Source organism: Balaenoptera ricei, chromosome 12, assembly GCF_028023285.1.
Source record: "Balaenoptera ricei isolate mBalRic1 chromosome 12, mBalRic1.hap2, whole genome shotgun sequence".
Taxonomy (NCBI): Eukaryota; Metazoa; Chordata; class Mammalia; order Artiodactyla; family Balaenopteridae; genus Balaenoptera; species Balaenoptera ricei.
In genome coordinates this window covers 44751210-44962467 of record NC_082650.1, presented here as the reverse complement: position 1 = coordinate 44962467, position 211258 = coordinate 44751210, and the positions used below count along the sequence as shown (strand labels likewise).

Here is a 211258-nt window from a genome sequence, read left to right as displayed (position 1 = left end):
ACATATGCAAATCAATCAATGTGATACACCACATCAACAAAAGAAAAGACAAAAACTACATGATCATCTCAATAGATGCAGAAAAAGCTTTTGATAAAATTCAACATCCACTCATGATAAAAACTCTTACCAAAGTGGGTATAGAGGGAAAATATCTCAACATAATAAAAGCTATTTATGACAAACCCACAGCCAATGTAATACTCAATGGTGAAAAGCTGAAAGCCTTCCCGCTAAAATCTGGAACAAGACAAGGATGCCCACTCTCACCACTTCTATTCAACATAGTATTGCAAGTCCTAGCAATAGCAGTCAGAGAAGAAAAATAAAAGGTATTCACATTGGTAGGGAAAAGGTAAAATTGTCATTACATGCAGATGATATAGTACTATATATAGGAAACCCTAAAGACTCCACACAAAAACTACAGGAGCTGATAAACTAATTCAGTAAGGTAGCAGGATACAAGATTAACATACAGAAATTGGTTGCATTTCTTTACACTAAGAATGAAATATCAGAAAGGGATTGTAAACAAACAGTCCCCTTTAAAATCGCATCAAAAAAAAAAAATACCTAGGAATAAACCTGACCAAGGGAGTGAAAGACTTATATGCTGAGAACTATAAAACATTCATAAAGGAAATTGAAAATGATTCAAAATGGAAAGATATCCCATGATCTTGGATTAGAAGAATTAATATTGTTAAAAGGGTCACACTACCCAAAGCAATCTACAGATTTAATGTGATTCCTATCAAGTTACCCATGGCACTTTTCCCAGAACTAGAATAATCCTAAAATTTTTATGGAACCATAAAAGACCCAGAGTTGCCAAAACAAGGAAAAAGAACACAGCAGGAGGCATAACCCTCCCAGACTTCAGACAGTACTACAAAGCTACAGTAATCAAAACAGCGTGGTATTGGCACATAAACAGACATACGGATCAATGGAACAGAATAGAGAGCCCAGAAATAAACCCACACACCTAAGGTCCATTAATCTTCGATAAAGGAGGTGAGAATATACAATGGGAAAAAGACAGTCTCTTCAGCAAGGGGTGTTAGGAAAGTTGGACAGCTACATGTAAATCAATGAAGTTAGAACACACCCTCACACCATACACAAAAATTAACTCAAAATAACTTAAATACTTAAACATAAGACATGACACCACAAAACTCCTAAAACAGAACATAGGCAAAACATTCTCTGACGTAAATCATACCAATGTTTCTTGGTCATTCTCCCAAGGCAATGGAAATAAAGGCAAAAATAAAGGGACAGAATCAAACTTACAAGCTTTTGCACAGCAAAGGAAACTACAATCAAAACAAAACACAACCTACGAAATGGGAGAAAATATGTGCAAATGGTGAGGCTGACAAGGACTTAATTTCCAAAATATATTGGGTTGGCCAAAAAGTTCGTAACATCTTACAGAAAAACCCAAGCAAACTTTTTGGCCAACCCAATACAAACAGCTCACACAACTCAACAACGAAAAGCCCAATCAAAAAATGGGCAGCAGAACTAAATAGACATTTCTCCAAAGAAGACATGCAGATGGCCAACAGGCACGTGAAAAACCTCTCAATGGCAGTAATTACTAGAGAAATGCAAAGCAAAACTACAATGAGGTATCATCTCACACGGGTCAGAATGGCCATCATTAAAAAGTTTACACATAACAAACGCTGGAGAGTGTGGAGAAAAGGGAACCTTCCTACACTGTTGGTGGGCATGTAAGTTGGTGCAGCCACTGTGGAAAACAGTACGGAGGTTCCTCAAAAAAACTAAAAATAGAATTACCATACGATTCAGCAATCCCACTCCTGGACACATATCTGGACAAAACTATAATTCAAAAACATACATACACCCCTATGTTCACAGCAACACTATTTACAATAGCCAAGACATGGAAATAACCTAAATGTCCATTGACAGATGAATGGATAAAGGAGATTGGGTGTATACATATACAATGGAATACTACTCAGCCATAAGAAACAATGAAATAATGCCATTTGCGGCAACATGGATGCAACTAGAGATTATCATACTAAGTGAAGTAAATCAGAAAGAGAAAGACAACTACCATATGATATCACTTATATGTGGAATCTAAAATATGACACAAATGAACTTATCTACAAAACAGAAAAGACTCACAGACATAGAGAACAGACCTGCAGTTGGCAAGGGGTGGAGGTGTGTTGGAGGGATAGAGTGGGAGTTGGGGTTAGCAGATGTAAACTATTATATATAGCATGGATTAACAATAAGGTCCTACTGTATAGCACAGGGAACTATATTCAATATCCTGTGATAAACTATAATGGAAAAGAATTTTTAAAAAGAATGTACATGCATAACTGAATCACTGCTGTACAGCAGAAATTAAGTACAATAAAATACACAATTTTTAAAAATTTTTTTTAAAAATAAAAGTCCTTTTGGTACATTTACTCCTTTCAATGAAGGGAGCAAACTGCTAATTTCATTCATTTATGCAGCAGACATCATGATTACATATGTAAGTTCAGGAGTATTTTAATCTTTAACTACAGAATTCTGTATTAATTAAAATAAGTGATTAAAAAAAAACCCTTCAAAGACCATCATGAATGGGTTAAGAATAACCTTCAATTGAATACTCATATAAATAGGGTTTTTGTTTTGTTTTATGCCAAATTTAGTACAGACGGCTGTTATACAGTGGAAGGTACCCTAGCTTGAAAGCACAACAATTTGTGATTTACATCTTAGGCAATTTAGTTCAACTTTCTGAGCCTGTTTTCTCAACTGTTTAAAAGGGGACAGTAAAACTGTCAGGATTATGAAGGTAACATAAGAACAAACATGGAAGTACCTACTGTCACCTCAGATCTCTTCAGACTGTCAAGCCAGGGAATGCGTATCTGACGCAAAACTGGGTATTGAAGGCTTAAATTCTGACTCTATGAGTCTGGGAAGTCAATGATTAGGAATATTGGTCATTATTGGGGGGTTTGTTTTTAATGATGAAAACTGATTTAAGGAAACTTGAGTCAACTGGAGGTAAAGCAGAAGCAAAAGCAGCAGGAGGAGTGATGTGGAGGAGTAGGGGGCCTGGTAAGGAAGGTCAGAGAAGACTTTGTGGGTGTCTGGCCTGAGCTGAATACCCAGAAAAATAGAAGAGGATGCCCAAGGGTCTTCTGTTAATACAGGGAAATTATGAAGTATGTCACTATTACTCATAGGGCAATAATGGCCCAAGCAGACCAAAATGGTAATACTTCTTTGGTGAAAAGGATGAGAGAAACTCTTTAACTGGTTTGGAGGTCTGATTTAAGAATAATTTGGGTGCAGAATTTAGGAAGAAAAACAAAAAGGCAATGCAAAGAAATGGAGCAGGGCTATCCGAGGTAACCGATCGGGTGGTAAGTGAATCCTAGAGAATGCTGACTGAGTCTAATTTTATTAGACTAAACAGAACAGAAACCATGTTAATCTGTAACAAACGAGTAGCACCAGCCTGCTAGAAAAATGGGTACTACTGGTTAGACTAAAGCTGATAATAAACCAACAAAAATGATTTTCTGATTATATCCAGAACAGGATAAAGAGATATGCTTGAAACAGATGGTCGACAAGGCAGAAATTAATCACTGAATTGAAAAGGTAAAATGAACATTGTATAGGGAATTTAGGACTAAGATGGGTATAAAACATGCAAAAGAAATCTTAGAGAGCTAATACTTAAAGTTCTCCAGGCCTAGAAAAATTATACTTCAGCAAATAGAGCTTGCAAATAAATACTGCACCAAGAGTCAGCATGTCTGTTTTAACTGTATGTTTAATTAACAATCTCTAACTCAAATCAGTAATTTGGGGCCATTTATGTCAAATCTTTGTTTAGATGGCTAAAAATATTCAGTGATTCATTTATGGAGACCTTGCAGCATTCATTGTTCTCTCTGCTACAGAGAATGCAGAAGTATGTATCTCCCAAACCTTCATGTAATAGCTGCTGAAAAGCAAAACATTACTGGTAATTGACATTGTGATGTCTGATATCATCTGTTTCTAGACTTTATATTTGTCATAACTTTTTTGTTTTTCTTTTTAGAGCACCACACTGCTGTAGGAAAAGAATTTAAGTAGTACTTAAAGAATATCCAATGATTCATTCTTCCAAAAGTCTGTCTTAAGCTCATTAAAAAAGAATGAGCCCAAGGTGGGACACAGTTAACATAAATATATAAGTAAACTATTATGGGGCAAAGAGAACAGTTTTCCACTGAAAACAGTATTTTAAGTGAGTGACAAAAATCAATATATGGTGTTTCAATTACCAAAACCTACACTGACTGTATAGGAAATATGTTTATGAGTATGCATTTGGGCTTCTTATTTACCATTTTTCACGCAAAAAATCTTGGAAGGTGCACTATTGCCTTTTTTTTTTTAAGGTTCAGGATGATACTTACTGTGACGACTTGATAACTTTAATGATTTTCCAACCACTTATTAGCCTAGACAAAACAGACAAGCCTTATTTATTTTTATTTTTTGGTGAAAACAAGAAATACAGCAGAGTAACAGATTTATTTTTCCTTCGAGCACATAGGAGAAGACTAAAGTACTATCTTTGTTTAGTATGACAGAGCAATTCTACAAGTACTTACACTGGTTAGGAACATAGGATGTCAAGTACAATATTTACTGCTAGGCCAAGAAATATCAAGACGACAGTTATGTTTTTCTGTTTGAGAATACTCCCACAAGACAGCACAGTTTCAAAGATCACATTCAAATTATATTTCTAAGAATAGAGCTGTAGAAGAAGAGAGAACAGAACAAGCTGATATATTAGTGGATATTCACAGAAGTCTTCATACTGCACAGGAAACAAGCCTGATATTTTTGCACACATTCTCAATTACAAGCAAAAAGCATGCCTGTAAACGTCATTTTGCCAGAAAGCATAAATGGAGAAAGGAATTAACAGGACTTTACTCAAAACAGTGAAATACGGAGCATACACCATTAATCGTTCACATATTCTAAAATAATACAAAACATTTAGACTTGCATTTGTGTGTACAAAAAACTACTAGTGAATTCGAGGAGTTAGGAAAAACTGAAGTAAAACGTAACTCCTCCCACCATCCTCTTTAAACATCAACCACTTTCATTCTCCCACCTCTCCTGGGGAAAACCTCAGGCGCCTCCCCTCCTACCCCTGACCCTACAGGGTTCCAGTCTTTTCTGTTTACCTTCTCAAGCCCAATCCACAGTAAGCTCATTTGTTTTCTGGGCTTTCAGTTTCTACAGCCTAGGACACCTTTCCCACTGCTCTGTGTCCAGACATCCCAAGCCCCGTGGAGCAGACTTTCACACACCCCCTCACCCCCTAGGAGGGAGGCTTGGCAGCTCCCACAATGCAGACTGCAGCCCACTCCCTCATTTGTTAGGTCAGAAGCAGGGAAGGAAATGCAGAAGCTGAGGACTGAGAGCCAAGAAGGCCAGGCGGTAGGATGGAGGCTGTGGGACATCAGGGCAGTCAAAGAACAGTACAGAGGACACGAGTGACCCTCAAAATGCTGCCTTGGGGTTATTTCTAAGTGGTCCAAGGCCCAAAAAAGAATTTCCATGCTTAGAAAAGTGGAGTGAAACTAAGTTTTGATTGCCTCGGATCACAGCCTGCTCTGGGTCTGTCTTGAAGCCGTTACTGTGAGGCCCTTCTGTCTCTCCTCTCAGCTTCTCACACTAAAGCTCAAGAAAACACACAGAAGGTTTTGGTAAATGGATAAGGAAGAGGATGGGGTTGTCAAAGTTGGCCCAAAAAAACAATGCCCGTTAAGAAGGCAATTAACCTACAGGTTTTCCTTTGAAATGTTTAGACTTTGCTAAAGGAAGTGAGGTGGAGACATGAGGGCAGAAGACAGCAATAAGAGACCTGGAGTCTGATACACAGTACCTTTCTCCTTCTGGACACAATCAAAGGGAGAGCAAATTAAACAAAAAGCCTGCTTTGCCAGTTTTGTTTTCCGCTTCTGAGCTGTAACTGCTTCTGAGAAAGAAGCCGGGGGCGGGGAGGGAGATGGAGACAGAGACAGATGCATAACAGGTGCCACAGACCAGAAAGACCTCTTCATCGGTGCCCCCGCCCTGGCAACTTTGTCATGTTCAGAATGGGTGCGGGAGGGGTTGAGAAGGGGATGCCTAATAAAGTTGCCTAGATTAAGGGTGGTTTGTCAGCTAGGGCTCAAAAAGGCTAACTGCTGGAAAGGACCCCCCCACCAGCTTTGCTTTGGACGCTGTGATATTATGACTGCCCAACCTGCCTGACAGCCATTTGGGTTCATGGGTAGCTATTTGGGGGGCAGGGAAGGGGATAGTTCCTGTGTGCTACCCAGGAGCTTAAGTCTACAGATAGTTCCTGAAGAGGAAGGCAATGGTGCCTGTGCAAAGCTCATCCAGAAGGCTGAGTGCAGGTTCGGGTGGGCCATAATCACAGGCCTTCATACTCACCAGTATGTGATCACAATGCAGGGTGCCCAAAGGCATAAGAAGACCAACATGGTAACATAGAACACCTGTCATCTGTTACCTCATTCATGCCTGGTAGCCACCCACCAGCCAGCTGCTTATTCTGCCAGATAACCAGCAGCGTGGATGGCATGGACCCAGGAAGACAGCTGGAAACCAGTTACTGGTAGTGTGGAATGTTCAGTTTGGGTTGATGACTGGCATCATCTACATAAGCTTCATCTTGCAGCAGTGAAACTCAAAGATCTTGCCACAGAGTACATGGGTATCAGGAGGACAGCCAGCATAAAGTATGAAGCCCAGCTAAGTATTTGCAAAGGTATATCAAGCTTCTTTGTGGTAGACAACCACTTTAAAAACTGGGAGAAGGCTATTGTCAGACAGGACCAAGGGCATGCAAAAGAAGGGAGTGCATATCTACAGTATCATGTGCTTGGCATAGAAGTAGTGGAAGGCCATGCACTTGGAACATGTAACACGATGCAGAACAGCAGGAAGGCTCAGAGGAAGAAGAGCATAGGCATATAAGCGATTATCTTGCCACTGATTTTTGAGGATTTAGAAGGACAAAAGGACAAAATAATCCAGTGTGAAGAGAAAGTAAATGGAAGACTGCATGCTGTTGGCTAAGCACAGGTCCAAGAGGAGGTGGTAAGGAAACTTGTGCAGGTGCTTCTCACAGGGCAGGAGTTAGCCGGACTGGAACCTGAAGGTCCTGGAGCTCTCCACTGGCTGCCTTGCTGGGTCTCGAAATCCTCTGCGGGGCCCATCACCCATCAGGTAGTACTGGAGGGGATTGGGCCACAGTTCTGCTTTGATAATCTCTGCAATCCTGTCGAATTCTAGGAGGCTGTGGTCTGAGAACCAGTTGAAGAAACTGGGAATAGTGTTGCCTTCCCGGTTCCTGTGGATATGGGACTGGGGGTCTTGGCCCCGGTGCCAGCGGATTGGCGTGGAAAGAGACACCACCCGGCCAGAGGATCTGCGCTCATATTCCTTGACAAGCCCCTCATTTCGGAAGTAGGGGTTGCTCTGAAAGATGAACTTGAATTTGCAGCCTGCTCTGGGGTGTTTAAGCTCCTCCACTTCCAAATTGATCATGTACCTCATCATGTCTTCATCTTGGCCACTGATCATAGGTGACAGCTGGGGATGGTTGCGAAAGGCAGTGACCCAGAAACCTGGGATATTTTGGATGATGAAACTTCTGCGCTGCATATGGAGCCTTCGCATACGGCCAAACTTGCGCTCCAGCTGAAGGAAGGCCCTGTCAGCCTGGGCATTTACATTTGACAGCTCCTGATCGATGGCTTCCAGCGAGTCCATGCAGTTATTGATCTTAGGGGCCCTGGCCCGGGCCTCCTCCTTCGCTCCTCCTACCACCTTTTTCTCCTTCTGCATCACCTTCTTTTCCTCCACCACCGCCTCCGCTACTCCCTCCTTTTCCGCTGCTGCTGAAACAGCGCACTTTTTTGTCGTCATTTCCTTGGCCTTCGCCCCAGGCATCATCTGAGACCCCAACCTCCCTGCGCCACAGGCTTCTAGAGCCTTCTCGACAGCAGGGCTGCGCAGCTCTCTACGCTGACAGCCATTTTCCTGGCTATTGTCGGCTGCCACCGAGGTGGAGGCAGAGGCTGCTTCCAGGCCCTCGGTGGAAGCAGGAGCCTCTTTCTGGCCCGCTTTGGTCGCTACGCGGCCGCGACTCCCAGCAACCCGAATGCGGAGCGCAAGGCCACAGCCCGCGGGGTCCCGGAGTGCGCCTCCCTCTGCGGCGGTCTCCAAGCCGCCCTCACCTGTGTCCGCCATCACCAGGGTGGCCCCGGTTTCCTCGCCCTGACACTGCTTTAGGTCCGGATGTCCCGGGGCATGGTCGGGAGTAGCGAGACCGCAGGTTTTAGCGACAGGGAGGTTGTCGCCCTCATCCAGGCCGCTCATTTTGGTAGAAGTCAGACCTGCAGGAGGAGAGCGTCCGTTGTCCTCCGCCGAAGCCGCGCTCCGCCCCTCGCACCACCCCACTTTTCCGCTCTGAGGGATGCTGCTATGGCAACCGGTGACGTTAAGGCGGTAGCGTCTCAACATCGCGCGAGAGTTCGTTGCGCCTTAGATTATGGTAGCCTGTGAAGGGTGTTTCTTTGTTTTTGTTACAAAATATTATGAATTTCGTGAGTCTGGAAAAGATTTGGCTTGCATAAATGGATACAGACCAAACTCGAGCAAGTGAGAACTGTGTTAATGTGTATTTCTAAGGCTCTGAATGAATTTTTAAGGCACCTATTGTCTTTTAAAATACTTAACTGCTAAGAAAGGTTAGTTATTGTCTATTCAGGTCAGCTCATGGGGCCTCTCTTGTATAGTAAAGTGGATTCAGCAATTCGCAACCCTTCTTTAACGTACGGATTCATTGCTATTACCAAAGAATTGAGATGAGCAGGTTTTGATTTCTAAGAACAGTGTTGCTGTGTTAAATGTGATGATTTTAAAAAATTAGGAGCAGCTAAAAGGGAAGTTTCTCTCATCCTAAGAAGACATAATAAAGGATTCTTTCAATTTGCCTTACAGATTTTAAAGTATATGTAAAACACAAAGGTGTTTACCTTTGAAGCAACTGGACAATATTTTCTCTTCACTTTCAACTGATGTTAGTAGCAAAATGTATTTTCCTTTCTTAGAGGTGACCCACACACGTGCAAGGGCGCAAATTCAGCCTTTAAGCATTACTGGAAGAAACGTAATCAAAGGGGATTTTAATTTCTGAAAGTATACATATTATATAGTGCTTACCCTCGGGTTGTAATCTTAATCTGAAGAGTTCCTGCTTCATAATGGCTGTGGGCATGAAGCCAGCAATTTTGCCAAATTTTTCTTCTGTGATAATTCACTGCAGGGCAGAAGCCATGATCAACTGTTTGCAGGCACCGGAGCTACTAATTGTCTTAATTAAAATATTTTAAGTAACATTTAGAAAGTTAATGTTAAAATATTTGAGTAAGAAAACTTGTTTATTCGGGTCAGTTCATACATTTCATTTGATAGCATTATCACTACTATCTGTTCTGTTTGTTGAAGTGTGAAAATACTGGTGTTAATCCTTAGGAAAATGCAAGAAAAAAGGAAAACTTAAATTTGCATATTTTTGTTTAAAGTCTTAAATTCATATTAGAAAAATGATTATAACTCTTTGTAATAGAAATTCCACTACAAAGCACCCCAGATTATGATCACTTTCAAATAAGGACTCAGAAGAGATTCCAGTTAGAAGTAAAGATTTAGGGGCAAAGGATTTCGAGAAAATCAGCAGTTATATTGAGACTTCTGGTGAGGGAAGTAGTGCAGACCTGTACAGCTAATAATGAGGTGCTGATGGAAAGACACAGGCAGACATTACAGAGAAACAGCCTGTCATCCAGCTTCATAGTTTAGCTCACAAAGGTTTTCCCGAGAGTCCATAAACACTTAAGATATTCAAGGACAGACTGTCCAAATTGACTGCTGCCAGCTAATCAGTTATGCCATTTAAAAAAAAAAAAAATGTGCAAACAAGATTCACTCTTCCCAGACTACAATTATTTTTCTCTCTCCTCTTTCCTCTTTTAATAAATCCTGTTTTTGCCTTTATGGAATGAAATCAATCTATTGATTTATCCTGCTTATAAACAAGGAAACGGCGTGCTACAATTAAGGGACTTTGTGACTGAGTTTTTCTTTGACACTACTCTGCCTTGTTTCTTTTCTTAAAGAATCTTTTCACTGTTGAAGGATTAATTCTCTTGGATTATAACATGAGCCAATAGACAAGAGAAGCAAATGCTGAGTGAAAGTTACTTTGCCATGCAGGAAAGAAAGAGTTTGCTATTTGTAACAGAAAATTAGAAAATTACATAAGGCTACTACATGTGAACTTTTTGCTCTTGTTGTATGTACCGAATTTTTTTGACTATTTTTTTATTTTTGTATACAATTTTTAAAGGTTACACTGCATTTACAGTTATTACAAAATATTGGCTATATTCCCTGTGTTGTATACTACATCCTTGAGCCTATCTTACACCCAATGGTTTGTACCTCGCACTCCTCCACCCCACTGGTAACCACTAGTTTGTTCTCTATATCTGTGAATCTGCTTCTTTTTTGTTATATTCAGTAGTTTGTTATATTTTTTAGATTCCACATATAAGTGATATCATGCAGTATTTGTCTTTCTCTGTCTGACTTATTTCACTTAGCATAATGCCCTCCAAGTCCATCCATGTTGCTGCAAATGGCAAAATTTTGTTCTTTTTTATGGCTGAGTAGTATTCCATTGTATATATATACCACATCTTCTTTATCCATTCATCTGTTGATGGACACTTAGGTTGCTTCCATATCTTGGCAATTGTAAATGCTGCCGCTATGAACATTGGGGTGCATGGTACATATCAAATTTTTTAAAAGATTTATATCTCCACTACTTGAAATGTCCCTGTCTCTTTGATTATTCCTGTCAATAGAATCATTTTCCACTAATAACAGCCTGCCCATTCTTTAAAACTCCATTCAACCTACCTCATGTAGATTGCACTAGGCATTTTAAATGAATTAATTTCATAAATAAGGACCCAGGAATCACTGAGAAGTTAACTCATCCATGGTCGGACATGTATTAATTGGCAAATTGTCTCCTCTCATCTCGTATACCTTCCTTAACCACCTTACCATTCTATAGCTCTTGTTGCTTCTGCCATCCAGTTGTACTTATTTATCTTCTGTCTTTAACTGTCTTGGTTGTTTCATGCAGATCAGTCTCCTCATCCCAGCTAGACAGGATGGCTGCATAGTGGCTTCTTCTTTAGCATCTACTCTATATATACAGTAGCCTGGTGACAATCTCATAGATTTTAGTGAAACTTAATGATATGATCTAAATGAAGATTTTAAACATGTTTTACCAAAATGAATAATATGGCTATGATGGTATTTACAAATTGAAGGTCTGTGGCAACCCCATGTCAAGCAAGTCTATAGGCGCCATTTTTCCAACAAGTATTTGTTCACTTCGTGTCTCTGTCACATTTTGGTAATTCTTGCAATATTTCATACTTTTTCTTTATTATTATGTTTGTTATAAACTTTAATGGATGAGGAGTTGTTTCTCATGGATGAGCAAAGAAAGTGCTTTCTTGAGGCAAATCTACTCCTGGTGAAGGTGCTGTGAAGATTGTTGAAATGACAACAAACGACTTCAAACTTAGTTGATAAAGCAGCAGCAGAGTTTCAGAGGATTGACTCCAATTCTGAAAGAAGTTCTACTGTGAGTAAAATACTATCAGATAGCATCACATGCTACAGAGAAGTTGTTCATGAAAGGAAGAGTCAATCTGTGTGGCCGGCTTCACTGATGTCTCTCTTTAAGAAACTGCCCACAGCCATCCCAGCCTTCCGCAGCCACTACCCTGATCAGTCAGCAGCCGTCAGCATCGAGGCAAGACCCTCCACTGGCAAAAAAATTACAACTCGTTGAAGGCTCAGATGATGGTTAGCATTTTTAAACAAGAAAGTATTTTTAAATTAAGGTATGTACATTGTTTTTTTAGATATAATGCTATTGCACACTTAGAGACTACAGTATAGTGTAAACATAATTTTGTATGCACTGAGAAGCAAAAAAATTCGTATGACTCGCTTTGAGATACTCACTTTATTTTGGTGGTCTGGAACTGAACCCACGATATCTCCAAGGTATGCCTGTATATATTCATCATAGCTTACATTTATTTTGTGTCTTCTATACACCAGACACTTACACACTTAAATGTGTTATCTCATTTCATCCTCTCAACACCCCTGTGAGATGGTAATATTATCACCTCCATTTAATGACTCTACCTCAGAAGGAATTGAATGAAGCACAGAGAAATTGAGTTGTTTATCCAAGGTCACACAGCAGTGATAGAGCCAAAATCTGAACCCAGGTAATCTGACTCAGGAACCTGTGCACTCATTCATTATATTATTCTTCAACCCTACACAACATATAAAATGAGAAGGCACTTTCTTAGAAATAAGATCATATGGCCATCCAAATTTAATGTTAAATCATCCACATCCACTAAGTAGTGACTATTGTTGGGGAAGTGCCCCAATAATACTACTAAGGGGAGACTAAGTTACTAAGGGGAGAAACAAGAATTCATGATCCTCACTTCATGCCTTAAATCAACAGTTCTCAACCCATTAGATATAACATTCCTTTTTTGTTATTGGTGTTCTACCGACCCCATCTTACTAGAGGAGGACAGAAGGCACGGGCTGCAGTTCCAGCTCTGCCTTTCATGAGCTGTAGAAATCTGGGCAAGTAAAAGAAAGTAATTCTTAAAATATCTATTTTAATTTGTAAATGCTTGGGTATGCCTATATTAAATTACATGATGTAGTTAGATGGCTATACCTATAGAATCAATAGTTCCCTGTATTTTTTGGAAATTAACCTCTTTTAAGATACATGGTTTGCACATATTTTCTCCCATTCCATAGGTTGCCTTTCCAAGCTGTTGATTGTTGATAAAATAAAAATAAAAGTCTTAAAAAGCTTCGTGTCAGAGTTTAATTGGCAATTTTTTTCACTCTTACTGTTAGGTAATGATGTATCTTACAATCAGTGTTTTAGAGTAAATGAAATAAGTTGCTTTCAAAAATGGAATGTATAAAAAGTGGAAAAAATTTTTGTTTTCATATGTAGGATAGTGGTAGGTTCTAGGCTTAAATAATAAATTTTTCATCTACATGAATATTCAGCAATGGATAATTAGTTTATATGGGACACTGTCTATCACATTGCAGGATGCTAGCATCCTTAATGCCCCTGATGAATGCCAATAGCACCCACATTCATTGTATTGATAATAACCAAAATAACTCTGGCAAATTTCCCAAGCATCCTCTAGGGGGAGGTACACAAACACATTGAGAATCAGTTTTTTTAATGCTTGTGGATGTGGTATTCCCATTCCTGGTCACTAGAGGGAGGAAGTAGTCTTTAAAATAATCTATTATATTTAAAATATTTTATAGAACAATTTAAAATATAATAGCTGGCTTCATTATTTAAAAAAAAACAAATAATGAACCAAAAAATTAATAATAATCTGACTAGTTTGTCGTTGGTGTTAAAGTTTAAACCGTTCCAAAGAGAATATTTATGCCAATTTTATAAATCATACATTCATTAAAAGAACTAAGGTATGAGTTGTCAACAAATGTTTCATGCTCTATATGTTATTCAAATTGAATCATAATCTTTTTTATACTTAGGCTATCACTGTTACAAAATTTAAATTTTCTCAGACAAGCTTGTTTGGTTATGATGGCTCCCTGTGACAGCATTTAGCCACTCACCCCACCAGAAAAAAAAAGCCTTGCTTTTACCAATCATAAAGGAAATCAGAGACAAGGTCCCTGACCTGAGTGACCTCATGCCTTTGTATGCGGGGTGTGATGGTTAATTTTGTGTGTCAATTTGACAGGGTTAATTTGACAGGTTAAATATTATTTCTGGGGGTGTCTGTGAGGATGTTTTCTGGAATTAGCATTTGAATTGGTGGACTCAGGAAAGTATCAGTAGATTGCCCTCCCCGGTCTGGGTGGGCATCATCCAATCCGGGAAGGCCTGAATAGAACAAAAAGGTAGAGGAAGAATTTGCCCCTTTTACTTCCTGCCTGAGTACTTGAGCTGGGACATCAGTCTTCTCCTGCCTTTGGACTGGTAATCATACCATCAGCTCCCCTGGTTCTCAGGCCTTGGGATTCAGATGGGTATTATACCATTACCAGCTTTCCTGGGTCTCCAGCTTGCAGGTGGCAGATCATGAGACTTCTCAGCCTCCATAACCACACAAGCCAGTTCCTCATAATAAGTCTCTTCCTGTTGTCTCTGTTTCTCTGGCAAACCCTACTAATACTCTGAATAAAGACACATATGTTGGAATCAGACAGATCTGGCTTTAAATCTCAATTGTGCCACTTACTAGCTGTTCAGTTTGAACAGGTCACTTCTCTGAGCCACAATTTCCTTTTATATAAGATGAATATAATAAAACTTAATTTACAGGACTGTTGTGAAGATGAAATATGTGTAAAGTATTTATCCCAATGGGCTTTCAATAAATAAAAGCTGACTTGGTAATTTTTATTATCTTTATGCTAAGTTTTACCTATATTGAATACACTGCAGACAGTACAAAATCAACGTCAAATTCTGTTATGAAACAATAAGTATATCGAAGTTCAAAAATGAAAGAAATCCATAAAGGGTGAAGCTGTAAGTGAAAGAAAGGAGAGTTGAATTGGACCAAGTAAATATAACTGGAATAATCTTAGAAAAACATGAAACATTAGGATGTAGTAATAATACTTGTCTGCAATGTTCCAGTTATTTCTAAATGATTCTAGACATATAGTATATTTCCAGTTCATAGAAAAAGTTTATTGCTGGAACTAAATGCGTTACCTCATTCTTCCACATAATATTACTTTATACAATACTTTAAGGGAAAAAAATTATGTGAAATATATACCTTTAATAGCTAATTGGAGAGGATTCAGCAAAACTGACCCAAGAGTAAACTTGAGAAATTTGGCCATTACTTAACAATAGTTGACTACAACAGTACCTAGACTACCAGGTACCCACAAGTCCTTAGGCCCATCTCAACACAACTCTTAATTGCACCGTGCTAAGAAAGGCAGAGCTTGGTGAAAAGGATAAGTATTAAGTATCTGTTATAAGTAATCACTCTGTTGACTCAATTAAACCTCAATAAATATACATCCTCTACATTTCTTAGTGATATCAACAGTTTTTTACATCTCAGCTGCCAAATTCCAGAATGATATTAAAACATTTGACATTTGGCCCATTCTGTTCTTCTGAGGAAAGGTAAAACTAAGCATTTAACTCAGACAGTAAATATCAAAAATTATATTCTAAAATACAGGAAATAGATATATGATGGGGTTTGGATACCCTCTATTGTTTAACATGAAGATAAACAGATATATAAAGATAAATAAATAAACATATCCTTTTTAAAACCATTTATGAATGAATTAGGAATAACTTTCAATTAAGGCCAAGATATTTGTACTTAACTAGGATTTTATCTATGTTTTTATGCCAAAGTTGCAGGCTGCTGCAGTGTGGTGGAATGTGCCCTAGCTTGAAATAAGAAACCCTAATTGAATGCAGCCTATGCTGCTTACATCTAGATGAATACACTTCAATTTGCTGAGCCTCTATTTCCCTATTTATTAGTAAATGGGAATAGTGGTATGGAAACCTAAAACAAGAGCATACATGGAAATTCATGATATTTCTAACAATCTGCAGAGAAGGTTATGGAGACAGAGATGTGTACTTGAAGGAGAACTGGATATCCCCAAGGCTCAAATTGTGACTCATGGGACAAGGAATTCAACTGTGATTAAAAGAAGGTCAGAGAAGCGTCTTGTAGGCATCTGAATGTGCAGAAATGGAATGGGAAGCTCAGGGAGATTCTTGAGGGTGCCCCCAGGGAGATTGTTATTGAGTATATCTGTATTAGCTACAGAACAATATGCCCTGAGCAGACTGAACTTCTTCAGTGACCAGAGGATAACAGAACCTCTTAGTTTGTAGGTTAAGGGAATCTCCAAAGAGATCAATTTTGGCCTGGAATTAAGGGAGAAGTAGTTTAAAAAAAAAAAAAAAAGTAATTCCAAAATTGGAATTATACTACAGCATGAGAACAACTTGCAAATATAGTCTTGCAAGTAGAGTCAGCAATTTTTAAGCACAGAAAGAGAGAAGCCAAAACACCGGAGATGGGCAAATGGAGTTCCAGTTTTTGAATTCTCAACAATATTTTAAAATGTGCTATTTATTGAGGTTATAACTTACATACACTATAGTGCATGAAATTTAAGTGTACAGTTGAACAAGTTTTGACAAGTGGATACATCTGTGTTATCATCACCCAAATTAAGATGGGGAGCATTACTATCACCTCTGAAAGTTTGCTCGTGCTTCTTTCTACTTACTCTCCCCAACCCTGAGGCAACCACTTTTTGGATTTCTGTCACCATAGTTAAGTTTCCTGGGCTAGTGACCTTCACATATATGGAATTATATAGTATGTACTCTCTTATCTGGCATCTTTCACTTAACATAATGATTTAGAGATTCAACTATGTTGTTGCATAATCAAGTTTGTTCCTTCTTGTTATGTGTAGTGTTCCATTGTATGAATACATCATAATTTATTCATTTGTTGGCAGACATTTGGTTTGTTCTAATTTTGAGCTATTGTGAATAAAACTGCTATGAATATTCTTGTGCTGTGTGTAAATCATACCTTAAGAAAGAAAACAATGACAAATACCAAAAACAAACAAAATCTATTATTAGGTAACATCTGTGGTCACTTAAAATAGCAAAGAGAGAATGGCTGAGGCAAAAACAACAGTGAGGTGGTAGGGGTTAAATAGTTGGAGCTCAGTGTTAACCACTGTTCATGGGATCACGGAAATGCAAACTAATTCAAATGGGATATGTATACTGACTAGAAATCAAGCGGAGAACACACTATTTGCCAATACTAAGCTTTCCTGAACTCTGGAATCAGAGTTTGAAGCTTGAAAAAAAATGAAGACTTGGAAATGAAAACATTCACAGGCTTCTGTGTACAAATCATGATTTTAGTAGCTGTGGCTGATTCTGCAATGCCAATCTCTGATCCATCAGTGGGCCTCAACCTCAAGAAATGTGTGCTGAAGCCCTCAATAAGACCCATATTTCTAGAACTTCATAAAGGAGTACATGAATCCCAAAATAAGTTTCTAGATATATGGTCAATTTGGGGCAATGTTGGGTCTTATGTAGAGCTGTATGAAATAAACCACCTTCACCAATAACTCTTCACAATAATATATGCTTCCTACTTACTTCTTATAGTCTCTAATTATAGAACAATCTTTTAAATATGAGTATTTTTATTACTTTGATGGAAATTGAGCAGGCCTATAAACTAGGCTTTTAACTGTGCACTTCTGTAGTTTAAATTTGTTTTCTAATTTTGATGACTGGTTAAAAATAAGCTCTATAACATCATTTTTAATATTTCTCCAACTTTATTTTGAAAAATTTCAAACCCACAGAAGTTGAAGTAGTAATATTAAAATACTATTAATACTGCCTTCAAAAAAAAAAGCAGAGTGATCAATAGAGGTAAAAAAAAGATCACTAAGAAGTCATTTTCTTTTTTGACTAGGAAATTTGAAAGACAAAGCACATCTGCTATAATGGACTGCATCTGGGAGGAACTGGCACACTTTTCTAACCCCTCTGCCTGGAGGGGGCATCTTTCCCTAATTCCTTAAGAGGTACCAAGTATGCTTGCTGATGCCCTAGAACAAAGTTAAACCACACACACACACACACACACACACACACACAAACAAACACACGATAATAGATGGATCTACAGTTGATGGAAAGATCGTGTCTTAAAGATGCTATGTCACTCTGAAAGGAAGATCCCGGGAGGGAGAAGTTCAACAATGAGGTGGCTACAGACTAGATTTGCAAACGACATGAAATTAGGGAGAATTACTCATTAGAAAGAATCCTCCAAATGTGAATAGGTTAGGAGAATTAGCCTAACAGAATAAAATTTAGTATAGATATGTGTAAAGCGTTGGACACAAAGTTCAATAAAATGCAGTAAGATGGTGAAGTCAAACTCAGCAGCATGTGAATACTTTAAAACTTAAGGGTTTAGTAAAAGGGTAATATTGCTGCCCCAAAAGCTAATGCTCTCCCAGGATCCATTTAAAGAAATATACTATTCATAATAAAGGCAGGAAAAAAAATCTCATTCTATTTTGTTATTTGGATGTTATTTTGTTCAGTTCTGGGCACCGAGTTTAGTAAGAGCACTGGCATAATAAATCTTGTTTAATTAGCATACAAAACGGATGAGGAACATTGAAGGAACTGATATATAGCCAGGTTGGTGAGGGGACATTGAGAAGGATGTAATGAAGATCTTCAAGTACTTAGAACTCTTTGGTGGAACCAGGCTAATTCCATTCTGCACGACTACAGGGGTCAAAATAATGGAGCAAATGTGCTGTGAGGGAACTATATGCCAGGCCCTTTGCAATAGCTAGATGTTGTAAGGCAGTGGATTTCTGAGTAAATTTAATAAAACTCAAAACGAGTGAGCATTCCCTCACTTCAGGAGTCCAAGGAAAGGTTATCCATGATTCTAAAACCTGTCTGCACCTTAAGATCTAATTTATTGGTTTGAGGGAGAGCCTAAACATCAAAATTTTTTCAAAGCTCCCCAGCTATTTATAATGGGCAGTCAGGTTTGAGAAATATTAAGCTAGATGACTACTTATCTGGATATGAACTAAATAAGAAATTAAAATGAGAGGCAGGTAAATGGAAATTAGTATTTTTTAGTTACATATTATATGCCAGGCATTGTGCTTGGCATTTTCACACTCTAACCTTTATTAACTAGGTTAATACTTGGAATCTTTTAGCACAGTGCTTGGAACATAGTAAGCTCCCAATTGGTTGCTGTTATTATCCTCTCTATAACCATATAATCCATTCTCCAAATATATCCTGGGAGAATATTAGCTTATAATAAAGATATTATCATCCCTGCATTACGGACAAGGAAACCGAGGCTCAGGGAAGGTATTTATTTTGGCTAATGCACTAGGTGGTAGACTGTAAAACTGAGTTAATCCCAATTTAAAACCAGCATGTCTTCCCTGTCTCTTCAAGTTGCTAATAAGACATTTAGTTATTTATAAAAATTAGCAATTTACCTAACTGACCTTTTCCATTTTTAATAGAACCATTTCTTCCTGGCCTGTTCTCAAGGAAATTATATTAAATGCAAATCCTGAAAAAGTGAAACCGAGAAGTAGATATTCAGTTTTCCTAACGTAGCATCATGGAAATTCTTCTGTAGGTTTCGAGAACCTCTGAGGTCAGAGGAAATATATCAAGGTGACCCTTCAGAGTTCAAACAATTCACTTCAAGCAAACATGGAGACGGTACTGTTCACAAGTGAAACACCTCCCATTCTGATGAATGGATAAAGATTGTTATCTGTCACTTCTATACAATCTAGGACTTCAATTATATACTAACATTGAGGGAGAGGAAGATGGCCCTGAAGGTATGGTCCTGATCATCTCTGACACCTCCTCCTGGCCACATTAAGCCCCTGAGTTTTCTTATGCACACAACTAGTTTGAGGATGTGAATTTGCTGAAGAGGAAACATCCAAAGAATGGCACCCCCTCAGTGAGATAGTTCCTCAAGGGCAAGGACAACCTTTACTTTACTATCCCATATAATCCTTAATATAGTATCCAATACAAAATAAGTAATAATTGCTGCAAATTCTAATTTTCACTACACTTTAGACTACACTAATTTTCAAAAATAAAATACACTTTTCAGGAAGGTACAGAGAACATAAAAATATGAAATAAATATTAAAAAGTAAAATAAAATATGCTTCTTCAAGTGGTGAGCATTGAATTGACTTGGTCCAATGCTAGCTTGGGATATTTTTTTTCTGTTGCTGGCCAACTGTTAAAATTTGGAGCCCACGTAACACACACAAAATGGTGTGTTTACTGACTGAAATTATTTTATTTTCTGAGCTTCACGTACATCTGTAAACCAAAAAATACAGACCATTTTATTCTAGAAAATACGAAGCTGTAGGTCATAAACGTTGTTAGAGACTATTTTTTTATTATTTATTTATTTATCTATTTATTTTTGGCTGAGTTGGGTCTTTGTTGCTGCACACAGGCTACTCTTCGTTGGCGGTGCACGGACTTCTCATCGCGGTGGCTTCTCTTGTTGCAGAGCATGGGCTCTAGGCGTGCAGGCTTCAGTAGTTGTGGCTTGTGGGCTCTAGAGCACAGGCTCAGTAGTTGTGGCGCACGGGCTTAGTTGCTCCGTGGCATGTGGGATCTTCCCGGACCAGGGTTCAAACCCATGTCCCCTGCATTGGCAGGTGGATTCTTAACCACTGTGCCACCAGGGAAGCCCGAGACTACTTTAAATAACCAATGTAACTATCAGTGCAAATTTGGCACCCATATCTACCCTACTTATACCCCAAATTAGTTTCACACAATACGTTTTACGAAGTACTGAGTATATCTTAGGTACTCAAGAACAAATTGATTAAAGACATATCATTTTACCTTTTACCCATTGGCTTCTAGCTATACTTTACACATCTTGAATTTTAGCTAGATAAACCTTGCCCTAAAGTCACAAAAAATTTCATGGGGAGAAAAGATTAACATGTTTAACTTTTACAGATATTTTATATGCTTTGACATATTCATCAAGAAGTCTAGAACCACACTGTACTATATAAAATTTACCAGCAGCCACTTTTAAAAAATGTGTAAGTAGGGGAAGTTAATTTTATTAATATATTTATTTAACCCAATATATCCAAAATATTTCAATCTGCAATCAATATAAAAATTCAGACATTTTACATCCTTTTTTTCCACACTAAGTCTCTGAAATCAAGTATGTATTTTATACTTTAGCAGATCTCAATTTGGACTAACCACATTTCAAGTGCTCAACAGCCATTGGTGACAAGTGGCTCCTGTATTAGACAGAACATGTCTATAGAGTCTAACCCCCCTTCTATCTCCAGTGTGATCGTCACCTTAAAATGTACAAAAACAAAGCACATAAAAGTTGATCCAAAATTAATGCCCTGTTAAAATGGCAAGTGAAAAGTTAAATGTTATAGTGTTTAAACTTTTTCTAATTATTTAAACAAGAAATTTATTTAAGAAAGGCTTTGCAAATTTGTTGACATCACTTTTACAAATGCCTTGAAAACCGTTTTCTTCTTTCCATTACCTCACCAAAAATCTTTTCTGAGTACTAAGTTATTTTGTTCTTTTTTCCCATTTGAGTTATTCATTTTGTCATTCAATAAATATTTATCTGGTGACAACTATGGGCAAAACATTATGCTAGATGCAGTAAGGAAAGTAAGACACCCTACATCTGCTTTCACAAAGCTTTCAAATTAGAAAGAAAGGGAAAGAGTGAAAAACATGTGAAAGTGTATCTATTTTTACTGTATCACTGTGTCAATTATTTGGACATCAGTCTTTCCCCAATTCTTTAACAACAAAGGGAATGGACTTACCTTCCCAGGACCTGACAAAATGCCTTAATAAATATTTGTGGAATTCACTATAATGAATTATTACATGTTATTTTCTAGAACAGAGGTCCCTACAAAGTACACTAAGTACAAAAAGAAATATTTCATCTTCCCTAAGAAGAACAGAAAAACTATAAGGCAAAAGAGTTATCTATGACAGGCCTTAAAGGATTTGACACAGAAGGTGGTGAGGTTTGAAGAAAAGAACAAGTTTCTACAGTTGAGAAAGTATAAGGATAGAAGAGTGTATCACTCATGATAAGAACTCTATGAATGTTTGCTTACTAAATACACAAGTGAATAAAGAGAGCCTGAATGACCTGAGAATATCATTTATAGAGATAGAAATGGAGGCTTTAAGGAAGTGAAGGGGGGATGGTGCTACACAAGCTGTATGGAAAAGAATGCAATCATGAGTAAGAAGTTGAAATTGTTACCATTTTAAAGTAAAACAACAAAAACAACAAACCTCCCTACCAAAAGTAGTGTTCATTTTCTTACTTTTGGGATAACGCCTATTGTATCCATTTAAGAACTTTAATAATTCCATAACCTGCCGTCACCTAGAACAATTTCTTCATGTGTTTTTATGCGCAGGGTGAGAAATAAGAAATCTAGCAGAGTAACATGCTTTTATTTTACCATCATGCATATAAGGAAAGACAAATATATCAATGGTATACTTTCAATGTGACAGAGCAACCTCACAAGTATTTATGCTACTTAGGAAAAGAGACACATCAATTACTAAGTTGTTAACTGGGCAAATTATCAAGACAATTAAGCCACACATTTTTAGTAAGTTATTTTTCCATGAAGACAACAATTTCCAAAGTCTTAATAATATGACAAGAACAAGTTATTCAAATTATATTTCTAAGGATACGGTTTTAACAGAAACAAGTTGAAATCCACTACAGATATTCATTTAAGTCTCTATATCATACAGGAAAATAAGACTGTTCCAAATGTTCCCAACTGAAAGCAAAATAAAGCCTGTACAGCTCAATTTTCCCAGTAAGCAGAAATAACATAACAGGATTTACTAAATACTAGTGAAATAAAAGACACAGTATTAATCCTCCTCATAAAGTCAGTCAAATGAAAACGAAAGAAAGCACTCAAAGTTGCGTTGCATTTCTTTAAAGATCTCTTCTCTAGACAACATATTTAACATTCCAACCCCCTTCAATTCTCCCATGTTTATCCTGAGAAAAAGAACTTCTCTCATCACCACTGACAGAGAAAGAACCTTCCTTGAAGGCTCTCAGTCTTCATTTTAGGCCCAATTTTTACCTGGCTCATTTTTGCCTGTGGTCTTCTGTTTAGTTTCCCATGCTTTGGGCACCCATCACAATATCTTTAGTTCTTCCATCCATTAGGGCCTAGGTATTGCTTTTCATTTAATCTAATAAATCTGTCTCCCTTTAAACCCTCTAGATGTTGCTAAAGTGGGTGGAGGATAGGGAAGAAAGCAGAGGGAAATAAGAGCTCTGGTAGTCTATTACACAAGACAACCTGTCCCTGGAAATAATGGAGAGCCAAATTAAAACTAAAAGACCTGATTCTGCAGATGTTTATGAGCTATCACTTCTTTTAAGAGCCAGGAGAGAGACACTGGAGAAAGTGTACTGCCACCCTGGCACTTAATCACGCTCCCGATGAGAAAAGGAGGCACAAAGAGGTACCTAAGTTTTGGTTGAATTCACTAGTTGAGGCTGAGAAAGCCTGGTACTTTGAATGGACACCAGCCTTAGACCATCCTGCCACCAGGACAAGTCTACCTTGTCACCTCAACCACTTGCCTGACAAGTAATAGGGTTCTGGATGATGGGAGTGGAGGAAAGGGGGGTGGGGGTGAGGAGTAGAGGAGAGGTCTTTTGGGGAGAAGAATGGAAGGTCTTTTGTGTGCTGGGAGGAAACCTGGAGATTGTTTACCAGAAACCAGAGTGGGGCTGACAATGGTCTAGAAGATGTTCATCCAGTAGGTAGCAGCCAAGGGCACAGCCAGTAGCAGACAGCGACAGGTGGCGACCAGAGGCGCAAGAAGAGCAATGGAGTCACATAAATCATACAGGCCAAGTGGTCCACTGTTGTTCTCCCTTGATATCATTAAAGGCCCGCAACTGTCCACAGGCTATATGCCTGTACTGCAGAGCAAAGTGTGTAGAATGGGCTCCTACACAAATCTAGAATTCCAGGCATAAGAGGCAGACCGGAGGCCCTGGGAACAAACGGGGTCCAAGTAGTGCAGATAAAGGCAGTGCAATTTACATCATCACAAACTTGGCTTAGGAGTGGTGTGAATCATGGCCATGCAGCATGTGATATTAATGCACATGTGGAAGTGGAGGGGTGTGGTCATGGTGGTCTCAATCTTGAGGCTGAGAGAACTGAATGTCCAGGGGAAAAAGGCTGCAAAAATGTCAGAAAGAGGGGGGGGGGGGGGAAGTAGACGGCATACCCATTTCTGTTGCCCAAGCACAGGTCCAGCAAGAGGCGGAAAGGGACTTTATGCAGGAACATTCCCAAAGGCAAAGTTTAACCAGACTGGAACCCAAAGGGCCTGGGGATCTCCACCGGCTCCCTTATTGGGCGACGTCTGGCTCTATGGACTCCCTCACGCAGCAGGTAGTATTGCAGTGGATTTGGCCACAGGTCCTCTTTGATAATCTCAGCAATCCTGTCAGACTCTGGAAGGCTGTGGTCTGAAAACCAGGTGAAGAAATTGCAAACGACCTCTTGGTTCCTGCGAATGAAGGACTGGGGTTCACGGCCCCGGCGCCATATGATTGGAGTGGAAAGAGACACCACTCGGCCAGAGGCTCTGACCTCATATTCCTTGACAATCAGCTTGTTTCGGAAATAGGGGTTTCTTCGAAAGAAGAACTTGAACTTGCAGCCTGTTCGAGGGTGCCTGAGCTCCTTCACCTCCAAATTGGTTATGTATCTTAACATCTCTGCATCTTGGCCCCTAATCATGGGGGACAACTGGGGGTGGTTCCGAAAGGCAGTGACCCAGAAGCCCGGGATATTCTGAATGATGTAGTTCCTCCGCTCCAGGTAGTGTCGACGCATCCGTCCGAACTTATGTTCTAGTTGCTGAAAGGCCCGGTCAGCCTGAGCATTCACAGTGTCCAGCTCCAGCTGGATGGCCTCCAGAGGGTTCATGCGGAGATCCATCCGCAGGGGCCGGTGCCCTGCCTCCTCCACCACTCTATTCTCCACCATTTCTATTTCTTCACCTACTGGCTTCTCCTCCATCTCCATCTCCTGCTCCACTCCCTCCTCCTCCTTCACTCCTTCCTTCTCCGCCACCTCCTCATCCACTGTGACTGAGAAGAGGGGGCCCTCTTCAGTCTTCACTTCCTCAGCCTTCGCCTCCGCCATCAGGTCAGATCCGAACCTCTCCGCGCCACAGGTTTCTAGGGCCTTCTCCCCACCCGAGCCCCGCGGCTCTCCCCGCCGGCCGCCATTTCCCCGGCTGCCGTCCGTCGCCAGGGATACAGACGCCGTATCCAGTCTCTCCCTGGGAGGCGGAGCCTGCTCTTGCCCCGCTTCGGGCGCTACGTAACCGCCATCCCCACCGCCTCCGATATGGGGCTTACCGGCACAGACCGGACCTGCGGGAGCAGCGCGGGGGGCGCCCCGCTCCTCTGGAAGCTGGGACGGTGGGAGCGCAACGGCTTCGAAGCTCCCCTCACCCGTCTCCGCCATCACCTGTGACGCCTCAGTTTCCTCACGGAGCTTCAGGCACCTGGGAGAATCCGGGTCTCCGGGGGCACGGTCGGGAACGGTGAGACTGTGGGTTTCAGGGAGAGGCGTCCTCTCGACCCCATCCGGGCCGCTCATGTCGGCAGCAGCCAGACAAACGTCAGGCTACCGTCTGTTTTTCCTCGCAGAAGCCGCGCTCGGGGAATAACCGCCGCTCCCACCGAAAACCCGCCGCTCTCGCCACCCACTCCCTAGTCTCGCGAGCGTCTCCGTGAGGGTGACGTCACGGCTGTAGATCTCACCCTGACGCGAGAATTGGCAAGTCCTGGCCTGGCTTACCTGGTACCCTGTGGTCCGGGTGTGTTCTCTTAGTTTTATTCCTATGAATTTAATCGGGTGGACTGATAGTTTGACTTACGTAAATAAATGTGGCTCGCACTCAGAGGCTGAAGCAGTGAGGACCCTCCCTGCGATGCATCTGGAGAGTACCTCCAGCTTGTAGGGATCCCAGTACTACACTGCCTGCTGTCGTCTGAAAACATGTTTTTCTGGTGTTTGGTATTTTCTAGGCAGGAAGGTAAATCTACTCCCTGTTATTCCATAATGGCCAGGAGCAAAAATCTTCTCTTTATTTTTAAACTAAGTTGAATAGCAAACTGTTTCCCTTTTCTCAAGTAGAAGTGAAATGAAAATATTCTGGCCTCTGACATCACTGGGAGAAAAAGCTACTGAGCGACTTTTCACCACGAAATTGATGCATATTGTTCCTTGCTAGTCTTACCTTTATAATCTGCATCAAAGAAGAGCTTGTCCTGCGTAATGTCTGCAGGAATTAAGTCAGGATCGATTTGCTAAATCTTGCTCCATGGCCCCTCACTGCAGGAAATAGAAAAGCTATTTCCAGCCCCGTAAACTATTAATCTATTAACGAGTTTAGTTCTGCAAGGAGGTAGGAAAGGTTGGCTTTGGTGAAGTATCTATTCATGGTAATTAGCTCATAGAGCTAACTTTAAGAGGGATGTCAGTGTCTCTGGTTGTTTTAGTTTGTTGACTTGTGAGGAAAACTGGTGTTAGAGAGTTAGGAGGCCTCAGAGAAATACCGGTGGAGGGGCCACCCACTGCCATTTTTATGAAGAAAAGCCAGTTAAAACGGGTAACCAAGATGGTCTTAAGTAGAAAAGAAACTGCATAATGCCAGCTTTCAGTTAGTTGCCTCAAGGTGTAAAAGAGGCAAACTTTTTTTTTTTCTATTTGCTTTGCCTTGTATAGTAGACTGAACAATGGCCCGCCAAGATGTCCATGTCCTAACCTTCAGAACCTGTATGTTATCTTACGTGGCAAGAGGGACTTTGCAGATTTGATTCGGTTAAGGAGCCGGAGATTGAAAGATTGTCCTGGATTATTCGGGTGGGTGGACCCTGTGTAATTATGATGATAAGAAGGAGGCAGGAGTGTCAGTGTGAGATGTGATGACCAGAGCAGAGGTGAGAAAGAGAGAGAAAGAGAGAAGAAAAAAGATTTGAAGATGGAGGAAGGAACGAAGATCCAAGGTATAAAGGTAACCTCTAGAAGCTGGAAAGGAAGGAAATAGATTTTCCCATAGAGCCTCCAAAGGAATGCAACTGCACCAGCACCTTGAGTTCATCTAACCTCCAAAACGGTAAGATAATTAATTTGTGTAGTTTTAAGCTGTTAAGTTTGTCGTAATTTGTTACAACAGTATGAAATGAACACTCCTTGGGTTGAGGTTTGGTTGCATCTGTGTGTGGCTCAAGTTTTTCCTGGCAGCATCCCCTTCAACCTCACCATTGCTTCCCCTGAGGTCCTGCCCAACAGCTACGATGTATTGTATCTTGAGTCTCTTTTTGGCTATCAAGTCCAGAAATATACTTAGGCAATACGTACACAGAAAGGCAAAGTTAAACCCAAAACCTACCATAAAATATGTTTGAGAAGACTGTGAACTCCAGGACAGGGTCATGGTTTTGTTTAGTACTGTTTACCTAGTGCCTGGTACACTGCCTTCCACAGTGTTGCATAGATTATTAGAATGTTAAACAAAGGAACAGATGCACAGAATACGATTTCTTCTGCCTGCGGCTTGGTGCTTGCAGAAGTAAGGGGCACATGGGTTGTCACCCTGCTCTCCTCCCTGTCAGCCACCAGCAAACCAGAGGACTGCTCTACTGTCTTCAGTAACGAAATCCTAGTCAGAATGAATTTGGATATATGCATCAAAGCCTCAGAAAGCATAGAAAAACCACAGGGAAAACAGTTTTGTTTTACAAATAATGTATATTTGTGTGGTCACACTGTATGACAAACAAACACTGAAAGGACTGACATATTTGGGTGAGTTTACATAGCAAAGCCTCAAACCACCAGCACTGTATTTCCAATTCTTCTCTCATTTCTGAACAAGCCAAGGTAACGATTCCAAGCCTTACTTCATTTCTGTCTGCAAGAAATTGATATGAACCTGTAATGCATGGCTGAAATTACTTTTGTATAGATAAGAATGAATAATGGAATTTTCTACAAGGCCCACTTCTTCCTCATTACTATGAAATCATCCTCTATCTTGGAACTAGAATAATTTAATTTGGCCTAAAGTGGAAGCTTTTATTACTAACATGCCTTCTATTTTTGAGCGGAAGACAGTATCCGGCTTTGACCAGTACTAGAAGATGTGGCTTTATTTGTCCAAGTCACCATTATGATGTCCGAAAGTATAATTAATTAGTACTCTAACTGATAATGTTAGGAAAGACTCCAGTGATAGATGGTGCATGTAAATGTAATCAGGACTGTGGTGAGTGTAATTTCCCTCAAGAGTATTGAGACACTTTGGGGGAACCCTTCCTTCGCTTATTGTCAGTACATTTGAAAAAGGCCGTGATATAGACTATTTGATTGAATGAATCCGAAATGAGGACAAACTTAAATTTCTTCTAATTTTAATTATCTGAAAATCACAGTAGAGAAGTGATTGTGATTATAACTCTTTATTATAGAAAATGGAGGGCCAAGGTTATGATCACTTTGGAGTAAGTGCTCACTTTTGAATAAGAGAAGGGGCAGCTAGAAGCAAGGATTTAGAAGGAAAAGCAGATATGTGTGTTCTATGCCATTTCTTTTTTTAAAGAAAGAGTCTGCTTGTCAGAAGGACCTGTCTGGGATTTCAACCTGTACGAAGTCTCACATGCTAAAGGAGTTACTTTGCCATGCAGGGAAAAAAAATGTGGTTGCTATTTGCCACAGAAGATTGTACTTATTATAGTAGGGCTATTCCTTGTGAGTTCTTCCTTTTTTAACCTAAAACCTTAAAAGGGATATGTGTCTCTTTTATATGATGCAGGTTATCCTGCTATCTGAAACACACTCTGTTTGGGCAGATACTACCCATTCTTTTTCTTTCTTTCACCACAAACCTTTCTTGCCTTAGATCGTGCTAGGCATTTTACATGCATTAAATTGTCAAACGTTATAGAAGAGGAAACAATAATGCTGAGAGGTTAACTGCCTTAACCAAGGTCATACACTACATTTTGCCTCCCTCTCCCTAACTCTACCCCTAAGGTAGAGTTCCTTTACCACTCTACCACTCCTCCTCTGAATTCCTGCAACTCTTATGAGCTGTGCCATGCAATTTAGATGTAATTATACTCTTCCTCTTAGTGACCCTTGTTGTTTCATACATGTCAGTCTCATCATCCCAGCATCCCAGCATCATCCCATGAGATAGGAGCCCAGTTGCTTCTTCCTTTGTATTTACTCAACATAGCATGGAGCTGAGATTTTGGTAGATTCTTAAGGATATTTGTTGATTTCAATAAATTAAAACCTTGATGATCTTACAAAAACTAACAGTGTGTCTGTACTGCTTTACATTTTACTTGATGTGGGAATATATTTTGGTTATGTTTCATATATTACCTTCTTGCACTTTGGAATCTAAGATGTATTTGTACACTACAGAACAGTTGTGGGGCAGTTGGCAGTAAACCCCACTACCCCAAGGAATCTAATATATTCTAATATGGTTCTGTGAGAAAATGTTCACAGAACTATGAAATTATTCTCCATATATCAAGGAATCATTGATTCTTCAGGAAAGATTTCTCAGATGGTAAAGATTTTAGCAGAAGTTCAGACATCTTTGTTTTGCAGAATGATATATTTTATGCTTGCAATTAATGAAGCTTTCACATATTTACTGCTTCTGATGTACCAGTCAGTGTTGTAAACACCATCCCATTGTATCATTTAGTTCTCATAAGAACCCTGTGAGGTAATGCTGTTATGACCTTCATTTTACCCACTAGGGAAATGAAGCAGAGATTGAGTCACTCAAAATTACCTACAAAATGGTAGGCCCATGAATTAAATCTGGGTAGTTTGACTCAAGAGATCATGCTCTCTGAGCAAAATGCAAAGTCACTTCTTAAAATAAGAGCATAAAACTGTCCTCTCTTAGTGTTAAATTAATATGCAATTTTATGCCTCCTCCCCCATTTCCTTATCCACAAGCATATTAATATTTGTTAGGTAAGTGCCCAAGAATTTGATTTCTGTTTAGAGGAAAGGCAGTTATTCCTGATACCTAAATTCAGTATTTTCTAAACCCTATCAGACCCAACGTCACCTTTTTATAACAGATATTTTCTAATAGTCATTACCTTCTTGAAATTCATGGATAATGTAATCCACCTACACATATAAATAGAAAAACATCAATATAATGACGACCTGATGTAAAAGAGAAATAAAACTAATTTATAATAGTATCTGTTTCAACGTGTAAAGGCATTAACATGCCTAAGCTATAAGAAATGACAAAAAAAAAAAAAAAAAAAAGAAATGACAAAGTAGTTAGAAAGTTACACCTGTTGCTCTAATCACCATGGATGGAGACTGATACAGGTAGGTTTTCCTGGTGGCTCAGATATCATCAGTAGCGTTATTCTTGGTGATGAGATTTTCTGAAATGGTGACTAAATCTTGGTTAAGTTCTGGAAAAGTTCCCCTCGCTTGCCCAGCTCTGTAGTTCTTCCATTGTAAGAAATATGTTTTTTTTTTTTAATTAACTAATTAATTAATTTATTTTTGGCTGTGTTGGGTCTTTGTTTCCGTGCGAGGGCTTTCTCTAGTTGTGGCAAGCGGGGGCCACTCTTCATCGCGGTGCGCGGGCCTCTCACTGTCGTGACCTCTCTTGTTGCGGAGCACAGGCTCCAGACGCGCAGGCTCAGTAGTTGTGGCTCACGGGCCTAGTTGCTCTGCGGCATGTGGGATCTTCCCAGACCAGGGTTCGAACCCGTGTCCCCTGCATTGGCAGGCAGATTCTCAACCACTGCGCCACCAGGGAAGTCCAAGAAATATGTTTTCACATCTCTGAAATCAGGGTGTGTTTTATAAGCACTGTCAGCCAGGTGTCAGTAATGATCATTGTTACTGTCATTGCCTGAACATATGCAAACCGGGTTACTGTTACCGATTTCATTTCCAGACAGACTCTTTGAAAACTATGTGAAGAATGGTTATAACCGCTAGTTGTTGTCTGAAAACTTTCCATCAATATCTTTGGAAGGTTCAAAAAGTGCCAACATCAAAGCATACGAAATTGGTGTCAGTGGCTTTGAAGAAAACCTGAACACGAGTTGAGCACTGTTTTAAGAAATACAGCATCATCAAAATGCTCGAAAGCAAAAGAATAATTTTGTTTTGAAAACCATGGATGTTGACAACTCTGAGTCAAAAATTTTCTGAATATAAAGAAGTTTTAGAAATACCTTAATTTATTTTGCTTTTTTTTTCTTTTATATGTGTCCAGGTGTGTTTGACTTGTGTCTAAATATGTCTAAAGGAGCCCTTTAAATAGAGATAAAATTATGTATAAGAATGCACTGTGTCATAGCTTAATTGGCAATGTTTTTCTTCCCTTTTCTCTGTCTGCCTCTCATTCTTGGTGATATTTAAGTAATATTATATTTTACAACTGACAGTGTTTAGTCAGATGAAATGCCGTAGTTTCCTTCCTGGAAAATTCATAGCATAGTAAAACAGTGCAAACATACTTTGTTTTTATATGTAAAATGATGTTAAATTCCAGGCTCAGATAGATAAATATAACTGGGTTTTCCCTCCCAGAAATAGACTAGTGTCTGGTTGATGAGGACTTCCTGCATGATATCTAGCATCCCTGGCCCACCTAATGAAAGCCAATAACAACCTCCATTCTTTGTAATATCTAAAACTCACCTCCACAAATTTCCAAGAGACCCCTTAGGAAGGTACCGCTTCTACAGAGATTTTCTCTTTTGAATACTTGGGGGTACGGTATTCCCATCGCTTTTCACTAGAGGGAGCAACTCGTCTCTAAGAAAGTGGTATATCTAGTCTATGATGGAAGAACTTTGGAATGGTCTCTCACTGTAGATGAAATACTCTTGTAATTGAAATTGAATCATAATCTTTTATTCCCTCTAAGCTGTAATCGTTACAAATTAGTTTTCTCACACAGGCTTAGGTTTGTTATAATGGCTTCCCATAATCAAATCAGGCCAAAGTATCTCATATGACCCTGCCTACTCTGACAAGGCCCTTACACTGTATTACAGAAGTCATGGACCCGGTTTCAAGTTCCAGCTCTGCCACTAACTAGCTGTTTGACCTGGACTAGTAACTTCATCTTTCTGAGTCACAGTTTCCTCATAGATAAAATAGAGATTATAATACATGCTTTAGAGGCCTATTAAAAAGATGAAATAAGATACTGTAAAATATTTAACATTATAAGCTTTCAATGAATAGAAGCTGGTACTATTATTTGTATTGTTTTTATGCTAAAACTTACATACATTAAACTATTGTCCATGGTATAATAACTGGGTACTAAATTCCATTATAAAACAGATAAGTGTTTAGGAGTTCAGAGGAGAAAGACATCCATGTGGATTAAAGTAGTCAGTGAAAGCTTCATGGAAGAAACGACACTTGACTTGTATCCTGCTATGGGTAAGAGCTGAGGGGCTTGAGAAGGAGATGGGGCATTAGGACATAGTAAGCATACTTGTCCACTGCTCCAGTTATTTCAACATACATTCTAGACCTGCACTGTCCAATATAATGGTCAGTAGCCACATGTAGCTATTTAAATTTAAATTAATTAAAATTAAAAATTCATTTAATCAGTCACACCACGTTTCAGGTTCTCAGTAGCAACATCTGGCTAGTGGCTACTGTATTGGACAGTGTGTAACATTTCATTGTGGCAGAAAGTTATATTGGACAATGCTGTACTAGACATATAGCACCTTCAGGTGGTAGAAAAAAGGCTTGCTAGAATTAAAATGCCATACCACAGAGAGAGGCTTATGCTTTATAAAGTTCTTAGAAAAAAATTATTTATTAAAATTCATGCTTTCAGTTAACTTTTTAGCAAAAACTGTGTGTGTTTATATTGGAAGTAAGTATTCTCGCTGGAAGTACTTACCTACTGGCTCACTTAATATCAAAAAGATAATCCAAGTATTATGCAACCCACATCCTTCACTATAAAACTTAGATTTAAAATAATTTACCAAAGTGAGCCATTACCCTTCAGAGAAAGGACTGAAGCTAAATGAATCAAATTCAGAAAGAGTTAGTTGAAAAATTTGCGTAATTAACATTAGTCATTTAAATAACCCATAAAATGTGTTCTTGGTAATGAACTCCTACTGTATTTTTAGTAAGATGAAAAACATTTTAATAAAATGAAAAAAACAATTAATGGAAATAGTTATGTAGATTTTAAAAATTTTACTATGAATCATAGGGATTTGTTTGGTACAATACCGAAAATTGACAGTAAAGCCATTGAATAAACATGATTTTTATATTTGAAAGCATCTCAAACTCCTAAGGTTAAGAAATTTCATACAAGGGAAAATATTTCTTTGCCTTTTCTAGATAAACTCTTTAAACATTGTTCCCATGAATTTGTGCTGTGGCTGTTAATTAAAACTCCAGAGCTCATATATAAGTTACAAAAATATCAGTAATTTTTTAAAGTACAGTCCCAAGGTCAAAGAACCTTATTGGAACAACCAGACTGTCATGATGAAAAACAGCCCTCTTGTTTTAAAGCAAGTTTCATCAAGGTCATTTATACTTTGCACATAAAAATTAATTCAATATGAAAAGTTCATATTATAATGTCTAACTTGATACTTTGGTTTTCTTTCATAACACTTCATCTGTTACCTGAGAACTCTGCCTTGTGAATTCTTTGGCTCTAAGACTATATTACAACTTCCTTGAGTCTGTGAGCAATCCATTCTATGCACATCTGTCTTAAAAATGTGAATGGTTGATTTGGAAGGAGACCATCATTCATTCATTTGCTCATTAATAGAAATTATCTCATCTTCCTGTATGACATAGGTAGAATTCACCTTATTGGAAAGATTAGGAAATCTCAGAGACGTCAAGTGACTTGCCTAAAGTTATATAGCTAGTAAGTAATGTAGTGTGGATAAAAACCCAGTTTGGCTGACTTCCAAGCTCTTTCTGCTATGCCATGTTGCTTTTCTGATTTTTTAAAATCTTTGACAGTAACCAGGGAACTCAAGGACTATTGGCTCTTTCCTGATAACTGCTTTTTCCAGGGTTTATATTTTCAGTGCCCACCACCCAGAGGATCATCCTGCAGTGTTGACTGCATTGATTGAATGATTCCACACTGAAATCCAGCTTTAACAACCATGGAAACTGTATGTATTAATCTAAACAGAACATACGGCTTTTAGGAGACAAGTGCCCTCAGTGGAAACATTTATTAAATGTGGGACAGATTTAAGAAACAGTACCGCCTGCTACTGCTGATATTTGTAACTTAACAGCATTTCCAGATTCTTAGACGTGGGGTTCAAAGAGTTCATTTGCAATGAATGAACTCAAGGGTAAAAAGAGCTCTGCCTGTAAATATTTCATTAGTTTTCACTGTACTATACTCAGGAGGAAATTTTGAAAGTAAAGGTTTGTTATCAGGAAATGCATGAAGTCCAGTTTGAAAATAATTCTAACTTACCCTGAGAAAAGAATGGTAATCTGCATCCTTCCCACTTAGCATTTCATCTGCCCATATATAGTCTCTCATTATTGGAAACATTTCCCTGATTGCAAAAACCGAACAGGATCATCTTAACTACTTTCTTCTCTCCCAAAGAGAGAAGGTGTTCTGGGTTTATCCCCAGTGAAATTGCTGATGAAATGCTGATCCTAGAACTGTGTTACTAATACAAAAAAGTAAACAGAGCCACAATCTAAATTTGCTAAATTTTCTAGTCACCATTCTGGTCTGCATTGTCTTTTGGAGGACAGTAGATTGGAGGCATAGATTGGAGACCTGACCACTCTATTTGGTCTTTCTAAACTGTAAACTCAAAACATATTTGTTGGTGTTTACTACGTGCAAGACACAGAACTGTGTGATAGGATTCAAAGATCTGAAAGACGTGAACTTTGTTCATTAGGAATTTATGCCATTGTGGAGAAGATAGAGAAATAGATAATTATAATACCAGATGATAAATGCAGCAAGAGTGGTGTGAGCCAAGGGCTGTGGATTCACAGAACAGGAAGTTTATGTTCCTATAATTGACAAGAGAGCTGTGAAAGAATTCACAGAGGAGAAAGTTTTGAGATGAGTCCTAATAGAAAAATAGGATTATAACAAGAAGAGGGAGAGAGAGAATTTTAGGCTGAAGAAATACCCTGAGCAAAGACCTGGGACTCAAGTAGGAGCTCAGACAGCTTGGGGAATGGCTGAAAGAGAGGGCAATTAGTTGGGGGTGGGGGTGATGGTTCAATAAAATGGAGTCTAATGACTAACAGTCTCTTATATACTTGTGTGTGTAATATACATTATTATATGCATATAGTATATATATGCATTTTAAAACCCTGTGAATATTAGAGGATATTGGAGGTCTTTAAACAGGGGACTAACATACATTATATCAGATAATAACTTAATTGCCAAGAAAATGGCTTGAAGGTTGTATGGTTAAAGGCTGGGAGATCAGTTGTGAAATGTTGAAATGATTCAGGCAAGGATTAATGAATATATCTTTAGAAATGTGGTAGTAACAGAACAGATGACTTCAGAGAAATAATAAAAGAACTGATTAAAAAAACTAGATATGAAGGTGGGCAAGGAGTTGAGGAAGATTGATTTGTTTTAGTTTGGGCCACAAGGATGGGTGGAAATGTAAGTTATGAAATATAGGCAGAGGGTCAGGTTTTGACAAGAGGGGAGAAATCATGAGTTCAGCTATAGACAAGGAGAGTTTTGTTGTCAATCTGAGGTAGCCCTTTGGAGATACGGGAAGATAAGTTCAGGCATTTGTAGGTCAGGAGAAGAGTGTGATCTACAGGTAGATCTACTTCATTAGTGTATGTCAACTCCTGAATATAAAATTTTATCACTTTTTGATCAAATTCCACATGAGTGAAGAGCTGGGAATTTTTAGAATTCAGAGGGTCCAGGTACAACATTTGCAATTGCTTAATATGCTTCATTGCATATATTTATCTTATCTTTCCCTTCCTGCTGAAGATCTACTTTGCAATGTCTTCCTGACTATTCTGCCTCAGGCTATCAAGTCTAAAAATGAGGCTTTTGGCCTTCTACTAACTTCGATCCCATACACTAATGAGGTAGATCTACCTGTAGATCTATCTACCTACACTCTTCTCCTGACACTATCAGAGAGGACAAGAACACCAGAAAGACACGTAGAAGGAGAGGAAAGGAGAGCCAAGAATAGAACTCTGGAACACCGACATGAGAGAGACAGGTGAGGTGGAACAAGCAGAGGAAAATTGAGAAATAGCTATTAGAGGTAGGAGAAGAACCAGAAGAGAGTGTTGTCCCAGAAGGCAAGGGAGAAATGGACTTCAGGAAACCAGGGTTAAGAGGATGCAGCCATGTTGAGTGAGATGAAGACTGGGAAGAAAAGTTCCTGAACTGGGCAACCGTGTGGGCATGGGTGTCTTTAGGGAGAACAGTTTGAGAAGAGTGGAGGGGCAGGATGGTTACAGAGTTGAGGAGTGAATGAGAAATGAAGAAATATAGCTAGCATGTGAGGCCAGTTCTTTCATAACTGGCAGTTCAGAAAAGGAGAAAGACCATGTGATTGATTCAGGGAGATGTTGGGTTGAAGGAAGAAAGTTTCTAAGAAGTGGAATTAAAGGAAGTCCTAATCATATATCCTTACTAAAGTAGGGATAGACCAGATGTCTTAATCATTTAGGCTGCTGTAACAAAGTACTATAGGCTAGGTGGCTTGTAAACAACAGAAATTTATTTCTTATAGTGCTAGGGGCTGAAAGTCTGAGATCAGGGCACTAGCATGGTTAAGCTTGGTGAGAGCCCTCTTCCCATTTGCAGACTGCCGACTTCTCATTGTATCCTCATATGGTGGAAAGAAGGCAAGAGCTCTCTGGAGTCCCTTTTATAAGGGCACTAAGACTATTCGTGAGAGCTCCACCTTCATGACCTAATTACCTTCCAGAAGCCCCACCTCCTAATACCATCACTTTAGGGGTTAGGATTTAAACATATGAATTTTGGGGGACACAAACATTCAATCCATTGCATCAGCCCCCCTCCACACAAAAATGGAAACAAACTAAAAGTCAGTAGAAGAAAAGTTGGATAAATTATGGCATGTTCAAAAATTGAATATTACATAACCTTTTAAAAGGAATAAAATGGATCCAAAGTAGTGACTTCGAAAAGTATCCATGTTAAATTAGATACAAAAAACACTGTAGATAAATATATCATAATTGTATTTTAATAAATAATATAAGTTGATGCCCATATATCTATATAAACATGGAAAATATTTGCAAAGGATGTGTACCCAGCTGCCAACAGTTGTGGTCTCCGGGGAAATGGCGATGAGAAAAGGAAAAGTGGTCTTTAACTCCTTGCTTCCTACAATTTTAATGAGGGGTGGTGACATTAGAATAACATTTGCACTTTTAATTTAAAATATTTTTCAAACAACATTAAAGAAAACCCTCTCATAAAATGATGAAATAATTTAACTTTATATGATCAAATACAGAGTTTAGTATTCACTCAAAAGAAGAAAACACCATAAACTAACATATTTGCTATGATAATTTTTTGGATTGGTATTTAAAGGCTGAAGCAAAAACACTTGCTCAAAATGTGATATTGAGTTCAAGGTAAATGAAGGATTTTTTTTTTGCTTAAATTTGGAAGATGAGGCCAATAATAGGCTAGAGAGTAATTTAAAACAACGAACTCAATCAGAAACTTAATTCACTGAGATGAACCTCTGTATTATGGAGCATTGGTTGCTTTAACCAATGAGCTAGAAGTGACCTTGGTGATTTATTTGGTAGTAATTTTTATTTAAAGTACTGTATATCTTTTAAAATATATCTGTAGAGCCTCCCATCAAGCCTCTTAGATAGCCTCAACCACCAGAGGGTAGACAACAGAAGCAAGAAAAACTATAATCCTGCAGCCCGTGGACCAAAAACCACAGTTACAGAAAGATAGAGAAGATGAAAAGGCAGAGGGCTATGTACCAGATGAAGGAACAAGAAAAAACCCCAGAAAAACAACTAAATGAAGTGGAGATAGGCAACCTTCCAGAAAAAGAATTCAGAATGATGATAGTGAAGATGATCCAGGACCTTGGAATAAGAATGGAGGCAAAGATTGAGAAGATGCAAGAAATGATTAACAAAGACCTAGAAGAATTAAAGAACAAACAAACAGAGATGACCAATACAATAACTGAAATGAAAAGTACACTAGAAGGAATCAATAGTAAAATATATCTGTGTTAGTCAGTGTTCTCCAGAGAAACAGAAACATCAGGAGGTAGCTATAGACATGTTTATTTGGGGGAATTGGCTTACGTGATTATGGAAGCTGACAAGTCCCACAATCTGCCATCTGCAAGCTGGAGATCCAGGAAAGCCAGTTGTGTAATTCAGTCTGAGTCCAAAGGCCTGAGAACCAGGGGAGTGGATGGTGTAAATCCCAGTCCAAGGGCTGGAGAATATGAGATGTCCCAGCTCAAGCATGAGGCCCGGGAAAAAGAGTGAATTCCTTCTTCCTCTACCTTTTGTTCTATTCAGGGTCTCCATGGATTGGATGAGGCCCACTCACATTAGGGAGGGCAATCTATTTCACTGAGTTCATTGATTCAGATGTTAATCTCATTCAGAAATACCCTTCACAGAAACACCCAGAAATAACATTTAGTCAAGCAGTGCAGTCAAAAGACACATAAAATTAACTGTCACAATATGCAAGTTAGTAATTAGTGGATAGTTAATAAGTATGTCTATTTTTTATAAAAAGTTATTTTATATGGAAGGCTTAGAAGCAAGATGCTGCAGTTAGCAAAAACACAGCTAGCTTCCAAGTTAAAAATTACTTATTAGAATTTCATTGCAGGTAACCGATTCCTTTTAAAATATAAAGGCTCCTGTATTTATACACTAGTTTAAGTAACGTAAATAACCTGTAAACCAACCTTCTTAGATTGAACTTTGGGGTCTAAATGTATTAATAGAAGTGTTAAGGAATAGGAAAGCCCTAAATAGGGGACTTGAAAAGCTGTAGGGTACAAGAGTCCTTGAGGACTGAGAGTAGATGGAAGAAGTATTCGTAAATGGAGGTAAGATGTCAGTGAAAAAACCTGAGAGCTAATACCCTGCTCATGGTGTTAGAGGTAGTTGAGCAAGTCAGAACCTCAGCCCAGAGTCTATTCAGTAGTCGCTGGCCCCATCTTGAGGCCAGAGGGAGAATATAAGGAAAAGAGGAGACTGGAGCATAACAAGTCCCTCCCCCAATCTTCTCCCACCCCATCTTTATTAACAACTACCAATGCAGAATAAAATAATATATGCAGAATGTACCCTCTCAGAACCTGGAAGTATGCTGAAATGAATTGAATACCAACTACTTATTGAGCACTTCCCAGTAAGTAAGTGTAAGTGTAAGTGTGGAGGATTCCAGGATAAAGACACTGTTCCTGCTCGAGAGATTATCCAGTGGGATGGAGGACATTACACTGCAATTTGAAAAGGTGAATGTTAGGCATGTTTTACCAAGTACAATCTGAGTGCTGAGCACAGGAAAAAGACCTAGTGATTGCCTGGGGGGGTTGGAGAGAGTTTTATAGAAGAGGGGACACGAGCTGGGACTTGAAGGAAGCAGAAAGGTGTTAGAGGAGAGGATGGGAAATGGGCAAGTATAGACAAAGTTGAGTGGCATGGGCAGGGGGAAGAAGGGGGAGGGAGGAAGGCTGGAATGTGAGTTGAGCTGTATTTGGGGGGCTTTGAGGCTCACTGTGAAGTACTGTGTTCTGCCATCGGCGTCCTATTGAAGTCTGACAGCATGCATCTATTTTTTCCTGTTTAAAATTTGCTGACTTTATCCCAAACATTTTTTAATTTCAGGGTCTTTATATAAGATGAGATGTGATTCAATGGCTAAATTAGCCAGTGTGTAGAAAGGGAAGGCAGGAAACTCCACATGGAAAATAAAATATAACTGCCTTAATTTAAATATTTAAACAAGAAAAGCTTTTAGGTTTTCAGAAAGCAATAATTTACCTCCTGGAAATTGGTATGTTTTTTGATACCATTAGTTTCAGTTACTTTTCAATGCATGACTAAACCCTGGAACAGAACAATTTTAACTCAAAGCTACAAATGGATTTACTTAAGGGGAAAAAGAAAATTGGAAGTTGCATTTTATTTTCATTCTAAAAATAACTAGAACATTATCATTAGAAACCTCTTTAGAAGTGGAATTCCATTAACTAGGACTCCACTGATGAAAAATTTTCCATAATCTCATCAGTTTTGCTTTTTCTTAGCAAACCATCTCTTCATGATTATTGTAAACCAATGATAAACAAGGTATATTGGAGTTATACTTACAATGTGTAAGACAGATAAGCCCTTTCATTCAATCTCATCAATCTTGGAAACATTTTTTCAGTAAAGAAATATTTCTGAAATCCCTAGTATGTTCTAGGTACTGGGAATATAGCTTTGAATAAGGCAGGCCAAATCCCTGACTACTAGGAGTTTACTATCTGGTGTGCAGAGAGAGACAATAAATATAAAAACATATAAAAAGATAATCGGGGGGACTGTTAAATGCTCTAAAGAAAGTCAGTTTAAAAAGTGATTAAGGCTGGGACTTCCCTGGTGCTGCATTGGTTAAGAATCCTCCTGCCGATGCAAGGGATACAGGTTCGATCCCTGGTCCGGGAAGATCCCACATGCCGCGGAGCAATTAAGCCCATGCACCACAACTACTGAAGCCTGGGCACCTGGAGCCCATGCTCCGCAACAAGAGAAGCCGACACACCACAAAGAAGAGTAACCCCTGCTCGCCGGAACTAGAGAAAGCCCACTCGCAGCAAAGAAGACCCAATGCAGCCCAAAAAAAAAAAAAGTGATTAGGGCTAAGGTAGTAAGAAGAGGCCTTTGTGTGGAGGTGATTTTTGAGTTAGACCTGAGTGGTGAGAAGATGAGAAGAGCATTATTAACAGAAGGAACAAAGAGCTAAGATTAAGACAAGTCTAATCAACAAAGAGTAGGTGTCTTGAGTAGTGAACTAACTTTACTGAGGAGGTGAAGTCAGAGAGGTGGGGTAGGCAGATCATGCAAGGCTTTGAAGGCTGTAAGGAAGCTGGATTCTATTCTGTGATGACAACCTCTGAATTTTTGGTAGGGTAAGGATGACATAATTGGATTCATGCTTTGGAAAAATCATTTGGGGATGTTACCATTTTTACCTGGGGTTTTTCTTTGGTGTTATTAAGTCTTTTAGCTAATGCAGCAGCTACAGCAGCATGTATTTAAGTTACTTTAGAATGTGAGTGGGTTGCTTCCTTTTTCCTAAATGAGTCAGAAGACATTATAAGCAGAGAAGACATAATTCATAAATATATAGATCTAGATAGATATAGATTAAGTGTAGGGATAGGGGTAGAGATAAAGACAGAGATGAGACAGAGACAGAGAGATGAGGGAGGTTCCTCTCATTCAACTTGTACCGAATAAAATCTCCAAAATTTGAACAAAACCATTCACAGCTCTTTTTTTTCTCACCTAAGAGGTCCAAGATAATCCTTCAGTGGATATCTTTAATAGTTATTAATGTCGAAATAAATTCCATAGTATACTGTGAATATTGAAGTTGAGAAAATAAAATTAACATGGTCTAAAAGAAAGTTAGCACATTTTGCTGTTTTCTGAGATTGCTAGTGTTTTGGCAGTGGTTGGCTGTGGGCAGGCATAATGTGGAACGTTAGATGGAAATCGAGTTGTGGAATTTTAATAAACTGCTGGTCTGCTAATAATTTGCTTTTGTTCAAACCATTTATTTTTAATTTGGCAGTTATTCATAAATCTTAGCCCAGAAAAAAAGTGTAAATTTTTCTTAGGAAGATGTGTACAGTATTAAGAAAGTGTAGACACACCTTCACATCTTCCAGAAAGACATTTTATTCAGACTAAACTACTACAGAGGTTGCTGTAGTCCTTTGGGACCTCAAGTCACAATTAGAGAGCAAGTGAAAGTAATAGAGTCATGTTTGAATAGCAAGTTTCAAGTAGTATATTTTAAGTGGCTGTTACTATTTGGGGAATACTGAATATTCCTTAATAGTACAGTACTCATTTCATGCCATATTTGAATATTATTTTCATACAAATGCAAAAATGAAAGCAAAAAAGTCCGACTTCAAATGTGCAAGTTCCTTTAACTTCTGAATATATAATTTTATCACTCTTTGATCAAATTCCACATGAGTGAAGAGCTGGGAATTTTTAGAATTCAGAGGGTCCAGGTACAACATTTGCAATTGCTTAATATGCTTCATTACGTATATTTATCTTATCTTTCCCTTCCTGCTGAAGATCTACTTCGCAAAAATGTTTTCCTGACTCTTCTGCCTCAGGCTATCAAGTCTAAAAATGAGGCTTTTGGCCTTCTACTAACTTGCTAGTGTCAAAGAACTATTGTCCTTACCCCATTCCTCCCACCCTTTGAATTTAAGTCCAAAATCAATGAATGGTAACAAGTTTTCTTCACTGGTTTTTAGTGTAGAGTTCCAGTTCAGAAAAAGTTCTGTTCAAGAATGAATTCCAGCAGTGTTCCTATTGCCAACAGGCAGCATTAAAGTCTTGGAATATGGAAGTAAGCCAGAGTAAATCCTGCTCTATTTGAGTGAAATAGTTTATATATGATAACATATGATTATGATTCTTAATGCAGACTTCATGGCCATCTTTTCTTGGGTTAAATGATGAGTGATTATGGGCAGCAAACTTAAAGGTGAAATCATCCCAAGTATGATTTTTATTCAGATACTGCGCAAATACAAAATATGGAGCAAGGTCCTAAGAGATAGAGCATTCTTTGGTTGTAGAATGGTAGTTGGATTACTGAAGTGGTCAGGCTGAAAGGTTTTGGAGTGGCTGTAAGTGCCAGCATAAAGAGAGAGAGAGCAGACAAACTGTTCTGGGGCAGGCTTCTCCCTTGGAGGTCAAAGGCAGTCCTGAGGACCCACCTGGAGAGGGAGTCTTGTTCTTCTTCTTCCCTGGAGATGGCCAGGCCTTCCTGAAATCCCTGGCCTTACCCATGTGGAGCTAGACTGTGTAACCCACCGTTTCAGGAGCAGGGAGGTCAAGTCCTGCTCAGGGTCATGCTCGTTCAATATGTTTCTGTGTTACCTATTCTATTAAATGTCTATGTGTCCCAAGAGGGAAGAACTGTATTATTCTGTTCTTCATACATTCACCCTTGATTTTCCAATCTCTTCTCCACTTCACAACCAGAGAGACCTGATAAGTAGTAGCTGATTAGTTCACATCCTTAGTTAACCAACCCCCCCCCCCCCCCCCCCCCGCCTCCACACCTCCCCACCTCCCCAGTGGCTGATTATCTCTTAGGATAAAGACCTCACCGCAGGCCCTCTCTCTCCCTTCTAGCTACAGTGAAGGCTTTCACTTCCACATTTAAGCAAAGTTCCTTCCTGCCTTGGGTCCTTTTTATGCAGTTTGCTTTGCCTGGAATTCTCTCTACCCCATCCTCCCTGCCTTCCTCACCCTTTTCACCCAGCTACTTCCTACTTACCCTCTCATCTCAACTCACAAGTCTTCCTCTTGTGAGGAAGGGAAGACTTCCTTGAGCCTCTGCACCAAGTCGGGCCCCTCCCCCTCCTTATACACTCTCACTGCACTCTGCATCCCCATTTGTAGCACTTACAATTGTAGTTAATTATTTATTTAATATGTTTCCCTTGGTAGATTGTAAATGCAATGATGACACCAAATATGTCTGTTAATTGCCAAACTTTAAGAGCCTAGCACAGCATCTGGCATATTGTAGACATTCAGTATATATTTCTTGAATGAATGAATAAACGATGAGCCAACAAATGACCAGCTGGATGGTCTGATTCCTTTTTGCACACTCCCTCCCAACCCCCCAATGTGAGGGACAGGACAGTAGGAGACAGGTGTACGTGATGGGTCCTGTAAGGCATAGAACAGTGAGGGTGGAGGAGGGCTGATGCAGAGAGGGGCTGATAAGCCCCCTTTTTTTTTTAATAAATTAATTTATTTTATTTATTTATTTTTGGCTGCATTGGGTCTTCATTGCTGTGCGCGGGCTTTCTTTAGCTGCGTCGAGCGGGGGCTACTCTTCGTTGCAGTGCACGGGCTTCTCATTGCGGTGGCTTCTCTTGTTGCAGAGCACGGGCTCTAGGCGCACAGGCTTCAGTAGTTGTGGCACAGTAGTTGTGGCTTGCGGGATCTAGAGCGCAAGCTCAGTAGTTGTGGCGCACGAGCTTAGTTGCTCCGCGGCATGTGGGATCTTCCTGGACCAGGGATTGAACCCCTGTCCCCTGCATTGGCAGGTGGATTCTTAACCACTGCACCACCAGGGAAATCTAAGCCCCCTTTTTTAGAGGCAGTTACAATTCAGGAGGGCCAGAGATCAAACAGCCAAAACCATATCCTGAAGAAGAGTGAGGGCTTTGGATTAAATGGTGAGCCAGGCCTGTAATGGCTGCTGAGGGATAAAATCAAGCAAAGAGCCAAAGATGCTGAAGTGAGGAGAAGTGAGTCAAAACAGGGGAAACCAAGGTCCTCTCAGTAGTTCCAGATGTAAGGTGCCAAAGCCTGGGGAGTCTTCTGTGAGCTTCACTCACATATTCATGGGTGGAATGTTCATTTAAAGGTGTCAGTCTAGGTTGCAAAGTATTTACCCCTACTTTTTAAATACGCTTCCACATTTCCTCATCTGAAACCTTTACAGTCCCATGAGTTTCATATTCAGAGTTTTTCAGTTTTTAGAAAGGAGGTAGATAGGGCAAATATACCATGAACTGAGTACTACCCACAGTGAGTTCTGAGGCAGCACTTGTTAATTATCAAATACGTTAAGAGGCATGCGGGGAAATGTATGAATATTCACAGTGAGTGGGATAAATAAACACTATCAAGAGCCTCAGGATCACTTCAGGTCAAGTTTTGCTGCCAAGTGAGATACAAAAATATTTTCAAAGTTTTTTGGATTTGGAAATTCTGGATGGGGAATCGTGAACCTGGTACAAAGCGTTGTTCCTCTGGCACCCTGTTAATTCCTGTTTGATTCTCAGCAACAGGGGAGGAGCCGCCCTGATCTGCTCAGGGCTTCCCCATTTCTGCAGGGAAATCCCCAGAGTCCTCCCAGCCCTCATCTGCCTGGAAGAAAACTTGGCCACCCCTTCCCCTTCCCTTAAGCTACCATGAGACGGTTGTCAGTCTACAATCCGTACTAAGTATCTGCTGTGCACAGGGCTCAGTTGGGAGATGGAAAGCTAAGCAGAAGATAGACTATTTAGGTTTATTCTTCTTTAGGTAATCCTTCTCTATCCTAGACATCTCACCTGAGCTCCGTGTCTTATTTCCAACTGCATAATACATAGATCTACTTAGCACTCAAAAGCAACACTGGTTATCCTCCTTCAACCTAGAATCAAACAAAGGACAAAATCTGTTACTTATAATCCTTATCACCATCCATTGAATGGCCCAAGCTAAAATCAAACTTTCATTTCTTTACTTTTCACACATAATGGGCACTAAATGCTGTTGAATTTCCCATGTGGGCCCCCTTCTCTCCCATCCCACTAAGGCTTCATCACCTCAAGCTGTTTTTGTCTCCCAGGTCTCCTCTCTGCCCCTTACGTTATGCTGTCTCTTACCCATTCACCTCTTTCTCATTGACCTTAATGATTTTTCAGTAATAAAGTATTTTTAACATACTGTTTAAAAATGTCAATGTCATGAAAAATAAAGGCTGAAGAACTTGCTGATTAATGGACATGAAAGAGACAAGAAAATGAAACACAATTCATGGTCCTGGATTTGGTTCTACAAGATAAAATTTGTCATATTATAAAGGTCATTATTAGGACAATTGACAAAATTGGAATTACATGGATTAAAATTTCCTGAATTTGAAGATTGTAATTCGGTAATAAAAGAGAATGCCTTTATTCTTGGAAAATACACATTGAACTATTAAGGGGTAAAAGGATTAACTACTCTCAATTAGTTCAGAAAAAAAATGTGTATATATACATGTGAGTATATATAAATGTGTATGTGTGTATACATACACATGCATATCTATATGTCTATTTCTCTATGTCTATATAAATAATATATATGTTATACAGAGAAAGAAAAGAAAAGTAAAGCAAATGTGGTAAATAGTAATAATTGGTAAATCTGGGTAAAGAGTATACAGTTCTTTGTACTATTCTTGCTTTCTCTAAGTTTGATATTATTTCATCATAAAAACTTATAAAAATTAAATTTTTAAATATTAAACGTGTATTACTTTTATCCAAATACCAAACTTTATTGATAACACACACATACACACACACACACAATTTCATCAGCTTCCCGCTGCCCATGTAAAGAAATTTTAAGCTCCTCAGCATCATGCTCAGGACTTCCTATAATCTGGTCTCAAATTACTTTTCTACCTCACTGTTTCCTTTCCCTACAGGTACTCATTCTGTCCATGATGAAATGATCACCTGTCATTCTTCCTTCTGTGGTTTTTTTCCTGCTATTCTTCTACAAGATGTGCCTTCACTGTTTCTTCACTAGTGACTTCCTATGCTTGCTCTGAGACCAAGCTCAGGAGTCAATTCTGCAGTATCCTCCTCTATAACCCTAGGCAGAGTTAACACATCCCTCCTATTATGGACTGAATGTTTGTGTTCCCTAAAATTCATATGTTAAGCTGTAACCCCCAAAGTGATAGTATTTGAAGATGGGGACTTTGGAGGGAAAAGGGGTAAGATAAGGTCATGAGGATGGGACCTTTATTTTTTTCTTAATTTATTTTTTATTTAATTAATTTATTTTATTTATGGCTGTGTTGGGTCTTCGTTTCTGTGCGAGGGCTTTCTCTAGTTGTGGCAAGCGGGGGCCACTCTTCATCGCGGTGCACGGGCCTCTCACTATTGCGGCCTCTCTTGTTGCGGAGCACAGGCTCCAGACGCGCAGGCTCAGTAGTTGTGGCTCACGGGCCCAGTTGCTCCGCAGCATGTGGGATCTTCCCAGACCAGGGCTCGAACCCCTGTCCCCTGCATTGGCAGGCAGATTCTCAACCACTGCGCCACCAGGGAAGCCCAGATGGGACCTTTATGATGGGATTAGTGCCCTTATAAAAAGAGACACCAGAGAACTTGTCTCTCTCTCCACCATGTGAGGACACAGTGAGACAGTGGCCTTCTGCAGGCCAGTCTTCTGGCACCTTGATCTTGGCCTTCTCGGGCTCCAGAATTGTGAGAAATACATCTCTGTTTGTTAAGCTATGCCGTCCGTTATGGCAGCCCATATGTGTATACTACTATGTGTATACGTAGTACTTTGCATAGAGGTAAACTATAGCAGTTAGGACTGTCTTATATTAAGTTGCTGATGGATCTTTCTCTCCCACCGGAAGTGAATCCTGAGGGCAGCAGCTGTGTGCCTTATCTTTCTGTCTCCAACACAGTGCCTGACCCCCTGGAGTCCAGGCTGGCTGAATGAATGAAGCAGAATCTAAACCTGACCACTTCAATTACTCATTAACTCTACTGTTTGAGTGTGGATTCATTGCCACTTCATTTGAATTTGTGACAAGTTGATTTTAGCATTCGACGAAGAGAGACACAGTTTCTAATGAAGCAAAGGCATTGCATATAGCCCTGCCTGCCTGTTCCTATATCATGAGTTATAGATTTCAATGGTCTTGAGAATTTTTAGTAAAGAATATTTTAATTGAAAACTGTTATTCTGAAAAGAAATAAACTTTCCTTCATATACTTTATATGGACATGAACTAGATAAAGCATGCTTACACTAATGAAGAAAGTTTTTTTTTTAATGAAGTAATGTTATTAATAAATTATGAATAATTCTTTTTCATTAGGTAGTACAGAGTTAAACAAGGGTAGGAATATTCATCTCTATTTGTTACCTTTACTCCAGCTCATTTTTAATTAAAAAACTTTTTCCTATATAGTCCCCTCCCCAGCCCCTCACTCACAGACATTTCAGTAGATATTTTACTCAAAACAGAACAAAACTCTGCAGCCCATGCTGTGTAACAGAGGAAGTGTGCACAAGATCATTCCCCATTCGAAAGCTGGAGACAGGTTGTATAAATATGAACTAGTTAGTCAAGTTCAAGCATAATTAGGAGGAAGTATTGGAAAATCTTGTAAAGATTAATATATTTGGGCTTCCCTGGTGGCGCAGTGGTTAAGAATCCGCCTGACAATGCAGGGGACATGGGTTCGAGCCCTGGTCTGGGAAGATCCCACATGCTGCAGAGCAACTAAGCCCATGCGCCACAACTACTGAGCCCGCATGCCAGAACTACTGAAGCCCACGTGCCTAGAGCCCACGCTCTGCAACAAGAGAAGCCACCACAATGAGAAGCCCACGCACCACAGTGAAGAGCAGCCCCCACTCGCACAACCAGAGAAAGCCCATGCGCAGCAACGAAGACCCAACACAGCCAAAAATTAGTTAATTAATTAAGAAAAAAGATTAATGTTTTCCTTAATTCTGAGTTATTTGGTAGTAATTCCTATCAACTCAGAGATCACTTTTGCTTGATTTCTTTGTTTTCATTTCATTCTGTACATGGCCATAAATATTCAGTGAGATCTATAGCAATTGTAAAATCCATCAATCCATTTCTGTGTTCTTTGGAAGACCAGCTGGACTAATTTTGAATGTCCTCAATCACATATTACTACAGCTCTATGTCAACTGTGTTATGGAGTAGGTCTTAGTCTGGGCTGCTGTAACAAAATACCATAGACTGGGTGGTTTTTAATAACAGATATTTACCTATCACAGTTCTTCAGGCTAAGAAGTCCAAGATCAAGGTGCCAGAAGATTCAATTCTTGGTAAAGGCCTTCTTCCTGGCTTGTAGACCGTCACTCTCTCCCGTGTGCTCACATGGCCTCTCTTTGATGTGTGTGCATGGAGAGAGCCAGAACTCCCTCTCTCTTCCTTTCTTTTATACAGGTACTAACCCACCATGAATACACCACCCTCGAGACCTCATCTCCATCTAAAAGGCCCCAACTCCTAATACCATCACCTTGGGAGTTAGGGCTTCAATATGTGAATTTTAGGGGAGACACAAACATTCAGTCCACAACAGAGTAGGTTCACTTCCTTTACTGGCTGTCGTACAACCTGGCTGCCTCACACACTATTTATCTGCTGACACTGCCTGCCCCCCTATTGTACATTGACAGCATTAGAAGCAAGTTGTTCCCTGGTAAGCATTAGGCTCAGAAATTCTAGAGTTTTGTTTGCTTGTTTTGTTTTGTTTTGAATCTTGGCTTAACTCTTATAAAGGATTTGTAAATCTGGTAAATGTGTTAAGTAACATAGAAATGGATGTGTCCTTCCTTATTCTAATATATTTTGAAATGAACTGTTTAAACAGAAAATATTTGTTTAAAAATATAGATGAAAATATTAGGAAGGTTAAACATGAAGAATAAATGTCAAAATATTATGGTGATAGTCTGGTGTAGTGGATAGAACGAGGGCTTTTTAATGAGAAAGACCAGAGTCCACAGTCTTTTATTTTGTGATGTATTAGCTATATTTTTTAAACAACTTACATAAATCCATTGGGTCTCAAGTATATCTTCTATAAAATGGTGATAATAATACCTATTCTTCTGGGGGGCTGTTTTGAAAATGAAAAAATACATGTAAATTATGAGCGCCAGTGCCTTGAGCATAGTAGATAATCAATAAACAGTAGCTTTTATGATTAATAATTTTAATTCAAGAGAACAAAATAAGAAACTGATAGGTAGTTAAAATCTCTGATTGATTATTGCTTTTACCCAAATTTTTAATTTTGTTTAAAACGCCCATTAGTAAATTGAACATATTAATAATATCACATAATGTTTTATGAAGTTTTATGTCTAAGTAAGTAAACCTGAATCATCTGTTGTAGTGCATGACACATAGTAAGCACTCAATAAATACTCATTTTATTCGCTCCTCCCCAACCTTCACACACATAAATCTCTATTTAGGAAGCTTTCTTTCTTCTAAGATGGTCTAGAAAATAACTTTTTTATATACTTAGTCATTAGATATGTCATTTGAATACACACACAACACTCTAAAATGAAGGTCAATTACCTATAGATTATCTGTTATTTTGTGCGAATCCTACTATTGCCACTTTGTGACTTCAGATAACATTAATATATGAACACATTCACCTTTGCTTTTCTTAACTCCAATATGAATATAGCCCAATAGTAATGCATATAAACAACATTCTAAATTTTGCCAACTATTAGAGTCTACTGAATATTTATTATGGCTAGGTTTCCTGGTAGGCACTTTACATATATAATTGCATTCAGTCCCCACAAATTCTTATAGGTAAGTACTGTTTTACAGATGAGGAAGCCAAGGCTCAAAGTCTGGGTTCTATAACTTGTAGGTGGCTTCAGGATACTACATTCTCCAGTTGTTGCCCTTATTTTATAGGCAGCTATTTCTCGTCTTTTTTTGTTTAGTCCTTCTTTTCTTCCTTGCTTCTAAATACGGAAGGGTTCTAGACTTGGCCTTTGCCCTCTTCTCTTCTCTGTACATGCTTCCTACCTAGGTTGCTTCATCTACTCAAATGGCTTTGAGTACACTGATAAATCACCTGTAGGCTGAAGAATTCTTTTTTTTTTTTTTTCAGTCACTGTCGAGGTCCTCTTCTTATATCCAGCCATTCCCCAAAATCTTCATCTGGATGCCTAATAGGTCTCTAACTCTAAACTATATTCTTCTTGGTATTCCCACCCATGCCCTGCAGCTGTGCTGCTACCCCAGCTTTCCTGATCTCAGTCCATTCACCCAGTTGTTCACAACAAAAAACCTGGGAGTCATCCTTTATTTCCCTCTTTTTTTTTATTACTGGCATTCAGTCTACCAACAGCTTTTTTTTTCCCTAAATGTGCACACTTCTCACCATATTTATCAAACCCACTCTAAGATAAGATAGATAGATAGATAGATAGATAGATAGATAGGTAAAGATACACCACCATCAACTCTTGCCTGGACTTCAGCAAGACTCGTATCCTGGTTCTACTCATCCCCCTCATAGTTTCCTTTCCACACACAGCCAGAGTGAGCTTTCCAAAACATGAATCAGAACGTGTAATTCTTTTTTACAATGGCTCTCCCCATGGCTTCCCGTTACACTTAGAACAAGTCCAGATGTCCCCTATGGCCACAGGGCCTTTGTGCCCCACCCTGCCTGTGCCTCCAGCCTCAGCTCGTTTCCTTCCATCTGGCTGGGTGTGCTCCCAACCACTGTGTCTTCTGGCTGTTCCTCCAGTGTGCCAAGCCCTTTCCTGCCTCAGGTCTTTACATGTGCTGCTCCTTCTGTCTGGAATGCTCTTCCTAGACTTTTGAATGTCTGGCCCTTCACATTATTCATGTCTTACTCAAATACCACCTTCTCAAAGCCTGTCCTGACCAATATATCTGGAACAGAACCCACAGCCTTGCCATTTACTCTTCCCTTGTCCTGCTTTATTTTCTTTGCATCATGTGTCACAATCCAAAACCGTATCTTTTTTACATTTATGTTCATTTTCATAATGTCTCTCTCTCCCATCAGAATATAAGTATCCTGAGGCAGGGACCTGGACATCTAGCTCACTGCTATATTCCTAGTACCTAAAGCAGTCAGTGAAATACAGTCAAAATAAAGAGAGAGACAAGAAGAGAGAGAAAGACAGAGCTTTGTTTCCAGCTCAGTCTGTTCCATTCCAGCAGGCTGTGCTGACAATTTCATGTTTGTAATTTTTTGCTTGTAACAACAAAAGATTGGCAACAACCCAAATGCCTATCAATAGAGGACTATTGGGGCTTCCCTGGTGGCGCAGTGGTTGAGAATCCGCCTGCCAATGCAGGGGACACGGGTTCGAGCCCTGGTCTGGGGGGATCCCACGTGCCGCGGAGCAACTAGGCCCGTGAGCCACGGCTGCTGAGCCTGCGCGTCTGGAGCCTGTGCTCCGCAACAGGAGAGGCCGCGGCAGTGAGAGGCCCGCGCGCTGCGATGAGGAGTGGCCCCCGCTTGCCACAACTAGAGAAAGCCCTCGCGCAGGAACGGGGACCCAACACAGCCAAAAATAAATAAATAAATTAATTAATTAATTATTTAAAAAAAAAAAATAGAGGACTATTAAAAAAATCATGGAACATGCATACAATAGAAAAAAAAAAGCCACCTGTATAAAAGACCTATCTCTAAAATAAAATGAAAAGAGTAAGTAGCAGACCTGTGCTCTGACCATCTGCCTTCCTGTCTCTGGGCCTTTACTCATGCTGCTGCTTCTCTCTGAAATGCACTTCTCCAGACCTTTTCACTCTCTGTCAAATAGCACTTCCCAGAGAATGTACCCCAACAAACTATTTAAAATATCTTTTACACCCCCTTATTCATTAATCTCTTGCCTTGCTTTACTTTTCCGCGTGGTAATTATCATCAACCAAAATCATATTATTTACTCATACATTTATGTATTTTTTTAAATTGTTTGTCTCTCCTACAGGAACATAATCACCATGAGGGCAGGGACCTTGACAGTCTTATTTGCTGCTGCATTGTCAGGGCCTAGAACAGTGGCTGGTGTAAGTTAGAAACAAGAAATGAGATAGAAAGAGGTAGAACTGAGTTTCTAAGTCAGTTTCTGTTTGATTCTAGAGTATATCAACCACCACAATGTGCTACCCCTCATTCTTAAAATCTTCTGTGTTAGGACCTTCGTGCTTTCAGTCTGAAAAGGACCTTAGAGATCATCTAGTCCAAGTTTTGATTTTGCAGAAGAGATGACTGAGCTGAGAGCTAGGTGATGTGTGGAGGTCCAGGGAATGTGGGGTTCAGGGATGAGAGGACTTTTTTTTTTTTTACTTTTTCAGCTTTGGAGTATGTAATGTATTACTTTTTTGTTTTAACTACATAAATACATTTTGAAAAATATCAGTAAGATGGTAACCAGTTCAATAATTCGGGCATAAACACTGTAAGGGTTTGGAGGAACGTAAGTCACTATGGGCACAGTCACTGGTCAGAGCAGCCTTCCTGAAGGATGACATAGCTGGTCCTTAAAGGACAGAAAGGATCTGATGGTGAAGAGGAAGGAGCATTTCAGGAAAGCATTGAAGGACTAAGGAGTGGTTGGTGGGGGGCCGGGGGTAATCCAGGTATAGGAGGGAGACTCTGAGAGGAGAAACCTATTGCCATCTGTAATATGGTTTACTCTGGAAATAGGAACTGGAACATCAATCTATAAATCTTTAAAGCCAGTAATGGAGAAACTTACTCTCTTATGTTTTTCTGGTTTATATACATTAACCTTATTTTTTTCTTTTCTGTAGACAGATAATGTATGCCAAACAGCAGTTACAGATTATTATGGATTGAATTGTGTTAAAAAAAAATATGTTGATGTCCTAACCCCTAGTACCTCCAAATGTGACTTTATTAGGAGGTGGAATGTTGCAGATGTAATTAGTTAAGATGAGGTCATACTGAGGTAAGGTAGGCCCCTAAGCCAGTATGACTAGTGTCCTTATAAAGAGACAGCCCCGTGAAGACAGAAGCAGAGACTGGAGTTATCTGCCAAGGAACATCTGGGGCTACCAGAAGCTGGAAGAGGCAAGAATGGATCCTCCCTGGAGGCTTGGAGGGAGCATAGTCCTGCCAACACTTTGGTTTTGAACTTCTAGCCTCCAGAATAGTGAGACAATACATTTTTATTGCATTAAGCCACCCAGTTTATGGTACTTTGTATGGCAGCCCTGGAAAAATAATATATAGTTTGTACTTTTACAACCCAATTTTTAAATGAAGCCAAACCATAGTAAACCATCCCACTGCTTTCTGAATGGGTTTATGCAGCACTTGGTGAATTTGATTAGAGCTCTCCCTATATCTTTTTGTTGGTTAGTAATAATGATTGCTTACATAACACCCTTAAATGTGTGACGTCTTTAACTGCTCTTTGCACATAAATCCTTTGGAAATTAATTGCAAGCAGAGTTGGAGTAATTCAAGCCACAAAGAGTGAATAACCAGCAGATTCAGACATAGACCTTCTGTTTTCATTTTCTAGTTTAAAAGCTCAAGCTTCAGTAGGCTTCCTTTTCCTTTTCTCTTAGTTGAAGCATTAATTTCTGTGTATGGTCGATCAAATGATTTAGTTATTGCTTTCTTAAAAAGCACAGACTCTAACTTTTTGGCTTTAAGTTCATGAACATGCCTGTCATCTGGTCATTTATTATACCTACTCTCTTGACTATAATAACAGATTTAGAGCTCACTATCCCAATAATTTTGCTAACTCATATCCTGAATTAGAGAGAAAATTCATAGAGAAATTAATGATACATATACGTAAACCCTCCTAGGTACAGGGCAATTTTCTCACGGTTTACATCAAGTTTCGCTTTATTTATCTTTGTTTTCAAGGCTCTCAGCCACTGCCTTGATGATTTCCTTTTCCCCATTTTTTTTCTGTCAATGTAATCTCTTATACTAAAACAAGATTTACTATTTTGTCTTTTTCTTTTCCAGTTCATGTGCTTTCATAATAAGGATAAAAGAAAATGTTGCTGTGTTATCATAAGACAGGACTCTAACAGAACAAATGAGGTTTTTCAAATAGATTCTAGTATGAATTGCAACATGTTTAAATTGATTGCCCCTCCTTACTTTACTCAACTTCAAATTTAATTCTTAATTAAATTTGAATTCAGTTTTTTTTTTTTAAGACTTGAGGGTCATGGGAACAAGTTTGAGCTTAGTCACATCATATGGATTTTAATCTTTATAGGTATCTTGTAATGCAAACAAATATTAGTCATTCTAATAAAGGGTTAGAAGAAATGTTTGGACATCTCATAAGAGTTTGGCTCAGATAAGTTATTCCAATAATACATTTTCTCATCTTCAATTATTGCTTTCCTGACTTCTGGTCTCCTGTAAGCTTCTTAAGTTCCATCTGACTCTTAAATGCTTTAAACTAGTGCTCTGGCTTAAATATATTAGGGGAAATTATCAGATTTGCTTTATTCACAAGATATTACCATTTTATTTGAGGGAGATTTTAATAATTATTATTTTATATTAAATGCTATCAAAAATACATTTTGTAGTTTCCTTTTACATTTTTCCTTAGTCATTCTTCACCGATTCATAATATAAATGGAGAACAGTAGATAGCCCCTCAGTGACTGTTATAAGGATTCTTAAAGAATTGACTGGTGCTACAAACAAGATGAGTTCTTTTAGCCCTTTATCTTCCATGTCCTCAGGGATGCCAAATAAAAGTTGCATTTAGCAATATTTGCTTCTGATATATGGCACCAGCAAGAGCTCCATTCAGGTACAGGAATCTGTGTCAAGAGGCAGGTTCTGGCCCCATTGTTTTAGCATCTGTCTTGCAGCCCCAGACTGAAATTCTTCTAGGAGTGAGCTGAGGGAGGTGAGGTGAGGGTAGCCTGGAGCCTGATTTGCCTCCTCTCTTCTCCTCTCTTAGTTACTTGGGCAGATTCCTCCCCCTCTCTGGATATCAGTTTCCTCATTCGTAAAATAAGGAAATGGCAGATAGCATTTGTTGAACATTTTGTGCCTGGCACGGTTCCAAGCACCTTACGTATAAGATCTGTTTAATCTTCACATACTCTCTCAATCCCCCTCCCCCGCCAAAGTGTCCTTGCTCTAGAATGTAAACGTCACAGGGCAGGGATTCCATCTGTTTTGTTCATTGGTACCTCTAGAACAGAGCCTGGCACTCAACAAATATACACTGGATATTGAATAAATGAGGTACAGAGACATTAAGTAATTTACTGATGCTCATGAAGCTAGTAAAAGGGACTGAGGAATTGATCCCAGGCTGTTTAGCTCCAGAACCCATACTCTAAAGCACTATGTTATACTGAATAAAATTAGGTAACTGATAGCTTCCAAAGCCATGTCTCATAATGCTGGTTTCACATCAGAATTATATCTGGTGCTTTAAAAAATACTGATGCCACTATCCCCCATTAAACACTCTGATTCTCCTTTAGTGGGTCTGGAGTCACTACATTCTGTCTTAAAATTTCAAGTGCACTGAATTACATCTAAAGTTGAGAATCAATGCTTAAAGTTTATATCAATAAATCTCTTAATTTTATAAATCTTTGAAATTTATTCTGAAAGTAGTTCAGACTGAGTCTGGAAAACAGAAGGTCAAATGGAAGACAGTAGGACCAAAGCCTGCTTCTGAGTTAGGTTCATTATCTGGCTCATGGTTGGGTTCATGGTTGAGATCATGGATCTTTGTACAAAGACTTCCCAACTGGTCCTAAATGTTACATCAGATTAGCCTGTGACTCATAACTAGAGACTTTCTATAGGCTGATCATTAACTAATAATGATCTATGTGATTTAAAATCAGTGGTGTAACCATTAGTGATTTAACCATCTGCCTAAATACCCTATTATATAGAATATACTATGTCTTGTCTACAAGGAATTCAATTATCTTGCACCAGCAAAGGAATGAAATTACTACTCTAATATCCCAGTAAGAAAAGTAACAGTGATAAGGAAAGTTCTGATAGAAAATGTTATCATTGTTTTTTTTTTTTTTTTCACACACACACACTGTATTTTATTTTTACAAGAGATAAATAGACTGACACCAAGCATTGTACATGGATGACCACAACAAAAGCAACAATGATTGCAATTACCAAACATGAAACACACTCATACTATGTCATAATATTGACATTCAGTCCAGTAATCCTCCACTGTAACAGCTCCTTTACTTTGCAGTGAAAATTGATTTGTATATTCTTTGCCTCTGAGTCCTTGTGGAATTTTTTTTTTTTTTTAATTCAGACAGAAAGTCACAAAAATTATACTCATCCTCATCAGTTCACTCAGTCCCATGTAATTAATTTTTTTTTTTTCATCTTGATCTTTTGTTAGCACTTTTATGAGTTCATCAGTTTTTCATTAGCGTTCTGAAAATGCTTATTCATTCAGTTCAGCAGTACAGTCAGTTACCAGAAACCTGTACTTGTCAGAGTCTTTTACATGAATTTCTTGAAGATGAAACCCTTTTATAGGAACATATTTGCAAAATCATCAGAGTACACCCAGAACTGTCTGTAAATGACAAAAGACTTAAAAATGACCACGGTTAAAGATTTGATGAAAGTTCATAATAATGCAGTTGACAAGAAAATTAGTTATTTCTGAGATATACATTTTAAAGTAATAACTAGGATTATTACTTATAACATTATACCAGAACATATAAGATTTTTAGAAATTTCATGTAATGTCTGAAACATTTATATTAACATATTTCCATACATATTTCCATACAAATACAAATATAAGATTTTTAGAAATTTCATGTAATGTCTGAAACATTTATATTAACATATTTCCATACATATTTCCATACAAATACAAATATAAGATTTTTAGAAATTTCATGTAATGTCTGAAACATTTATATTAACATATTTCCATACATATTTCCATACAAATACAAATATAAGATTTTTAGAAATTTCATGTAATGTCTGAAACATTTATATTAACATATTTCCATACAAATAACCCAATGAAAGTTTAGTATTAGTTGTTTTGTTTGTTTTTTTATACTGCAGGTTCTTATTAGGCATCAGTTTTATACACATCAGTGTATACATGTCAATCCCAATCGCCCAATTCAGCACACCACCATCCCCACCTCACCGCAGTTTTCCCCCCTTGGTGTCCATATGTCCATTCTCTACATCTGTGTCTCAACTTCTGCCCTGCAAACTGGCTCATCTGTACCATTTTTCTAGGTTCCGCATACATGCATTAATATACGATATTTGTTTTTCTCTTTCTGACTTACTTCACTCTGTATGACAGTCTCTAGATCCATCCACGTCTCAACAAATGACTCAATTTATCATTGTTTTTATCAAAATAGTAATTAATAATTTTCAAGATTATACTTCCATTTCAGATATCTGTGTCTAACAATAAATGGACAGCAACCCTCCCCCGGGGCTGGACTTAAGAAATTGTTTTTTACACACAGCTTTCAATTAATGATCCACGCTCTACTAGATAAACAGAATTTTTGAAAAGTACTTTTTGGTGAAGCATTATCCCTTCAATTTGTCAGATAATCTTTACCACAACAGTGCAATAGAATATAGCGCTGAATGACCTGAAATAACATCCAGCCCAGGAAGACTGGTATTTGATTGTGCTGTAGATGACTTCCTGAAACTAATTACAGTAACAAATGTGTTTAAAAGTGCCTGTGAAATTGATTGAGCTTCTTAAGAAAAAAAGTACTGTGCAGATATCTTAACTCATTTACTTCTAAAAATTCTGTTAGTTTACGTTAGTATAAATTATACAAAAAGTGGATGCCAATTCAGGATTAAATGTACAAGAAATTTATTAGGGTAAAAGCCGGTGACAGAAAACGGAGAGGGAAAATGGGGAATGTGAAATGTAAATCTGATCATATCTTGGTCTTACTTAAAATCCTACAATGCCTTCTTGTGGCCCTTAGAGCATATGCAGTACCTTGAACATGGCCTGTAAGGCTCTGCCTGATTCACTTACCTTCTCAACCTCTTTCGATTCTTTCCCCTTCACCTTCTTCACTCCAGACATGTTGGTAAACTCCTAGCTTCTTGGAAATGTCCTTCTCTCCCGTTCAGCGGCCTTGGCACTTGATAGGCAGTCCCTACCTTTTCATAGAGTAGCTAAATCTTACTCCACCTTCACATCTCAGTTTAATCATGACTTCTTCTGGGTACTGTCTCTGACACTCCATCAAATTCCTTGCCCCTTTCATCATTTTTGATAAAACCTAATGCACTGTGTTGCAACTGGGGGAGATAGATGGGCTCCTGCAAGTTAAGATGTTTATACGACTTCTGTTTTGTCACAGTGTGATGCTCTGATGCGTGTTATGTAATTTTCCTCTGCCTTGCAGTAAAGACCACTACTCTCTGTTTTTACAGTTCTGCCTTGTCAAATGCCAACCCATTTATAATTTGTTGTCTGACAGCATGCATTCCGATATTTTCCTGGCCCATCACAATAGTAACTGGGAGAGAGTCCGCATCCTGAAGGAGCTCAGAGGACACGAAAGCAGAAGCCTGAGAAGCAAGAGCCTACACAGAAGAAAGGAAGATCTGAGGTAAGGGTTCTCTTCAGCTCTTTCTGTGAAAGAAAAACCTTTATGTTTGGAATATCTTAGGAGCTGCTTGTGCCAAAGTGATGAAATCTTTTGGAAGTTATTGTGATCTTCTTACTTCTTTAGATCTTGTTGATAATATTTAAATGGTGACAACATAACACTGTTTGACCCTCTGTCCCACTCTCTGCCATGTACTTTCATCTAGTGCTATGGCAGTCTAGGTGTCTTTTGGCTGATGCTGAGGTGGCCAAATCCTGACTCACTACAGTCATACTCTGTCTCTCTCTTGCTTGGCCAAGGAAACTGTTACATTCTCTCTTCACTTGTCAAATGTAAAGATATTGGGTGCTCCCTAAAATTTACTGCTGAGCTATGGGGCATGAATTAGAATGGAGACTTCATGGAAAGAAAAGTAAAATATATCTAAATCTAAATGGGGGAAATAGGGTATAAGAGCAAAATGAAGCAGAAAAATTACTAGACAGGTGAGAAAATAAATATATTTTCCTAAATCCACTCCAGTGGAAAAAGGGAAAGGCCAAATAGAAATATAACCCTAAGTAGACTCTTCAAAATGATGACAGTCAGGCAGTTAGATTTTCATGACAGTTCACATTTACTAAACTGTAGCCTTGAGACTCATGTTGGAGGTCATTTATATGATCTTCAAATATGCAGGCCTTCTACGTAGGCCTTATCACTCCAGGGAAAATGGATTGGCGGATTCTAAAGGGGTTTACATTGCAGATAGTAAGAAGAGGAAAGAACAGGGAAAAGTCAGGGAAAGGTATCTTCAGCTGGTATACTACCATCTTCTCCAGAACAGACTCTGTTTTCCTCAGTTACCTAGTTACCCAGCACATCACAAAGAGTAATCTATTGGCTCTTAGGTACTAAAAGAGGTGAATCAAAGACTTCAGGAGATTATCTCCTAGTAGAAAATTAAAATAGGTGTTTCATGGGTTTCTCCCTTTCTTCCATCACAAGGTGAAACAGGTAAGAAAGAGGAGGGTTAGGTTAAGGGGCAGGGTTAGAATAAACTTTTAAGCTTCCAGATGTGACCTGGAGAGCTTATAACTGACCCTGAATGATCTTGTATGGTGTTGGGGTTCCAGAAAAGGTAGAATCCGAGGAAGATGGATTTTATCATCAGGATCTTGGACAAATGATTTGCTGGAAGAACCATAACTGGTGTCCAAGGGATAGAAATCACTGGGATTACAGGGTATTTAGAGTTTAGAACTTTAAAGCATTCTCATAATACTTGACTACAGAATGCTCCCAGTAAGTATTTCTATTTATTATCAATGGGCCCATTATTGGTATATGCTTCATACCTCATTGGCCATTTTACATAGTTTTTAGAAAATGCCTTATTGTATATTTTATCTGCCTAATTTTGAGGATAATTGAAACCATTATGTGTGTTATTAAGAAATTATGTTCTTACACAAGAAGCTTAGAGACACGACTGCTAAAGTCAGACTCTTGATTGCATTTTCACTTCTTTCAGTACAAGTTCAAGTCTGTTCCTCCTTCACGGAGGCCAGAGCAGTATATCAAAGCCAGAAGTACAGCTAGTCATCAGAGTTCAGATTCTTTCCTGCTTCCCTGTGGGAGGGGTCAAGAATACAAACATCCTCAGTTGCTACAGCAGGAGGGAACATTAGTCCATTAACAGAACCAAACAGGAAGCACCAAATAGACATTTCTTCTATTTATTTTGTGACTATGAAGAAACATGTAGTTTAGTTCTTTGAATAAAATTTGTCAGTAAAGCATAGAACACAGAAAAGGTGTAGTCATTTTGGTTAAACTCTGACTACAAAATGATTTGATGCTGTTTTTCATTTTGTTTCCTACAATTTATGCAATACTACATTCTTAGGATGTTGGAATTTTACCATATCTTAAGTTATTTTTTCTTTTTTAAACTGTGAACCAGCAACTTAACATATGCTGCAGCCTATTGAGATTCACATTATGATTCTCAAGTTTTTAATGAAATTTCCCAGATATTTCCTCTCTAGATCCAAGAGGATGTGCGTATATTGAGCAGAATAATTTTACCTCCCTTCAGTTTTTTTTTTTTTTTTTTTTCTCCCTTCAGTTTTTAATAAGATTCTGAAAATGACAGATAAGGCCAGGAAATACCTCAAATACTTCAGAGGTTTGTTTGCCTTACCAAAAATTTTAATCTCAGTATGTTAGTTGGTTATCCACCCCATTACGTCAGATTAATTCTATTACTTCACTGTCAGTGATAGCAGATAAGAAATTGAGGCAGTGTAATGATTTAAACAAGCCTAATGAAGGAGCAAAAGGAAATATAATTTGTATATTTATGAGTATTTCCAGAAATAGGACAACAAGCCACTTTATTACTCTTATAATTACATGGAATCTCTTAATTCTAAAACATATTTGGCCTGCTGGTTAAAAGGAAAAAAATGTTCCTTGTCAGTTTCCCTCATTATTTTTCTCATCCATCCTGTGGTGTACCAAAGATGGGATGATGTAAGTGGTCCACCCCTAGTATAGGCAATAAGGGAGTGCTTTGTGTGTAGAAAATTTTAAAGGGATAAAATAAAATAATAATAATAAAAAGCCAGCCTGCTTTTTATTATCATTATGCACTGACAATTCTAAGCAATGCCAATGATACTACTTCTCTCTGAAAAAAAAATTTTTGTTGGTCTAAGTTCTAAACAACTGCTGCCATTACTGAAATTTAATAATATATATGTAAGCTGAGAATTACCATTTCTTTGGTTACCTATACTTTAACAAACATTGTAGTCTACATGGAAATAAACCTAACTCCTCTGGACATGGACTCAGCTACACATGTTTATTTCAAGAATAAGCAACCAAGTTCTGTTTTTTTCATTTTCATAATCACTGTGCTATAATTGTTTAGTTTGAATCTATGTTTAAACACAGGATTATATAGTACCACAGCAGTTAGAGATATGAACTGAGCCTAAGCAAGTTCAAATAATTCGTAACCATTACACACCTCGGAGAATTTTACTGAATATAACAGAAATTTATGATGAATTTTCTGGTGAAGGTATTTTAGTGGAAATTTTTCAACTGCAGAAACATTTGAAAGCTGCTAGAGCTGACCCCAAAGAACAAAGACATGGACAGTATTGCAGTTTCTGGAAGTTACTATGAAATGGGATTTTTATGAAACTCTGATAAACTTATCTTTATTTTAAAGCTTTTCTAATTACTTGTGTATCTATTTCTTCATGTGAAAGAAACATTTGAAATTAAAATAGTGTCCTTCAATCAACTATGAGTGAGGCCGTACCAATTCTATTGACCATGAATATGTGAAGATCAATTTGACAAAGCCATTGACAAATGTGCAGAAGTGAAGGCTTATAGCAGAAAGCACAGTGGAGTTATTCATCACCATCACCATGGGGACCAAAATGTAAGTATGAATATTTTTCTCCTTTTTCCAAAAAACACATCAATGTACTTAAACGTATTAAAACTTTATTTTTTTGCATTTATTAATTTTTTATTAACATTATTATTTATGTAAAATTTAATAAATGGTCACTGCATTTCTTTTCTGGACATAATAATTTTTGTTTGTTTTATTTCATGATTATTACTGAAAATATTTTAGGGGGAGAGGTGTTAAAAATGGTCCCTTTCAGGTGTCAAATACACTAGGTGTGCCACTGCATCCATCTTTTCATTTTAACTCAAAAGAAATAAAACACATTCTTGATCTTTTTAGTAACACAACTTTGTTTTTGAAAATTATGCCAGAAAGCAGTTCATTTTAATAAGGCAAACTTTTAATAAGAAATAGAAGTACCCTTAAATACAGCTCTCATGCACTGTAGATTCTGGTAATAATTACATTTCTAATAAATGTATGCTTCATGTCTTAACTATTTCATATAAGCTTAGTAGGATGAAAAAAATACAAAAAATACAGCCTGTTGAAATTTAGACATGAAGAAATAGAAATTATGAATATCTCATAACAACTGAAAAAAGTTGAATCTCTAATTTAAAACCTTCCAATATAGGTCCAAATAGTTTCACTATTTAACTCTAGCAAATGTTTAATGAATAAACATCTTTTATGCTTTTTCAGAAAACAGAAAAAAAACAGATAACACTCTTCAACTTAATTTATGAGGCCAGCATAACCTTGACATCAAAACATGAACAGGAAATTATGAAGAAGAAATTTCTGGGCAACCTCAATCATGAACATATATATCAAAATTCTTAATTTCAGCTAACCAAACAACATGTACAAACAATAATAGGTCACAAATAAGTTGAGTTTGTTGTAATTACGCAATGTTAGTTTAACATTAGAAAACTAATCAGTAGAATTTACCACATTAAAAGAATAAAAGGAAAAAATTATATTATCATCTTACTAGAAAAGCAGTTGATTAAAGTCAGCATTTGTTTATGATTAAAAATGTCTTTTGGCAAACTAAGAATAGAAGAAAATTTCTTTAATCTAATAGAGGTTATCTACAAAACACCAATAGCAGACACCATGGAAATATTGAAAGCTTTCCTTCTGAGATCAGGAATAAGACAAGTATGAGAATTATCACCATTTCTGGTCAGCCTTATACTAGAGGTCCTAATCAGTGTAGAAAGGAAAGAAAAAGAACTAAAAGAAACAAATAAAACTGCTATTATTTGGGATGATTGTGTATATAGTAAAATCCCAAAGATTCTACAGATAGATATTAGAATTAAATGAGTTTAACAAGGTTGTCTTTGTTAAGCTCATTTAATTCTAATATCTACCTGTAGATTTTAAAAATTACAGTTCTGTGACAAGTAGCAGTAGGAAATAAAGCTGAAAAAATTTATAATTGTATCAAAAAATATTTAAAATCTAGCAATAAATATTAAAGAGTTATGGGAAAAAAACATTTCCCATAACATTTCTGAGAGACATAAAAAACAAATTAAAGCAGCCCGATGCCACATTCACATATTGGAAGACTCAGCATTTAAAAATGTTAATTTTCCTGAAACTGAGCTTTAGGTTTAATGAAGTTGTTCCAATAAAAATCCAAGTAGGTTTATATGTGTGCTTAAGTGTGTGTCTATTTGTATGTGTGTGTGTATATGAGGAGAGAGAGAAAGGAACTTTAAAAATATTCTAAAGATATATATATGAAAATTCAGAGGACCAGGTACAGGCAAGACACTCTTCAAATAGGAGGATAAAAGTAGGAGGATTTTTTCTACTAGGTATTAATACTTATTGTATGTCTGTAATAATTAAGATAGTGTAGTATTGGGGTGAGAATAGACAAAAAGATCAATGGCACAAATCAGAGTCTAGAAGGAGATGCACCTTTGAAATAAATCAGTTGTCTCTATATTAAACTGGACACGAAAAGTACCAATAAAAGGAAAAGACTGATAATTAGACCATGTTAAAATTAAGAACCTCCATTTATCAAAAGACACCTTTAATTACCTGTAGTCAAGTTACAAGGTAGAAGAATATATTACATATGTGAGTCTTGTATCCAGCATACATATAAAGAACATCTACAAATCAATATATAAAACAACCCAATGAAAAATAAGCAAGAGACCAGAACAGGCATTTCACAACAATAGGATACCCCAATTGCCAATAAATATAAGAAAATGTCTTTAATTTCTTTAGTAGTCAGGCAAATGCATATTAAATTAAATTAAATGCAAATTAAAACCACAGTTAAATATTACTAGATTTCCTCCAGAATAGCTAAAATTAAAAATACTGATAATCCCAAGTATGGGTGAGTATGTGGAGCAACAAGAATTCTCATTCACTGTTAAAATGAAAGAATGATAAATTGTCCATAAAAAGAGAATGGAATTAACATGTATTTATATCATTCATGCATTCAAGTGGCAAGCACTGACCTGTGCTGTGTCTCAACTGTCCTTCAGGACAAGTGCCATATCTAGTTTACAAAAAAGAAAAGTGAGCTTCAGGAAAGCTAAAGATCTTTAGTAAATCTATAAATCTACTAAGTGGAAGAGCCAGCATCTAAACCAGGTCTTTCCAACTCTCAACGCCATATTCTTTTCAGTATATCTATAAAAGCATCCTTTTAAAATGCTATCCTCTCTTTTTTTCAAAATAAATATATAAATTTCTCTTTTTACAAATTTAAAAATATCACTCTAATTACATTATTTCATGCATTTTGCTCCTCACCCAGAGATAAGACAATGCAGTTTAGAAAATATTGTGATCTGTGAAAGAAGTTCATTTCTTTGCTGTGTTGATCTCTACCCTTGCTGCTTTCTTTTAGTGTATTGTATTTACTTAGTGAACATTATTGCACTAATCTGTTTACACATGTGTCTCTCATTATTAGATTCTAATATCTTTGAGGGAAATCTCTTATCTTTGTGCCTTTATATTCCCAGCATATCACACAAATGTCTGTTGAATGAATGAATGAACTTTTATCCTTGACACTTTGACTCAGAATGCGCAAATTCCCATTTTATCTCTTTTAAAGAAAGATTGAAATCACTCTGCTACCTTCTAGCAGAATTAAAGCTAAATCATGTTCTGAAAGATAAAGGATTCTACTTCATCTTTACATTTGAAGTGATTCACAAATAATTCCACTTCTTGTTGCTCTATTCATTCATATACTACCTAAGTTTCACCAACTATACCCAGAGAGTTTACTGAAAGTTTTGTTTTCTTCTCCTCTTCTGTGTGCACCTACACATAAACATTTCTCTCAGAATTATGTTCAGCGTATGTCCTACATTTGTATTCAGATATCAACTCTTTATAGGAGAAAAATCTAAAAACAGGTATCTTGCCGTATATGAACAGAAAATACATTCCTGTTGAAAAGGTTCATGATGACCTAGACATATAAACAGTTGAATGGGAGATGATATACAAGCTACAAGATGCTAAATGATGTGATAGAATTAATTTTAGCCAAAATCTTGCTCATCTGAATGTTATAATTTATAAAAGTTGTGTTAAAAATAAAGAAACGGGGAGACGGTGGGACAGGGGTGCAAAGGAACGGAAGGGAACGGGGCAGTGCTTTCCCTGTCCACTTAGGCAGTGGGAAGCCTGTTGGGATCCTGGGCCTAATCCTGTGCCCTCGGAGCCTCCCTCCTGCCATGCAGAACCCAAGCCCTGCACCTACACCCTCACTCAGGGCCCTACCTCCAAACTCCGGAACCCCACACTCCAGAGGCCCTCCTTTCACGTGCTGCCTCTCCCCTTATATGCAGGTCCTAAGCAGAGGCCCCACCCCACGTTTGAACGTCGCCCCACCTAGGCCCTGCCGCATGCTCAAACGTCACCCCCCACCTGCCTAGGTCCCACCCCACCCTAAACGCCACCCCTGCCTAAGTTCCACCCCACCTAAACTCTGCCCTCATAACCAAGGCTTTTTTTTTTTTTCTTTTTTCCTCTTTTAGATTGGGGTTCTGTTTTACCTTGCTGATTCATTGCTGTGGATTCTTTTATATTTTTATTTTTCCCAATAAATCTTTTATTTTTCTAATTTTATTTTATTCTTTATAGTTTGTTAGTTATCTCTCTTTTTGGCTTGTTGCCCCTGCCCTTTTTTTTTTCTTTTTTCTGCTGTGGTTTTATTTTACCTTATTGCAGTTGTTTCAATTATAGTTTTATTTTTGCTAATATATTTTTTATCTTTCTGATTTTATTTTGTTTTTTACTCTTTGGTATTATACTACTATTTTTTCTGTCTTTCTTCCTTTTTTTTTTTTTACCACTCCACGAAGCTTGCGGGATCTTGGTTCCCAGGCTGGAGGTCTAGCCCGAGTTCCTATGGTGGGAGCTCCGAGTCCAAACTGCTGGACTAACAGAGAACCTCAGACCTCAGGGAATATCAGTCGGAGTGAGGCCTCCCAGAGGTCCTCATCTCAGCACCAAGACCCAGCTCTATCTAACTGCCTGAAAACTCCAGTGCTGGACATCTCAAGCCAAACAACCAGTAAGACAGGAATAGAGCACCACCCATCAAAAAAAAAAAAAAATGAAATGACAAAAAAATATGTCACAGATGAAGGAGCAAGGTAAAAACCTACAAGATCAAACAAATGAAGGTGAAATAGGCAACCTACCTGAAAAAGAATTCAGGGTAATGATAATAAAGATGATCCAAAATCTCAGAAACAGAATGGAGAAAATACAAGAAACATTTAACAAGGATCTAGAAGAACTAAAGAGAAAACAAACAATGATGAACAATACAATAAATGAAATTAAAAATACTCTAGAAGGAATCAATAACAGAATAACTGAGGCAGAAGAATGGATAAGTGAGCTGGAAGATAAAATGGGGGAAATAACTGCCAGGAAGCAGAATAAAGAAAAAAGAATGAAAAGAATTGAGGACAGTGTCAGAGACCTCTGGGACAACATTAAATACACCAACATTCAAATTATAGGGGTCCCAGAAGAAGAAGAGAAAAAGAAAGGGTCTGAGAAAATATTTGAAGAGATATAGTTGAAAACTTTCCTAACATGGGAAAGGAAATAGTCAATCAAGTCCAGGAAGAACAGAGAGTCCCATAAACCCAAAGAGAAACATGCCGAGACACATATTAATCAAGCTATCAAAAATTAAATACAAAGAAAAAATATTAAAAGCAACAAGGGAAAAGCAACAAATAACATACAAGGGAATCCCCATAAGGTTAACAGCTGATTTTTCAGCAGAAACTCTGCAAGCCAGAAGGGAGTGACAGGACATACTTAAAGTGATGAAAGGGAAAAACCTTCAACCAAGATTACTCTACCCAGCAAGGATCTCATTCAGATTCGACTGAGAAATTAAAACTTTTACAGACAAGCAAAAGTTAAGAGAATTCAGCACCACCAAACCAGCTTTACAACAAATGCTAAAGGAACTTCTCTAGGCAGGAAACACAAGGAAAAGACCTACAATAACAAACCCAAAACAATTAAGAAAATGGTAATAGGAACATACATATCGATAATTACCTTAAATGTAAATAGACTAAATGCTCCAACCAAAAGACATAGACTGGCTAAATGGATACAAAAACAAGACCCGTATATATGCTGCCTACAAGAGACCCACTTCAGACCTAGGGACACATACAGACTGAAAGTGAGGGAATGGAAAAATATATTCCATGCAAATGGAAATCAGAAGAAAGCTGGAGTAGCAATTCTCTTATCAGACAAAATAGACTTTAAAATAAAGACTATTACAAGAGACAAAGAAGAATACTACATAATGATCAAGGGATCAATCCAAGAAGAAAATATAACAGTTGTAAATATTTATGCACCTAACATGGGAGCACATCAATACATAAGGCAAATGCTAACAGCCATTAAAGGGAAAGTCAACAGTAACATAATAATAGTAGGGGACTTTAACACCCCACTTTCACCAATGGACAGATCATCCAAAATGAAAATAAGGAAACACAAGCTTTAAATGACACACTAAACAAGATGGACTTAACTGATATTTACAGGAAGTTCCATCCAAAAACAACAGAATACACTTTCTTCTCAAGTGCTCATGGAACATTCTCCAGGATAGACCATATCTTGGATCACAAATCAAGCCTTGGTAAATTTAAGAAAATTGAAATCATATCAAGTATCTTTTCTGACTACAACGCTATGAGACTAGATATCAATTACAGGAAAAAAACTGTAAAAACTACAAACACATGGAGGATAAATGATATGCTACTAAATAGCCAAGAGATCACTGAAGAAATCAAAGAGGAAATCAAAAAACACCTAGAAACAAATCACAATGAAAACACGATGACCCAAAACCTATGGGATGCAGCAAAAGCAGTTCTAAGAGGGAAGTTTATAGCAATACAGTCTTACCTCAAGAAACAAGAAAAATCTCAAATAAACAACCTAATCTTACACCTAAAGCAATTAGAGAAAGAAGAACAAAAAAACCCCAAAGTTAGAAGGAAAGAAATCATAAAGATCAGATCAGAAATAAATGAAAATGAAATGAAGGAAACAATAGCAAAGATCAATAAAACTAAAACCTGGTTCTTTGAGAAGATAAACAAAATTGATAAACCATTAGCCAGACTCATCAAGAAAAAAAGGGAGAAGACTCAAATCAACAGAATTAGAAATGAAAAAGGAGAAATAACAACTGACACTGTAGAAACACAAAGGATCATGAGAGATTACTACAAGCAACTATATGCCAATAAAATGGACCACCTGCAAGAAATGGACAAATTCTTAGAAAAGCAAAACCTTCCAAGACTGAACCAGGAAGAAATAGAAAATATAAACAGACCAATCACAAGCACTGAAATTGAAACTGTGATTAAAAATCTTCGAACAAACAAAAGCCCAGGACCAGATGGCTTCACAGGCGAATTCTATCAAACATTGAGAGAAGAGCTAACACCTATCCTTCTCAAACTCTTCCAAAATATAGCAACGGGAGGAACACTCCCAAACTCATTCTACGAGGCCACTATCACCCTGATACCAAAACCAGACAAAGATGTCACAAAAAAAGAAAATTACAGGCAATATCTCTGATGAACATAGATGTAAAAATCCTCAACAAAATACTAGCAAACAGAATCCAACAGCACATTAAAAGGATCATACACCATGATCAAGTGGGGTTTATCCCAGGAATGCAAGGATCTTCAATATATTGCAAATTGATCAATGTGATACACCATATTAACAAATTGAAGGAGAAAAACCATATGATAATCTCAATAGATGCAGAAAAAGCTTCTGACAAACTTCAACACCCATTTATGAAAAAACTCTCCAGAAAGAAGGCATAGAGGGAACCTACCTCAACATAATAAAGGCCATATATGACAAACCCACAGCCGACATCATTTTCAATGGTGAAAAACTGAAATCATTTCCTCTACGATCAGGAACAAGACAAGGTTGCCCACTCTCACCACTATTATTCAACATAGTTTTGAAAGTTTTAGCCACAGAAATCAGAAAAGAAAAAGAAATGAAAGGAATACAAATCGGAAAAGAAGAAGTAAAACTGTCACTGTTTGCAGATGACATGATACTATACATAGAGAATCCTAAATATGCTACCAGAAAACTACTGGAGCTAATCAATGAATTTGGTAGAGTAGCAGGATACAAAATTAATGCACAGAATTCTCTTGCATTCCTATACACTAATGATGGAAAACCTGAAAGAGAAATTAAGGAAACACTCCCATTTATGACTTGCAACAAAAAGAATAAAATACCTAGGAATAAACCTACTTAAGGAGACAAAAGACCTGTATGCAGAAAACTATAAGACACTGATGAAACAAATTAAAGATGATACAAACAGATGGAGAGATATACTATGTTCTTGGATTGGAAGAATCAACATTGTGAAAAATGACTATACTACCCAAAGCAATCTACAGATTCAATGCAATCCCTATGAAACTACCAATGGCATTTTTCACAGAACTAGAACAAAAAATTTCACAATTTGTATAGAAACACAAAAGACCCTGAATAGCCAAACCAATGTTGAGAAAGAAAAATGGAGCTGGAGGAATCTGGCTCCTGGATCTCAGACTATACTACAAAGCTACAGTAATCAAGTAATTGATTGCCAGTACAATGAATCATTGTACTGGCACAAAAGCAGCAATATAGATCAATGGAACAGGATAAAAAGCCCAGAGATAAACCCACGCACATATGGCCACCTTATCTTTGATAAAGGAGGCAAGAATATACAATGGAGAAAAAACAGCCTCTTCAATAAGTAGTGCTGGGAAAACTGGACAGCTACATGTAAAAGAATGAAATTAGAACACTTCCTAACACCATACACAAAAATAAACTCAAAATGGATTAAAGACCTAAATGTAAGGCCAAACAGTATAAAATTCTTAGAGGAAAGCATAGGCAGAACACTCTATGACATCAATCACAGCAAGATCCTTTTTGACCCACCCCCTAGAGAAATGGAAATAAACAAATGGGACCTAATGAAACTTAAAAGCTTTTGCACAGCAAAGGAAACCATAAACAAGAGAAAAAGACAACCCTCAGATGGGAGAAAATATTTGCAAACGAAGAAACTGACAGAGGATTAATCTCCAAAATATACAAGCAGCTCATGCAGTTCAATATCAAAAAAACAAATAACCCAATCCAAAAATGGGCAGAAGACCTAAATAGACATTTCTCCAAAGAAGATATACAGGTTGCCAACAAACACATGGAAAGATGCTCAGCATCACTAATCATTAGAGAAATGCAAGTCAAAACTACAATGAGGTATCGCCTACACCAGTCATAATGGGCATCATCAAAAAATCTACAAACAATAAATGCTGGAGAGGGTGTGGAGAAAAGGGAACCCTCTTGCACTGTTGGCGGGAATGTAAATTGATACAGTCACTATGGAGAGCAGTATGGAAGTTCCTTAAAAAACTAAAAATAGAACTACCATACGACCCAGCAATCCCACTACTGGGCATATACCCTGAGAAAACCATAATTCAAAAAGAGTCATGTACCACAGTGTTCATTGCAGCTCTATTTACAATAGCTAGGACATGGAAGCAACCTAAGTGTCCATCGACAGATGCATGGATAAAGAAGATGTGGCACATATATACAATGGAATGTTACTCAGCCATAAAAAGAAACCAAATTGAGTTATTTGTAGTGAGGTGGAAGGACCTAGAGTCTGTCATACATAGTGAAGTAAGTCAGAAAGAGAAAAACAAATACTGTATGCTAACACATATATATGGAATCTAAAAAGAAGAAATGGTTCTGATGAATCTAGGGACAGGACAGGAATAAAGACACAGACCTCGAAAATGGACTTGAGGACATGGGGACGAAGTGAGAGAGTAGCATTGACATATATACACTACGAAATGTAAAATAGCTAGTGGGAAACAGCTGCATGGCACAGGGAGATCAGCTCCGTGCTTTGCGGCCACCTAGAGGGGTGGGATAAGGAGGGTGGGAGCGAGATGCAAGAGGGAGGTGATATAGGGATATATGTATGCATATGCTGATTCACTTTGTTGTGTAGCAGAAACTAACACAACACTGTAAAGCAATTATACTCCAATAAAGATGTTAAAAAAAGAAAGAAAGAAACATTATTTTAAAACTAATATTAAAATACCTGAGTGACATGTGGTCTGCTGTATTTACTTGCATGTTTTAAAGAAAAAAATAACATCAAATTCTATTAGTGTCGTTATATTGTGCTCAAAATATGTTTGTATTTTAGGCTAAGTTCATAGTCTTTGATGCAAAAACATTAATGACTATGTGATACATATAAATATTTATGACTATAAAGAGAATAAGCTAATGATAGTGATATATTGATAATGTCGAAGTTTAGACTTTATCTTTGTTAATGCAGTAGCCCTATGAGCTGTAAATACTATCATTATCTCTGTTTTACAGATAAGAAAACTGAGGCACACACAATAAATATTTGCTCAATGTCACACAGCTGATAAGCGGTAGAGCTGGTACATAAATTTAAGTAAATTGACTCCAAAACCCCTGCTCCCTACTGACATGCTATGCAGTACCTCATATATATGAGGAAAACATATATAAGAAAAGACGTTTTGTGCAGGATTTACTTTAGCTAAATTTTTCAACAGTGTCATTATTCATCATTTAAGATTGGAAATGCTCTTATTGCAGAATTAATCTGGAAAAAATGAAAAGCATTGGTATTACTGATGATTAGAGAGAGTCCTGAGGTCAAATAAAGGCTAAAGATTTACAAAATTGTGCTTTGATGAAGTCTGAGATTTCAGATACACCATGGTAAAATGGTTTTACATACTTCTTAATCACTATTTGTAAGCTAAAATGTCCCATGTGATTTGGTTTTTTTTTTTTTTTTAGAAGTGGCTCTGAAGATATCAAATATGTTAAGTCTGCTCTGATTTATATAGACTTTTTACTCCTGTATTCAATAACACCTTTAGCAATTTGGGGGGACATAATAAAATTTGGTATAACCATGACAATTATCTTCAGCAATTGCAGCAGAAATTTTATAATTACATTGATCCTGTCAGGTAAGAGAAACAACCATAACCACAGAGAGTAAACTTCATCAGTTCCTTTCTGTAAAACAAGAGCTTTGTTTTTCTTCACACCTCTGTTTTGTGTCCTGATTAACCTTACTTTTCTGGCTCTATTTATCTTTAATTAATATGCATCCTTGCATAGTGAAATGTTTTAAATTTTGGTCCTTTAAATTCAGAAATCATTATAATTCATAAACTGAACGAAAAATTGCCTTTGGCGTAAGTACAGAGAGAGTGGAAAGCTTAGCTAAACAATTTGACCCACACCCAACCAGCATCTGCAAGGTTTTTGTTACCTAATTTGCAAAATCCATGTAGCTTATTCTATTGACAAAGCTGTAGAGTGATAGAAAGCTTTTTCCACCTTCCAACAAAGTACTGTACACGCAGCAGCATGTTTATAAAACAAAGCAGCTTCTTGCCAGTTAATCAAGATTCTCCAGCTTCCCCTTGTCAAGGGTGTCTGGACCTCTGAGGGCTTTCCTAGACATCTTTGCCCAGGTCCATCTGGAACTGTACATTCCTCTATGATTACAAATAACAAAACTGAGTATTCCAGAAATGTTTCCTCTAATCTTTATTTGTCTCATGCACCCTGTGCTAGAATCTCTGTTCATCTGTATCCATTTACTAGTAACTTGCTCCTGTCAGTAGATAAATTAGTTGGTCTTCTTGCCTATAACTGGCTGAAAAAGCCCAGGATGGGATCCTCCACCCCAGCCCTATCCATCTGTTCACCATATCCCATGGCCACGTGTCCCAAACTTTTCCTCTCCCATAGCTGATGTGGCTACTCTACGCTTCCAAGAACTTACATAATGTTAAAACTTAGAACATTTACAAGTTGTCAGGGAACATGCACCCACCCACAAATAATAATCTCTTTTCATGTTTTTTTCAAAAATAAACTTTCCTTTTTCTCTTTTAAACTTCATGGTTTATTTCAGTTGAATTGAAAACAGTCTTCAAAATTTTTTTTCAGAACTGCAATTGGAGGTTGGTGAAAGGAGGTGGTAAATATAGTTTTGAAAGGAATGTTCTGTTAACAAACTCAGATATTATTTTGTGAGCCATGGGAAACCATCATTTTGCTGTTTTAACATGGAGTGAAATGATCAGAGCTATGGTTTAGAAATAATAATCTGACTACTGTGTTTTGGATGGATTAAAGAGAAGAGAACAGGGTCATGAAAGCCAGTTATTGCTGTAGGATCAATCTGGGTGAGAAAGTAATGAAATCCTTAACTAAGGAAGTAGTAGTGGAAATGACTAGGAAGGAGACAATTGTCAGTAGAATTGGTAGGATTTAACAACTGAGTACATTGGGGGAGATGGAAAGTCAAAGGTAACTGAGGTTTCAGGTTGCCTGTTGCCCACTCTTAGTGCTAATAATGTTATAGAAATATGGAACAACAGAAGAATATCCATTCTGCAGTTAGGGAGATAGTGAAATACCCAAGAAGAGGTATTTAACCAGGCAGTGGAAATACAGAAGTTATAAGTTTTGAAAGTCTCTTTACTGATAGTTTTTGAAAATGGATAGAATTTCTATGTGAGAGTGTATAGTATAGAAAGATGAGTTGCATGGGATTTTAAAATACATTCACTGAGACAAAAAGGATTGAGAAAGACAAGTACACAAGAGGAATAGTCATGGAGGTGTGAGGAGACCCATGAGAGTACACAACCACAAAAAACCAGGGAGGAGAGCTTCATGCAGAAGGTTTATCTACCTGGGGTTGATTGAGACGCTTGGATATGCAGATTAATGTTTTTACTCAAATTTGCTATGTTTTCAGTTATTATTTTTTTCAAATATTTTTCTGCTCTCTTCTCTTTCTCCTCTTTTTGTGGAACTCCCACTACTTGGATGATGGTACACTTGATGTTGTCCCACAGGTCTCTGTTCTTCAGTTGGGATAGTTTCTACCAATCTGTCACTGATTCTTTCTTGTGCCTAATTAAATCTGCTATTGAGCCCTTCTAGTGAATTTTTTATTTTAGTTTTCAAATCCAGAATATATGCATTTCATTCTTTTTTTCTAATTTCTGTCACCCTACTGAGAATTTCTATTTGTTGATTCATTGCTATCATACTTTCCTTTAACTCTTAATCATCGTTTACTTCAGTTCTTTGAACTAAATAGCTGCTTTTTAGAATAAGTGTTTTGTATTTTTTGTTTGCAAGATTCAACATTTGGTGACAATCAGAGAATGTTTTTATTGATTGCTTTATTTCCTGAATATAGGGCACACACTCTTGTTTCTTTGCACATCTCATAATCATTTTGTTGAAAACTGGACATATTAGAAGTCCAATGTGCTATCCATGGTGCCACAGAGCCCTACATAACTGGATGTTTTAGACAATATATCTCAATGAGTCTGGATTCTGATTATTTTTTTACTTCTGAAGGTTATTTTTGCTGTGGATTTTTGTTTGCTTGTTTAGTAACTTGCCTGGGCTAAATTTGTGAAAATTTTCTCCTCTGCCATTTGCGTGTGCTGATGTCTCTGCTCAGTTTAAAAAATATATAGATATATGTATACAAATATAGATATACATGTATATCTATATGTATCTATACATTATATATATCATATATATCTATGTATGTATATATATATTTTAAAACTGAGCAGAGTTATATATATGTGTATATAGTATATCTACACCCCCCCCCAAACACACACACATACATACACACACATACAGTTATTTTTATTCTAAGCCTGGTTTCCTTAGGATGTCCTTTTGTCTACATGGCTGAGTGACTGGACAGAGGTTGTGTTCAACACCTTAAGCCAGTAAGACTTCTGTCCTCTGCAAGTGAACCTCTGTGTGTGTAGGGGAGCTCATTCAAAGTTCAGGCTGTTCCCAAGTCTGCTCCCGCTCCAGCTTTTACTTTACACTGGGCCTTTTCTTATCTCCTCTGTGCATGCACACAGCTCCAGGGTTGGCTAAGAGTGGGTGACTATCTTTGGTCCACTCTAGTCACCACATATACACAGCCAAGAATGTGCCTCAACCATGACCACAAGCTCAGACTGGTAGAGCTCTTAGCTTTCTTTGTTCACCCACCTAAGTGAAATCATCACTTTCACTAAGAGTGCTGCTGGGAGGGGTTGTCTGCCACCACTCCAGGTTGACAGGCGGCCAGTCCTCATAGCTGCCCTGCCTCTACAAAACTTCTGTTCTTACTGAGGGCAGAGTGGGAGGCAGGGGAGGAATAGGCGAGCAGGGCAGGGTGGGAGCAGCTTTAGGATAGAATGGCACAGACTCTAATTATTCTTACTCTAAGTTCAGCAGTTTGTCAAACCTAAACACTTCACAGATTGTTGTATGCCTTTGGTCCGTTTTCAGAGTGCTGCTACAATGATTGTTTTTGTCGATTTTATCTAGCTCTATGGTTGCTTTTTGGAGAGAGGATTTATCAGTCTCCTCATGTGTTCATAACTAGAAGCTCCAACACCTATTTATTGCCTTAAGAAGAATGGATTATATATTAGTTCTGTTTCATGTTTACATGAATAAAATTTTTAAAAGATTACTCTGAGCTCATAAACTTTAAGAGATTAAGTCACCCAAATCTGTTTCATTTTAAAATTTTATAATTTACTTTTTCTCTATTTCAAAGTGATTTAATGTGTCCTAAAAAAATAGGATAATAAGAAAATTGTAAAGTGATCAGGCCATTTCAAATGCCTTAATAAAAACTGTTCAAGGGGATTAGCTGAGCACTAGCATGAAGGTCAATGTAGTGTCAATATACTTACTTCCTCACAGAGCAGAAACCTTCTACTCTCTAACTTCTGTGGCAATAAACTTTTTTTTTTGGCCGTGCCATGCATCTTGTGGGATCTTAGTTCCCTGACCAGAGGTCGAACCCAGGCCCCCTGCAGTGGAAGCACAGAGCCCTAACCAGTGGACCGCCAGGGAATTCCTGGCAATAAACTTCTTTTAAAGAAGCATAATTATATCAGAACTCATTCTTCAGAGAAAGAAACTTGAATCTCTTTTTCATATCACAAAAGCTTACTTCAGAGAAGCCTGGATAAGCCAATCACTTTTAGAACTTGCAGGGTCTTGACTTCTCCCACATTTTCTCAGGGAAAAGTGTTAAACAGACCATCATTAGCCCATTAATCATAAAAATATCCACTGACACAATTGTCTCCTCTTTGAGAGAGAGCAAAGAATCCAGTCAGGTATTACACTGTATTAAATTGGTGATTATGATATTTAAGACTGTCCTTAAACAGCGAAGTATAGGGCTCTGTAAACATCAGGCAAGTCCTCACCGTTGTCATGGTAATTCTCAAAGAGGAGTTATGTTCCACATGTGTATTTTCACTGAACACGTACACTACTGTCAGCCTCCAAGTAAAGAAAAAAGGTAGAGCAATATCTGGGTGTTTTTCATGACTTTAGACATGATGAAGATAGACTATTTTATTATATAATGATTTTCCTGGCATACCTTCTGTTCAAAAAAAGGAAAGAAAGAAAGCCCTGAAAGTCCCACGAAACATCCCAGTCTCTGTTCTGTGTTGTATTATTTTACACAGAACTTACATTCTTAGAAAAGAATGTTTATTCCTGTGTTAAAAGCTACTCAAATTGGCTAATATTACCGATACTATAGTTTGTTTTTACATAGTGGTTAGTAGAACATTTGCTGTGATTGAGCATGAATTTTGGGTTTTTTTGTCTTTCTTTTTTCTTCCAAATAGTCAACACCATTAATAACTTTCCTGTAACAGAGATGTGAATGTTTTCTCCTTGCTGAATCCCCAGTCTCATGAATCCACAGTCTTAGAACCCTTATTTTAACCAAATAGTCGTCTGATCTCAGTTTGGCTGTTCTATACCCAGATCTCCTGGCAGCAACAGAGTAACCCTTGCTAGTACCTGTGGTAGAAAACAGTGTGTTTTGAGTATAGTAGAAGATAAAAATAAATCTGATACTTCATATCACATTTTAAAACTTTTATTTTTTTATTTAAGAAACGTGTTAAGTTGGTAACCTTATTAACATTTAAATTTCTAAGAACCATTTTTATAGCTGATTATATTATTATTCTTATTGGCTAAGTATATCACAACTACGTTCTACTACAATATTATTATAGTAATGTGTGTTCTTTATTAATAACTTCATTATTTTTACCTCCTTATGAAATAGCTACATATACACTGAAATTTTTAATAATGTTCCACAAAAAGAGAAAAAGAATAAGGGTTATTGACCATCTTGGATTAATTTTTCATGAATCCAGTGTCCTCAAGTATATAATTTTAGAAACAGGTTTATCAATTTAATTCAGATGATCAGTCTTTGCTGATTAAAATAGTCCTCTCTGTCATCAAGTATACTCTGAATCCCAGGGCTTTAGGGATTTGAGTTTGTAATTAGAAAGCTCCCTGGTAAGCTAGGAATGAGATAAAGGTCTTGAATGTTCGTCTCCACTCTGGTAGAACCTGGAGAGTTGTCTCTTACATTTTATCACACACCTTTCTAGTGACTGAAGTTCTCCTATTCCAGAGTGCTGCTTTTTAGTTTATGAGAACTTCAGGTCCCATCATTAAACCTTTACTAATTGTGTGTAACCTCCTTGGTTACAACTAGTTTCCACTGGACCGTAACCAAAGCTCATTCCAGTCTCTGCCCATCATCTGGGAAAAGTTAGTTAGAATCTCCAGACCTCAATTTTGTCCATAAATATGTAAAACAAAAGGGTCAAACTAGATGTCTAGCTGTAACATTTCATGATTTTGGTGTTTATATATTCTTGGAATCAGTATCAATATACAATGGTGCCTTGCTGATTGTTACTTTGTGTGAGTCGGCTATTATCTAACTACACATTATCTATCTACACATAGCTTCCTGGGCACAACCAGTTTTTTCAGACCTTACCTTTCCCTGTTACTATGTCCAAGGATAAGTTCAACTAAAATGACCAGTTAGAACCATTTCTTTGCTCAATCATAAAGGTTCCTCAAACACAGGGCTGCCTCAGATGATAAAGTACCTGCCCTAGAAGAATCTCTCAATAGGTACTAAATTGGCATGGGTCATTGATCCTAATTTCTAGGCTCTGCATGGAGGTAGCTGTGCCAGGAATGGTGGTTCTGAAAGGCAAAAGGACTTAAAAATCTACAGGGTTACTGCTAGACAGGATAGAGGTCACTAGCTTTGGAACTGGGTAGTAGGAAATTGAGAAACAAAAAGCAGGAACTTTGGGATTCTTTGAGGAGCACACTGCAAACCACCACAGCCCAGATGTTTGTGCTAAAGAAGTAAGAGGGCCAAGAAGAAAATGTTAGTCGGGTCTGGAACTTCACTCATTCCAATAACATGCCTGGCAGAGAAATCACTAGCCGTTTTACAACATAACCTTAGGGCAAGTATGGGCAAGCTTTGGGTGGGCAAAAAATTGGCTTCCCAAAACTGACCTGGCTTGCCAAGCCAACCCACACACATGCCCTACACATGGATTCTTCCTTTCTTTCCTCCTTCCTTTCCTCTGTTCTTTCTTCCTTCATCCCTTCCTCCCTCCCTCCCTCTATTCTCTTCCTCCTCCTCCCTTCTCCCTGCTCCCTCCTCTCCACTTCCTCTCCCTCCTCCTTCTCCCTTCCTTCTCTCTCTCTCTCTCCCCTTCTCCAGAATAATCTGTGGGATTGTGGAATGTGTTTGTCAGACAAGTTCATCGGGGACGATTAAGAATAAGAAAGGCATGAGTCTTGTGGTCATCATAAGTGTTTGGGCTTCCCCACCACCTTATTCATTTATCTAAGCACTAAAACCTAGGTCTTTACTAATTTATGGTTCAAGTATACATATAAGTAAATGTGTTTGTGTGTATGTGTGTACATGGAAGTGTATATCTCTGTGGGTTTGTCTTTGTATAAACACTGATGGATACTTTTACAAATGACCTGACAATGACCTTTAATTTGTGTTTAAGCAGAAGGAACTTTATGTTCTACTTTTCCTCTTGAGAAATGGAAAAACTACTAAGGGTGTGTGTGTTGGGGGGCGGATGTTGAATCATGTGTGTGAGTGTGTGTTAGGTAATATTTAATGGAAAATTTGGGGATATTTTCCTTTGTAGTAGTCCAAATTAACATGTTTATGTCATGGATAGTTACTGGGAATAAATATCTTTCTTCATGAAGGCCTTCTTAATTTCCAGAAAATCTTATAAATGTTTATCAGTAAAATCTTTAAGTAGACTTTGTTTCATTAATAATAATAGCTACCTTTGAGCATTCACTCTGTCTGGCATTGTGTCCAACACTTTACATTCATCCTTATAACCTTGAAAGATGGGCATTAATATCCCCAGAAAACTGAGATTTGGGGGGTGCTAAGTAATTTTCCTGAGCTTATAGAGCAAATAAATTGTACAGCTGTTACTTGAACATAGATCTGATTGTCTCTATCCATAGGACACTTGCCGTTGTGACATAGAGGGACTCGGGTAGATGTGGGGCTTATTTTATAATTTTTCTCCTTTGATGAGAGCTTCTCTATCAAGATGTTTGCTAAAAAAAAAAAAAAAAAAAAAAAAGATGTTTGCTTTTTGTGAACTTTAATGGCTAATGTAAAATAATTTGATAATTATTATTTTAAGTTTAAAAAGTCTTAGAGTCAATCTAAACATAGTGATATGTTTTCTTAGATTCTTAGAAAAGGTTTTAGAGTATATGGAAGCAGCCTTCAGATACTGAATCATAATGGTTATCTGCTTTTAAAAAGTGATGTAATATCATTTTCTAGAATCTAGACTTCAGATAGCTTTTAAATATACACCTATATTTACAGCAATATGTAGAGGTAATATTTTCTGATATATAGTCCTTCTCTTAAAAAGAATGAACATAATAATTAGTGCAGTCTACACAGGAACAGTCTTCCTCATATTTGTCCTTGAGAAGTGAGGCAAGGATTGGAGATTCATTAAGTAAATGTTGACCTAGACTATATAAATTTAATTATCAAAATCCTTTTTTAAAAAAATTAAGGAGATTGGAAAACGTTTTTATTTCCAACCAATGAGTAAATTTTTATGTATTGATTGAAAGCATTTTGTGTGCTATGTGCTTCTTTGGTCTTAGACACATAACCTCATGTAGACCTTACAGCTGCTCTGCAGGCCAGTTTTCGTTCTCAAGTCAGGCTCTTTCAGTTGCAAGAAACAGAGTTGCCACTCTCATTGCTATCTCAAAAGGGGTAAGTTGTTTTAAGAGAGAGTGGATGGAAGGTTTGCACAATAAGGGAACCATGAAGCTTATGGAATTGCTGTACAATAAGGCCTTACAAGAACTTCAGTTAGAACTCTGTCAGAATGGGAAGCAGCTCAAGAAACTCACTCTTTTCACCTCAGGAAGGATAATATTTTTCTGGCATTAATTCTTTTTTAAATGTTTGGTATCATTCACCAGTGAAACCAGCTGGTCCTGGGCTTTTCTTTGTTGGGAGGTTTTTGATTACTGATTCAAACTTCTTATTCATTAATTTGTTCAGATTTCTATATCTTCATAATTCAGTTTTGGTAGGTTTTATGTTTCTAGGAATTTATCCATTTCTTCTAGGTTATCCAGTTTGGGGGCATGTAATTGTTCACAGTAGTCTCTTACGATCCTTTATATTTCTGTAGTATCAATTGTAATGTCTCCTATTTCAGTTCTGATTTAATCCTTTAAGTCTTCTCTCTCTCTCTCTCTCTCTCTCTCTCTTCAGTTAGTCTACCTTCTTAGACTGCTTTATTAGTTGGTTTAGTTTTTAGTCTAGTTTGTCCATCTTATCTTTTCAAAAATTCAATCTATTTCATTGATCTTTTCTATTGTTTTTCTATTCTTATTTCTGCTCTGATCATTGGTTATTTCCTTCCTTCTGCTAAAATTGGGCTTAGTTTGTTCTCTTTTTTCTAGTTCCTGGAGGTACAAAATTAGCTTGTTTATTTGAGATTTTTTTCTTTTTTCTTAATATAGGTTAGACTTGCCTTTTCAGCATTCCTTAGGTTTTGATATGTTGTGTTTCAATTTTAGTTTGTTTCAAGATATTTTTAAATTCCTCTTTTGATTTTTTTCTTTGATACATTGGTTGTTCAAGGGTGTTTTGATTAATTTCCACATATTTGTGAATTTCTAGCTTTCCTCCTGTTATTCATTTCTAATTTCTTACCATGGTTGTCAGGAAAGATACTTGGTATGATTTCAGTTTTCTTCCATTTGCTAAGGCTTGTTTTGTGACTTATCATATGATCTATCCTGGAGAATGTTCTGTGTGCACTTGAGAAGTGTATTCTGGTGCTGTTGGATGTAGTGTTCTGTATATATCTATTAGGTCTATTTGCCCTAAAGTATGTTTCACATCCAAGGTTTCCTGGTTGATTTTCTACCTGGATGATCTATGCATTGTTGAATGTGTGGTATTAAAGTCCCCTACTATTATTGTATTGTCTATTTCTCCTGTCAGATCTGTTAGTATTTGCTTAATATATTTAGGTGCTCCAATGTTGGGTGCATATGTATTTATAACTGTTATATCTTCTTGATGACTTGACTCCCTTATCATTATATAATGACCTTTGTCTCTTGTTATCATGTTTGTCTTAAAGTCTATTTTGTGTGATATAAATATAGCTATCCCTGCTTTCTTTTGGTGTCCATTTACATGAGATATATTTTTTCATTCTTTCACTTTGAGCCTATGTGTGTTAAAAAGCTGAAGTGAGTCTTTTGTAAGCAAGATGTTGGGTCTTGTTTTTTTAATCCATTAATGTCTTTTGATTGGAGAATTCATTCCATTTATAGTTAGAGTAATTACTGACAGGTAAAGACTTACTAATGCCATCTTATTAACTGTTTTCTGGTGTTTTCTAGTTCCCTGTTCCTTTCTTCCTCTTTTGCTGCCTTCCTTTATGAATTGACAATTTTCCATAGTGGTATGCTTTGATACTCTTCTCCTTACCTTTTGTGAATCTACTATAAGTTTTTGCTTTGTGGTTACCATAAGGCTTACATAAAACAGCTTATAGATATAACAGTCTATTTTATGCTAATAACAACTTAACATTTATTGCATAGAACAACTCTACCCTTTTATTCCACCCGTTTATGTTTTTGATATTATAGTTTACCTATAATAGAAATTACTTTTATATTGTGTATCCACTTGTTTCAGCATTTCTTTCAAGTGGTTATACACTCTCAGCATTTCTTGCAAGTGGAGATAAACTCCAGCTTTTGTTTGTTAGGAAAAGTCTTTATCTTGCCTTCATTTCTAAAGGACAGCTTTGTTGGGTAAAGTATTCTTGGTTGGCAATTTCTTTCTTTCAGCACTTTGAATATATCCTCCATTTCTCCCCGGTCTGCAAGATCTCTGCTAAGAAATCGCTAATAACCTTATGGGGGTTCCCTTATATGAGAGAAATTTTTTTTCCCTAGCTGGGCTTTTAAAATCTCTCTTTGTCTTTGATTTTAGATGGTTAAAATGTGTCTTGGAGAAGATCATTTTAGATTGAAATTTGGTGTGAACTATTAGCTTCATGAACTTAGATGTCCAAATCTCTCCCCAGGTTTGGGAAGTTCTCAGTCATTATTTCTTTAAGTAAGCTTTCTACCCCTTTCTCCCTCTCTTCTCTTTCTGGGACTCCAATGATATGAACGTTGTTTCTTGGAATGGTGTCCTATAAATCTCATAGGCTTTCTTCATTCCTATTTATTCTTTTTTCTTTTTCTCCTAAGATTGAATAATTTCAGTTGATCTGTCTTCTAACTCATTGATTCTCTCTTTTTTTCAATCAAGGCTGCTGTAAAGTTCTCTATTCAGTTCTTCAGTTCAATCATTGTATTCTTCAGCTCCAAAATCTCTGTTTGGTTCTTTTTTATGTTTCTCTCTCTCTGTTGAACTTCTCATTTTGTTCTTGTATTGTTTTCCTGATATTGTTAAATTGTTTATTTGTGTTGCCTTATAGTTCTCTGAGTGTCTGTAGGATAATTATTTTGAATTCTTTGTTGGGCAATCCCTGGATCTCCATTTCGTTGGGGCCAGTTATTAGAGCTTTTACTGTATTCCTTTGGTGAAGTCATGTTTCCCTAATTCTTTGTGTACCCTGTAGCCTTGGGTAGGTGTCTGTGTTTGAAGAAAGGCTGACTTTATCTGGGTTTTATGGGCTGACTTCATTAGGGAAGACTTTCATCTATGGGTGGGGGCACACTGAAGTGTACTCTGGTCCCAGGTCTAGTGGTACAGGGTGCCAAGCATGAGGGTGTGTAGCAGCACTGGGTTCTTAGGGGGAGATGATGTCTCTTTGGCTCAGGCTGCTGGGGTCCACATCATTGACAATGGTGTGGTGCTTGGTGAGTACTGCAGGAGGTCCACAGTGGCTGCAAGGGCTACTGGGGTCCTCAGTGGTACTTCTAGGTCCAGTGGCTAGGGACCAGGGCAGGCAGCAGGGCGGCTGGAACTGGTGGTGTGCACACACTCAGCTGTGGGGGCCAGCTGCAGGTACCTGTGTAGTGGTAAGGGTTGGCTGCAAACACACACGTAATGTAGTGGTGGGGGCCAGGAGCCAATGACATGTTCACTAGAATCTGCAGGGGCCCTGGCTGTTAGCATGTTCTTCTGTGTCTCCAAATTTCCCCCTAGGTATGCACCCTTCAGGAGGTTTGTGATGGGCATCAGGCCAGTGGGTGAAAGTGCATGGCTGGAGGGGCTAGACTTGAATGTGCACATGGCAGTGGGGGCAGCTGTGGGAATCTTGTACTCACGAGTTGCAGAGGCCTAGGCTGGTTGCTGGTTTCGTTCTGGGCTCTGGTCGGGGTGGGGAGGGGAGGTAGTAGGGAGGGACTCAGGTGACCGGCATCAATGAATGAGAACACCTTTCATCTGTTGCGTGAAAGCTAGTGAAATCTGCAGGGGGTCTGTTGTGACTGTGCTGGCCATTAGTTTCTTCAGTGGCAAAATCTGCTGGGTTTGTCTGCATATCAGGTCACTGTAACTGCAATTGCTTCTACTGCATAGCTGCTGTTGGTAGCCCCTGCTTTTTTTTCCTTGTTCCTAGCTGTCTCTGTTTGTCTCAACTTTGCCTGTCTAGGTAGGGGGGACCAAAGTGGGACCTTTGTATAGTGTTCCAAAAGGCTGGGTAAGCAAGTTGCTCACTCAGCTGTTCCTTTCCTGACAAAGGGAACTCCTTCTAGCTGGGAAGTTCACTCTTGGTGCTGAGCAATGCCAGCCAGGGGATGGGATGGTAACAGGCAAAGTGAAGCTGTCTTCGTTCTCTTCTGGTGCTGTTATTCTTAGGTGTTTCATTCCACTGTGCTGTTAGGGTTTCTTAAGTGGACTCCAGAGCTCTCCCAGAGCTGTTTTTGTGTGTGGATAGCTGTCTAATTGTTGATTTTTGTGGTGGGATGGAGGCTGTATTCTCCTACATCACCATTTTGGTCTCACCTATTGTTTTTTGGCTGATACTTTTAAATCATCTGCTCCATTTAGGCCACAGATACCCTCATCTATTGATGCACTTGAGACCCCTTTGCTTTTCCTTTGGGATAACATTAGCTAGGGCTCATTCAACCTAATTTCAACTTGTATGTTTTCTGAAAATTCCCTAGTAGCCTCCTTTGTCCATGCTTAAATGATTTTGGAAGTCTAGAAGGGAGACTTCTGATATGTATACCCATTTTTTTTTTCTGTCAGTAAAATGGAAGTATTATGGGACTCTTCACTTTGATAAGTTCTCCCAACTACTCTGTTATCACTCAGTTGAAGACATATGAAGGTGATAATGTCTTAGATTGAGGGCAACCAGTCTACAAACAAATGTTAAGCGGCTCAAAAATAGATCGATAACCACAGCTGCAGCTCCATCAAGTCACCAGCTGGACACGTCCTGGCAGAATAGCATCTGGCCACCTTTGTTTTGCAACATCAGCTCACTGTTTTGTTTTTTTTTTTTAATACATTTTAACTTGAAAAAGTTAAATTGCCCTCAATAACTGAAAGCACCCTATGCTGTCAGGATTCGTGTTGAAATCTTCCAGCTCACACAGGAGACAGAAGATAGCCCTCATGCTCCCTCTCTGGAGAGTCTCTGGAGGGGCCGCTAACCACGTGATCACTGCTTCCCTTATTCCACCTACCTCTGAACAGCAGGAAGCCTCAGTTAGGTCAGTGAAGAGGTTTTAAACACTGCTCTGCAGACTGGAATGTACTGGTTGCACATCAGGTTTATCTAGTGAGATTTTTAAAGATATGACCCATGCTCAAGGAATGGGATGAGCTCAGAAATATTTTTTTAAGTTCCTCTAGTAATCTTGGTGAATAGCCAGGCTTTGGAACCATGACTCAGAGCATCAAAGAGAAATGTAGCCCCTTTTCCTTCCTATCTTGTAAAATTTACACTACTGTCTATAGCTGTGTTGTCCAAAATGGTAGATGGCAGCTACTCCCAACATGGGGTTATTGAGCACTTGAAGTTACATGGCTATTTGAGATTTCAAAGGCATGTTGAAATAACAGTATTTCGGACATATTGGGTTAAGTAAAAATTTTATAAAACCTTATTTCACCTGTTTCTTTTCATATATTTTAATGTAGTTACTAAACATTTAAAATTACATATGTGGCTTGCATTAGATTTCTTCTGGACTGTCCTTATCTGGAAGGCATCTGTACCACAGCTCAGGAATTTTGAGTCATAAAATTCTAAACTTCAAGGAATCTTGTAGATGATACAACCTTTCATTTCATAAATGAGGATACTGGCCCCAAGGCGGGTGCTGTGACTTATTCAGGTCCCTGACTTGGTGGTAGAGCAGGAGGTACATAACTGGATCTCCATTGAGCGGTAGCTTTTCCCTCCCATGCTGCCTGTGTTTGGCTGCAGTTGCCACACTGAGTGTTTCAGGGTTCCTACAATACTGGGGCATGAAAAGGCTTACTACCCTCAGCCCCTGCTGCAGTCTCTGCTCACCAGATCCTGTCTGCATAGCTGGTACTTCCAAATTCATTACTAAAAAGCCATATTTGGGCCTTAAGTCAATGTCTCCCCTTTTCATCATCTCACATTAATTACTAGCTTTGACTCCACAGGGAGCTGTGGTTTTAGTAAAGTCTTGATATCTTTCCAAAGCATGGCTGGGAAAAACGGAAACAAAAAACCCAAACCAACAACAACAAAAAAAAAGCAAAAAAACAAACCCTTCTAACTAATTGAGAAGTGTGAACCTTTGAAATTCATTAATAATTTTTTCCCCCAAAGTTTACTACATCTTGATTTTCTCTGGCATCCACAAAACAATGTTCCTTCTCCAGTAGTAGTTCACTCTTCAGAAGGATCAAGTGCTGATGGGTGGTGAGCCACTCCTTGGCTTCTGCCCTTTAGCCATAAAAACAAGGTGTTTTTTTTTTGTTTTTTTTAATGACATCAACATAGCCTTGCTTAGATAAGACTTCTTTTTAAGCTAAAAAATATTTTTCCTTCTTTCTCATCTGTTAATAAATTATTTGAGAAATTTAAACAAATAATGTTAATAGGTAGCATCCAAAATATTTCTAGAATCCATTGCCCTGCAATAGGAATATTTGCTGCTCTGAATGGTGCATTCCAAGGACCCACTTTCCCGGATGATTCCAAGCTGGTTGAGGTCCATGTACGTACATGTTCCAAGATGTGTGTATGTGTGTGTCAGAGTCTGAAGACACAGAGAAACACCTGGCTGATGTCTTTGCATTTTGATGTATTTTCTTCTGGATTCCTTAGGTTTAAGCTGAGCTGTCAAGTGTAGAATTTATAGAGTAATTAACCCAAGTCACTGATAAATTAAAATGCCCCAGGAAAATAAAGCTAGGTAAATAAATCTGGTTTTAGAATTTCTTAGAACTAGGTCACAACATGATTTCTAACTTCAGTCCATTACTATTTAGTTGAAGCCTTGCTGCTGGCAGAAAGCAAGCAAGTTCTCCTTCCCTGACTCCAAAGCCCTGTATCCAGGGCAGCAAAAATTTCTTTTTATGGCCCTAGTTTCCTCATGACTTATAGATGTCTTTCACTGCTGCTGATTCTTTCTGACCATAGAGATAGTCACTCTGTGATAAGAAATAAAAGTAATAATCAATAGGTGACATGTTTAGAGATTACAGTATCAACACCATCTGCAACAGCAGGCTGCAGCCTATGCTGGTATGTATGCTACCATATAATTATTTATAAATGGAGGAGGTGGAAAGAGTTTTTGAAAGTCTCTAGCTTTGTTGAGGGGAAGAGCTATTCTTTAGTAATAAAAAACCTGAGATGAGGTAGTGAGGGAATATGGTGGGTGTGGTCTGGGATGTGCAGCCCTTGGAAGCCTTCTTCCCAGTGGCAGGAATTGATGACTTATGATCGTCCAGGTGGACTTTCTCCTTGATGAACTGATGACTTCTAAGGTGTGGGAAAACTCTGGTGCCTTACAGATCTAACAATCGCAAATTTTCTTGATGTACCTCAAAAACACACACTCTTCCTGTTAAAATATCTATGTGACCCTTGGGAAAATCTCAAAGGTAGTGTAATGCTTTAAACCTTATCTATGTTACTACTTTTTCCTTCTTCTCCTGCTACTACGAGCAGGCTTCTCAATGTCACAAGGTATCTGTTTTTAAGCAGAGTTGTCTCTACTTCGCTATTTAAAGCATCAAGACATCTTCCAGATTTACGTAGGTTAGAAAGAATGCAGAAGCCACAGTTTCAGTTTCATATTTCTTAGAGGTCTACATCCTTAAACTTTGAAACTAAACATGAACAATCTCTCTCTACACATACACAGTAACCCCAGTGCAATATTTTTAAGCTGCAAGTTGCAATCCATTAGTGAGTTTTGAAATCTATTTAGCAATCAAAATCTTTCTTTTTTAATGAAATCGACTAAAATAAAAAATGTAAACATTGGTTTCTGAAACTTTGTTTTATACATATCTATTTCTATATCTATCATCTATCTACCTAGCTGTCTATTATCTATCGTCTCTTTTCTGTCATCTCTCTATCTATATTAGTTTTTAGTTAAAAAAGAGTTTTGAAGAAAATCTGTTTTGTGGGAACTGTCAGAAATAGATTATTAGATTCTGTGACAATTCTTATGATTTCTTAGTAGACTAAATAGGGAACACTTCCTGTGAGTTTGCGTATATGATGATGTCCTCCTTTTATAACTTCTTCCTCCCAGAGCTCCATGTTGGATTTTTTTGGGGGGGGGAGTTTTGGGGACTTTTTTTTTGGCCTTTTAAAACTGTGGGTAGGGACATTAAAAATGATTAATACTAACTCTTAAAGCCATCCAGAAAAATTATTAGAGGCCCTTGAATCCTGGCTCCAAGCTCTCTGGGCCAGATGCAGCTCCTGTTCCTCCTCACTGATGCCATCCAGCAGAAGAGGCTGGTAAAATGTCAGCTCCTTAAAGCCTTTGTCTTGGTGGGCACTGGCTCTCAATGGTGCATTAAATGAAAGAGGTTGTGGAAGAATCAGGCACCTGTTCAGTCTTTCATGTATCATACTTCATGAATGTACTTGGAGGTCAATAGCCAATGAGACTTGTTTAAACTTCTGAGCAATAGAAACACCAAACCAGAAACAGAAATTTAAAGTGAAAACTTTATAATGATATGAAAAGCAGAGCATAATTTCTAAAGGAGTAGTTATCATGTGAAATATTGCTTCCCTATGCAATTTTGACACTTCAGTCATCCACTCTGGGTATAGAATCTGGCACTTCTTTGATTGTCAATCCAGAATAATAGAGCTGTCATTTGTCATCTCAATGTCTAAGCAACAAAGGTCACCTACAAAGATAGAGGCCAAAAATAATTTATATTTTCTGGTTTATCCTTCATTAGAACTATTCTGCTTATTGGGGAAAGGAAGACACAGACACTGCTGTCAGTTCCTGGTAAAGCTGGCAAATAAGACTTTCTTATATATTTCTGAACTAAGAAAAAACATATAGTTCTGACAACGCTTCTTTCAATAAAAACAAAAAATTTATGTTTAGAGTGGCATTTTATCAATTTCCTCACTGAAAGTGAACAGTGTATTTTACCCAGATTCTTAGTAATAAAATACAATTTAACAACCATTATTACCAGAATTTTATGGATTTCAGTAGTCATTGTCAACCATCATGATCAAATTTAAATACATCTTTTTTCCTGTCTATAATTTTGGCTAAGCTACTATATTCATATATTTCATTTCCTATATATAGCAAATACTATGTTAATACTTAGCAAATACAGTTTAATCCTGAACTATGAACTTCAGAAGCTTTTTGGCTTCCAGAGAATGACATCTGACAGATCACGGACATACAAAAGTTAGTACTATTCTTTCACACTCAGAATAGAAACTCTGTATTACAGATCTTTTATTTCAATACAGTATAGATAACAGGTGATGTGGTTAAGTGGAAACAGCTGGGAGTTTTGCACTATTATTACAAATCAGAACTCTGTAATACTTCCTTTTCACTGCAAGCATTTGTTAATCTCAGCTCATCTGTGGTTCTAAGTGTTGGTTTAGTTTGCTTTTTTCATAAAGTGGTATCTCTTGACTTGTGAGGCAAGATCTCTTAGGTTAAATTGCTAGGTCATGGTCCTTCTTACTGGTATCCAATAAAAGCAAAAGTCATATGGCAGCATTGTTTTCAAACAATTCTCCAGCAAATTATGTTTTACTTATAAACTTGCCTATAGAGAAGGAATACTGTCATGTATCTGCATGTGGAAAGGAAGTTACATCTTGACATGTTTTCTAATATTTCATTTGTAGTTTTCCTGTTAATGTTTTCACTTGTTGAAAGATGCAGAAAATATTTGAAAGCTAATTTTTGAAGGACTTGTAAACAGAGGTGACACCATTATCCCACTTTTAACAGAGCACAAATTTTTGAGTGGATGTACCAATTTAGTGTTAATTCCCCCAGGTGCTTTGTGCGCATTAGTATGGATATTTAACATGTCCATATGTTTGAAAATGTTGCCCCCTTGGCCTCATCAGAACAGAATTATAATTAAGCCAAGTGCTCAAATACTATTCTTTATAACTTTTCTATTAAACCCCAATATTATTAGAAAGATTATTAGTTTTGATTCGTTAGTTACTTGTTCCTCTCTGATGAATTTGAAGTTTTTAAATAATTCATGTACCTGAAGAGAAATGACAACATTTTAGGGGATTGTGTTTTTCTACTTTTATGTGCTAACTTTTGTGCTGACAGTATTACAATTAAATTCACTGGCCAGAGCTCTGGTGATTTGAGATATTTTAAAATGTCACTTTTCTACAGCTATTACTGTATATTTTGGGGGTAAATGGCATACAATTTTTATCCTAGAGCCATTTATATCCTGGTATCAAAAGAGATTTTAAAATTATATATGTTTATATATATAAACTTATATTTGAATATAAGTTTTAATACTAAGAAATACCCATATTTCCTTTATTTATATGGTTGAATAAACTTTTTGAGATTTACAAAATAATCACATTATGTTTGTTTTTTTAGAATTACCCCTGGACTCTAAATTTGTAAGATTCTTTTAAAATATCTCATAAACATCTGGCTACTATCCAAACCCTCATTTAGTTTTATACAGTGGAAAGACATTTGACCATCAAATAGATCTTTGATTTTTATGAAGAATAAAGGACCATATATCTAGCAAAATAGTACTATCAACATAGCAGTTCTCAAAAAAGTTCCTGTTTATTGCATCATATAATCAAGTGATTAATGAAAAGAGACTAACAAATGTGTTTGTATCTGAAACTACAAAATAGAAAGAGCTATCTGATCACCCTCATTTTGATGTACATTATCTAGATTATGTATATTACATATATCATATATATGGGTATATGTCATTGTATTAAAATCCACACCACTTTAGAACTGAAAAGACCCTTAGAGATCTTCTACAGCAGAGGTTCTCAGATTGGAGTCGCCTGCAGGGCTTTAAAACTTGCTTAGGGTGAGCATCCTGTAACAAATCGAAATTTCCGGGATTGGGCCCCAGGCATGAAATGTTTAAAAATTCCCCCGGTGATTCAATGTGCAGCCTAGTGTAAGAACAAGTGGTCTAGGCCAGTAATCCTCAAACTCACTGTGCATAAGAACCACCTGTAGAGTTGGTTAAAACATGGATTCCTGGTCCTGGTCCGTGCTCCCAGAGTCTGGGCTTGGAGCTGACATTTAAAACAATCCCATGGTCACTGGGGGATGGGGGGGGGGAGGGATAAATTGGAAGATTGGGATTGACACATACACACTACTATTGATATATATAAAATAGGTAACTAATAAAGACCTACTGTATAGCACAGGGAAATCTACTCAATACTGTGTAATGGCCTGTATGGGAGAAGAATCTAAAATAGAGTGGATATATGTATATGTATAACAGATTCACTTTGCTGTACAACTGAAACTAACACAACATTGTAAATCAACTATACGCCAATAAAATAATTTTAAAAATTAAAAAAAAATCCCAAGTTCTATGTACTGAATTGTTTCTCCCCCGCCAACCCTAATTTATGTGTTGAAGCCCTAACCCCCGATATGACTGTATTTGGAGACAGGGCTTTTAGGAGGTAACGTTACATGAAGTCGTAAGGGTGGGGTGATAATCCAATAGGACTGGTGGTCTTAAAAGAAGAGGAAGAGAGAAAGAGAGCTGTTTCTCTCTCTACATGTGCATGCACCAAGGAAAGGCTATGTGAGGTTACAGCAAGAAGACAGGAGACAGGAAGAGAGCTCTCACCAGAAACCAAATCAGCTGGCACTTTGATCTTGGACTCTCCAGGCTTCAGAACTTTGAGAAAGAAATTTCTGTTGTTTAAGCCACCCAGTCTCTGGTGGCGGCCCAAGCTGACTAATATACCAAGTAATGCTCATGCTAGCAGTCCCTGGACCACATTTTGAGTACCACTAGTCTAGGCCACATACCCCAGAAACTTTTTTAATTTGTCTGAGGGTAGTGCAGGGCGTCATCATTTTTTAACATTTCCTGGGTGATTTTAGTGTATAGACAGGATTGAGAACCACAGATCGAGACCAGTTTCTTCAACTTATGACTAGGACGCTGAGACTCAAACAGGTTAAGTGATTTGCCCAAGTTATCATGTATGCTATTGCTGAATTTTGCAAATTTATAGGAGAAAAAAAAGAATTTCTTCACACAGCTGGTATTTGAAAGACACAGTCCTAGAACCCAGCACTCTCAGTGTCCAGTATTAACCCATTCATTTTTCCCCAAACAGCATTAAAATTTGTTTAATTCTGGCAGATTCATTTTAAGTGCCTTTTCCATTATAGTACAATCCAAGAATGTTGTAGTCTGTTCCCTACGTCTGCTTCATAACAGTTGTTATTTGTTGTAACATGCTTAAAGACTGAATAGAAAGTGATATTTTATATATATACATATACTTGTATATGAACATACATGTGGCTGACCTTCACACCACAATATTAATTTGCTCACCATGAACAGAAACACTGCTATCTAGCATTATGCTTCTTGTATAATAGCAGGAAACTTAGAAAATTGATTCATGCAATAAAAAGATGAAAATTTAAGACTTTTGAATGCCTTAAAAATCCCAGGTATAAATGAGGATAAATGACCAAGATGGGTAGAAGTTTACTGAAATTTAACCTCAAGGACAGGAGCTTGGTTTGGTAAGTATGTGGTGCTGAGCTTACTTTGCCCATAACTCGGTGGAAAATTATATCACAAGTAATATACACCGTCAAGTTTAACAATGATAAAGGAAACGTGCTATCCCGTGTACATTTTGAGTAGGCATTTGATTTTCCCTAAAATAGGCTTATTTCTCCTTATACATTGGCCTTTTGTTAATGGAAAAAAATGCATCTTGATATTTTTAAATAAATTGCCACAGTTCATGTAAAATATGAGAATCTCAAAAGAAGTTAGTTGTACTTTCTTGGCCAGTGATGCAGCATGGAGAAGTGGGAGAAAGGAAGCTTGGCTAGGAACCAGGAGGACTGATTTCTCTTCCCCTCTCTACCAGTAATTAGCAGCAGGACCTGCAACAATCACCACCTATGTTAACCTCAGTTTCTTTCTAAAAGGAAAGGGTTGGTATTATTCCAAGTTTCTTTTTACCTTTCTTCATAGATCATAAGTGCCTCTAAGGAATGCTGTTTTTCTGTTAGACTGTACTTGGGCTTTTAAATTTTGTTTCCATTTGTCCACAAAGAGTAAAAATGGCCACTCAAAAGTTGCACCATTTTAAAAATTCATAAAAATTAAAACACAGAAGAAGAAACAGTCTGTATTATTTGGAATTAGGTTAGAAAAAGATATTGAAAAATGCCATTGGATCACATACTTAGGTTTCATATCAGCAAACTGTCAATTATTCCTTATCTAAAAGATACTATAAATGCAAAGCAGACAAGATTTTCATTGCCTGATACAGTTAATCTCACCAGTAGAAGAAAAAGCCTGAATAGCCTGGCTGTTGGAATTCATTATTTATAATACTTGGGCAGCAGAAATGTGAAATGAAACCTTATAATCTGAAAGCAACTTCACTAGTTCAGCCATTACTGAAATCAAGTAATACTTCCCCAAACTGCATATCCACCAAAAGTATTTAGAAATAAATATATTAGTGAACTGATATAAATGAAAACCGATCTTCACAATATTTTATATCGTTATTAAACCAGTACAAGTGTGGCAAATAAACCTATCGTCTAAATCTAATGCTTCATTTGATTCAAGTGCCCATTGAGTAATACTCCTGTAGACCAGTGGTTCCCAAGCTTTCTATACATTGGAATCACAGGGCTTTAAACACCCTGTTATTATGCTTTGATTGGTACAGGCCACAGCCTGGGCATCAGAAGTTCTAAAAGCCCCCCAGGTTGTTCTAAAGTACAGCAAAGTTTGGGAACCACTGCTATGGAGTATTGGTTCTAACTTTGGCTACATACTGGAACCATCTGGCATCTTAAAAAGAATATGGGATGTCTGGACTTCATCCTAGAAAGAATTAAATAAGAATTTCTGAGAGTAAGCCTGAGCATTGGCGTGTTTTAGGTACTCCCCCAGGTGACGCTAATATGCTGCCTTAGGGTTAGAGTTACTACTACAGAATGCTGACTGAATAACTCCTGATGGCCTCCCGAATACATGAGTATAAAGTCTCATGAGGTTTGGCTTCCAAACTAGTGCAAACCTGGCATGAACTCAACTACTTTCAGCAGGGCTGTGAGTGGGGTGCATGAAGAGAGAAGTTGGGCTATTTCTTGAAATAACAGACCATAACAACACACGGACATTTGGCAATCAGATTCCTGGGCCATGAACCTGTCCTCAGAAACTTCTTAACACAATTCTTCCCTAGTTGTACTTTTCTGGAAAAAGCCAGAGTTTGGTAAAAAGAGGAGAATTAAGTACTACCCAAGCACCTGAATCACCCAATTAAAAACACCTCAATAAATATTTGTTTTCTAAATTCCTCAGTGATGTCCACATTTCTTTACAATTCTCAAAAGCCATGTTTAAGAAAAATACTAAATGCTTACAATTTTGAGCCATTCCATAACTCTGAGTAAAGAACAAACTTCTAATTTTATCCATTCATGTGGCAAAAATTAATAATCATTTTTGTAATTTCAGAGAATAGTGCTATAGTTTGGTAGGTGTAAGGGACACCTTGGGTAGTTGTATGGTTAGGCCATTCAAGGTGGCTGTTCTCTGGCTCCCTGTACATCTCCTGCTGGACCAGCCCCTGCTTCTCTCATACAACTCTCCAACCTCCTAATTATAGGGCTTAATTAGTCCCTGTAAGTGATGAGCCCCCCTTGATGTCAATTCCACCTATAAATAGTAGCCTCCTCCCTTGAGTAGAGAAGATTGTTGTCTGCTGTAGGCAGTGGGGTGTCCCTCCAGGACATTTTGCTTAAGATCCCCTGTCCAATAAACCGTAGATGTCTCTGTCACTGTTTCCAAGCTCTTTCTTTGGTCTCCAGGCTGGGCAACTACAAGGCTTGCAGGCCTGCAGGGTGCGGCCCAACAGTAGTTGAAGGTAAGTCAGGGGATATGTAAAAATCATCAATTTCAAAAGTCAATGGAGCATGAATGGAGGATAACTTTCATCTGAGACCAGGACACTCAGACTGTAAGTGGGGCTTTAGATATGAAAAGTTAGTATGGGCCAAGTGGTTTAGTGGAAAGAGCCTGGATTTGATAACAGAAAACTTAATCATATGTGGTCTGAGCCATTACATCTTGGGAAATTCGCTTCAACTTCCTGAGCCTCTGTTTCCTCATCAGTCAAATGAACATAGTAATACTGACATCAGTGCCTGTGAGGATAAAGTGAGACACAGATGGAAGTGCCTGGCACACTTAATGATCTGTTAAAAGATTGTGAGGCCAGGAAATATGTATCTGAAGAATTATATGTAAAGGCCTCAAATTGTGACTGAGGGTGGAGGGTTGCAACTCAATTATGATTAAGAATGTAGGTAAATGTTTCCTTTTGCATTAATGATAAGTTCAAGAAGCTTGAATCATCTGGAGATGAAGCAGTAGCACCAGAACAGTCTAGGCAGTGGCAAGGAGCAGGTCAGCACTGGAAGAGTCAGGGAGGTGACAGGCCTGAGAAAGGAAGGTTGGAGAAGTTGGTGGTGGATGTCTGGCCAGGGCTGAATGCCCGGAGATGGAAGGGGAAGCTGAAGGATATTACCACTGAGGAAGTTAGTACAAGTATAGGGCAATAGGGTTTGAGCAAACCAAAATGATCACACCTCTTTGGTGACTCGAGGATGTATCTTTTAGACGTAGGGTAAGGTGGTTTTATGAATAGACTAATTTGGTCTGAGGGGGAATAAAAAGGCATTGAAGGATTCAATGATTCAATTCAAGGATTGAAGCAGGTATACAGTCATGGACCAGCTGGCTGGTTAGTAAAACGTAAAGGGCAAATTTCAGTTTAATGACTTAAACAAGAGAACAGAGACCATATACTCGTAACAGCCCTGTAAGATTGGGGTTCATTAGGCTAGAGCCAAAAATAAACTAAGGAAAACAACAACAAAAGTACATTTTGTAAGATCATAGAAGGGATATCCCTACTTAAGGTAAATGGATGATAAACCAGAACAAACTCCCTTTTTTCTTCCCTATCATGGAAAAAATAACCCTTCAACTTGAAAGAGTAAAATGTACTTTGCAATAGTTAATTAAAGACTGAGATAGTTGAAGAACTTGTAAGAAAACCTAGCTCTCTAAAGCTTAACTTCTCTTGCCTAGAAAAATTACATCTCAGCAAGGGGAGTTTACAAATAAGGACTTTCATCTAGAATCAGCATCAGAGGTGAACACTAAAAGACTGGGGATGAACAAATGGAGTTCCAGTTTTCAAAAAAAGAAGCAGCTTGATTCCTGAAACCAAGACAAGGAGCTTGTCACAGATCCCGAGCAAAATGAATAAACCTATGATTAAGGTACTATCTGGGCACTTAGAAAAGGAAGAAATTCAGAAGTTAACAAGAATTCACAAGTAGTCCTTTTTTGGACTATGTTGTAACACCATATAGCAAGGACATCTAATAGACAAAGCACATCTGCTGTTTGGGGCTGTATCTGGGGGAAGAGGTCACTTTTCCCTAATCCCTCAGCCTGGGAAATGATGGTGTACTTTCTTTTAATTTCTACAAAGATGTCATGTACCCATGTGCATTAGCTGCTCTGGGACAAGGGAAGAAAATATGATTAAGTAACATGAGGTTCCTCAACTGATGAGAATATTCATCAACAGCATGCTAATTCAGTGTCAGCAGTGGAAGGCATCTGAGAATGAGAACTTGAATGTTGACATGGCATACAGACTGAACTTGCAGAACACGTGAAGCTGGGACATAGAATTACTCAGTTACATCAGTGATACATAACATGTCAATAAGCTAAAAGAAGAGGCCTAACTTAACATGTGATTCTATTAAATTTTATTGTGCTAAGTGTTGAACAAACTATAATGCGTGTGGCTTGGGAAGAAGTGTTTTGGAGTGGGTGTGAAAAAGACGTTACTACTTCAGAGTTTTAGTAGATTGTAACATAGGAGTCAATAGGGTAATATTGCTGCCATAATAGTTCCTAGGATTTACTTGGGGGAAATACAGTAATTAGAACAAAGCCGTTAAACATCTGTGTTATTTGAACAAAACCTTGAACTCAATTTTGGGGATCAGATTTTGAGAGGAACAATGGCAAAGTAAACCACCTTCCAAGGGCTTTCAGAAAAGATGAGGAAAAGCTGATGGAGTTGGTAGGTATCCAGACAAATTGAAGCACTCTCCTGTGGAAATAATGCTAAATGCATCCTAGAAGACCCCAGAGGGCAGGATTGCAGATCTTTGAGTCCTACTATTTGGGGGGCCATTTGCAAGAGGTGGATGTTATTCAGAAGCAGATGTCCAGGTCAATTTACAGCAAAACTGGGGGCAAAGGGGAATAAAAGACAGTGGGTACTGTCTCCTTTGAAGATTTCTTAATCCTGGTTGCACATTCTGATCACCTGGGAAGAGATTTTAAAATGCTGATGCTTACATGTTAGCCCTAGAGATTCTGATTTATTGGTCTGGTGTGGGGTCCCCATTAAAAAGTATTTTATCAAAGCTCCCCTGCTGATTTAATGTTCTAGGTTGGAGAACCACTGAGTTAGATGACTACTTATCTAGACGTTAAGTAAATCAAACCAGATGCTTTTACTAAGGTCTCTTCCAAATTTGGGAAGGTAAGTGTAAATGAACACTTACGGGTTACATACTACAACTAGACACTTTCACAATGAATCTTCTCTAATAATTGAATTAATATATGTAAATTTCTTAGCACAGTATCTGGCATGTAGTAACTCAAATATTCGATATTTTTACTGTATCCTCTCTATAACTGTTCGATGGAGGTGTTATATCTCTACATTACAGATGAGAAAACGGAGGCTCTGAGGTTAGTTTTCCAAGTACCCTCGTAGTAAATTGCAAAATGAGGATTTAAACCAGATTAAACTAGTTTTAAGTTCTAGAGCCCCTTATCTCCTCCACAGTCCACCTCTAAAACATCTGGAAGTTTATGCAAATTAGTGGTTTACTTGAGTGAACATTTAAAATATTTTAACAAAACCACTTCCTCTTGACCATTTTGTAAGGAATTTCTCTCCAAATGCAATTTCTGAAAAAAAGAAGCATGAAAGTCGACATCCACATTTCTTTCTAACGTGGCCTGAGGGAAACTACTCTGTAGGTCTTGAGATCCTCTGAGGACGGGAAAATGGTTGGAGGTGGCCCTTCAGAGCTCAAACAAAGCACGGGAGAAGCAAGGGAGAAAAGCACTGCTCTCAGGTAAAACACCTCTAGTGCTAAAGAATGGATGAACATCTGTCACTCTGTACCGCCCAGCTCTGGCAGGTTAATTACAAGCCAAGGCTGAGGAAGCCCTGCGGTGACGGCCCTGGTCTTATCTGCCACTTTCCTGAGGCCAGGTTGGATCAGGCTGTGTGCAATGGCTGCTTGAAGAGAAGGCAGGAAACTTCTCCAAAGGGGCTGTGGCTACTAAGGTTGCAAATCCTCCACCTGAAAAACTCAGACGGATGAGGGGGGGGGGGGGTCTCCCTCTCTCTCTCTTTCTCTCCCTCGTCCACCCAGGCCTAGGAGATAAGGTAAATTAAATTTCCTCTTGTGCGTTGTATATATCAAATGTTCTGTTCCTGACCCTTTACCTTTGATTAACATCCGTTCAGTTTGCAGGGTTCAGTGCTTTTGGCTTTACTGTGTTTTGTTAGTACGGTTAAGGCGAGGACTGCTTCTAAATAGGTGATTTCCACCCTGCTGTCTGAGAAGAGAGTAAAACCGAATTCGGGAGAAACGGAGGGGTAACAATTTTGGAAAAGGCGAGGGGAGTGGATAACAGCCTCGGTAGTCAAGTTCTCAACGTTGGAGGAAAACGGTTCCCTCTCCCGGAGCTCTATGGAAGCATCAGCCCCTCCCATCGGGCTTCCAAAAGTACCCTTCGCCTGGGGGCGATTCTAGAGTTGAACCCGAAGCGCGTGGGGTCATTAGAAACTAGAGCAAGTTGAAGCCAAAGAGGCCTGGCAGGGTAGGGGTGCGTGGAGTCGGGGCCCGAGCGGAGGGGAAGGCCGAGAGCCGCGAGTCCCGGGAGAGGAGGAGGAAGAGAAAGCGGCGCGGGCCGGAGGTCGGGGTCCGGCGGCGGGAAGGGGTCCCCGTTTCTCCCTCCCCGTCCTCGCCTCCCGGGGCGCTGGTGACGTTGCGGTTTCCTCCTCCCTGCAGCTGAGCCTCAGCGCCCGCCGCGTCCCGCCCTCCTCCCCTTTCGCCCACACCCCACCCGCCCGCGCCGGCCCGGCTCGTAGTAGCGCCGCCCGAGGCTGCAGCGGCGCATCCTGTGGCGCGGCGCCCACCCGCACCCATGGCGCGGCGGGCGCGCTGAGGGCTCGGCTCCGAGGGCGCCGGGGGCCCGGGCGCCCTGGAGTGAGGGGGGCCGGGAAGGGGTTCCGGAGCCTGGGCCTAAGCTGGGAGGCGACGCCCGAGAGGACGAAGCCGCGGCGGGGAGCGGTAAGCGGAGGGGCGCGCGAGTGGTGGGCAGGGGCGCGCGGCGGGCGCCGCTCTGGGCCCCGCGGGGCGCAACTTTCTTCCGGAGTTTCGGGCGGGTGGCCGGGCGCCGGCGGGAGGCAGGCGAAGAGCCACGTCCCCCGCCGGGCGCCGAGCGCCGAGCGCCGCGAGCTGCGCGCCCGAGCCCGGTTCCTCTGGGCTCCTGGAGGGCACGCGAGGCGTGAAGCCGGAGCCGTGGGTTCCCCGGCGGCGGGGCAGCTTTGAGTCCCTTCCCAGCCCTCGAGCGCCCAGCGCAGAGCCGGGCGCACCATAAGAACTCAGATCACTTTCGGTGCGTCGGGTCCGGCCGGCCCAACAGCGATTTCCTGGACGGCCGGGGGGCTCCAGCTTCCCTCTGCCCGGTAGCCTGGCACAGCTTCGCGCCCTCCCTTCCCTGCATCTCCCCGTTAATTGGGGTGGTAGTGGTCGTGGGTGCCGATCCTGGCGCTGGCAGCCCGCCTCTGCGATTGTGGAAGCCGGGCAGGCACGTCCCGAGCCTCCCCCAGACGCTGGATTCCAGAGCCGCCCGGCTCCGCCGACACTTGGAGAAATTGTTGGTAAACCTCACTCCCTGGCAGCCCCTGGTGGTAGGGTGGGGCTGGGGCGTACTTGACTCACAGGCTGGGAAGCTCTGTGAGCAATGCCACATGGGCTCAAGATCTGTTGCGGCTGGAATCTGAGCTAAGTTTGTGACCCGAGAACGTCCTCATTTTCATTGCTCATTTGAGGCATCAGCCTCTGCTTAGGCTGGCGGGCATTAGAGCTGAAACCGAATCCATTGCTTAAAAAAAAGTAGGTGAGCCTCATTTACCTGGAATTCCTTAGATCAGGAAATGCCACTTTTAATTTCTGGGAATCTCCGTGTTATAAAGTTTTTTAAAACATTTTTTCATTAGTCATGGTTTAGTTAATGTTACATTAAATTTGAGAAGGGAGGTTCTCACTGAGAAATAGTTTCAAAACAGTTTTTTTTTTTCAGTATTTTATTTTTCACATTATAGACTTAACCTTTCAGGAATTTCCTTTTCTTCAGTTTTTAAAAATTTATCAATAAATGATAAACGGTATGAAATGAAATATTATGTGCAATATTTTATAGAATATTCTGACACTACTTCTAAAATGGGATCCCCAAATTGTTCGTAATGTGCATGGAAGAAATAAAATACAGGATTATCTGAGTATTTGTGTGTCGTGTACTACAAGGTCCCGTACAGATACATGTCCTTTTATGAAGTGTGCAGGTAAGATGTGTTCTAGTAAAAATGGAGAAGAGAAAATATTGAATTTGATTCCTCCATCATCTTGTGACCCCTCTGTGTGGGTTCAGCAATAAGTGCAAGACAGTGCTGGTTACTTAGGAGACATACAGAGGGATATAAGAAACTGCCCTGGCTCTCCCCAAGCTCTTAAGGTAGAAAGGGAGAAACCATAAATAAGCAGCACCTGAGAGTTTGGGCTTGGGAAACATCATTTTTCATTAATTGGTATATGATGTCAGTATCAGTGTCGTATAGTTTTCATTAAATACAGTGGCCTACATAGTACATTTTTACATTCAGGTTAAAAAGTATCGATAGTACAGTTACCAAGTAAAATGGAATTCTCAAAAAAAAGAAATGTGGATAAAGAGGGAAATTTGCCACAGAATACGGTTTAAGTCTTTGTCACTGAGGGGATTATTAGCACCTTCCTGGTCCTGCTGGGTAGAAGCTGTTTAAAGTTCCTCCATCTGAGGTTAGGGGCCTGGTTATGGAAAGACACTGGGTAAGAAGTTAGCTAGGTTTGCCACATGAGGTCAGGACCATCATAATACCTAACATTTGTGTGTGCATCTACTTTAGTGTTTATAAAATTAGTCCACAAATTAGCTAATTACAGGTTTTCAATGATATTTGTTTTCCGGTCCAATATCCCACAGTGCAGCCTTGATCTGGTGGTCATCCAGGAGGGAAAGTTCTTAACTTCACAGATGTTGCCCTGCCCTTCCCAATACCTCATTATAAAGATTTTTTTTAATCTCTGAAAAAGTGTTTTAAGATCATAGATGAAAATGCATTCTGCAATTAAACAAAAAAATATTTGGTTATACATTTCTTGATATTATTTGTAGCAGAATATTTTGGTATTTATTTCTACTTGCCTTGGATTACACTAAGGCATGAAAGAAATTACATGTTCTTGAAAGAAATTACATGATATCTACTCTATTATGATTTCAACAAATGAACGGACAGGAATAAAGAAAGATACATTTAAATTTGGGTTTTAATATATCAGTAACCTTTGTGTTCCAAAGGGGTAAAGAAACTACTAAAGGACTAGTATTTTGTATTTGCAGCACGTATTAAATATTACTTGTCATTAGCATGTTTGAGTCCTAGATATAACACATTTTCTTATCCTTTTTTCACCCTCCTCCATTTAAAAAAAAAAAAAAAGAAATACTGTTATTGTCCTGGGATATGTTTGTGGCAGGCCTTTGAGGAGATCAAGAATGTCTGGTCGAGGGAACTCCATCATTATAGTGGATACTTTTATTCCATTTACTGAGAGGGGCTGGATCTTTACTATTACGAAGGAGTGGGTAAGGCAGAGATTCCATGTCCAGCAACCCTTCTGAAATAATGGGTCCAAGCGGAGGGCAGGACAGTTCTTATTACTATATTATAAAATGCCTTAGGGTTTTCTCATCTTGGAATTACATTATCTTCACCTACAGTGATTTGTAGAATAAAACTCTTTGGTGGTCACCAAATTACCAGTAGGTGTTTAGATGACACAATGTAATCCTCTAAACCTGAGTCAGTGCCCAACATGGGAATTAGGCAAGCGTATAAGCCCAGAGTACCAAAAAGAAATTATTTTCCAGTAAAGTTCATATGATTAATTAAGGGCAGAATGGAAATAGAGATTAAAGTCCTAGATTCCAGAGGCACTGATCCATGCTTCTATTTGGTGATAGCAATAATTAGAAATGGATGAATTTCAAAAAGTCTTGCCAACTCTAATGCCCAACTCTAATAGGAAATTATATTTTAAAAATTAAACTTTGCAAAAAGAAAAAAGAGGTTCTGATGAACCTCGGGGCAGGACAGGAATAAAGACGCAGAGGTAGAGAATGGACTTGAGGACACGGGGAGGGGGAAGGGTAAGCTGGGATAAAATGAAAGAGAAGCATTGACACCTATACACTACCAAATGTAAAATAGATAGCTAGTGGGAAGCAGCTGCATGGGACAGGGAGATCAGCTTGGTGCTTTGTGACCACCTAGAGGGGTGGGATAGGGAGGGTGGGAGGGAGACGCAAGAGGGAGGGGATATGGGGATATATGTATACATATAGCTGATTCACTTTGGTATACAGCAGAAACTAACACAACATTGTAAAGCAATTATACTCCAAGAAAGATGTTAAAAATCAAACTTTGTATTAAGTGGATAATACTTTTAATTGAAGCAATTTTTCTTTAAAGAAAATCTTTCTATATATGTTAGTTAATAAATGTAGTCCCAAGTTCTGACCCATCTAACTTTATTGTTTCACAACTTCTAGTTGCATATGGAAGAGTGGTTTGGTTAGGGGATGGTGGAGAGATATTGCAGGGAAGAATCATACTGGAAAGAAAATTAGAAAGTATTGTGGACGCGATTAAGAGGAGACACTAGCGTTAATAAACTCTTACTTATAAATTCACATACATTTAGACAATTGAAGGAAGAGTCCTTGATCATACAGCTACATGAATGCTTGCATTTTTAAAACTGCCTAGTAATTTAATATTTTTTCAAATAATTCTAATATTCTGATATTTTAGCCTAGTGGAAATGGAGAGTGATGTAGAGCAGGTGTCTTATCCTCAATTTAGGGGTGTAGAAATGGAAATACCGTGAAAGTAAGAGACTTGTCCCTCGTTTTTTTTTTTAATTTATTTTATTTTTGGCTGCATTGGGTCTTCCCTATTGCGCGCGGGCTCTCTCTAGTCGTGGCGAGCAGGGGCAGCTCTATTGCAGTGCGCAGGCTTCTCATTGCAGTGGCTTCTCTTTGTTGCGGAGCACGGACTCTAGGCGTGCGGGCTTCAGTAGCTGCGGCATGCGGGCTCTAGAGCGCAGGCTCAGTAGTTGCGGCTCACGGGCTTAGTTGCTCCGCGGCACGTGGGATCTTCCTGGACCAGGGCTCGAACCCGTGTCCCCTGCTTTGGCAGACAGATTCTCAACCATTGCGCCACCAGGGAAGACCTGTTGTCTCTCATTTGCAAGTAATTAGTGGTCTACCTTAAACATGAGATTAACCTAAATGGCGTATGTAATTCTACTTTTCTCCTTTATGACTCCACATTCATGTTGTTAAAGACTCTTATATTTCATTTTCCTACAGATCTAATTTATTTTCCCGCTTACTACTCATTACTGTCCCTGAACTGTCAGCTCCCTGGAATGCTTATGTGCTTCCCAGGCTTCTGTAAACTGGCTATTTACAGACCCTCTTCCCACAGCTCTCTCCTCTCACTCTGCCTGTCTCTTCTCATCCTCGTCAGGATTCCATCCTGGGGCTCCTTCTAATTCCCACAAAACCCTAGGCTCATTGCTCAGCTCTCATTAGCTGGCTTGACGTTTTTGGGTGCTTTACCAATTGTGTTGCTTCCTTCTGCTTGTCTCAGCAAGCTCCAGCCTGCTGAGGGTGTGGATTTCAGATCCTCTGTCAGATGCCCAGAAGGGTATAAACCTGCAGGAGGTAGAATATTCAGAGAGTCTGTTGAATATCACAGAAAATAAAAGGGAATGATTTTACTTTGGGAAGAGAAGAAAAGATTGTTGAGGCCATCTGTTTATTTCTTGAATGGAGTTCAGTCCTTAATTCCGAATAACACTATGAATTTTGATGTGCTTTAAGATTACCACTGAATTTCCTTCTATTTGTTTCGACTCCCTTGGGGTGTTCCATAAACATGATCTTGGTTAAGTGTTGTCATCAAATGTTAGTAGGTAATTTCTGAAAGAACAGAATTTGCCTCTTTTGTAATATGTAGAAGCTATAAACATCCTGATAATAAGCATGATTTGTTTTGGCATTTTATATGTGAGAATAGTTATAACCATTAGGTAAGTGTAGTCCTGTTTTTAAAAATATAGCAAAAGACATGTATGCAGTTAACTCTCAATTACACATATGTGACGTATCCATTGTAGGTGGCCATCTGCTTTGTCCTAGACAGAGTCAGAGAGAGTTTGCAACTGAGGGTATATATGTGTCTGCATGCCGGAAACATTTTTTGGTATTATTTATGGAATTAATAGTGCCTCTCTTCTCCCCAGTTAATGTGGAAAACAGTAGGATAATCATAGTAAAATTCCTTGTGTGTGTTTACATTCGTGTACATGATCTTTCAGTAGAAATTGAGTAGATCCACACTCATTTAAAAAGCTGTCATTTAAATCTTTCCATTTGAAATATTCATTGCATACACAGATGCCATAGGGTTGTGAATTTGTTGATTAAATCAAGGATTTTACGTTTTTCTCATGTGTAACAAACTTAGCTACTAAGCAATAGGCATTTAATGTGTGCAGATGTTATACCACAACAAAGTTGAGTCAGCATTTCATACTCTTAAAAGGAATTTGTAAAGGAAATGGGCTCACCAAGCTTGTGGGTCTGTAATATTTTTATTGATGAAGTACACAGGCAGTATACTGGCTTTACTGTGGGGGTCTAATTGCTATTGCAAGAAAAATGGGGATATTTGTTAGCAATTCCTGAAGTGGGAGATAACAACATTAAGTTGGTTATATAAGTCTTAGTGTAAAATGTAGTAATCTGTAGATTATGTTGTGAATCTGGTAGAGATTACTCATGTAAAGAGATAACAGACTACAAACTGACACCTTCATTTAGAGTAGTCCTTTACGTTGAAGTATTGAAAGGGTTATTGCATTTCTAAAGTTAGCTTACATCCAGAAAGTTACGTCAGTGACAAGAAACTCAAGAATTGCACGATAAAAATCATCAAGTAGTTTAAAAATGTTTCACGCCAAGGTGCACTCAACACCCTGACACCAGGTAGAGCAGTAGTAAAGGTGGCCTGGCTGCAGGATCGCACCACTTACCTTCTTTACAGTTGTGACTGTCAGCTTTTCTTCTTGACACAGTGCTGTTTTTGTTGTTTGGCTATATCTGAGGACAGACTATAAGTAATGGATTTCTGGAATTCCACAAATTCTGGTTAAGAGCTCTTCTTGGGGCCTTGGCAGTTGAATGATAATCATCCTAAGAGGTATGGATGGGGCCAGGCTCACCAGCCCCGTGGATAATCGGGCAGGGGCCAGCTGGACTTAGGAATCACCTGCAGTGTTTACACTGCTCCCATGGGGGGAATGGGCCTGGCAGGAAGGAAAAAGGAGACTGAAAGGGAATGTTGAACAGCTGTTTTCCATCTTCCCTGAAGAAAAGAAGAGGAAATCGCCGTAGTGCAGGCATCAAGAGGGATTTATGCTAAATACAGGGAAGTTTTTCTGAATGTTTTAACCTTTAGAATGGATTTATGAAGGAGGCCTTTGAGTTCTTCTCTGTTTAGAGAGGTTTAAGTGAGGTTGTCCAGAAGGGATGTTAGCATTTATCTTCTGGGGTTCTAATTTTATGACCTCTGCTCATCTGGATTTGAAAATCTTAGAAGTTAAAAATGACTTAATTACATGAATGTAGAAGAAATGGTCAGTTTCAGTGTTTGAAATGCAAGTTGTCTTTATAGTTTCTACTTAGCATTTTTATTTATTAGAGCAAAGTATTTGCTAACTGGTTAAATATTGATTCTATATAAGATTGCTTCAACCTTTCATACAGGTACACATTACAGTGTCTGAAAACTCCTCTCCTCTATGCTTAATCTGTTTTCTCCCCAAACAGGTCACTTTTCTCCACATTTCTTTTTTATTTTAGAAAATCTTTAAAAAGGTCTTGGCATCAGACTATGATGTTCCATTTGGACTTTCAGTAATATCTTTTACTTTTCTCTACCCCATTTTTTTCTAGTAGAACTAGACTGGCAACAGTGGTCACCTGAATGTATGGGGCATTCATTAGCCATGTGGTCAAAACATAGAGGTTGCCCATGTCAGAGAGAGTCTGGAAACTTCTCTCATATTCCAAACTTCTTATAGCAGTATTTTGGTTAAAAATAATAATAGCATTTATAGAAACAATGTGAACTTTGCTTCATTTTTGTTCAGGAAGATAGACTCTCTAGTAGAATTTTTTTTTCCCCCTCCAGTTTTATTGAGATATAATTGACATACAGCACTGTATAAAAGTTAAAGGTGTACAGCATAATGATTTGACTTACCTCATGAAATAAGTTTAGTGAACATCCAGAATCTCATATAGATACAAAATTAAAGAAACAGAAAAATTTTTTTCTGTAGTGAGCCAGTTTTTCTACAGTGAAGTAGGAGTTTGCAGAAGAGGAAGGAGAGGAGGCCAGAATGATCCTTGCGGTAATGGATTAGAGCTGGAGACATAAGTGTGAACTCATGTTTAGCTTAATATCAGTACAGATGGTTAAATTGAGAATTGTTTATAGATACATGTATTATATATACATGGTTTAGTATACACGCATGTATTTCCTCACTCTGTCAGCTGCAAAGGCCAAACAGCAATGATACCCTGGTGGTAATGAGCACACCTAGCGCTCAGTTCTTGGTTTTTAAAATCATTCTTCACAAAAGTAACCAGGGCTCCTTAGAGAAATGGCTGATTGTAGGACTGGGCAGGAAATATACAAGGTGATTCTGGAGCATCTTGCAGTGGCAGAAAATAAGGAAATGTTTAAAAATCCCCAAACCAAATTATATTCAAATTTTCTTATCTTTTACCTAATATCCCATTTCTGTTCCAGGATCTCACCCAGGACACCTTACAAAGTCATGTCTTCTCAGGCTCCTTTTTTCTGTGAAAGTTTCTCAGACTTTCCTTGTGTTTGAAGACCTTGACAATTTTAAGGACTGGTCAGGCATTTTTATAATGTCTCTCGAGTGGGATTTGTCTAGTATTTTTCTCATTATAATACTGGGGTTTTAGGTTTGGGGGAGGAAGAACATAAAAGTAAAGTGCCATTTTCATCACATCATATCAAGGGTACAGATCATAAATATGACTCATCATGGCTGATGTTGACCTTGATCACCCGGCTGAAATAGCGTTTGTCAGGTTTCTCACTGTAAAGTTATTCTTTTCCCCCTTGTCCATTTTGGGAGGAAGTCACTATGCACAGTCCACACTTAAGGAGGGGGAGGTCACGCTCCACTTCTGAAAGGGCAGGGTATCTACACCGAACATTTGGAATTCCTACGCACAAAAGATTTGTCTTTTCTCCCTCATGTATTTATTTATTCAATCATTTTTATATCAGTATGGACTCATGGATGTTGTTTTCATACTTTGGGTTGTAATCCAGAACTATTTTATTATTTATTTTGTTGCTCAAATTGTTTCAGCTTTGGACGTTGGGTACTCTTTCAGTTGGCTCCTTTGTCCCTTTGACATACTGCGATCTAGTAGAATTAATTCGTGGTTTCAGACCAGTTGTGTTTTTTCTCAGTAATAAAATTAGGCAGGACTTAAGATGTAATCATCTTAAAAGCAGGCTCATACCGATGCCGCAAAAGGTATTGGAAAATGCACACTTAGCCAATATTGGGTCAGTGGGTTTGGGGGATGCCAAGAAGTGGAGCCCAACAATGTCAGTGTCTTTGGCAACTGGAATTAAATGTTTCTACTTAGTTTCACAGCCCATAGTTTTAAAGCAATTTTGAAATGTTTTTCACAATTACCTTTCTCAAAGGAAACTGGTTCTTGGAATCACTGAAAAGCCTGCAGAGTTAACTTCGGTAAAAGTGTCTTTTGGTGTCTCCCTTAGTTGTGAGGTTAATTTCTTTTCTTCCTCTGTCTTTAAGGTAAGTCTTTTACAAGTAAGAGCCTGTTGGTTCTAATGAGAACCCAGGAGGAGTAGAGAGCAAGATAAGAATCGATCTGTTATTTTTATGCACTAGTTCAATTTATCCTTTCTTAAACTCTAGTGTGAAATTTTAAGATCCACCTTTTTTTCTAAGGAAACCAGTATTGTTCAGATTAGATTCATCTTGTTTACCACATGCTCTGCTAGATTTTCACCATTACAGTTTTTAGATTTCCTGTGACTTGCATAGAGTTATTCTGTATAAAATTCAAATTAATAAATGGTATTTGAGTATCTGCTGTGGGAACTTTAAAAATTCCGTTTCAACTCTACTTGTGAAATTTAATCTGGCAAGTTTTAGGATAAGTTGGACCACTTTCAGTATCTCTTTCTTGGGGAAGAAATGTGTTGGCAGTATTTATACTACTAAATTGCCATAAAATGATAAATTCTGTGCCTAAAGAAGTTGAGTGGAGCTAGAAGTATTAGGGTGGTTATGTAACAGACCCTTCTTTGTGTGTTTACATCCTTTTTTCTTGTTGGTGAAGCCACTGAAGTTTGGTTCAGTGATTGCAAGTTATAGAAAAGATAAATCTGTGTTACCAGAAATGAATGCTTTGATATATAACTTTTTTCAATGTACTTTTGAACCTGGAAAGTCAGATGAAAGAACGTTCTACTTTAGCAATAGAAATACTGAAAGGATTTAGTCATTCAGCAAGTACTTGCCAGGTACTTCTGTGTTTGAGGGGACGTCTGGGTGGAGGCAAAGAGGGGCGGCATGCAAAAGAAATATGACATGGTTTCCAGCCTTCAGGAGCTATAAAATCTGGTTGGAGGATAACTGAATATGAAACTTTATGAGAACAATTAAGTGTTGAACAGAGACAAATGCATGCAGCAGGATTTCAGGAAGGAAGATGTCTGTGAGGCTTACGTGGGCAGAGAATACTCAGCTAGGAAGGGGAGAGTGAATTGGGCCTCAGAGGATTTTATGCCAAAAAGGGGAGGGGAGAAAGCGTTGCAAGCAGAGCCCGCCAGCTCAGCAAAGGCACAGGAAGAGGAGTGAGCAAAGGAATGGGGTGGCTGCCAGGTCAAGGAGAACTTCTTAGAAAAATCATGGGAATTCACTTGTCTCCTTTTATGACATTCTCTCTCCTTTCATCCTTACCTTCTTTGTATACTCTTTCATTCTTTTCCACAAATATTTTTGAAGGCCTGTGTTGCATGTAATCATTGGTGCATGACACCATAGGGAAGACAAAGAAGAGTAAGACCCCTGCCTTCCACCAGCTTATACTTGAGCAGGTGAGATCTGCCTCAAATCCCTTTTGGAGCCAGAGAGGACTGAAACAATAAATGTGAGAAAAGAAGATAACAAGTACCTTCAAGTAACTCAGTATGCATATTGACTCCTTTTTAGGGCCCAATTCAGATACCACCTCCTCAGTGCATCCTTCCTTCTTCAACTCAGCCGCAAGTATTAACTTCTGTAAATTTAAGTAGTACTTTGTAATTCTCATGCAAACTTACTCCTTTTTCTTTCTTTGATTTTTTGGCTTGTGGGATATGAGTTCCCAGACCAGGGATCGAACCCATGCCCCCTGCGATGAAAACACGGAGCCCTAACCACTGGACCACCAGGGAATTCCCTTACTTCCTTTTTCTTTAGTGGTTTGTGTTAATATTTTCTTTCTTTTGCCATGCTATACGATGGCATAAGCACTTTCTTGGTTGACATCATCCCTGAGTTCCCAAAGAGTATTGAGCAATGCATATATGGGGCCATAGGGGAGACCACTTATGGATGGAGTTGCTAGGGAAAGTCTCATAGATAGCACTGTGTTCTTTGAGAAAGGTATGCGGTTGAAGTGGAGCCCGTAGAGGGAACCCCCAGAGAGAGTAACAGAGGGAATCAAGGACAAAAATATGAGTTGTGCTCAAGCAAGGATGAACAGGTAAGTGTGAAGGGAGAGTTTGTGTAGGGAGGAAATGAATGATAATGTTGAAAAGGTGGGCCAGAACTAGACTGTGGGAGCTCTTGGAGGAGAAAATTGTTCATTTTGCTGTGTGTATAGAGGCTCTTGAGTAAGAAAGTGATATGATGATGGTGATTAATTTGGGAGGAACTTTATGGTTTACAAAGATAGTTATATCATGGGTAATATTAGCAGACTGCCTAGGTTTATATCTTGGCTCCTTCACTTTCTGTGTGACCTTACTTATTATGTCTGTGCCTCAGCTTCCTCAGCTGTGAAAAGGGGATGATACTAGTATCTATATTATGGCACTGTGGTGAAGATTAAATGAGTTAACCCATATGAAGTACTTAGCATACTTCCTAGGGCTTGGTAAGCACTCTATGTGTTTATTGTTTATAGCAGTCTTTGGTGTAGATATAATAAGAATTACGATCCCTACTTTAGAAATGAGAAAATTGTAGAGCTAGGACTATGTATAGTTTGTTAAGGCTGCTGTAACGAAGTGCCTCAAACTGGGTGGCTTACACAACAGAAATTTATTGTCTCACAGTTCTGGAGGCTAGAAGTCCAAAAGCAGCTTGTCAGCAGGATTGGTTCCTTCCAAGGCCATGAAGGAGAATCAGTTCCATGCCTCTCTCCCAGCTTCTGGTGGTTTCTGTTGATCTTTGGTATTTCTTGGCTTGTAGATGCTTCACCCTGATCTCTAGCTTTATCTTGACATGGCATTCTCCCTGTGTATGTGTTTCTGTCTCCAAATTTCCCCTTTTCATAAAGATAACAGTTGGATTAGGAGCCCATCCTACTCCAGTAAGATTTCATCTTAACTTAATTATAATTATTATATCTTAATTATATCCGCAATGACCCTGTTTCCAAATAAGGTCACATTTTGGTGTATTGGGTATTATAACTCCAACATATGAATTTTTGCAGGACCCAATTTAACCCATTACAGATTTCAAGTTACATCTTTTGAGCCTACCACAGTATGCCATGGTGTGTCAAAAGGATTGTAGAAAAGAGGAGGCATCTGTGGGTTTATATGAGAAATAATCAATGAGCTGTCCACGGCTCTTCTATCTCCTCTTTGTATGGACCTGCACTGTTCCCTGAACAGCCACAGCAATGGACATGTCGTGGTCGGCCTTGGGATATTGGTGTGCTCCCCGTGTCCTGAAAGGATCTTTTGTGTTTCTTCTTTCTTTTCAGCATGGACTTTCTGTGACTTCTTTCCATTTAGGATTAGAGATAAAGACATTAAGAGAAGTTTAGGGACATTATACTTGTACTGGATAATTTCAGTTTTCTCTGTAAATGTGGATGATATGTCACCGTCCCAAAGTATAGGTGATAAAGGAAGAACGGAATGCTTTTGGAAAGAGGCAAAAATCTTAAGTTTCACAGTAAAGATTTTACTGAGGAGTTAGCTGGAAATGAATAAGTGGGTAGATATGCATCTGAGTGATGTAAGATAGAAGTTGATGCCTCCCAGGTTTATAGTAGGGATCGAGGTAGAAAGGGCAAATATGATTGAGGTTCCCGAATCACTGAGGGAGTTAGAAATATCCCCAAACAATAAAAATGAGCTGTGAAGATTAAAAAGAGTACAGAGACAGATAGTGATTGCAAGTGATGAAAGTGCCAGGAGAGTCACCCCTGGCGAGTCACTGAGAGAACTAAGGTGGCCCCAGGAATGGAAGAGGCTAGCTCCCATCTTGCTTATGGCTTGGGGAGAATGGCATTCGGTCTCCATGGGAGAGCACAACAGAGGATGTATCACTGAAAGAGTCAAAGTTACTTCACAAAATCTTTAATTTGGAAGCATCTTAAGTGATCTCTGCACCCTCCCTTGCCCCATTTAACTCAGGAATCACCCGACAGGTGGTCATCTCATCACCATGTTCATTTAGGACAAGACATGAGAAGAAAGTCTAAGACAAGATTAGTAGAAAAGGACTTTTCTCCAGCATGGATGAAGAGAAGTCCGTCGGGTTTGACCAAAAGAATAGCGAGGTAAAATCTGGCCGTGAGCAGAGATGGGGTGAAATAAGTAGGGTAGATATGAGAGGTATATTCCTAGATGAGGACCTGCAAAGAATGGGGCTAACACTACCAGAGTAGGATGCTAAAGACAGAAAAAAAATATAGTTAATTCACCAATATGAGGATATAGACACCAAGTTAAACGTTCATGACCTTGAATATACACACAGACACAAATATTAAATATCTGGCATTTCAGGCTCTGAATTGGGGTGTTTCAGGCAGGAGCATGTTTTTTGGCCTGTGGATCTGTGACCATCACTTCAGAAATTATTGTCTTGTTCTGCACAGCATGCATGGTCTCCAGCAGTCTAGTAAAGCTTTTCCTTAAAAATTGTTTCTCGACTAGTAACATTTTATAGATAGATATATAAAAGCTCCTCATAAGAAGTTTTTAGCATAGGATAATAGGAATAGTGTAGGTGTGAAAGGAAGAATAATTCATTGGAAAGTATCCTTATTATTTTGACATCTCTACATAAAAGAAATGTTGGCAGTACAGAGGATTTTTTAAAAATTTCCAAATAATAACACTAATAAAATGCTTAAACCAAACCGTTAAATAATGATGATAATCCTTGGGAATGTGGTTAAAAGTGGGGACATGAAGGGAATCACTTTAAATTTGAAAACAGAAGAACCTCAGTAAAAGTCTTAGCCCCGAAATAGTTATCCCGCAGAAAGGGAGGCCTGGCCAGTCTGGGCTTGAGGAGAGAGGGGAGGGACGGGATGTCTAATCCTGTGCAAGAGGGGCTGAAAGTTTTGAGGTGGCATTTAGGAAAGACCCTGAGAAAACCCATGAAAACCACTCATGGAATGCTGGGAAACAGCAAGGGATGCTCAGGGAGTGGATTGTGGTCAGAGGCGGGCCAGGCACATTGACAAGGGCATGGCAGGCTCGGGGGTACAGGAGCCAGCCGCAGCTGAGGGTGGACATGGAGCTTGGTGCCTAAGCAAGGGTTGGGAGGGCACTGGGCAGGGGGCAGCTCTCAGTAAGCTCCATAAGAATCGCCCTCAGCAAGCTTCAAAGGTTCAAGCATTGTAGTATAGTTTACCTCCAAAATGTTTATCTTGGTACACAAAAGATTTTTATTGCTTCTTTTTATGTAGTTATATAGCTATCTAACTATATGTATAGTTATCTCTGAGTATTTAAAGGTTTACATCTTAACACATTCATTAAATTCATCTATTCACTAAATATTCTGTTTCTTAAGTGCTGGGCACTCTTAGATGTTGGGGATATAGCAGAAAGCAAAGTGCCCTCACGGAGCTTACATTCTAGAAGGGGGAGCCAGGCACACAAAAGAAATAAGTAAATTGTGTGATAGATTAAAGGGTTGTAAGTGCCATGAAGAAAAATAAAACCCCGGAGGGAGTTAGGGAATGGTGGTGGTCGTGCGTGGTAAGAATGTAACTTAAATAAGATGGTCACGTCCAGCCTCACTGAGAAAGTGGCAGTTGAGCAAATACGTAAAGGAGGTGAGGGAGCAAGCTATGTGGATGTCTGGGGGAAGCATGCCAGGCAGAAAGAACAAGCACACAGGTGCTGAGGAGGGAGCACACCCCGTGTGTATAAGAATAGCAAAGAGGCCACCTGGCTAGAATGGGGAAAGAGTGGGGAGAGCTGGAGGATGTGAAGGCAGAGATAACACAGCCAGGCCATGTAATGACTTGAGAGCTATTGTCAGTACTTTGGTGGTGACTCTGAATGAGATGGGAAACCACTGGAGGGTTTTAAACAGAGTGGTGACATAATCTGAGTTATGGTTGAACATGATGGCTCTGGTTCCCATGTTGAGGATGTCTACTGGAGATGAGGGTGAAGGCAGGGAGACTAGGTTGGAAGCTATTGCAATAATTTGGGCAAGACATGATGTGGCTTAGGCTGTTATGGTGGTGGCAAAAATAGCTGGATTCTGGATGTATTTTGAGAATGGAGCCAACATAATTTGCTGATGGTTTGAATATGGAGACAGAGCAGGGTAGGGAAGGAGGGGTAGTTTGGGCCTGATTGGTTGCCAGTAACTGAGACTGAGATGGGGAAGTCTGAGACGGCAGTGCCTGCATCTTTGGGTTAATTACATCTCTGTGTCATTGTTTGACAAACCAAGTCTATGGTATTCTGAGTTTTGATTATGATTCATAGGAGGACATTTGGAAAGTACTCAGGGATTTTGATTCTAAAGAACTATGATCTGAGATAAAAATGAGAATCAACAAAAGTACACATAAAAATGTTTGAGAATGTGAAAGGCAACAACAAAAAAAGTAAAATTTATCATTGGTGAGTATTTGAAGATTAAAAAATGGAAGAATGCTTGAATATAAGTAAGAAATGAAAAAAGAGCTTGTGTGTTGTGATAAAAGCATCACTCCATATGTGCCCATGCAATAAATGAAAGTTTAATTTTAATCAAATGAACTGGAATTGTATGTTTAATGCCAGCAAATTACTTTCCAATGAAAGGCTTTTAAGCTTTTTGCCTAACATCATGTATTTCATTTTTAGACAATATCTAAAGCTTTTAAGCAGTTTCTGAGTCCAGTATATCCTGCTGTGTCCTTTGCTTTAACAGCAACATCCTTGGACAGAGTCATTTTTCTGGGTTGAAGATGGAAAAATAATAGAAGTTGAGTAAAGAAAAAGATTTGGTGAAAAGTATCATGACATTTTCTTGTCCAATGGGACAAAGAGTTATGACGAGACTCTCGGAATTCTAACAGGAATTTAGATGACTGAACTAAAAGGAGATCAGGGAGTCCCCAAGACCAGTGTTGGGCTCAGTGATTCACTAGAAGGACTCAAAAAACTGTTAAAATCAGGTTATAGTTTAAAACAGCCAACGGATAGAGATTGAAATCAGCAAAGGGGAAAGGTGCATGGGGCTAAGTCTGGGAGAGACAGGCACTGGCTTCCAGAATCCTGTCCTAATGAAGTTCCACTCCCACCAACAATGTGTGACAACACGTGCAAAGCTTTGCCAGCCAGGGAGGCTCACCCGAGCCTTGGTGTCCAGGGCTTTTATTGGGGTTCAGTCGTGTAAACACGTAGCGCCTATATGAATGACTTCAGATATTCAGATTCTAGCCCCCCAGAGCAAAGACACGAGTTTGTCATGAATCACATTGTTAGTATAAACTATCTGATCATACTGGTACCACATGGCCCAAGGCCTCAGGCATGCAAAAAAACCCTCTTATCACATAGAATATTACAAGGGCTCAGAGCTCATCTCCCATGAGCCAGACAAGGGTTAGTCCTGAAGACAGGCCTTTCTTGGAAATGTGTAGGTTTTGAGTTAATGCCTTTCCGGCATAGCTTGGTAGGGCTTTGAACATGGTATTAGTGCTTCTTAGAGTCATTATCATTAGAGGGTAAATTTACAGGACCTGATGCTGGAGGGGATGATATAAGGACATACCCCAAGTATACATAGTTTTAGCTAAATTTGTAAATGAGTGAACCAGAGTAGATTATAGATGAGAGGTTAAAACGTGTTTTGTGGTACTTTGCCTGAAAATGTATAGTTGATGTCATGACACATCCCACATAAGTTTGCAGATGCTGGGCTAGGAGAATAGAGGAACTGACCTGCAATTATATGGTATTGATTGGGATCAGGAAAGAGGTGGAAAGGAGGAACGTAGCCTGGAAGTTGAAGTTGAGGCAGAGGAATTGACTCATGAAACTATGGAGGCCGATCTACTGTCTGCAAGCTGGAACCCAGGAAAGTTGGTGGTGTAAGTCCCAGTCTAAGGGCAGGAGGGGACGATGTCCCAGCTCATCAGTCACGCAAAGAGAGAGGGAGAAAGGAGGGGGGGGAACTCTCCCTTCCTCCGCCTTTTTGTTCTATTCAGATCCTCAATGGATTGAATGAGGCTCACCCATATCAGAGCAATCTGCTTTACTCAGGCTACTGCTTCTAACGCTAACCTCTTCAGGAAACCTTTTCACAGACACAACCAGAAATAATGTTTAACCAAATATCTGGGCACTCTTTGGCCAGTCAAGTTGACACATAAAATTAACCATCACAACTGGTAAGAAAAGAAGTCAACATATCTCAGAATCAAAGGGAGATTTGGTTACAGAATTAAAGGCACTTATATTCACAAATTGAAAGAATTACATTACCAACTGAAAACTAATGTATAATATCATTTATGGGAAGTAGAAAATATATTTCAATCAAACATAAGATTTTAAAAATTTTAAGTTCAGAAGTAATTTTTTCATCTTTAAATTTCACCAAGACTGTTGTTTCTATGTTTAGGATATTTTTCTGACTGTGTAAACACATATATATCAGTATGGTGTATCAGTAAGCTTTATCTCTGTATATAAAATTTGGTTGGTGAAGAAATAGTATTAAATGTGGAAACTTCTCCTCAGATGTGTTCAGTTACATGGAATGTGTAGCCTGAAAGTTACAAATGTGCAGTTGTGCAGGAAGAAGGACCAACTTCTTGGCATCAAATACTTTATATCTGTCAGAGTATTTGATATTTTTAGGCTCTTGAAGAATCTGCAAGGTTCTGAGTACCCGGTGCATTGTACCTATTTTAAAAATAACTTTCTGTGAGTGATAGTTTGTGAGCACTTCCTTGTGGTGTCATGGCACACTTCCTCTTATGTGGACTGACTTTGGTGTTCTCGTTGACAAGGTGATGACAACGGCTAGCATTTGTTGAACTCTTTCTAAATCCCAGGCACCCTTTTAATGCTTGAAGCTAATTTAAGATCACAGAAACCCTGTGAGGAAGGTATTATTTTATCCGTTTTACAGAGGAGGAAACAGGAACATAGCTAAGAATGTGGTGGTGCTGAGTTTCAAACTCTGGAAGTCTGGCTCCAGCTTGTGCCCTCAATTGCTAATCAGGTTCAGAGGTGAATGATGAGAACCAGCATTTGGGGGAACATTTACCAGAAAGCGTTAAGTACTTTATAGGTGTTATGTCATTTAATCCCCCAAGCAGTCTGTGAGACAAATACCATTTTTATCTTCATTTTAAGTAAGGGAGTAGGTTTAGAGAGTTAGCTTGTCCAAAGTCATACAGTGGTGAAAAAAGCCACTCTGACCCCCGAGCCAGCGCTCCTAACCACCTCACTGGTCTGCCCTCATGAATCTATGGCAGGAAGAAAAATTTTACTTTAGTTTCCATGGGCATTTCGTGGTTTAGTTTAACTGTTATTTGAAACTGTATAAGGTTATATTTAGCTCTTGGCTTCATTATCTTTATTCATCTTTTCATGCTTTATATTTTTAGTCAGTAATGCCAGGAAAGAGTGTTTTCATGGTTAAAGCGATTGCTGAGAAAGCCAGAGCTGATTTTTCAGACTCTTCTAGAAAAATCTTTGATTACTCACTATTTAGAAAAATTTTGAAAAAAAAAAAATAAAAAGATTGCTAATTGTCTTTTGGGGCCAGGTACAGTAAGTTAAATAAATTGCTTTGGACTAAGGAAGAATTTTCATTTTGTATCCTCATGCCTAGTATATAGTTCCTGGATTTAATGGCTACTCAATGCATAGCTGAGTTAATTAATATTTACAAGAAACTCTTACCCCCAATATCGATAGGGAACTGATATTCCAATTCTGGAAAACAATGCAGTGGAAAACTTAATACACATAAGTTACTACTTTTTAAAAGATTCAGAATACCAAAAAAGAAATACACTCATTAAATTAGTCTGAAAATAATATAAGAGTAAAAAATTCGGAAAATAGGATATTATCGTCCGATGTCATCATTAAGAAAATTGATTAAAATTGCAACAAAGAAGTACCGTTCAGAAGATATGCAATTGTTAGACTGCTAGATAAACTAGAATTTACTCATAGCTTGTCTTATAAAGTATAACCATTTCATTTTGTCTTTGAGCCTTTTTGCAGGCAAAATTCAGTACTCCACTAGTCTCATCAGTGACTTTGTAGACCTTCCCCCCACCTCTACCCTGCTCTCTCTGCCTCCATGAAAATGATACGGATTTTACTTCCTCTCTGCTTTCTGTGGGACAACCACTCTCTCAAAAGCTGGATCTTAATGGTTTTTAGTTTTGTAGGAATGAGCACCAGGCAAAACTCTCCTCCTAAATTATGCCTTCAGTTTGATAGCCACTAAGTTATTCATTCAAGTATTGATAGTGTCTGGTGTGTGGGAGATGGAGCCTTCAGACATGACACCAGAAAATATCTCTGACCACTTAAAACATAATTTAGATTAATTATTCTCATATAAAGAAGTTATACTGTTATCGTTGTTGGTGTAGAAAAAAAGTGAGCTTCAGATTATATTATGAGAAAATGTGGTATCTTCACAACTTTCCTGGGGACAATGTAGAAATGTTCTTTGACTACACAGAGCTGCACTTAACTTACAAACTTAACCTAAAGTTTCTCCGGTGTTGAGTGTAAAGGTGGTGAACACCATTATTATACACAGTGTGGTTTTGCTGTGTGGGTTCAGGGTTATAATTACTCCCTCAGTAGTGTGTGTAAATTCTTTGGGCTTCCATATGTTATAATTTCATATTGTGGACTTTTGTTTGGAAATGACTTTTTTGGGGGAGATGTATTTTGTTTCACCCTTAAATAAGGAAACAATAAGCCTTCAGTAAAAAGAACTTTCATTTTGATTAAGAGCCCTTGGTTTTTAAAATTTTCTTTTTTGGCAGAGTCCATAGGCTTTACACGTCAGGGAGTATAATTTTAGGGAATGATTGCATAGTACCAAAACCATATGTTTTCTTAACATTTGACACATTTAAGAATAATGTTAGATTCATTTCACTACAAAAATTTACCAAGGACATATAAGGCTTTATTTTGATATTGAGGAAAAATAATTAAAATTATCCTAATGATACCTTTAATAAAATTGAAATAGAAAAGTGAGGAGAACTTTAAACACATGTATATTCTGTTACTTAAAATATATGGAAACAGGGAAGTAGTATGTGTGAGATCATGACAAGATGTTTCTCAAATACTTGGAATTAGGTTTCTTTGAGAGTTAAATCCTAAAATAGATCAGAGAAGAAAATAAGTATCTCTGCTGGGATGTACTAGTGCTCTTAGGCCATTGGTTTGCCTAAACCCTGATTGGAGGCCTATAGAGGGAGGGAACTTGGGTTTCACTGGAAGCATGAAGAAGAAGGAGTTGTAGTTGCTAACTCCTGCAGGGTCTGCACATTTTCCAGGGCAGAGGGTACGGTGTCAGGGGCGTTCAGTTGTCTGGTCTGCTGGACTGTTTCAGCCCTTCATGGATAAGGGCACATCCAGATCTAGTGTGGAAGGGTTAGCTGTCCTAGTCATATTATTAACTACCGGGCCTATCCATTGGGTTGGGCAAACCATAACAGCTGGTGTTGGGCTGAGCTTGGTGGAGGTGGTGGCAGGAGCTGTGGGGGGCATACATTTTGCTCTTCTTTCCTAAATATTCACTACAATTCAATTTTTAGACATTGATTTTTAATGATGTCCCAGGGGCATTTGTGACATGCTGACAACACAGACTCCTTTCAAGGGCAGCTACGGTGGTGATCTCGACTCGTTGAGTTGCTCCAGGCCCAGGGCCCTTCCCACTGCCTTTGTTCTGATTCCTTGTACACCAGGCAATTATCTAATAATTTTACTTCCTGTGTATTTTTCTAATAAAGCCAGAAAATATTTCCTAATCTGCTTGATAGTTGTATTTCTCATAAATGAGTGCACTGACATTCTGGTTTTATATATGTGGGGGGAGGAGGGTTTTAGTTTTATTAACATCAGATAGTATCTCCTAGGATGATCAGCTGAGATGCTGATGACATAGACTGACCCAAGACCAGAGCCTGGACTGAGGTTAAATCATCATCTCTGGCAATGGCAGCAGATGTCCTCCAAGTACTCATGTACTCCTTCCGTAATATGAACTTGTTCCTAGGAAACAGCTCCCCAGCCAGAGATTGTTTTTCCCAGCACTTACTGTATCACTGGGCCTTTCTTTCCAAAGAATACAGTAAGCAGCACTCACCTTTTGTATACCAAGAATAAATAACTGGCCTTGGAAAGCAATCAAATTCAGATAATAGTTTATTTAATGTTTATGCTTTTCTTTGGGGGCAAAACCCCCAACAAATTCTTGAAAAATTTCAAGGGTCATATGCTTTCCTGTCTAGTGAGTGTGGAGCTTACTGTGAATGATACCTTAAAGAGTCAGGAGCCTTGTGTTCTAGTTTCAGCTAAGTCTCTAACACGTGGCATGACCTTGCCCTAGTCAGTGGATATCTTTAGTTCTTATTCTTTTACTATAATATTTAGTTTCTTTCAAATAAAATATTTTATGGGTAGGTTAATATCATCTTGCATATCTGAAACGTCTTCCCTTTTATTAAAAATGACAAATATTTATGAAGCTCTTCATGTCAGGTTCTATGCTAAGTGCATCACATAATATTTATTTTGCCTCAGGAAGTTGGGACCATTTTACGGGTGAGAGAATGGGGGTTCCGAGAGCAGAACTCAGTTGATCAAAACTAGTAGACAGCAAAGCTGGGACTTATACTCATGCCTGCCCAACTCCACGCCCATAATGTTAATCATAATGCTGTGCCCCTTAGACTTGGCGCGTATTTTAAGGGGTTTTTTAATCCATCTTAATTTGGGACATGGTTTACTTTCTATAGGGTGATTTCTTACTTCTATCCTTATACTTTGTATATTTCTAAAGCCAGAGGAATTGAAAGAACTTTTGTACTACTGTATGTTTCATTTATAAATCGCCCAGACTATTTGGAAACCCATTTCATTTTTGAAACTCGATGTACTCGTATAGCTTTCAGTTCTTGATCCTTCTCAGCATACTCTTTCTGTGCTTTCTTTGTGTAAGGATGACAAAAATGGAACCTTTAATGTTGTTGAATGTTAACAGTTTGGCTAAAGGAAAGAACCTTGGTTTAGGGTTTAGGAGACCGAGGTTGTGGTTTTCTGACTCTGAAGTTTATGCTAAGATGTTGTTAGATTAACTCTTAATACTGCTTTACCACATTGAGTTATTGTAAAGGGAAAGATCAAATACGTGAAGAGCGTTTCACACAAAATTTCTCTGTGTGTCAGCAATCATAATAGCTGTAGTGGCTTGTTGGAACCAGAATTAAAGCAAAACAACTTTAGGCTTATTGTTGCTTTGTGAGGACCTACTTAAGATAATTGGAATTCAGGCAGTTTAAGTCCTTTTTGCATTATTTGGCTTGGCCTTAGCGTAATGCCAGTTGAGCTGTTGCAGATATATGTAGGGCATGCAAGCAGAGAAGTGATTAAATTGCTATCTGAATTATCTCGACTATACTGTATTCATTGATTAGGTCAAAATTTAGGAATGTTTTGCTTTCTGAGCTGTGTAGAGTGAGACCAAAAAATAAGAAGGAAAACTGGATTAGGAAAACTAGTGGAGAAGAGAAGAGAAAGACTGTTAGGGGAAATGAGGCTTAATAAGGTCATTCAGAACCATCCTGAGAATTGAATTATGGGTAAACTGGGTACTCTTAGGCAGCTGCTATGGGGAGCTCACGATTTTGCCGTATTGAGAGTTCCATGCTCTTGAACTGGGCCAAGGGCAGCTTAAAGTTTTAAGGGAGGTGGCAGCACTCTGCTGTGTTTGCAGCACAACGAACTAGGGGGAGAATGGCTTGAGAGATCATCTGCAGACATCTGAAAGTACAGACTTAATTTGTGCAAGGTGTGTATGTGTGTGTGTGTGTGTGTGTGTGTGTGTGTTGTGGTAGGGGGAGCCGGAGAGTCAGGGTTGGTCATTTTGGTAAACTCATTAGCCTTTAATGGCCATTGTTTCACTCACCATTTTTAGCATCTTCCAAACTTTAGTCATTCAGGCACCACCGTCAACGGTTTTTGCTTTATCCATTTACTTTTCTTTTTAAATTACTTTTAAACTTAAATGTATTTTAAACAGGAAATTTATCTGTTGAAATCTCAGGTTTGATGTGATAGTTATAGTTTTTTCTAATGTGCATTGAAATAAGTACATAAAATTAGCATAAAACCTGTCCACCTAATTTTTTTTATTGGAGTATATTTGCTTTACAATGTTGTGCTAGTTTCTGCTGTACAACAAAATGAATCAGCTATACGTATACATATATCCCCTCCCTCTTGAGCCGCCCTCCCACCCCCCCAATACCCCCCCAACTCCCCCTCCAATCCCCCCCGACTCCCCCACCCAACCATCTCACCCCTCTAGGTCATCACAGAGCACCAAGCTGAGCTCCTGGTGCTATACAGCAGCTTCCCACTACACATAGTTGTGCATATATGTCAATGCTACTCTCTCAATTCATCCCACCCTCCCCTTCCCCCCGTGTCCACAAGTCCGTTCTCTACGTCTGTGTCTTTTTTCCTGCCCTGCAAATAGGTTCATCTGTACCATTTTTCTAGATTCCACATATATGCATTAATATATGATATTTGTTTTTCTCTTTCTGACTTACTTCACTCTGTATGACAGACTCTAGGTTCATCCACATCACTACAAATGATCCAATTTCATTCCTTTTTATGGCTGAGTAATATTCCATTGTATCTATGTAGGACATCTTCTTTATCCATTCATCTATCGATGGACATTTAGGTTGCTTCCATGTCCTGGCTCTTGTAAATAGTGTTGCAGTGAACATTGGGGTACATGTATCTTTTTGAATTATGGCTTTCTCAGGGTATATGCCCAGTAGTGGGATAGCTGGGTCATATGGTAGTTCTATTTTTAGTTTTTTAAGGATCCTCCATACTGTTCTCCATAGTGGCTGTATCACTTTACATTCCCACCAGGAGTACAAGAGGGTTCCCTTTTCTCGACACCCTCTCCAGCATTTATTGTTTGTAGATTTTTTTGATGATGGCCATTCTGACTGGCGTGAGGTGCTACCTCATTGTGATTTTTATTTGCATTTCTCTAATGATTAGTGATGTTGAGCATCTTTTCATGTGTTTGTTGGCCATCTGTGTGTCTTCTTTGGAGAAATGTCTATTTAGGTCTTCTGCCCATTTTTTGATTGGGTTGTTTGTTTTTTTGATATTGAGCTGCATGAGCTGCTTGTATATTTTGGAGATTATTCCTCTGTCAGTTGCTTTGTCCACCTAATTTTAGCTCTTCTCTTTACAGAGAGGATATACAGAATGCCGAAGGTAGAAGGTTAAAGGGGAAACCCAAACCCAAAGCCTGGATATAGGGGCTTTTTGATGAAATTTCCTAGACAGATTTAAGATGGTAGATGGGAATTAGGTCTCCCTTTGGGTGATCAGGCTAAAGCAAGTTTGGGTTAGACTTTAGTTAAGTTTAATTTGTTTATCTCTTTCATTTTTTTTTTTTTGAAAACCTAGTGAATAATATGCAAATCAATCAATGTGATAAACCATATTAACAAATTGAAGGAGAAAAACCATATGATCATCTCAACAGATGCAGAAAAAACTCTCAACAAAATTCAGCACCCATTCATTTATGATAAAAACCCTCCAGAAAGTAGGCATAGAGGGAACTTACCTCAATATAATAAAGGCCATATATGACAAACCCACAGCTAACATCATTCTCAACGGTGAAAAACCGAAACCATTTCCACTAAGATCAGGAACAAGACAAGGTTGTCCACTCTCACCACTATTATTCAACATAGTTTTGGAAGTTTTAGCCACAGCAATCAGATAAGAAAAAGAAATAAAAGGAATCCAAATCGGAAAAGAAAAGTAAAGCTGTCACTGTTTGCAGATGACATGATACTATACATAGAGAATCCTAAAGATGCTACCAGAAAACTCCTAGAGCTGATCAATGAATTTGGTAAAGTAGCAGGATACAAAATTAATTAATGCACAGAAATCTCTTGCGTTCCTATACACTAATGATGAAAAATCTGAAAGAGAAATTAAGGAAACACTCCCACTTACCATTGCAACAAAAAGAATAAAATACCTAGGAATAAACCTACCTAAGGAGGCAAAAGACCTGTATGCAGAAAACTATAAGACACTGATGAAAGAAATTAAAGATGATACCAACAGATGGAGAGATATACCATGTTCTTGGATTGGAAGAATCCACATTGTGAAAATGACTATGCTACCCAAAGCAATCTACAGATTCAATGCAATCCCTATGAAACTACCAATGGCATTTTTCACAGAACTAGAACAAAAAATTTACAATTTGTATGGAAACACAAAAAACCCTGAATAGCCAAAGCAATCTTGAGAAAGAAAAACGGAGCTGGAGGTATCAGGCTCCTGGGCGTCAGACTATACTACAAAGCTACAGTAATCAAGACAGTATGGTACTGGCACAAAAACAGAAATATAGATCAATGGAACAGGATAGAAAGCCCAGAGATAAACCCATGCACATATGGTCACCTTATTTTTGATAAAGGAGGCAAGACTATACAATGAAGAAAAGACAGCCTCTTCAATAAGCAGTGCTGGGAAAACTGGACAGCTACATGTAAAAGAATGAAATTAGAACACTCCCTAACACCATATACAAAAATAAACTCCAAATGGATTAAAGACATAAATGTAGGGCTTCCCTGGTGGTGCAGTGGTTGAGAATCTGCCTGCCAATGCAGGGGACACGGGTTCGAGCCCTGGTCTGGGAAGATCCCACATGCCACAGAGCGACTGGGCCCGTGAGCCACAATTACTGAGCCTGCGCGTCTGGAGCCTGTGCTCCGCAACGGGAGAGGCCGCGATAGTGAGAGGCCCACGCACCGTGATGAAGAGTGGCCCCAGCTTGCCACAGCTGGGGAGAGCCCTCGCACAGAAACGAAGACCCAACACAGCCATAAATAAAATAAATAAATTAATTAATTAAAAAAAAATTAAGCTGCCCCATGCAAATTTCCTATAAAAAAAAAAAAAAAGACCTAAATGTAAGGCCAGACACTATAAAACTCTTAGAGGAAAACATAGGCAGAACACTGTATGACATAAATCACAGCAACATCCTTTTGACCCTCCTCCATTTAGAGAAATGGAAATAAAAACAAAAATAAACAAATGGGATCTAATGAAACTTAAAAGCTTTTACACAGCAAAGGAAACCATAAACAAGACGAAAAGACAACCCTCAGAATGGGAAAAAATATTTGCAAATGAAGCAACTGACAAAGGATTAATCTCCAAAATTTATAAGCAGCTCATGCAGCTCAATATCAAGAAAACAAACAACCCAATCCAAAAATGGGCAGAAGACCTAAATAGACATTTCTCCAAAGAAGATATACACATTGGCAACAAACACATGAAAGGATGCTCAACGTCACTAATCATTAGAGAAATGCAAATCAAAACTACAATGAGGTGTCACCTCACACCAGTCAGAATGGCCATCATCCAAAAATCTACAAACAATAAATGCTGGAGAGGGTGTGGAGAAAAGGGGACCCTCTTGCACTGTTGGTAGGAATGTAAATTGATACAGGCACTATGGAGAATAGTATGCAGGTCCTTAAAAAACTAAAAATAGAACTACCCTATGACCCGGCAGTCCCACTACTGGGCATATACCCTGAGAGAACCATAATTCAAAAGGAGTCATGTACCACAGTGTTCATTGCAGCTCTATTTACAATTGCCAGGACACGGAAGCAACCTAAGTGTCCATTGACAGATGAATAGATAAAAAGATGTGGCACATATATACAATAGAATATTACTCAGCCATAAAAAGAAACAAAATTGAGTTATTTTTAGTGAGGTGGATGGACCTAGAGTCTGTCATACAGAGTGAAGTAAGTCAGAAAGAGAAAAACAAATACCGTATACTAACACATCTATATGGAATCTAAAAAAAAAAATGGTTCTGAGGAACCTAGGGGCAGGACAGGAATAAAGACGCAGACATAGAGAATGGACTTGACACAGGGAGGGGGAAGGATAAGCTGGGACACAGTGAGAGAGTTGCATGGACTTATATATACTACCAAATATGAAATAAATAGCTAGTGGGAAGCAGCCGCATAGCACAGGGAGGTCAGCTCGGTGCTTTGTGACCACCTAGAGGGATGGGATAGGGAGGGTGGGAGGGAGATGCAAGAGGGAGGAGATGTGGGGATATATGTATATGTATATCTGATTCACTTTGTTATAAAGCCGAAACTAACACACTGTTGTAAAGCAATTATATTCCAATAAAGATGTTAAAAAAGAAAAACAAACAAAACCTAGTGAATATGTTTTTGGCTACAGAAGTTTCTAGGCCTCGTGAGTATTTTTCTCCGTTCGTTTCCTGGCAGAAACTTTTTCTCAAAAATTCTAAACTTGCTTTGGCTTCAAGTAAGGAGGAATAAGGTTTCTCCTTGCTCATTTCAGTGATGAGATCCACTCTATCAGCTCCTAGGCCCACAAGTTCAGCCAGCGTCTGTGAGCTGCCTTTTACATGCCAGGCACACACTGCTAATCCCTGTGATGAAAGGAGGAAGCTGTGGTCCCCTCTTCTGTGAGGTGTGGCATCAACAGCTGAAACAGTCCGATGTGGTACAGGTACACGCCAAATACAGGAGATGTTAACTCTTCAGGTAGATCAGCAAAGGCATTAATAACTTACAGAGAGTGGAGGCTGGGCTTGTTGTGTGTATGCTATGAGGAAAGCAGCACAATTTGTGCCACTGCGAGTGCCATGGTCTTCTCTTCTCATTCTTCGTAGATGATTGTTCAGCAGAATTTCTGTGGGTTCTGCACTGGCCCACATGTATTCCAACAAGAATGTTTTAAATGTGCGGTAACTCAGGCCTTGCTGCCCTGACACCCTCACGTGACTATGAAGCAGTAACTAGGGAACCTTCGGTAACAGTTGGCATATTGAGATGGCATGGTTCCCAAAACAACATCTTAATGAGGTCTGTGCTTCAGGAGCAGCGCTTCTTGTTTAAATAGCCTCAGGCGCGTCCTATGTAACAGGAAGCAATGTGGCAGAAGTGGCTGTGATCATAGCTTGAGTCAGTCCTGCATCGGGAGGGTCACTGTGGAGCCGCCATCTCTATCTCAGTGACTCCAGACCTGGATAGGAGGGTGATATGCATAAGGCAGGAGAAAGAGAATAAAACAAATCAGCCTTAGCCCCTTTTAGGGAATGTGTGTACAGAATCTGAGATGGAGATTCTAGTTTCCACATAGCTTCCAACCCATCCATCCATAACCCACGCCACCCCCTTACCCACCTAGAACTTGAGCTACACACTTAAAAACCAGTAGTTGACGCAAAACATTTTCATCACCCCAAAAGGAAACCTACACCCATTTTAAGCAGTCATTCCCTATTTCCCTCTCTTCCAAACCCCTGGCAACCACTAATGTATAATATTTTCTGTGTCAATGGATTTGCCACTGCTGGACATTTCGTATAAATGGAACCATACAATATGTGGCCTTTCATGTCTGACTTCTTTCACTTAGTTGCATCCATGATGTAGCATGTATCAGTAATCCATTCACTTTTATGGCTGAATTCCCTGATCCTGTTTTCTTCATACTGTTTGAATACAAACTTAAACATATGTTGAGGGTGAAGCTCTGTTTTAATGGTACATCTATTAGGCCAGTTCATTTAAAGAAGGTGAAAATGGAGATATTGTTGTGAAATGATAATCGTTGAGAAGCCTCAGCCAATTTGATAATGAAAAGTTTGGGCAATGTGGCAAAAAATTATTTGCTTTATATTAAAAGCCTTTTAAACAAGGAAAACAAACAAGCAAACAAACAAACAAAAACCCAGTAGTTGAGAGAAGATCTTCAGTTCTATTGTATGCACGTAGAGGTCAGTTAAAGGAGAAACTTCCAAGCCATCCTCAGTCTGGGTGCCTACAACCCCCCCACCCCCACAGTGCTAATTGCATTGATGGCTGCATCCAGTCTTAGACCTTTGGGGATTTAATATATGCAGGCTTTAAAAAAAAAAAATTAGCACACTTGTTCTCTGAAAAGAGCAAAAAATAGACCTCGGGGTGGGGGCAGTGGGGACTGAGCATTACTTCAGACTCAGCCATGTCTCTGTGTTGCCAGAGACCACACCCCTCCTCAGACATAACCACAGAAGACTCTGGGCCAGCTCTCTGACCTTGAAGGAGGCAGCCAGTTGCCTTGAAGATTTGGGTGCTAGACACAATACGGGTAGAGTCCAAGAGTTATTTCTATTTTATATGTTTTATTTAGCATGGCTATGTTAATTGTTTTTATTCATTACAGGTTCTACTCTTGAAGTAAATCTAAACTGCTTCACAAAATCACTGCCACTGAGTTTTATATATGTAGTCTAAAGCATGTTCAGAAATACAAAGAATACTAGAGATTATGGCAGCATCTACAAGTGATGCCATGTTGCCTTTCTCTTGCAGATGGACCAAGCTGAGAATATGGATTGTTCTCCAATGTGTATTAAATCCTTAGTTTTCTTTCTTCTGAATGTGATGAGGCAGATTTTCCTTGGAAAAATAGTTTGTGTTCAGCTGGAGAGGTTGATTTTTCTCCATCAGTTTCTCCGTTGAATAATTGAAAACTACTGTTCATTATTTACATAAAACTGTCTTTTTCTGGTCTGCTTTCTATAACCTTTCCCCTCTGAGGAATTTTAAGAATTCCCTGACTTTCCTCTGGGGGATTTTATGCCTGCTTTATCCCAGATGTGGGACATAGACCAGGCTGAGGGTTTTCTTTCGTTTTTTTTTTTTTTTTTTTTTTTAATGTTCCTACTTTGAAAGACATTCTTGCTAACCTGTGAGCAAAGCTGCCACTGAAAAAAAGGATTTTCAAGAAAGTTAAGCAGTTAAGAAAATTTGTGAGCTTGGTTTAAATGTCTGACTTACTGAATGACACCAAAATCCCGAATGCAAAATGAAAAAGTAGACAGTAGTTTCAAATAATAAGGGGAAAATGCACACGTGTTCTTTCAGCCTTTTAATTCTGGAATTTTATTTTCTGAATGAAGGCATGTCACTCTCTAGTCCCCGCAGCCCCGTGTCTGATCTTGCCCTGCACGCCTGCCCATGTCAGCCCAGGGAACGCATGGGCTTAGCAGATGTTTACCCTGCTTTTGTTGTCCCCACCTTCTGCTGACACAAAGAGAATATTTAGCCTTACTCATAATATTTTGTCTGCTCACATTCATATAGATGTATTGATCCTAATCCCTGGTTCAGAATGGAGAATGCTGAGAAGAGGGGAGAACTTAGTGTGAAGGAGGCTGTATTAAGACAGGATTTTCTTATTTTTTTTTTTCCCCTAACGTCCATTCAGATTCCCAGACGATATTTCATCACAAGCTTTTGGTTACTGTGGTTTTCATATTAATGTCCAAAAATACCATAAAATCAAAACGTTTTTTGTGTGATAAAATGTGAGACGAATGCCAACAAGAGTTTTTCTTCTCTACTCGAGCAGATATTATACTGTTTTCCCAAGTCCAAAGTTTCTGTTTTCCACAATGAATATGTCTGTTGTTATCATGTGTAATTAATTAATGACTTAATTAAATGATTAGGTTTTAGTTTCTTCCTAGTTCAAATTTTTGCTGTATTTTTGAAAAGTCTAAAAATTCATAAGCTTTATTTTCATAGTAAGCAAGGTTACTACCTACCACGTATTTCCTACTTCACCATGGTCCCCTGGTTGACATATCCTCCTCTTCTCTTTTCCGTCCTGTAGGATCTTTCGAAGATGGTTTGGCTGCCTTGGAGATTTGGAGATCTGATGCCACGATGAGGACTCACACACGGGGGGCTCCCAGTGTGTTTTTCATATATTTATTTTGCTTTGTGTCAGCCTACGTCACCGACAAGAACCCAGAAGTCATGATTCCCTTTATGAATGCCAACTATGACAGCCATCCAATGCTGTACTTCTCCAGGGCAGAGGTGGCCAAGCTCCAGCTCAGGGCTGCCAGCTCCCACGAGCACATTGCCGCCCGGCTCACTGAGGCCGTGCACACCATGCTGTCCAGCCCCTTGGAGTACCTCCCTCCCTGGGATCCCAAGGAGTACAGCGCCCGCTGGAATGAAATTTACGGCAACAACTTGGGGGCCTTGGCCATGTTCTGCGTGCTGTATCCTGAGAACATTGAAGCCCGAGATATGGCCAAAGACTACATGGAGAGGATGGCAGCTCAGCCTAGTTGGTAGATTTTTGTCTTTTTCTTCTTACTGTATTAAACTCTGCAATTTAAAAAAATGAATTCATAGTCAATGAAATCTCAGAGGCTAGATTTTCACATACTTGTGTGTGTGTGTGTATGTGTGTGTGTGTGTGTGTGTGTGTGTGAGTGAAGGGGAAAGGATACTTGTTATTTATGTTGTTAGTGGCTTATGAATGGTCCCTAGTTTCAAAAGACGTAGTAACTTCCATGTTTAAAGTTAGAAGACAAATATTTAGGTAGAACCTAACCAAAGAAAAAATAATTTGCTGCATTGAGTAAATAGTATCATCTTGTTTGTTGAGATTTCTTTCCCCCTTGTTTAACAGCCTTGTATTACCATCATCAGGCCTTAGGTTCTGATTGACCCCCAAGTGGTTAAAACCTTTTGCCAGCAAGAGATTTCCGCCAATTAAGATTTCTTTGCATTTTAGGACAATTAGGAGCCAAAAGTAAATGTGATAGGATTAACTGACAATTTATAAATAAGATCTTATCCAGTAACCAGCAAATTGCCCAAACCTGTAGGAAAACCAATGTTGTGGTATAATTGTGTGAGGAATTCTAATTATGTAATAATTTACTTTCAGAAGTTCAAGATTTGAGAACAAACTTCCTGTCTCTTCTTGATTAGCTTAAATTTATTTTATTTGTGTATAATTAATGTGTCTACCTGCTTCCAAAAGGTATGGGATGAATTAATTAAACTAGGGATTCTGCGGGTATTCTTATTTAAACTGTGTTTTAATACACATGGTCCAATTACACTAAAAAAAATTACAAACTGTATGAAATATCCTTTTAAAATTATGTAGGCTGATACTTGTCATAGGGTTGGAGAGAGCTCATTTTTAAATGCTTAGAAAAATCAGTGATGCATATAATGTTGTGAAGAGTTACATCTCAGATATCATAAGGGTGAATAATGGTAGCTTGCAAGCTTCCTGAATTCTGCCAGTATGGTAAGTAAATTTAATACTTCCTAAATTTCTGCCAATATGGTAAAGAATGTTGTTTGCTTATAGAATTTGAAGGAGTTTCTGGAATTTCTAAACGAAAAAGATTTTGGAAGAGTTGACATTAAATCCGTATCAGAGCTTATTTTTTTAAGGCTTGTTATGAGGTATGTATAATCATTTTGAAGCTTACAATATTTTAGGTTGGAAAGAACCTTTTTATTTGATTTGTTTCAAAGCTGAGCCGTGTATGCCATAGTTTCTGTTCTTGACTAACCTCATTCTACTCCTGACACCAAGAAAGAAAATAAAGATGTATGAAAATTGGATATTTGACTTATAAGTTTCTATTATCAAGTATTACAATTACTCACTTGACATTGTACAGTTAGTTAAAAAGTGGCAACCATATTTACTTTAGGGAAGAAAACCTTTGTTGCCTATAAGGGTACTTTTAAAGTCCTTTTTGTTTTAGATAGATAAGTGAAATTTGACAGAATAAGATACGGATGAAAATGTTCCAGAGAGCCATCTGTTTCACTTCATGAAAGAGTAGCTAACTGTGAAGTACTACTTTTTAATGGAGATTTTTTTAGTACAAATACAATCGCATTAAGAGAATTCACAGGACCAGTGCAATTGTATTATGATGATATAAAACATTCAGGCATATAAATACCAATTTAAATGAATGCTGTCTTTAGAGAGGATTAGACTCCTATGATGAGGAAAATAAATAAAAATGACCATTTTCATAGGTTCTACAAGTTCAGAATTACTGGTTGTGGAGTTTATTAGAGGACTAGTACTTTGTTCATGGCAGTATTGATAAAAATAGGTATACCTCTATGCCGTTATCCAGTAACCCAAAAGCCAGTCTGTGATTTAATAGAGCTGAACAGTTGACTTCTTTCCCTAGACCTCTTAGAAGATGAAGGTCAGAAATTGAGAATTTACCTTTACATCTGGTTTCTAGTTCCAGAAGTGATCCTAGCATAAAAAGTCGAGCTACTGGAACATTTTTGTCTTGGCAAGTACTGTTACTAGGTTGTACTTTTGAATGATTTTATGGAAATTTTAACTTTTTAAGAGCACCCACACCCAACCCCTAGACCCTTAAATTTTTATTAAATTGTAGTTGAATATAATCAATCACTTTCTGACAACTTAAAACACTGCTAAATGTTTTGGTAGTTCAACTGTTCCTATTTAAATCAACTAAATCATATGTCCCCACTGTGCCCAGAGAAGTGTATTGTGGTCGTTGTCATCGTCTTAGGACATAGCTCACCTATATTTGGTTTCAGAGGAAAATAAAAGACTGACTCTTATTTATAAAGATGCAGACCTACTAGACCTACTAGAGAATGGACTTGAGGATACGGGGAGGGGGAAGGGTAAGCTGGGACAAAGTGAGAGAGTGGCATGGACATATATGCACTACCAAACGTAAAATAGGTAGCTAGTGGGAAGCAGCCGCATAGCACAGAGAGATCAGCTCGGTGCTTTGTGACCACCTAGAGGGATGGGATAGGGAGGGTGGGAGGGAGGGAGGGAGATGCAAGAGGGAAGAGATATGGGGACATACATATATGTATAACTGATTCACTTTGTTATAAAGCAGAAGCTGACACACTGTTGTAAAGCAATTATACTCCAATAAAGATGTTTTAAAAAAAAACTACTATGTATAAAATAAATAATCAGCAAGGATATATTGTACAGTGCAGTGAAATATAGCCATTATTTTGTAATTAAAAAAGAGATCAATAATTAATATTGATTAATTAATCAATTAATTTGATTAATTAATTAGTTAATTTTAAAAGCTTCCTACAATGGCTTCATCAGACTTAATACATTTGCCATATTCCGTGAGGATCCTTTCTACTCCTTTGAAAACCAGTGACTAAATTGTGTCCACTCACTTATTCAATTAACAAACATTTATTGAGCATCTGTTGTATGTCATGTACCATTCTAGGTGCTGGGGATTCAGTGATGAAAAAAATAGCCCAGTAAGTTTAAAATTTGCACCTAGGGTAAGGGCTGCAAACATTGGGTATTTGAAACCTAAGCTAGGACTATATTCTCTGCTCAGAATTAAGTGTAAGGATCACTTAATAGTAGGGGTTCATTAGTTTTTTGTTTTTCAATTAAGCAGAATTCAAGACTATCTGGATTTTTTAATTAATTAATTTATTTATTTATTTTTAAATTAAAAAAAACTTTAAAATAATTTTTGTTGGAGTATCTTATTAGTTTTTATTCATGACTTAAAGATTTGAGGATTAAATGAGATAATGTAAAGTATTTAGCACAGTTCCTATCAAATGGTAAGCCTTCAGTAAATAAGAATAATGAGAATAATGATAATTATTGTTACTGATATTTGCTTAGTACTTAGATCCTGTTTAGTTTATAATTTGGTGTATGTAGGCTGTAAGGAAATAGTATTTGTTTGGGATTTATTTGGCGATTTTACTTATCTTTGTCCAAATTGCTTTCAAAACTAGAACATCTGTTTAACTCATAACATATTCCTTTTGGCTTTATTCCATTAAAACTTTCAGCAATGCTCCCCTGGGCCCTTTTTTTGGCATATAAGAATCTGATGGTAACACCAATCATGACGGCTTAGGGGAAAGTAACAGTGATGCGTCTTTTGTCTGGTATTCAAAAGAAGTACATCTGAGATATACATGCATACAGATTTATTAATGTGATTCGTTTCACTTGAGTATTTTGGGGTTTTTTTGGGTTTTTTTCTTTGAATTTTTATTGTAGTATAGTTATTTACAGTGTTGTGTTAGTTTCAGGTGTACAGCAAAGTGAATCAGTTGTACATATACCATTTGAGTAGTTTGTAAATAAAGAGCTAAAAGGTCACACCTGTAGATTCACTTATTTAAGAGTCTAGGGCCATTGGAAAACTTAAATGGAAAATATTGTCTAATGATATACTGATCTTATGTGTTCATCTGATATAATGTACTACAAAGTGGAAAGGGAATCTCATAGATTGATAATGATGATGGTGGTGATTGAAAAATAACAACATGCAAAACTTTCTTCTTTTGACATTATAATTCTGTGTGTCAGGGAGTACCCAGATGATTGGGCACCACAGAAAGATGAGACATGTCTACATACTGTATCTGCTTTTGCGGAGATGCCCATATTCTCTCTCAGAAGCTCTCTCCTTTGTTCCTCTGCCTTCTGTTAATGTCATGCACTCTTCATAACATCCTTCATAACAGTAAAAGTAACAGAGTAATTTAATTGTTCTTAGTTCTAAAAATCAAATTTAAAAAGATATTATTTTAACCTGTATAAAAAATGGCAAATTATTTTCAGCATCACCAATAATGTCTCTGACCTTTGAATTAAGTCCCCTATAGATCTCATCTTCCTGATGAAAGCTAGGATTTGGGTTATAGTTGGCTCTGTGTTATATAAAAGCGTGATTAGAACTTAGTCAGACAACTTCTTTAAGAAAGCTTAATGAGCTGAGGTCATAAATCTAGAGCTGGTAACAATAGAAAATGCATTTAATTACACTTAAAGTCAATTCATTTTTTTAATACAATATCACCTAGTCACCAGAGCAAGTTCTGTGTACGTCAGTTGGCACATGGGGGTATTCTCATTTATAAATAGTTGCTTTCTGCATTCAGTCCTTACATAATTAAAAAGAGAACATTATTGGATTCCAAATAACTAAAAATTCTCCATCACCTTTTTTTCCCCAAGAGCTTAAACTTTAAGGTGGGAAAATAATAAAAACAGTTCTTAGTCAAGATTGAAGAGATTTCCAAAAAGTCAAATTTTTGGAGTTTTTGGAGTCAGCAGACATTGCTCTACTTCCCTAAAATTTTCATACGTGTGTATATTTTTATTTATTTTTACTTTTTTCTACTATACCTTTTTCCCCAAAGATGAAGGAAACAAAAAACAATATTCAAATAAGAAATATCTGAGAAAGAAAGGAGGAAAGAAAAAGATAAGGGACATCAGCTAGACTAGCAATGAGACAGTTACTGAAATGCATCTTATGTCCCATGGGTGAGTGGGCCACAGGTGGGCCCTGAATTTTTTTAACAGCAAAGAAAGTAGGCTCAATTAGTTTTGAAGTATAGAGTGTCCATGGGATTAAAAGTAGATCAGCTTCTCTACAGAACTACTACTCTTGACCCAAGGATCAGAAAGAAATTTCTCCTGGAGTTTTCATGAGGAACCTGCACAATAGTTTCATGAACATCCTTCCATTGCATGTGTGATGAATTGCACAGTGCTGGCTTTTTTATGTTAGACTAGACTGAGGGCAGGACCGGGTCTGTTTTGCTCATGCATGTATCCCTCAGCACTTAACACAGTATCAGGTAGATTTCTGCCCAATGAATGAATGCTCTAGCATCCCTGGAGATGCTCCAAAGTGAAATTCACTAAAACCGGGGTGGAGGTAGAAGGGATGGACATACGGTTTAGCCGCAGGCCACTTTTTTTCCTAGTCTAGCTGAGTCCTTCAGTAGAATTTTGAATATGCAGAAAAATGAAATGACCATGTATCTATCGGGCAGCCTCTTTACACACTGTGTATCTCAGCTGAGCTCATGATTGATGGGTTCTGTGAGCTTGGGTATTATACTGCTCTGCCTGTTCTTACAGTGATCTTCTATATAGCTAAAAACAAACATGAAAAACTCACTCAAATGATTACTGGAAAACACTACACACCTGAATCACTTAAGAAAGATAAAGGTAAGTTGACCATATCTCACTTACTATGAAGAGATGAATGCATTGAACAGTGATTGTAACAGAAAAGATTTGTTGTTCAACCTCTGTTGACAGCACATAGTTATCCAACGTGCATTTCTGAGCAGTGGGCTTTTCAAGGCTTTTGTCTAAACCTTGTAAAGCCTGGAGAAGGGGCCTAGCATAGCAGTCCTTGGAGGCAGGGGTGCACTTGCATCTTGACTCTGCTATTTTATTAGGCTTTAGCAGGTTTTTTTTAACCTCGGTAAACCTCATTTTCTTTATCTTTAAAATGTGGATGATTCTTCCCATGCAAATATGTTGTTCCAAGGATTAAATGAGATAATGCATGTAAAGCTCTTAGCATTATGTTCCTGCCACATAGTTTTACTAAAAAGTTTATTTTTATTACACAGAAATAGATATGACCATGTAGCTTTATTCTTAAGTTTCTTGACACACAGGACTCCATTTTACCTACTTTCACTCTGGAGTTGTGTTTTTGAGAAGTACTCATTTTGCATCATTCTTTTCCCTTTCTTTATAGTATTTTTGCTTACTTATCATCAGAAAATAAATCACAGAGGAAAGAAATTACTTCACTCTTGCGTTGGTGCCAGTCAAGTACAGGAATTCAGAACTGATGAGGGAAACAAAGAAAGTTGAACTTTTGGACAGAGAAGTAATTATAATTTTATTCGCAACAGACCTTGTATTAATTCCCTTGCCTGTGGATTGCAAACTTCTGGAGAGTGACATGTGAGGGCCCATTTGCAAAATAAAATATTAAAAAAATAGTAAAGTAAAGGGAAAAAAAGAGAAAGAAAAGCCCCTGGCAGATCGGAATGAACCAATCAGTTTCATTCCTGTACGTTCCAAAATGAAGAGTGCGCCCATGTTTCTCAGCGTGGCGTGCTGGGCTCCAAATGCAGTTCCCTACAGCTGTTTCACAGGCTTCTTATTTCTCTAAATTGCATGTCAAGGCTGAGAATCAAAGTGGGGGAGGATGTAGCTGGGCCCCAACATGTGGAGCCACAGCACCGGGAGCAAAAAGATCAGGTTTTCCTCTCCTGACTTTACAGTGGTGAAGACCGGGAGGCGTAGCCCGGAGTGCACCCGGAATCCATTGGATTCAAGGCAGCAAATCCAGTGGCCCCGTGAAACAAATGCAGGCTCTCCGAAAACCCAGCCCCCAATTCCCCTGGCTTTTTCTCCTTCATGCTTTCTCTTCCTTCTGCCCTTCCCCCTCCTCTTTCCGCCTCTTTTTCTCTCTGTTCCTTTCATTCTGTGATCTGAAGAAAGTTACTGCTTTTACCCTGCTGCAGATCCTTGGAAACAGAAGGCTAAAACTGATGACAGCAAGGCTTTTTATGATGTTCAGATTCTTCAATATTTACAGAAACACATGTGTTAGGAACCTGGCTGTTGGGAATTTCCTTCTTTTACGTCATTTAATAAGCAGGTTGTTGCCAGCACCGTTGCAGATGAAGACACTGGGCAAGGATTGGTGTCAGGAGACAGCAGGTGAGGAATTGCTCAGGGAGAGGCCAGGTCAGGTGTGTGGGTTAGCTGAGCATCTCAGTGCAGGTTTTCATACACACCAAGCAAACTCCTCTCCATCTATTTCAAATTGAGTGAGGATAAAATTGTTTTAATAAAGCTTCTTTCTAACAACAAATGTGAGACTGACTTATAACACCTCTAGACATACACAGCTGGAAAGAAATGCAACGTTAGTTTTCTTGTGGGATCTGTTTGTTGTTTGAGTCTAACATGCAGTACTGGTGCAACCCTCAGCTGTCTCCATGATGAGCAATGCTCTCTCCTATCCTGTTCCTCTAGTGTCACTTGTTGCCTTTTTAATAAAACATGCGGCGTGGGCTTGCAGAGTTGTCTGAGGGAGCTCTGCTTAAGGCCAGAGGCACCCTCATCCCCCTTCTGATGGGATTCTAAGCCTGTGCCCCTCACCCCATGTATACCGCAAAGATATGAATGTAGTAAGTTCCACACCGACTTTACAGTCTGGCTCTTACATATTACTCAGCCATAAAAAGGAACAAAATTGAGTCATTTGTTGATACGTGGATGGACCTAGAGACTGTCATACAGAGTGAAGTAAGTCAGAAAGAGAAAAACAAATATTGTATATTAACGCATATATGTGGAACCTAGAAAAATGGTACGGATGAACTGGTTTGCAGGGCAGAAATTGAGACACAGATGTAGAGAACAAACGTATGGACACCAAGGGGGGAAAGCCGCGGGGGGGTGGGGATGGTGGTGTGATGAATTGGGTGATTGAGATTGACATGTATACACTGATGTGTATAAAATTGATGACTAATAAGAACCTGCTGTATAAAAAAATAAATAAAATTCAAAAAAAAAAAAAACCCAACTTGCTAAGCATGTTGTTTAAATTTTGTGCCTTCCTTGCCCTGTATCTTGAGGGAAGATGTTAGTTAGCAAGTACTGCATATATATCTGTATTCTATTCCAATAATGCTTTATAATTGTTTTTTAAAAGTTGCCTTTGTCTGTTAAGTGAGACACGTATTTAGTTCTAATACCACTAAAGACATAGGGCCTTGCTGACATTAAGTTCTTACTAATGCTATATAGAGAGATATATATAACTACTGGAGAATAGTAGTGACATGAGTATGTCCTTGGAGTCTCTTGTAAAGCTGCGTAGTTCTTTTTACCTTAGTTACCTTCAGAATGGCATTTTACTTCTTCATTTCCTTCTGCTGTATCCATCAAGAGAACATATTTTAGCCACGTTTAACACAGTCTCTCTCATCCATCCTGCCTTTTTCTTTCCATTGTCAACATGCTGGCTTAGGACAGCAGGAGGAACCTTAGTCAGGGGCCAGATGATTGTGTTTCCCGCATAAGCCTGTGTGTAGAAGCTTTGTGTGTGGGGGGCTTGGAGGAGAGGAATCAGGAGGAGGGGAACTAGGTGGAAGCTTTTTTTAGTCTAGGGGGGAAATGACCACAGTTAAGTCAGTGAGAGTGGGGAAAAGAAGGAATGAATCTGAGACATTTAGGGCAGGACTTCCTTGGCGGTCCAGTGGTTAAGATTCCATGCTTCCATTGCAGGGGCCATGGGTTCGATCCCTGGTCGGGGAACTAAGGTCCCGCATGGCGCACGGTGCGGCCAAAAAATGAAAAAAAAAAAAAAAGAGAGAGAGAGATGTAGGACAGAGAATCTACAAAGAGATTGATTGGATATGGGACACTTTCTCAAAGTATGGTTCTTTCATCAGAATCATATAGGTATTCTTAAAAACACAGATTCCTGGGCCTGGCCCAGACTCAGTGAATCACGATCATTTGGAGTAGGCCAAAGAACAAGTCCCCCATGTGATCTGAGGCACGCTAAGAATTAAATAGTAAAGAGAAGGGTGTTATGAAGCATGGGACTTGGTTTTTGTCTAGGCATTGTGCTAGGTATTGGGATATAAAAATTTGAGGGCAAGTTAATACATCTTGTTGTTGATCTATGGAAAATATGAACTAATAGACTATATTAATGCAGATGATAAAGGCTGTGATTGAGAAAGTATCGTGTGTAATGGGAAGACAGAGAGGTACTTCAGGATGCCCAACATTGGAGCGCTGGGAAGGCTTTCCTCCTGGGGCCTGAAGGACAAATAGGAATCAGCCCAGTGAAGGGGAAAGAGAACATGTTTGATTGTTCCAAGTAGAAATAACTGAAGTTCAGAGGCCGTGACAGAAGGAAGCAGAATGCTTTTGAGGAACTGAAAATTTAATGTAGGGAGGAGACAAGTAAGCATTGAGGCTTTGAGTAGAGAGCCAGATGCCGCAAGGCCTTGTCCACCACGTGAAGGAGTTTGGACTTTTTCTTACAAGAACTATGAGGCCATTGAAGGGTTTTAACAGGGCAGCAACATGGTCAGATTTGTGTGTGTGTGTGTGTGTGTATGTGTTTAACTTTTTCATTGTAAAATAAAAGTAGAGCACCATACAAACAAACGTGTGGCTTAGTAAAGTATTTTAAAGCAAACGCCCTGGTAACCACAGCACAGCTCCAGAAATAGAATGTTGCCAGCCACCCCGGGAAGCCCCTCGTAAGCCTTGTCCCAATCACAGCTCCCTGTGTCCCTGCAAAGACTACCCTGACTTCCAGGGTCATCGGTCACGTCCTTGTGTTTCTTTATAGTTCATTCAAGTGTGCATCCCTAGGCACAAGTTTAGTCTTGCTCATTTTTTAAATGTTTTTTAAGTCTTTTTTATCTGCAGTTTCACCTCCATCCCTTTATTTTTGTTACAATTTATCTGTGGAAGAATCTGAGCCCTTTGACCTGCTCAGCTTCCCACAGTCTGGATGTTGTTGATTGCAGGCTCAAGATGCAGCTCAGTGAGTTCCTCCACCCTTGGCATTTCCTAGGAACTGACAGCTGGGTGCTGAGGCTTGCTCCAGCTCAGTTTTGATCACTTTGACACAAGCATAGCTGGTGGCTGTTCTCTCATCAGGAGACGCAAAGTGGCTGCTGGTTTCTCCATGTGACAGATTGGTGTTTTAGGAAGAATCTCTGGTCATATGTGGAGAGTAGATTGCAGAGGTCAAACCAGGAAGACCAGTTAGGCCTTTTGTGTTTATCCAGATGACAGCCTGGAATAGGGGCTCTGAGAATGCAAAGAAATGATGGGTTCCAGAAAGGTTTAAGGATTAGCGTGTATTGGATCGGCCAAAATGTTTGTTCGGGTTTTTCCATAAGATCTTATGGAAAACACCCAAATGAACTTTTTGGCCGACCCAATATAAGACTTGACAATGATATTTGAGGACAGGAAAGACTAAGAACTTTCTTTTATGGGATGCTGAGAGGCATGGGACCTTTCAATGAGGTCGCAACACTTGGAACTCTTGGAGAGTACTAATAAAGGGTTTGGTTTTGGATCAACTGAGTTTGAAGTGCCTGTGGACCCAAGAGGAGATGTTGAGTTCATGTCTCTCCAGCATTATTTTTAGCTACCTCCTGTTTGCTGGAAGTGTACTGTGACTTTAAAAAATGTCATCACCAGGAAAAAAAAAATTTATCCAGTATAAAATATGCTTTCAAGTACAACAGACATAGTTTCTGTGGATGATAGGAAAATGTAGAAGAAAAGTTCAAAGAATGTTAGATTTAATTAAAGTAAGCTTATCACAATAAATAAATGAATAACAACAAGAAGAGTGAGAAGAAAAGGTAAAGTGCTAAAAGAGCCACTTGGGTGTCCTCAAATGACTTTCTGGATGTGAAGCCAAAATGAAACATCATGTAGGCATCACTCCAGGAGGAAAGTATCAGCTTGAGAGAATCGTGCTATTTCTTCTTAAGTTGAAAAAAAAAAAAAAAAAAGATTCTTGATGAGGTGTGGATGGCAATTTGGGTTTGTAACAATTTAATGTGCAATTTTTAATTCATTTCTGTGATTCAATTACAGGGAATACACTATTCCAAGAAAAAAAATCTAAGGAAAGGGAGAGTTAAGAATAAATCCACACATATTGCTAAAATTTTATATTAACTTTAATATCTTTCTGCCCTAAACTTTGGGCCATAATTTTGAAAAACCGTATGGAGCTTACTGTTTTACCTTCTTTGGAGAACCTGTTGACATGGGAAAGATTTTACACTATTACTAAAGCCAGTTTGAATCTTTTACTCTTTGCTTTTCTATCATAGCCTGTCACTTGGTTAAAGAAGATGTGATTACATTCAGCCTTTGGGGTGGGGTCAGCTTTTATTTTCCATATGACAGATAACCCTAGATCTAAAACTCGGGGAAGTATTTAATGCCCACGGCATGTTGAAGATAGCTCACAAGTTTGGCTCATTTAATCTAAATTTACTTTATCCCTTAATTCTATTTTATGGCAAATAGCACATCCTCCAAATTTTTTATGATTCACAAAGAAAAATCCTAAACTGACTTTTTCCACTTCGTTGCCAAATTAAGAAGTACTCTTTAAAACTGTGTCCCCAGGACATGAAATAAAATAAACATCATTGGTACAAGGTGCTGTTCATAGGTATTATTTCATTGCCTCTCTTGAAAATAAATGGCTTCAAAGCCAAACAAACGTTTTGGGGGATGAGAAATGTTTTCTTGTTCTTTTTCTACACAGTGACAAATTACTTTTCGTTCTTGAATTGACTGTGTGGACCCATTTGGTGTTTCACATCTGCCTCTGGCATACACTGTCTACTGGCCTCTTTGAACATTCTGAACTTCTCTGGTGGTCTGGGTTCCTTCCTAATGAACTCATGATGGATCTTCCCTCATGGTGGGCTCCAGATCCTCTGCTGGAAAGTGTTTGGGGCAACCCAGTCTCAACCTATCTCCACGCACTAAAGCAGGCCCTGGGCCTGGGTCCTCTCTGCCTACAGGATGCATCTGATGGGCTGCTTGTTTGGTGGCACATTTACCCTCTAAGACAGTGGCTTTCAAACCTTTTTTGACTGTGACCCACAGTAAGAAATAAAGTTTACATCACAACCCAATATACACATAACTTTAACTCTATTAACTCTACATATGTAAATATATAAGTAGAAGTTGTGTGAATCAGCCCTTGCATTTAAGTCATGCTTTGCACTCTGCTATTTCCTATTCCATGCCATTAAATTCCACTAAAAATATGCTTGTCACAACCCCTTAATTCATGCCACAATCTATTAATAGCTTGTTATTTATAATTTGAAAACTCTGCCTAACATTGTGATAAACACATGATTCCTTTTCAGAGAATCCCTTCTTAATAACCCTCTTCTTGAATATCTCCAGTGAGGGGACTGCTTCACTCTTTGAGGTGGCTTCCTTATTCCATAATTCTAGTGTTCAGTGTTCTTGTTCCTAAAATATATTAGGAAGCGTTGTTTTTTCATTAGGAAACAGTGTGTGTCTGTGATTAATGATTACATTTCAGGTTTCCAGGGCTGAGTGGAATAAATTCTGCAGCACGTTATTTCCAGTTGGCACCCAGAATAAAATCAAGAACAGTTCATTCACTGTTTTAAAAAGGCAACTTCAGCAAAACCTTGAAATAGCATATTGTAAAAGAGAGAAATTCTGATAAAGCATTAAAAAGTGGGAATCTTGGGTAACTATTAACCTTACTGAGGAAACCATAATAGAAAGTAAAATACTGTTTCATGTATCCTAGCACCTTAAGGTCGGCCTTATTTTGGTTTTGGTATCTTCCTAACATCAGGGTGGCAAGATTCAGCAATTTGATTACCGTTTTTGCCGTTGTTAAAGTATCCCTCACTTTTTAAACTTACTGTCGCAGGTAATTCTCTGCCCTTTTGCATGTGGTGGTGTCAAAATCTTAGAGGATTTCTTTAAAATAAATGGGAGTCACCACGTGTTCAGGCAGCAGCAGGAAGATGGTGCATACAAGATGGCAGTGACGACAAGTCAGATTCTTGAAGGTCGGTGTATTATTGCTAAGGCAGCTGTGACAAAGTAACACAGACTAGGTGGCTTAAAGCAAACAGAAGTTGATTCTCTCACAGTTCTGGAGGCTAGAAATCTGCAACCAGGGTGTCAGCAGGGTCTCTGTTCCTTCTGGAGGCTCCAAGGAAAAACTGTCTCATGCCACTCCCCTAGCTTCAGGTGGTTGTAGGCAACCCTTGGCATTCCTTGACTTGTAGATGCATAACTCATCTACCTCTCACACGTACCATCCACCACCAACACATACAAACTGCTTGTCCCTCCAGCCTTCCAATATAGATATGTTGTGATTTTGATTGAATGAATGTTGTGTTTGCATACTTTAAGGAGGCAAAAGCTGTTGACAGCTGAACCGTGTCATATACTTATGATTACTTTCAGTTTGTGTGCAACTTTTTGTTATCTCTAGGATTAATAACAGCCTTTTTGCTTTATTTGCTTAGTTTCCTATACATTTATCACTAATTACCAACCAGACTCTCACTCAGTTATGTAAGTCTCTTAATCCATTCAAACAAGATGTTCTTAATAAGACATTCTTAACAATTCATCTTCTTGAAGAGGAACCTGCCAAAGCCTTTGACTGGTTATAATCTAGATCTACAGTATGGCTGTTGACTTACTCTTCTTTTTTCTCATGGGGTGGGTCCCCTCTGCAACATGAATCTCATGTTGTCTTCTTTTTGGTATATATCTTAATTTGGGTGGAGAAATTCTTCACTGGTTTCCAGAGGAAGTATTGATGAGCAGGAAATTTTGAAAATGTGGGTGTCTTTTTACATTGTGTATCTATTAAAAATTATTGTATAGTTTTGTTTTTTTTTTTAAAACTTCTTTCTAAGTTTTTTCTTTTTTTTTTTTTTTAGGAATTCACGTTCTTTTATTTATTTATTTATTTATCTATGACTGTGTTGAGTCTTCGTTTCTGTGCGAGGGCTTTCTCTAGTTGCGGCAAGTGGGGACCACTCTTCATCGCGGTGCGCGGGCCTCTCACCATCGCGGCCTCTCTTGTTGCAGAGCACAGGCTCCAGACGCGCAGGCTCAGTAATTGTGGCTCACGGGCCCAGTTGCTCCGTGGCATGTGGGATCTTCCCAGACCAGGGCTCGAACCCGTGTCCCCTGCATTGGCAGGCAGACTCTCAACCACTGCGCCACCAGGGAAGCCCTGTATAGTTATTTTTTAATACTGTCTTCTTTTAACCTTTATACTAGAGTTATAAGTGATTTACCCACCACCATTACAATATTAGAGTATTCTGCATTTAAGTGTATATTTACCTTTACCGGTGAGTTTTATACTTTCATGTTATCACGTTACTAATTGGCATCCTTTCATTTCAGTTTGAAGAACTCCCTTTAACATTTCTTCTAAGACCAGTTAGTGGTGATAAACTTATTCAGCATATGTTTATCTGGAAAACTCTTTTAACTCTCCTTCAATTCTGAGGGACAGTTTTACTTGGTTGATTATTCTTGATTGGCAGTTTTCTTCTTTCAACAATTTGAGTATATCGTCCCACTTCCTTCTGGTCCCCAAGGTTTCTTCTGAAAAATCTGCTGATAGTATTATGGGAGTTCCCTTGTACATAATAAGTGGCTTTTATCTTTTTTTTAAAATTTTATTTATTTATAAATTTATTTATTTATTTATTTATGGCTGTGTTGGGTCTTCACATTGCTGTGAGTGGACTTTCTCTAGTTGTGGCGAGTGGGGGCTACTCTTCGTTGTGGTGCGCGGGCTTCTCATTGCGGTGGCTTCTCTTGTTGTGGAGCATGGGGTCTAGGCGTGTGGGCTTCAGTAGTTGTGGCATGCAGGCTCAGTAGTTACAGCTCGTGGGCTCTAGAGTGCAGGCTCAGTAGTTGTGGTGCACGGCCTTTGTTGCTCCGCGGCATGTGGGATCTTCCCAGACCAGGGCTCGAACCTGTGTCCCCTGCATTGGCAGGCAGATTCTTAACCGCTGTGCCACCAGGGAGGTCCCTATCTTTCTATTTTTAAGATTCTCTTTGTCTTTAATTTTTGAAAATTTAATAATGTGTCTTGCTGTGGGTCTCTTTAGAGGCATCTTTTTTGATACTCTGTGCTACCTGTATCTGGGGGTCTGCTTCTTTCTCCTCAGGTTAGGAAAGTTTTCAGGCATTATATCTTTGCATAAGCTTCTCTCCCTTCCTCTCTCTTCTTCTTCTGGTACCCCTATAATGTGTATATTGGTCTTCTTATGGTGTCCCATAAGTCCCTTAAGCTATCTTCACTCTTTTTTATTCTTTTTCCTTTTTGCTCTTCTGATTGGATGAATTCCACTGCTCTCTCTTTAAGTTCACTGATCCTTTTTTCCACTTGATCTAGTCTGCTGTTGAATCCTTCTATTGAATTTAGTTCAGTTATTGAATTTTTCAGTGCTATGACAATGCAATGCTCAGTACTTTTTGATATTTTCTGTCTCTTTGTTGAAGTGCTCCCTCTGTTCATGCATTGCTCTCCTGACTTTGGTGAGCATCTTTATGACTGTTATTTTGAACTCTCTATCAGATAAATCACTCATCTCCATTTTGTTAAGGTTGATTTCTAGAGATTTATCTTTTTCTTTGGTTTGGAACATATTCTCCTATTTGTTCATTTTATATTGCATCAAATCTGAAACATAATTTCATCTCAATATTTATTTCTGACTTATATTTAACTTTAAATATCTGAAATATTTACATGGTTCACAATGTATCATGTCAGAATCATATTACAAATAATTCCATGATAAATAACCTTATGCACATATGGTTTTTTATTTGTGGACATGTGTCTTTGGGGTAGGTTGCTATAAGTGGTATTACTGGGTCAAAATATAAAATGTTTATAAAATTTGTTAAATGTTACCAAACTCTACCCCTTAGGATTTATACTACTCTGCACCCCTAACAGCATTTTAAGAGTGTGCCTATTTCTCCACAGCTTTGACTAGAGTATTTGTCATATGTGAGATTTTTACTGATTTGAATGTTAGATCAGTTGTAATTTGATTTAAATTTCTTTTATAATAAGTGGAGATGAGAATTTTGAATGAGGGATGTTTGCCCTTTTTTTTTAACTGTCTTGTTTGTCACTTGCTCATTTTTCCAATGAGATTTTGATATTTTTCTTAAATTTTATGAGCATTTGGTATGTTAGGATAAGTCTAACTGTATTCAGGGTATATGATACAAATATTTTTCCCCACTTTATTCATGTTTACTTGTGGTCTTTTTTTTCCCCCTATGGAAAAGGTTTTGTCTTATTTTTTCTTTTAAGCTTTATATGGCCAAAATGATCAGTCTTTTCTTCTATTGCTTCTTGTTTTTGAATCATAGTTGGAAAGGCTTTCCCTTCTCCAGGTCACAAAGGAATTCATCCATGCTTTCTTTTAAGATTTTTTATCTCATACTTTACATTTAGATGCCTAATTAATTTAGAGTTTATTTTCTTGTCTTCTATGAGGTTTGGATCCAATTTTCTCCTTTTTTCAAATGACTATCTAGTTGTTCCAGTATAACTTGTTAGAGGGTACTTCTTTTCCCTATTGATTTTTGATGCCACCTTTATCACATACCGAGTTTCCATATGTTTTGTACCTGTTTCTGAATTTTGTTTCATTCCATTGGTATGTCTGTCTATTCATATGTCAGTACCACTGTATTCTGATTAGCGAAGGTTTATAGTATGTTTTCTTCTCTGGCAGAGCTAGCCACCCTCCATCATTGTTTTTCTTTTCATTGACTTCCCTGGCTCTTCTTGCATGTTTAATTTTTTCTTAAAATCAAATCGACTACTTCTAGGCGTTGTTTCTCACATGATCACTGGATGCTTGCATAGTCATTGACTGAAGTGATGACATCTATGAATTGTTCAACTGAACTTTTATTTATTTATTTATTTGTTCATTCATTCATTCATTTGGCTGTACCATGTGGCATGTGGAACTTTCCCAACCAGGGATCGAACCCGTGCCCCCTTCCTTGCATTGGAAGCGTGGAGTCTTAACCACGGGGCCACCAGGGAAGTCCTCAACTGAACTTTTAGAAACATTTTACATATATAAATATAAAGCATGTTAAACCTATAAAATACCAAGCTACTTTTTTAAAAGGCCAAAATCATTTGATTAAGCTTTTCTGAACAATGCAGGAAATCTGGGTTTTTCTCTCCTACCACAGAATTTCTCCATTATAACAGATTCTTTCGTAATTTATTATTAGAATTTGATAGGTGAGCCTGTTTTAAACTCTAGTCCTTTGAGCTCTGCCTTTCTTACAAAGCAGAGGTCTTCTTATCAAATTTGAATCATCTTAATTATTGTGCTTCTCCCTCTTACCTTTTCAGGCTGGACACTAGCCCAAAACACACTTGGCCAGCAAAAAAAGGTTACAATTTTGAATGCTGTTTGATTCCATTTAAATAGAATGAAACAGCGTACTTGGATAGCATACTTGGATATTTGGATAAAAGGACTTTGTGTCAGTGAATTAAACACTGGAATAATGACATGGCAGTGCCATTTCCCATTTAACAACACTACTACATTAGCTTGGTGTATATTTTGACACTCAGACTAATTCATTTTCTCTATAAGCCATCTAGAATACTTTTTTAAGTAAAAAAGAATATTCTTTTTAGTTTCTGCTTTTGCATAATTGACTCCTCAGTATTCTTGAGTAGGGCCAAACTGACCTAAATTTTTGTATTTTAGAATTTAATATTTGGAATATTGAATTTATAGCTTTAAAATGAAATTAAGTGGTAGTACTCTATATTGAATCCAGTGATTTCATGAATATGGAAATGAAGATTGTGGAAGAAAATGATCTTTTATAGTTCATGGTCGATAAGTCATTTTCCCTGAAGATGTCTTAATATACAATCAATTCCCATTCTATCATTGTGTTATCCTTTTAGCGATTGTTCTCTAGTAGGGAGCAAAGTAGATGTTCAAAAAGGAAAGCTCATTGTCTATTTCTGTGTCTGTAGCCCTGGCTAGCTTTAGGAGCTGAACGTTCTCAGCATGCAGGTTCAGGCCCACCAGCCCCTGGACCAGCTGGACCTGGAGCAGTACATTAGGAGCTTCACGCTCAGCAGAGGTCTGTGGGGAGAAGGAAGAATTGTTTCAGGAATGCTACATGGTTGGAATCACATGTTCCTAGGGTGGGCCCTGAGCAACCTTGTGAGCACAGTATCATGATACCTCTTCTCATGTCTGCCCCTTTTCCCACACCTCATGCCTGTTTCTCTCTTGGTATCATGAACATGGCAGGGCTTTAGAACCCTGTGTTGTATTTCAGCGTAAGTGCCCTTCTGCCTAGCTCTTGGTAGGTTTGCTGACTAGCCCTTTCTTCTGGCTGGGTTCTTATTGCAAAGTTGGTGACTTTCTTTAAAAGCACAGTGCTTTCCCTCACCAGGAAGAAGTAAAAATTCTAGATTCAGGTAGTCCTGGATTCCATTCTTGGCTCCACTATTTAACTTAGCTACGTGATCTTCAATGAGTAATTTTCCTATCCAAATAACGCTTTTACAATCTATGAAATGGGGCTGTAACATCTAATGTGAATTTTGAAGATTAAATGAAATAAAGTATGTAAAGGGCTTGGCACACACTATGTGCTTAATTAATATGAAATATAACTTTTCTCTTTCCTCCCAACTATAAATAGTTAATTTTGCTTCATGATGCAAATGCCACCCCTTAGCCACCTGATCAAACATTTGGAATATGGACTATAAACCAGGCCAAAGTTGAGTTTAACATGCCCCTTGGATAGCTTGCTACCCACTCAGAGGCCCCTAGATCAAGTTTCTCTATATTCCAGGCTTACTCTGCTCTTCTTGGCAAATCACTCTCAGGGTCCCACTGTGCCTCACAGGCAAGGCCACACGGGTTAGAAATCCACTTCCTTTGGCTAAATGTTACAGGAATTACTTACAAAATTTAACCTATTACTGACATTTAACATTTATGGCTAGTTTTTATGTTTAACTTACAGAGGGGAAAAAAGATGAATCACAATTGCCATGAGTCATATTTTTAAAAGCAGTGGTAACACATGACTCTCCTAACTTACTGGAGGTTGTTTCCAAGCACACAAAGGTATTTGGTTGAAAAACTGAATGACTTTCTGTCAGGTTACTGTCTTCAGGACTCTTTTAGAATGAATAGATTGATTTACATTTTAAGAATAGAACTGACCTTATATTGGCATATTTTGGTGGTGTGAACAAGTACGTGCTGTAGGCAGAGGTGTAGCTTACGTGCAGTAGACACAGCTGCAGCGAAGCCGGCAAATGTGAAGTTGGTGCTGCTCTGCCCTGTAAAGTTACATCTGGGAATTTCTAAAGAGCTCATCGCTGCACTGTACGTTTAAATTCTTAATTCCTTTAAGGCTTATTTCATTTTCTCTTAAATTTATATTTATACATAAACATCTAGTGTCTAAAATAAACCAGATTTTGAAATATGAATCTTCTACTTTATGAATTTACTATGTAAATATTTTAGAGGGTTATAAAACTGTATGTTAGCTCAAAATGAGAAAAAGAAGGATTGTTTTGAGTTCTACTTTTTGGAAACGTTTAACAAACAGTGGAGCCTCATTTAAACGTACTTTTGAAAACACATAGACTTGCTTATACCATGGATCAAATCATGACCTTCAAAATACAGTTACATATGAAAATCCTGGTATAAAATTGTCAAGCTGTAAAATGTGCTCAAAAACAGGACTAATAACCATAATAACATTATAAAGGGAGTTACGAGTTGTCCCATTGTTTCCAGTATTTTTTTTTTTTGTATATCGTTGATTCATTTAAATATTTAAATATCAATGACCTCTTGACACCTCTTAGATTTTAAATACAGAACTTCTGTTATTCCAAGTATTTATTTTAACAGTATTTGTATAAATGAAATAGTATAAAAATTTAAACAATATTATACATAGACTATTCTGTGAACCTCTTAATACCTAAGATTAATCTTAGATACCTAAGTATTAATCTTTTCACAGATAATAATTTTCTACAAAATATCTACTAAGACTATATGGAAAAAATTTGAATATAATTATTTGATCATTTAAAACAAATCTATGCAAATAAAAATGGATGCCAACATTGTTATTAGACTTTTTTTATTAGTCGTTTCATCAAGTAAGCTGTCAATTTTTAAGTAACAGACTCCTTAGATTGCCTACTTTTGTACTCTGTACATAGTAGTTCAAAAGCATTTATGATAATGGAAGCAGTCTATCCACCTGAAATTGTTATAAAAATTCTGATTAGTGAAGCTACTAAATTTTGGAAAGGTTTTTATGTCTCTTCCTTTTACAGTCACAACTTGATTTATGGAAATAGCACATCATGATAAACCCTATGCCTTTCCCCACCAATACCATGCACCCCAACCCAGGCAATTAATAGTTCCTTTCTATGTTCACATCATTCTGTTTCACATAAATTCACTTAAATTCACCTTTGGAAATACTCTAGGCAGCAGATTTTAAATGTTTTGGACTCAGAACTCTTTCACACTCTTAAAAATTAATGAGGACATCAGACATCAAAGAGCTTTGTTTATGTGGGCTATACCTATTGAAATTTACCATACTAGAAATTAAAACTAAGAAAACTTTAAAAATATTTATTCATCCTCTTGAAAAATCCATTTCATATTAACAGATAACATATTTTTAGGCAAAAAATAACTAGATTTTTGGAGACAAAATATTTAGTGTGAAGGAGATCATTGTTTTATACTTTTGCAAATCTTGCATATCTTCTTCTGTATTCAGTTTGTTGCAATGTAGTGTTTAAGTTGAAAATATGAAGAAAATCCAGCTTCACACAGACATCTGACTGAAAAGGGAGGAGTATTTGAAGAGTCTTTTCAGATAATTATGACAGCTTTCTTTGCTACTGTACTAGAACTTGACAAGTGGTAGTTTTGTAAAAGTTAGTTCTATGTGGAATCTGGATTATAAAAGTTAGTTTCAATGTGGAATCTGAAACCATGTTAGTTAATAAAATTCCTCATATATTTTAATTGGTAAAAAATCCATTAGTATGTTTTGCACTTATAATGAATCTTTTATCTTTGTATGGTTTTGTAATATGCCTTTTCTATTTGAATGTTTATTCGCTGAGTTATTCCCATCTTTCAAATGTTGATGCATTTAGTTATATAATATAAAAATAAATCACACTTGTTATCACTGACCTCATCAGGAAAGTCTTAAAGTATTGGTAAACTTTTAAGCTCATGGTAGCAATACAATTTTTCCAAAATTCTTTTTTTTTTTTTTTTTTTTTTTGCTTGAAAGCTCAAATTTTGTCATTGTCAACAAAACCTTTCAGTTTTTCTTCAACTGGCAGGCTTCCTTGTTTCAAAAAGACTTCCACTTAAAATACACAAGTCTAAAAAAACTGTAATTTGTCAGTTGGTCATTCTCTCACGTAAAAACGATGTTTCATGAAAAAGCAAGGAGCTAGTTCAGCTCTCAACTAAATGCACAATTTCTTCTCCTCATGATAGTTATTTACTTTGCTACGGATAGTGCTTTTTACATAACTTCCCATTTCATCATATGGGGTATTAGAAAGATATAAACTAAAAAGGTTGAGATTTTATAAAATTAATCATTTTTACCACTTTATCAAGGATATTCTTAAGTGAAACTGGCTTTTTTTTTTTTTTTAAACTTAGAGTGCACGGCAGTGTGCAGAATCATACAAGGATTACTAGAGCAGTTCAGTGCCCCTGCCTGGATTCGTGCTAAGATGCCAACATTTTTAACCCACTAGTACTTTTGCACCATCAGTGCAAATATCAACATATAACATCTTTATATTATTATGAGAATAAGTTTTAGTCATGGATCCCCTGAAAGAGTCTCAGAGACCCCAGGGGTCCATGGACCTTAATTTAAGAACAGCTCTCTAAACAGTAGAAAGTATAGCTTATAAAAAGAGGAATACAGTAAAAATTTTCCGAACTAACCTCCTCTTAACTTAGTTAATTTTCTTAACTAACCACCTCTTAACTGACTTGCCAATGAAATTAACCTCCATTGCTTGTATAACTGGCAGCAGCTCTCAGAGACTGCTGAATGTCAAGGCTGTGTCCATTAATTTCTGTTGCCACCCATAGATTTATGTGCTTAGCAAATGTCAGTTGTATTTGTTCTCAAACCAGTTTATGCCACTTTCACTAATACCTGTAATCACACAATTTTAATAATAATATACAAATAGAATAAGTGTTAGTTTATAAAAAAGAATTAATATTTCCAAAACCAACTTAAATGCTTTGGAGTGACTTACTATACAAAATTGCTGTCATAATTTAATGTGGATGAGATTAGTAAAAGTTTAGGGAAAAACTCATAAAAGTCTGGAAGGATTCTATATTCCTTCACAAGTATCTTTAATTTCTTCCTATATTAAAGAAACCAAGGCTGGAAATTGTGATGATGTGTTATATGTGTTCTTTGCAGGGAAAAACAATGACACTGATCCGTAGACCCACATTCAAAGACAAGGCTTTTAGCTCCCCTTCAAAAGATTGGTAAATATGTACATGTAAATATTTTAAGCTGAAATAAAATTCATAAATTAATACCTGTATCTTTTTTTGTGATTCACCACTTAACATGCTTCTTTAGTAGTTTTAGTAACGGCTAGTTAGGATCACATTGAATACGATAGTTCCTTTGCTGCTATTCATGAGCTAGAAGCAAATTTCCTTTGGTTTCCATGACAGTAAAATATAGTCTCCTCCATAATTACTCTCTGTATCTGAAGATGAAGCTGGGTAAGAATGTATTGGTAAAGAATCTAGGTAACCTCTTAGAAATGTAGCTATTACAGATCAGATTTCATAAGGATATAGTGATGCACCTGATGGTACCAGGAACTCTTTTTTTTTTTTTTTTAATCAGTGTGCTAGGATTTTGTTGAATTGGAAACTGCTTGGAGTAAGCAACTATACGTGGGAACTTGGAAATTTTCTCACAAATTGCGTAGTAATATTTCCTGAAGAACAATTATATTAAATGTTCTTTTATCTATAAAAAATAAGTTCATTGGTGTATCAGACGTGTCAGGGCTCAGTAGATGGTAGCAGCTCATTGATGCCAGCTTTATCGTGGCTACGTGTATGTGCTGTCATTTATAGGTGACATGGTGCAGAGACACAGGGCTGGGGAAAAAATGCCTTGGAATCTCTGCCTGCCTCCCCAATCACTATAAGTCAGTGAAGATTGTGTTTCTAACTCCCTGGCAGTGAGCTTGCAGTCTGAGTTGTTTTTTTCCCTAGAAGTAGGGAATTAATTCACACTCTTCATAGTCTGTTTACAACCAGTACACACATTGGCCAGCTGACTGGCAAGGCAGCTTTGTCTGTGGCCAACTGGTTAAGAAGCTCATCAATTTTAGTCATTTTAGCACCAGGCTGTATTACTAGCACAGCTAACCAAACACTGAAGTTATTGTTAAATACCAAGGGATTCTTCCAAATTCCTGATTTCTTAATCATCACATATTCATTGTCAACAGTGTAGCCTAGTTTTATAGGCTTGTTCCTTCATCTTTTTCTTTCTTCCCCAAAATATTTATTGAAAGTCTCCTGTGTGCCAGACACTGTTGTAGGATTGGGGATCCAATAGTGAATACAACAGAGAAGAAAAGATAACCCTGCCCTTGTAGAACTTCAATTCTAGTAGGGGATATGTATACATAAACATATACATATGCATATGCATATACATATACATACTTAAACGCTAAGAGGACAAAAAAGTGAGGAAGGCAAATGAAATACTGTGAGTTGGGGAGTAATGCTGAAGTTCTGACAGAGTGAGCAGAGAAGGCCTTACTAAGAAGATCAGGTCTTTAATATAAACTCCTGAAAGAGGAGCACAGTCTAGAAGAGGTAGTCTCTCAGAACATTTTAAGTATTCTTAACCTAAGGTCTGTGGGGTTTGTATGGGAGAAATATTGCATCTTAATTTTCACTAACTCTAACTGAAATTTTAGCGTCTCTTCTAAATCATAAATCTGGATAACCGACTATAGCAATATCAGGAGAACCTGTAACTTTGTCACAGATATTTTCATGTCACATTCAGTTACTGTGTACATCTCAAAATATTATTTATGCTCATCACTACTTATACGTTATCTTAGTTACTATCCCTGCCATTAAATCTTGTATTTTAATGCCTTAATAAAGAAGCACATATATCACAATTTTTAAAAATATCTGTACTGATAGTTATATTTCAAAGTAATACCTTTCCTGGTACCCCTATGTATTATATGTTATGAATTTTAAAACATAGTGAGAAAGAGGCTGAGGCTTCACTGGTTTGCCAAAAAGAGGCTCTGGCATAGAAATGTTAAGCTTTAGTTTAATCCCTAATTGAGAGCTTTCTTCCACCTCCCGCAAGTACAGCACACCCTTCATTTGTTTCCCTCTTTTAGAGATTACTCAAATACATCCTGAACAGATAGGGAGGGTTTTCTGGATAATTCCCTAGAACTGTGATTGTGAAAGATCCTTTTTAGCTTCCTGTGTAACGCAGGCCACACTCTATTCATGTACTTGCAGAATTATATAGCAAGTCAAGCAGAAATTTGGTTTCTTAGAAAATGACAGTTTTAATACTTCACAGATCAGCTTTTATAGACTTCCCTGAAAAGTACTTGAAGAACCTTAAAGGCAGTGCAGTTCATTCTATGAGAAAAAATGAGACACAGAAATCTGAGTTGGAATCAGCTCATTTTACTCCCTTACACCAGCGTTTTAGCCACTCTCCTCATCATGGCATTGACCAAGTGGGTCTGTCTAGATTGAGAGGTCCCAAACTGTACACCGTGGTACCTTCAGCTTGACCAGCCCGTGGGAAATAAGATAGGATATACGTACATGTTGGACAGTTTCAGCACAGCAGCCATAGAACAGAACTGAGAACCCTACTGCAGGTAGAAAGGGGAGGGCAAGCACTAGTTAACGGGTACTCCAGAGAATTTTGCTCTGCCACGACATGTTATGTGCTTTCGATCTCTTTGAATATATTCTTCTACCTCTCATGAAGAGTAAAGAAAAAAGTCAAAAGTAAAAAAATCGCAACATCTTGATGTTGCCAGAAGCTGGAGAGAGAAAAGTGTTAACTCTGTAATTTTCACATTAGACAGACTTTATGCTTGTGTCTTATGTGGAGGGAAATCTATCTTTTGTGTCATTAAACCTTTTGGATTGTATCTTCACTTGTGTCCTTTAGTTCTGAGAAATAGACACTTTAAAAGTGTGATGAGGGCTGTGAGCCTGGTGGCACTAATTTGCATGGGCTTCTTTTCCTTTACAGGTTGGTGAAAGATGCTCCTTGGGATGAAGTCCCGCTTGCTCACTCCCTGGTTGGTTTTGCCACTGCCTATGACTTCTTGTACAACTACCTGAGCAAGACACAACAGGAGAGGTTTCTTGAAGTGATTGCCAATGCCTCGGGATATATGTATGAAACTTCATACAGGAGAGGATGGGGATTTCAATACCTGCACAATCATCAGCCCACCAACTGCATGGCCTTGCTCACAGGAAGCCTAGTCCTGATGAATCAAGGTGCGTACGGACACACCGAGGGGATGCCTGAGCTAACATCAGTTGTAGTTACCATGTTGTGAGCAAAGCATTTATATAACTAGTCTAAGTATATGTTCATGCTTGGATCCTAACTAAGCCCATAAGATGAAGTAATATCTGGGACACCTCTTGAAGAGCTGAGAGACATCTCTTTCCTCATTTCTGCTTGTTATATTAGCCTGAAGGTTACTTGAGTAGGGCATTTGATTGTCCCAAGCCATATCCTTACAGCACAGGATCAGTGGTGAATCTTCCTTTTTCCAAAGATTTTTGACAGTGAAGGCAGTCAGCCTGGATAGAGTTTTTGAAAGCTGAACAGATGGTTTATTATATGAACTGAATAGTCCTCATACACAGGTGTGTATCATTATAGCAGTACTTTTTTTGTCCCTCTAAAGACTTTAAAACAATCAGTCTACATCATTCAGGTCAAATTTGGAATTGACTTTTGTGGATCGTATAGCTGCTTTACCTTATTGTATTACGTAATTGCTAATATTGCATTTTCTTTGTTCTTGTAATTCTGACTTAATTACAACTCCTGTGGAAGTCTATAAATGACTAAATAAGATTATGTTTAAGAAAAACAACCCTAAGATCACAGTGAGTTATTAGAATTAAATATATACTCGTAACTGGCAAATCTAAAAGAGTTTAACTCTTGATTATATTCCCCATAAGAATTAGTAAGCATTTTGCACGTTATCCAGCATCAGATTTTACCCAAGCCTAGCTTTCTCCCTTGTCATATGAACCATCACTTTTAATTAGGTCTTAGAAGAAAAGAAACTACAATTAATTGAGCATATGGCATGTGCTAATCCTTGTCCATATTTTAATTCTCACATCAACCATATAAGGTAGCTGGGATTTGGACCCAGTTCTAGCCAAACTCAAACTTCATTGTCTTTCCACTATATTTTGTTACCTCTCTCAGAATAGAAATTCAATTTTAGTAACTCAAGGAAAGCTTGATTAAGAGGGTCAATTTTCATGCTAGCTCCCTTTGCCCCCCACTCTCACAAAAACAAATGAAATTTTAAAAGTCAAGAGGTAAGCCATGTGAACACCTACCATCAAACCATTTATAAATCCACAGGCCTGTGGAAAGACAGCATCATAAATTGGTGGAAAGAACCTTGGAGTGAACTGGATTGCAGCTTGGGGCTTTGAGTTTTAGTCTAGTACAGTTTTATTTCCTTAGATAAATGTTTAGTTCTTTACCAACAGGAATAGAGCTTATTTCTTCATTCTTCACAGTAGATAAAATTGTTCCAGATATTAAGCAGGCACCTACAATACTGGCTCGAATTGGGTCAAAATTTGAATTTTCTTCTGGCAGGAGTTTTCACATGCCTTTGTTTTCTGAGTAAAGTTATGGGTTGCTCTGGGATGCACTCTCCCAGAGCCATTCCATAAGCAGCTCACACATTTCTAAGAAGATGGGACAAAAGAAGGAGTGAAATCTCTGCTCCTGCACATCTCAGTTAATAATTAGACTTACAGCCCCAGCTTTGCTCTAACTTTAGGAGCTACCTCGGCCACGCTGTGCCAATAATTCCATGTTCTCAGAGCAGCCTTGTAAATACTGACTGAGGTAGCTTACTCAGGTGTAGCTCCTACTGGACTCAGATGAAATTTCAGCAGTGAGAGAGTTAGGATTTTTCATCTGTTCTGCTAACCCTGTCTTAAGGCTTAGGATACAGGGCCCACAGGATCACATGTATGCAGTTTACAAATCAGTTGGAAAGAAGACAGGTGTGAAATGTTTAAATGACTACACCATACTTATAATATTACCACGGAATGAAATAAGGGGGATCATGAAATTATGATTAAATATCAAACGAGTGTATTAAGTTTGAATTCAGGAGAACAAGGTTCTTTAGGTGAGTTTGAGATGGTTCATGGAACTTTGAAGGATGGGTAGGATATGGATAACTGAAAATAATGAACATTCCAGGCAAGGTGTATGGATGATGGAAAAAAATACAGGGCAGAGCATCAGTAACAACAATATTGGTACCTCGTATTGACAGATTTGAAGTTTACAAAGGTAGACATTGCCTCGTCTCATGAATAGGGTTTTTATAAGGAAAATCAGGTAATATCTGGGGAGCAGTGAGTAGCAGTTCTAATTTTAAACATCAGTCACATTGGTATCTGATTGGAGATGGAGGATACAGAGAGAAAAAAGATGAGGATGATTGGGATTTTAAACTCTAATGACTAATGGAAATTGAAAACTATCCAGAAGGCTGGCAGGTCAGGTGTGGAGCTGGATGGGAGAAGGAGCCAGTGTACAATTAACAGTAACCTCTGCACAGCAGAGCCTGAGAATGGTGCTGCACCCCCATGAGATGAGAGCTTGGTCTTACTTAGCCTGGAACCTTGGATTTAGGCTGGGAGGTACCTGGTGGTACCTGGGCCTCTGGAAGCCCCCATACCCAGCACACCTAGTAGACTGTGGTAGAGGGTTCAGCATGGATGATCACACACACGTCTATGGGAGTGATGCAACAAAAGTCCACTCATTAGGAGGCAGTGGGCTTAATTTTATCCTTAGGGGTTGTGTATTTTAAATACAAGCAAACAAAACAAACCTTAAATCTAAAGACCTAGGTTCAGATCAAAGTTCTGTTCATTTTTAGTCATGTGCCAGAGGACAAGTCAACCTTTCTGTAATTTTGGGGTAATAATGCATAATTGAGTTGTTAAAAGGATTAAGTAAGATTATGTTCGGTGCTGTGTAAATTATAAATGTTACGAAATGTGAGGAATTGTTACTGTTGCCTAAACGCTGGTCTCACAAGAATTATAGGAAGATAGCATTTCCGAGTCAAAAGGATTTTAGAAAAAATTTTAGACCTTTAATTTTCAGCTGGGGAAATTGAAAAATGTGGCAGGTTGAAGAAGTGCTTGAACAAAATCATGTGGCTCATTTTTGGCAGATTAGGGACTCCCAGTTGATTTTTGTCACCTTTAGATTGCCACTCCAATGGTCTCTCCACCCCACTGTGCTGCCTTTTCCAATGCTGTGGAATCTAAAACCACGTAAAGGGTGAGGTATTGTCTTCTAAGAACAGGACGCGTTGGAGACTATTCATTTAGCATTTATAGTATTTGCAGCTCATTAAAAATTCTGTAAAATAATGGTGACAGTTTCTGTGAAGCGGAAAACTTCAAAAATATTTTCAAACAGTGTTTTCTAGAAAAACTGAGTAAAAGTCTCAATGTACAGATCCTTTCTTGCAGACATAAAGTATGTGCAATTTGTAATCTTAGATGTGGTGTGGTTTCAGTTTATTAAAGATTATGAAATGGCTGATACTTATTGAAAGGTTTGTCTTTAATTAATAAATGACCTGTATTCAAGAACTTCTTAACTTAGATCATGGACTCATCATAAACCTGGGCTAGCAGGATGTTATTTATAATGTTGATAAGTGAGAGTTTTACAAAATGCAATTTGCAGTATAAACTGGTCAGATAACTCAGAGGGTTTTATTTGGCCATATTTTTGTTTTTAGTTTGTTACAGCCTTAGTCATTGTTTCCATCTTTCAGGGTATCTTCAAGAAGCTTACTTATGGACCAAACAAGTTCTGACCATCATGGAGAAGTCTCTTGTCTTGCTCCGAGAGGTGACAGACGGCTCCCTCTATGAAGGAGTTGCATATGGCAGCTACACCACTAGATCACTCTTCCAGTATATGTTTCTTGTTCAGAGGCACTTTGACATCAACCACTTTGGCCACCCATGGCTTAAACAACACTTTGCATTTATGTATAGAACCATCCTGCCAGGTACAGTGAGGACTTAGAAGTGGGAAAACATTAAACTACTGTAATTTTTTCTGATTATGAAGATGGACTAGACCAAGAAAAGAAACGTGGGATTTGAGCCATATTGAGGTTAAAGGGATTTTTTTTTTTAATCAAAGAATAATTCAAGAGTTGTATATTGCCAGGAATATTTGGAGAGTTAATGTGAAGATTTGTGATTTAGGTATTATAAAGCTTAGAGCTTAACAGATCAGATATAATTTGTAGCCTCCACAGTACTTTTATTTTTGTATGTGTACAAACTTGGGCACATATACAAACTCATTTTCATGAATCTAAACAAAACAAAAATACTTACGATTACATATTAATTTTCCTTTATGTGTGATCCCTAATTGATCCTATTTTACTTTTTTAGTTTTAAATTTTTTGTTCCAAACTATACAAACATGATTCAAAAGAAAGATTACATCTACATATTTAAATTGGGGGTTTAGTATTCTCTTAACACATTTTTGATCAGAGACGTATTACAGGCACAGGCGTTAGTTTCTGCAGAAATCCCCTGGTCAATAATGTGTTAATACTCAAAATATTTTATGGAAATAAATGGTATAAGATATAGAAAGCAAACCAAAAAATGAATTTCTGGGACTTCCCCGGCGGTTCAGTGGTTAAGACTCCGCTCTACCACTACAGGGGGCGTGGGTTCAGTCCCTGGTTGGGGAACTAAGACCCACATGCCACGCAACATGGCTGAAAATTTTTTTTAAAAAAAGAAAAAAAATGAATTTCTATGAAACTTCTAATTTCTTGTTGCTACGTAGCTTAGCCTTTTAAGAGAACTGGCTCTCACACACACACACACACACACACGCACGCACACACACATATATATATAAAGAGTTTATTCATTTCTAGGACAGCCTATAACTCTCCTTATTTCTAAACAGGACTATCGTGTTAGAAAAGGTTTAGGAGGTAAATTTTCATCAGGGTGGGTTTTCCCTCAGTGAAATGCAATTTTTTAGTTGAATGATCCTAGACCTACAGCAAACAATCCAGTTTTTAAATCTTTTTGCTCTGGTTATATACACATGGATTGGATAGAATCTCCATTATTGGATTAGTTATCAAAAAAATACTGCAGAGCAAAAGAACCATGTTAAGATTTAGTTTAGACTCACATGCGGAACCCTATTGTTTTGGTTATCCTTAAGCATGTGGGAGAGGCCTCTTTTATCTTTAGTTTATCTTGGTAAACAAAGGCCATCTAAAGCAAGGGCCTTTAAGAGGTCTCAGTGCTTTGTAATTTGATCTGAGTTCTAACAGCCAGCCACATCAGGGCTTGGGTTTGCTGTGAACTATGTATGTGGCTACTTCCTAAGGTGGAAAAGACAATATGAGCACCTCTAAGAGGAGAAATCATGTATTTGTGTCAATTAGTAAAACAACCTTTATTGAACATTTATGTGCCAAGCACTATAATAGGCAGGGGATTCAGAGTAATAAAACAGCCCATCTGCTTTTAAGATACAGGTTAGTAGAAGATTCAGAAAATCACATTTTATAGTAAGATTTACTTGGACGAGAGTTTACTAAACTGCTAGAAGCAAAAACATTAGCTGTAAATCATGTAAATATGGTCATGCAGGCATTTTTAGAAGGGATTCTGTGTTAAGGCAGTCTGTTCTCAACAACATTTCTTTTTTATTTTCTCTATAATGGCTATTGTAGTAACGATTAATCCTGTCTGACCCAGAATTTTCTCCCATTCTTCTTTTTCAAGAATGCCTGGAGCATTATCTGGTCTTACGTAGTTTTGTTTTTCTGACCTCTTCCAGTATGATCTTTACATTTTCTCTCTTTTCTTCAACTTCTGATAGTACATACAGGCAGGACCTTCTCTGGAATTGTTTCATTTTCTTCCTATAGAAACTCAGTTTCTCCCCTAAACCTTATAATTTCTGCTGTATTGGATGCCAAATTGAAGCACCTTATGTTATTATCTTGGTCTGGGATGTGGGATGAGTTGGTGGGAAAGCTAGTGCTGATTCCAGGTTCAGGGACTCACCATGCACAAAAGGATAGATCTCCCATGTATCCATGCAATTATATTTGCACGTAGCGTGGACATTAGAAAATGAGGAAGGTAGGCAACAAACGTAAGCCTTAATAGTTGTTTCCATTACCAAAGACAAGTTGCCACATGACAGACTTGCACACAGGTTTGTGGAAGACTTTTAGAAGGATTCTGATTAACTGGCCTGGGGTAGTGCGAGGGCATGGTGGATTTTTCTTCCTTATTTTTATCCAAGGTACACAATTGAGTCTAATTTGGAACCAGGATTGAGAATCATTCTTTGGGCCTTTATGGAAGTAGGCAGTTTTAAACTTATCTTAATTCTGTCAAACTTCTTTCCCCAGGGTTTCAAAGAACTGTGGCTATTGCAGACTCAAATTACAACTGGTTTTATGGTCCAGAAAGCCAATTAGTGTTCCTGGATAAATTTGTCATGCGTAACGGCAGTGGTAACTGGTTGGCTGACCAGATCAGAAGGAACCGTGTGATGGAAGGTCCAGGGACGCCTTCCAAAGGGCAGCGCTGGTGTACGCTTCACACAGAATTTCTCTGGTATGCTACCTTGTACTGGCTTTAAAGAGAAATTGTACCCAGGGGTATAGTGTGCTAATTTTTTTGCATTAAAAAAGAAAAACTAATCTACTTTTTAACACTTTCTCCATGCCACCTACGAACTCGCAGCTTCAATTAAATTCATATCACAGTTTTGAAATTCTGTTAGAAACATTTCCTTCCATTTAAGATCTAATTACTGTTTGCAGTTTTTGCTTTTCGTGTATTAGAATCCTAGGCTCACACTATTTCCTAGATATGCATGTTTTGGTTTACATCATTTTTGAAATCATATAAAGAGAAAAACCACGAAATTTAGACTGAGTTATTCTGATAATCACACCAAAAAAAAAAAGTAGTAAAATGTTTTGTTTTGGTAAATGGAGCATTATAATCTTCTAATAGCAAAGCTGTTGCTAAATTTTCAAAACTACTTAAAAGTGGTTGACAGTATTTGACAGTTTTACTTTGATAATAAAAGAAGCATGTAATTTTTTTGCCTTAATCTTTTAAGCCTAGAAGGAGAAGCCAGGGTCTCCTTTTTAAAGTACTGCCAAATACATGTTTGGCATCCAATAAATTAAAATAAAAATTACAGGGAACTGGTTAATCATTAATCCCTGATGTCTTTTCAAGCTATTGAAATTTGCATTCAACTCCAAAGTAAGCTTCCGTGGTTTGATTGCTTCTTTTCATTTACAAAAAAAAAAATTAAACAATTAAGAGGGGAAAAAAAACGTTAGTAAAGTGGTAACTGTCATAATTTAACCAGCATTTTAAAAAACTATCTTCACAGATGAACTGCATATATTAACATGCAACCATTCTTGGCTCCTTTTAGGTATTTGAAGTAATTACTTAATAGTGTTTTTCACTTACCCGTAAATAAACAAGAGCGTTCTATAAAGCTGATTATAGGAGTCAGATTAATGCTAAGTCTAAGTTGATTCAGAAAGTGCCTTTACGCGAATATGAAAACTGACCAAAGCCTGAGAGGAGGATGGCCAGTTCCACTCGTTTCTGGATTTGTTAAATCATCATAATTAAGCCAACACTGTACTAGACTGAAGCAGAGAGACAATTGCTGATGTCCGTAACTGAGACTCCAGAACAAAAGACAAAACAGCTCAAATCAAATAAATATCAATAAGATTAACTCTACCATAGGTGACTGATTCACTTTAGAGAAAAAGTATCTTAGAGCCTCAAGCTTCCCTTGAGCAGCAAATCATATGAACCTGTCAAGGCTGTTGTCTCAGATCACCAAAAGTGAACAGTCATCTTCATTATTATTTTTGGAGCCTTCCTGAATCAAAACCTGTGTTCTTAATCATGGTGAAAGTTTAATGTGAATTATTATCTTACTTTGATAAACATCATAAATTAAAATAAGAAACATATCAAAAAAAGCATGACATCATCTGCAGATTAAAACAAAACCAAACCTTGGAATCGGGCTAGGCAGCGGGTGGCATGATCATAAATCCTCCACTGTTAGATCATTTCCTGAATTTCATCCATTCATATTCTTAGATATGGTATTGGCAATAAATTTTATCTAATATGTGAAATTTGACTCTATTTAAATTTATTTTTTTAGAGGGGGAAAAAAGTACTCTACCAAACTTTCAATAATATCAGTTGTTTGCAGAACAGTGCTTTCTCAGCACTCAGGGATTGCTAGAGTCCAAATCTTACCATGTGGTTTCCTAGAATAGGAGCCCCTCAACTAGAGGTTTGGATGAGCTGCTTAATTCTATGAGCCCCAGTCGTTTGGGTGGCAGTTCTGAAATCATTAACTGAAGAGGGTCCACGTAGTGACTATCAGTAGCTGTCATTTCCGGCTCAAACCCTTCACAGTTGTAAAGACCCACTCCTCTCCCATTCACCAAGGGCATGCCCCTACACATGCTGATTATACGTGAGTGTTTTCAGAAATGCCCCTAATACAGTCTACGCTGCCAGTGCTCTGGGTGGTGTTTTTACGTTGTTTCCTCCAGCCACGTTGCCGTGTGCCCTCGCAGCTCTGCTGTGTTCCTTTCACTTCTATCGGAAAACCATTTAATTTTAAAAAATTGATTCTTTCAGGTATGATGCCAGCTTGAAATCTGTCCCCCCTCCAGATTTTGGCACCCCAGCATTGCATTATTTTGAAGACTGGGGTGTTGTGACTTATGGAAGTGCGCTGCCTGCAGAAATCAATAGATCTTTCCTTTCCTTCAAGTCAGGAAAACTTGGGGGACGTGCAATATATGACATTGTCCACAGAAACAAATACAAAGACTGGATCAAAGGCTGGAGAAATTTTAACGCAGGCCATGAACATCCTGATCAAAACTCCTTTACTTTTGCTCCCAACGGTGTGCCTTTCATTACTGAGGCTCTCTATGGGCCAAAGTATACCTTCTTCAACAATGTTTTGATGTTTTCCCCAGCTGTGTCCAAGAGCTGCTTTTCTCCCTGGGAAGGTCAGGTCACAGAAGACTGTTCATCAAAATGGTCTAAATACAAGCATGACCTGGCAGCTAGCTGTCAGGGGAGAGTGGTTGCTGCAGTGGAGAAAAATGGGGTGGTTTTCATCCGAGGAGAGGGTGTGGGCGCTTATAACCCCCAGCTCCGTCTGAAGAACGTTCAGAGGAATCTGATGCTCCTGCATCCACAGCTTCTCCTCCTTGTGGATCAGATACACCTGGGAGAGGACAGCCCCTTGGAGACGGCAGCAAGCTTCTTCCACAATGTGGATTTTTCTTTTGAGGAGACAGTGGTAGATGGGGTCCATGGGGCTTTCATCAGGCAGCGAGATGGTCTCTATAAAATGTACTGGATGGATGATACCGGCTACAGTGAGAAAGGAACCTTTGCTTCAGTGACATACCCTCGGGGCTATCCCTACAACGGGACCAACTATGTGAATGTCACCACACACCTCCGAAGTCCCATCACCAGGGCAGCTTACCTCTTCATAGGGCCCTCCGTAGATGTCCAGAGCTTCAGCATCCACGGAGACTCTCAGCAACTGGATGTGTTCATAGCCACCAGCGAGCATGCCTACGCCACTTACCTGTGGACAGGTGAGACTACAGAACAGTTGGCCTTGGCACAGGTCATTGCCGACCGTCAGAAAATTCTGTTTGACCGGAGTTCGGCCATCAAGAGCACCGTGGTCCCTGAGGTGAAGGACTATGCCGCTATTGTGGAACAGAACCTGCAGCATTTTAAGCCAGTGTTCCAGCTGCTGGAGAAGCAGATCCTGTCCCGAGTCCGGAACACAGCCAGCTTTAGGAAGACTGCTGAGCGCCTGCTGAGATTTTCAGATAAGAGACAGACCGAGGAGGCCATCGACAGGATTTTTGCCATATCACAGCAGCAGCAGCAGCAGCAAAGCAAGTCCAAGAAAAACCGAAGGGGAGGCAAGCGCTATAAATTTGTGGATGCCGTCCCTGATATTTTTGCACAGATTGAAGTCAATGAGAAGAAGATTCGACAGAAAGCTCAGATTTTGGCACAGAAAGAGCTGCCCATAGATGAAGATGAAGAAATGAAAGACCTTTTAGATTTTGCAGATGTAACATATGAGAAACACAAAAATGGTGATTTGATGAAAGGCCGGTTTGGACAGGCTCGGATGGTGACGACGACTCGCAGCAGAGCCCCAGCACTGTCTGCTTCGTATACCAGGCTGTTCCTGATTCTGAACATCGCTATTTTCTTTGTCATGTTGGCAATGCAACTGACTTATTTCCAGAGGGCCCAGAGCCTACATGGCCAAAGATGTCTTTATGCAGTCCTTCTAATAGATAGCTGTATTTTATTATGGTTGTACTCTTCTTGTTCCCAATCCCAGTGTTAGCACTGAAGCTATAAATTGCTTGATCGTTTTGTGGTCACAAGTCTGTGCAAAAAAAAAAAAATCATTGCCCTCGTTTGTTACTGGATTTTTTTTCTCAGATTCTTTTAACAAATTAAGGGGAAGGTACTTTCACACAAGAAAGCAGGGACGTGGAGAAATCAGTATGGGTAAAGGCAAAGAATTTATCAAAGGAATAAGAGTAGCTTGGTTGTCACATGGTGTTTCTGGAAGTGGCTTGGCTGAATTAGCCGTCCATATAATACTACTCTCTAAAGAACAAAATGTCTGGTTTTAAGTAATATTTCTTCTTAAGAGAAAAAGACTTAGATAGAATTGGATTTTATTAATATTAATTTAATGCTATTAGCGATCTCCAGATACTATTTTATGAAAAGACTGAAGCACACAATTCTAAGAAATACAGAAAAAAATTTTTAATGGTGTAGTCATGTTGAAAATAAATGTTAATAAGTCCTGGTGTGGTGGTGTCACCTTCCTTAGAGAGTAATTCATGAGTTAAGTGAATAACAGCATCTGTACATTGGGTTACTATTCAGATAACATAGTAAAGTGATGGTAGAAGATTATTGAAAAATTTGAGATATGTTTCCAGTGGAAAACATATATCTATGAATGAATTTCCTTGATGATGTTGGTTTCAGCATACACATAATTGACTGCTTTTACACACCCATTGGTTATTCAATAAACGAGACAATTACAGGTAACTTAATTTTCTATTTTCCTTCTATGGAAAACTGTTATAGACCCAATGACTAACTTCAAAATAAATATATGCTGAACATTGATTTCAGTACCAAAGAAGATGGGGAAGCTAAAATTTGGATATGATTCTTACTTTTTTTAATAGAAAACTTTCTTCAATTTATTTTGCTAAATAAACATCATAATTGTGATTTTTCTATAGTGTCTTTCTTCTTTTTTCCTTTACATTCAACATGTATTCAACAATTTTGAAATCTTTTAAGAAAAACTGTTTATTTGAACATGCGTTAATTAAACAACGTAGAGTTGGAATTGAAAGAAGTAATTTCTCTGCTTATTTACCTTTTTGTTTTTTAAACATATTTTGAACATTTAAAACAAAACCAAATTCTGATATTTAAGTAATACCAAACTTTTAAAACATAAAATTTTCATATTTATTTTCAGTTAAGTCCTCAGGAGGTAACAGCAGCACAGAGTACTGGAAACACATTCCACAGATTGATATTTCAGCATAAGAAAATGATATACTTAAAAGGAACTTAAGAGTGAATTATCGTACATTTAGCATATTTGACTTTTATGTATTTCTCCCTTGAAAACAGAAAATATGTTTGGCTCCAGTTTGTAATGAGAACACATTCCCTGATACAGGTCTAAGGTAATAATGGCAATCTTTTCCTTTCACTTGTCCTTTTGGATCATGGAAATACCGGTAAGTAACAGAAAACAAAAACATTCAGAAACTTATGAGCCCCTTTTTGCAGTTCTAATTTTGAACCTTCTTACATAAAAAAACACAAGTCTGACTTTTCACTGTGCTTCACTCATTATGCTGGGAATCTAGAAGATGACTTCTGAGGAAGTATTTTTTTTTTCTTTTATGGAAGAAGTCTCTGGGGAGGATGTCATTACACACTGTTTAAAAGAATAATGTTTTCAAAAGAATAATGCTTCCGTTTGTCCTGCATGGATGCTGTTACGGGGCTTTAAACTTGCTTTATGTGACAGATTCTCCGTTTACTTAACCTCATTCGACATTCCTCTCTTCTAGTCTTTCTCATTCAGAAAGGATGAATTGTCTGAAATGATCAAAAGCAAATTTTGAAAAAAAAGGTAAATTGCTCTTTGAGGCTACCAGGCAAACCTGATCTCAGACCCAAAAACTCAGGCATACTTTCTCATAAAGATGAAAAGTGCAAGCGAGCGCCAAATCCAGCTTTCCTTTTGTTTTCACTAGGTGAGGGCAGACAATAAATTAGTCCCCATAGCATGATCCTAGTATAACACATCAGCTCATTTTCAAAGCAACTTTTAAAAATATGGTAATCGCATATCTTTAAAACAAAATTATTTGATGGGTTTATTTTCCTTCTAAGTGGACCTTGTATTTATTTCAATTTTAAAAATTTCCACAGTCAGTGACTTAAGTGGTTAAGTAAGGAAAAAGAATGCTGAGACAAATCACTGCTCTTCATAATGAGACATGTTTTATATCAGGGATAGTTCATATTTGAATAAAACTAAGGAATTCTTTGTATCTTCCAGAAAAGCAAGCAATGTTAAGTCTCTCTTGAAACTGAGTAATTAATTATGGAATCTGTTCAGTGCTGCTCACTGTGAAGGGAGTGTTTCAAGTTCATTGGATAACATGGGAGCTTTTGTCTGGGGGATTGGCAGGACGTTAGTCCTCATCTTAAAGAAAATTTGGGAATCATTAGCAAATAGAGCTTGTCTGTGCAGTGGGAGGGTCATATTCCCTGGTGGATAACTGATTAGCCTCTTAACAGCCATGATGATGGATGAGACCTATCATTTGCTGAGAGAACAGTATTGAGATCATTGTTATAATTGTTAAAGTCAAGTGGAAGACATTCTCAATTCTCAGACTGTTTTAATAAATAGAATCTATTATATCACCTAATTCTTCCACAAAGATTTTAGTCATAGTTTTTAGGAAGTACCAAATGTTCCAGGGTTACTAGAGAATAGTTTTAAAAGGATATTATGCACACAATAATTTTTTAGAGGAAAAATTTATATTACACCTTAATCTGCTTTTAAAAAATTCTTGGTAGTTCACAAACCACCACAAAGGAATTGGAAATTTCTCCAGATTTTTAAGAGAAAGCAAGTCATGAAATGTTATATTTTTAAGTTAGAAAGTAAATGCATGTTTTTCCTTAGAAATATAAAACAAGATTAACTGGGCACTTTTGAGAGTTAAAGGAGAAGCAAGTAACAGATCCCAAGACTGTTCTAGGAAAACTAGGACATGGTCGTCTGTGTCTTAGATTAATTCAGGAAATAAAAGGGGCTAGGGATGTGTGTGAAGGTCTAACTTGAAGTTTAGCGCTAAAAACAGGAACTTGAGATGATCTGATGGAGCCTCCAAAATCTGCAGGTGAGGAAACAGACTCAAGCAAAGGGGGCTTTTATCTGCTTATTCTTGTGCTTACTTCATTTCTGTTGGCAAAGCCCATTGGCTTGATTTTTCCTCTTCAGGCTCGCGTTGAGAAGAGGTCAGTTTCTGCAGCTTATTTAGCCTACTGGCAAAGATGAACCATTTTGCTAGCAATGTTTCAGCTAGATACATGCTTTACGCTATGTAACATCAGTGAAGTACTGACAAGGAAATCATGCATTCCAATACATGGTCTAAATATTTCAATTGTAGTCATCAATTTTGATAGGTTCAAACTCTATTTAGCAAGATGTAGTTGCCATGTGAAGAATAAAAATTGATAAAGTTACATTATGACTTTCCTGTTCTTTTTCTTGGCTGTGCAGTTTCTCTTTGTTTGGGGGGTTTCTTTTTTGTTTTTGTTTTGTGTAAGTTATAAACATACATGATTGGAAAAGTAAAATAGTACTAGAAGGCTCATATTTTGAAAAACCTCCTGCCCTCTCCCTTTTCACTCTTGATTCGTGCTTCCCAGAAGTAACCAATTTCTGACTATCTTAGCCCTTGGGTCTATTACATCCTTGTTTATGTTAAGGTCTAAAACTTCCTACCAATGAAATGAGGATTTATCTCTTTTTTCCATCTCCCCTTTCTTCACACCTGTTTCATTCACTGCCTTCCTTCTAACAGGGCTATCATAATTTTTGGCTAAGTCACTATTCAGTATTTATATGTTAAAACTATGTAAGTATGACTCAAAGGCTAGCCATAAAATGTACTTTCTTACTTTCATAAACAACTTTGGTTTCCCCAGAGTTAATGATTATTTTCTTCATTTCCTTAGTTGTCAAGCAACCTCATTTTATCCCCAAACTTTCCAATGTAAGTATGAATCTCCTCCCTCTGTCCAATCACATCTATGTAATTTGGCAGTTCTTTTTGTTCTTGGGGCCATCCTTGCATGATGGTTGTCTTCAAATCTCCTTTCTCCATCATTCTAAGGATTCTCTATACCACTTTTCTGTGTGAATCTTTTGTTTCCTGGGCCCCATGCTTTCCTTTTTCTTCATCAGTGTCTCTTTTTGATGGAGCATACCCTCCCCAAGAATCCCAAGAAAGGATGCATGGGGAGTAAAATCTTGCCTCCTTCCATTTCTGAAAAAAAAAGTTTATTCTCTCCTTCACTTGATTGATCATTTTGCCAACAATTTTAGTCTGGAAATAACTTTTCCTCAGAGATGTGAAGGCATGGCTCTATAACTCTCCAGTTTGTAGTGTAGCCATTGAGAAGTCTGTTACCGAGTTTTCTCTTGGACAGAAATTTTAACCGGAGAAAGTCTGTCATCTCCCTGCTTAGTTCAGCAGAGGGATGCTGGAGAAGGGAGTTGTTTAATAGGTCTAACTGCTTGTGTTCTCAAAGTCAAGTGGAGAAAGGGGCTAAAAGTCTCACTGTTTCGTAAGTAGACACCTATCCTCTAATTACAGCGCCTCCACTCCGTTGTGCTGTGTCTTTAAACCAGAATCCCTCTTCTCAGTCTCTCCAGGGAGTCGAAGCCTCATCTTCTGCTGGAGTCCAGGTGCATTCTGCTTGCTGTGGTTCCATTTTCCACTCGCATGCATTCCCACTCTCACAGGCACCTACTGCCAATTCCTGAACATCCTTGTGGTTCTGCTGAGTGAACTGGCTTGTTTCTGTCAACTCCAATCCCATTTTCTTGCTGGCTTGTATTTCAGCCTCCTGTTTAGTTACCATTCAACCATCTACTCTCAGCTTCCATGGTCTTGTTCTATTCTCCATTCATTCATTCTGAAAATATTTTTTGAGTACCCACTAAGTGCGAGGCACTGTTCTGGTGCTTGGAATACTACATTAGTGAATAAAAAAATTAAGATCCTGCCTTCTTGGTGCTTACATTCTAGGGATGTGTCTGATGAATTAGCATAATTCATAAGTAAATTATATAATCTATTAAAAGCTAATAGGTGCTATGAAGGGAAGGGAAAGATGGGATAAGGAGATTGAGAAGGGGAGGGTGTAATTTTAAATAGGGTGGTCAGAATAGGCTCTACTGATGTCCCCACTCCCATTCTCTTTTTCATTTTTAAAATCCCTTTAGTAGATTTAGTAGAGTTTCAGGAAGGATCAGAAATAATTCCTATATTGAATCCAATATGTTTAACTAGAAGCCCCACATCACTGTTCAGGTGAGCTGACAAATAACAAGAATGACAGTAACGTGTGTTTATTGAGCACCTACTATGTGCCAGGTGCTGTTTTAGGAACTGGAGATTTGGTAGAGAACAACAACAACATAAAACCTGGTCCTCATGTAGTTTATGATATGAGTGAGTGGGTGGATGGGAGGGGCAAAGAGCAACAAACTCAACAAAAATACACTAGGTCAAGTAGTGATAAGTTCTGTGGGGAATAGTCTAGATAGGAGATAATCAGCTCCCTTGACTAAGTCCAGAGGGGGAATATTTAAGGCCCAGCTCATAGGCAAAACATGTGACCAAAGGAGTGTCTATTTTGTGGGAGCATGTTGGTCAAAAGATGATTAATCAAGGGGCCCTCAGGATACTGTGTCTCTGAGTCTCATTTACTGTAGAAGAGCAGATTGCCTGACTTGGCTCTGACCCAATCACCTGACTGTCCCTTAATAAACAGAAAATTGTCCAAATCTTCCTGCCATTTCTATTTTCAGCCTGCCTGTTTCAGGGACTTCACCTAGACGTGTGGCTGGAGTGTAGGGTGTGTAATGGAATGGTGGTGGGAAACAAAACTGGGAAGGTAAACGGGGGTGCAGAGGAGGTGCTCCTTTCTTCCCCCTCCACTTAATTTTTTAAAATAACACCAATTGTATGAGCATTTTGAGTAATCCAGGCAGTTGGAATACCTTCCACATGGGAAAAGTAAAAGTGCTGCTTCTTTTCCATGTTTTATTGGGAAGTCTGTGCTGTAGAAGAATCATATGATTTTCGTGGTGAATCTCAAAGGAAACACAAATGATTTGGGAGGGGTCTTTGAGGCTTTGGTTTAAGGTAGATTTTCTTAAAGCAAGAGCTTCTAAAAACATTTCAGTCAGCCCATCACTTTCCAAATTAAACAATGAAAAGTGATTTTAGTATATATTTAGGAATTATTTTCTGAACAAAAAAGTTTTCGGTGGTTTAGGTACCTTCTTTTTCTTTCAAAGAAATAGTAACAACGGTACTGGAAATACCTTTCTGTCTGAAGGGAACATCTTGTCAATTTTCCCTACTTTTCCTTTTTCTCCATTTTTCAGCATTTATTATTTACCACTTCTAAAATTTTGTCCAGGATAAGAGACAACCGGTAAAATAAAAGAAATTCCCATTTATTGCGATTCTGGGCAGATACTCTTGATTTCTTAGCTCCTTCACCCCACTCTCTAAGGAATTTGTTTTACTGACGGAAGGATGGACCCATGCCATTTATTAGAGCTCTGAGGAGAATTCTTGGAGCCCTTTATATAGTCTATATTTAAAGCTCTGTTCTTAATACAAAAAGAATTGAAGAGAGGAAAATGTGATTATTTTGAAAGATGAATTCACAGAACTTTTTATCAAAGTTGAATATAAATTGCAATAACAATTTAAAACATTGCTATTACTGAATATTGCCCTTGGGTAGCTCACACTTAGGAGATATAAAGAGATTATAAAAGTCGCTACTCCACCTGTCTTCCCCACTGGACTACACTCCTTGGGGGCTACATTCCTTGGACTACACTCTCTTGCTTATTGTATGTACATGGTTCTTACACAGTACCTGGCACATACATGGTATTCAAAAAATACTTGATGAATTGACTGACTGAATATATGAATGGAGCACAGAAGACTGTGGCCCCAAAAGACCTTAACATACAAAGCTCCAGCTCTTACAATGAGCTGACATCACTAACCTCCCACACACTAGATCCTAGAGCTGTTTCAACATTGTCACCTCTGGGCTATGTGGTAGCCCTAAAAAATCAATGTTCAGGACAGGGTACATAAAAAAGACAGATGTTAACAAGATACACATACAGCTGCTATATGGCTGTTACACATGTGGCGGTCCCCTGTGGGATAGAAAGCCCAGATGCCAAAGCACAACTTAAAATAACACACCATTTGTGTGGGATGTTGTAAACCACCAGTAATCAACAGACTGTTGCTAAGCTTCAGCAGTTACCCATGAGGATGCCTTTTGAGTGCAATCCAGCAAGCAAGGATACGCCAGCACAGCTGACTTCCTAAAGAATACAGGACAGTGCAGCGTGGGTGCAGGGAATGTGGGCAGGCAGTGTGGCTGGGAGGGTGGCTTATTCAGCTGGCTTTACAGCCACACCTACACACATGGAGAGTCGCACCTTGGCACCCCGGAATACACCAGACTTCCTCAAAAAGACTCTGGCAAGGGCTTCTCACTGCGGTGGCTTCTCTTGTCGCGGAGCGTGGGCTCTAGGCACACGGGCTTCAGTAGTTGCAGCACGTGGGCTCAGTAGTTGTGACTCGTGGGATTTAGATTGCAGGCTCAGTAGTTGTGGCTCACGGGCTTAGTTGCTCCACGGCATGTGAGATCTTCCCGGACCAGGGATCGAACCCGTGTCCCCTGCATTGGCAGGCGGATTCTTAACCACTGCGCCACCAGGGAAGTCCAACATTTGCCTTTAATTATTTGGAATGTTCAAAATGCCACATTATAATCATTTAAACTATTAATTGAGTTATCAGCATAGTTATATCAAACCTATTTTGATATAGCAATTTTTTACCTTTAATCTTGTGAAACTGAAGAGAGTAAGCAAATTTTTCTTGTCAAAATAGATTTTTTAAAATAAGATAGACTAAAGGACATCCCTGTAATTTAGAAATTACTACAACTCCGTCAGAGTTTAGGATCCTTCAGGACAGCTTACAGAGAGTGTAAGATACACCATTAGAGCAAAATCAGACTTCTGTTTTTAGTTTCTAGTCTCATCCTGCACTCAAACTGTGAGTTATTTTGACGCTTTCAAAACAGAAGAGCGTCATAAAGGTAAAAACAAATTATTTACTAATTTATTCATATCCATCTTTAATTTAGTATTGTTTTCTGGACTTTGCCCTTAGTCATAGATGTTTGTGGTTTTTCAGGTGGTTGAAATTAATGAAGTCATTGTAAAACTAGTGTTTTTTGTTGGCCAGCTCATACTTTCTACAAAATAAGCCCACCTATCACCCTCTTCTAAAGAAGACAAAGATTTGGCTGAAATAGTTATTAACAGGTGTGGAGATACAGAAGAGGCTACAGAATATTTCTTTCACAAACAATACATCTTTCAGACATCCAGTCGTTTGTCACTCTCATTGACTTTTTAAACTCCAGCATTACATGGAAGAAAAAAATGGAACTTCTGTGTTCTGTTTCGGCACATTTTAAAAATTCTTTGTTTTTCACATTTGATTGAATTTTGTCACTTCTTGGTTGAGTGTTTGTATTTTTGGAGACCATGACTGTTTCTTTAATAAGCTAGAATTGTGTATTATAGAATGTTAGAGTTAAGAAGCACCCTGAAGATGATCTAGTCTAACCCTCCCACTTTGCAGTTGAGGAAACACCTTGCTTGGCATTTCTTCACTGTAGTGTGGGTGAGGGCATCACCTAAATCATCACTGCCTGTTTTGACTTTTCTACTGTTAGTTGGATCAACCCTAGGTTGGGAAATAAGGTTTACAATGCCATCAGACTGGCTGTTGGACTGTTCTTCCCCAAAATAATTTCAAGTGAGTTATAGACTTAAATTTTTGAATTATATTAATTTATTTCATTAAATAAAGATGGCTGATAGTTTGCTTACTAAACTTCCAGTTCTTTCTTTGGTTCTTGGTTAGAAGAGCAAGTTAAGTGTTAAGGCCCCATAGAGCACAGTAGCCTATAATATGGTGCCTTAGCGCCCTCTAGCACATCTCTGAGTCACCACTGTTGAAAAATCTTTTACAAAGTGTAATTGTGAAACTAAAATGTTCTAAGTACTGTGCTGGGTTCTTTACACTATCTCACTTTATTTTTTAATACAAAAATTGTATGACAAAGGTTGAGACAGCTCCCAGTCAAGGCCCCAAGACAATAACCACTTTCCTTGTGATTCTTAATCACTTCTTTTTCTCTACAGTTTTGTCGCTTATGTATACATCCTCAGAAAGTAAAGTTTAGTTTTGTCTGTTTCTGAACTTTTTATGAATGGACTCATACTGAATATATTCTTTGTGTTTGATTTCTATTGCTCAACATTATGCTTTTAAGAGTCATCCTTGTTGTTGATTGTTGCTATAGTAGTATTTATTTACATTGCTGTATAGTATTCTATTGTTTGAATATTTCGCAGTTTATCTTGTCTGCTGTTGTTGGATATTTGTTCTTTCATTTTTAACCAGTTTTCGCAGAATGCAAACAATACTACTATGAGATGTTTCTACCCTGTTCACATGTGCATAACAGTTTCTAGGGTATATTCAGATTCCTTTTTCATGACTGTGTGGCAGAAAGAGAGTGGGATGAGGTAATAAGGGTCTGTCCACTTTCAGTGCGGATGGAGAGGTCCAATTTGAGAAATGGTCCTCAGGAAGAACTGAGCTGCACAGAAGATGGATTGGCATCCACAGCTGACCCTGAGTTTCCTAGCTTGAAAGACTGATACCCTTAACTGACATCAAAACTCTGGAGGAGAAATAAGTTTTAGGGAAAAGTGAGTTCTGTTCTGGGTTTGAGGTGACTGCTGGACATATAAGTGAAAATATCCGCTAGGCAATCAGAAATGCCTATCTAGAACTTAGGAAAAGGAGGAGCGGGAAATGGAAATTTGGAAATGGTAACATACAGTTGGCTGTCAAAGCCAAGGGAAAGGAGAATAAGGATAACTGACAACGCTTTTTGAGCATTTACTATGTGCCAGGCATTGTGCTAAGAATGTTACTTGTAACAACTCACTATCTAAACAACAACCCAATCAGGCAAGGTAATATTATTTTCATTTTACAGATGAGAGAATCGAGGCACAGAGAGGCCAACTGGCTTGCCCAAGGTCACACAGGTAGTCAGTGGTGGCACCAAGAGGAGATTATTCGGAAGTTTATGTGGAAAGGATTGAAATTTAGTGAGCACCAATATTAATGGTTGGAAGGCAGAGGAGCCTGGGAAGGAGACTCAGATGAAGTCATCAAGTTAGGAGGAGAACCAGAAGAGTGTAATAAATAGTCAAACTTAAATTAACTTAATAAGGGAAGTACTGCAGGTGCCTAGCCCTACTGGGGGAGGTCAGGTAGCATACCAAAGTAGAGTCACAAATAGTCTGAGTCTAAGTGTCAACAAAACCTACTCAGGCTCAGTTCATTGCTTCCAAGAAAGGAAGTGAAACCTCTTTATGGAATCTAATAATAAAATATAGAAAAATAGTTATTTCCCTTTGGTTGCTGTCTACAGCTAAAGTACAAAGAAAAATCTCTCCCCTAAGTAATTCAGTTATGTATGGGTATGGGAAGATGGTGGAGAAATGGGGCAGATAGTGGGGAAGTTGAGCACTACATTCCAGACAACTCTGCTGAGTAAACAAGCTATGCCGGGCAGGAAGGAGGCCAGGAGGAAGTCACGGGACAGTCCCTGCTCTGCCAAGGCCTGTGGCCCTAGCAAACATCCCCCACTGTGGTTTGGTGACGCTGATGAAAGTGGGTGGGAATGGGTGTCCAGGTGGCCCTACAGCTGTACCGGGACCAGCCCGATGGCCTTGTCCTCTCCCTGGTATTGCCCTATTCTTGTCTGGATAGACTTACCTACTGTCTGTCACAAGGTTGGCAATTCAAGATGCTTTACGTTATTCTGAGCTGGGTGGCATGCCCAGAAGGGCTCAAGTTCTGAGCTGAAGAAAGCAGGCATGGTGTTGACTCTGCGGTAAGAACAGAGAATATCCAAGTCTGCTTCTTATTCATTCATTCATTCACTGATTCACTCATTAGTCCCACAAATATTTATTGAACACCTATAATGTCCTGGGTACTATGCTAAGACCTGTGTGACCAAAAAGGGATTAAATCAAACATGGTCCTTGCCCTCATGAAATGGATAATCTAGTTGGGGAATTTGAAAGACATAGTAAGCAGCAAATAAAAGACTATAAAACTATCATATGAAATAAGAAAACAAATATGAGGCTAAAAAAGGTCAAGGGATGGATGGGGGAACTGAAAAAGAATGGTCATAGAAAAAAAAAAAAAAGAATGGTCATAGAAGACATGGTAGACACATCCCATGTCCAGTTCTCTTTTCCTCAAAGTCCTGGGAGAGGACCATACTTCTTCTTTCCCTTGCAGTTAGGTAGAGCCTTGTGACTAGTTCTGACCAGATATTGATACCGGAACAGGGCATTTCCATGATAAAAATCTCCTTTTGTCTTCCTCACTATTTGTCCCATTTCTCCACCATCTTCCCATACTCACACATACGTGAATTACTTGAGGGAGGGATTTTCTTTGTACTTTAGCTGTGGGCAGCAACCAAAGGGAGAGAACTATTTTTCTGTATTTTATTACTAGATTCTTTAAAGACATTTCACTTCCTCTCCTAAAATATGTGGCAATAGCTTAGCAGTCCAGTGGTGGATGGAAAGCACGGAAACTGATCATGGAGGCTGGAGAGATGGCATTTCTTCTTATGTGGTTGTTGATAAAACTGACTCATGCCTTAACTTGGAAGGAAGATTATGTAGCTTCAAAAAATGTGACTCTAGGGAGAAAGATTGGAAAACAATGTTTCTAGTGTGTGTTGGTTGCTACTGGCTATGTCTTGGCAAGGCTTTATAAGCTAAAAAAGGAACTGGTTGATTTGTAAGCAGAAATGAACAGGAATAGAGATATTTCACAAAACTAGGGCTTGCAAAACTGGAAAACCTGATGAGTTTAGACTCCAAACACTAAGAGGGAAATTGAGGAAACCTCAAAAGACAAAGTCCATTAAAATAAACCCATGGAAAGGCCAAGTTAAAAGTATGGTCTCCACACCTATTGGTAATACCTCTCAGTAAATTAAGGAACTTCAAGGCAAAGGTAAAATTAAGATATTCAATTGGATAAAGAGCCAGGACAAAGATCAAAGTACAATTTTTCTACAGAAAACTGTAGTCTCATGTTTACTCAGGGTACCTGTAATGGCAAGAGAGAGACAGATTATATCTATACCTATACCTATACCTATACCTATACCTATACCTATACCTATACCTATACCTATACCTATACCTATACCTATATCTTTACCTAGAGAGAGAATGGAGCAAGAAAGCAAAAGGATATAGCAGATCTGAGAACCATGTTTTGAAAACAACTGAGTATAAGTATTGGCAAATATAGTTTACTGAATAAAAAAAACAAGAAGCTTATGAAAATCTGAGAGACATTTACAGTCAAAGGAATCGTAATCCCAACTGGACCTGTGGTCCTTCAACGTTGTACGAGTAGCACATGGATGAAGAAAACTACTCAGCCACCAAGAAGGGCAAATGCGCATTAAGTAGTATCGAGCCAAGGAAGATAACAGAAGACCTTCCAGAGGGTCAAGTCATGAGAATCAAAGAACGTTTTGCAGTCACCAGGGTAGGGACCCCTGTGCTGTTTGCCCAGGAGTAATTCAGAATTGTAACAGGCCAGTCGGTGCCTGCCGCTCACTTCCATTTTTCCCTTTCAGGAAGGAGTGTTTCCTGTGGTTGTCCTGGCCCTGTTCCTCCACTAGGCATTGTCTGTGGCAAACGGATTAATCTCTTACTGTTAATTCATAGTCTGAGCACCAAGAGGGGCCACATGAAGACCTGATGTGGAGACTATCACACACTACCCAGATATTCTGGACCGTGAGCTCCATGTCATGACCGGTTTGGACTTTCGGTTTGTTTCTTTTGGGAAGATTAGTGAGTTTCAGCCTCTCACCCACCTCCTTTCCTCTCCACCCACCTTTCCCCTCAGCCTTGTTTCTGTCCCAACAGTGGGCACACAGAAGACTCTACAGAGCACAGCTGGAGCCTTGTCTGAAAGAGGCAGGTGGCTCTTTCCATCCTGTATCCCCCAGGGCTTGGGCAGACGCCACCAGATCCCGATCCCATCTTTTCCACTTATCCTCCTATTGATTTTTGACACCTTTCAGTTCTCAAACGGTTCTTTATCTTCCATATTCTTTAAACACAGTTTCTCACTAAGATTTATTACTTTCGGCAACAAGAGGTGAGTTATTAGGATTCTAGGTTCAGGGAGCAGCCCTTGATACGAGCCCTGTGTGCAAAGAAAGAGAAAGAAGAGACTGAAAAAGCCTCTTCCCAGAGTTGCTCCTTAGACCTTCTCATTACATCAAGGCATTTTATATTAGTTTTTTTTAATTGTAGAAATAACATATGCATGTTAAAAAATCAAATACTGTATATATATATCTTAAAATTTTTTGCTTTATTTTTACACAAATGGATTGTGTGACATGCAGTGTTTTTGCTTGCCTTTTTCAATTACCATGTCTACTCTGTCTTTTCAACCATACCAGCACATACAGATCGACCTCAATCATATGGATCTGCTTTGTATGCTATTGCATAGATGCCCATAATTTATATATATATAGTTCTCTACAACTGAACCTTATCTGATTGTGAATGTTTTAAATATGCAGCATATTTCATGTGATTTATTCTTTTAGGGAAGATCTTTCACAACAGTTTAACTTCGCCAATGAGTTGATTTAAATTTTTGAGATTTTGCAATAGTCACTTTTATAATTTGAAGAAACACAAATTTTCTCCTATTAAGTTATTTTCATTTTCTTTATCCTAATCCTTCAATCTTATTTGTTATTCATTATTATTATCTTTGGAAATCCAAATCTTTGGTCATAGTTCATAAACTAGCAAACGAAATTTGAGTTCAGGGGAACTAGGCTTGTGATGAAGCAAAGTATAAATGGCCATTGGCAGTGAAGCTCTATCCCATGTTAAAATCACCTCTAAAATGACTATCTGAATCGATGGGAGAACACAATTTAATGCGTGTTTATCAAGATTCCTAATAGATACAGGTCTTAAGAACCATGGAAGGAAAACTAGGACCTTTAATAGCCTGTTATGGTATCAGATGATGATGATGGTGGTGACAACGAAGACAGGCCACATCTAGGTTCTCAGAGTTAAAATAATCATCTACCATAAGAAAAAAAATTTGGGGGGTGGGAATCACAGAATACTTAAAATTCTGTGATAGGTTTAGGAAATTCATGCTCAGAAAAGGGGAACCTAATCTATTAAAAGGTTACTTGAAATGTTATGGGACTGCCACTTAGCAAATGACACTGCTGTGCTAAGGAAAAGTCTGAACTTTCCTTCTTTCCGCTTTATACTTCCAGAGGAAGAACTTTTATAAACATTCAAAAATCTTATTATATTAACAGGTCCCAGACTCTCAAATACATTACTTAACATAAACAGTATATTCCACAAATTACAGCATGCAGAAAGGTATACTCTAAGATTCAGAATGTCAGACGTTCTAAATTTACGTGTTATTTTGGCATCCAAAGTTGTGCCTTGCATATTGCAGATACTTAAAAGATATATGAACCTTAATTTGATTTTACTCTCGTGGGTCCTGGGACCAGGATTGACCGCTGGAATCTAGCAGTTGTATTCCAAGCAGGACCATACAACTAGTTTAAGTTCTCATGAGAACTACAGAGACTAATGTTTGACACCCAGCTCGCTTGAGGATGACTGCAAGGAACTTTCAGATTCACAGTGTGAATGTACACTTCCTTTCAAGACTTTCTCTTGCTTTCTTTTCCAAGAAATGTTTTGTGGTTTCTGAAACCCATTTCTGACACCGATAATAACAGTGTTGAGAAACAAAGTACTACAGTTTAAAAAAACAAAACAAAACCCATAACCATTGGTTTTTCGCTGTGTTTAACATGAGAGTCTCTCACTCATTTCTTAAAAGCTAAAGTAAATTGGTGTTAAATTATAGGTTTTCAAAAGTGTAAAGTTCTTTCAAATATTATTTAGTGTACTCTCAGAGAAAATTCTTGACTCTTCTTGAATTACTATGTTACTCTATTTGCACTAAGGGCTGAACTTCTGAGCAATGTCCTCTCAGAACAGAGCCAGGTACAAAGGGCTGGACAATCTTCAGTAGACCCAGAACTAGAACCACCTACTGCTCCAGAGGTGGTAGGGGTGGGTGTCCGGGCGCTAGACTCAAATCAGGGGCTGGGAGGAAATTCCGGCTGGTGGGCCGCAGCTGGACTCTAATAGTTATGGAAACCTGGAATAAGTACAGAAGGATCGTCTTATCTGGGAGATCTGTGATCAGGGGGAGCACAGTGGTGGCATCCCCAGGAGGTGGTGTTTAGAGACACAAGCTGACAGGATAGTAGGTGAGGATGCAGCTCAGTCTGTAATGAGTTTCTGGGGGCAGGATCATAAACCGCATACTCTGGTCTATAAAGCCCCTAAACCTGACCTTCCACCTGCAGCTCTGCCCTCGTGATGCGCCACCTTCCTTCTCACTCTCAATGCTCTCGTCACTCCGGCTGTCTTTCTAACCGCAGAATACTAAGCTCCTTTACACCCAGAGCCTTTGTCATTCCCGTTTCTGCTTAAATGTCCTCTCCTCATAGAGGCTTTCTCAGGACACTCTGTACCACATGATTGCATTTTAATTATCTGCATAACCTGAGGACATTCCCCCTCATCGTCTATATCCTCTCCACTAGAACATAAGCTCAATGAAAGCAGGGCATCTCTTGGTCTTGTTCCTTGTTGTACCCAATAACACCAGGCACTTTTATAGGTACCTAGGATATTCTGGGTGCTTATTAAACCTTTAAATGAATGACTGAATGAACAAATGAACTGATTAATAAATTGGTTAACAAACGAATTACTCTAGTCAGGATAGTAACTAAAAATAAATGAAACCAAATCCTTGACAGCGGCCAGGAAGAAGAGGAAGGCTGTCGCCAGATGCAAATGTCTTAATAAATGAAGGGAATGAAAACAGATAGCAGGACTGAGGTGACGGAGGAGGTCATGCTGAACAGCTTGAGCCCTGATGGAGAATAAACTGTTAGAAGTGATGGAAAAAGCCCAGGTTTGGATGTAGTGGTGGGGGAATGCCAGCCCTCCCTCTTGTTCTGAGAAATGTGGGAGAATAAATAAATCTCATTCAAGAGAATGGAAGGGTATGTTTGAGTTAGGTTACAATTAAGGGAGATTTGGATAAAGCCATCTGCACAAAGGTTGTGATATAGTGGAATTTGTTCGTGATGGTATGTGGAAAGCGTGGAAAAGGAGGCAACACCTCAGAGGAGTAGGGTGGCAGAGGGTCACCCACAGGAAAAGGGAAGGAAGATTTTTTGCAGATGTGGGCTTACAGAGATGATAGTCATAGCAGAAGTGATTTGCCTCAAACATGCAACTTTGATGCAAGTTTACAGGAAGCCTGGCAGTACCTGGTCCAGCTCCAGAGAAGAGGGCCCCAACTGTCCAGCATGACAGAAAGGACCTTGATCTGAGGACAGCTTCTGAACACTCACACAGAGAGAGCAGTTATTCATCCCAGTGCCAGGTGGTTTTGTGCCAGGCACTGGTGGTGGGAGGGAGCTCAGGAGGCAAGTTGAACTAAGAAAAGAGTAACATGTTTCCTGCCCCGTCTCTAACAGTTCATTCGGCTCTGTGGGCTACCTGTTCTTCCCAGATAAATAAGGCAAACCTAGGGGATGGGCTTGAGTGGCAACCAGTTGACTGCGACCTGCCCCACCCCAGACTCTGTATCCAGACACCCTCCTTGAAGTGAAATGGACAGCTAAGGGCACACGGATCCTCTGAAGGTCGTGGAGGATCATTGAGTCACTGAATACAATCCTTGATCTAAAAGAGAGCATTCATTTGGATTCTTAAATAATGTACAACACAGTTGTCTGTTGTCTCCTCCTGAAGTTGCAAGGTGAGAGGTAATCCCTCACACTGAGCATTCATTAATAGGCACACCCTGTGTGTAAAAGTGCTTTACAGATGCTACGCAATTTACTTGTCTCAACAATCTTGAAAAGTGAGCACTATATTCTGCTTTTACAAATGAGCATGATGAGTCTAGGGGGAGCTAACTTATTAAACACACACATACACACACACAATGCACCTGACTTCACAGCCCATGTTCTCTCAAGTACACCTCACCTCACTCTAGAGCCGCACGGAGTAAGGCTCAGTTTCACAGAAGTGGTTTTACCTTGTGTCCGAGAAATGCTGCTTTGAGAACACTGAAAGTAGAGGAAATACTGTTAGCTAGATGTGGCTGCAGATTGAAATTTTTTGGTTTCAACTAGTGTTTTTTGAGCAACTATGTACCGCTCTCTTCTGCTGATCAACTTGGTGGTCACTGAGTAAGGATTCGACACTTTTCTCCACGTACTGCCAGTGTTAGGACCCACCTGCGAGGAAGAAAAAAAAAAGAGGCAGAAGTCAATACCGTCTATTCAGGCTAATGTCCTGCAGGAGACCAGGCAGAGGAGAGGACAGTGGCAGTTCTGTCCAGAAGGGGGACAGAAAGGAGACAGACGTCATGGACGTACTGGAATTTGAGTGGGGCTTTGCCGCGATTTAGTTTATGAAAGAGAAACTGGAAATTTGCCCTTGAATAATGTTTCCTCTAAATAATCAGTTTTGTTTCGTTGTTTTGGTTTTGTTTCGTTTTTTGTAATTGTTTGGTCTGCCTGGGAGTGGGTTTAGGAGCCAGGGTGGCTGCCATGGAGAGAAAGCTGGTGTTTTTCCCCGTTTACCCAAGTAAAAAGTATTCTTTTCATTTGGTGACTGCATATGGGTCATTAAGGGGAAGGAAAGTCCCCTTGTCAGTTAGGAGGAAACAAAACACAATGGAACAGGGCCTATCTTCCCTCAGAGTTCCTGAATTGAGGGCTAGGGGTCACCAGTACCTCCGCTTCTGGAAAGGGGTGGGTACTGGGGAGCTCAGTGGTGTGTGTGTTTGAGTCTGCCATACCTAATCTGGTTGAAATAAGAAAGCAAAAGCTCAGGAAGCCCAGAGAAGACCTCTTTCTTTTTTGGAAGGCGCGGCTTAGCAGAGCAGGGAAAACCCGACCCCAGACCCTCTCCAAATCATTCGAGGAGCCGGGCAGCGAAGAGGCAGAAGCACACGGGCCCGTCCACGGCGCCCTGGGGTAGGAGACCCATGGAGAAGTTTCGGGCGGTGCTGGACCTGCTCCTCAAGCACCGCAATGCGCTGGGTTACGGCCTGGTGAGCCTGCTGACGGCGGGCGGGGAGCGCGTCTTCTCCACCGCGGTGTTCCAGTGCCCGTGCAGCGCCGCCTGGAACCTGCCCTACGGCCTGGTCTTCCTGCTGGTGCCGGCGCTGGCGCTCTTCCTCCTGGGCTACGTGCTGAGCGCGCGCACCTGGCGCCTGCTCACCGGCTGCTGCGCGCCGGGCGCGCGCATTGACTGCGGCGCAGCGCTGCGCGGGGCCCTGGTGTGCGCGCAGCTCAGCGCTGTCGCTGCGGTCGCGCCGCTCACCTGGGTGGCCGTGGCGCTGCTCGGGGGCTCCTTCTACGAGTGCGCCGCCAGCGGGAGCGCCTTCGTGGCGCGGCGCCTGTGCTTCGGCCGCAGCCCCGGCTGCGCGGCCCAGCTGCCGCTGGTGCCCTGCCATCAGGTCCAGGCGCCCGACGTGCAGGACCTGCAGAAGGAGCTCAAGGCCCAGTCGCAGGTCGGGCGCCCGCGCTGGACGCGCTGGGGGGATCGCAGAGGGACGGGCTTCTACGGGGATGAACGGGGGAGGTAGAAATGCGTGCCCTTTCTCCAGACGTACGACACCCGAAGACTAACTAGAATGGTTGTTGGCTTCTCATGAGCCGATAGGCATTCCTTCCTTCCTCCTCCCTCCCTCCCTTCCTCTCTTTCTTTCTTTCCTTCCTTCTTTCTTTCTTTCCCTTTCTTTCCTTCCTTCTTTCTTTCTCTTTCTTTCTTTCTTTCTTTCTTTTTCTTTTCTTTCTTTCCTTCTTTCTTTCTTTCTTCCCTCCCTCCTTCCTTTCTTTCTTCCTCCTTTCCCCTAACCCCCTTCCTTCCTTCCTTTCTATCTCGGTGCTTTTGCTTTTCTTTTCTTTTTTGAATTGAAGTACAGTTGATTTACAATATCGTGTTAGTTTCAGGTGTACAGCACAGAGATTCAGTTACACGTGTGTGTGTATTCTTCTTCAGAGGCTCTTCCCTTATAGGTTATTACAAAATATTGAGGGTAACTAATGAAAGGGAGAAAGGCACTTGGGCACTCGTATAGTGTCAGGCATCCACTCTGTACCAGTCACCGTGCTGGGTCCTTTACTTCCTTTATTATTCTCTTTTGTCTTTACAGCGAATACACCGAGTCCAGGTCAAGTTGTTTGTCCAGTCAGAATTGTTACAGTTAAAATGGGTCTGCCTGGCTATAAAGCCATCACCCCACACTACTTCTGGGCCTGTAAAGCTAAGAGGTTCTTGGAAATGAATGTTTGTTTCATTGGATTTTCTGAAATTCCACGTTTTGAGTTCCAGGGATTCGACATATAAACTCCTCCTTGGGCCCCTGACATGCCTTGGAAAATGACTGTCTTGTCAAATGAGCACTTGTACTGAGGGGTTCGAGAGGTTACTGCCACTTCTTTCTCTTAAGGGATTAAGACCTAAAACTGTTGCTTGTTCATCATCGTAACTCTGAGTAGTTCAAACTTTATCTGAGGATTTAAAAATTTCTAAGAAAAAAATGTGACTAAATTGCTACTTTGTTGTGTTTTCCTAAGGTGTTGGGCTGGGCCCTGATAGCAGTTGTTATCATTGTCCTCCTGAGTTTTACATCCATCACCCGATGCCTATCTCCAGTTAGCTTCCTGCAGCTGAAATTTTGGAAAATCTATCTGGAACAGGAGCAGCGGATCCTTAAAAGTCAAGCCACAGAACACGCAACCGAACTGGCAAAAGAAAATATCAAGTGTTTCTTTGAGTGTTCACATCCAAAGGAATACAACACTCCAAGCATAAAAGACTGGCAGCAAATTTCATCACTATATACTTTCAATCCAAAGGAACAGTACTACAGCATTTTGCACAAATATGTGAACAGAAAAGAGAAGAATCGAAGTATCAGATCTTCCAAAGAAGATGCAGTGGTTCCTGTTCTTGGCTTTGTAGATTCATCTGATATCAACAGCACTCCAGACGTATGACCTTATGAATAGGAAAAAAGTTCTTTTGAGTTATTGATTCATTAACAAAATTAAACATTGGTATTGTTTATGACTTTTTTTTTTTTTGGTCTTCCAAATTATGGAAACATAGCATATTAAATCAAATAAAAATTTAGAACGTTATCTCTTTATTATATTATAAAAAAAAAAGGAAACAAGGTTAAATGGTTCACTCAAAGTGACAAGCTAGAACTAAATCAGAATTTTTATATCCCTAGCCTAGGGTCTTTTTCACTGAAAAATAATGCTGCTTTCAAATAAAAGAATTTAGCAGCAAAAACAGCAAAAGAACAATTGAACTTCAGACCTTGCTTTTAGGGTATCTGATGTTAATTTCAAATTCACTTTCATGCAGACAGCACATTGTTTGGAACTTTAAAATACTGGCATTTTATGGCTACTAAAACAAAATACAAAAAAAAATCATCATGAAAAGGGAAGTAAATTTTTTTAAAAACAAAATTTGAAAAACTATGATAATTGCAGGCATAACCTGTATTTAGTTTGTAGGATCAGAAGGAAATTTTTAAAGCTGTTTATTGTGGTAAATTTCAAAAATACACAAAGGTAGAAAGGATAGTATTATGAACCCTCATATGGTCACTACACAGCTTCAACGGACTGGGGAAGTCAGGTAAAGCCTACACCATACAAATAAATATAGAAATACAAATTGTGAGCTGATTTAGATTGAGGAGGAGGGGATTGGGGAGGTCTGTGAGAAACTGAAATCTGTAGAGTCAGAGAAGAGCATTTCAGTTTGCAGAACAGTATGTACAAAGACTGAGGTGAGGAAGATCTTAGTACAGTCAGAAGCCTTAAAGGTGACTGGAGAAAATGTGCAAGGGACAGCTCGTGCAGCCCCTCGAAGTCATGCAAAGGATTTTGGTTTTCATCCTATGAACATCTCAGGAAGATTGATCTGCTTTTCTTGTGGGAAAAGGAATGGCAGGGGGAAGAGGGAGAGCCAGGGTGGCAACGGAGAGATTAATCAGGAGGCTACTGCAGGGGAAATAGGTGGGAGTGAACTTGAACCTGGTTGATGGTGATGAAGACAGAAAAAGAAGATAGATTCAAGGTAGACTTTGACAGGATTTGTTGATGGAAAGGATGCAAGGATTTTTTTTGAGAACAAAAATATCTATAGGTAAAATTCTGTTGCTTGATAATGCCAGGACTTTTCAGGGGATCTTAGATTGACATTCCTGTCCATCTTCCAAATTTATGGCTGTTCTGTGCATTTAAAAAAATGACTTATGAAAACTTTGTAAAACAACTGAGCACAGATCATTTTTAGCCCTTCTTCCTCTTTTGGCAGATGCTTGCTCCTGCTTCTATTTGCCCTTTGTTGCATAGGGGCCATTAAAAAGTACTGGTCAGTAGAGCTGAATATCCTGTTATTGAGAGTCATATATTGCAAGAAAGTTGGCAGAGAAACTGCATGATCAGTTCTTTTCTATTCCCTAATGAATAATTTTGAAAATCATATCATGCCTACTTTCATTTTTGCTTCCTTTATTTTAAAATTTCTTTAGTATATTCTTCTCTTCAAAATTGTTTTTTCTGGCCTACCATTTATACTTACGTATAATACTGTCTTCAGTAGTCTCATGTTCCATTTTATTGACTTATGCTCCACTTTCTCTTGCACCGTCTTTAATATTATTGTGAAAGTATATATGCTTAAGATAAAAAATGATGATGGAGAAATGTGTGAAAGAAAAAGTGAAATCACCTCATTCCTTTGCAATATGTTCTTCCCAGAGGAAGCTGTATACTCCATGTCTAGACAAACATTATCTCATACTATAAATGTGGCTCTGCACATTTTTCATATAAAATATCATAGTTCCATGTATATATACATAACAATTTACCTCCTGAAAAATTACTGCATAATATTCTACTGATTAGTAGGATATGATTCCTTTTTTGTTAAAAAAAAATACACACACACATGCACACATATATATGCACACATTCATAAAGTATATAAAGATAGGCACAAAATTGTCAGATTTGATCAATTCTGAGGAATAATAATGGGTCAGGGGATTCTTTGGAACCTCATGCACTTTTGATCTTTGGATTTTAAAATAATAAATAATAAATATTGAGAGTATAATTAGAAATGATTAAAAAGAACCCTTACTACTGGTGTAGGGCTTTACAGTCAATAAAGAGGTTTTGCATCTTTCACTTCATTTTATTTTCAGGAGTTTGTGGAATACCCATGAAACATATCACTCACACTTAACTAAGGAATCGAAGGTTAGAGAAGTCACATTGCTAGGCCAAGGTCACATGGTAGAACTGAAGCTAGGGGACTGCTCCTCTCTGGATCATGTAGTTCAAAGTGGCCACTTGGCTGTTTTTATTACTGGGTTAGACTTTTCCCCCTTATAAACCCATGTGCCCTTGAGAGCGGAAAAGATACAGATGTCCTTAGTGACCCCCAGGAATTTTCATGTCCTTCAGAAACTTGGTGACTACTGATAGCTGAGACCACTTTGAACAAACACAGTGAGATCAGGACACAGCACAGTTATTTCATGGTGGGAACATGGTCACCACTATTTCGCAGGATACATCACTCCTCTGACCCTGGCCCCAAACAGGCCATGTCGTGGGCTCAAGAAGCATTTTTATACTCAATGTATAGTTTTTTGCTGGCTCACCAAATGATTCTTCGTAATCACTCCAGCTTTATGCTGCTCTAAAGCCTTAACCTTAGAAGAGATTCAGACACAGCATCTGCGATTAGTATTTGCTGAAAAAGAGCCATATTGTTCTAAGAGATGATTCCATATGTATTGAGTACTGGCAAGGTGATACAATTTACAGAGCGTAAGATTAGGCATGTTCTCTTTGCTCCATCCAAAGCCGTGGACAGTAAAGTCAATGCTCCGTGAACAGATTAAAGAAGAAATTCCCGAGGAAAGCATCTGAAAATAGAACTAGCCTCATACGCAAATGTCTCTGGTTGAAAAACATCTGAGAATCCCCAAATTTTGCAATATCTTGCATCTTATCTACCAGGTGGCCTACTGTAAACAACTCTTCCTACGATAGAAGATGAAGAAAGGCTCCCTGTCTGAGTCAACCCAGCAACAGCTGCCACTGCCTATCTTGTCAGCAGCAAACTCCCACTGTGTGCCTACCATGTGTCCAACACTGGGCCTGCCCTGAAAGCTAAGCCTTTAGTTGTCTTATTTTGTCTCTTCCTCTTCATTATCTAATTATGAAATATCTCTTATAAATTTCAATATAAGGACTGTGGAATTGATTATATTATATTCTTATCTAAGGAAAGGCACATATATCAAAAAAGGGATATGGGGACTTCCCTGGCGGTCCAGTGGTTAAGACTCTGTGCTTCCACTGCAGGGGGCACGGGTTCAATCCCTGGTTGGGAAACTAAGATCCCGCCAGCCCCATAGCACAGCCAAAGAAAGAAAGAAAAAAAAAAGGGGATATGGTCTGTCAAGACCCTTTGTCATAGGAAGAGAACATAAAAACTTCCAAGTGAAAGAAAAATTCTACAAGATCAGGCAATTTATTGTCATTTAAAAATTGTGAAAAATCAAACATAGAGAGGGGTATCTGAAACATTTATGTAGAAAGAATAATTACAAAGCAAACCTCTACGTAACCATCACAGAGGGGAAAGAAATAGTACATTTCTAGCACCCCCAAATCCTGGCCCATGTGCCCCTTCACAATCCCAGCTCTCTCCCTGTAGAAGTCGGGGTGTTGATCATTTCCTTACTTTTATTTACAGTTTTACCACCTACACGTGCATTTGCATTTCTAAACTGTTAATGTTTAGTTTTGTCTGTTTTTGAACTTTCTATGAATGAAATCATCTTCTAAGAATTGTTTTTATCACGTTCTTGTTTGATTTTGTTTGAGAGATTCATCCATATTGTGTCTAGAACAACTTATTTATTTTGCTTGCTGTATAGTATTCCACTGCATGAATCTCCACAATCTAGTTATCCATTTAACCGCTGATGGGTATTTGAGTTTTTCCTAGCTTCTGGCTCTTATGAGCAATGCTGGAGTGAACATTCATGTACTTATATTCTGGTATACACGTGTTGGTTGTTTTTCAGGGTGTGCTCCTAGGAACAGATGAAACACGAGGGCATGTACATATATCATTTTGCTGGATATTGTGAAATATTTGCCCTTATGGTTGTACCCATTTACACTACTGTGAGAGTTTTCAGTGCTTCTCACTTTTGCAACACTTGATATTTCCAATTATTTACTTCTGTCACTCAGGTGAGCATGTAATGGTATTTCTCATTGTGTTTTTTTTTTCTTTTCATTTCATAGTGTATAGTGTATTTTATAGTGTGTATATATATATATATTAATTCCAAACTCCTAATTTACCTCTCCCCCCGACCCCACTATCCCCTTTGGTAACCATAAGTTTGTTTTCTGTCTGTGAGTCTCTTTCTGTTTTATAAATAAGTTCATTTGTGTCATATTTTAGATTCCACATATAAGTGATATCATATATTTGCCTTTCCCTGTCTGGCTTATTTCACTCAGTATGATAATCTCTAAGTCCATCCATGTTGCTGCAAACGACATTATTTCATTCTTTTTTATGGCTGAGTAATATTACATTGTATATATATATATATATATATATATATATACACCACATCTTCTTTATCCATTCATCTGTTGATGGACATTTATGTTGCTTCCATGTCTTTGCTATTGTAAATAGTGCTGCTATGAACATTGGAGTGCATGTATCCTTTCGAATTAGAGTTTTCTCTGGATATATGCCCAGGAGTGGGATTGCAGGAGCAGATGGTAACTCTATCATTGTGGTTTTAACTAGCATTTCCCCCATCATTAAAGGCTTTGGCACCTTTTCATATGTTTAGTAGTCATATATGTAAGCATATATATTTGCTAGGATATTGGATACCCTCTTTTATGAAGTACCTATCCAAGCCTTTTGCCTATTTTTAATATTTGAGTTTTCTGTCTTTTTACTTTTGATTTATAAGATTTCATTATTATATCATTCACTTAAACCAACAAATATTTATTGAGTGCCTGCTTTGTTTCGGGCATATTTTAGGTACTTGGGATACATCGGTAAACCAAACAGCAAAGACCCTGACCTTTTGGAGCTTGCATTCTAGGGGAAAGAGAGATAATAAACAGTAAGGATAATAAATAAGTAAATAATTGGACATGTAAGGGGAACAAGAATTCTAAGAAGGAAAGAAAAAAAAGAACTTTCTAAGATGTATTAGAAATGCTGGAGATTGGAGGGCTGTTTCTCTCATTGAGGAGTGAATTTTAGCAAAGACTTGAAGGGGTGAGAGCTTAGACAGTGTGACCTGAGGGTAGTGAGCTAGGGGACAAAAGTAGGCCATGAGGTCAGAGGGGTAAGGAGGCAGGGGCAGATCATGTAAGACTTTTGGGCCAGTGTAAGGACTTTGGCTTTTACTCTGAATGAACTGAATAACCACCTTACACATTCCCTACAATACCTGAATCAGATGATTCTAACTGCGTTAGACCATTGGCCCTCAGGGATAATCAACAGAAGGCAAGAACATGCTGACTTCAAAAAGAAGTGATGCTCCCTTTTCGACCGTAGATGGCCATAGCCCTGGAACTAGGGAGACGATGCCTAAGACCTAATGAAATATGTTATTGTGGAATTAAAGTCAGATAGGAAGTATCTGAGTGTGTGTGTGTGAGTGTGTGTGTGTGTGTGTGTGTGTGTGTGTGTGTGTACATGAGTTCTCTTATGGTGCCTCAAGTACATTTTTGATAGTTTTTTTGCTAGGAGAATATTAACTTAAGAAAACTTGGTTTGATAAAATAATTGATAGTGGTGAGAAATGATGTTGTATATTCAAAAGTCACAGATTGCTTTTAAAACTCTGAAGCTCACTTTTCAGTGATTCCCTTTGTCAAGTTTTGGGCTCCATTTAACCTATGCCTTCATGTTCACCATCAACATCTTAATATGTTTATTTTCAGTCATTCAAGAAACATCCAAACATATACTGAGAATAACTACTGTATGTGGGAGTCTTTACAATATCATGATTAAGAGCTCAGTCACTGGAGACAAATGGGTGGTGTATGAGCAATTGAAACTTATTTCTCACAGTTCTGGAGGCTGGGAACTCCAAGGTCAAGGCACCAGCACATTCAGTGTCTGGTGACAGCCCACTTCCTGGTTCACAGATGGCTATCTTCTCACTGTATCCTACATGGTGGAAGGGGCAAGAGAGCTGGGGTCTCTTTCATAAGGGCACTAATCCCATTCATGAGGGCTCTGCTCTCATGACCTAATCACCTCCCAAAGGCCCAACCTCCAAACACCATCACATTGGGGATTAGGTTTCAACATATGGATTTTGGAGGGACACAATCATTCAGTCTACAGTACTGGGTTGTTGTTCTGGCTCAGCCTCTACTAAGGATATGAGCTTAAACATCTCTCCAAATCTCGGTTTCAGCATTTGTAAAATGTAGAGTAATCATATTATTTACCCAGATGATTTTTGCTCACAACTGAGATAATGCCAGGAAAATGCTCAATAAACATAATATATTTTTATTATTGTAAGGCAGTAGGCTAACTGGATTGGAGAAAAGGAGAGAAATAAGATAACACTCTTAAGGAACTCTCAAGGAATTGGTAGGCAAATAAGTAAACAGTTAACCATTATAGGAAGGGGAATAAAATACATGATCATTAGAAACATAAGCAAGGTGTTTTGAGAAAAGAGAAAATAAATTCTGCCTAGGAATATTTGGAGGAATTTTCACAAAAGAGGAAATAGTTTAAGGCTTCCTAGTGAGTTGGATCCCACTCATCAGGGAGGGACTGAAAAGTCAACCTACTAAAACTGTAATAAACTCCCAGGATACCCAGAGCCTCCCAACGAAGGTCCCTTGAGTTACATTCCTATTGAACAGTGCTGCTCTAGAACATGGTAATCAGCATTAAGTCTTAAAGAATTCTCCCCGCCCCACCCCGATGTGCCATTTCAGGGTTTCTCCGCAATAGCTTCTTTCTCTGGAGCGTTCTTTTCTTGAATTCAACTTCTTTTGTGGGCATGGTGATTGTAGTTTTCAATGTAATGTTTCATTCGCTGTGTGTAGAATTTTGTTTTTTTTAATTTTTTTTTAACAGTGGCAGCTTAAGAATCTATCTAATTCAAACCAATACTGCTATGGAGACTAACTTCCTCAGAACTCTTCCCAGTATGTTCGCAGTGTCTGGTCACCTTTTCTCATGTATTAAACAGTGAGTGTCACAAAGAGCTCAATATCCACAGATGTTTTATTTTGACATTCATTGTGGATCAACACAAACCAATTCAACATATGAATTTTGAAAAGTCACAGATATTCAGTCCATAGCGTCGTCATTTAAAGCTTTTAAAATCTACCTGTCCTCCACTCCATCCCACCTGTCTACCCTTGCTTTTTAATATTCTCCAATATAAATATAATCTCTGAGTTAATCAGGCTTTGGCATCCTACCACACCCATTAAACAGCGTGAAAGGCTCAGTCTTACCTCTTCACTCCACTGGTTCTCTTTTCAGTCATTGTCCCAATGTCTTGACTGGGATTTGATTTTATCCTACTTACAAGCTAATAGTTAGCCTGTTACTGTATCATGGAGGCTAGCAGAAGAGATGAAATTTCTGGGCCAGTGACCAAAATCTATATTAATCACAGCACAGCAGACTGCATGAGCATTGTGTTTGCATTGGTTCCCCTTGCCCCCAAGTCCTAGGGGGAACAACACAGAAAGCTAAGATGGATACCTGCACACGGTGTGTGTTGTGTTGCTGGAGAGAACACTGAGCTTAGGGCACCACCATTTTATAGCAAGTAGTAATGAAGCCTGCTTCCTGTCTAAGAGAGAGATTTTTTTCTCTCAAGGCAGGTTGCTGCAAACACAGCCCTGAGAAATGACCTGGTAAAAAGCAGTCAGAGCCTTGCATTCCTGGCATACTAGTAAGACATGCAAAAGCATGAGAGACCCAGGGAGGACTATCTCCCATCACACAATATCTTCCAACTTTCAAGCCCCATTTCAAATCATACTTCCCCCTCAAGGCATTCCCCAACTCCATCAGTCCACAGCAACTTCTTCCTTCTCTGAACTCATGACTTCACCTCTCAAACCCACTGTAGCACTTGATCAGATACCTGTTTGTATCATATTAAAATTTTGTGTTTTCTCTTCCCAGAATGATTTTATGACTTCTGAAGACTTAAAAAAAATTATCTTGTAAACGCCACAAAACAACAACAAAACTGATAAAAACAAGTGAGAAAGATTAAATATATTTATTATTTCATTAAGAAGAAAAAAAGAGTTTAAGTATCACAAATACTTCTTGAAATTTTAAGACACAGGGTACATGACCATGATAACGTATCAGTAACCAGAGATTGTGTTTTGGTAAATACACTATCATTTCTAGACTTGAAAACCACGTGTTCGTCAATCACGTGATTTTTTTTATGTTATTTGTTCGTCTTTTGTGTATGGCACTCCGTTTCTTAAAGGCAGTTTATAGCATAAGAAAAACAGTTATATAAATATATTTAATATTTTTCTTGAATATCATAGAGAAACAAAATTTAAAAGCCACAAGTTTTTTTTCATGGCGTATCCACTAGCAACTTGAGTTACTGATGTTCCACAGAATGCAGTTTGGGAACCAGTACCTCAGATAATCAGAGGCAGATGGAAAATCAACTGTTGTTTGGCTTGCTTCACGGTATTCTCAAATCGCATAGTCTATTCAAAAATAGCAACTTGAATGAACTCAAGTCTGAGACATGGTCAAGCTGTGGGGCAACATTTCAATGGCCAAGCAAGTAAATGGATACATAGGGGATTCATTAAACCATAGTTTACTTCATGGAGACCAGATCACCATGTGTCTAGGCATCTTTAAAGATACTTAAAAGCACTTGGAAAGAGGGCAGTGCATAAAATAAAAAACAGATGTTTTTCCTCTTAAAAAATCAAAACAATCCTAACCCCTTTCTCAGCTCCCAGCTCTGCTCAAGAACTCTCGATGAGACAACTGCTTTCTATTCAATTCCTATGCAATCTAAGAAGACTTACTTTGAGTCCACATGCTTTAACTTTAAATCTGCTTGCCACTGTACATACCAACAAAATTCCACAACCCTTCCAGCCTCATAGGCACATTTATCCCGGCTAGAAGCTGCCTAACTCTCCCTGCAGATATGTGCTGAATCTCTCTCTATAAAATAGGCATTTTATTTTCTAAAAATGTAAACATTTACTGCACATCCTCTATATCCCCACTCCAATTTGAGATTCAATAATTTATACTTGCTTAAGGAGTGCTTGATAAATGCGATCATTGGCCATGAAAGGCTACCCAAAGAGGTATTTCTGGCTTAAATTGTTGGTTTGAAAGTACATATTCAACCACAAGCAAACAAAATAAAAGGATCTTTTTTCAAGTCATAAAGCAACCAGAGAACAGGAGAGGAAAAGGCAACACTTTTTTTGGAAGTAGGAAAGCAGGTGTAAGTGGTGACTGTACTACCAGGCCTGAGAAATCTGACTCCCAAGCCAGAACTGGAGAAAGATAAGAAGCAATATGATTTGTACCGTACAATCTGTACAAAAGGGTCAGGATTTAGCAGCAACAGTCACCTCTGGAAATGGGTCTGGCAGCAGAGTTAAAAGCAGGATCGGTTGAAAGCTTGCTTAAGAAGAACTGGTCCCTCAGATCTCTGCTGCCATTCCAAGCAGCTGGGCAACTGCTTCTCCCTACCTTAGCAAAAATGGGGGTTTTAATCTCTAGATAGAATTTTTCAAAAAATTTTTGATCTGAGACAACAGGATAGTTGAAGGCAGGGATACTATATTGAACAAAGTGAAATAAAAGTTAAAATACACATACTGAATTTTGTTTTCCCCAACCTGGCTCCCAGAATGCTGGCATTCAGGCTCACATTCTTCAAGCAGTAGGTCAGAAGAGTCATATCTAGCAAATATGACTGCCCAAGAGAAGAGACCTCAATAAAATGGCACATTTCGAGGTTCACGTTTAAATTCCCCAACTTGCCATACTGCTCGGGGGTGGCAGGCAGCTGGGGCATCTAACATCACATCTGCCCTCTCCACGGTCTGAGTGGCAATCCTGACTTCCTGGGGTGCCTACAGTTCACCAGTTTAAGATGCGAAATTAACAACTGTTTCCTCTCTCCTTCTGCCTTCCCTTCCTTCTAAAGAAGAGCTGTTTGTCTCAGTTATCATTCCTGCCCCTCTCTGAGCCCTGAGTTTTAGTGCCAGGGCTCTCACACAAATCTAGCTTCACATCCTAGATTTATCCTAGTGAAATATTTCACAGGAATGTAATTCTGGAATCGTCTCATTGAAAAAGCACATCCAGCAGAGGCCATAAGCATTCACACCCATTGCCCGTTCACACCCAGAGCCAAGGAGATCACAGACCCTTTTCCCTTAAACAGAGAATGTGCTTGGGGCCCAAAGCAAAGCCCACCAGCTGCCCATGGATATTATCCTGCCCACTGCCAGCCCGCCTGCTTGCAGACTGAAGCCTGGGCCCAGAACAGCCACCACCACAAAACATTCTGCACCGTATAAGGACAGACTCAGGAGAGCATCCAAGCAAACAGGCCTCACCTTGCAGATGCTCCCTATGTTTCACGGAAGGTATCTGGCTCCAGGAAAGACCAGCAGAAACTATTAACACTCCCCTGTCACAGCCCCATAAGGCAGAAGAATGTCCAGAAGCCAAGCTGTTAAGGATCCTTCCCATAGCTGCCTGCCTTTCCCAACTCTCTAACTCAGTTGCTATCCAACTCTTGAGAGAGTCAGAAAGTAGGGTATTTAACTCTGAAACTAGATGTCAAAGCCAGGTCTAGACCAGTCCAGCAGGGCTGAGACAAAGTGAAACTGGAGAAGAAATAATGTAGTTTGATGGACTTAAAGTCCTAGCTGCAAAATCACCAAGTTGGAATCTTTGGAAAAAAATTCCTTACTCCAATCTGTACCCCACTCCCAGTGAATCCTCATAAAACGATGCAGAAGAGGAGAAAACAAATTAATGGTTTGCCGGGTCTATAAATCTAAAGCTATTCTAAAGTAAAGTGTTTATTAAGATAAAAAGTAATATAATAAGTCCCTCAATTTATTATTCTATGTTGAAGCCCATAATCTACAAGCTCCACTAAAGTTCATATTTTATCCAATATGGGTGGATAACCAAGGAGCTCCAGAGATTTGAAAAAAGTATGAGAGAGAGGCCAAAACAAATGGAAAAAGTTACTTGGAGGAAACAGACACTATGTACTTTTAAGAAAACTTTAAAAAAACGACCAATAATGATTTTAGAGATGTAACAGGAGACATGACATGTATGAAATGAGAATAGAATTGTATTTAAAAACATTTAAAGGACAAAAGAGTTCTTGAAAATTAACATGATAGCAGAAATTAAAAATGCAATAGAAGGTTTGGAAGATAAACTTGAGGAAATCTCCCAAGATGTAAAATATTAATATAAAGAGATGGAAAAGAGAGAAAAGTTAAAAAAAAACAGAGAGAGAGAGAGAGAGAACTAGTCTAGGAGATCTAACATCCTACTAATAAGAGCCTAGCAGAAAGCAGGGAAAATGGATAGAATAGGATAAGAAATCATCAAAGAAATAATTCAATGTTTTCACCAAATGGAAGATGGATTTCTAGATTGAAGAGTTTATCAGGTGATCAGCACAGTAGAAGGACACAGAGCCACAGTGAGATGCATCATGGTGCAATTTTGGAACAATGGGGATAAGAAGATCCTAAAGTTTTCCAGAGAGAAATAATAGACCAAGAATCCAAAATCAAATGGCGCTGAAAATATTTCTGAATATTTCTGAAAAATATCTGGAAGCTAGATGATCATGTTTTCACAAACTTTATCCCCTATTCACTCTTTTTCATGAAGCTACTAAGGTATGCATTCTTTCAGAAGAGGGAGGACACTGAGAAAGGGAAGTCATAGCATCAAGGAAACAAAGGATCCCATAGAAGATAGAGGAGAAGAGAATCTCTAAGAGGATAGTGAGAGGAGAAGACAAAAACGATGGTAAAATTAACCCCTGATTATAAGATTAGCCCTATCTGGGTTAGTCAAGGGTTAGAAAGGAAGAAAGTTAAAAACAACAAAATTATGCATTCTTAATATTTTACCGGAAAATCACTGCGACATCTTTCAAATAGCATGTGGTGTTTTTAAAACGTTGTCCATAGAGTCTTTGAAACTCCTTCCTTCAAGAGATAGAGATGAATTCCCTTACTTGATTGTGAGCTGGGCTTAGTGACTCATTTCTAACGAATGGGAAAAAAGTGGAAGTGATGATATCAAGTGTCTTCAGAACCTAGGTCATAAAAAGGTGTTGCAGCCTCCTTTCTCTCTCTCTCCTGGATTTCTCTCTCTGGTGGAATTCAGTTGCCTGGTTGTGAGGGTGATGGAGCAGCCTCAGGAGAAGCCCATGTATTGAGAAATTGAAATTTCCTACCAATAGCCATGTGAAAGGCCTGTCTCGAAATCAAATCCTCCAGCTCTAGTCAAGCCTTCAGATGGCTACAGACTCTGCTGACATCCTGATGGCAGCCTTGAGAGAAACCCTGAACCAGAATGACCCAGCTAAGCTGCTCCTGAATTCTTGACCCCCAGAGACTGTGAGATAATTATTGTTGTTAGATCATTAATTATTTTAAAATTATGGGGTGGTTTGTTACACAGCAAAGGGTAACTAATTCACTGCCTTTTGAAGTAACTTATGTCTCTAAGGTCCATTCTCCCACCTGTTGTTTTATGACATTATATCTCATTTGCTCTTACCTCAGTGTCACAGGTTGACACTCTTGCTGACCATGAGGCAATTTTTGGAGAGAGTTTTACACTGTACTCGTGTGTAAAAAGAACTGTGATTTTCATGGGTTAAGGAACCTGGATTTGTAAATGCCCAACTACTGGCTGGTAATCACCACTTCCTCATTCCTGAATTGCAGTTCTCAGCATCATCAAAACCTTATTTTAAATTTTGAGTACGTCTTTTTCCCACTGCAGTAGGTAAGCAACAAGACAACATCAAAAGGCTTGAGAGAGACTGTCACTAAGAAGATTAATTGACAGAGAACTTAATGTGTTTGAAAATATTAAGAGGAGATTTATGCACGTGGGGGAAGAATTTAAGGATTACTGATAAGAATAGAGAAAGCTAAGAAAATGTAGACTCTTCTATTATTAACTCTAGGGAAAAGTTGTAGAGGAAAGGAAACCTACTCTTAGTGTGCTGCACGGTCCAGTGGTCAATAGTGTTTACACAGTCTTGGTAATGTAACCACCGAATATTGATCTAACCCCAATTACACCATAGTAGGAGGGATGACAGTCAGGAAGTTTGCCTATGTGTGTGGTTAGGATGGAGGCTGTGTGTGAGAAAGCCTTATACTTCTTGTGTGGAAATAAAAAACTAATAACTCAAACTGAAAAAATAAAGAGCTATATAAGCATTTTATGCATAAAGGTGAAGTAAACGACAGAAGAATCGGTCACAAGAGTAGAGAGGGCATGCTGAGGTGAAGCAGGAAATGGTAAAAGGTAAAAGTGATGGAGGTCAAGGAGCAGAGGCAGGCAGATGATTCACACTCTCATCTGATGCATTAGATTGTTTGCACGAATACATTTTTTAAAGTAAATTTTAAAAGAAAAGAGAAATAAGATAATTACTAAAATAATCACTAAAATGTATGGAAAGAGTCTGTAAATGTCACCAATGTTACTAATAGGTGCTTTACGTCTTTTGCAATGTCAAATCCTTTTCCAGGGGCCCCTCAAATATGGTCCTTACAGGTACAGAGAGGAATATTTACATGATATTAACTTTCACTTAAGATCTTCCAGTGTTTTCTGAACTGAAGAAAAATAATCCTATGACTGGAGCCATAATAATCTGCTCTTTGAGAAGAATATTTTTGTGTTTTGAGATGAAACAAAATTTCTAGTGACAACTTTAATCAGTTCTGGTGACTATTTTGTTGACTACTGATTTAAAGTATGAAAAACAATATTCCAGTTATTGAATAGATTTTCTTCATTTTAGCCTTTCCTTCTCTTTGCAATGTCATTCCAAAAACTTTTGAAATGGGAGACAGATTGATTTAATCAATATTTATTAAGCATTCATTACATGATCATAGTCTAGTGGGGGATGGGCAGCCCTGGAATCAAATAATTAAAATGCAATGGGATTTGTGCAAAGATTAATGTGTATACGTGTCAGAGAAATAGTAGAGTGATAATTTCTCTGTGAGTTGCCTCAGGTATTTATGGAATGAGGCAAGATATAAATTGACTAAGGAGTTGGAGAGAGGTGATAAGGGAAGGTTTTAGAGAACACGAGACCTGCAGAGGTTTTTGGAAGATGAATTATTTACCAGGTGTACAAGCAAGAGCATTGCAGGATGAAGGAACAGCATGTGAAAAGGAACAGAGGCGCAAACCGCCTTGTATCTTTAGTAACCGAATTCTTCAGCATTGCCCTGAATGACTTACCAGAGAGTGAGAGGAAATAACAAGTTGAGTTTTGGACACACAAAATACATGCTTCTGGAACATCTAGGTGGAGTGACTAGTAGGGAATAGGAGCAGGTGAGTGAAGAGGTAGAGAGGAGAGGTTTTCTGGGTAAGGGTTGTACTATCCAGGGGAAATGTCTACCTTGAGAAAAGTGCCAACCATGGACCCTGCATATATCAAAATTTGGGGAGGAAAGAGGAACTGGAGGAGAATGAAGGAGACTTAGAATTAATAAACTAAAATAGAGGAGAAGAATCAGGATAGAGAAATTTAAAGACAAATATTTTAACATAGAATTGTCCAGTTTCAAAGCTGGCACTCTGTCTTTGTTTGGGCTGCTGTAACAAAATTCCATAGACTTGGTGGCTTAAACAACAAAAAGCATTTATTCCTCACAGTTCTGGAGGCTGGGAAGTTCAGCATCAAGGTGCCAGCAGATTCAGTGTCTGGTGAGAGACTTCTTCCTGGTTTGCAGATGGCTGCCCTGTTGTATCCTCAGAAGGCCAGGAGAGAGAGATCTTATGTCTCTCTTCTTGTAAGAGAATGAATCCCATCATGAGGGCCTCACTCTCAAGACCTAATCTAACCCTAATTGCCTCCCAAAGGTCCTACCTCCAAATATTATCACATTGGGGTTAGGGCTTCAACATATGACATTTCGGGGGAGACAAACATTCAGTCCATGAAACACTCTTTCTGCTACATCACTTTTTCTTAAAATTTGCCGGTGAAAGGATGAAGGAGGCATCAATTGTCTGTTAAGTAAGCAGTGTCGAGAATGTTTTTTTTAGGATGGTGGAGACTTGAGCATACTTTTAGGCTTATGAGAAGGAGCCAAGTGAAAGGTGAAGGTGGATAAGTGACTAAGAAAGGTTCCTGAGGATGTAGTGGGAGCTAGAGCGTGCCTGTGTCTCTATAAGCAAATCCATAGACTAGTAATTATTTAATTTGCTCTGGGGTCTTCCTCCTGACATCATTATCAACCTTTCAGGTCTCAGTAACTTTATTAATTTTTTAAAAAGCAGGATACTTTTAGATAATCCCCAAGACCATGTTTGGTACTAAACTTTTATCTTTGTAGCTTTTTCTATAAAATCTGCCATCCCAGAGCTGGGAAGAACTCTCTGAGTTATTGTATGGTCTATCTTCCTGCTGCCAAGCCAGATTTGCTGCAAAAATTTTTACCTCTAAAAGGTAGCTACCAGGCATATCATCGTGCTCAAGTACATTAAACTTTCAGTTATAGAGTATCACAAATCTTTGCCAAGAGGCGGCTGGCCCAGTCCGTGCATAGAAACTATTGGACCCGGAGAAGTTGAATTCTTGGCAGAGAATTGTCCCCAGAGCTGTGTAAACTCAAGCAACTAGTTTTGGCCTCCTTTTCCCCCCAGTTCATTCATTTTGATTTGACATCCTCATGAAGGACTCCACCCGGTGGTTGTTTAGAAAAGTTTAAAGAGGCAATTTCCCACATCTCAAGGGGGTTGAAAAGCACATTGTTTAGACCGGGAGCTCTTCCAAACTGTCTGAAATGTCTTAGGTAGTCACAAGGCAGACACAGGTTATAGTTTTTAGGGACTGCTGACATTCAGGATGGGGATTTGCTTCTTTCTGTTAGTTTTTAAGTGTCTCTGCAGCAGTAAAAATTATGTCCATGGACACTTTTTACTTTTTGGCTCCAGCTTTTGTGCTGCTTTTCCTGTTTTTTTTTTTTCCTTCAATAGTGGCATTTGTCAGCTTTTTACAGGATTCTGTGTGAACCCTTGAAAAATCTTTCCCAAAGAGGAACAGTGCCATTTCTTTTACATCTTTGGGAAAATCGTCTTACAAGGCTTTGTAATCCAGTTATGTGGCTTTCTATGGCTTTCCTTAGTGGTCACTTTTCTGTGTACACCATCAGCAGTTTCAGAATGCAGGAGTCCCTGAGGCAACTTTGTAGCCACAAATCTAGTGCCCACGGCAGGGAAGAGCTCCTGAAAAGAGCTGGATCTCCCAATCTCCTTCCGAGACATAGGGAATCCCGCTTTTGATGCAGGTGGAGTCTCAGGTCAGAGCATGCAGTGAGGCTGTTATCCCCTTTGTGTTGGTGCGAGGGTGGAGCATGGTTCATTAGGGCACAGGGGAAGTAAAGGTGATCTGTATTTTCTCCCCAGGCATGTGCACAGTCATTCAAGCTGAAGGCTGGGGTATTTTCTACTTCCGGGTGTGCGTGCTGAGAGGATGGGCGGTGACCTGCCCCAGGAGGTGTCCTCATCCAGCCTCCGCCCCCCTCCATCTCCACAAAGACCATGAATCTTGTTCCACAGTGAAGATTGAGGCCAGTGGTCACGAGCTCTAAGCTCTTCCCCTAACAACTCCAGTCCCATTCCTATTTATGCCCATTCTCACCGCCATCACTTTTTCTCAGGGGAAGCGGTGGTCTTTCTGCTGTTCAGAGTCAAACTTTTCTCTTATGATCTGGATCTTGTCCCCTTCTACCTTCTGACAACCTTGCTTTGTCAATCATTCTCTCTCTCGTATAGTTTTCTATGCCTGCATTCTTAAAAAATAAAAATAAAAGAGCAAACAGCGCAACTTTATACCAGTATCCTACTTCTCTTTCCATTTACAGTCAAGTTCCAAGAATCATTTATACTAGTATCTCACCTGCCACTGACCCTTCAATCCACTGCAATGAGGCTGCTGTCTCCATCTTGCCCTGTAATTGATCTGAGCCAAAGTCCTCCTCATCAAGTCCAATGTCCCTTTTTTGGACTAACTTTTTTGGCTGTCCTGTGACATCTAATACCTCTGACCACTCTTCTCTCCTTGAAACTCTCTTGGCCTCAGTGTCACCAGTTTCTCCCATCTCCGTCTCTGACTAGAAGTCCAGCCTCCTTTGTGCTCTTCTTCTCTTGCTGCCTCTTGAATGGCGGTATTTCTCAAGATTCTGTCTTCGCTCCTTGTGTTTTCTGAAGTCCATGCTCTCCCTGGATGCTGCCATCCTCATCCTCTGCTTTTACTATTATTCACATACTGATGACTCCAAAGTCCATCTTCAGTTCAGACCTCTCTCCTGAGCTCCTCATGTTGTTTGGATGTTTCAAAGGCACCTCAAGCTCAAAATATTCAAAGCTTATTAGCTTCTTTCCTAAGCTGCCTCCTCTTCCTGCGTCCCTCACCCAGCCTCCCAAGCTAGATACTCGGGAGACATTGCCAACTCCCTGGAGTTCCGGTCCCACGAATAATACACTTAAGACAGGCAAATTTAGGCCCTTTGTAGTTTCATATCCAACTCCTTTCCTCTCCCTGTTACCAACTTAATACCTCACAGATGGTTATGAAAATTAAGGGACATACCGCATAATTAACGTGCCTAGCACCTGATAAAAATTTTAATTGAATCCAAAACCAAGAAAGCAGCATTTCCAGGTGCTTCTATTGTTCGGCATATACGGACCACTGGGAATTAGCACTTCCTCTTTTAAGTCATTAAAATCTATGTGGTTCACATGCTACAAGGAAATAGCAAGTCACTAAGTACAGTCTGCTGGCTTGAAAGATTCAGGCCATTTGGGAGGCTCCAGAAATCAGAAGGATTCCGAGTTGGAAATCCTCAAGTGACTTCAGATGTGATTTAAGTTTCCAGTAGAAATAGTTGAAGCAAGAACCTGAAATGTATGAGATTTTTTTGTGGTTTTTTTTTTTAAGAGCTACCACTGATTGAAAATGTCTTTTTTCTATGAAATCTACTTTTTCTGGAACCTGTGCTGTGTGGATGCACACCGTAATGCTGGTTCTATTCTTTCTGTCCTGTAACCTTTTCCTCTCTGTGAGGAAAAGAGCTATTGTCAATGCAAATTTTATTTCATTGAGCATTCAACCATGTGAAAAATGTAATAATAAACGGTTTATTCTCTTTGGTATTCTCCAATATGTTGCAAATTATCTGACCTATCACATATTTATCATGCAATGAACCTTGTTGCATTACTGTAACAGAAACCCAACTCTACTACTTAAGGAATATAGTAAACTTATTGCCTCATGTAACAGGCAGGTTTTTCTTCTCTTCAGTCCATTCAGCCTTGCCCCCCTCCCTATGTCAGCAGCAATGACTGTGGTCTGGGGAATGCCATGTCACGATTGGCTTAGATCTGGCTGGTAAGATTTTAAACTGGGAAAGAGCCACTGTACCTAGGTAACAGCAATGAAGCTGGGGCTATGGATGACTTCCTCTGAGGTAGATGGGTTGCCTAATAAAATGTGGGCACCTGAACAGAAACATGTCATTCTATTAGGACAGGGAAACATACAGGCAGCCAACAAATGTCCATGACATGAAGAATAATTAAAATAAAGGAACTGAAAGAGAGAATAAAAAAGGAAGTAAAGGAGTTGCAGGGAGAATTCTTTGGAAGAAGAAGTGTATGTAGTGGAAACAGAGCTCCTAGAAGAAAAAATGGAAGACAAAAGAAACTGAAGGAAGAAAAGCAAAGAAAGATTTAATTGGGAGAGACAGAGTCCAAGTTTAAGGGAGAACAAGGAATTATCCTAGGACATTTATTTCTTAACTGTTTTTAGTGAAGGATTTCCAATGGTTGATGCATTTTTTTTGTCTTCTGTCAGTGAAACACTTGAAAAATAAAATTTTGCTAATGATTGTTGTGGCTATGGCTTGTTTTCAATTTTAGGGTAACTATTACTGATTGAATAAGAACGGTTTCCTTTTCAGATCATTAGAGGGGTACATTATACTGGCTGCCTCCCTTTTCTGTCTGCTGATTATTTGCCATAGCCACTGTAGGTTGACCACTGGTCATGTCCAGTTAAAGTTCTGGAAGGTTTACCAGAATGAGGAAGTGCAGCAACTGGACAGATTTTTTTAAGGAATATGCAACCAAGCAGTGTAAAGAAAACTTGGCTCATTTTTAAAAAAGGGAGTCTTTTGTTGTCCCAAGTTTCCAGGACTGGGAGGGTGACTTCATCAGGCATCCTTCATCCTTCAGGGTTACTGAGAAGAAATGAATTAGCCTCCATAGCTGGTGGATGAAGCTGTGAACTATCACAACCACCCAGAGTCTACAGTCCCAACTGGAGAGACTCTTAACAATGAATAACATTATATCTTTCAGCATTTGCTGTGTTACTCAACATTTAGCAGGTCTTGGTTAAAGGGAACTCTTCGGTTACAAAAGTTTTAATGTTATATTTGCACTTCAAGTGTCTGGTTTTCCAAATTTTTGCTTTGGTCCTTCATAAACAAGGAGAAGAGGGAACTTTCCACTTATTCATAATAGTCCATTCCAACTGCTAAAGAGATCCAGGCTTCCAATAACTAATGGGTGAAACTGAGAGATTTGAGAAGACAATAAATAAATGTGCAGGCTGCTGAGGGAAGTATGTCTGATTCCTGGCATCTTTAAACAGTGAACAGGCAACCAAGGCAGGTCTCCTCAGAAAATAGCTCGAGGAACCATCTGGTGATGTCGTTTGAATAGCACGAAACTATCCCTCTGTCCCAAACCTCTCTTCCCTTTGGCTTTGCCAAGATGATAGAAATCTCTGCACTGATCAAGGTTTGGGGTTCAGAGTGAAGGCCTTTATGAAATAAAAATAGTATATAACTCTGTAGTTACGCTGTGCAATTTCCACAGGTTCTTTGTGTAAAGAGTCAACTTTACACAAAGGCAATGAAAATACACTTGGAGCTCAGGGGGTGGTGTGCAACCTTTCTTTACTATGAAGCATTTCTGTTTTTATGAATCCTCATTCAGTTTGTGAAGAGATAGAATTTCATGGATCTCTGACGTTCTCTTTCTCCTTACCTGTTATCTTTTCTATTCATCTCCTCTTTCCCTCTCCACGAACCTGGATCCTCCCCACTTATTCTTTGTGTCCAAGGTCAAGGAGACCCAATAGATCTTTGACTGGGAATTCTAGACCTGTGTACATATTACAGTAGCTGCAGACACATATGGCTATTGCACACTTACAATGTGATTAGTGTGACTGAGGAAATGAATTTTTATTTTAGTTTAATTTTAATTAATTTAGATTTAAAAACTGAAGCTACTAAACAACACTAAACACAGTAAGATTGTTTTGGTAGGACTGCATTTTACTGTAAACTTTGAAAACTTAGCATTGAATTGAGATGTGCTAAAAGTGTAAAATACACACTAGAGTTCAAAGATTTAGTATAAAAAAGAATGTAAAATGTCTATAATCATTTTTATATTAGCTAAATGTTGAAATAATATTTTGGATAATTAATCTAAATAAAACATGTTGTTAAAATTTATGTTACCTGTTTCTTTTTACTTTTTTAATGTGATTATTAGAAAATTTATATATGTGTCTCTCATATTTCTAATGAACGGCACTTTCTAGATTCTTGCATTCTTCAAGATGGAGCAATTCAAGATTGAATACAAACGAGCCATTCTCTTGGTTATATAGATCACCTTTCATAGCATAAATTCAATGCCAAGAGACTTGCCTCCCTCTCCAGGGTAAGGAAAACAAAAAAGTATGGAGAACAAACCGCATCTTGAAGCAATCACCAGTTCCAACACTCAGCACCACGGAGAGTATCAGATTAGCTGCCTTCAGGGGGTGGGTAATAAAGGCATTGGGAGAAGCGAATTTTGATGGCTGGGTTGGGAGAGAAAGGAGATGAAGGTGTAAACAAGTAGGAGAATATTCCAGGGCATGGAACATTTTCAAGACAGCTAGTTGAGTGCTGACTTCAGAGGGAGACCCTTAGACATGAATATCTTGGGTTTCTGGAGGGGTGAGTGTACTATAGAGGAGAAAGAGGAAACTGAGCAGAAGATGGAAACATCCCAAAATAAGTTTTGGGGTGGATTGTCGACAAACATCCTTGAAGGCATCCGTTTAAAATCCATGGCTTACGACATCACTTCTGATATCAGATAACATTCTTCTTCCAGATTCTACTCCTGGTCTTCTGTGGTATTGGTTTGAAAGTCCTTCCATTGATGCTGCAGCTGCCTCAGTGACCTTATTTTGTCCTTAGTACCTACCTCAATGTCCTTTTGAAGAGATAGCTGAGTAGGTGGGGAACAAACAATTTCCCCATAGCCTTCTAAAGTCCAAAAATGTAGAATTTCAGTGGTGATTGTTTATGTCATTTAAACTCACTGATATAATTTTAGATATTTACTACATCCAATCCTCTCATTTTACAGATAAGTGAGAGAGAGACAGACAGAGACAGAGACTGACAGAGAGACAGAGATGGAGAGAGGCTGAGAGATGATGTGCCTTGCCCAGGATTAGCCACTAGTCAGGATCAGCTGAAGCCACTAGAACTGGGACTGTATCTGCAGGATCCTGAGACCTAGTTGAGGTCTACCACTACCTTATTACTTACGCCAGTTTTAACTGATGGTGCCACACTAATTGGTACTTTGACTTATAATTTGAGTTCTCTGCAGAGCCTAGTAGATTCTGGACTGCTATATGCTTATGGTCTGGTAAAGATGATCATTTATTTAATCCAGTACATTTTGAATTTTAAATATGTTCTGGTCACAAACAAAATATATTTTGTACGATTTTTAGGGGATAAAAATGACACTAAAATTTCTAACCGAATAAGCTTTGGGATAAGAAAGTATTCTCAAAGAACATTCTTTACCTTTCATTTTATTTCCTGG

The 211258-nt window shown here is 38.7% G+C and overlaps 4 protein-coding genes and 1 long non-coding RNA gene across 9 annotated transcripts; 3 read left to right on the top strand and 2 right to left on the bottom strand.

Moving 5' to 3' along the window:
* Positions 1–4577: 4577 nt before the first annotated feature.
* On the bottom strand, positions 4578–8541 carry TSPYL4 (TSPY like 4). The gene has a single exon (XM_059941366.1). It carries the CDS (start codon positions 8476–8478, stop codon positions 7234–7236), a length of 1245 nt encoding a protein of 414 aa, XP_059797349.1. The 5' UTR covers positions 8479–8541; the 3' UTR covers positions 4578–7233.
* Positions 8542–22070: 13529 nt separating this feature from the next.
* TSPYL1 (TSPY like 1) lies at positions 22071–25774 on the bottom strand. The gene has a single exon (XM_059941364.1). It carries the CDS (start codon positions 25654–25656, stop codon positions 24346–24348), a length of 1311 nt encoding a protein of 436 aa, XP_059797347.1. The 5' UTR covers positions 25657–25774; the 3' UTR covers positions 22071–24345.
* Positions 25775–26410: 636 nt separating this feature from the next.
* On the top strand, positions 26411–67088 carry LOC132375962 (uncharacterized). Of its 2 annotated transcripts, none has more exons than XR_009506177.1 (4): positions 26411–27178; positions 59285–59416; positions 62683–62861; positions 66887–67088. It is a non-coding gene; the product is annotated as an uncharacterized LOC132375962 (long non-coding RNA). The 2 variants fall into 2 exon arrangements; XR_009506178.1 differs by having other exon boundaries at positions 59238–59416.
* A 32825-nt stretch (positions 67089–99913) lies between these two features.
* On the top strand, positions 99914–169339 carry DSE (dermatan sulfate epimerase). 4 transcript variants are annotated; one of them, XM_059941983.1, is made up of 6 exons: positions 99914–99977; positions 131912–132380; positions 157964–158217; positions 161805–162044; positions 164451–164658; positions 166747–169339. In XM_059941983.1, the coding sequence occupies exons 2-6, from the start codon at positions 131965–131967 to the stop codon at positions 168506–168508; spliced, it is 2880 nt and encodes a 959-aa protein (XP_059797966.1). In that variant the 5' UTR covers positions 99914–99977; positions 131912–131964; the 3' UTR covers positions 168509–169339. The 4 variants fall into 4 exon arrangements, with proteins under 4 accessions (XP_059797966.1, XP_059797965.1, XP_059797967.1 ...); XM_059941982.1 differs by lacking the exon at positions 99914–99977 and adding an exon at positions 101016–101204; XM_059941984.1 differs by lacking the exon at positions 99914–99977 and having other exon boundaries at positions 132312–132376.
* Positions 169340–186892: 17553 nt separating this feature from the next.
* On the top strand, positions 186893–189052 carry CALHM6 (calcium homeostasis modulator family member 6). Its single transcript, XM_059941981.1, has 2 exons — positions 186893–187421; positions 188491–189052. The coding sequence occupies exons 1-2, from the start codon at positions 186894–186896 to the stop codon at positions 188911–188913; spliced, it is 951 nt and encodes a 316-aa protein (XP_059797964.1). The 5' UTR covers position 186893; the 3' UTR covers positions 188914–189052.
* Positions 189053–211258: the final 22206 nt, after the last annotated feature.

Excerpts from the sequence above, each read along its gene's own strand:
- TSPYL1 (XM_059941364.1), bottom strand. The coding sequence starts at position 25,656 with ATGAGCGGCCCGGATGGGGTCGAGAGGACGCCTCTCCCTGAAACCCAC.
- CALHM6 (XM_059941981.1), top strand. The coding sequence starts at position 186,894 with ATGGAGAAGTTTCGGGCGGTGCTGGACCTGCTCCTCAAGCACCGCAAT. Across the intron at positions 187,422-188,490 it reads AGCTCAAGGCCCAGTCGCAG|GTGTTGGGCTGGGCCCTGAT; the intron begins GTCGGGCGCCCG and ends TGTTTTCCTAAG.
- DSE (XM_059941983.1), top strand. The coding sequence starts at position 131,965 with ATGAGGACTCACACACGGGGGGCTCCCAGTGTGTTTTTCATATATTTA. Across the intron at positions 132,381-157,963 it reads ATGGCAGCTCAGCCTAGTTG|GTTGGTGAAAGATGCTCCTT; the intron begins GTAGATTTTTGT and ends TTTCCTTTACAG. Across the intron at positions 164,659-166,746 it reads CTTCACACAGAATTTCTCTG|GTATGATGCCAGCTTGAAAT; the intron begins GTATGCTACCTT and ends TGATTCTTTCAG.
- TSPYL4 (XM_059941366.1), bottom strand. The coding sequence starts at position 8,478 with ATGAGCGGCCTGGATGAGGGCGACAACCTCCCTGTCGCTAAAACCTGC.